General features: G+C 35.7%; 2 protein-coding genes and 2 pseudogenes across 5 annotated transcripts; 2 read left to right on the top strand and 2 right to left on the bottom strand.

Annotated features, from left to right (window-relative positions):
* Window positions 1-4650: 4650 nt before the first annotated feature.
* On the bottom strand, window positions 4651-12024 carry LOC148941267 (uncharacterized; annotated as a pseudogene).
* On the bottom strand, window positions 11208-99356 carry Cortactin (cortactin). Of its 4 annotated transcripts, none has more exons than XM_089104561.1 (13): window positions 99306-99356; window positions 86865-87052; window positions 79941-80060; window positions 76856-76976; window positions 63130-63517; window positions 58747-58857; window positions 53492-53613; window positions 51350-51467; window positions 44044-44258; window positions 39813-40235; window positions 37458-37662; window positions 21143-21198; window positions 11208-15477 (listed from the first exon to the last, which is right to left on the bottom strand). In XM_089104561.1, the coding sequence occupies exons 2-13, from the start codon at window positions 87041-87043 to the stop codon at window positions 15397-15399; spliced, it is 2139 nt and encodes a 712-aa protein (XP_088960687.1). In that variant the 5' UTR covers window positions 87044-87052; window positions 99306-99356; the 3' UTR covers window positions 11208-15396. The 4 variants fall into 4 exon arrangements, with proteins under 4 accessions (XP_088960687.1, XP_088960689.1, XP_088960688.1 ...); XM_089104563.1 differs by having other exon boundaries at window positions 86865-87045; window positions 99306-99347; XM_089104562.1 differs by having other exon boundaries at window positions 99322-99338.
* On the top strand, window positions 80365-81396 carry LOC148941266 (uncharacterized; annotated as a pseudogene).
* Window positions 99357-99466: 110 nt separating the features above from the next.
* On the top strand, window positions 99467-232983 carry LOC148941264 (uncharacterized). The gene is made up of 15 exons (XM_089104252.1): window positions 99467-99553; window positions 142052-142236; window positions 156896-157086; window positions 163838-164252; window positions 187538-189804; window positions 208855-209072; window positions 210864-211026; window positions 215053-215280; window positions 218349-218423; window positions 221611-221761; window positions 222666-222853; window positions 223891-224066; window positions 225624-225705; window positions 229083-229154; window positions 232796-232983. The coding sequence occupies exons 1-15, from the start codon at window positions 99551-99553 to the stop codon at window positions 232879-232881; spliced, it is 4500 nt and encodes a 1499-aa protein (XP_088960378.1). The 5' UTR covers window positions 99467-99550; the 3' UTR covers window positions 232882-232983.
* The last annotated feature ends 13256 nt before the right edge of the window (window positions 232984-246239 follow it).

Here is a 246239-nt window from a genome sequence, read left to right as displayed (position 1 = left end):
TTTATAGTTTCTTAAATGAAGTTTCTGCATTGTGTATCCAAGAGGTGACTTCAGGAAAGAGTTTGTTACTTGCTTAAAATTTTTTCAAATTTCTTAAATGAAATTTCTGCATTGTGTACCCAAGAGGTGACTTTGAGAAAGAGTTTGTTACTTACAATGAATTTTGTCATAATTTCTTGAATGAAATGTCTTTTTTATTTATCCAGGAGGTGAATTCAAGAAAGAATTTGCTACTTACTTACAATTTTTGATAATTTCTTAATTTAAATTAATGCATTGTGTACCCAAGAAGTGACTTCAAGAAAGAGTTTGTTACTTACTAACAATTTTTTTTTTCATAATTTTCTTTATGAAAATTATTTAGTATGTATCAAAGAAGTGAATTCAAGAAATAGTTTGTTCATTACTAACTTACTTAAAATTTTTTAACAATGACATATCAAATTACGTATATTGATAAATAATTTATTCATTCTTATACAAAGATTTTGTCAATGTTATTCCATGTGTCTGACAATAGATGTATGCAAATTCCTTTTCTTACATCTCCGACGTTTTATTAGACATTCTAAACGTTTAATATGCTAGCTTATTCTAAAAATAATAAACACAACAATGTAATGCGTAATATATTTTTAATGAAATAATGCTATGTAGAATATTAATACAAAAAATATATTATTATACATTATTAATATAAATGATTAACTTTGTACATTTTGAATCTGTTACATAAAATAGTTAACCATGTTCTCTATTTATATTATAGCTATTGTCTTCTCTTAGTTCGTAATCAGTAGAATAATCATTATTCCATTTTGAGTCATACACAGTTTTTACTGGTGTCTCATCAGCAGGTTCAATATGCTTTTCGTCTTTGGTATTATTTGGTTCAATGACTGTTTGATCAATGGCAGTAACGTTTGCTGGTGCTTTGTTTTTCATCGATTCATCTTTATATTCCATTGTGATATTTTCTGACAATGCCCTTTTTATTTTCCTGGCAATTTCACTGTCTATTATCACATTATTTATACACAGGTAACAGTTTCGGCACGTAGACAAGATATGGTTTACGATATTAGTAGACGAGTAGGCCTTTCTTTTATTGATCTTCTGTTGAATGCTAATACCCGAAAGGTGACGATTGGATGTATCAGTAGGTAATGTGTTACCTGCAACAGTAGCAAGGAGTTGTCCTCTATCATCAATGATTATTTTTATGTTGGCATTCTCTTTGAGTGCAATCATCTCTTGAGACCTCAATCTCGCATAACCACCAACATAAGAGTTGAATTTTTTCGGTATTTCAAAGAAATTTAATTCCTCATTGTCATGACAATGCATGCGTAAATTTCCAATAGTGCTACCAGCTGTACTTTTTTCAAAGTTTGAATACTTTTCATTGTCGGCATTCAATTCTACAATAACCTTGTTATGTAAACACACTTTAGTAAAATGCTTCATCTTCACTTTTTTTTAAAGATATGACTTAAGTGTTTATCGTTCCACTGCGTAAAAAATACTGATTTAATACATGCAATAGATTAGGTTGTGTCAATAACCGGTCATAGAATACCAGTGGGAAAGTCACATCGTGTCTCTTACCAATCACAGAGCGCAATTGTCAGAACTGTAAGCATATTTTGACATTTTAAGTTATGTACAAAAAGAAAAAAATAAATAAAGTTGAAAAATTTCGAAGTTTTAAAAAAGTTTGAATTAAACACTTTTAGGATATCGAGTGTCTTTACTGAAAAACTACTGCGTTACAGAGTCTCTCAAATCCCGTAAAGCTATTTTAAAATGTATAAGAATTATTTATTTAACAGAAATCCTAAATGTTGTTTTTAATGGGTATCAAGTAAAGAAAAACCACACGGAATCAGGCAACAGAGTCTCTCAAACCCCGTAAAGTTATTTTAAAAGATACAAGAACTACTTTTTTACAAAAAAAATTTAGTTTTTAATGAGCACTAAGTAAAGAAAAACCACACGGAATCAGATGACAGAGTCTCTCAAACCCCTTAAAGCTCTTTTAAAAGATACAAGAACTACTTATTTAACACAAAAATTTCGTTTTTAATGGGTATCAAGTAAAGAAAAACCACACGGAATCAGGCAACAGAGTCTCTCAAACCCCTTAAAGCTATTTTAAAAGATAAAAGAACTACTTATTTAAAAAAAAAAAATAGTTTTTAATGTGAACTAAGTAAAGAAAAACCACACGGAATCAGGCAACTGATTATCTCAAAAACATTAATTCTCTTTTAACATATACATGAAATAATAAATAACAAAAAAAAGTTCGTTTTGTTTGGCCACCACTTGAAGAAAAACAACGCGGAATCAGTCAACCTAGTCTCTAAAACCCCGTAAAGCTATTTTAAAAGATAAAAAAAATACCTATTTAAAAAATAAACTTCGTTTTTAATGAGCACTAAGTAAAGAAAAACCACAAGGAATCCGGCAACTGAGCCTCTCAAACCCTTTAAAGCTTTTTTAAAAGATAAAAGACAGACTTAATTAAAAAATAATCTGATTTTTTTATTTGCAATAAGTAAAGAAAAACTACACGTAAATAGTAAGAAGAATCGCTGACCCCAAATGAGTATCTTTTACAACATACAAAAACTACTTATTTAAAAAAAAAACTTCTATTTTAATGTTAACTAAGTAAAGACCAACCACACGAGACTCAGGCACCTAAGTCTCTCAATCCCCTAAAAGCTCTTTTAAAAGTTACTAATAATACTTATTTAAAACAAAAACTTCGTTTTTAATGGGCACTAAGTAAAGAAAAACCACACGGAATTAGGCAACTGAGTCTTTCAAACCCCTTAAAGCTCTTTTAAAAGATACAAAAACTTCTTATTTAACACAAAATACAGGCAAGCAAATAACATGGGAATTCCTATACACGCAAGCAAATAACTGAGTTATTTTTACGTCACAATTTTCAACTTAAAACCATTCTAAATATATTGGCAACTAAAAAAGACACACCGGTTTTTCTGACACGAATTTAACCTAAAAAAAACTTATATCATGTATATCATGATATAATCATGATATGTATATCATGAAATAAAAATCCAGTAAATTGTGTCAGAAAAACTTGAACCAAACCAGATTATACCCAGCTAACCAGATTGTACCTACCAAACCAGATTATACCTACCAGAAACCTGTTTGGTACGGGGGCGTACGCAAATCCAGACGAGCATCTCTACTGGTGATGTAATCGAAATATTTACTTTTTATTTTATTTTATTTTTCTTGTCGATTCAAAACCCTAATTCTTTCTCCAAAAACATAAAAACTATTTTATTTTTACTCTAGTTGACCTAGTGTGATTTCTGGGACACCAATGGCAATTTTGAAATGACCTTTTTATATTTTCATGTAAAAAGTTTGTCCCACCCTTCCCAAATTTCGAAAATTTTGATATTACTTCTTTAAAAAAAAAGATCCAAAGAAAATCTTTTTCTACCAATACGTTTTCGTTTATTGGTAACGATTGTTCATTCTTTTACTATATAATCTTTTCTTCTTTTGCTATATAGAAATCTATTCATTCTTTTGCTATAAGAGATCCTGGGCTCCTCACCTGGATCTACGTCACTTTCAAACAACATAGTTTTCAATTATTTATTCATTCATTTAAAAATATCATAGGCTACAAACTAAAATAAGAAACAATAAAGGCAGTTTCTCACAAAGTTTAAACATACAATCCAGTAATTGATGAGACAGACCCAGAAACTGCAACAGTAGGGCCCAAACACTTTAGCTGAAGTAAAAGATCGTCTTGATCGCTGATTTGGAATCGGATCTGCTCACAAAGCATTTGGTAAAACCCAACACATTTGTTGTGAACTCCATCAACTAATTTGGCGTCACAGTTCTTCAAAACAATTTAAGTTTTGCACCAAAATACATATTCTCATAAGTTTTTAGATTGTTTGGGAGTTAAATTGTCAAGGTCCCAAGCATCTCAACTTTTCCGTTTTTACAAAGCGACACATTATTTCTTTCAGTCCTCCTTCGACCTATTCCAAAAGGACATGTACTTGAACTTTTTAAAATTTCCAGTGCAGCCACTGAACACAGCGCAAAAGAGTGACAAATACACCCAAAAATTGAAAGCCAAGAAAGGTCACGTTTCAAAAGTGTAGCTAGACGATTCTTTGATCCAACCAGAACGCTGGCAATGTCTGGCGCGAAGCCGATCCTGTTTTTCAGCGGAATCCCTTTTGAATCAAATTCATTCACTATGAACTTTTTTAGTCCTTGAGCAGAGGCATCAGGGACAACCGGCATGGAAAAAAAACACTCGACTGCATCTTCATCACTCACTGAGAAAAATCGCACCATTATGACTAAAAATTTGGTTGTTGTTCGGTCAGTTGACTCGTCGACATTTATGGAAAAATTTGTATTTTTAAGTGTTTCTGAGAGATTGTTAGCGCCAGTTCTTCCCACTTGTTTAATCAAAACAATGGTCTTCGTTCTTCCACAGTTCAAATTATTAATTACTTGAGAGTCTTTGACATGAAACTTGAGAATTTGTGGAAGTGTGTCCATTACTGAAATATGAAGATTCTCTTTGGCAACCCACGCAGACTAGGCCAATGACAGCTTTACACTCTAGTCACGATATCTTTTATGCTCGTGCACTCTTTCAGAAAAGCTTGCGAGGTCGGACACTGAAACCTGGTTTTTCTTAGCATTAATGGCTTTCGCATGTTCTGATTCTGGACCTCTATTAGTATGACGAAGCATAGCGGTTTTGCTACCCTTTACCATCTTGCAGCAGTACTTGCAGTATGCTTTGCTCGGATCTATTTGGTCTGGGACTAGCCAGTCCCTAAATAGGGGGTTCTTCATCCATTTTTTGGAAAAACTTTGAGAGTAAAACTTCTTTGAGTTGCCTCTATTACTAATAGATTTTTGGTCATTTTTTTTCTCTTTTGACCACAGTTTCTCTTATCATTCTTTTTGACCTTTTTAGTTCCTAATTCTATCACGTCAGATAGTTCTGACATTTCAGACGAGTCAGACTCAAAATCGTCCGAGCCACTTGAATAACTGGACGAATCACTTGGATTATCATTATCTTTATATCCGGAACCCTTTTTGTGTCTGGGGATGGACTCAATATCATTGAGCTTGAAACTCCTAAAGCAGAGGTGACACAGATAACAGGTAATGTCTCTTCATGAACCGGAGCACTAATATTGAATGACGGAGTGTTTAGGCTATTTTCATTCTTTTTAGCAGACTTCTTAAAGAAATCGAAAAGGTTCTTGTTCTTTTTGGCATTTGAAGCTTCCATGTGGCCTTGATGTTTCTTTTCCTACAAAAAATTTTTTAAGTTTAATTTTTCACGCATAGCATAAAGGGGTAGGGCAATGTATACTCAAAACACAGTTAACTCAATAAAGCAGAACTATCATTATAAGAAAATCAAACGAAATGGGACAGGAACCACTAGTTTCACAAAGCAGACGACTACTCACTGAACTACTAGAATTGGTTTCTAGAATTGAAAGCAAATGGCTTCTAGAATCACAAAATATAAAAAAGAGTTTCTTCAGCTGTAAGGAAAGAACAGCACTGAAACTTAACGAACAGGAAACATTCCGGTTGTTAGGGGAGTTCGGTTATATACCCTCCTAAATCCCTCCATCCTTACGCTAAAGTTTTTTAATGCTTTAAAAAAAAGAATTATTCTAAATCAACGGGCCTTATGTTTCAGCAGTGATTCTTAAAGGATTGGGACAGTAAAGTTGAAGTTTAGTGTAAAGACCGAGGGATTGATGAGAGGCATCCCCCATTTATGAAATAATGTATGTTTATTTTAAGTTTTAATGTCGCTCGTTAATTTTTTTTTTACTTTCTGATCGTTTTTTAAATGAAGCCGGGAAATCTCTCTCTCCGTTTTGTGAGAAATTATGTCTAGGAATATCTATTTTCCCAGGGTTTTTAGAGGGTCATGTTATCACCCGTAGAGCTATTGGACTTTTCAACTATAGGCCTACTGAATAAAAAGTCTTTCACAAAATTTTTATCAAATGTCTTTGGGGAAGCCGGGGTGTGGGAATGGGGCTAGTTGCCCTCTCATCTTTTGATTACTTAAAAAGGACACTGGAACTCCTAATTTTAAAATCAGCCCTCTGGCAGTCATCTAGGTCCATTGGTTTGATGCAACCGCTCCTGGGGAAAGCGAAAAAAACTAAGAACAAATCAATGCGCAGTCGTCGTCTTTCTTCGAACAAAATAAATAAAATTTAACATTTTCATAGACAAAAGATTGAAAACTCTACATTCTCTGATGTGCTGAATCTGAAAGTATGAACTTTATCAAGATCCCTCTAGTTTTATTTAGGTATTTACCCCCTTTTCAAAAATCATGCAAACTCTTCGGTTCGTAGATTTTGATGACTTATTTTAAATTTGATGGGTTTTTTTATATTAAGAATGAACAAAAAATATAATTTTTTTGGTTTATTAGTTGCTACTCAGTTTGTTTTTTCAGGAGTTTTGGTTACTATTAGGCCGAGTCACTCCTTATTCCTAGTTCGTCACCACGAACTTTCTGATTTATCTTGAAACACGAATACCAAGTGGCAATAAAAAGTAGCAGCATCCCCCCCACCCCCCTAGTCAATGTTATTTCTAAACATAGTAATCACTGCACCCTCAGTTCTATATCAGCCCATCTAATGCCTGCATATAGCTTTAGCTTATAAATCATACAAAAGTTTCCTGTTTTTCTATCAACTAGCATTATTTGGATTATTAACTTACGATTCGTGAGAAATAAGTCTAAAAACAACATAAAACTTCACAAGAAAAAAATATGAACCTAAAAACAAAATTCTTACTTTAGACTATAAAAAACACAACACTTTTATTGCCCAAAGGAAAAACTCCGCGAACTAATTTTCCCCGGAACTTTACCTCCCCCCTCTACCCCTGTGGATAGTCTCCTCCGTGGTAAAATTCTCCCCTGGAATTTTTTTAATTATTCCCCAATTAATTACTTTCCCACAATTAACTACATCCCATTTTCAGTTTTCGAAAAATAAAGTTATAATTATCATGGGCGTAGGCAGCATATTGTCTAGGGAGGGGGGGGGCGGTCGATAATGTGATGGAGTTTTATCAATTGCTTTTTCCAAACCATCTGCTTTTTCAGCAATATCTAATGTAAATTTGAAGGTATAGGGGGGGGGGGCAACTGCCCCCCCCCCTGTCCCCCTCCCTACGCCCATGATAATTATTTACTTAAACATCTGACATTTATTGATAGTATCCAGAAAATCTGAAAATTCTTGGCACCATTCCAGCAGAAACCTTGCATTGATTAAAACTTGCCAGGGATGCCGATCAAAATTTGAAAATTATCTCCTCCTTTTATCTTGGCTAGAAAACTTAATCTAAAAAAATTGCACAGAGTGGCTTTATTGAGTGAATCCGGGTTGGGGGGGGGGTTACATTTCTGAAGGTTCCGGGGTACACTGAATATCATATTTATGTCTAAAATTCCTTGATCAAGCAAAACTTGGTCTCCTTGTACTGCTTGTTAAAACTGATAACAATAGAAAAAGAGTATAGGTTGATACCGCTTATATGTGCACAAAAAAATTCTAAATAGGAGGAACATATACATATATTGTTCGAATCTACTTTATCCTACTTGTAGTAGATAGTTCGTGCAGCCAGCAGCATACCTATACAGTGATTAATGTCCCCCAAGTAGCGCTGGTGTTGCGTGAAATATGATTAATTTCAGTAATAATCTTTAGTATATTTATGACAACTCCTTTTTTAGGGCTGGTTAAAAAAATGTATAGAAAAGCGAAAATAACGAGAGTAGTCAGCATGGTATTATTAATAGAGGCAATTCTACATTTATTAAAATAAAACAAGTCTTTTCAACTGAAAGTAAGGGGCAACATTAAAACTCGAAACGAACAGAAATTATACCATATATGAAGGAGTTCCCCCGCTTCCTCAATACCTTGCTGTTGACGCTAAAGTTTTTAGCACTTAAAAAAAAAATTCCTATGCTAATTAAGCAGCCCTTGTGTGCAAGGTCTGCTTAATTCAACACCTGCTTAAAGAGCAAGGTATTGAAGAGAGGGGGGGTCCCTTCATATATGGAATAATTTCTGTTCGTTTTGAACTTTAATTTTGCTCATTTCTTTCAGTTGATATTTGTTTTTTATGTTTAATTTCGGATCGTTTTTCAAATAGTGCCTGTAAAACTGGCTCATCATGTATAAAAAATTCCCTCCCCTCATGGTAAACTCCTCCATGGAAAGTCCCTCCCATGAAAATACCCCCCCACCCTTTAAAAATTCTTCGAGGACAGTTCAATCCTTGCTGAAAATCCCCCCCCCCCCTTGTAAAATATCTGGCCGACAATTCAGTCTGAAAAATTATCCTTAGCATACTGTTATATCCAGACCTATCCCCAGGGGTTGTGGGGGGTCATGCTAAACCTAATGTATAGTTTTGGAACTCCTCAACTATACTAAGCCAAATGGCTATCTTAAACTTTTGGTCGAGCAAAATTTAGGGAAAAGATTGACGTGAGAGGGGAGCTAGTAGCCCTCTGATCTTTTTGGTCAAATAAAACGGGCACTAGAAATTTTGGTTTCCGTTAAATCAGCCCTCTCCCGATGTTCTGGGACTGTTGGTTCTACACAATCATCCATGGGAAAAAAATGACACACATCCGTGATTTTTCTTCTGGAAAAAACAAAAAAAAATAGAAAATTTTTGCAGACAAAAACTTGAAACTTATATAACAGGGTTCTTTGTTACGCTGTTTTTCAGGTTGTATTTTTATTATACTTTATATTACTTTCAAGGGTATTTCCATCCTTTTAAGAATGGAAGACAAATTTTTGCAGGGTTGTAGCTTTTTATGGGTGGTACTAAGTTTAATGTATCTTATATAATTGGAATCAGCATAATAATCCGATGATAAATAGATGGATATCAAAATTCGTTTTTTAGAGTTTTGGTTACTATTGAGCCATGTCACTCTATTCTTATAGTTCGTTGCCTCCAACTATTTGATGTGCTAGCACATGAATCCAAAAACTTAAAGGATAGGACGGTATCTGCGCTTATTAGGTCTTAAAGTTACAAATAAGATAATTTGAAGAACTACTGGAGTTTCAATTAGATATTATAAGCAAAAAATAAAAACACTAAACAACTCTCGGATTGGATACCCCCCCCCCCTTTTACTCCCAACTGCGTTCAATCATCAAAATACAATCGATTTAAACTATCTAGTTATGTTACAAATCTTATTACAGAATGCACTGAGACCTATTTGCATTTTATAATAATTTCTTTTTTCATTAAAAAAATTATATTTAATGTACACCTATCTTCTTATATTTCCATAAATCCATTTCTTGTCTATCTGTAGATACAGATGGTGTGTTCACATCCACTCTACTGTCAGAGGTTTTAACAAATGAAAATCTAATTTAGAACTGATAGAATATAGAGTATAAAATCATAAATTTGAAGACAAAAATTCGACCTGAGCAGATGCTGTGAAATAGGAATTATTGGACAGTTTTGCAATTTTCAGATTAAACAAGTTCGCGTATCATCTTGCTGATAGCGCTGTGAGGTCTACCTGTCTAAATCTGATATGAACGTATGGTGAGAAATCGGAAGTTTCAAAGGCGGTATATTTGCATAAATGTTAGTCTGGAATATACTAGGAACTGTAATGAATAACTATTTTGCGTTTTTTTTTATTAGTTACTTGTTGTAGGATTCATTTGATTGAATCATGAATCTACGCGCTATAAGGTGAAAAATAATTAGATTTGAGAAAAATCACTAGTTTTAGAACAAAAATCACTTTAATCACTAGCGAAAAAAAAATCACTAGGCAACATCACTAGATCAAAAAATCACTAGAACTAGTGATTAATCACTAGGGGTGGCAACCCTGAATGTTCCTTGGGGAGGTATGTTTACGGAGGGTGGACTTCGTATACGATTTTTTTTATGTCTTGCCTTCTCTTTGCCGACTCAGTTTTACATGTTAAGGGGAATTGTCCGGGAGAAGTTTTCACCACATTGGAATTGTCTAGAGGAACTTTCCGTAGTGGAGGGGTATTTTCCATGGGAGAAATTCTCTATAGGGGATTTTCCGCGCAATAAATTATCCAGCGGGAATTTTTTTGCGGGAGCAACTTTCTACTAGGGGGGAGTTTGTGGAAAAAAAAATTAACGGAGGGAAATTTCCGGCATGATTTGAAAAACAATCCAAAAATTATAAGTCTTTTTCAAATGAAAGTGTGCTAATAAAAAAAATTCGGTTGAAATCATCCGCAAGAAATTTTACGTGGGCAATTTTCAGCGAGAATGGAATTGTCTGGGCGGAGTTTTCCTGGGGGGAGGGGGTATTTTACGTCGGAGGAACTTACCAAGAAGGGATTTTCTGCAGGGAGAAAGAGCCGAATTTCCCGGCATTATGTAAAAAACGATCAGAAATTAAATCAAAAAGTTGTTTCAACTGAAATTAAGTAGCAACATAAAAACTTAAACGAACAGAAATTATTACGTACACGATGGGGTTTGTCCCCTCTTCAATACCTCGCTCTTTATGCTAAAGATCGTCTTTTTGTCACAGTTCTTTAAGAACGACTCCTGAAACACAAAGGCCGTTTAATTAGAACAATTTTTTTAAATACTTAAAAACTTTAGCGTGAAGAGTGAGATATTGGGGAGGGGACAACCACCCTCATGTATGTAATATCTTTTGTTCGTTTTATTTTCTTCTAACAACTACTTTTTTGTGCAAGAGTTCAAGTTTTTATTTCGCCCGGGATTTTCTGAATCCCAGAAAAAAAAATATTAAAAGGCCAAATCATTAGTGCTAAAAAAATATGGACTAGATTTTTGAATTCAGTTTGAAAGATTATGTTATACAGCTTTCTCAAAAATTTAGTTGTTCTTTTTCTCGAAATACATAAAGTCACCTGATTTTTAAAAATCATTCCGCAAAAATGAGAGCGATAGAAATTTTACGATTCCCCTTTGAACTCAGCGTAATCGAAAAAGAAGAACAATAGAATAAAACAGTGGAAAAACAAAAAGCTCAAATTTTGCAGTCTGTTGGGTAAGCTAAACATAACACTGATATACACACGTGTTTATAAATTATTTATTATAACATGTAAAATTGTAATAAAACACAAAAAAGGAAATATCCCATTGCACAAGCACTTACAAGTACATATTTTATAGGCTAAAATAATGCAAAAGTAAATAAAACAATTTCATAGGGGCCATATCCAAAAGGTAACAATCACGGTTGCCACCAATTTTTAGCAAAAAATGTCCAAAAGTTGGCAAAAAAAACTCTTAATTAATTTTTTTTACCTTGAACAAACCTCTTTATATGTGGTCAAATATTGGCAAATTCGCCGAAAGTTCGATTAATTCGCTAGCTGAAAGATAAACATTCGCCACTCAACCCTCTTTCAAAACATAACAGTTACTACAGTCGCAAGTTCCGTTTGGAACCCCCTTAAAGACACAATTAATGTTCTGACTTACGTTTCTCTCGAGAAGAACTAATAAAAAACGTAAAAATACATTCAGAATTCAATTTTAAGTTGATATTTTATATTCATCTAAAACAAATACATGACGATCAGCAACACTCACAAACTTCTTAATTTTACCGTTTTAGTTTTGCCACTTTTAACCATTGCCAATAGTTCAAGGATTGAAGCAAGGAAAATGAACAGGAAAATGTCTTGAACAGGAAAACATCCAAGTTTAGCAAAAAGAAAAAAGAGAAGCGATATTACTATTCTTAAGTTAAATGAAGAAGTATATAGCATTTAATAGTAAAAAACAATATTCAATAAGAATATATGACTACCAAATACAAACTAAAGCCTCGTCTTGATTGACATTATTCACCCTGCCAGCAGCATAGCCGGCTTTGATTGGACAGCCAATCATAGGCTTCGAAATTTCGAAGACTGTCGAATCATAAACTGTTGTAAAAAATGATCCACATCGAAAAACTGCTGTTGACAGGGTGATACTACATAAGTAATCAAATGGCCTCTTTTACGCCCGAAGGTCATATCTTGCATTATCAGACGTCTGAGGTAATTGCCAAAAAGCCCTTGCTAAGCTGTTCTAAGGGGGTGGGGGGGGGGGTCAGCATAGTAACTCAAATTAGGAGACTCGAAATAAGATTGAACACAAATTGCCCTGCTGATCCCCCTTTGAGAGCAGCTTTATTTTAGGCAATTAGTTTAGAGGGTTAAAGATGTCAGGTACAACCTTCAGGCATAATAGCGACGAAATGTCACAACGTAGTTAGGGGCCCATAAACAGTTGTAAATGGAATTTGTGACGGTAGCAATTATGCTATTGGCAAGCAGCGTTGAATGGCATACTGTGTTTTTAACTATGTATTTAACTATATGTTACTATGTTTAATATGTTAATCTGCGGTAATATGTTTTTAATTGTATGTTCAATCATGTTACTATATGTTAGTATGCTTACAACTGTGTGTTTAAATCTATGTTACTATGTTTACATCTACAAGTTTTACTATATTTTCCTATGTCTAATATGTCACTACGTATTAATAAGTTCACAATTGGTTATTTAAATATATATTACTATATTTAATATGTTACTATGTTCGTAACTATATGTTTTACTATATGCTGCTACATTTAACATGTTACCATGTCTACAATTGCACATTTTACTATACGTTACTATGTTTGATATCTTACTTTATGTTGTTATGTTTACAACTATATGTTTATCTGTAAGATAGCTACTTAGTCGAACATTAAACAAATTTACAAAAACAATTAACCGGTAAGTAGGTCATATAAAATAGTAAAACCCAACCTCAATAAAATAGTACATAGGACATGGCCTGAAATTAAGTGCACCCCTCAACATAAACATGGAACATATCAAAATTCAGCACCAGCATGCCGGTTAGTTCCCAGTACTTTCTTTTGTACTGCATGCGGGTTAGTTCTCTTTCTTTTGGTTCCACAACTTTCATTATTAATTCATAACCAAGGCCGTATCCAGGGGGGGGGGGGTTACCCGGTTTGAACCCCCCCGAAATTTTTGACCGAGTCGAAAGTAAGTCGAAAATTAATAAAACCTAGGTAAAAATCAGTAAAATTAGCCGAAAACTGAGTCAAAAATTAGTACCCCCCCCCCGAAAAAAATTTTTGGATCCGCCCTTGTTCATAACATCAGATTTAGGAATAAATTTAAAAATTTGGCGCAGAATAAAATATTGTATTAAAACAGTTTTAAAATTAGTTACAACCGTTTGAAGATACCTAACAATAGATGACACACCCATAGAGGTGAAAATACGCCAAAATTTCAATTCCCCCTCCCCCATCTACAAAAAAAATCAATGCGACAAATACGCTGATTTTAAGAATTTACCATTTTAAGAATGAAAAAGTATAGAAGTCCGATTCTCGCTGGTTGGTTCATTTATTAAATTCTTCTATAACACAAGTTCTATTCTAAACGTTAACTCAACTCCGAGTTAACGGCAAAATCAGACTGGAAAAGCTTGTCGAATCAGGGCCTACATTTTTTTTTATCTCTATGGTGCAACTACACATTAGGATACAAAAAAGAATCCCAATGGAATATATACACACTAGCACCGTTAGCACCGTTAAGGAAAAACCAGGAGAAAGCATGTGAACTGATCCGTAGATGGTGCTGAACTCTTCTAGGGTCAAAATAAGGCAGACAAAACAGAAAAAGGCGCTAACCTTCAAGGGTTCAGCATTTGAAGTGAAAAAAGCCCACCTGGACGAATCAATATATTTAAACTAAACGGAACAAGACATATTACTTTACTATGATTCTGTGTTAAAAAAAAATGCGCTCTAACTCTATTGGTTTCCGTCTGTGACGTATTTGTGTAAGCAAATTACTTGGGAGCCAATCACATAAGCCGTAAGCCGATCTTAAGGGAGGAAAGCCAATAATTCTGCCTTTTAAAGACCTAATTGGTTCCTGTGTTTCTCTGTGTTTTCCTTGTAATTTCCCCAAGAAATACAATAATCATGACAAAATACTGCTTAGATGTTCGACAGTTTACTGATACATAGTTATGAAAGAAGACGAGCGACGTCGTTATATTAATTAAGATTGGCATGCCTCATCGGATGCTATATTCAATTAGGCGCCTCTATAAATCTATAAAAATAGTAAAATTCATTTGTATACCTGTTTGATGGTACATATTGATTAACGGTACATATTCACCCGTCCATCAACAAGAAGATTTCGTTTATTTCAATATTTTGCAAGGTGGATTCTCCAAATCGGATTCAAAAGAGGGAGAAATCGAACCTCAGCACCAAGCCATTTTTTTCCCCGGATGACGTAAATCAAAGTTTGAAGATCGACTGCAGTCAGAACCTAGCTTCGACAGAGAAATTACATATTAACATAGATGATCTTAAATTCATCTTGAACTCACCCTCTGATCGGACGCTATTTCCAATTGGACATTTTGTAATAATTCTAGAAAAAAAAGGAAGAGACTCATAGGGATACTTTTCTAATAAATACTGCTAACAGTTCATATTTACGCGCGCATAAGCAAGAGGCTTTTATTTATTTCATTATTTTGTCAGGCAGAGAAACCCCTTTACATTTGTGCTTTGAAACCACACAGAATCAAACATTCGCCTCGTGAAGCCATTTTTTTCTGAGCGACGTGAAATCTGGATTCTGAAGCGAAATTCGATCTTAGTCAAAGCCTAGTTTTGGGAAAGAATTTATATATCACAATGAGTTGATCTTGAACTTATCTTAAACTCTCCTCTGATCAGACACGACATTCAATTGAAGGTTTTTTAACAATTCTAGAAAAAAGGAAGACACCTTTAAAACTTATCCGACAAATATTACCAATAATTCATATCTAGGCATGCGTAAACAATAGGCTTTTATTTATTTCATTATTTTGCCAGGCAGACGAACGAATTTTACAACCCAGACACCGCGAAACCTAGGTGCCGAAGCAATATTCGATCCCACACAGAGCCTAGCTTTGAAAAAAAAAATACATATTACAATGAATTGATTTTGAAATCTTCAGAGAATTAAATTATCTTAAATGACTGAATTGGATTGCTTCATATAAAATAGCAATTGCCTAAATTTAAGGATTTCTTAAAGCACATCTTTGTTGCTAAGACGGGCAGTACATCCACAATAACATAAGTTACAAGCTCCAAAAAAAAAACAACAGAAAAATTGACAACACCCTCAAAGAAATCACAAAACAAAATGGACGATTGCATAAGTTTATTGCTGGACTTGGACATAATTTGCTGGAAAAAGGCCATATCTTCCATTACATTCTCCACGCCACCATCCTTCATCAATCTGCAAAAGTAATTTTGAAATAGTAGGTTTAACAGCAGCAAACAAGAAATTTTGCTTAGCAAACTTTCACTTAAAAGATTAGACCATCATTTTTGAACTGAAAAAAAAAAAGAAAATTTCCTGCCGGCTTGTTCTCATAAAAAAAACGACACATCAACTAAAATTTGGGAACTAAAGGCGATTAAAGAAGCAAAAATCAGACAGTCACCACTCTGCTGCCGCCACGAAAAATATTCTCACCTACGTTTGTATCTATTCAAGATACAAAACTAGCAAACTAGCAATTGAGCAAGTTCAAACAAAAGATGAATTGATACTATTTGGACCTGAGCCAACTCAAAGGTCTAACCCCATGAGTTTTTTTTGGTTTCACCCACAGCTCGCTCTGGTTAAAGTTGCGATGGCAAGCACTTAGAGAACCCCAAACAAAAAAAAAATTATTGGTGTATGCAATGTCCAAAAGGCACATCTAGGATATTCCCTCCTCTTTGTATACCAAGTATGGTTGAAATCTGAGAACACCTTCCAGAAGATATCGTTATGACAAAAATATACATCCCTCCCCTTTCCATCCAAGAAAGATTATATTGAGTCTGGGTCTAGGACACTGGCTTAAACTTCCAACAGAGTTGGTTGAGATACAGCGATCTTCTCAGTCAAATACCCTGCTGAAATGAATTTAGCGACTCACCCATCAGGGATCGATTTTGTGTGGACACCCAAAGCCCCACTAGTATACTTATTGTTACTCCTTACAAAATTTGATTGAGATCTCTTAGCTAGACATTCTAAGACAAAATTGAGCTTATTTTCTCATAGAGGTTGGATTATGGCTTGAGAGTAAAATATAAAATAGCAGACCAAGAGTAAAACAGAACCTTTCAGAATTTGTCTCTCTTAGCCTGTAAAGTATAGCGGGTGTGCCTGTCTAATACGTTACGTTCAATTATTCTGCATATTATGTACTAAGAATTTTTTTCTAACTTCACAATTTCCAAATACTATCCAAATTTTCAGGCCATTTTCAAGAAACTTTCATGTATTAGCAAAATTTTATTTACTGACGAAATTTTCCATTTATTTAAATCTGACTTCTCTTACTTAAGCCTCTGCAAAATTATCTACTATCTCGTTCCAATGAATTGCTTCTAGTTTTCGCGTTCTATGCTCATTAACTAACACATTTAGTCGCTCCTGGCCCATAGTTATATGGCATACGTATTACTGTTATATAATACCTCCACATTTCAAAAAAATATACTTCTATGCTGAACAAAATGGCTATCTCAAAATTTTAATTGGGTGACTTCGGGAAAAAAAAGAGAGTGGGAGGGGGCCAAGCTGCCCTCCAATTTTTTGGTCACTTAAAAAGGGCACTAGAACTTTTAATTTCCGTTCAAATGAGCCCTCTTACGATATTCTCGGACTAATGGATCGATACGATCATCCCTGAAAAAAAAAAAAAAAAAAAAAAAAAAAAAAAAACACGCATCCACAAAATAAAACCTCTTAGGCTAATGGGTAAACAAAATAAAACCTCTTAGGCTAATGGGTAAACAAAACAAAACCTCTTAGTCTAACTGGTAAACAAAACAAAACCTCTTAGTCTAATGGGTAAACAAAACAAAACCTCTTAGTCTAATGGGTATCACCACGCTAAGTAAATTGCTTCCTACAGAAGTTAAGCAAGTGCCTCTGTAATTACCACACTTAACCATTAACTTTATCAACTTTATCTTTATTTGCTTTGTAATTTTTTACTACTGTCTCTAGCACCTCTTCTGCAAAATAAATGTTCCATCAGTTCCAAATTGTCCAAAAGTGTTTTCAGTATAGTCATTCCCATCAGCTTTATCACGGTTTAAAATATTTTCAAAATGTCTTGCACATCTCTCTTTTTTTCACTAATTGATATCTTTAATTAGGACAATTCCAGACTGACTACTGCCTCTCAGTTTCTTAACATGTCAATGAAATGAATACAATCTTATTGTTATGTTATCTGATTGTCTCTTCCAGATCCTCGACAACTTTACCAATGACCTCCATTCCATATCTTCTTAATTTACACTTTACAGCTCTACTTACTTAGCTTTAATGCTCAACTTTAACGCTCTCAATTTCTCTACTTCTCTTATTTCCAAGTTTTCTTACTGTCGTAAAATATATCACTCAGACACTTCTTTTAAAAACCTATTCCCCTTTCCCCCGTTTTCGCTAATATTCCGTTTTCGCTGAATTTCAAAATTTCTTCCCTATGTCATCTTCTTCTACTTTGCAAACTATTTTCCTAAGGTCATTCCAACCAGCTTTTATATTGTCAAATTCTATGCTCTCCTTTTTCATATCCAACTGTTCCTGTAAAGTTAAATTCCCCGGTTTCATATTCAGCTGTTCCTGGAAATTTAATATCAGAGTCTCATCCCGGAGTCAATCAAAATCATGGTTATCCGGAAAGGAGTGATACTTCCTAATTTCAGCTTTAAATTGAGTCTTGATACTACTAGATTGTGATCGTTACTTTTAACAGCAATAACACACATAACTTGCAATCCCATGCCCTTCAGGATGCGGGTTCGAGTTCCGGTGTCGCCAATACCCAAGTCCTGGCTTGCGGTGGGGATAAGTGGTGTAACTGCAGCCACCTGGGGTGTGGAGTCAATGGTCATTTGAGGCGTGAGCCTCAATTCAGTTGGGTCTATCGTACTGCAAATTACAAAAAAAAATGTTTTGTATGGATTCTGCCGGTCTTCAATTTAAAATAAAATGTAAGTCAAAGACTGTGAGTACCACGTTGACTTATGGACCAGTTTATGACCAAATAACGTACAGGTTATAACTCGATTACGCACAGATAACGTACGTATAACCTATAAATAGCTATAACTAACTATATAACTAGCTAACTATAACCATAGTACATATAACTACATAACGTACAGGATTACACTACCTACAGATTGTATCAGTGTATTGCCATTGCTGTTTCTTTCCTAAACAAAATTTACCTAAGTTAGGACATCGTCTACCTCTATTTGTACCAGCCTGGACACTAAAGTCTCTTAATAAAAATATCAAACTTCTAATTGGGATCTTGTCAGTATATTCATGAGACTGTAGGCCTATGTACAATTTATTGGCAACAAGGCTTTTAAAACAATTTGTCGTTATATAGGCTTTCACAAACAATTTCTAGCGATTTATTTTTGTAACAAGTATGACCTTAAACAAACGAAGAAAACGATTATTAATAAGAGTGTAGAGTTCAATTAATGTACATTATAATATAAAATATTTTTAATTTTATTTAAATTATTTTATAATGATATAGTTAAAATATAAAATGTTTTATTGCTTTTTTCTGGCGTGAAGGCGAAATGCCATTGATTTTTGGTCAACAGTATTTCGACAATGTTTCCATTCCTAGATATTGTTTCATTGTTTATTGCTATTACCGCTTATAGGAAGTAAAATACATTTCTCATTGCAAATTACGGCTTAACAATTTAAAAGGATGTAAGTAAAATTCATTATCAACAAACCAGTGTTTATATAGGCTTTTCAAAAAAATTTAGCTTTTGCAACACAACTGTGACTTTAAAACAAAAAAAGAACACGGATGATTAATAAGAATTGATTGATGTTTTTATCAACATGTTTTAATCTTTTTGTGTTTTTTATCGAAATTTTATTCTTTATAATGAATTTTTTATCGAATGACTTTTTTTTTACTGACTTCACTGCGGCTGGGGCACATCATTTTCTGGCAATTGATTGCCAAATTGACAAACTGGGAATTTGGCAATTGATTGCCAAATTGCCAAGCTGGATATTAGGCAATCGTCCTTCTTTCTAGCTTTTATCAATCTTTCTAATGCCCTTCATCCGCAAAACTTGGCCAAGCCATAAAATCTTTCAATCAAGCCATCTAGCTATCTAAAACCTTTAAAGTATCATCATAATCCTTGAAACTGGGATTGAATCATTTCCATTTTAGCAATCAATTACAAACAGTGAAATCAAAATATATTTTTAATTTATAAAATGTTTTACCGTTTTTTTTTTCTGAAGTGAAGGTTTTTTTTCTGAATACTTTATTAACAGTATTTGGACAATAACCTTATAGTAGCACAGTGAATCCGCTTGGCAATACGAGGCTCAGGGTTTGATCCCAGCCGCATACAGGTTAGGCGACAAGCTTACTACTTGTCCCTGTAAAAAATACCAAGCAACTGAAACTCGATTCGACGCCCTGTGCGTCCCCAATGGCTCTGGTTGATTTTTATCCCTTATGTAATTATGTATTTCTTATATTATCCGGTCGAAAGATAAGCATGTATAAATATTGCATTCACTTATTACGTCATATGTGGTTATAACCTATACGATTATAACATCATTCATCAAGTTTGTAGACGAAAAAGCAGTTTTTGTTTGTAAAAATTTATTCTATTATAAAAATTGTTTTATTTTTAGTTAAAAAAGGCACTAGATGTAGCAATTTCCTTTAAAATGAGCCATTAAACCCGCTCTCTATGATTTTCCACTGCCCAGCTATCTGAGGAGAAAAAAAAGAAAACAAATGCCATCGATGCAGAATATCGTGGTTTCAACCACTTTTCTTGATTTTCAAGCCAATATATTTCCCTTGTTGTTCAAGTCAAGGGACGGTAAGTTTTCTTTATAGGGGTTTCGGACAAGGCGGTTCTAATAGCGTATTTCTTGTTTTGATCTGACTCTATTTTTAAGAGTTACGGCTTGGTGCTGCGGGGAGTTGTTAGTATTAGTAGTAGTATGGGTTATTATATTTCTTAGCATTGGACGTGATCGTCTCTTATTATGTTGCTAGCTACCGCTGCAACCCGGATTTCGGCAATGTTTCCATTCCTAGAAATTGTTTGATTGTTATTAAATTCTATCGGAAGCTTAATATATCTTGCAAATTCTTTAACAATTTAAAAGGATTCTTGTCAGTTATCTTCAAGAATATATTCCTCAAAAGTTATTTTTCCAGAACTTTTTGGATTTGACTATAAAACAGATTTATAGTACTATTTTTGAATAAGTATCAATCATTTAAATTCCTCTACACATTATCAATTATATTCCAAATTTTACAGTCTATACAAACAACTTTCGCTGTTTTCATTTTTGACGGCTACAATACTTAAAAAGCAAAGAAATGTAACTAACACGTGCACAGGGGGAAGAAGAAGGGTATTAACAAATTTCCCAATATGCAAGGCCGCATCCGGGGTGGGGGGGGGGGTTTAAGCTTTAAACTCTTTTGTCGGACCCTTAAAAAAGTAACAAAATGCATATAACAAATTTTCGATGCGCTTTGTAAAGATTTTTATGCCCCCCCCCCCCCTATAAAAAAAACTCTGGATAGTCCTTACCTATATGTTTCAAATATAATTCCTTTTATTTTTAATTCCCCCCCCCCCCAATAAATTACCAAATACATACCTGACGTATACGCTCGTTTTACAAAGCCAAGCTCTCACAAAGGCAAATTTTGAATTTCTCGACATAGTTTATGTCGACTGGGATTTTGAGTTATTTCAGATAGGTTCTCCGCACCCCCTCCCCCCATTAATTAATAGTTGATTGTATTAAATGAACAGGAGAATAGAAAGGAGAAGAAAAAGATAATTGTACATACCATATCAACATTAGTTATGACATCATCCGGATCAAACGATATTTCATCATCTGCCGCTGAAAAAAATATGATGATATAAATTAAATATGACGAAAGATAATGAAATTTTGTTCATATACTGTATTTAACTCCACAAGAAACATACGGTGTTCAGTTTTTTTTTGTACATAAAGTAGAAAGAAAAAGAATTCAAAAAGTAGAAAGTAGAAAGAATTTGAAAAGTAGAAAAGTGAAAAGTAGAAAAGTGAAAAATTAGTAATAAAAATAAAAAGAAAGAAAAGCCTTTTTGAAAGAATTTAAAACGTAGAAAAAGTAGAAAGAAAAGAAAGAAAAAGAAAGCAGAAAGGAAGTTACCGACATATGAAATTTTCGACATATGACGGGTTAATTCGTGAAGACACTCAGGTTTTCAAACAATTTTTATGCTTCTAGCTTCAAAAGTTTAGTTGCTCATTCAAAAGACAGAAATTATTCCAGGACATATAAACTTCTCTCTTCCATTGAAATTTTTCTACTCGTTCCAGGACTATTTACAGACAATTCTAAACTTCTATCTAGAATAATATAGCTGCAAATTCAAAGGACAGATTAAAATACATCTGATCTTATAAACAAAGAAGATATAATTTTACGTCTTACAGATACGAGGAAAATTGATTTCGAGGCCAGATGAAGAGAACGAGTTTCATAGCTAGTGCATACAACATACATACTACATACGTATATAAAATATATACGCTTCTAACGCCATGTAATTTGAGCCTTTTTTTCTGCAAAAGAGACAAATATACAAAAAACATAAATAGCAAAAAAATCCCAATATTAAATAAAGTAAGACGTGTATAAACGAGCCTGCGAATATTAGCTAAACAAATAAAATGGGTCTCCATTGATTCAACGCCGTGTGTAACTAGTATTTACCATGTAATGTTGAAGTACATGCAGATAATATATCTTTCATACTATGGATCTTTTTTCTAGTGAATATTATTATCCAAAAAAATACGAGCCTAAAACAGATACGAATAGATTCGGAACTAGACTGGAAATGGGTCGAGAAAACACATCCAATTCTGAGCACTTGAGCAAAGAGAATGCTACTGAAAGCATGGAAAATAATGCCACTCCTTTATATGGGGAGATTGACAACACCGGCGGGATGCCAGCGTACATGTCCCCTATACCAATTCAAGATGCGCAAAGTATTGTGATTCCTCAACATGGCCAAATATCTACAGATCACGTTTTATATCCCACTTTTACAGCCACTCATAGCGTCAAAGGGAGTATAATACCTCCATATGGAACAAGATGTCCAGTTGAGCAATGTACTTATTATGCACCCCCTCCTCCAAGCACACAAGATATTCAACCTGGATTAAATTTGCACGAGGAACTATCCACCTCAAGAATGCAAGGCAACATTATGCCTCAAAATTTTACACCCATTGCAAGTATACGAGATGATTTAATGCTTTCGTACTGGAGACAGCGTGACGAGCAATTTACTCCGTACATACCTTATGCAAGCCCTCAAAGCATGCAATGTGGATCTTCTCAACCTTTGCCAAATACGTCTAGCGGCCACTGTGTTTTAAATGCGAGTTCAACTGGTACTAATTTATATGAAGAACAATCTATCTCAAGCAAAGATATGTTTCCGTATGGGAAAGAGTCAGCCGAGCAATTTACTTCCCACACATCTTATACAAGCACTGAAAATAGGGAAAGTGACCTTCCTTTTCAATTTAGGGGGCTGAATACGTCTAGTGATTACTGTGTTTCAGGTATGAGCTCTACCTCGTTTTCAGGGAGTAACGAAATTTTTGAAAATGAGTGCAGTAAACCAGTAAAGCGAAAAGCCAAGCGTTGTCATATTGTTAAAGGGAAAAAAAATATTTCTGAACGAGAAAGAAAAGTTGAGAATGACGTGGAAAGCTCAACTGAAAAGGAGCTTTCGAAAGAGCCCGCCGAGCAATTTACTTCCCGCAGATCTTGTACAAGCACTGAAAGTAGGGAAAGTGACATTCCTTTTCAAGTTGGAGGGCTGAATACGTCTAGTGACTACTGTTTTTCAAGTATGAGTTCTACATCATTTTCAGAGAGTAAAGATCAAAACGAAATTCTTCAAAATGAATGCAGTAAACCAGTAAAGCCAAAAGCCAAGCGCCATCATATTGGTGAAGTAAAGAAAACTATTTCTCCACGGAAAAAAAAACTTGAGAATGACGTGGAAAGCTCAACTGAAAAGGAGCTTTCGAAAAAGCCCAGTAGATTTGAATGGAGCAACGAAGACATGCAAACTTTCTTAAAGCTACTGAAAGAGCATGGTTCCAACAAAGTTAGTTCGGAGAACATGATGCCAAACAAGAGTGAACAAGACATCAGAAATTTGTTAGCCCATGTCACAGCAGCATCTCGTCACAAAGACAAGTCCAAGAGTCCACGTGACACAAAGTTAGAGATGCTAATTCTCGAACACTGGTTGGAAAAACCTTTCTTCTCTGGTTACGAAGCATTAAAAGCAATGGCTTTGCCACAGGCCCTCAACTTCATCGCTGAATTTGAAGACCATGCCTCACCAGAAGAAAGTGAGGGTGTAGATTTTGCTGCTATTTATCGTTACCTAGCAGACTGTTCAACCGGATCTATACCAAAAGAACTAAATCCTCAATCCGCAAGCCTTCTGCTTGATATAATTAAAAAAATGCACGATGAATGTGATGAGGGGAATGCAGCCACGATGTCTATAAACAAAGCTGCAAAAGAATACATTCAGAGCATAAAAGAAGTAAGAACTTGGGAACAAAGTATTTATCCCAGAACAACTAAACCTGTTCTTCCTACGGAAGAAGAGAGAGACGACCTTAGAAAATATTTAACCGAGACTAGAAGTGAAACGCTGGACAGACTTTGCCAAGAGCCTTCAATCAACCCCTTTTCATTTGGAAAAAGTCAATGCAACTTTCGAAAGCAGGAAGTAATAGAAGAGACCAACAATCAAGGGGACCTTTCGTTGCAGGATATGATGCAGGAAATGCAATCTTTAAGCAGGATGCAATAGAAGAGAGTGACGATTAAGGAGAGCTTTTGTTGATCCTCAACCTTCAATTGCAGGAAATATCACAACCTGAAAAAAATACAACCCCTCCCCACTAGTTTCGAAAAGCACCTTTCCTTTGTATCTTCATTTGAAAAAATAAACACTCTATATTTTCGTTGATAAAAAGACCAAAAACAATTGACAAGACAACAATAACTTTTATATAATAAAATTTCAACAATACAATTTATTGCAGCAAAGGAAGATAGCGTCATATTGAGCTAACTCCAACCTATTCCCCCCCCCCTGGAAGCGGTGGATACAAACTCTGATTGGCATTCCTTATTTTCGCACTTTTGCTAGTTTTTTGTGTCTGTAACTTGTATTTTTTCTTACATTTTTTTACGTGCTTTGTCCGCTCTGTTTTTTAGACGGGTTTAGTAGAAGGGTATTATTTAGAGGTATTATTTAGACAGGTAGATGAGCTTAGTTTTTTGGTATGTCAAAAACTACCGCTGAAGATACAAAATCATGAATAAACTATATACAAATATCATTCTAATACCATTCTAATACTCATAATACTCGGTATACTCGGTATATCAACCCGAGTTATGATTAATAAAAAAAGAGGAGCTACCCATGCAAAAAATAATTTTTGCTGTTGTCCAATGTGGGGGGGGGGACAGTAAGTTTTCTGTATGGGGTTTTTGTAAACGGCAATCCCAATAACGTACTTTGCGTTCCGATCCAACACTATTTTCAAGGGATTGCAGGGTGTTTTTCAAATATCCCATAAATCTATTTTTAAAATGAAATTTTACTATTAAGACTAATTGAAATAAAAGATATGATTCCTGAACCTGCTGCAGATAGTAATTTTCTATCACTAGGCCGTGGTTCGTTCCTTAGTAAGTGGCAGCTGTCGCTGCAACTGTGATGAAACAAGCATACATGACGCAGATTAAAAATCCTTAAGGACGATTATTGATATCATGCAAACATTCAGAAAAAAAGAAGAAATAGGTTGCTTTCTTTTTTAAAACCTATTTAAAAAAAAGAGGACACATCCGTGCTACCCATGCAGAAAAGTGATTTTCCATGTTGTTCAAGCCAGGGGGCTGAAAGTTTCCTGAATAGGATTTTTGGCCATGATAATTCTAATGGTTACTTTTTGTTTCAACCCGACGCCATATTTAGGGGTTTCAGGTTCGAAATTACCGAAATTTGTTTTCGAAATGACATTTTACTATTTCATTGTTCGAAATTACCGAATTTCATCGTTCGAAATTAGAGTAAATTTGTTTTCAAAATAACATTTTACTATTAAGACTAATCGAGACCCTAGTTATTATTCCGGAATCAGTTACAAATGGAAATTTTTCCTCACAAGCTATTTTTTTAGACACGTTTTTTTATTCTTCGTTACAATAGGCCGTGGTTAGTCCTTTATAAGGTTGCAGCTCCTGCTACAACCATGCTTATCAGTGCGGCATCTATCAAAGCTTTTCATGATTCTGTGGTGGCAGATTAATATTTATCTCAGCTTGGTAAAACGGGGCCCATAGTTCGACCTCAGCTGTAGTAACACACTGCAAAGCTGACCGCAAGGACCAGAAGGGTCACGCGAGTAGGCAAGAAGGGTCAATAATCCTGCACATACACATCAAGCTTTTCATGAGGTTTTGTTTTATAATTTCATCGGAAAGCTCGGTCAAGTTAGCCAACCAGTTTATTCATCTTCTATAAAGTCCTATATAAAGTCCTCGTCTTAAGTGAACGTCATAGATAACATTTTTAGTATAATTCGTATGTTTACATGCAAGCTACCGCTATCCATGGATTGTTTTATCGAAAGGCACAAGCTATTCAGAGATTACTTTTTAAATGTTGATTGGTCTTTCCTTTTCTTTGGGGTGGATAAACTACTTTGTCACTACAAGTTTTACCAATTAATTGTTATTCATCTTTTCAATGTGTGTTTGCTTCGTGGCCTCGGTACATCCTCACGAGCTATACTTTCGAGACCCTGCTTACTGTTATTTTGCCCTTATTCTTTTCGCTACATTGTAAGTTTCCTATGGGTTTCGGACAAGGTGGTTCTAATGGTGTACTTTGTGTTTCGATCTGCCTTTCCTTTTGGTGCTATGGGCTATTGTATTTTTACTATGAGACGTGATCATCTCTTACTAGGTTACTAGCTACCGCTGCAATCCTGATTGTAGCCAACATTGCATCGAAACCTTTACTGTTTGAAATCGATTCTAGAGGTACCTGGTATTTCATCTTTATCTGCTCACAACACTCTTAATTTATTATTGGATATTCCTCTACTTTCAGCCACCTTGTTAAGACTCTAACCAAACCATGCCTTTCTCAGCAGAAACTCCAACATGTCCTTGTCTATGAATTAATAAAAAAAACCTTTTCCACAAAATAAGTTTTTCAAAGAAAAGTTAAGAACTCCATTAAACCAAAAACGAACAAAAATAAGCAAAATGAAACCCAAAACGAACAGAAATTACAATAAATAAGCGAGTCAAACTCAAAACGAGCAGAAATTAACATGACTTGGGCTCAAAACCCCTATGCCTTCCCAAGGCCAGAACATAATTTGCACTTCACTGAAGAAATATAAATGTTTTTTACTTTTATAACTTCAATAAATCGAATAATATTAACATTTTGATTACTAAATATCAGCATATGTATATTAAACTGACAATGCACATTCATTTGTGTTTTTTTCAGCAAAGTGCAAATTATGTTCTGGCCTTGAGAAGGCACAGGGCACTAGCCTAGGGTCTTTTTCTAGGCATAGGGTCACTTTCGAGTACTAAAAAGGGCACTAGCCATTCCAATTTCCAATCGAATGAGCCCTTTACGAAGTTTCTACGACAACCCCTTCGATACGACGTGCCCTGGTATGGAAGAAAAAAAAATAATACATTGTGCCAACGTCGTTCTTTACTTAGGCAGCGCTATTGTGCTGCCTATGATGACACTTCAACTGTTTATTTATCTTCTGGGTATATGACGCCATACCAAGATAAAGTCCTCGTCTTGAGCCACAGTTTATATAATTATCCAGTATGATCTCTCCCTATCTCACCCATTATAAATCCCCAGACCAAGGTGCGAGTGCTCCAGAGACCGTTTTTGCAGATAGAAACATAGGCGGCATCAGATCTTTTCATGGGTAGACAAGTCAGACTGTGATCTAATCGGAAACAAGTGGAAACCCGCTATTACGAAAAATGCACTTTGTTGGAAACAATCGGAAACAGACTAACCCGCTAATGCAGAAAGAAGTGGGAGGAGCTTTTTCTTCGCACCGAGAACGAAGACCAGAAATGATCTGCGATAAGCTTACTGGATAATTATATGAACTGTGTCTTGAGCCATTCAGCTATTCAGAGATTATTTTGTAAATGTTAATGGCCTTTCCCTTTCTTCGGGGTGGGGTGGGTAAATTACTTTATTGCTACAAGTTTGGTTATTACTAACCAAACCATGTTTTCCTCAGCAGAAACTCCAACATCCTTGACTATAAATGACGCTTCGGCTGTCATCATCTTGTCTGCTCGACAATTATTCCAAACATTCTATTAATTCATTGAATGTACCCCCTCAACTTTGAGCCTACTAATTTGCCTTTGAACCTACTTACATCTTTAAGCTGCCCTTTGCAAGTTATTAGCGAAAGTGGTCAAAACAGGCAAATGGGACCCTAGTGCCCTTAAAGACCACAACAAACTATAATATTCATTTTCAGAACTACAGTACAACAAATGCCCACCAAAATATGTATGTGTTATTTCATTTTGCATATGAAGATGCGTTTTTTTTTTGTCAAAAATTGCATTATACTTTAATATTACATTTTATTAAGTACAAAGGCCACTAGACATAGCAATATCCTCCCAGACGAGCCCTTAAAGACGAGACGAGCTCTCAGTGACGTTCCAGCGCCCCGCTAGCAGTGAAGAAAAAAGACACATCGGTGCTATCCATGCAAAAAAAATGATTTTCTTTGTTGTTCGAGCCAGGGAGCTGAAAGTTGCTGTTTTCGGCAATGGCGATCCTATTGGTCTATTTTTCTCTTCAAACCGACGCCATTTTTGAGGAGTTTTCGGCTATTTTTTCAAAATTCCAACAAACTGATTTTCAAAAAAAAACTTTTTTTATTAGGACCAATCGAGATAGTAGTTACCATTCTTGAATAAGTTAAAAGTAAAAATTTTGTCTCACTAGCCAGTCTTTTTTAATACGTTTTTAATTTTTGGTTACTATAGGGCGTGGCCCGCTAGGTTGCAGCTGTCGCTGCATTTAGGTTGCATTATAATGAATTTGTAACATCAAAATCTATCCCAAATAGGTTATCCAGAGAGCTGAAACCTCCTTGTAAAGATTGTCTGCACTTCAGGAACTTTAATTTCAATAGCCCAATTAATTCGCTTTCAAGTTAATAATAGAAATGCTTTACTGAGCTAGAGAGCTGAGGCTTAGGGAGAACTGAAAACAGTCTATACAAATGGGGATCTGAGCTGGAATTATTTGGCTTAGAATGGGACAAACAATAGGAAAACTATGAGGACTGTGGACTGAGGACTGTGGATTAGAGTGAGGACTTCACAAAAAAAACTCTGGCCATGCCAGAATTATGGTTATAAATATTAAAAAAGTGTCTTTGAAAGAAGGGGAAGTTTCATCAATTAACTGCACGTGGCTTTCATCAAACCAAGGTGTGAAATTAAAATTGAAACAATAAATCGGTTTCAAGAACTTTTTTGTGTTATTTGAAATTCTAATTTCGGTAGGTCGATCTCAAGTAGCCTGACAAGGTCTTGTTTTCGCATGGGCAGATCTTCGGTTCGCTTCTGTCTCAGATCAGAGCTGGCAAAAACCTATCTCGAATCGGTAAAGTTTTACATAAAAAAAATGAATATTTCTGTTTACGCAATGGTTAAAAATATACTATCGGTATGCTTATCCGGGTACTTTTTTCTGTAAGTTCTTACACGAGTATTCTTTTTTAAACAGGTACTCAATGGAGCCCTCACATTCTTACGCGGGTATTCCTTTATCACGGGGACTCAAAGGAGTCCTCACATTTTTACGCGGGTATTCTTATTTACACAGGTACTCAAATGAGTCCTAAATTCTTACGCGGATAAGGAGTCCTAAAATTCTTACGTGTTTTTTGTTTTTTTACACGGACACTCAAATGAATACTCAAATTCTTACGCGGGTATTCTTTTTTACACAGGTATTCAAATGAGTCCTCAAATTTTCACGCGAGTATTCCTTTTTACACAGGTACTCAAATGAGTCCTCAAATTCTTACGTGGGTAAGGAGTCCTAAGTTCTTACGCGGGTATTATTTTTTACACGGGTACTCAAAGGAGTCCTCAAATTCTTACGCGGGTATTGTTTTTTACACAGGCACTCAAAGAAGTCCTCAAATTCTTACGTGGGTATTCTTTTTTTTTACAAGATACTCAAAGGAGTCTACTTTCTCATAGAAATTTTCTTACATAGAAATTCCCCTTATTTTAGGCTAATATCTATCTAGCAGTCAACTTTTCTTCCAACTTTTGTTGTGTTCTATCCCCCTTTATATGGATTATTTTGATGGACTTTGTCTTAAGGAGCACAGGAAAGGCAATGGGAGACCACGGAATCAAATGGGGGGGAAAAAGTCTCCTGGACTTAGATTATGCCAATGATTTAAGCATCCTAGATGAAAGTTTGAGCAAAATGAATGAACTTTTAGAGGTTTTGCGAGTGCAGGGTGCTAGAATAGTTTTGAAAATCAATGTTAAGAAGACTAAGTCACTAAGGCTAGGTATAAGTGAAGATGAAAAGCTGAAGTTGGTTAATGAATAGATTGATCAGGTGGACAGCTTCACTTACCTTGGTAGTATCATAGGCAGTGCACAAGCGCTGCCTAAGTAAAGAACGATGTGGGCACATTGTATTATTTTTTTTTCTTCTTCTTCTCCGTACCCGGGGTCTTCGTACCGAAGGAGCTGACGTAGAAACTTCGAAAAGGGCTCATTTGATTGGAAATTGGAGTAGCTAGTGCCCTTTTTAATAGTCGAAAGTCATTGGAGGCAACTAGCCCCCCCCCCCACGCCCATTATTCTCCCAAACACATCCAATCAAAATTTTGAGATAGCCATTTTGTTCAGCATAGTTGATTTCCAAATAGAAAATATCTTTTTGAGGAAGACACTCCCCCACAACCCTCAGGGAAAGGGTTTTACGTTATGCCCTGGGGGCATATAAGGTTTTTATAGAAGGAGTTGTCATAGAAACTTCAAAAAAGGCTCGTTCGATTGGAAATTCAAAGGGCTAGTGCCCTTTTTAATAGTCGAAAGTGATTGGAGGGCAACTAGCCCCCCCACGCCCACCATTCCCCGAAACACATCTAATCAAAATTTTGAGATAGCTATGTTGTTCAGTGTAGTTGATTTCCGCATAAAAATCATTTTTTTGAGGAGGACACTCCCCCACAACCCTCGCGGCAAGGGTTTTAAGTTATGTCCGGTGGCCATATAAGGTTTTTATAGAACGCGCTGTCGTAGAAACGTCAAAAAAGGCTCATTCGATTGGAAATTTTTTAATAGTCAAAAGTGATTGGAGGGCAACTAACCCCCCTCTCACGCCCATTTTTCCCCAAACACATCCAATCAAAATTTTCAGATAGCCATTTTGTTCAACGTAGTAGAAAGTTCTGAAAATTAGTTCTTTAAGGATGCCCCCCCCAGCACAGAGGGCAAGGGTTGTAAGTTATCCCCTGGGGGCATATATGGTTTTATTGAAAGCGTTGTCGTGGAAACTTCAAAAGGGCTCATTTGATTGGAAATTGAAAGGGCTAGTGCCTTTTTTAATAGTTGAAAGTGATTGCAAAAAGACTAACGCCCCTCTCGCGCCCACCATTTTCCAAGACACGTCCAATTGAAATTTTTAGCCATTTTATTTAACGTAGTTGAAAGTTCTGAAAATTAGGTCTTAGAGGATGACAATCACCCTCACAACCCTTAGGGTAAGGGTTGTAATTTATGCCCTAGGAGCATATAAGGTGTTTATAGGAAGTGTTGTCGTAGAAACTCAAAAAGGGCTCATTCGATTGGAAATTGGAGTAGCTAGTGTCCTTTTTAATAGTCGAAAGTGATTGGAGGGCAACTAGCCCCCCCACCCTCCTCACCCGTCATTCCCCCAAACACATCACATAAAAATTTTTAGAGAGCTATTCTCATGGGCACAGTTGATTTCCAAACAGAAAATATCTTTTTGGGGATAACGCTCCCCTAAAACGTACGGGAACCAGGTTTTAAGTTCTGCCCTGAGAGCATATAAGGATTTTATAAAAGGCGTTGTCATAGAAACTTCAAAAGGGCTAATTTGATTGGAAATTCAAAGAGCTAGTGGCCTTTTTAATAGTCGAAAGTGATTGGAGGGCAACTAGCTCTCACGCCCATCATTACCCCACACACATCAAATCTAAACTTTTATAGAGCTATTTTGGTCAGTTTTCTTGAGTTCCACATAGATAATATGTTTTTGAGGAGGACCCCCCCCAAAAACCCTCGAGGCAAGGGTTTTAAGTTATGCCCTGGGGGCATATAAGATTTTTATAGAAGGCGTTGTCGTAGAAACTTCAAAAGGGCTAATTTGATTGGAAATTCAAAGAGCTAGTGCCCTTTTTAATAGTCGAAAGTGATTGGAGGGCAACTAGTCTTCTCTCCCACGCCCGTCATTCCCCCAACACAACCAATCAAAATTTTGAGATAACTATTTTGTTCAGCGTAGTTGATTTCTAGGTAGAAAACATCTTTTTGAGGAGGACACTCCCCCACAACCCTCGGGGCAAGGGTTTTAAGTTATGCCCTGAGGGCATATACGGTTTTTATAGAAGGCGTTATCGAAGAAACCTCAAAAAAGGCTCATTCCATTAGAAATTCAAATGGTTTGTGCCCTTTTTAATCGTCGAAAGTGATTGGAGGGCAAATAGCCCCCCCCCCGCCCCTCATTCCCCCAAACACAACCAATCAAAATTTTGAGATATCCATTTTATTCAGCGTAGTTGATTTCCTGATAGAAAACATCTTTATGAGGAGGATACTCCCCCACAACCCTCGGGGCAAGGGTTTTAAGTTATGCCCTGGGGGAATATAAGGTTTTTATAGAAGGTGTTGTCATAGAAACTTCAAAAAAGGCTTGTTCGATTGGAAATTCAAAGGGCTAGTACACTTTTAAATAGTCGAAAGTGATTGGAGGGCAACTAACCCCCTTTCACGCCCGTTTTTTCCCCAAACACATCCAATAAAAATTTTCAGATAGCCATTTTGTTCAACGTAGTAGAAAGTTCTGAAAATTAGGTCTTTGAGGATGCCCCCCCCCCGCCCAGAGGGCGAGGGTTGTATAAGGGGAATATAAGGTTTTTATAGAAGGCGTTGTCATAGAAACTTCAAAAAAGGCTCGTTCGATTGGAAATTCAAAGGGCTAGTGCCCTTTTTAATAGTCGAAAATGACTGAGGGCAACTAGCCCCCCCCCCCACGCCCATCATTCCCCCAAACACATCCAATCAAAAATTTGAGATAGTCATTTTGTTCAGCATAGATGATTTCCAGATAGAAAATATATTTTTGAGGAGGATACTCCCCCTCAACCCTCGGGACAAAGGTTTTAAGTTATGCCCTGGGGGAATATAAGGTTTTTATAGAAGGCGTTGTCGTAGAAACTTCAAAAAAGGCTCATTCGACTGGAAATTTAAAGGACTAGTGCCCTTTTTAATAGTCGAAAGTGATTAGAGGGGAACTAGCCCCCCCCCCACGCCCAGCATTCCCCCAAACACATCCAATCAAAATTTTGAGATAGCCATTTTGTTCAGCGCAGTTGATTTCCAGATAGAAAATATGTTTTTGAGGAGGACACTTCCCCACAACCCTTGCGGCAATGGTTGTAAGTTATGCCCTGGGGGCATAGAAGGTTTTAATAGAAGGCATTGTCGTAGAAACTTCAAAAAAGGCTCATTCAATTGGAAATTCAAAGGGCTAGTGCCCTTTTTAATAAAAAAGTGATTGGAGGGCAACTAACCCCCCTCTCACGCCCATTTTTTCCCCAAACACATCCAATCAAAATTTTCTGATAACCATTTTGTTCAACGTAGTAGAAAGTTCTGAAAATTGGGTCTTTGAGGATGCCTCCCCCAGCCCACAGGGCGAGGGTTGTAAGTTATCCCCTCGGGGCATATATGGTTTTTATTGAAAGCGTTGTCGCAGAAACTTCAAAAGGGCTCATTTGATTGGAAATTGAAAGGGCTAGTGCCTTTTTTAATAGTTGAAAGTGATTGCAAAAAGACTAACGCCCCTCTCGCGCCCACCATTTTCCAAGACACATCCAATCAAAATTTTGAGATAGCCATTTTGTGTAACCTAGTTGAAAGGTCTGGAAATTATGTCTTAGAAAATAACAACCGCTCTTACAGCCCTTAGGGTAAGGGTTGTAATTTATGCCATGGGGGAACATAAGGTGTTTGTAGAAAGTATTGTCGCAGAAATTCAAAAAGGGCTCATTTGATTGGAAATTGGAGTAGCTAGTGTCCTTTTTAATAGTCGAAAGTGATTGGAGGGCAACTAGCCCACCCCCCTCACCCGTCATTCCCCCAACACATCCAATCAAAATTTTGAGATAGCCATTTTGTTCAGCGTAGTTGATTTCCAGATAGAAAATATATTTTTGAGGAGGACACTCCCCTACATCCCTCGGGGTAAGGGTTTTAAGTTATGCCCTGAGGGCATATACGGTTTTTGTAGAAGGCGTTGTCGTGGAAACTTCCAAAAAGGCTCATTCAAATGGAAATTCAAATGGCTAGTGCCCTTTTGAATAGTCGAAAGTGATCGGAGGGCAACTAGCCCCTCCCACGCCCATCATTCCCCAAAACACATCCAATCAAAATTTTGATATGCCATTTTGTTCAGCGTAGTTGATTTCCAGATAGAAAATATATTTTTGAGGAGGACACTCCCCCACAACCCTCGGGGCAAGGGTTGTAATTTATGCCCTGGGGGCATATCAGGTTTTAATAGAAAGCGTTGCCCTAGAAACTTCAAAAAAGGCTCATTCAATTGAAAATTCAAAGGGCTAGCGCCCTTTTTAATAGTCGAAAGTGATTGGAGGACAGCTAACCCCCCTCTCACGCCCACCTTTGCCCAAAACACATCCAATCAAAATTTTCAGATAGCCATTTTGTTCAACGTAGTAGAACGTTTTGGAAATTAGGTCTTTGAGGATGACAACCCCCCCCCCCCCAGCCCTCAGAGAGAGGGTTCTAATTTATACCTTGGGGGCATATAAGGTTTTTATTGAAAGCGTTGTCTTAGAAACTTCAAAAGGGCTCATTTGATTGGAAATTGAAAGGGCTAGTGCCTTTTTTTAAAGTTGAAAGTGATTGGAGAAAGACTAACGCCCCTCTCACGCCCACCATTTTTCCAGACACATCCAATCAAAATTTTGAGATAGCCATTTTGTTTAAAGTAGTTGAAAGTTCTGGAAATTAAGTCTTAGAGGATGACAACCATCGTCACAGCCCCTAGGGTAAAAGTTGTAATTTACGCCCTGGGGGAATATAAGGTATTTATAGGAAGTGCTGTCTTAGAAACTCAAAAAGGGCTCATTCCATTGGAAATCGAAAAGCCTAGTGCCCTTTTTAATTGTCGAAAGTGATTGGAAGGCTTGACATTTTTATAGTAAAGATCGATGTGGGTATAATGTATTATTTTTTTGTTGTTGTTGTTGTTTATACCAGGGAACTTTGTATCGAAGGAGTTGTCGTAGGAACTTCGAAAAGGGCTCATTCGATTGAAAATAGAAAGGGCTGATGCCCTCTTTAATACTCGGAAGTGATTGGAGGGAAACTAATCCCCCTCCCATGCCCACCCTCCCATTTGACTTTTTGTTTGAAAACTAAATGTTGCCATAAGATTAAATCAAAATGCACTGTGTTAATGCTAATTCCCAATAAAGCATCTCAGCAGTATCCCAAGAACGACTGAGGGTATTACGTTTAAACTTTCGAGGCTGCTTCTGCTCTTAAAATTTAACCAAATCAAAATAGCGTAAGTGTATCCAAGCTATCAAAGAAAGTAAACAGATTTTTTTGTGAATGGTATCAAATTTTCCATTTCAGGTCAACTAGAGGAGGTATGAAACTAAATTAAACACTACTATTTGTGTCCAGATTTTTAAGAGGGTGTATGTTGTTAAAAATTGCTGAAAATTTTTCCCCAGCATACAAATAGCAGGCCAAACTATAAATTCTTTAAAAAACGAAAAGATTTAAAGTATTTTTTTCTTTTTCTGTTAAAAGACAATGTCAATATTCAACGAACAGAAATTAATTAAAAAAACTTTTTCCACAAAATAAGTTTTTCAAAGAAAAGTAAAGAAGTCCGTTAACCCAAAATCGGGCAAAAATTAAATCAAATAATCTACCACAAATCAGCATCGATAAATAGATGAAACCCAAAACAAACAGAAATTACAAAAAAAAACGAGTCAAACTCAAAACGAGCATAAATTAACCTAAGTTGGGCTCAAAACCCCTATGCCTTCCCAAGGACAAAACATAATTTGCACTTTACTGAAAAAATACAAATAAATGTGCATTGTCATTTTAATATACATATACTGACATTTAGTAACCAAAATGTTAATATTATTTGATTTATCAAAGTTGGGTAACGAAAAGATTGATCAGGACAGCTTCACTTACCCTGGTAGTATTATTTGTAAAGACGGTGCGAGCAGTGAAGATGTTAAAAGTAGAATAGCTAAGGCTCAAGATGTTTTTTAACCAGTGAAAAGAGTTTGGAAGAACAGGAAGATGAGTCTGCAAACCAGGATTAGAATATTGGAAGCTACAGTGATGGCAGTGGTCAAATACGGTTCCGAAGCATGGGCGCTCCGAAAAGCGGATTAAAATTTGCTAGATGTTTTCCAGAGAAATTAAATACGGATTATTCTGGGAACCCGGCTGACTGACCATATTTCAAACAGTAGGCTGCACGAAAAGTGTGGTTCTATCCAGCTTTCTAGGGCTGTAATGAGAGAAAGGTTGAGATGACTAGTGCACGTTCCGCTGATGAAGGATGACACATTGCCGATGACTGTCCTTTTCGGCCAACCGTCTAGGGCTAAACGAAAAGCAGATCGTCCGCAGTTGGGGTGGGAGGATGTCACAAAAAAAGATTTAAGGGAAATAGGAACTTCCAGGGAGGGTGTAAAGAGGGAGGCTTTGAATAGACTGGGATGGAGAGGAGCGCGTGTAGCTGTGTTGGCCTCAGATGGCTTGGTGCTGCAGTGAGGCGTTAGTAGTAGTAGTATTAGTCATATAAGGCAATGGCCATAACTGCAATTTGCGGAATTGCATCATCCATTCTGATTCATCTACGCTCTCTTGTTGATATTCTTCCACGGCTTGTGCGTTTTCTAAAGAGTTGTTGCCTGGTACATGTTATAAATAGGGGGATACTTCCATGTCGTCTCATGAATTTATTGGTGTTCAAAGTATACCAGAATTAGCAAGCTGCTACTTTCATATTATACATCTCGGAACAGGGGCAAATCCAGAACTTGGTTTTTGGTGTACATGCCCCCCCCCTCCCCGCCAGAAGATCAAAAGTTACACTAATTACATGGGTGGGGGCTTCACGGAAAATACCAGTGAGGGAGCAAAAGTTTCGTTGATACCCCCTCCCCCAGACATTAATTCTATATCCACCATTGAATCGTGAAATTAGCAAGCCACTACAATGAGTTTTCTTATAGAAGCTTTTAGCTCTATTTGCTTAGATTCAGATATTTTACCAAGCGACATCGCTTAGTTGTTTTCGCCTTTTAAAATTTACTCTCTTTGTCAGAACCTTCATGATGATATAAAATTTACCCGTTTGGTAGTTATATAAGGCTATGGCCGCCACTGCAGTTTGTGGAATCGAATCATCTCATTCAAATTCATCAACGCCCTCTTGTTGATATTCTTCCACTACTTGATCAAAATTGCACTAATTACAGGGATAGGGGTGTAAAATACCAGTGGGGAGCCAAAGTTTCGGTGATACCCCCAGACATTAATTCTGTATCTGCCTCCACCACTGAATTCCAAAATTAGCAAGCCACTACAATGAGTTTTCTTATTTAAAATTTACTGAGTTTAAAATTTACTCTTTTTGTCAGAACTATCATAAGGATATAAAATTTACCTGCTTGATAGTCATATAAGGCAATGGCCGTCACTGCAGTTTGCGGAATTGAATCATCCCATTCTGATTCATCAACACCCTCTTGTTGATATTCTTCCACGGCCTCTACTCTTTCTAAAAGAGGACTTGTAAATGCTCCATTGGAAGCAGGCACTACCGGCTCATATACTTGTTCTTCTATGGGTGACAAGTCGTAACGGTGATACTGAAAAAAACTGAAACATTACGATCTGTATACAAGAAACACAGGTGCATTGAGGAGGATAGAGGGGAGGGAGGGATTGCCAGGACATTATTCAACGATACTTTTAGGGATATTTTTAAGAGAAAACATAATAGAATATTAATAAAAAATATAATTTGTTATCACTTTATATCTTATAAATATATTATTATATTACATATGTGGTATTATATATTATATATTTATGTACTATGTATATTATATATTATTACACTATGTATTATATAATAAAATATAATAAAAAATTCAAATTAACCTGGTTTGTAAAATTTAAAACACCATGTGTATCTTTCCTTGCTGGGAATAGATGTCAGGTCCATCGGACGATACTTGTCTGAAATTCCATTCTCAGCAACACATCTTTCTCTCTCTATAAATTACGTATTTATTTTTACCTTAATTACAAGTGGTAAATGCATTCTAAAACCAATGCATGACGTACGAGTAAAAAAAAAAAGAAAAAAAAAGGGGTAGTTGTCAGCCAGTGGAACAATATGAATTGAAAATAAGCAGATATTTCGACAAAGACCTCCGCCAAGTCGTCTTCGGTGTTCAGAAAAATAAAAACGAAAACAAAATCTAAGCTTTTGAAATAAACTTCACGAGAAGAGAAAAGACACCTTTTCCTTGATATTTCTCGTGAAGTTTAATTCAAAAGATACGATTTTGTTTTCGTTTTTTTTTATTTTTTCTGAGCACTGAAGACGAATTTGCGAAGGTCCTAGTCGAAATATCTGCTTTTCTTTGTTTCATACGTTAATAGTGATTTTTCTTTGCTCTATTTAACATTTCATTTCTTTTTTACTTCTATATTCTAACTAATCCTTCTCCTGTCTTCATTTTCATGAATTATTATTATACTTCCTTAATTTTGTTTTTACTCTATTCCTTGACATTTAACCTTTTCAGAGGACATGGTACCATTGCTTTACAGAAATGTATTATTTTATCTCTTCTTAGAGAGCAGAAATAACAGAAGCTAGTGGGGAGGGAGGGGTAACCAAGTAATTGTACAAAGACTCTCTTAGGAATATCAATAGAAAACATGATAAAATATACAAAATTCAATTAAGCTTAATTAAGAATTTTGTCGTAGAAACTTCGAAAAGGGCTCGTTCGATTCGAAATTGGAGTGGCTTGTGCCCTTTTTAACAGTCGAAAGTGATTGGAAGGCAACTAACACCCCTTCCACGCCCACTATTTCCCCAAACATATCAAATCAAAATTACGATATAGCCATTTTGTTCAGCGTAGTTGATTTCCAGATAGAAATTATGTTTTTGAGGAGGACACTCCCTCACAGCCCCCAGAGCAAGGGTTGTAAGTTATGCCCTAAGGGTTTGGAAAATTTAAAATACAATATAGCTCTTCCCTCGCTATCCACAGATGTCAAATCTATCGGGCGATATGTGTCTGGAATTCCATTCCCAGCAAGACATCTGTCTCTGTATGAATCGTATATTTCTTTTTACACTAATGTCATATTAGCAATTTATTTTTGTTCTCTTTAGTGTTTTATTTCTTTTTTTGCCATCTTTATTCTACCTCGACATTTTCATTTTCTTGAAATATTATTATGCTTTCTCAATTTTTGTTTTTACTCTATTGCTTAACATTTAACCTTTTTGGGGGCGAGACACTATACGTTAAACAACAAAATTTATCAAATTTATCAACTTTAACTTACTTTAAATGAATTTTTAATCAATTTGTCAAAAAAACATAAAAAGTTAATTTTAAAAGATGCATAAAAACTTTCTAGAATTTCCGCCAATTTACAGCACTTGTACTTCATGCAAATGGTTTTAGCTGCATTTTAAAGTTACCTCTAACTGGTATAAACCATACAGACATTACTTCACTAAGGTATGAGGGAGGAAGGGGGAGTGTGGGACGCCAATAAATTATTTTGATTTGTACTTCAACAATCCTTCATAAAAAATTTCCTGTTCCTTCATAACAATATCATAAAGAATTTCCTGTTCCAACAAGTCCTTCATAAAAATTTTTCTGTTCCCTCTTGAAAATCAAGGAAGGCTATACTCCCAATTAAAACCTATTTTGGCACATATCCAAAAAGTAATATATAGACGAGAAGACAATTATCTTACATTTGCAAATTCTTCATTTTCATAAACGTTTTGTTTAGCTTCAGGAACGTCTTCGTAATAAATTTCCTGGTTTAATTCTTTTGGAGGAACTTCAACAGGATGTTCTTTTGCAGTCGATTTTTGGCTTTCCCTTTCAGTTTGATTTATTTCCGTTTGGCTTTGGATTTCAATCAGTTTGGCTTTACATTCAGTTTTGCTTTCTATTTCAGTCAGGTTCGGCAGGTCAATAGGTTGTTTCTGTTGAGCAGCGGTAATTTGGTTTTCGTTTCTTGGTTCTTTCTCTTGGCTAACAGTAATTGGCGTTCGTTCAACTGAATGTTTTCCTTCTGCAATGTTATTTTTTCTTTCTTCTGCCATGGTAATTTTCTTTTCTTCAACTAGTGAAATATTTGTGTTATTACTAAGACTTGTAGTTTCATCAGCCTAAAAAAAAAGTTAATTTTATTTACTGCAAAATATAAAAAAAAAAAGTTATTATTGCATCTGTTATGCATTATTAGCTTTATCATGACTCATTTGCCCTAACTAGCCGAGCATAAGGTACAAATAGAGGAAAAAAATCACTAGAGGGGGGGGGGGCATTTAAGGGAAACAATTCCCCTTATTAGCAAACAATAATGACATTGATGTGAAACGCAAAGGGAATTATAGAAAGAAATAGAAAAAAAAACAGTGAATCAGATTTATATATTTATAATTATATATTTGTGATTCATACATTTGTCAATATTGCTCTACTTAAGGTATATGTTTCCTTAGGTTTATGAATAAAGGCGAATGTCCGCTCCTCAACCCTTGCTCTTTACGTTAAAGTCTTAAAGTTCTTAAAAAATACTTCTCATTCAAATTCAACGGCCTTTAATTGAATATAGTAAGAGACGTCCTGGCTAATACCTACGATTATGACGTCGTTGATCAATCTTGTACATGAAAAATACAGTTTTTCGTAAAAAATTGATTATATTTTAAAAATTATTTTTTTAATTACAAAATATTTTAACCAATCAATTTCCTTTAAAATGAGCCATTAAACAGCTCTCTATGATGTTCCAGTGCCAAGCTATCTGAGGAGGAAAAGAAGAAGAAGAAAAAGATACCTTCGATGCAGAATATCGTGGTTTCAGCCACTTTTCTTGATTTTCAAGCCAATATATTTTCCTTGTTGTTCCAGACAAAGGACTGTAAGTTTTCTGTATTCGGGTTCGAAAGAGGCGGTTCTAATAGCGTGCTTCATGTTTTAAACTGAGTCTATTTTCATGAGCTATGAGTTGTTTTATTTTTTACTAAGGGACCTGGTCGTCTCTTACTAGGTTGCTAGTTACCGCTGCAACCCGGATGTGACAAGAAGTCAAACTTTAGCGTGAAGAGCGAGGTTTCAGGAGGGGGCAGCTCCCCTCATATACGGAATAATTTTTGTGCGTTTTTAAGTTTTAATGTCACTCCTTACATTCAGTTGAAAAAACTTCTATGAAGAAGCACAAATTCATCTACTCAGTAAGTAATTACAACCGACATGTAAATCATAGATAATCATGAAATTATACGGAGTATGTAACATTTTACATGAGTAATCATGGAGGTACCCCCAACAGGACTTCGAAAATTTTATGAAGAACCAAAAATTCATCTCATCAGTATATAATTACAACTGAAACGAGAATGAGAGAGAATTATAAAACCATAGGGAATGTGCAAAATTTTAAAAGAGTAATTAGGAGGACTTTCCAAGACAAGAAATAATATAGATTGGTAGCACATATTCTTGGTCAAAAAATTAATGGGAATCTTATAAGTTTTCTTTAAAATACAGAATTGTTTTGCTCTTATTAAAGCACATTTGTTTGCGCAAGGAAAGTATTTTTGTGAATTTACGGTGTGGCAAACAGAATTGGCACTAAGAACTTGAAACTAATTTTACAAAACATATTTGTCTAAGTGAATTCTCATTCCATTCAAAAGACATAATCCAATTTAGATAGAAGGATGCCCACAAGGGAGGGCGGGGAACTCCAACCTCGCCCCCCTGTAGGTATAAAAAGATACGATAAGGCAGTTCATAAAACTAAAACATATATTTTACAAGAGAATAAAAAACTGAAAAAATGATCCACCAGCTTGTTTTCATCATTGTTCCTGCGTTAAGCTGATTCTGATTTGTGCCCACAGAAGAAGGGATTGAGGGTGGCAATCTTTTCGGGGGGAGACTGGGGAAATTATAAACAAGTATGGCCTAAAAATTCACTTTTTGATGACTTGATCCCCTTTTCACTATTTTAAAAAGCTATTTTATGCAAGATAGTATTTGGATGGTTGTTCCAAATTATAGCCTGAGAGTAAGATTCCTAGAGTTTAAATTTCACAGATACTACCAAAAGCTTTGTTTTTACCTATGTTTAATTTGAACATTTTCTTTATTTTTATTACCTTTTTAATGCATTTTTTCCCGGGGAGGTGGGAGGGCATTGCCCTCCTGCCGATTCCCATGGTGAAGTGCCGTCAATTCATGAAATGTTAGAGGGATATATTTATCAAAATCTAGGGCGGGAATTTTGTAGTTTTTCAATTTTTCAATGAAAATATTCAAAAAAGGGCATTTTAAAAATCCAAGGGGAATACAAAATGGATGGAATGTGTCAGTGAAATTTAGACTGTATGAATTTTGGTCCAAAGTCCATGGTAAGTTTATGCCGTTATTTTCCCAAACAAGTATAGTTAAAATCATTAAAAAGTAAATTTAAAAAAAAAATCAAATTCTGACTCCACTCATATGAAGAGTGAGTGATACTCTCATTATCGAGAATATGGAGAATATTCTCCCTCCTCCAACATCCCATCTACTGATCATTCCTTCCCCCACCTTTTGTCTCTATAAGATCTCGTCCCCCCAGGGAAGTGGCTGAGAAGGTTCCGAAACTGACCCCAGTCCACTGCAATACCATGCGGTACAGTAAAAGCTTTGTGCCAAGCTATGTGAAATATTACAATGATCTCTAATGTTTTTATTCTTTAGTTTATTTTATCCTGACGAAGTTTTATCAGACAACTTTATTTTGCTATTTATGACTAAGAGACATCATATTTGGGCTTTGCCCACGAGAGCTTTGTCTTGTTTTTGAATTAAATGAATTTGAATTCGATAGACTCCTTGGTATTTTTAGTTCCAAAATCTTGAAGTTAAGATAAATCTACTTTATAGAAATACTCTGTGGTGCTCAGTCGTAGTGGTATTAATAGAATATAGATATTGAGTCATTTCTTGTTTCTTTTTTTTATTGTTTTTAGTTATAGATTTTATTTATTTTAGATTTTATAGATTATTTTAGATTTTAACTTTAGTTTTTTTTTTATTTAGTTTCTTCTACATTTAGCATTGAAGATGCCTTGTTTTATACTCGCCGCAGTCCCCTTTTTTTCCTTCATCTTAAGATTTTTTTTTCTCTTTGTTTTAAAACACTCACAAATATGTGGAAAACGTAGTTCAGACACTATTCAAGATCTTTCTAGGAGCGACAGAGGGAGGGACCAAGAGCTCCTAAATCTTCCTATTATGTCACAAAGTGGCATTTTTTTTTTTTTTTGCTCTTTTTAAGTCGGATTGCCCTACCGACAAAATAGCAATCATGGTTTTTTCCCCAAGGGAAGCAGTTATGCAAAAACATGTAAGCAGCTCTGTGCACATAACTTTGTGGGCAGTTCTATGTTCTGCACACATAATAATGTGCAGTTCTGTGTATGATTGACACCATGGTATTTTTGATGCAGAGAATGCAAAAACTGAGATAAACCTTCTGCACTGAACACTACAGAATAGCGACAAATGTGTGGAAGCAGTGTTTAACACAACATCAAATATCTTTTCCAGGAACAATAGGAGGGATCAAGAAATCCCAAATCCTCCTGATATACACAAAAGTGACCAATTTTTAGGTTTAGCTAATTACAAGTCTTGATTACACTACCCAAAAAATCAGCTTCATGGGGTCTTCTCTAAGCAAAGGAGCTCCGCAAAAGCAGGAAAACAATTCTATGTATATAATTCAAAATGTCCCCGCTGCTTTAAACCCCTATTTTCCGAGCACCTAAGGGTTTAGCTTGACTCAATATCTACAATGACTGCTTCAATATAAACGTAAAGGAGGCAACCCTGGTCCGATCACGCCTAAAAATGACATGAGCCTAAAAACTAACAACCCTGCTAAGTATGAAAGAGCTAAAAAGATAAAATAGTTACCATTGTGGTAGTTTTTTCTGCAGCAGGTGTTGCAGCCTTTTCTTCTGCTATTTTCTTTGCTTCTAAATTTCTCTTGTTCAGCTCTTTTTCCCTGTCTTCTTTGTCTTTGATTTCCCGCTTTCTTTTTTCTTCTTCTGCTCTTCTCCGGCTTTCATCTTCCGATTCTTTGGCCAAGTTTTCAAATCTGGACCTCAGCGAAGAAGCTTTTACATTACCTGGAAATAAATATAATCATATAATCATACGGTTAACGTATACACGTATAATCAATATACATTAAATGTATAATCCAATTTTAATACGTTGAATGTATGGACGTATAATCAACATACCATAAATGAACTCCAGCTAACATAAAATTTTAACCAGATAAAATTTTAATGGTCAAAATGAAGCCCGGTCAGAGCACGCATATACAAGTCCCCAGAGATTAGTCCTACAACGCAACCCCTAGCGAAATCCGAAAATCTATAACCACAATGTATTTTAGAGATTCCCGAAAAAATACTAGCCCTATGCCACGGGAAAAAACTACACGTGTCAGTGTAACAATCTATTCAGTATTTTTACATTCGTTCGAGAAAATGAATGAAGGTTCCAAGAGCTGATAATATGTTCTTATCGATGAATAGACTAAACAGCATAAAATATTTATTTTCAAAAATCGAAAGAAAGAAACAAGGTGACATTCTAATATTTTCTATATGGATTCTTAATATCCGTGACTTCCAGACAAAAGCTTAATTTTTTTTCTTCTTTGCAATATTTTTCTTCATAGGGCGACCAGGAAATGATTTAATTTTCTGAATTAATTTTAATATTAATTTAATTATGATTAATTTTTAAAATTCAATTTAATGATTAATTTTCAGGTTAATTTTATAAATTAAGATTTAAATGAATTGACAATTAGAATTTCGTCGAGTCTCGTTTCTTCTTTGATTGACAAGCCCTTTAAGGTTTCCTTAAGACTTAATGTTTCCTTAAAGGGCTCAAATCCCTTAAGGTGCTCATATTATTGTGAACATTCGTGTAAATTAAATAAATCCAATCTTCTATTTTTTTACATTTTATTCTCAAATTGTAATCTAAAATAGAGTTCGAGATGTTTAAGACATTTTAATCGAAAAATTTTTATGACCCTTGATTTTTTTTTTTTTCTAATAGAAATCCTTTCCACCTACTGCCTCAGTTCAATTTCATTTGGATTTAGCTTCTTTCTCTACTTAAATAAGTTACTTTTAGACAGAAAGCTTATGATGGGTCAAGGCTCGCCCATGATGACATGTGGACGCGTGTTATCACGTGCATATCTGTAGAGACTTTCAAGACACGGGGAGATTCTGGGAATTGAGCCTCTCAGAGGACTTTAGTGTTAAAAAACTCGGTTCTGTTTACTACTGAAAACAAGAATTTTCTACTATATATAGATTATTTTTCTTCCAAGCCCCAAACCGGTTAAAGAACCTGTATCTTCGGATCACTATTAAAAATAATATAATCTCAGTCCAGCTTGAAATTAGATTGTTTAGACCACTGTAAAGCGAAATTAATAATGGTTAGACCAGTAATTAATAATGTTTTAACTTTCCCTATTGACCAAACAAGTAAAGTAAGGCATTTCCAAACTAGTTTTCGAGCAAACAGGTAGTTACATATGCAGGAAACCCCCGAAATCCTCAGCAGGGAACCCCCCCCCCAAAAAAAAACCTACCCGAAATCCTCAGTATGTAACTTTTAACATTTTTCACTATATCTCACATACAGAATACTTGAAAAACACTTTTTAAGACGCTGCATCTCGACTTGGGATGCCTTCCCGAGGAAAGTTATCGTTGAAAACCCGTCTTTTGATTCCTTATTTCATTAACATTTCATAAAATTTAATAATTCCACCCCCATAAACCGTATTTCAAACAATAGGCTGTACGACACATGTGGTTTAATACCAATCTCTAGGGCTATAATGAAGGAAAGGTTGAGGTGGCTAGGCCATGTTGTGCGGATGAACAATGACAGATTGCCGAAGTCCTTTTGTCCTTTTCGGCCAACCGTCAAGGACTAAACGGAAAGCAGTTCGTCCTCGTGCGGGGTGGGACGTCATAAAGAAAGATTTAAAGGAAATAGAAACTTCCTGGGAGGGTGTAAAAAGGGAGGCTTTGAATAGATTGGGACGGAGGAGGAGCGTGTGTAGCTGTGTTGGCCTCAGGCGGCTTGGTGCTGTGGTGAGTTGTTAGTGGTAGTAGTAGTATACACCCGCGAGATAGTTTCATGTGCAGGGGGTTTAGCCCCCCACCCCGATATCACAAGTAGGTAGTTTCTACAATTTTCAATGTAACTCATATATATCCACCCCGCAGTGAATACGTGAAAAACACTTTGTAAGACACTGCACCTTAACTTGGGGTACCCTACCGAGGAAAGTTATCCTTGAAAACCCGCCACTCGATTCCTTTAAAAGGAGCTCCAATAGACATAATTATAGAAAAGTTTATTTGCATTATAGTATATCAGTCCCTAAATGTTTAGGGGGCTGGAGTCACAATATTGTTATTAAAACAAAGTCTTACTTAACAAACTGAGAATCCAGAAATGGAATTCATTTCACTGGAAGTTTTTTCATTTTTTTTTTTGTGCCAAAGTCGAACTGATTCGTGGAGCTATCACTGGTCCCCATAGTTTCCCTACCGGGAAATCCTGAGCCCTCTGGTTCAAATCGTCCTGTTCGCAAGAGAACGATTTCGGAGAATTCCGCTGTTTATCAGTAATACAAATCGGAATTTACGGAGCCAAGTCCACTTGATCATTTCCGTTTGACGAAATTTGCCACCTTCTGTAGCCGAATTTGGCATCCACCAGACGAAAAAAAAATTGTATGGGTGAATATTCGGTTCATATCTGTTTTGGATCCGAGTTGAAAATCTGCTTTTCTTGTAGATTTTTTTTTTTTTTTTTCTTTTTTTTTTTAATGAATGAATGCTTTATTTGTATACACTAGTATAAAGGTACTATTTGTACCCGCATTCTAAAGAGTCATTTTTTATTTCGAGAAATTTCTGAGGAAGGCTTCGGGGAATTCCCCTTTCAGTCAGACATACCAGTTGGGTTCTTATATGCAAATTCGCTTGGTTCTTTCGCTTGACGAAAATTACCGTCCTCCACAAAACTTTACCGTAAAAACACACTTTTAGTCCAGTAAAAGTACGGAGAAAAGTGGGTCGACCCGGACAAAATTGCAACAAAAGGTTTTTTACACCAAAATGTTCAGAAAAAATCACTGAACAACATATCCAAAATCCGCTAAAATCAACTGCCGGGAAAACCTTGTGGGGCTGGTTAAAGGGGGTGGAAGGGGGCGAAAAATTAGGTATTTACATTTTTGACATTTAGGAAGCTTTTTTTACGTTAAAATGTTCAAAAAAATAACAACATATTCAAAATCCGTTAAAATCAACCACCGAGAAAACCCTCTGGGGCTGCTTAAAGGGGGTGGAAGGGGGCGAAAAAATAGGTTTTTTTCATTTTTGACATTTGGTAAGCTTTGTTTACACTAAAATGTTCAGAAAAAATCGCAAAACAACATATCCAAAATCCGCTAAAATTGCCCGCCGGGAAAACCTTCTGGGGCTGCTTAAAGGGAGTGAAAGGGGTGAAAAATCCTTTTTTCAATTTTTGTTATTTCGGTACGTTCGGAGACTCGATTTTGGTATAACCGAAAATGATGTTACTTTTATTGTAACACGTCTGTAACTTATATTAAACTATAAATAAGATTTTAATAACTCCATCGCAAAAATAAAGGAAATAGCTTTTCTTACGAATTGTTAGAAAGATCAGATCAATGGAAGCCTGAAATACTTCAAACAGCAACACAGGAAAATCTCGAACGGCAATTTAAAGGAGCAAAGAAGTACCCCACTCTTTGTTGCTTCGCTAATCGTTGGAAACCTGATTATCCGATGAGAATCAACCGTGTGAAAACCAGACTGCAGAAAAAGGGAAACAATAGGCATAGACGCATAGAAACTTGAAAAATCATTCTTATTATCGGCTTCTTTTGCAGTTGGAAAACAAAAACATTAACACGTCTATATATAAATCATAGTTTTGATAATCATTATTTTTAGACCACATAATATTGAGAATCATCATTTCATTAATGAGCATTAGAAAAGAGCACAACCACCGTTATTGCAAAAAACTAAAATTCTTCTTCTTCTAGAGACGTTGGTTCAGAATTATTACAACTTGTTCCCATGCACTCTCCGCAAGCAAGTGTGCAGGGCATGCCATTCTTATGGCAAGTGCATCCGGCCGTATCGCAACCTGATTTGCATTTGCAGCGGATAATTTGAAGAAGACTTTGGGGAGCTTGTTTCTTCTCCGTCATTACTGGGATGTAATTATCAGCAGAGAGTCGCCATCCCCAGTTTTCAGGTTTCATCGTAGCAGCCTCGCTTTTCCATTCCATTACCTGCAAATACACGCGAAAAGAATGGAACTTCGCAGCTGAGGGTGTGGGAGCCATCCGATCAGGGCAGACAAATGCGGAAGAGGAAGCGAGCTTGGCCAAGAACAGACGATGTCTCAAGGACACGAGAGTTTCTCCCGGCTTTCCTTTATAAATTCTCAAAAGAGCTTGCTCACCAGCTACAATGAGCTCGTCTTTCGTAGAATTCGAGTCCATAAAGACCTTAGCGGCCTCACGGAAAGACGGATCGGACCGGTAAAATGACAGTCCGATAGATTTACCAATTCCTTGTAATCTCGAAGTGGTGTCACAGCCTAGGAACGCGTGCAGAAATAGAATTGCACGACACATGTCCCTTAGTTTTTCTTTGATGGAGCAAATATTCCATAGCTTATGTTCGTTTGAAGCTTTCGCCTCGGATCTGAAATACAGGCCTTTGTGGGTGGCAGTGACATGATAGAGGAGAAGGATAAGGAGGTCAGTATCGTAGCCGATGAGACACGTCAACTGAGTTCTTGCACTATGAATGGCTGTGGCTGCAATCAGGATATCCGCGTCAGCAGAGGCATGTTGTACCGAACAACCTGCTGAGGACAATTTTTCTCCTATTGCTAGAATTATCCGCTGCTTGTTTGTGCAGTTTTGCAAGAACTCTTCCTTCTTTCCTTTTTAACTTTGTTGTACCAGTGAATTCTACCACTGGGCACTGTTTACCCCTGGAACGTTTGAGGTGAGCCATACCTTTCGTCGAAGGACCATTGTCATATCCGTCAAAAACTACGGAAGCTTTTCCAAATCTAGTGGTGACATACTTGACGTTAACTGTCGCAAATGAAGTCAAATGTAGAGTTGGGCTGCCAAGTCAATTTCTGGAGCAGTCAGCCACCGTCAACGACATAGTGGCACGAGTCTAAGCGCTCAACCGAATGGTCCCCTGACGCCTTTCGAATTGCGTTTGACAGAGATGGTTTGTCGGCAGGACGCAGAACTTCATAGGATCCAAAAAGGGATGGGGGATACGTACAAAGCTCATACGACAAAAGGTCTCGAAGATGGAATTCTTCCCGTTTCGCCACCGTAGCTAAGCACTGGAACAGAAACCCTTAACCTTCAAGAACCGGTTCACTATGGATGTTAACTGCTGATTTGGATGCCATTGTAACAGCCTTGTCTTTCTTCCGGAACGAAAATTAATCAACTGCCTTCCCAGTTATTTCGTCTCGAATTCAGGCTCCAACTTTTTTCGCAGTGTCTGCATCTAAATCAGCTGATTCAGTTATACAAGTGACGATTTGAAGGAACACTTCTTGTTCTCTGAATGGACCCAGGGTTCGCAAAAAGTACAGGACCGCCTTCGTGTCATCAGTATCTCTCTTCATCCGCCACTGGAGCGTTTCGACATGTTGAATCACTTGTTGAGTAACTCAGGCTAGTCAGACCTTGCATTGAGGCACTTACTTCAGCACGGATCGGCATCGAAAAAGCCCATATTAGACGCTGAGTTTGTGTGATTCCCCGTCCACGAGTTAGTCCACCTGTTGTCTTCAAACTGCGCATTAGAGCTTGCTCAATGACTAGATGCGGTGACAATCCAGCCCGGTACCGATCGCCTCTTCTTATAACAAACTGACCGATTTTGAAACTTGAGTAGAGTTCTGGATTGTTTTCTTTCAGGTCAACCATAGTCTGGAGATGAAGACGAGCAGACTTTGCATACAGGTTGTGCCCTGCTAACGCATAGTACGGAAGCATCTGTTTAAGGCTATCCAAACACAGATCCCAGTTCCCGCACCTCCCTGCTCTAGTAAAATTGCGCAATATTTTCACCATGTCCATGTACTGAAACCACAAGCATGCTGTTCGATTGCCCCTTAGCTCCTCCTAGCGAAGCAAATCCTAGCTCGACTAGCGATGCAAAAAAGAGTGAGGTACTTCTCTGCTCCTTTAAGTTCTATATTTTCCTCTATTGCTTTTCGCAGGCTGTTCGAAGTATTTCAGGCGTCCATTGATCTGATCTTTTTGTAACACTTCGGAAGAAAAGCTACTTCCTTTATTTTGGCAATGGAGTTATTCAAATCTTATTTTTTGTAGTTTAATAGAAGTTAGAGAAGTGTTACAATAAAAGTGACATCATTTTCGGTTTCAGCGAGTTGATTTGTACCAGAATCGAGTCTCCGAACGTACCGAAATAACAAAATCGAAAAAAGAATTTTTCACCCACTTTAAGCAGCCCCAGAAGGTTTTTCCGGCGGGCAATTTTAGCGGATTTTGGATATGTTGTTCTGCAATTTTTTTTGAACATTTTAGTGTAAACAAAGCTCCCCAAATGTCAAAAATTAAAAAACTTATTTTTTCACCCCCTTCCACCCCCTTTAAGCAGCCCCAGAGTTTTTCCGGCGGGCGATTTTAGCAGATTTTGGATATGTTGTTCAGCGATTTTTTCTAAACATTTTAGTGTAAAAAAAAGCTTCATAAATGTCAAAAATGTAAATACCTAATTTTTTACCCCCTTCCACCCCCTTTAGGCAGCCCCAGAAGGTTTTCCCGGCGGGAAATTTTAGTGGATTTTAGATATGTTGTTCAGCGATTTTTTCTGAACATTTTAGTGTAAAAAAAGCTTCCTAAATGTCAAAAATGTAAATACCTAATTTTTCGCCCCCTTCCACCCCCTTTAAGCAGCCCCAGAAGGTTTTCCCGGAGGGTGATTTTAGTGGATTTTGGATATGTTGTTCAGCGATTTTTTCGGAACATTTTGGTGTAAAAAAACCTTTTGTTGCAATTTTGTCCCGGTCAAACCGTACTTTTACTGGCCTATTTGTAAATGCAAGAACTTACTAGGAGTGGTATTTTTTGCCTTTTCATAATTTGTGCCAATTTTTCCTTGATCTTCATCAAACAAATGAGCAACTTTATCCACTCGGTCAGTTTGAACTCCAAATTTACCACCAAAACCCTAAAAACGGATGTATATTGTTTATCTTGATAAAAGAAGAAATATTCAAAATCAACCCCAATAACAATGAAACAAATATAATCAAGCAAACGTAAACATGCTTCAGGTATGCCTCAGTTAGGAATTATTATTGAAAAAGCTCAGAAGGAAAAAACTGAAGAAGAGCAATGAAATTCAAAGAAGAAAAATACACCACAAATGTTTTGAATATTTGAATAAAACAAATATTAAACGACACTTGCACCCAGGGGAGGCACAGTGGGTTTGACCTTAGCTTGGTAATACGGGACCTAGATATCAAACTCAGCAGTAGCAACACACTGCAGGGCAGACGCAGCGATCTTAATAGTGAAGAAGCGTCGTTAATCCGACTACTTACTACAGTAAACCACACTTGAATGCGCTTTCCCGTTAGGTATCCACATCATGGTTGCAGCGGTAGCTACAGCCTAGTAAAAAACCAACCAAGGCCCATAGCAACCAAAAATTAACAGTAAAATGTCATTAAAAGAACATCAACAGATCAAGACAAAAGTACATCACTGGAATCTCCATGACCAAAAATCAAATACAGGAAACGTACAGTCCCCTGATTTGACCAACAGGAAAATTCACTTTTTAGCACGTGTAGCAGTGATGTGACCAGTTTTTTTTTCTTTTTTCTCCACTGCTATCACAGCACGGGAACATCATAGAGAGCTATGAAAGGGCTCATTTTAAACTAAGAAAAGGCCGAAGGATTTTTTCCGTGTGTGATATATAACGTAATTAAGCTGATTTTCTACTTATGAACATGGTATAAATCAATTTCCTCTGACTTTCAGGGGAATAAGATGGTATAGGCTTACCATAGACTTGGGACTGAAAAAAGGCCACATGGTTTTTCTTGCGCTCTTTTTTTTTCTTTGATGATGAAAAATTCTAATATATTTCTAGCTTAGCCACAAGATTTTTAAGCAGAAAAACCCAAAATAAAACGGGGCTTGAAAGAAAATAAAGAAAGGGAGAAGGAGAAAGAGAGAGGGGATGGCGTAGAGAGCAGCATATAACACTTGAAATGAATAAATTGATAGCTCAGAGCTATTCAGTAAACAAAATGTTTTCATTGAAATTAATCATGAATAAATATAACTAAAACGAAAAAATGCGGAAAAGTTATAGAAAAACGAGAAAGGAGAGAGAGAGCGAAAGAGAAAGAGAGAGGTGGTGGCGTGGAGAGTAGTCTAGCATATAACATTTAAAATGAATAAAAGGATAGGTCAGAGCTATTTAGTATACACAATATTGTCGTTAAAAATAATCATGAATAAATATAACTATAACGAAAAGATAAAAACAACGAAAAAATTATAGACAAATAGAGGAATAGAGAGAGAGGGGGGAGAGAGAGAGAGAGAGAGGGGGGAGAGAGAGAGAGGGGAGAGAGAGAGGGAGAGAGAGAGGAGAGAGAGTGATGAGAAAGGGAGAGAGAGAGAGAGAGAGAGAGAGGGGATGGCGGAGCGAGTTGCATATAACAATTAAAATGAATAAAAGGGTAGCTCAGAGCTATTTAGAGAACAAAATAAATGTCACTAAAAATAACCACGAATTAAAATTAAAGAATAAATACGACCAAAACGGAAAAAAAAGAAAAAGTTAAAGACAAATTGAGAGGGAGAAGGAGAAAGAGAGAAGGGATGGAGTAGAGACTAGCAGATAACACTTAAAATGAATAAAATGATAGCTCAGAGCTATTTAGTAAACAGAATATTGTCATTAAAAATAAAATATAACTAAAACAAAAACGAAAAAGTTACAGAGAAATATAGAGAGGTAAGGAGAAAGAGAGAGGGGATGGAGCAGAGAATAGCATATAACACTTAAAATGAATAAAAGCCTCAGAGTTACCTAGTGAACAAAATAACGTCATTGAAATAATCAGGAATGGAAATAAAAATAAATACGACTAGACAGGAAAAATGGATAAAAGTAAGTAATAGAAATAATAAAAAATAGTAAAAGAAATAATTAAAATTCAAACAAACCTTAGAATAATCAGTTTGTGATTCATGCTTTGAAACTTTTTCAATATGCTCCCACCCAAGGGCCGATTTGTCGACACGATCCGACTGAACGCCAAATTTCCCCCCAAATCCTTGCGTGTAATCTAGGAAAATAATTGAAATTTTAGAAAAGGAAGAAATGTTTTCTAATATCAAAAATACCTGATGATTATATAATCTAGGAAAATAATTGAAATTTTAGAAAAGGAAGAAATGTTTTCTAATATCAAAAATACCTGATGATTATATAATCTAGGAAAATAATTGAAATTTTAGAAAAGGAAGAAATGTTTTCTAATATCAAAAATACCTGATGATTATATAATCTAGGAAAATAATTGAAATTTTAGAAAAGGAAGAAATGTTTTCTAATATCAAAAATACCTGATGATTATTTTATCACAGAAAAAGGAAATCAAATTTTTGGTAAGCAAATGTCATTTTGACGAGAAGGAATGATCAAAGATTCATTGAGCTATGTAGTTCCCGTTAGCTAGCAATATAGCGTAGCAATAAAGCGGCAAATCAGGGGGGTGACCAATTTAAGCCAACAGTCATGGAACCCTGTCACCTAATCTTTTAGGCTTTCTTGATAAACAGTTAGTAGACGCAAAACAAGGGTTCGAACACTGCTAGACCAGTGCCGTTGAAGAGTATGGAAGCCTCAGAAGAGTGAATACCGGCGCTAGTTTCAAAAAGAAAAATCACTAACACCATCTAGAATTCGAGCGATTTTGTTCCATTTCTTGGTCTACTCTAAACTGCCGCATACATGTCTTATCAAATATTTTAAATGTAGGGTAACGTAGAGAAAGTAGGATTCTTTAACCAGTAGGCCTAATTGCTCAAAATCAACTAGCCTAATTAGCCCGCTAATTCCCAAGCTTAATTAGAACTACTTTATGAGGGCTAGATTTTGATTTAAAATAATCTGGAATTGTTTTTATATTACTTACAGAAACAATTTAGCTTTAATCATATAACAGTGCAGATTAATTATATCGATTATTCAATCTTCTGCTTTTTAAATATAATTACCGGATGCTAAACTGCCAGAGGCGTTAATAGCTTTTAACCTTAATAAATCAGCAAAAACGACCGGATTAAATCTGAAAGTAAAATTACTCTCAATGCAAAAAAAAAAAAAAAAAAAAAAAAAAAAAATCAAAAATCGGATTAAATCGGCAAAGATCCAAGTCTTGTACGCTTCTCATTGTCTTTTGTAGATACCTATAAACCAATCAAAACAGCTTTAAACTAATCAGCTCTAAGAGCTGATTAAGGCAATTTTCCCTCTTATTTTCCGTTCAATCTATTACTCTTTTCTTCAATGTTTTCAGTGAGATTTTCAGCACATCTTCTTTCCTTATTGTTATATGCTTTTACCTTATTGGAGATTTCTATCCAGACAGGGTTATCTTCTAAATTTAGAGTGAAATATATGTATATTGTTACCTTTTAGCTAAACGTCGTAACTGATATTTTCCTTCTCTCGAAACCTAGATTATATAAATATATTTCTAGTCATATTTAGAATACATTTTCTTTGTCCACAGCTGGACAATAACAACCTCCTAGCCGAGTGGTTAGCGCTCCGGACCTGAAATCCCGAGGTCAGGAGTTCGAGTCCTGGCGTCACTAGTTATTCGGTTTTGAACGGGGGTCAATTGTATGACCCTGTAAGTTCGGCCAGGGTCAAACCAGCTCTAAATGGGTACCTGGAGAAATCTGGGGAGAAAGGAAGCGTCGGAGGATTTGCCCCTAACCCCACATTGCACTCCCGACCGAAGGCATCGAAATCAGAAGATCGGTGCAAAACGCACCTGCATAAAATTGTGCACCTGCACGGTGCACAGCGAATCAGGAGATCGGTGCACCTGCACAACGCAGACTATGCAAAAAAAAAAAGAAAAAAAAAATCAGCATGCAAAAAGCATTCAAATTCTAGTTTTAGCACATAACTAACTTACCCATCGCTCGTTACTGTGATCTCAAAAGAAAGGAAATTCAAGGATATCACCCTCCCCCTTAAAGTTCCTTTTCAGAAAATTTCTCCTTGATGAAAAATTCCCCCTGTGCATTAATAACGGTCGTATTTTTAAATTTGAAAGCATTTGAAAAATTACCCCCCCCCCGGGGATGATTCTCCCCGGCGGAAAATTCTTCCGATAATTCCCCCTGGAAAAATTGTCCAACATGTGAAATAACGATCGTTTTTTCATACTTAAAAGTACTTGATAAATCAGGACTATTAACTTACCGTCGGGCATTTTTGGATAATTAATAACCAGAAAAAGTAAATAATTACCCGGAAGAGGTAATTAAAATAAAGAAAATGTGAATAATGTCAACAGAAGCAACTGTCAAGTATTTGTGCTCAGGGGTCTCTAATTTCAGTCAGCGTCAAAAGTACTAAGAGGGTCTTGGGGGCGGGGGTATACCTAAACCTTCTGGTAATCAGATGAATAGTATAGTAATGCATAGAGGATACACAGACAGACATACATTGGATTTTATAAATTATGATATATAATCAATATTACATTTAATTCGATATATATATTATATATAATTTATGTATTATGATTCGATATTAAATATAATGGAATTATCATAAAGGCTAAGCAAAAAAAAAAAAACAGAAAAAACAAAAAAACAGTGCAAACATTAGCTACTGATCTTGACAATTTAAATTATATAAAAAAAAAAAAAAAAGAAGGTACAACAGCGATAGTGTTTTTTTTTTTTTTTTTTTTTAATTGTTGTTCATTGACATTGGCGAAAAGTTTAACGACGCAAGCTCTTAAATAGGTTCTGAGACCTGAAGCCTGACGCACGATTAAACCGGACAACGAAAAAAAGAAGAAAGCAAAAAGACAAAACAACAAACTACCAAAAAGAAAGTTAAGGAAAATAATTTCCAACAAATAATCTTGGAAAAAATTAAACAAAAGGTAAGGAAACAGATGTCATAACTTTTCTCTTTTTTCAATAAGTTCATTTTTGCAGTTCGAAAAATATGTTTAATTTAATTCTGCGATATGGAAATGGCATAGTTAATCGTAAAGATTTTCTAGAGTCAGAGACAAAAAAAAAAAAAAAAACGGACTACAGAAGATAATTTTGAGTAAAATTATTTTACTTCCAGGTTCAAAGAAAAGAAAAGAAAAACTTTTTTAAGAAGCTCATTTGTGCTCTTCGGAGATTCCATATTTTTCACATTCTCCACATTTCTTACATTTCCACATTCCCCCTTTAATTTTACATGGTTCATGTTTTGTTCAGCCGTTATAAGGGTATTTTATTTTATTTTTTGCAATGACTAGTCGTTAACACTGACAATAACAGCTAGTGAATAATGGAAATCAAGCACTCATTTTGGCAAAGACTTCCACTAAACTGTCTTTAGTGCTATCAACCCCGGAAAAAAAAAAAAAAAAAAAACATCCGTGATCTTTCTTCTGACAAAAAATGCAAAAATTCCACATTTTCGGATATAGGAGCTTAAAACCTCTACAATAGGGTTCTCTGATATGATGAATCTGATGATGTGCTTTTCATTAGGATCGCTTGATGTTTTGGGGGTGTTTTCCCCCTTTTTCGAAAATTGGGCAAATTTTTTCAGGCTCGTAACTTTTCATGGGTAACATTAAACTTGATGAATTTTGTATATTTTTAATTTGCATCAAAACTTGATTCTTTTCATGAATCTATTGTCATCAAGGCTCTATTTCTTAGAGTTTCGGTTACTATTGAGCCACACCATTACTGTTGAGCTCCTTACTTACAGTTCGTTACCACGAACTGTTCGATAAAGAATATATATATATATATATATATATATATATATATATATATATATATATATATATATATATATATATATATATATATATATATATATATATATATATATATATATATATATATATATATATATATATATATATATATATATATATATATATATATATATATATATATATATATATATATCGTTCCCCCTTAGAGATTGTGTCTTACAAAAAAAGAAGAAATGAAAACGAAAAAAAAAAAAAAAAAATACGAGGATAATTTTCAGCCAGTGAATAATGAAAACAAAGCAGATGTCTTAGCAAACAACATCTCTGAACCGTCTTCACTATTAATATATATATATATATATATATATATATATATATTAATAGTGAAGACGGTTCAGAGATGTTGTTTGCTAAGACATCTGCTTTGTTTTCATTATTCACTGGCTGAAAATTATCCTCGTATTTTTTTGTTTATTATTTTTTTTTTTTTCCGTTTTCATTCTTCTTTTTTTTGTAAGACACAATCTCTAAGGGGGGAACGACCCCCTTCATGGATAAACAAAGGAAAGAAAAAATCGCAACTGGCAGTAGCTACAAACCTTTTGGTGCATGGGTTCTAGGTACAAAATGCAGAGGAATTGCTACCAATATTTTCTTTTTAATAAAAAGACCCTCTATTCAAATGTTGCGAAGATTTGAAAAGAGTAAATAAACAGATTTCTGGGGGGTCAAGGCCCTTTGAAGTGCTGCAGTTATTGTAACTCGTGCATCTCGTGTACGTCACTGTGACTCGTTCACGTTATTGGGACTCGTGCATCTCGTGAACGTTACTTTGACTCGTGCACGTTACTGGGACTCGTGCATCTCATGCACGTTACTGGGACTCATGCATCTCGTGCATATTACTGGGACTCGTGCATCTCGTGCACGTTACTGGGACTCATGCATCTCGTGCATATTACTGGGACTCGTGCACCTCGTGCACGTTACTGGGACTCGTGCATCTCGTGCACGTTACTGGGACTCGTTCATCTCTGCACGTTACTGGGACTCGTGCATCTCATGCACGTTACTGGGACTTGTGCATATTCTGCAAGTAACTGGGACTCGTACAGTTGTTTGGATACACTGAAGAGTACTTTTAAATGATTTTTGCATTGACAAGCTTTCTGTTTCAATGACATTCGCGATAGCTGTGGACAAAACATTCTGGAAATTTGAAAAAAAAACACATAATTCAAGTCACCACTCCTTCTTCCCTCACTGCTCAGGAAAAAAGTATCTTGTATCTTTCTAAGGAGAAAATAAAAAAAAAGTAGGACAACTAAGAACAAATATTGGAAATTACGAAAATTCTAAATATCTTCACATTTAAGTTGGGGCCATATCTCCTCCCCTCCCATGGGATAAGTGACTGGCTGAAACAATACTAACCTTTCTGGGAAGTATGCTTATCTGGTTTTTCAACGTGGTCCCAGCCAAGCGCTGATTTGTCAACTCTGTCTTGCTGAACACCAAATTTACCCCCAAAACCTTGAGAATAATCTGAAAAATAGAATAGAAATAAGAAGATGGAGAACTATAACTGTACAAAAAAAATAATTTGTTCAGAGGTGTCAAACTCAATCATTCTGGTATAATTTTTCTTTCAAAATGCCAGAGCAGAATTGAATATACGTAAATGCTATTCGTGTATGTATAAGAAATAATTAATGATTTAATGAAATAAATTAAAGATACAATTATCTGAAATAGATTATAATTAATTCACTAGGTTAAATTCTAATTAAAAGTATATAAAACCCTGTATTTAGCCTGGTTCAAGACCTTATATTACTAGACACTAAGTAATAGTGTTTTCAGCGATCTCCTCCTATCTTTGATTTATGGACGAGAAACAGCTAGAGAGAATTTAGGAAGGATTTTGGTGACTAGACATCAGGTGCGACGTCGAAGGCCCTGTGAAGTGTTAGGGTAACTTCCATCCATAAGTCATAGTTGCAGAGCAACAAAAATGACAACGTCTAGAGATTTTCATTTTCCCCATATCGGTAATTATTTAGCTGCGGCCCCCTCATAAGTAGACATGTTAAGAAAACAATTCTTACTTTAAAATATGTATAATGATCCTAGTTCTTATATTATCCAAGGGGAGAACCTTTATCATCAAGTCTTTCCTCTAAAAATCCTCAAAACTAAAAAAGTTTCCAAATATCATCACGCTTTCAATTCAATGCTTAAGTCTTTTTAAATTGCCGCTTTAAATTGCCACCTCATAAGTTCTTTTATAGATAGCGTTCATGCTGGTCTTTTTATTTTACTTTTATTTTTAAATAGCAGTGGCGAAGGGCGAATAGCAGTGGCAACGTGAGAATAGCAGTGGCGGAAATACAACATATTTATAGCAGTGGAGAAAGGCGACTAGCAGAGGCGAAGGGCGAATAGCAGTGATGTATATACAATATATTCATAGCAGTTAGGTTAGTTAGGTGAGGTTAGAAATTCACAATTTCTATAATCTCAATACAACACTACTTTTTCTTTAAACACGTTTTTTAACACAAGTGTTAAACACGAACTAAACACTATCTTCAACACAACTTATTTGTCCGCAGTTTACAGTATCAATTTCAAAATACTGCATCAGTTAATTAAGAGTATGGTGAGATTTGTAACCTTTGTTACTGTTGAGTATTTGTATAGTAAAGACTTTATGATAAAGGTTCTCAACCTTGATAATATAAGAAATAGGATCATTATACATATTCTAAAGTAAGAATTGTTTTCTTAACATGTCTACTTATGAGGGGGCCAAAGCTAAATAATTACCCCCATATCTTCATAACCATTCCTTGAAAATAAAAGTAAGTAGACTGAACTAAACAACTAGAAGCAATCAATTTTGACGAAATAATTAATAATTTGTCGAGGCTAAAGTTAGATAAGTCAGATTTAAATAAATGGAAAATTTTGTTAAGAGTTGACCAGAAAATTTTGTGGATACAGGGGGGGGGGGGGGGTGCTAATCAAGATTTTGCCCCGGGCGCAGAGGGGCCAACGCCACCACTGATCATATCTCCTTTTACCAAACAGAATTATGCTGGCATACAGATCCCATTAACAGATCCCATTGGTCTTACGGCCCTTTGAACTACAAAGGAAGTTGGCAACACTGCCTACTGGAGTGTGATATGAACCGCAATGTATTGGTTCTGGAACCATTTAAGACCCCCTCTCCCCTTTTTCTAGGAAATAGGTGGAAGTTCATCGGCTAGTCTGTATAGCATGAAACTTTAGTGAACAATCTAGAAAGAAGTCGTATTTTTAAGCAAGGTGTTTGCTAGGCTTAGGAACTCGTTGAACAGGCAAACAATTAGTTTACTTCTGGGTGTCATTAAGGGAAGCTTCAAAAGCAAAATAAGGTTAGTTTTTTTTCTTATTAGAACAGTTTGAGAAATATCCCTGAGAAGCCAACTTCAATAAATTTTTTCTCATTATGATCCTTCAAGCCCAAGAGGCTGCAGCTTCTTCTAGAATAGCGGTTCCCTACCGATTTTGAGCAATGCACAACCTAAACCTTTCTAAAACCTTGATTCCCCCCCCCCTCCGTGATATCAAAATTTTGTTATTCAATATTTTACGTGTATTAACCCAAAGGAAGCTTAAAAGGCCATTCACTTGGTATCTTTTTTCGGGTTGTCCTTTAAACAAATTTCATACTAATAACGAACATTGTCTGAAAGCACCTTTTATACAACGTATAACGTCATTGCAATAGTATCATGTATATATTTTACTCTTTAAATGCATTTGAATGAGATATCATTCACACGAAAAATGTATTTTTAAAATTAAGGCTCTGAAGTATAGTATAATCATGACTCTCCAAAATATTGCCACGCCCCAAAAGTGGGGCCTTCGTCCCACGTTGGGAATCATGGTTCTAGAAGCTTACAAAACACATTCTACAAAATATTTACAAAAAATGCTCTAGGCATCTCCCAAAACAGGTAGCTTTTTGTAGAGAGCATTGAAGAGCACTTCTGCTTTACTGAAATACAAAGTTATAGTTTAAAATCTATGCAAAAAAGGTCTTTAAGAATTATTGTACGAGAAAAAAAAAACTTTTTTCTAAAAAATTCCTATTTCCGGAACAGAATTGGATTAGAGACTTAAAGGGGTGATGAGGAGGTTTGTGTCTTTGTTTTGATATCGATGCATCGATTAAAACAAGAAACAGAAGATAAATTTCCTAAGAACGATATATTCACTACTTTCAAGCGCCACCACCTTCCATATAAAAGCACGCCGACGAGCAGAAATTTTTTTTTGCCTCGTAGCTATAGTCAAGGACACAACCTCCAAGAAATTTTAGGCTGCTAGCTCTTTTTCGTGGGGACACTACCCGACTTCTGAGTCTCAACGGCAGGGATCTCTAAACCATGAAATTTTGGAGCCTGCTAGTGCCTAAGTATAAATGTCACCGCTTTAATGTTTCTTGGGAGAACTGTTCTTGGCTTTAGGTACGTACCTAGAAACTTCAAGTAAATCTCCACACTTTTAATTTTTGGTCTATTATCCAATAAACTATAACAGAAATTAAAAATCTTAGGCGACCAATCGCAGGCGAGTTAAAGAACCAACTTCTGTCTACCAGACTATAGTGTGGCAGTTTATTTGAGGCTGTTATGCTGCCTCAAAACTCAGTTCAAAGCTATCACACAGTAACCTTTCTCAATTCGTGTGATTCGATTTACTTATCATTGTACCGTATAAATGGAGAGACGAAAGGGGTACATCTTGCACAACCTCTGCCTCTCCACCTTCTCCCGACTCTATTTCTTGATGGATATCTTTGTAACTAACTTGTCTGGAATTATATTCTGGAAATATAAAAGCATATAAATCTAACACCTAAAGAAGCGTCCCAACACCTTTCTAAAAACGGTAATATTTCTAACACCTAAAATGGTAACGGTAAAATCGAACACTTAAAGAAGCGTCCCAACACCTTTCTAAAAACGGTAATATTTCTAACACCTAGGACGGTAAAGGTAAAATCGAACACCTAAAGAAGGTTCCAAACACCTTTCTAAAAACGGTAATATTTCTAACAACTAAAACGGTAACGGTAAAATCGAACATCTAAAGAAGCGTCCCAACACCTTTCTAAAAACGGTAATATTTCTAACACCTAAAACGGTAAAGGTAAAATCGAACACCTAAAGAAGCGTCCAAACACCTTTCTAAAAACGGAAGTGTAATTTCAAAATATTTCGCTTTTTTACCAGTTTTTTGTTATATTTTGTCGTATCTTTTTAGGTCTATTTGCAATCTCTGGAAATCCCAAGAACAAATTTACTATGGATCCGTTCAGCAATGAGTCCGTAGGGTCAATAAAAAAAAATCAAATACAGCCACAAACGATAAATTTCTAAAAACATACTGGGGAAAGGACAAACACCTTTCTAGAAACGGTAATATTTCTAACACCTAAAACGGTAACGGCAAAATCGAACACCTAAAGAAGCGTCCCAACACCTTTCTAAAACGGTAATATTTCTAACACCTAAAACGGTAACGGTAAAATCGAACACCTAAAGAGGCGTCTCAACACCTTTCTAAAAACGGTAATATTTCTAACACCTAAAACGGTAAAGGTAAAATCGAACACCTAAAGAAGCGTCCAAACACCGTTCTAAAAACAGAAGTGTAATTTCAAAATATTACCGCTTTTTTACCAGTTTTTTTGTTATATTTTATCGTATCTTTTTAGGTCTATTTGCATTCGAATTAGGTCTTAGAAAAAAAGATTACCTTTTTGAGAAGTATGCTTTTCAACTTTTTCCACGTGATCCCAGGACAATGCCGATTTGTCAACTCTATCGGTCTGAACACCAAATTTCCCGCCAAATCCTTTGGCATAGTCCTTCTGTGATTCATGTTTTTCAACCTTTTCAACATGGTCCCAACCAAGCGCTGACTTGTCAACTCTGTCTGACTGGACTCCAAATTTTCCACCAAAACCCTTAGCATAATCTTTCTGAGACTCGTGTTTATCAACTTTTTCGACATGGTCCCAACCAAGGGCTGACTTGTCAACTCTGTCTGACTGGACACCATATTTTCCGCCAAAACCCTTAGCATAATCTTTTTGGGATTCATGTTTGCCAACCTTTTCAAAATGATCCCATCCAAGCGCACTCTAGAAAAATAAAAAAAGAATAAAATGAATATTGAGAACTAATAATTAAATAAGTGACAATAAAAGAGATAATTCATAAAGGGCTGTCGTACAAAAAAAGGGTCAGTGCTGGCAGTGTGATAATATAAACGGATACAAAACTACGCTTACACACCTCCACCGATCGTGGCCAGTTTAGGAACACTTTGGTTTTAAGCACATTTTTTGGCTAGCTTATAATTGAGTCAATAGATTCTTAAAGTTTAATAAAGGCATAAGACTAGCGCTTCAATTTTGTTTCTTTAGTACAATGTCTCTAATAAAAACAAAACATAATTTTCATCCTTACTTTCGCATTTATTATTATAAATTACTATTTATTATTACCGTCCTTATTTTTCCTTCTTAGTTTAACATTTTCATCCTTATCTAATACGCCTTACACAAATTCTTGATTATCAGGACTGAATGGAATTTTAAACACAATTTTCATTCAAAAATATTAAAAATCAATAAATCGAAATTATTCCAATATTGAGTTTTTACACTGAAAAGTAGATTAGGAACTGTTTTACACAAAAAAAATTTTATTAGATAAATATTTAATTAGTACCTCAATAGTACCTCAATATCTCAACTTCTCCAGGCAATTCTCGAAAATTTTTCGTTGGAAACGAACGTTCGCATTATGTAAAGTACTTGAATCGCACTTTATTTTTCCTATAGATTTGCAGTGTTTTCTCTAGTAGCTTACACTAAACAGCACCTTTTATTTATTCATTTAGTTCCTTTTAATATAATTTATAAATATCTATATTTATATAAATCATATGTATATAAATAATTTATAATTAGGTAATGACTATTCCTATTTCTTACCTAGTAGCTTACACCAACCAGCACCTTTTATTTACTTACTTGGTGCCTTTTACTATAATTTATAAATATTTATATATATATAAATAATTTATATAAATAACATTTATATAAATAATTTGTATTTAGGTAATGACTATTCCTATTTCTTCCCTCTGCCTTTTTAGACAAGTTTAAACGAATTCGCATAGTAGTTCAAAGGTGTATTGTAGTGTTAAAAAACAAAAAACCTTAATGATACTTTCCGGACAGCCCATTTTTTGGATCTCCTCATTAATGAAGACGAGCCAACGGCGGATGAGATCCTTTCAGCCTCGAATAAGCTGAAAAATGGAAAATCTCTTCTGCATAATCATCCTGACAAGACCTCAAGCTGCCTTAGACCTGCATTTACGCGAGGAGCAACATGGTTTCCGACCAAAAAATCTCGTGCCGAACTGATACTCACACTGCGCACCATGCTTGAAAAATCAAACGAGTGGAGACAACATCTATATCTATTGTTCGTCGACTTTGAAAAAGCGTTCGACTCAATAGACCGCCCAATACTATGGAGGATCCTGATCTTTTACGGTATTCCTGAAAAGCTGGTTCGCCTTATCATAGCAATGTACGAAGACACGGAAGCGTGAGAGCCTCCGAAGGAAATACAAGATATTTCAAAGTGATGACAGGTGTCAAACAAGGATGCGTATTGTCTCCATTCTTCTTTATTCTCATAGTGGACTACATATTCAGGCAAATTGATGGATACGGGATCAAAATTGCAAGCAGACTAGTTCAAGATCTCGACTTTTCAGACGATGTTGGATTGATGGAGAAAGACAAAAGCAAACTTCAAGACTTTTTATGCAAGTTAGCCGAAACAGCCGAACAGTTTGGGTTACATATCAACGCCCCCTAAACCAAAGCGATGTCAACCACTAACTCACCGATGAATATCCAGTTAGGGACTGAAAGCAAAGAGCAAGTCACCGATTTCCGATATCTTGGTAGCACCGTCTCGTTTGGTGGCGATTCCGAAAACGAGCTGCGAACACGAATAGTCCTGGCAAGCTCGGCATTTCAACGACTTCGGCCAGTCTAGAGATCAGCTAAGTACTCACTCCAGCTAAAACTTCGAATTTTCAGAAGGAACTTTTCTATATTGACTTACGCGTTGGAATTTTAAAAACTCACCGCTGAGAAATACACACGACTCACTGCATATGAAAACAACAGTCTTCAACGTATCCTGAACATTAACTGGAAGGATAGGATAACAAACTTGGAAATTCGCCACTACACAAACCAGCCTGATGTCGCTGATGTAGTCAGGCAACGAAACTGGCACCATCTTGGCCATGTTATCCGTATGCCAGGATCAAGGCTACCGAATATGCTTCTCCAGTTGCAACCAGACGACACGCGTCGACGAGGAAGGCCCAAAAACACGATGCGCAAGACATATGAGCGGGACAGGAGAGCCCTTCATGCATCCTTAATCCCAGAGTGAGAGGACATCTACGCCGTAACTCATTTGCGGGATGATTGGAGGCTGTTAACGGACGCCCTGTGTGCCTCTGGAGGTAGAGGATGAGCTAAGGTCTAAGGTAAGGTTAATGATACTTTAACAATACTCTCTCTGCCAATCACGGGATTATTAGAACCAGAGCCGTTAAGGTATAGCGCCGTCCATTCAATGTAATCAGCTAATTTTTTACTTACACAATTGATTTGTTAAATAAGTGACTCACCTCCCCCTCTTTCTTTACCCAGCCTCCTTTTACTATTCACTATGTAAAGTTTATTTACTATTTTTGGAAATTCTTTTTATAGTCTTTATTTTAATTACTAAATTCCGCAAAACTTTTGTTTCCGATATTATATATAAAAAAAATCGTCCAAAAAGTTTCCCTATACCTTATTACTTATACCACATCTTTCGTTCACTCTCTATTTGTGTTTTTACTGACCAAACTTTAAAATTCCACTAAATCATTTTTAAATTCTACTTCTATTAGTTAAATAGTATTAAAATTCTTAAAAATAATTAATAAAATTAATTAAAATTCTTTTTAAATTCTACTACTCTTAATTGTTTTTATCCTTTTTGAAATGTCAAACTATGTATCTATCTTTTTTTTTGGCCAACCATTTCATTTTTTCTTGTTTTCTGTGTTGGTTTTTAATTTTGATGTGCAAATTCGGCCCATATGGGTCGATAACCATTTTTGATTAGCCATTCTTTTCTTGTGATAGTCATTTTCCAGAAATAAATCTTATTTTATTTTTGAAATTCTAGTTTGTTCCAAGATCAGCCAACAATATAAGGAGAACGGTTTTTCTAGTGGGGGAAAGGGGGTGGAGTGCTTTCTGAAAGGCGTTTTTCTCTCGAAAAATCAGAGTTGGCATAATTTCTCGAGATTTTCTAGCTAGGAAGGAAGCGGCTGAAAGGAATTTAGGCAGAGCATTCCCTCTGCTCAGAGCATACATAGTGTACATCTGTAGATACCGTACATAGCGTACAGAGCATACATATGCTCACATCACAATAGGGATCATAGCGATTAAAAGCGAGTTCGACTTCGTCTAAATTGCCTGGGGTTTCCTTATGTGTGGGCTGAGCTGGGTTTAGGTTTAGCAATGCGAAGTTGACTTGTTTTGAAAGCTCACTGAAGCCATTTTGGGGGTAAAGGTCCTCCTCCCAAAAGGGGTAAAGCGGAGGAAAGGTGGTTGGGGAATAGAGACTTCCCAGAAGGAGACATGCTAGAACAAAAAGAGGGAGATCTTTAGATTGCTAACTTTATATTCCTTTTTATGGCTTTGTTAGCGTTTTTGACAATCCATCCACAGCCCCCCTCTATTGGTCTCATATAGCCCTAGGCAACATAAAAAATACTAACCAAAAAATAATGAAAATTTTACTTTATACTATGTAATAAGTATCAACAGATTATATTTTCTTGTTTTCCCCATTTGCATCTGTTTTTGAATCAGTTTTCATCAATTTTTATGTTAGGATTTTTACAGTCTATGACAATAAGAGAAATAAGGGGGGGGGGACTGGGAATGAATTGTCAAAAAGGCAAACAAAACTTTGAAAATGAGATAAAATTAGCAATCTAAGTCTCTTTTTAGTTGTCTCCTTCTTAGGAGACGCTATGCTAGACCTTTACCCATTTCAGGGCTTGTCCCAGCAATTCGATGCTGTATTTATGTTGATACCTCATACCTCATAAACTTGGAGCCAAAACTTGAGAATGAGGGAAAAACAGCTCCTATAATACCTTCGAGTTTTGGTAAGACTCGCTCCAGTTCAGATACAGAAGGTTTTACTTTTCTGGGAAAATTTCTCTGAGAGCTTTCCCCTGCGAAATATTTAGCATAGGAAATACTTACTGGGTACGAAGATTCTCAGTTGCTTTACTCCTATAATGGAGGCACATACCCCCTTTGCATCTTCCGAAGTTGCCATTTCAAATTTATTTAATACACAGCGATGTGTTTATTTAAAACACAATTTTCATTCAAAAATATTAAAAATCAATAAATCGAAATTATTCCAATATTGAGTTTTTACACTGAAAAGTAGATTAGGAACTGTTTTACACAAAAAAAAATTTTATTAGATAAATATTTAATTAGTACCTCAATAGTACCTCAATATCTCAACTTCTCCAGGCAATTCTCGAAAATTTTTCGTTGGAAACGAACGTTCGCATTATGTAAAGTACTTGAATCGCACTTTATTTTTCCTATAGATTTGCAGTGTTTTCTCTAGTAGCTTACACTAAACAGCACCTTTTATTTATTCATTTAGTTCCTTTTAATATAATTTATAAATATCTATATTTATATAAATCATATGTATATAAATAATTTATAATTAGGTAATGACTATTCCTATTTCTTACCTAGTAGCTTACACCAACCAGCACCTTTTATTTACTTACTTGGTGCCTTTTACTATAATTTATAAATATTTATATATATATAAATAATTTATATAAATAACATTTATATAAATAATTTGTATTTAGGTAATGACTATTCCTATTTCTTCCCTCTGCCTTTTTAGACAAGTTTAAACGAATTCGCATAGTAGTTCAAAGGTGTATTGTAGTGTTAAAAAACAAAAAACCTTAATGATACTTTCCGGACAGCCCATTTTTTGGATCTCCTCATTAATGAAGACGAGCCAACGGCGGATGAGATCCTTTCAGCCTCGAATAAGCTGAAGAATGGAAAATCTCTTCTGCATAATCATCCTGACAAGACCTCAAGCTACCTTAGACCCGCATTTACGCGAGGAGCAACATGGTTTCCGACCAAAAAGATCTCGCGCCGATCTGATACTCACACTGCGCACCATGCTTGAAGAATCAAACGAGTGGAGACAACATCTATATCTATTGTTCGTCGACTTTGAAAAAGCGTTTGACTCGATAGATCACCCAAAACTAAGGAGGATCCTGATCTTCTACGGTATTCCTGAAGAGCTGGTTCACCTTATCATTGCAATGTACGAAGACACGGAAGCGTGAGAGCCTCCGAAGGAAATACAAGATATTTCAAAGTGATGACAGGTGTCAAACAAGGATGCGTATTGTCTCCATTCTTCTTTATTCTCATAGTGGACTACATATTCAGGCAAATTGATGGATACGGGATCAAAATTGCAAGCAGACTAGTTCAAGATCTCGACTTTTCAGACGATGTTGGATTGATGGAGAAAGACAAAAGCAAACTTCAAGACTTTTTATGCAAGTTAGCCGAAACAGCCGAACAGTTTGGGTTACATATCAACGCCCCCTAAACCAAAGCGATGTCAACCACTAACTCACCGATGAATATCCAGTTAGGGACTGAAAGCAAAGAGCAAGTCACCGATTTCCGATATCTTGGTAGCACCGTCTCGTTTGGTGGCGATTCCGAAAACGAGCTGCGAACACGAATAGTCCTGGCAAGCTCGGCATTTCAACGACTTCGGCCAGTCTAGAGATCAGCTAAGTACTCACTCCAGCTAAAACTTCGAATTTTCAGACGTAACTTTTCTATATTGACTTACGCGTTGTATTTTTTAAAACTCACAGCTTAGAAAGACAAACGACTCACTGCATATGAAAACAACAGTCTTCAACGTATCCTGAACATTAACTGGAAGGATAGGATAACAAACTTGGAAATTCGCCACTACACAAACCAGCCTGATGTCGCTGATGTAGTCAGGCAACGAAACTGGCACCATCTTGGCCATGTTATCCGTATGCCAGGATCAAGGCTACCGAATATGCTTCTCCAGTTGCAACCAGACGACACGCGTCGACGAGGAAGGCCCAAAAACACGATGCGCAAGACATATGAGCGGGACAGGAGAGCCCTTCATGCATCCTTAATCCCAGAGTGAGAGGACATCTACGCCGTAACTCATTTGCGGGATGATTGGAGGCTGTTAACGGACGCCCTGTGTGCCTCTGGAGGTAGAGGATGAGCTAAGGTCTAAGGTAAGGTTAATGATACTTTAACAATACTCTCTCTGCCAATCACGGGATTATTAGAACCAGAGCCGTTAAGGTATAGCGCCGTCCATTCAATGTAATCAGCTAATTTTTTCCTTACACAAATGATGTGTTAAATAAGTGACTCACCTCCCCCTCTTTCTTTACCCAGCCTACTTTTACTATTCACTATGTAAAGTTTATTTACTATTTTTGGAAATTCTTTTTATAGTCTTTATTTTAATTACTAAATTCCGCAAAACTTTTGTTTCCGATATTATATATAAAAAAAATCGTCCAAAAAGTTTCCCTATACCTTATTACTTATACCACATCTTTCGTTCACTCTCTATTTGTGTTTTTACTGACCAAACTTTAAAATTCCACTAAATCATTTTTAAATTCTACTTCTATTAGTTAAATAGTATTAAAATTCTTAAAAATAATTAATAAAATTAATTAAAATTCTTTTTAAATTCTACTACTCTTAATTGTTTTTATCCTTTTTGAAATGTCAAACTATGTATCTATCTTTTTTTTTGGCCAACCATTTCATTTTTTCTTGTTTTCTGTGTTGGTTTTTAATTTTGATGTGCAAATTCGGCCCATATGGGTCGATAACCATTTTTGATTAGCCATTCTTTTCTTGTGATAGTCATTTTCCAGAAATAAATCTTATTTTATTTTTGAAATTCTAGTTTGTTCCAAGATCAGCCAACAATATAAGGAGAACGGTTTTTCTAGTGGGGGAAAGGGGGTGGAGTGCTTTCTGAAAGGCGTTTTTCTCTCGAAAAATCAGAGTTGGCATAATTTCTCGAGATTTTCTAGCTAGGAAGGAAGCGGCTGAAAGGAATTTAGGCAGAGCATTCCCTCTGCTCAGAGCATACATAGTGTACATCTGTAGATACCGTACATAGCGTACAGAGCATACATATGCTCACATCACAATAGGGATCATAGCGATTAAAAGCGAGTTCGACTTCGTCTAAATTGCCTGGGGTTTCCTTATGTGTGGGCTGAGCTGGGTTTAGGTTTAGCAATGCGAAGTTGACTTGTTTTGAAAGCTCACTGAAGCCATTTTGGGGGTAAAGGTCCTCCTCCCAAAAGGGGTAAAGCGGAGGAAAGGTGGTTGGGGAATAGAGACTTCCCAGAAGGAGACATGCTAGAACAAAAGAGGGAGATCTTTAGATTGCTAACTTTATATTCCTTTTTATGGCTTTGTTAGCGTTTTTGACAATCCATCCACAGCCCCCCTCTATTGGTCTCATATAGCCCTAGGCAACATAAAAAATACTAACCAAAAAATAATGAAAATTTTACTTTATACTATGTAATAAGTATCAACAGATTATATTTTCTTGTTTTCCCCATTTGCATCTGTTTTTGAATCAGTTTTCATCAATTTTTATGTTAGGATTTTTACAGTCTATGACAATAAGAGAAATAAGGGGGGGGGGGGCACTGGGAATGAATTGTCAAAAAGGCAAACAAAACTTTGAAAATGAGATAAAATTAGCAATCTAAGTCTCTTTTAGTTGTCTCCTTCTTAGGAGACGCTATGCTAGACCTTTACCCATTTCAGGGCTTGTCCCAGCAATTCGATGCTGTATTTATGTTGATACCTCATACCTCATAAACTTGGAGCCAAAACTTGAGAATGAGGGAAAAACAGCTCCTATAATACCTTCGAGTTTTGGTAAGACTCGCTCCAGTTCAGATACAGAAGGTTTTACTTTTCTGGGAAAATTTCTCTGAGAGCTTTCCCCTGCGAAATATTTAGCATAGGAAATACTTACTGGGTACGAAGATTCTCAGTTGCTTTACTCCTATAATGGAGGCACATACCCCCTTTGCATCTTCCGAAGTTGCCATTTCAAATTTATTTAATACACAGCGATGTGTTTATTTAAAACACAATTTTCATTCAAAAATATTAAAAATCAATAAATCGAAATTATTCCAATATTGAGTTTTTACACTGAAAAGTAGATTAGGAACTGTTTTACACAAAAAAAATTTTATTAGATAAATATTTAATTAGTACCTCAATAGTACCTCAATATCTCAACTTCTCCAGGCAATTCTCGAAAATTTTTCGTTGGAAACGAACGTTCGCATTATGTAAAGTACTTGAATCGCACTTTATTTTTCCTATAGATTTGCAGTGTTTTCTCTAGTAGCTTACACTAAACAGCACCTTTTATTTATTCATTTAGTTCCTTTTAATATAATTTATAAATATCTATATTTATATAAATCATATGTATATAAATAATTTATAATTAGGTAATGACTATTCCTATTTCTTACCTAGTAGCTTACACCAACCAGCACCTTTTATTTACTTACTTGGTGCCTTTTACTATAATTTATAAATATTTATATATATATAAATAATTTATATAAATAACATTTATATAAATAATTTGTATTTAGGTAATGACTATTCCTATTTCTTCCCTCTGCCTTTTTAGACAAGTTTAAACGAATTCGCATAGTAGTTCAAAGGTGTATTGTAGTGTTAAAAAACAAAAAACCTTAATGATACTTTCCGGACAGCCCATTTTTTGGATCTCCTCATTAATGAAGACGAGCCAACGGCGGATGAGATCCTTTCAGCCTCGAATAAGCTGAAAAATGGAAAATCTCTTCTGCATAATCATCCTGACAAGACCTCAAGCTACCTTAGACCCGCATTTACGCGAGGAGCAACATGGTTTCCGACCAAAAAGATCTTGCGCCGATCTGATATTCACACTGCGCACCATGCTTGAAGAATCAAACGAGTGGAGACAACGTCTATATATATTGTTCGTCGACTTTGAAAAAGCGTTTGACTCGATAGATCACCCAAAACTAAGGAGGATCCTGATCTTCTACGGTATTCCTGAAGAGCTGGTTCACCTTATCATTGCAATGTACGAAGACACGGAAGCGTGAGAGCCTCCGAAGGAAATACAAGATATTTCAAAGTGATGACAGGTGTCAAACAAGGATGCGTATTGTCTCCATTCTTCTTTATTCTCATAGTGGACTACATATTCAGGCAAATTGATGGATACGGGATCAAAATTGCAAGCAGACTAGTTCAAGATCTCGACTTTTCAGACGATGTTGGATTGATGGAGAAAGACAAAAGCAAACTTCAAGACTTTTTATGCAAGTTAGCCGAAACAGCCGAACAGTTTGGGTTACATATCAACGCCCCCTAAACCAAAGCGATGTCAACCACTAACTCACCGATGAATATCCAGTTAGGGACTGAAAGCAAAGAGCAAGTCACCGATTTCCGATATCTTGGTAGCACCGTCTCGTTTGGTGGCGATTCCGAAAACGAGCTGCGAACACGAATAGTCCTGGCAAGCTCGGCATTTCAACGACTTCGGCCAGTCTAGAGATCAGCGAAGTACTCACTCCAGATAAAACTTCGAATTTTCAGAAGGAACGTTTCGATCTTGACGTACGCTATGGAATTTTTAAAACTCACCGCTGAGAAAGACAAACGACTCACTGCATATGAAAACAACAGTCTTCAACGTATCCTGAACATTAACTGGAAGGATAGGATAACAAACTTGGAAATTCGCCACTACACAAACCAGCCTGATGTCGCTGATGTAGTCAGGCAACGAAACTGGCACCATCTTGGCCATGTTATCCGTATGCCAGGATCAAGGCTACCGAATATGCTTCTCCAGTTGCAACCAGACGACACGCGTCGACGAGGAAGGCCCAAAAACACGATGCGCAAGACATATGAGCGGGACAGGAGAGCCCTTCATGCATCCTTAATCCCAGAGTGAGAGGACATCTACGCCGTAACTCATTTGCGGGATGATTGGAGGCTGTTAACGGACGCCCTGTGTGCCTCTGGAGGTAGAGGATGAGCTAAGGTCTAAGGTAAGGTTAATGATACTTTAACAATACTCTCTCTGCCAATCACGGGATTATTAGAACCAGAGCCGTTAAGGTATAGCGCCGTCCATTCAATGTAATCAGCTAATTTTTTCCTTACACAATTGATGTGTTAAATAAGTGAATCACCTCCCCTCTTTCTTTACCCAGCCTCCTTTTACTATTCACTATGTAAAGTTTATTTACTATTTTTGGAAATTCTTTTTATAGTCTTTATTTTAATTACTAAATTCCACAAAACTTTTGTTTCCGATATTATATATAAAAAAATCGTCCAAAAAGTTTCCCTATACCTTATTACTTATACCACATCTTTCGTTCACTCTCTATTTGTGTTTTTACTGACCAAACTTTAAAATTCCACTAAATCATTTTTAAATTCTACTTCTATTAGTTAAATAGTATTAAAATTCTTAAAAATAATTAATAAAATTAATTAAAATTCTTTTTAAATTCTACTACTCTTAATTGTTTTTATCCTTTTTGAAATGTCAAACTATGTATCTATCTTTTTTTTTGGCCAACCATTTCATTTTTTCTTGTTTTCTGTGTTGGTTTTTAATTTTGATGTGCAAATTCGGCCCATATGGGTCGATAACCATTTTTGATTAGCCATTCTTTTCTTGTGATAGTCATTTTCCAGAAATAAATCTTATTTTATTTTTGAAATTCTAGTTTGTTCCAAGATCAGCCAACAATATAAGGAGAACGGTTTTTCTAGTGGGGGAAAGGGGGTGGAGTGCTTTCTGAAAGGCGTTTTTCTCTCGAAAAATCAGAGTTGGCATAATTTCTCGAGATTTTCTAGCTAGGAAGGAAGCGGCTGAAAGGAATTTAGGCAGAGCATTCCCTCTGCTCAGAGCATACATAGTGTACATCTGTAGATACCGTACATAGCGTACAGAGCATACATATGCTCACATCACAATAGGGATCATAGCGATTAAAAGCGAGTTCGACTTCGTCTAAATTGCCTGGGGTTTCCTTATGTGTGGGCTGAGCTGGGTTTAGGTTTAGCAATGCGAAGTTGACTTGTTTTGAAAGCTCACTGAAGCCATTTTGGGGGTAAAGGTCCTCCTCCCAAAAGGGGTAAAGCGGAGGAAAGGTGGTTGGGGAATAGAGACTTCCCAGAAGGAGACATGCTAGAACAAAAAGAGGGAGATCTTTAGATTGCTAACTTTATATTCCTTTTTATGGCTTTGTTAGCGTTTTTGACAATCCATCCACAGCCCCCCTCTATTGGTCTCATATAGCCCTAGGCAACATAAAAAATACTAACCAAAAAATAATGAAAATTTTACTTTATACTATGTAATAAGTATCAACAGATTATATTTTCTTGTTTTCCCCATTTGCATCTGTTTTTGAATCAGTTTTCATCAATTTTTATGTTAGGATTTTTACAGTCTATGACAATAAGAGAAATAAGGGGGGGGGGGACTGGGAATGAATTGTCAAAAAGGCAAACAAAACTTTGAAAATGAGATAAAATTAGCAATCTAAGTCTCTTTTTAGTTGTCTCCTTCTTAGGAGACGCTATGCTAGACCTTTACCCATTTTGGGGCTTGTCCCAGCAATTCGATGCTGTATTTATGTTGATACCTCATACCTCATAAACTTGGAGCCAAAACTTGAGAATGAGGGAAAAACAGCTCCTATAATACCTTCGAGTTTTGGTAAGACTCGCTCCAGTTCAGATACAGAAGGTTTTACTTTTCTGGGAAAATTTCTCTGAGAGCTTTCCCCTGCGAAATATTTAGCATAGGAAATACTTACTGGGTACGAAGATTCTCAGTTGCTTTACTCCTATAATGGAGGCACATACCCCCTTTGCATCTTCCGAAGTTGCCATTTCAAATTTATTTAATACACAGCGATTGTTTTGAAATAATCGTTAATTCATTATATCCCCAAGGCACTTTTTTTAACTGCATCCAAGGGGTAGCATTGGGCTTTTGTTAAGATGTCAAACGAGACAAACCAATTCTAAAATGAGACGAGTGAACTCAAAGTTGAATGTATAGGACTGGAGACTTTTGTACCTAGCTAGGTGGGTCGATTCAAGATGGCTTTTGCCGTGTTGAAGTAGTTGATCTAGGGGATGAAACTTTTAGAGCCTAAATTATGCCCAGGGTCTTTTGAAGTACCTACACCCACCTCGGTACACTGACCTTAAACGAACTTACAAAGACTTGTGACATAAAACAAAACTTTCAGAAATAGATCTCCATGTCTATTAGTAGTCTAATAGACATTTCTGAATAGACTCCAGTAGTCTATTCAGAAATAGACTACTTAAAATATAGAATTGAAAAAATTTTATAGGAGCGTCGTAAGAAAAAAAAATATAAAAATAAAATCAAAGAAAACCAATTCCATTCTCAATGCAGATCAAAAGCCTCTACTTTAAATAAAATTATTGTATTATTTAGATAATATAACGTAATGTATAATTTGTATAATATATAAAATAAAATAATATAATAATAATATATACAAAATAATAGAATGAAATTTATTTGTGTGCATTTTATATTAACACTGCAACTACCATTCAGTATCTTAAACATTAATTACCGAGAGCGACCCCCCCTCCACGATGACTATATAAGACGGAATTACATTACATAACGCAACCCCAGCTAGGTATCTATGCCATTTCTTTTTTTTTGCACTGTTACATTTTCCCTTCCTACATTCCCCTCCTTGTATACATCATAAAAGATTGAATTGTGTGACTTGGGTATGTTCTCAGGATCCCTTATCCCTAGAATACTTGCATTCAACTGACCACAAGAAGGTAAGAAAAAATACAAGGCAATCCCAGACTGAATCAGAAAAGGGCTATAAAAATGATATAAGACCTTTGGGGAGAACTTCCGTTGTGGCTACAGCAGAAGCTTTAAGCAAGGCGGGTGTGAGGTATGTGGCGAGGTGGGGCGAGTGTGTCAGCAAAACGTAACGAAAGTCGGCGACGATTTTTCGTAGTGGTGTTTCAACATTTTCTTTTATTGAAAATTTGTTCACTGTTAAAATAAGATAGAGGTTTAAATGGTATAACGAGACTTTAAAAGGATACAAAAACCCTTACTTTGTCCACTCTATCACTCTGAACTCCATATTTTCCACCAAAGCCGGTTGCATAGTCTTTTTGCGACGCGTGCTTCTGTAGTTTTTGCAGATAATCATGACCAACAGCAGACTTATCCATCCTGAAACAGAACGCAGAAATAAAGTTAAAAATTACCAAAAATCGTTTTACATTCCCTTCATAACTAGTGCTATGACTAACAAACAGATAAATTTAAAAAGAAATATGTACTCAAATTAAACTGAAATAGTGGAAATGAATGAATGAACGTATTTTATAACTCATCGAAAACACAATGTATGTCGTATAACAAAAAGAAAAAAAGAAGAAAAAAGACACACATACAAAGACAGGAGCAAATATGTACAATCCAAAAACACAAATAACAAATAAAACAGCGGGCCGACAACTCCCCGCCTGATCAGCTCTAACATAGCCTGTGAATGAAAGAGTGACCGAATGCATTACTGATATCAGCCGCACTAAAAACCAACATTTCTCCTTTCCTATTATAATCAACCAACACCGAGCAAAGCTCAGTGCCTGGAAACACCCAAGGCCCCGCTGGAAACCGAACTGGAAGGGGGGCATTTTACAAGTCCTCTGAACATTATGAGTAATCAACAGCTCAAAATTTTTAGATAATACACTATAATATTATAATATTACTATACTATAATATAATAATATAATATTACTATAATACTATAATATAATACTACTATAATATAATATTACTATAATTTTACATAATACACTATAAATTTTACATAATACAAAAATTTTACACTTGGCATATATTGCAGTATGGTATTATTTTTACTATTAATTATATGGCGATTTTGAAATACAGCCCGGTAACAGGATATCTATACTACTATCGGTGTGGATAACTCAAGAATATACTTAAAAATATCGATGGGCAATACATTTTCGCTTCAGCCACGACACATATACACCGCCATGCATTTTCTGCCAACCATAGACAAAGCCCACGTTACGATCACCACAACCTCATATCGCTGCAATCTAGTATACACAGGCTAATTAATGAATGATATGTTAATAGATAAATAATAAATGGGAGGCACACCAGATATTGCTTTGTCTATACCACAGGGGCTCAAATTAGGAGGGGAACTCAGATGGAGCTCATCAATGGAACACAGAATACCATTGATACTGATCTGCTCAATCATACACTTAAATATACTGATGAGGTACACATTTTTTTTTTTGCCATGATACATAGGCACCACCATATATTTTAAGACAACCTCGACAAAACCCAAGCTACGACCATAATGCTACTCTTATGTAAATAACCTGCAAAATAATTAAAATTGGCTGACTTGAATTAGGTTGAACTGGGCTGGGCTGACTTGAAACTAGAATTTAACGAGCAAATACATAAAAAATTAGCAAGAGGCATAATTAACAATAACAATCGTAGAATAATAATCAACAACATAAAAATCATAATAATCAGCAATAGCAAAAAATAATTAACAAGAATATTAATAAATAAACAAATTAGAAAATAATTAAACAAAGCATGCACCTTGAACCACATTTGGGCCTTTTTTTTTATAACTGCATGATACCTTTTATTCCCATTTTCATCTGCTCAACAGATTCATTAGCTCGTTTTTGTTTTTTTTTAATGTTTGAATCTGCACACAAATAAAGTACACCCAATCTAAGGGGTCACCCACCTCCTCCCTATCCCCCACTCTTCTCAGGAGCCGATAAAATTTTTAGAGACATCGGAAAAAACTAACTTCTTAACTCACAGGACCATTCTAGCATATAATAAACTTCGAAATTTTCTAGACGGTTAACAGTTTCAAGGGAGATGCAGACAGATACTGGTTCTATGTTACTTGGAGGCAGAGGCGTAGCTCCGGCATTTTTATTGGGAGGGGGCAAGAGGGGTCAATATCTAGAGATTCAAGGGGCATGGGCTATATAATAATTTTTCTCCCCTCCTCCAAATGACGCCTCCGCTTGGAGGCTATGCAGGAATATTACTGAGAAATTAGCCATTTCATAATTAGAATGGTTCATCATATTTTTGAATTTAGCAAACAAAGTGCAATCAGGAAACTCTTCAAAATCAGAATTTTAAAAGGGGAAATAAAACACCTTAAATGGTCAAATAATTCTTTTTTACAAAATTCCTCTAAAAAACTGTGGGGGACAGAAAACATTTTGGTTGCAAGTTAAAGAAATTTCTATGAGAATTGCATTATATCTCTGGAGCAAATGAACAATTTAAACTTTGTTCCCAAATATACTTTGGTTGTGGTTAAGAATATTTATACAACAATACGCTGAGCATTTTCTGTTTATTAAAAATCTGTTTTGGGGGTAGCCCTATATTACAAGCTCTTTTTTTAGCTGCGTTTTTGTTCAAATTTTTTCCTCTCAAGTCGAAAGCACATTCAAAATTAGTAAGCAAAATCAACCGGCCAGCTTCAACTCTAGACTTTCCTCTTTCGTTTTATTTTCAATTTTGTATTGAGTACAAAAGAAAACACTTTTATACTTATTACAATATAATTCGTTTAATAATATAATATAATTCACTAATAATATAAGTCGTTTTCAATAAGGCACCCGTTAACACTAGGTTTTATACTTTTACAGTTAGGGAAAGGGACAGTAGTCAATCTCCTATTTGTTGTTACTTTTGTTTGTTTTAAGCTTGATTTGCATATTCAAATTAAGCTTTACTCGTTTTAATATTTATTTACTAATTTATATTAGTACCTGTTGTATGTTTTTTTTTCTATGATTGTTTATTTAATTTCTGTTCGTTTTGGGCTTCATTTATTCATTAATAGTGATTTCTTGTCGTTTTAAGTTTAAATTATCATAGGTTTTTATTTCTGCTGATCTTAAGATTGATACAGCCTTTACTATTCTTTAAAAAACTTCTTTATCGAAGTTTTTTTCCTAATTATTTTAACTAAAAATCGTTTTTGGGGTAGCACTATATTACAAATTCTTTTTTAGCTGCATTTTTTCAAATTTTATCTCTTCCCAAGCGAAAAACGTATTCAAAATTAGAAAGTAAACAAACCGATCAGTTTCAACTCCAAACTTCCCTCCATATCCATGAGATGCGTTTGGTCCTTCTTCCAATATTTTCTTTTTTAGTTGTTGGTCCTCTTTCTGCGCTTCTTCTCTTAACTTGTTCATGCTGAAATAAAACAATAGAAATTATGATTTACCAATTACATTTATTAGTTAAAACTAATAGTGGGGTGAACAGTAAGTGCTAATAGGGCTTGTTCCCAGAAATATCGGCTATTTTCAAAAGCAAACACTATTTGTGAGATATATACTTGTGTTTCGATTTTGGACATTCCTAATTCTACTCCAAAAGGAGCGCCTTAGCTCCGCCTACGAGTTCAACTGAGAGATAGGCGCGTGCAATCACCTCGATTGACCGAAGCAACACCAGTTAACGTTAGCATTTGCTTTGATTCGGACCAAATTAAATAATGAGTGATAGTGAGATAGTGATTGGATTGTTGGACAATTTAATCGATGAAGATTATGATCGTGAGAGGCGTGGAAGGTTATATAAAGCTCATTCACGTCGCAGAATACTCTCAAGTGAGAGTGATAGCGATCAAACAAATGGCTCTCGGAGCCCAGAGTTTCAAACTCGTGCTTGATATGGTTCTCGGAGCCCTGAGATTAGTCCTAGGAACGAAAAATCTTGCTCTCAGAGCCCCACAAAAATCCATGACACACAGCGGAAGGCTTCTCCGGAAAAGCACAAAGGTAAAAGATTAAAAGAAAACACGTCAAATGACGCTCTATTCAAAAAGATTTCTGAAGAACGTTCTGGTACCAAAGAGGGTCCCAAGATCCATAAGAAACTTACCAAAGTTGGAAATAGAGCTTTTTCTGAGCTTTTGGAAATAGTGAAGCTAAGAGAGTTATTTGAGCACCACCCTAAGTCTGCGAATACCGAAAAAATTGTTCCTCCAAAGGTGAATAGTGAAATTTGGGCTATTCTCTCATCACAGGCTAAACAGAGGGATGCTAAGGCACTTCAAATGCAGCGGACAATTGCTCCCTCAACATTTTGTGTTTAAAAGGCAGCAAATGCGATTCTTGAGCTAGAAAATGAGCATATTAAAGAAAAGGTTGTCAAAAACCTTACAGATGCAGTTCACATGCTTGGCCTCACCAATTATGATCTAAGTTTAAAAAGACGTCATGCGATGAAATTCGAATTGAGCCCAGATCCCACTGTAGCATCAGCTTTATCTGCTCCTGAAGTCAAAGTCACGGATTATCTTTTTAGCAAAGATATTGCCAAAACAACGTCTAAAGCTAAATCCGTGGCGGATTTGAAAAAATCATTTGGAAAACCAAAAAACGTGCAAGGGGGGGCCTACCGTTATCGCCGATGGCAGAACGAGGCCCCCCGTCCAAATTATCGCAGAAGGCATGGCCAGGACCGTCAAGAGAGGTTCAAATTCCAGAAATTCCAAAATTTCCAGAAAAGGGATAGCAAATAGCTGGTATGTACTATTTACCATACCCCGCCCTTAATTTTTATGATTTTGTTGTTAATTTCAATAGGCAGTCACAACATTTGGCTGATAACTTTAAGGCGGGGAGAATTAGTAAGTGCATCTCGAAATCGCAGTCAATAACCGGTAATTTGAATATTTTGAACATTATAGCCTCAGGCAATAAGATTGAATTTGGGAAAACACCATTAAAATCTTTGAAAACAAAAAACAAAAGTTTTACGTTTGAAGAAATACAGGCTATAAGAAAAGAAGTTGATATTTTTTTGCATAAAGGTCTTATTGTTAAAGTACCCGACTTCAGAATAAAGGAAATACGTTGTATTTCTCCCATTTTTACAGTCCCAAAGAAAGATGGGTCTACTCGGTTTATTCTTAATCTTAAAAATTTAAATGAAAACATTAAATATTACTATTTTTAAATGGAAAGTGTTCATTCTGCGGTTCTTTTGATGACAAAAAATTGTTATATGGCCTCTATTGACCCAGTCGATTTTTATTATTCATGCCCTGTTGATGTTGATTTTGAAGGGTTCTTACGAAACTTATGAAACGTGTTATCTCTCTGCTTCGAAGAAAAGGGTATTTGTCAGTTATGTATTTAGACGATTCTCTCCTTCTGGGAAGGTCATATTTAGAATGTCAAAATAAAGTCTATGAAACAGCGAAATTACTGTCAGAGCTGGGGTTTGTGATCCACCCGGGAAAGTCAGTTCTCATTCCAAGCCAACAAATAGAATTTCTGGGCTTTTTGTTAGATTCGCGATCAATGCGTATTTTCCTGCCGGAAAGAAAAATTAAAAAAGTTATACATTTGGTTTCAAAATTCTTAGTCAAAAATTGATTACGATTCAAGAATTGGCCGAAACTCTTGGCGTTCTTGTTTCAACATTTTCAGCAGTAGAATTAGGGCCTTTATATTACCGGAAAGCGGAATGGTTGAAAACTCAAGCATTAAGGTACGCGAAGGGTCGTTTTGCGGCAAGGATAATTTTAACATCCGATGTAAATTCGGAACTACAATGGTGGTTTGGTATTGCCAATCATGCTTCTAAAGCAATTGAACCTAGATCAATTGACAAATATTTGTGTAGTGATGCGTCAAAACTAGGTTGGGCACTCGTGGATGAATTATCCATGAAAACGGCCACAGGTGAATGGTCCTCAGAAGAGAAGAGATTTGATATCAATGTCTTAGAAACGAAGGCCGTTTATCTGGGATTAAAATGTTTTGCCCATGATATTAAAGGCATGCATGTTCGGCTGCGTTCTGACAATATAACCACAGTAGCTTATATAAATAAAATGGGAGGATCAGAATCTAAATTTTTTAATTATTTCGCAAATAAGGTCTGGCAGGTAGTATTGCAGGGCAAAGGGTGGATATCTGCAGAACATGTGCCTGGGGTTGCTAATATCGCGAATAAAGCATTATGAAATTTTTATAATGAAAAAGAATGGAAATTTGATTCTGAAATATTTACTATTTTGAATTTCTTGGTATGTCAGTCAATAGATATTGATTTGTTTGCGACTAGATTAAATTTTCAGATTAAACCATTTGTTTCTTGGAAACCAGATCCAGAATATTTTTTCGTAGATGCATTTGCAATGAATTGGAAGCATTATTTCTTTTATGCATTCCCCCCATTCAGTTTACTTCTGAGTACCCTTCAGAAGGTGGAAACAGATCAGGCCACTGGTATTTTGATCTTTCCAAATTGGACCACACAAATCTGGTTCCCTTATTATTAAAGCTTTTAATAGGAACTCCAATATTTCTACCAAATGATATTTTTACTTTGTCTTTGCCACAGAAACCGACCTTGCACCATCCATTGTCCAAGACGTTACACCTAGCGGCTTGTGTTGTCTCCGGCAAGGGCTTCACCACCAAGGATATTCTCCCTCCACAGTCGATATTATCATGGATGGATGGCGGGATTCAAATAAGCGCCAGTACAAAGTTTACATTGAAAAATGGATCGACTTTTGTGGAAGAAACACAATCCAGGCCTTGAGGCAAATCTACCGGAGACTTTGACATTTCTTACGGAACTTTTTCACTCAGGTGTTGGATACAGTGCTATTAATACTGCGAGGAGTGCTTTATCGGCAATTCTACCAAGCCTTCAGTTAGGCAGCAATCACATCACCAAGAAGTTTATGAGAGGTGTCTTTAATAGAAGGCCTAGTCTACCCAAGATTTCAAGTATTTGGGATGTAAAATGTGGATTCGATCTCTTTAGACTGCCAGCTTGGGATATCGAAAATCTTCAATTAAAGACACTAACACAAAAATTACCAGTTTTATTGATTTTATCAGCTTGTGAAAGAGTTCAGTTTTTGACCAGTTTATCACTTAGTAATATGGTACATAATGACGATGGAAGTTTTGATTTTCAAATCAATGTGTTGTTAAAAACATCGAAACCGGGCAACCACAAATCAGTAGTTAAATTTCGGCGTTTTCAAGAGTCGTCCCTGTGTCCGGTGACGCACCTAGCTAGGTATATTAGAATGACGTCTTATCCGAATAGAAACGACGCACTTTTTCTTACATATCGTAAGCCTCATACTGCTGCGTCCAAGGCATCTATTTCTAGATGGATAAAAGAAGTATTATTTCTTGCAGGTATAGATATCGGTGTTTATGGTACTCATAGCACACGGTCTGCCTCAACGTCCCGCCTTAAAACAAGAGGAGTTGATGTGGATCAAATCATAAAATATGTGGGCTGGACAAATGCCAAAACGTTTGCAAGGTTTTATAATAAACCAATTGAAAGTGGTCAGCAGTTATCTGTCTTTTGAATCTATTCACTGTAATTTGTTATATTAGAAATATCTGAACTCTCAGCATTTCATCATGAGCTTAACCACTGCATATTATAATGACATTAAAATACTGGTGTTGCTTCGGTCAATCGAGGTGATTGCACGCGTCTATCTCTGAGTTGAACTCTCAGCTACGCTGGCGCTCCTTCTTTGGAGTAGAATTACAATCAAACTTCAAACTTGGTAAGTTTTGTTTAATTTATCAATTAAACCCTAATGATGTTTTATTATTAATATTTTATTAGGTACTTGTATGATAAACACCCTACCTAATGTTGTTCATTTATTGACGCATTATTGAACTCCTTTTTTTCGCTAGTTTCTTTCAGATTAGCCTGAGACAAGACAAATAAAAGTGACAGAATAAAAGGAAAATATATAATTTGGGCTATATATTTGCACATTAGAGGGGAGGGGTGGGGTAGGATGTTCTTTTTTAAGTTCAGGAAAGGGAAGTCTCTAAAATGTTCCAGCATACCTGCTACTAAAACACTAAAAATCAGCTCAAAGGAATTCTCCTCATTTGAGCAATTTGGCTGTTTTAGGAGTTCCCTGTAGTATCACCGACTTTGACTGACAAAATGAACGTAATATTTCACTGTCTTTTCAGTTAAACCATAAATTCTCGATTCAGCTCTCGATGATTGCAAGTCCTCTGGGAGAATTCGCTAATGAGCCCTTTGTCTCTGTGACAGTCAACCGACACAGAAGCTCCTAAAATAATTTTTAAGGTACTGGATTTGCTAGATGTTTTCCAGAGAAATTGTCCTCGGATTGTTTTGGTACCCGACTGACTGACTGTATCTTAAACAGTAGGCTGTACAAAAAATGTGGTTCAATCTCGCTCTCTAGGGCTATAATGCGAGGAGAGGTGAGAAGGTCAGGACACGTTCTAAGAATGAAGGATGACAGATTGCCAAAGATTGTCCTTGTCGACCAACTTTCTTTGGCCAAAGGAAAAGCAGGTCGTCCCCGAATGGGGTTGGGAGTGATTTTGTAAGGAAAGATTTAAGGGAATAAAACTTCTTTGGAGGATGTAAAGATGGAGATTTTGAAAATATTGTGATGGAGGAGGAGCGTAAGTAGCTGTGTTGGCCTCAGACGGTTTGGTGCTGCAGTCAGTTAGTAGTAGTATCCTCTTGAATAAAGTTCTTCATGGGATATAGTAAACAATGAAGTTCCGAACAAAGTAGAGTGGAGAAGGATAAATTTTTAGTGCAGTCAGGTCAATGAAAATGACTTGAAAAAGAAGATGAAGTTTACAGGTAGCTTTGGACGAATCAGACATCAATGAAAACCTGAGCAGCATTTTGATTAGTCTGTTGCCATACCATCTTCAAGTTTTTCTTATTCTTCTAAAAAAATCACACCTGGAGTAAAAAAAAACAGTTTCCTTTCAGCTTTAAAGCTTTTTTACACTGTTGTTCCATGTTTTTCTATCTTACTCGTCTTCTTCTTCATTTCAATCACAATTACAATCAACTAAACTAGGTCAGTTTTATGGGAAGAGCCGGGCATCTTAAACTATATTATTACATCCGAATAAGTGACTGAAACAATTGTGTTGGATTGTATTGCATCGGAGTAGCTAAGGTCCTTGCATCAATCCTGCAGTTTGCTGCTACAGTTGGGTTTGAAATCTGGGTCTCATATTACCAAGCTGAAATCAAACCCAATGCACCTCCACAGGACGACAATTGCGTTTTAAATTCAAAATGATAAATTTAAAATTTCTGCCAAAACAAGAAACCAAAAACAATAATCACAGAAACCAAAAACAATATCCAAGGACATAGAGATCAAAAAAGAAAATAAAAATAAAAAATACACAGAAAGACAAAAAAACACTGAAAGAAAATAAATTGGCTAATTTTGGAGGAGGCTTCGGTAGCAATGACACATTTCTTTTAAGGAAATACACTGTTATTGCTAGAGTAACAAAGGGGTAGAATATTTCTTCGATTTGTTCAGCACAAGGTCCCAGATTTCACTTAAAATCAGAGTAGTTAGGCAGTTTGAATACATTTTTCACCCAGTTGAATATTCGACTGTCAAAGCTGAACAAGAAATTTGAGAAATTTGTAGTCAAAATGTTCAGTGGTTTATTTGTGTACTAAGCGAGTATTAAGCAAAGAATCCCAGGCATACTAGATGAATAGAACCTTGGAGTTTGATTCAGAAGGGACCCAACTATAGAAAGGGTTTATTTTAAGGCATAAAACAAAATAGTTTTTCCAATAATGTTGACATGTTTTCATGTTTCAGGCAGGAGTGGGGGAGGGGGGGGGGGGTGACTCTGAACATTAGGTCCATAAAGCCTAGATTTTGAAGAGGCTTCTGCCTAAAACAACGACATTTTTACGAGAAATTTTTGTTTAAAAAAATGTCCAAAATTTTTCAAATTTTCACTTGGAATCATTTGGACCGATATCTGGGGGGGGGGGGGTCTTCTAATTCCTTCCAGTATACACTACATTTTGATTTATTTATTAGTTTAAAATATGAATACAAATCAACAATAATGAAACAGTTATTTTTTATTAACACTAATTTTTATAGCAAATTCTCATTATATATTTGCCAGATTCAAAGTTTAAGAGCTGTTCAAAACTCACTCAATTGATCCAACAGTTCTTCCAGAACCTTCAATAGTTTTTGAGCCCCATCTTTGTTCTTGCTCAGATACATCATTAACAAAATCAGCATCTGTCTCCCAATCATCATCCTCTTGAGATGCTGCTGGAGCAATCAATTTAGGCTTTGGAGCAGTTACAGCTGGCTTATTTTTCCACATTTCTAGAAACTAAAAATTGAAAACAAAAAATGGATATGAAAGTAACAACAGAAAGAAGTTAATTCATGAAAACTCGATAACAGCCATACCACTTAGGAAAAAAAAATGCAGATAGTCAATATTTTCATTTAAAAGATTTTATGACAATCCTATCTGCACATATGTTGGCAGAAGTTCAAATCAACGACGATGCATCAATATATCAGACGAAATACCAATATTAAACAACGAATAGAGGTATCTCCATCAGAGATGGAGATACCTTGGACATGTGATTTGCATGCCCAAAACTCGACTGTCAAAGACCATTATCTGGTACCAGCCACGCAGTACCAAAAGAAGAGAATGCCCCAAAAACATCTTACAAAGCAGCTACCGAACTGACCTCTCAAATCTCAATGTCTCACTTCAACCTGAATGAGAAGAAGTCTGGGCGGCCACAGCAAAGACGGATGACTAGCGACTCCTCTTGGACGCCCTAAGCGCCTCTGGAGGCACAGGAGGATCTAAGGTCTAGGGCCATGATTCTCAACATGGAGTTCAGGCCCATTTTTTGGCGGGTTCAGGTGCAGGACTTGCACCCTTCGGCTGACTCTACTTTAGAGCCTTTATAAAAAACCAAAAAAGGCAGAAATAGTATTTCTGCTTATGACAATCATTGTACACGTGATCGAAATATCCAGTATATTTTTGATAGTTTTTTTCACTGTCTAATAAAAGGATTTGTCCCTATTCAAACTGTTATTCATCGAGCTGTAGCTCAAACATAGTTCATTGTAGGAAAAGTTACTATAAAATGACCTATTAGGTCGATTTTTCTCTCCACCCCCCTTAAGTACCATTGGACAACACTGCAGAAAGCTGCAGGTGCCCAATTGCCGTTCTTAGTCTTTTCAGTTTCTTTCTGGAACAGCCATTCTCCAATCCTAAACCCAAGAAGGCTTCAAAAAAGGAGTCCATCCAGAGTATCTATGCTGATTTGAAATAGTATTACTACTACTACTACTACTAATTAAAAACTCACTGCAGCACCAAGCCACCTGAGACCACCACAGCTATGCAAGCTCCTCCTCCATCCCAATTTATTCAACGCCTCGCTCTTTACACCCTTCCAAGAAGTTCCCATTTCCCTTAAATCTTTCCCTAGACAGTTGCCTGACAAGGACAATCTTAAGAAATCTGTCATCCTTCATTCACAGAACACGTCCCAGCCATCTCAACCTTTCTCTTATCATAGCCACAGAAAGCAGGATTGATCCACATTTTCCATACAGCTTATTCAAAATAATTCGTATGCAATTTCTCTGTGAAACATCAAGCAAATCCTCCTCGGTTTTTCAGAGCGCATTTCAGAACCATACTTGACTGCTGTCATCACTGTAGCTTCCAATATTCTACCCCTAAGCAATATGTTTACCTGTTGTTTTCATTGCTTAAGCTGTGGTGATTGTTATCCCAGTGTTTTATGTGTTTTACTGGCTCAATAATTTTTTTTTTATAGGGTAAATGAGCATATAGAAATAAATTATGTGAAATCAATGGAAACCTATTGGTCTCAGTTGGTAAAAAATGAAATAATTTTAAAAGCAAAATCACCCAAATCAGTCCAGCAGGTTGATAAAATCCGCTAGCTTCCCCCCTCCCTCCCCAAACATTTTGGCTAGTGATGCTTCTGGGAAGACAAGATGCATCTTAAAATAAAAACAATGCAGAAATATATTAGTTAGGGCAATATCCGGGACCATCAGGAAGGAGAGGGAAGGTGCATTGTCACAAATGCAAATGTGATATTTGGAAAGAGCATATAATAAGTAACTTAATGATACTAAATATATTTTTAACATGGTTCAATCTGTATGGCAATTAATATTAAATATAAGTTTTCAATAAAAATAACCCCCATCTACCAAAAAAATACTTTTCAAAATCTAGGGGGGAGGAAAATACTTCCCTACCCCATCTGACGCCAATACACGATGGAATTTACAATGCTATTGTCAGTATATTAAAAACAGCAAAAAAAGGTTCAGTAAGTGATGTGTTCACCTTCTACCTAGAAAACCAATAAAAAAATGGCAATAATGCAGAGTTACGGATTCTTCTGATGGAAACAAATTAAAACAAAAAGAGTAGTAACATCCCATTAGGACCCTTATTTTATACTCTTTCCAAATACGGTGGTTGCTTTTCTGGCAATGCATCCCCCCATCCCTCCAAAGGGTCTCATATACAGCCTGTATGACTTGTTTCTTTGTTCTTGTTTTTTTTTTTTTTTTTTTTATCTCATGATGCATTTTATAACGGGTAGCTTCAGTACGGGCTCAATGAAATACATTTTTACCTAAGTGACTTGAACTGTAGACCAAATATTATATGAAATGATTTGAAATGTGGATAACAATGAAAGAAAATATGACAATTTCATTAAAATACCAAGGATATCAAAATATAAACATTTTTCCCTGGCTTCATCTTAGGTCTATTTATGCTTGAAAACCAAATTTTATTTTGTTTCTTATAGAATTATGAATATTACAAAATTTATGAAGCCTTGTGCAAAGTTTCCTCATTGTTGCAACACTGAACTGTGAAAAAAATAAGAATAAACCAATTTAGTAAACTTAAAGATGCTTTTTCTTAGTAAAAATTCAAAATAGACAGTCTGTTATTTCCCAGTGCGTTAATCACACGTTATTTCAAACTTGGTTAATGCCCCAAAGGTTTTAGCACTTATCTTTTGATAATTGTAACATTTTATCCTGTTCTAGTTGACTCGGGTTTCTAAGATCATTGAATGAATGCCTTCCTATGTCAACAAACTTTTTACATGGTGTCAGACATGGAAGCCAGTGTACCTCAATCTGCAATGGACTGGTGAAGCAACAATTTAAAGGAGTTACAGTCAAGATTTAAAACACATACAAATTTATGTTATACAAACGCATAGTCCAGATTTAAAACACATGCTAATTAAAACACATAGAAAGCATATATCTCGAAATTGATTTAATATTTAAACCCTCTATGACACACAGTGTTTTCAATATGAATTTTTCACAAAAGAGACCAGCATGATGGCAGAACAATTGACCAATGTATTAGAGACTTAAGATTAACAGCTTGGGAATGTGAATATTCAACAACTGCCCTCAAAGAGGAAATAATAAGAGACAGGCTGGCACATGGTATATCATCAACAAAAGTCAGAGAAAAGCTCCAACAATCAGGTCCAAATCTGACCTTGTCACAAGCAGTTACCATTGTAAGGACATACGTAGAAAGTCAAGTACTTGGGACCATGCCACAACCTGGTTTGAGTCAGGAAACATACATAAAACAAGAAGTTAACATCAGAGGCAAAACTATGGCGATGCCTATAGTAAAGGCCATACAGCTCCAGTGTTTTATTATTATTTTTTTTTCTCCAGAGGCACTTCATATGGAAGGGGTCGTCGTAGAAACTTCAAAAGGAGCTCATTCAATTGGAAATAAAGAGTTCTAGTGCCCTTTTTAAGGGTCAAAAGTGATTGGAGGGCAACTAGCCCCCCCACCCATGCCAATCATTCCCCCAAACACATCCAATCCAAATTTTGAGATAGCCGTTTTGTTCAGCATTTTCACATAGAAAATATGTTTTTGAGGAGGACACTCCCCCACAACCCTCAGGGCAAAGGTTTTAAGTTATGCCCAAGAGACATATAAGAACAATGTTGGCACAATGTATAATCTATTAATTTTTTTTTTCCTTTAGAGCAGGGCACTTCGTATCAAAGAAATTGTCATAGAAACTTCAAAAAGGGCTCATTCAATTGGAAATTGGATGGCTTGTGCCCTTTTTAATAGTCGAAAATGATTGGAAGGCAATTAACACCCCTTCCACGCCCACCATTTCCCGAAACACATCTGATCAAAATTTTGAGATAGCCATTTTATTCAATGGTTGTAAGTTATGCCCTGGGGGCATATAAGGTTTTATAGAAGGCGTTGTTGTAGAAACTTCAAAAAAGGCTCATTCGATTGGAAATTCAAAGGGCTATTACCCTTTCTAATAGTCAAAAGTGATTGGAGAGCAACTAAACCCCCTCTCACGCCCACATTTTCCCCAAACAAATCTAATCAAAATTTTGGGATAGCCATTTTATTCAACATAGTTTTAAGTTCTGGAAATTAGGTCTTTGAGGATGACAACCCCCCCCCCAAAGCCCTCGAAGCAAGGGTTGTAAGTTATGCCCTGGGGGCATTTAAGGTTTTGTATAGACAGCGTTGTCGTAGAAACTTCAGAAAGGGCTCAATCAATTGGAAATTTAAATGGGTAGTTCTCTTTTTAATAGTCAAAAGTGATTCTAAGGCAACTGATACCCCTTCTACACCCACCATTTGCCCAAACACATCCAATCAAAATTTTAATATAGCCATTTTGTTCAACGTAGTTGAAACTTCTGGAAATTATATGTTTGAGCAGGACACTCCCCCCACAGTCTTCAGGAGCAAGGGTTATAAATTATGCCCTGGGAACAAATATGGTTCTTATGGAAGGAATGCTTGTATAAAATTCAAAGAGGGCTCATTTGATTGAAAATTGAAAGTTCTAGTTCACTTTTTAAGCATCAAAAGATATTGGAGGGTAACCAGCTTCCCCCCCTCCCAAACCCTCTTTTCCCAAATGCATCCCATAGAAATTTTTGGATAGCTATTTAGTTAAAAATAGTTCAAAGATCATATAACAGAAATTCCAGTGTCGACACAACCCGCCCCCCAGGGCCCAGGGGCAGGTGTTGTAAGATATGCCTTGGGGGTCTATGGGTCTTATGGAAGGGATGCTTGTATTAACTTCAAAGAGGGCTCATTTGATTGGAAATTGAAAGTTTTAGTTCACTTTTAAAGAGTCAAAAGAGAGGGCCCTATCCCCCCCCCTTCACGCCCTTTTTTCCTCAAACCCATCCAGTAAGAACTTTGAGATCTCTTTTTTTAAATAGTTCAAAGACCATATAACGAAAACTCCGGGTCAACACAGCCCCCCACGGCCCGAGGGCAGGCGTTGTAAGATATGCCCTGGGGGAATATACGGTTCTTATTGAAGGGATGCTCGTAAAAACTTCAGAGATGGATCATTTGATTGAGTCAAAAGACAGAGTCAAAAGAGATTGGAGAGCAACTAGCCCCCCCCCCCCTATGCCCCTTTTTCCCCAAATGCATCCAATAAAAATTTTTAAATAGCAATTAAGTTAAAAATTGCTCAAAAGCCAGATAACAAAAACCCAGGTGTTGTCACAACCCCCTAGGGCCCGGGGGCAGGCGTTGCAAGTTATGCCCTGGGGCATATATAGTTTGTATGAAAGGGATGCTTGTATAAACTTCAGAGGGCTCATTTGATTGGAAATTAAAAGTTTGAGCCCACTTTTTAACAGTCAAATGAGATCCAAGGGCAGCTAGACCCCCCCTCCCCACGCCTTCTTTTTCCAAACCCATCTGATGAAAATTTTCAGATAAACATTTTGTTAAAAATAGTTCAAAGGTCGGATAAGAAAAAATCCAGTGTCAATACAACCCCCCAGGGCCCAGGCAAAGGCGTTCTAAGTTATGCCCTACGGACATGTATAGTTCTTATGACTAGAACCATAGACTTATATCTTAGGACATGTAGGATGCTTGTATAAACTTCATAGAGGGCTCATTTAATTGGAAATTGAAAGTTCTAGTTCACTTTTTAAGAGTCAAGAGAGTCAATAGTCAAGAGACTTCATATAGAAGGGGTCATTGTATAAAATTCAAAGGGGGTTCATTTGATTGGAAATTGAGAGTTCTAGTACCCTTTTTAAGAGTCATAAATGATCAGAGGGCAACTGGCCCCCCAAGCCCTTTTTCTCCGAATACATCTGATAAAAAATTTGAGGTAACCATTTTGTTAAAAATAGTTCAAAGATCATATAACAAAAACTCCTTTATGTATGGTCATTTTGTTAAAAATAGTTCAAAGGTCAGATAATAAAAACTCCTGTGTCGACGCAACCCCACAGGGCCCGGGGCAGACGTTGTAAGTATTGCTCTGGGGGCATATATGGTTCTTATGGAAGGTATGCTTGTATAAACTTTGGAGGGCTCATATGATTGGAAATTGAAAGTTCTTGTTCCCTTTTTAAGAGTCAAAAGAGATCAGAGGGCAACTAGCCCACCCTCTCCATGCTTTATTTTCCTCAAACCCATCCGATAAGAACTTTGAGAGAGCCATTTTTTCAAAATAGTTCAAAGGTCAGATAACAAAAACTCCAGTGTCAACACATCCCCCCAGGGCCCAGGAGGAGGCATTGTAAGCTATGTCCTGGGGCTGTATGTGGTTCTTATGAAAGGGATGCTTATACAAACTTCGGAGAGGGCTCATTTGAATGGAAATTAAAAGTTGTAGTTCATTTTCTCAGAGTGAAAAAAGATTGGAGGGCAACTAGCCCCTCCCGCGCTCCACACCTTTGGGTTTATCAGATGGGTAAACCCATATAAAAAATTTGAGGTGACCATTTTGTTAAAAATAGTTCAACAATCAGATATTAAAACTCCAGGGTCAACACAACCCTCCCAGTGCCCAGGGACAGGCCTTGTAAGTCATACTCTCAGGATATATATGGTTCTTATAGAAGGGGCATGTGTATAAACTTCAGAGAGGGCCCATTTGATTGAAAATAGAAAGTTCTAATTCACTTTTAAACAGTCAAAAGCTTAATTAGTCCCCCCACACCGTTTTTCCCCAAAACCATCCAATAAAAATTTTGAGATAGCAATTTTGTTAAAAATAGTTCAAACATCAGATAATAAAACTCCAAGGTTGACATAAACCCATTTTTTCACTTTGATATTGTTACTTTGATACCAGTTATGATACTTTTTTAAAGTTTGATTTTGAAATAAGGAACTTTTAAAAACTTTTTGCAATCAAAAACAAACAAAAATAAATTTAAAAAAAACTTTTTGAAAAATAAGATTTTCAAAGAAAAATAAAGGCCATTTTAAGCTTAAGCTCAGCAGATACAGATACCTTTTAAAATTCAAACTCAGAACAACCAGAAATTACTATTAAAGAATAAATGAAACCCAAAACGAACAGGAATTAAACAAACAATCATGGCAAAAACATACAGATATGTACAAAAACATATATATCCCAATAAAAAATTTCCAATAAAAAATCCAATAAATCCAATAAAAAATTTGAGGTGACCATTTTGTTAAAAATAGTTCAACAATCAGATATTAAAACTCCAGGGTCAACACAACCCTCCCAGTGCCCAGGGACAGGCCTTGTAAGTCATACTCTCAGGATATATATGGTTCTTATAGAAGGGGCATGTGTATAAACTTCAGAGAGGGCCCATTTGATTGAAAATAGAAAGTTCTAATTCACTTTTAAACAGTCAAAAGCTTAATTAGTCCCCCCCACACCGTTTTTCCCCAAACCCATCCAATAAAAATTTTGAGATAGCAATTTTGTTAAAAATATTTTAAACATCAGATAATAAAAACTCCAAGGTTGACATAAACCCATTTTTTCACTTTGATATTGTTACTTTGATACCAGTTATGATACTTTTTTAAAGTTCGATTTTAAAATAAGGAATTTTTTAAAACTTTAAATTTTTTGCAATAAAAAACGAACAAAAATTAATTAAAACAAAACTATTTGAAAAATAAGTTTTTCAAAGAAAAGTAAAGGCCATTTTAAACTTAAGCTCAGCAGATACAGATACCTTTTAAAATTCAAACTCAAAACTACCAGAAATTACTATTAAAGAATAAATGAAACCCAAAACAAACAGGAATTAAACAAACAATCATGGCAAAAACATACAACAAGTAATAATATAAATGAATAAATAGATCTTATAGCAAGTGATGCTTAGATTCAATATGAAAATCAAGATTAAAACGAAAAAAAAATATTTTCCTATTTAGGTATAAATGAAACTTAAAACGAACAGAAATTAAATAAACAATCAATGCAAACAAACATACAATAGATATTAATGTAAATTAAAAAATAAATCTTTAAACGAGTGAAACTTAAATTGAATATGCAAATCAAGCTTGACACGAACAAAAATCACTACAAACCAGAGTTTGGGTATGATCTCCTTCCCTAACTGTAAAAGCCTGAATCCTGCTATGTCATTTGCGCTTTACTGAAAACTATATTTGTCTTGAACAGTCTTGGAAAGAATAAACAACATCTAATTGAATATTAGATGTATAATGATATTAATAGTTGAAAGATTCATCAGTTCAAGAATTTATTTCACTGTAATTGTATTTTTATTTTCAATGCTGTAAGAACTGGAAAAGAAAATATTTGTAATATAATTTGTTTTCAGTTAAGCGCCAATGATGCAGTAGGTTTTTGGTTTTTATTTACAGTTAGAAAAGGAGGCAGTATCCAAACACTTGTTTGTAGTGAAACTATATTTGTCTTTAACAACTTTAAAAAGAGCTAGTAAATTAAACTGAATTTTTGATGTATAATGATATTAATTGCTGAAAGCCCATCAGTTCAAAATTTCACTATGATTTTTATTTTCAATATTAAGTACAAAGACAAAATATTCGTCATAAAATTGGTTTTCAGTAAAGCACCAATGATGCAGTAGGTTTTAGACTTTTACAGTGAGAGAAGGAGGACTTATTACAGTGAGTGATAATTTAAGAATCAGATGGAAAGAAGGATTTTATTGATATGTAAATAAATCTGAACACTAAAGGGGTAAATGTAACAAAATAGGGTGTTTTTTTTTTCAAAATGACATTGTTTTAGGTTAGGCAATTAACTGATAATCTAAACTGTTTAATCTGGACATCCACTACATGGCTAATATGGGAGTAAAGTTCATTTGTAATGCAAATGGATGTTATATTTCGATTGAGGATGCAATTCTTGGTATATATTTACACATTAGGGGGGGGGGGTGGGGGTATATTCTGTGAATATATAGGCTCTAAGAAATTCATTAATTTCTTAGAAAAACTGGAAAAACAAGCAAAGAAGTGAAGATAAAGGCTCTCCCCCTGCAAAATGTGTTAACTAGGATTATTCTACATATTATTGAGTAAGAATTGTTTTCTTAATATAATAATGATAATAATAACATTTATTCACCTCTATAAAATCTAAAAAATATATTATAGTGGAGCACTACAAAAAGAAAAGAAATGAGCTTCAAAAAGATAAAGACTCAACACTCAGTGTAATTCACAACACTCAAGTAAATGCAGGTGAGAAACTTCATCTATCTAAATTAACTTTTAGCACTGAATTATTTTGAATGCAAGACCATTGTTTGGATAGCTCCTTAAGACCATATTTTTCAAGGTGGGAATTCCTATGATGCTTGGGTATATACAGTAAAGATTTTTGCAAGGTAGATTATGTGTGGTGAGCAGACTGAACAATAAATCGAGGCAAGAGATTTCCTGGAGTAGCATCCACAATTCGGCACAACAGACGCACAAGCACATTTAATGGCTTTAGTTGTTTGCTTAACAATTGCTTGTCTAGTTTTAATAATTGTTTCTGCAATTGTTATACCGAGATATCTCAGCTCCAATACTGTAGGGACAACATGATTTCCAAGAGTGACAGAATCACTTTGCCGTGCATTAAAGGACAAAAATTTGCACTTATCAACATTAATAGAAAGTCCAATAGATTGAAAATCACTTAAGAGTCAATTCAGGTTCTCCTGTAAGTCTGCTTTGGATCTACTGAGAAAAGCACGTCATCAGCATATGCCAAGTAAGATAGGTCAGTGCCATGCAATAGGAGAGAGGGCAAGATACAGCCCAGAATCTTGGAGATGGCATGTTTGAAAATAAGATGACTTAGAATGCTCCCTTGCCTCACACCTCTTCTGATTTTTACAGGATCTGAAATTTTGCCTTTCCACTTGGCCAACACAGTTGAATTTTCATAACAAAATTTCAGAGTACTCACTATGCTCTAACTTACTCCACTGTGCAGTAAAGCATTCATTGCTTGCATGTGATTGATGCTATTGAATGCTTTTGATATATCAATAGTGCACATATACAGAGGCAACTGTTTTCCTTCCAAGTACATAAGTACAATAGCAAGAAGGCAATGAGCCTGTGGGCACCTGAGACCTTTCTGGAATAAAAGCTGATTGTTCCCAAAGTGTCCAGTATCAAGCTCAGAGAAGATCACATTTTCAAACACTTTGCTCAAGATGGTTATGGGTCTATAAGATTTGCATTTGTTTGGATCTTTTCCTTTTTTGGCAACAGATGAAATGACCCCTTTCTGAAAAGAGATTGGAACAAAACCCCTGGAGATGCATATTTGGAAGATAAGCTGGAGATGGAAATAGAAGCATTCAGGTAAGTGCTTGAGGTGTTTCATTGAAAGACCATCACTGTCCATCCCATTCTTTGCTTTGGAAAGTACTTTTCTAATGGCTAACTTGGTCTTCTCAAGGGAAATGGGAACAATGCAATGCTGCCCTGAGAAACGTGCAATCCAGCTGGAAACTTTCATTCCATATTGATTGGTTATAATAAGATTCTCATCTCCATACATTGAAGTACAGTAAGAGTGCCAATCATGTAGCATCAGAGAAGTACTAGATGGACAATTGTCTGGTCTGATTAGGCTTAGCCACAATTTTTTAGCCAGGTTTTTGCATGTTGTTTTGCTGACTGGAGTTCAGTGGATTTGGACCACATTGGTTTTTCTGTCCCAATTTTGGCTTGTCTTGTAGGAACTGCTTTTTTAACTTTCAGAGCATGGATTACTTGATGGTAATAAGAGTTAAAATCAACCATGGTTGAGACAGTGGAAGGGCCAGAGCAGAGTAGATGAAATGGAACTTTGATGCAACTTTGGACCAAAGCATTTGTGGCAACATAAAGGGGAACTAGGCTGTATCCAGGGGGGGGGGTTGAACCCCTCCCCCAACATTTTTGATCAAGTCAAAAATTAGAAAACCTTAGTAAAAACTAGTAAAATTAGTCAAAAACCAAGTCAAAAATTAGTAACCCCCCCCCCAAACAAAAATCCTGGATCTGTTCTTGATGGGGAATATTGCATTTTGCCCAATTTTCCTTGTAGACCCACTTTCTGGAACAAGCGTAAATAATACTCTGTGTTGGCTGCATATGAAATGAAAGTCCAGAATGGTCAGTAATCAGAATATCAGTGCAAACAGTAACTGGAAGACTAGAAATGGATGTGCATGAAAGTATATGGTCAATATTGGAGGTATGACCACTAGTATGGGTGTACATATGTTTCCTTTTGTCCAGCTGGACTCCTAGGCTTAACATACTGGTTGGCTAATTTAAAGATTTGTATATATATACACTGCCAAATTAGCCATCTGGTGGTATCCTGTTTAATCTTAAGTAATTCTAACAATAGTCACATTAATACATATCTTAGATTCTTAGCTATTTAGAGATATAGATGTTTTTGTTCAATTTCTATTTGGTAGGCTAAAAATAATGTTAGGATTAAAACTCATTCAATCACTGTCTTGCTTTTTTTTTATCCAGTTTACTACCTATTAATGGCAGTAATTGTCTTCTGTTGCAAAAATGCAACAGAAGAGGGGGGCTAAATTTTATTTCTAATGCAAATGAGAGGTAAGTTTGAACTTTACCCCCTTCCCTAATGTGCAAATAGGCTATAAACTCTGAAATGGTATTTATGGGAGTAGGGGGAAAATTCATTTCTGACAAAAATGATTACTATATTTGTAAAGAGCAAAAAAAGGGTGAAATTCTACTTTAGCTACTTTTGGTTATCTTGGAAAGGGATTAGGTTAGGAAAATGAAACTTTCAGGGATATAGACTCATAGACTCATTTATTTATAAACAACTATCGTAGCCGTGGCCGAAGCCCCGACTAAATGGCGCTGTTTAGTACATTGCACAGGCGCTGTTTAGTCTACAGGCTAAAGTATGTCCCTGGGAAGGTACTCTGAAGTACCTACCTCTTCTCCTTCTCCCTCTAGAGTGTCCTGGCCTTTGATGATCTATATAAATTTATGTGTTATAAAATTAAAACCTTGTAAAATAGATCTTCTGCTTAAATGAAGTACAACAAAATTGTTTTCGGTAGGCTGGCCTATCTACCAATTTACTCATTCCTCATATTTTATTTAGGCTAGCCTACATAGCTCTACAACTGCCAAGATTATCGAAAAGACCCTAAAACAGGGATTAATGCTACATCTCGGTAAATTATATATGATAATATTAAATTACAGAGCTCCTTTAGTACAAGTGAAATGAGACCACTCCTTAAACAGCCTTCGGAAAATTCAAAGTTTTTTGCCTGAATAGTTAATTTTATTTCTATAGATGTCACAAATGAAAACAACACGTCCTTCGGACTTCGGATCTCCATTTCCAAATAAAAGAAGAAAGGAAGATAAAAGATTAGAGAAAAATTAAGAATGGTTTTTGTTTAATATTAGAAGTTTATTCTTTTATAAAGCTAACTGTCCAAAATGGTAATTTTTACAATATCTGGTTATTGAATATTCTGATGTGTATATATCTTTCAAAGTTAAAGCTTAGGAACTAGCCTGTAGACTCCCCAATTAAAGAGTCTAAGCAAGCCTGTTGGGTAAATGTGGAGTTTTCAACTTAATTTAACTAGAATGAAAGCAAAAACAGTAAATTTGCAGGTGGCACTATAATTTAGCTAGGATGAAAGTGAAAACATCATTTGATGCCATTTTTATGCTCTTTCATAATTCAATAGTTGCTTGTTACAAATTACATCTTGAGCCCTTAAAGGGGCCCCAAAGGTATTTCATTTTTATAACCACACAAAGAAGTTATCAACAGTAGTTGAGTTATTGAAAAGTTATTAAAAACGTCACTAGTTTAGAAATAAGTTGTTCAAGAGTAATCTATTCCAAAAATTGGCCTATTTATTTATAATAATTCAAACCTCATTTATTGGGTGACACAACTATAGACTGTTTTCTGAATGTTTCAAGTCTTTCAAATGCTGTTGACAGAAATAGCACTGAATTCTGCAATTTAAAACTTTGCCATCAACAATTCAGGATAGCCTATATGTTTGCACATTAAGGGGGTGGGGTGAATTTCATGGTAAATTTGCAGTAGCATCATTTGATGCTTTTTTATGCTCTTTCATAATTCATTATAAAATATCTTTGGGGCCCCTTTAAGGGCTCAAGATGCAATTTGCAACAGGAGTGATTAGGCTATTGAATTATGAAAGAACATAAAAAAAGGCATGAAATGATGTATTCACTTTCATCCTAGCTAAATTATAGTGCCACCAGCAAAATTACCTCAAAACACTTGCTGACTTTTTAAAATTACATTTTGAGGCCTTAAAAGGGTTGAAAACAGCCCATAGCCTAGTAACCAAAAATTTTAAAATGTGTTTGTAAAAAACAGGCTATTAATAAAAAGAAATGCCATTTTTAGCTTATTAAGGAATAGTAATTATTATTTTCATTAGTAATTAAAGTAAAATTCTAATATGGAAAAAAATTACTGGACTTTTAAAAAGAGCCAGGAACCCCTGAGAAATGTCATCAGTTTTGCTGTGACATCATTTTCAAAGGGTTTCAGGCTCTTCTTAAAAATTCCTGGCTTTTTAAACTAATTGTTTTTAAACTAACATTTTACTATGAAGATTAGCCTAATGAAAATAACAATTATCATTCAGGAATTAAGCTACAAATGGAAATTTGTCACTAGACAATTTTTTTTGAAACATGTTGTTAAACTTTTAGTCCTAGGCTAGTTATTATGGAATGTTTTACTTTCAGGGACCCTTCAAGGGCTCAAAATATAATTTTTTGCCAGAAGCAGTTACCAAATTATGAAAGCATAAACAAGAAATCAAGTGATGTGTTCATTTTCATCCTAGAAAACCCATAAAATCCTGAAAACAGCTTTAAGAAATCCTACAATGCTTAGTTATGTGTAGGCCTGGGAGCAGTCCAGTACATAAGGAAACATGTTTAGGAAACAATTCTTACTTCATAATATGCAAAACAATCCTAGTTTAACATATTTTACAGGGGGATAAACTTTATCTTCACTTTTTTCCTTATATTTCCAGTTTTATTATCACATTTTTAAATAATCCTATTGTTCTTTATTCTTTAAGTTTTGAAAACACCCAAGTGCCATCTAACTATTCTAGTCTAATCTTACTTAATTTAAGTTCTCAGTATTTGTCTATTAAATTTTTTTTGGTAGGTGGCATTGATGGTGTCTAACTACAAATTTAGAGTATTTTAAAACAGTTACATGTCCAAGAAACCCAAAGAAAATTTTGTATAGAGTTGAAGAACTCAGTTGCTCCACTTGAAAAACAGGACAGACAGTCTGGAAACAGCATGACAAAAAATGAAGACAACTTACAATCAAGTTGCTAGGGATGTGCTCAGGTATAAGAAGAAATCAAAAGAAAGATGGATATCACAGGAAACTTGGAAACTAATTGACAAGTGCAATGACTTGAGACAGCAAATTTTATCTACTAGCAGTGACAGAGCTTTGGTCTTTGCAAATGTCCTATATAGAATGAAGGACAAAGAAATCAAGAAGTCAGCAAAAGCTGACAAGCAGAGGTGTGTAGAAGAGAAGGCTAGACTAGCAGAGGAAGCAGCTAGAACAGGAGACTCCAAAGCAGTTTACAGGCTCACAAATGAAATGATAGGGAAGCTTCCCAGCAGATCCAGCCAAGTCAAAGATGAAAGCAGAAATGTTCTCACCAAAACTGAGAAAGTTGATGAGAGATGGGTATCCCATTTCAAAAAGGTTTTAAAAAGACTGAGACCAACTGACCAAGAAAGCATCCCTTCTACACCCTTTCTTAACCTTAAGATTGATGAAAATCCTCCAACATCTGTGGAAATACTTGTTGCAGTGAAGAAACTCAAGGATGGAAGATCACCTGGTGAAGACTGCATAACTTCAGAAATGATCTAGGCATCAATGAGGACATGCCTCTCAGTGTAGATAACACCAATTGCAACAGTCTGGCAGTTTGAAAAGGTCCCTGGTGACTGGGCCAAAGGGATAATTGTTAAGATATTTAAGAAAGGTGATGCTCTTTACTGCGATAACTGGCGAGGTATAAACCTAATATCAGTACCAAGTAAGGTTGTAGTGCTTGTAATACTCAAACGACTGAAAAAAGCACTTGATCCGTATCTGAGAGAAGAGCAACATGGCTTTCGGACAGGTAGATCTTGGTCAGATCTCATATTCACACTCAGGACTCTGATAGAAGAAGCAAATGGGTGGTCCAACAAAGTATACATGCTCTTCATTGATTTTGAAAAGGCCTTTAATTCCATGGACCATGACACACTCTAGGAAATTCTACAGTATTATGGTGTCCCCAAGAAAATAATAAGTTTGATCGTGGCCTTTTGTGAAAATATGGAATGTTGCATAAAGACAGAGAATGGAACAACTAGCTACTTCAAAATTATGTCAGGAGTGCGACAGGGATGCGTTTTATCACCCTTTTTATTTGTAATTTTAATGGATTAAGTTTTGAGAGAAGCAACTAGCTTCGGAATAAAAGTCAGAAATAAAATCCTCTTGGATCTGGACTTTGCGGATGATATGGCACTTCTGGAAATGACAAAGCAGCAACTCCAGGAGCTCCTTAATAAAGTGAGCATTAAAGTGGAGAAAGTTGGCCTAAACATCAACATAGACAAGACTAAATCAATGGCAGCATCAGGCTTGCCAGTTGAGCTCCTGCACAAAAATCTTAGGGTCAAACAAGTCCATGAATTTAAATACCTTGGAAGCTAGGTCAATTACACAGGAAAAGTGCAAGAGGTCAAGAGAAGAATTGGCATGGCAAACACTGCTTTCAACAAACTTGAGCCAGTATGGAAATCAAAAAAGTACTTGCTTGCACTAAAGCTGCAACTTCTTAATAGCAATGTTTTGTCTGTGCTATTGTATGCCAGTGAGTGCTGGAAACTAGATTTTGGGACAGAGAAAAGACTCACAGCTTTTGAAAATATGTGCTTGAGATGCATGCTGAATATCAATTGGTGTCAAGGAGTCAGCAACATTGAGGTCCGCAGAAGAACTGGCCAGTTGCTTATTACTGAAGTGATTAAGAAGAAGAGATGGAGCTATCTTGGCCATGTCGTTTGGATGGAGGACTCAAGAATCCCAAACCAGGTTCAACATTGGCAGCCATGTGGGCATCAACAGAGGGGAAGACCAAGAAACATGCTCAGATGCACATACAATCATGATCTACACAGTGCTCACACATCACTACAACCCCAAAAAAACAAACCCCAAAAAACAAAAGTTTAAATATTTTGTAAACACAGTGACAAACCACAGTTTGCAATCTAATTCTCTATTGCAAAAAAAACAAAACATTTGACTAGTTTCTTAAGCATCTTCCCTATATAATATATGGTGTGTTTATTGCTTTATTAACCAGTACTGAATTGTTTCTTAACAAGTATCAGTAGTAGCCAGGCAACAAGTGATAGATTATATAGGGAAGATGCTTATGAAACTAGTCAAACAGGTTTCTTTCAATAGAGAATTGGACTGCAAACCATGGTTTGTCATTGTGTTTTTTCAATGTTTGAACTTTTGTTTTTTGGGGTTTAGGGTGGAAAAAAGATTCCTAGGTTATGTCAGGTAATGTATTTAATATATGCTATTTTTTACCCCACCGCCCACCCCCCCCCCTAATGTGCAAATATATAGCCCAAATTTGTTTCTAAACTATTATGTTTTTATAATACTTTGTTTTATTTCATTAGCATTAACCAAACTTCAGTTATTGCATGTTGCCCAGCTACTACTAAAGTACCCAAGGCTCCCTATGTACTGGACTGCTCCTAGACTTCACCCTTAGTTAATCTATATCATTCCTAAAACTGCTTCACTTTACTCTATCCTCCCCTACACCTAATGTGCAAATATATAGCCAAACTTACATATTTTCTGTTCATTATTCCATTTTTTGTATGTTTTTGTGTTCTTGCTTTGCTGTTAAATCTATTTAAACAAAAGCGGAGATGACAAAATACATAGAACATATAGGCTATAATTTGGGCTATGTATTTGCTCATAGTTGTGGGCAAGGTAAAATAAACTGCCTTAAGGAAGGGTATAAACAATGATTTTAGGATTCTTTAAAGTTGTTTTCAGAATTCTATAGTGTTTATTTTTGAGTGGGCCTGACTGTAGACAGATACCATTTGTGCTTGTAAGTAGGGTTTATCTTTTGTAAAGGACATAGTATGGACCTTAATTTTGCTCCAAAGTGCCAATTAGGGTAAGGTAAGGGCAGAAATCAGATCTGTCATGACTTCTGTAGGAAAGATTGTCTTGTCCAGTTTCTTATTACTTCCTGGTTAAGTATTCAGCTGCCTCCCAGTTGAACAGGAACTCCTGATGCAGCTAATTTTTGTCAATTTTGCACTTGTACAAGGGCACCAGCAGAAAATTTTCCAGGGGGGGGGGGCAGATGGCAAAATAGCAGTGGTGGTTAGGTGACAGGAAATATATTTCAGGACAGTTTTCTGTAGGAATAAGTTTGTTCTTAAATACATTTAGGAAAAACTCTCAATATAAAGACTAATTAAACTGCATGCAAAAAGAAATAAAATACAGGAAATTTTATACAACAAGGATTTCTGGTAAAGGGATCAGTTTATCTAGTCAATAATATATTTAATTATTATGCATTTAATCTTAAATGAAAATCAAACTCAAACAAAACTACAGAAAGATTTATTTCTTCTGTAGATTATAACAGATGTAGACTTGTCTTTATGCAATTTCCTATGCCTTAGAATAGTTTGCAGAAGAAGTAGAGATTCTCGAAAATCATCCTGCTTGCATTGATACCATATTTTGATTTTGTAATGGCAGTGTAAAATATACCTCTTTCATAACAGGACAATTCTCCCCCTTGAACTTAAATCCCTTATGTATCCAGGCACTTAGAAAAAATAGAATAGCAAAAGAAAAACAAAATTTAAACTTACTATCCAGCTGTCAAATTGACCCTCTTTCTTTTTTTTGTCATATTCAACTAAATGAAATGGACAGGTTCAAAAAAATTTTACCACAAGATAATCTTATCAAATAGTTGATGATAAAAATATTGGAAGTAAAAAGTGACCTGGGCCAATATTCACCAAAACTAAAAATGGAATCCTTTTTACAATTGTTACACTGGCAGTATTGGCTTTTTATTCTGATTCTAAGTATAATAAATCCTTTCAGTTTATTGTTACCCAACGAAAACAAAAAATCTGAGAAAATTTGTCTGATTTTTGAAAAAAGGGGAAACATCCCCAAATAAGCAAGCAACCTTATTGAAACATCCTGTCAGACAACCCTACTGTAGAGGTTTCAAGCTCCAATCTTAAAAATAGGATCAAACCAAAGGTCCAAGATAATTGGGAGGGAGCTCATTCAAACAAAAGTTTAAAGCTCTTTTTTAAGTCGCCATACAGATTGGGCCAGGGGAAAGTCTTGTTCTTTGCCATTCTAGGGCACCAAACTACAACTTTACCCCAAAGAGGACGAATTTGCAATCAATTTAAAATTCTGAGAAGCTAATTGATTTAAAAGTATTGATAACTATATTTTAGGCTTCCCAGCTGCAAAAGAAGTAATGCCACATAGTGGCAGTACTGGATTCAACCAAATGATTTGCTTTAATTGTAATGGAATTAGGCTATGTTTGATGATATGTAATTGTATATAAGCTATAATGAGGGGGGGGGGGTGAGTCCTTGTTAAGGTGGGGATAGAGTAGATTCCTGAAAAGGTAGCCCACATTTTAATTGACAAACTGCTTACTCTTCACAAGGCTTCAGATAAATGTGGAAAGAGGTAGGGGGGAGTACAAATTAACTAAATTGTTTCTCTATATAGCTAGAATGTTACATTCCCAATTCTACCAGCAAAGAGGTGGAAAAAGCAAGCTTTTCAACTGAAAGCAAGAAACAGATTTGAAACCTATTTAAACAGATTGTTCTTTATATGAAGGGGGCTGTCTCTTCCTTAGCTCCTTAGGAGCTAAGCCTGTTATTCTAAGCAAATTAATGGTTCTGTGTCAATTCTAAATTCTTGGTCAACCTTCCTAAGACCATAGGTGGGCATGCCTTGTTTGCCTCTCATTCCAGGCAATTGGTCCTATGTCAATTTTAAATTCTTGATCAACCTGCTTGAGACTCTAGTCAAGCATGCCTTTCCAAAAACTAACACACAAGCACAGTTAGCCATGTCTTGATGCCTACTGCTTGATTTTCAATTCAAAGTCAACATCATTTAAAGCTCCTTATTCTTTACTGTGACATTTGTTTTTTCCAAATTTTTAAAGAAAATTTGCAATTGGAAAGATAAGATTTTTCAAAACAATAAAAATAATTTTGTTTAATGAGCAAGGTGTTGAGAAGGGGGCAGTCCCCCATATATACGGAGTAATTTTTGTTTGTCTTAAGTTTTGAACTTGTTCCTTAGTTTAGTTGAAAACCCTTTTCTATTTTTGTTTAATTACATTTCATGAAACTGTATAGTTTTATGAATATGGTACATCTGATAACACAGAAAGAACAATCAATATTGCAATGATCTCTGTTTGGATTTTGGGTAATCAAACTATTCATGGTAGTGTACTTTGAGTACAGAGCAGCCTGGCTCAATAGTAACCAAAACTCTAAAAACTGAATTTTAATACCAACTGGTATGTCAAAAGAATTCGCTTATTACGCTGATTCCAAATATATAAGTTTCATGAACCCTACTGTAGAGGTTTCAAACTCATATCTGCAAAAAATGTGGAATTGTGTATTTTTTGCCAGAAGAAAAACCATGGATGCATGTTTATTTGTTTGTTTTTTTCCCAGGGGTGATTGTGTTGACCCAGTGGGCCTAGACTGTCGAGAGAGGGCTCACTTTAATGGAAATGAAAGGTTCTAGTGCCCTTTTTAAGTAACCAAAATATTGGAAGGGGGGGGCAAATAAGCCCCCTCCCATGCCACCTTTTTCCTAAAATTGTCCAATCAAAATTTTAGATAGCTTTTTCTTCTTCAGCATAGTTGAAAGGCCCAATAACTATGTCTTTAGAGATAAAATGACCCCCTACAGCCCCTGGGGAAAGGTTTTTTTAAGTTATAAAATTTACCCGTTGTTTTATTTGTTATCGCGAGCATGCATACATTTTTTCGGGTGGGGATGGAAGGAATAATTTTCTGCTGGGAGGATTTTCCATGGAGAAGGAACTTTCCAGTTGGTGAACATTTCAGGGGAAATTTTACACTTGGTGAATTTGCCAGAGTTTCTAGAACTTGGTTATCAAACACCAAAATATTTAATGCCTTTAAACTCAATTGTTTATAATAAAAAAATGTAATGCATTATCAAAGTAGATTGTAAAAGTAAAACATTAAAATTAAGAAAATAAAAAAATAAAATTTAATTTAATATTCTTAATTTAATTTTGAATACCAAAAACCAACATATTTGATACCTTTATACCTCATAACTGTAAAAAATTAAATCCTTTCAAAGCAACAACTAGATTAGTACAGTTACTCCTGGGGAAAAAAATAAATGATAATAAAACACAAAAACATATCCACTCAGAGGAAAATACAAAAATTCCTGGTATTCCGTTTAGGGAATGCTCTTTGAATGCACTGCAAGTACTCCTGGAATTTATAAACTACATACCCTATCCCAAAATTTTAAACTTCCACTAGATATTAACCTGATTGTGGATACTCACTTGCCAACTTCCATTAAAAAAAAGAAGTTTTACAGAGAGGCAATTGATGTGTTAATGAGTTTAGATGTTCTTTGAGTGAGTAAAATCTTCCGAAGTATTGTAACTTTTAAAGAAGAGGGGTTGACAAGCAGAAGAAGTGGCGGGTCCTGCCGCAAGAGCTGTAGAGGTACCTGCCAAGTTTACTCTTAAATTGCAGGGAAATGGTAGCAGGACCCTACGCTTCCCTTGTTTGGCCCTTATGAAAAAGCCAATTTAGTTTTCTCCCCCCCTTGGAAGAATATAAATTTAATGACATGGAGGAGAATCCACCAACTTGGAGGCCAGAAAGACACCAAATGATGGAGTCCAAGTGATTTCTAACAAAGAAGAAGAAAAGTCCGTTTAGGATTCCAGGTGCTTGTTTTTAAGAAGAAGAAGAAGGGGAAACATTTCGGATTATAGTGGCTTCATATATCAGCTCATGGGTACTTTGGCAATGCAAGCAAAAGTTGACAGCATATTTTTACCAAAATTCCCCCTTATTTAGTTATTTTTGTCATGTTTTCTTTAATTATACAAACGTTCTTGTGTACTAATAACTGCTCTTATTACTGATAAACAGATAAATATTTAGGATCACCATCAAAAGCTGATTCTTTGAATGAATGTTATCAATAGTTATGCTTTTACACTTTCATTATAGGGTCAAAATCTATTGGCAGGCCGTCAACAATGGGGGAACACATTTTTCCATGGCTTTTCCATATTCTGTTTTTTTTTTTTTTTTTTGGTTTCCTTATAATTACTTTATATTTTCCAGGGGGGGTATTCCCCCCTGAGTTAATCCAGTAGATAATGTGTCTTATGAAAGCTGGTTCCAAAGGTTAGCTACTCTCTGCCTAAAGAAGTAGCTTCTTTCTCTAGTGGTGCTATCTTACTTTGAAAGTCCTCTTGTCATAGAAGGCAAGGGGTTGGCAATTAGATCAGGAATGGTGTCTTTAGGTATGATTTTGTGGCTCCGCTTGTTTTCTTCTATATATAAGTGTGAGTTTAAGATGGTGTAGATGTTCTTCATAAGACATGTCCTGCAATACACTGGTCATCTTAGTGGCTCTGTGCTGCACTTTTCCAGGACTTGAAGATGCGGGAGATACAGAAAACATTCTACCCTTAAGTTGAAGTTGAACCAGCACCTTATAGAGTGTCATGAACTCTCTAGAATGCTTGCTTAAGATTTCCCTTTTGATAATGGCATGGGATCGAAATGGAGATGATGACAAAATCTTGGTATGCATCACAGACCCCCTCCACCCTCTAGTTGGGCTGAATATAACCCTAGGGTTAGGAATATAAAAAAAAGTTTACTAATTATAAGTTTTACATACAATATAGCAAACTTTTATGCATAGGCTAGGGCTATACATGGCTTGACTAAGGGGAGGGGGGCTAACACAATCATAATGGCTATGATCATTAGAATTGGGAAGATGGTAAAATTCTATATTAGTTTTTTTTTTGTTTCATAAAGTATATGAGTTAAGTGAATGAAACTTCCAGGAATTGTTCCAGGGCCTAAAATATACCCTGGGTAGATATTGCCAAGCTGCTACCTCTGCCCTTTTCTTATTTATAGTGCTTAGAAGATTGCATAGATGACATGTCTATACCTTTCTAAATCTCAGCAAAAATGTTTTACCTAAATTTTGGGTTTTGAGTCTTTTTCATTGACTCTGGTTGTTGAAAAGGTAGCACTTTTTTTCAGTAGAATTTTATGCCACAACAAGGGTTTTTTCCAAGACTGAAGAAATACATTTAAAAATCTTTAGAACCTTATAAATTAGCAATTAAGAAAAGGTATGTGGCTCAAAACACTTTTCTTGTGCCTTATTTGAGCAGTACATCTATTTCTCAAGGTTTCACTTTTATAACACAAGTATTACATTAATTACCTTAAATTGCATGTCCAGCAAGATAAGGTAGTGATAAGCCTACTGTAGAACATCTTGCCGGTGGTGTGATATGACTATGGTGTGGCATCCCAGGTTAGCCTGCCCTCTACATTGGCTCAGTCATGATCAACTCCTTTCTTGAATGCATCTATGGTTTGGGACTGGATGGTGGTTTCAGAGATGATGTTCCAGTGAGGGACAGCATGTACAGAGAAGAAGTACTTGCACTCACACCAATGGCAATTGGGGACTTGCAGCTTCTTCGTTTGACCTCATATTGTACTTGAAAGGATTGAGGAGAAAACTTGACTTGAGAGGTTGTTTTCAAGAGGTTGGGCAAATTATCTGATTTTCAGGACACATGCCTCGATTGTCTACAGTTAATTGACTGTTTGTTTATTTACATTTAAAACTAAATACAAAGCAAACAAATGCTGAATATCCCTGGGAGATCAAAATAAAATGTCACTAGCTTCAAAGTCCAGGTAAATAGAGCCACACACTTAGGGAAGCCACTTAAAATGTCATGTATGATTAATATAAGTGGAAAATGATTACTATAAGTGGAAATAAATGCTTTATCTCACAAACTGGTCAATAATCCTTTATTCAATTTTCACACCACTGAGTTGCTGTTGTTGAGAATTGAATCTATTAAAAGATCATATTATAAAAGATCAGGGCCAATTGGACAGGGCAGGAGTTGATGGTGGTTCAAAATATCTTCCCATTGGGTCATTAAGGCTCTAAATCTATTCCTAGGAGTGTCATTCATTTAGCCCAATTACTTTCAAAGATCAACATAAGCCTTGAATCTAGAATTTTACTGGGAAGAGGATTAAAGAGAGAGAAAAAAAAATTATATCTGATTTCTGTCCTTTACCATGAATAACTATAAATTAAGTAAGTTTATTCTAATGTTTAAGCAAACCAAGAGCTTTCAGGCTATTCTGCCTATTGAGTGCTCTTTGAAAGGGTACAGAACAGAGTGCATATTGTGTTGCCATGAGTTGCAGCTTTGAGAAATTCAAAAGTGTTTCCTAGTAGGCCTCATAATGATGATGGTGACACATTAGTAGTGAATCTGCATAAAGTCCTAGATGCTATGCTTTCTTTATAGTGTGTTACAGGTAATTACTTGGTAAAAAAAACAAAAAAAAAACCTAGGGATGGGTTTCCAAGCTCCAGTGTTTACTTCTTCCCTGTTTCTAAGCCATAGAAGATTGCATAGAAACAGAAAAAAAGAGTAGGTTTATGATTTAAAACAGAAATCAGATAGAAACCAAAAATATATGGTACCATTTGGCTCCCTATGTATTTTTCTTTCCAGACATAATAATCACTCCTGTTGCAAATGCTTCCCGCCCCCCTCCCCCTTGTAATGGGGGTAGATTTGGTCATGAGCTATATACAGAAGTTTGCCGATTTTTTGGCTTTTTAGTGGCTTCTATCTGATATTATGAACCCACAGTTGATGAGAGATAAACTAAAAAACAAAATAATGAAAACCCACAAAATTGGCAAATATATGTGTATAGCCTAGGGCTATATCTGGTCCCATTGGGAGGGATGCAATTGTAACAGGAGGGATTGTTACATTTTGCAATTGCACAGTCCCAAGGATTTTAGTCAGATTTTTAGCTGTATTGTTATTTATTTATTTTTTAATTTGAGCACATTTTTCTAAATGTTTAAAACCTTTTAATTTGTGATTCAGGAAAGGCAGGGGCTCAGCCCGCTTTCTTAGGCCTCATTTGTATTGTAGATCTACTTGACTTTTTACTTTTCTTCTGTTTACTAAAGTTTTCACTTTTACAACGCTAGTTTGTATAAGTCATTATTTTCTGAAAATTGCATTTATCCAACTCAACTACTTTTTAAAGATAGTAGAAGATCTATTATACAAAACTTTATCATGGATCTGGTTTGTAGGTTTCTCAATCATGCTGTCACTTCATATACTCCCCTCACTATCAACCACAACCTTAAATTGTAACACCCAGTTACCACTTTAAATGGCTGACACCAGGCTGGTGATGAGTGTAAGGAATGCTACATTCACCTGCAAAGTAGTTTATTTATACAATCTGAAAACTTTCAGCCTAAATTTAAGTTTTTATTATATTAAACATTCTAAATTAGCACTATTGTCCAAATGTCCAATCAAAGCCATTGAAAAAGTTGTTTGTAAAATTGTATCCTAGCTGACCTATAAAGCTGCTAAGCTATGTGGATAGAAAATTCAATGATAGATATATCCCAAATTACAATTGGTGAGGGTGTGTTCAAGCACCCATTCCCCTTTCCAGGACATATATTTCTTAAGAATTACAAGAAGGAAGAGGGGAATCAACTTCAAGAGACTGATCTACATGCCAAATAAAGGTCTTGGAACGAGTTTTCAGTCACACCCCTCCACTGATTCAATACTTGTAAGGTTTGAAAGAGCCTAGGAAAATCAGTCCTAACTTCAAACAGAAGTTCAGGTTCAATTTAGAACCCAGCTCACATCCTGGGGGCCACCTTTCCAAACTCAGTATTTCCTTGCTGTGAAAATGTTGAGAGTTAAGCAACTTAACCTTGAGAGTTAAGCAACTTAACCTACCTATCTTAGTGTACAGGCACCTGCATAGCAAGATGAGACTGACTTTCAAACTTTGACAAGAAAACTCAGTTATATTTAACAGTGACTGTAGAACTAGCCATTATTACACAAGAGGAAATGCCAAGAAGCTGTTACATTAAGTTCCTGATTGAAAATCTGGCAAACATATTTCTCAAGGAGTTATCACTTGCTAGAGTAAAGCAGGGGGGCTCACTGTCAGCTATTTTTTTCAGTCAGCCTTTCAAATACTACCTTGACAAGGATAGGGAGAAGAAGTAGTTGAGGTTTAACTACGAATCCGCAACTCAAGAGCACTACATGTCCAGCAGACCTTTTAATTCTCTTGAATGGATTAGGGCAATGGTGTTTGCATGATCAGCCTGTATTGATTTCCCTGATGAAGTTGGATCAGAATATTAATTTGGAAACTAAGTGTACAAACCTCTTAAAGAGTCCATAAATGACTTGCAACCATAACTGCAAAGTATAGCAAAGTCAAAATGATTAGTGAATCCTGGGGAGGGTGGAGAAGCAATGGCTATTGGAAATCAGCATATAGGCCATATATATATATATTTTATTTTTATTTATTTAATGAAGGTACTATGTGCCTTCACTTCTGATAAAAATTGGTTGTTAGGAAAGATTAACTACAGGACTCTGTATGCACTAAACTAGGACTTAGCTATTGGTGAAGTGCGGGGGAGGGGATTGAGGGACCTTAAACTTGCTTAAGTCCTCCAGTCATACAGACTGAAATTCCATGCAGGATTCTAGTTCTATTAAGATGCAGCATGCCTGTCTTTATGGTATAAAGTTGATCATCTAGGACTAGGAACTAAAGAACTGGTGTGTATCCAATAACCATACCAGTCCTTTAGTTCCTGCATCCTCACTGATTCCTACCTCTCAGGGGATGAGATTCCTTAGCTCCAATGTTAATAGCCTCCCTAATAAGCTTTCTGAACTCTCTTTTCGTATGAAATCTGAAGGAGTGGATGTTGCTGCAATTACAGAAGTTTCACCAAAAAATACCTTGTCAGTTTTAATTCCTGACAAAATCAAAATAGATGATTACCAATAATTTTCTAATCTAAATTCCCCACTCTGCCACCAAGGAGTGTGCCTTTATATAAGAGATGGACTAAATGTTAGTCTCATTCAATTCAATTCTCTGAATACTGATGGAATTGAGTCTATATGGATTAAATTACACAATCAAAGAACTTCAATTGTAGTGGGTGTTCTTTAAAGAAGCCCAAGTGCTCCATGTGTTATGGACTCGGAATCAATTTTGGCTGCCATGTTATCTCATATGATGGCCAATTTTGCCAGCTATGATCTTGTCTTTTTGGGTGACTTTAACCTTACTGAAATCCATTTCACTGATGAATCTGGTTTTTGCAGTAGAGATTATCCTTTTTTTTCTGGCTTCTCTGATAACTCACTCTATCAAACAATATCTCAACCTACTTGTTTCAGAGAAGGTCAAGTCTCCAACATTCTTGATCTGGTTATACTCAGTAACCCTGACCTTCTTATTAAGAATGTTATAACCACACCTGTTGGTAACAGAGACCATGTTGTAATTATTACTGAGTTATGTCTACCTACCATTCAGCCTTCCTCTAAGCAACAAAAGTATGTTAACTACAAAATAGTCTCTGAAAAAATTGCCAAAGTCAACTGGAAAAAGCTTATTACTGATGATATCAAGGAGAGTTGGTCAAATGTAAAAACGGAAATTCTAAATGTTGAAAAGTCATGCACCAGAACTTTTCAGGTAAAACAGGCAGAGTACCTTTTTTTGACAACTAAAATTAATAAGCTAATCAATAGAAAACACAAAGCATGGAACCGTTATAGAAAAAATAAGACCACAGAAAATTATGTAGTCTTCAAATCCTTTTGTAATCGAACAACAAACGAAATAAAGGTGTTGAAGAGAAGGTTTGAGGAAAAACTGGCAGAGGAAGCTAGGTTAACCCTAAATCTTTCTGGCGTTATGCCACTCAAAAATGTAGCAGCAGACGCACAATCCCGGCTATCCTGCATGATAGTAAATCAGTTGCTGATCCTGTACTGAAAGTTGAAATTTTCAATCAATATTTCTCTTCTGTTTTTTTTTTTTTTTTTCCAACCCTAGTATTGTATATCCTACACCTTCTTTATATGATGTATCACATAATATGGAACCAATTCTGATTATAGATACTTTGGTTCTAAAGGAACTCACATTCCTCAAACTGAATAAATGTGCTGGCCCAGATAGCATTCACTCACATATCCTACACAAATGTTGTACAGTTTTGTTCCAACCTCTTTCCCTAGTGTTCAAATTATTATCAAATCTTTCTAGACTACCACAGGACTGAAAAACTGCACACATCATCCTTATTTTTTAAAATAGTTGTAATGACCTTGCTGAACATTATTGGCCAATTAGCATGACATCAGCAACTGTTAAGTTTCTTGAAAGAATCATCAATTCTGCAGTTGTTAAACGCCTTGAAGCAAACAATGTTTTACACAGTTCACAACATGGCTTTTGTTCTTTAAGATCTGTTGACACCAATCTCCTTGAATCATATGATCACATCACCAAGTTGCGTGATATTGGGGTTCCTGCTGACATGATTCTGCTTGACTTTTCTAAAGCTTTTGACAAAGTGTGTCATAATTGACTTGCAATTAAATTGCGTGCAGTTAAGCTTGAAGAGAAATCCCTGCTTTGGACCTTTCATTTTCTTTACTTGCGAAACCAATGTGTTCAGTTGTTTGGTGACTCAGAAGATTATATTGTTTCTTCCTCAACATGTATTCTGAGTGAAGTTCCTCAGGGAGGAGTCTTGGGTCCTACATTATTTAATATTTTCATCAATGATGCTCCTTCCATTATCAGCAGTAAATCAACTCTTTATGCAGATGACCTGAAGCTTCTTGGATCAGCTTTGTCCTGTGAAGATTATGCCCTGCTAAAAAATAATCCTCTACTGCTGGGTCATTGGGGTGAGGCCTGGCTTCTTGAATTCAATGTTATCAAATGCCATATCACTCACTTTGGCAAGAATCCATGCCGCTCGTATTTTTTCTTAGGCCATCCACTCTCCTTTGTTAATAATGAGCAAGATCTTGGGGTCACGATTAACAACGAATTAAAATTCAGTACACATTCTAAGTGATCTGCTGCTGGGGCTAGTTCAACCTTGGGTTTGATTAAGCGTACCATCTCTACTCGTTCCTCTAAAGTCATCAGTCTTCTTTATAAGGGACGTGTGGATCCTAAGCTTGAAGTTGGAATGTCACTTGCCTCTCCATATTTTAAAAAAGATGTAAAATTTCTTGAAGATATGCAAAGATATGCCACTAAAGTGATATCTAGAATGCAAGAGCTTTACTATCCTGTAAGACTCTCAAAGCTAAATCTCTCTACACTTGATTACAGGAGAAATAGAGGGGATGCCATTTTAGCCTTTAAGTTATTGAGGGCTAATATTCTCCCAGCATTATTCCCTGCTGCTAGCACCAATTCAAGAACTGTAGGTCATCAACTGAAACTTGTCAAGCAGTCTACAACATCTAGAGTCCGTACTCAATTCTTTGCAACACATATTGTCAACAATTTGAACAAATTATCTAATGAAACTGTTACTGCTGAATCTGTTGATGTTTTTAAATGAAGGCTAGATATTGAGTTGTCCTCTAAAGAGTGTGCACCCAATTTGGATGCTATTAAATATGGACCAGCACCTGATCACAATTGATTCTTGCATACAATTAATCATCATTCCAGAGCTCTACAAGGAGAAATCCTTAGATTGCTCCTAGCTGCAATTTAAGGTAAAGTTGATCATGGGGTGTTAGACAGACCATGATTCCACTTCATACCTCTATTAAAACATACAAATTCTTCAAACAAGGTACATAATGACTAAATTTTCCATAATGAACTAGCTAATAAGGAGAGGGAGGGTTAAGGGACCACATCCCTACTTTGTGTCTTTAATCATGCAGACTGGACTTTATTATGTTTCTCAGAATTGAAAAAACTGCTACTTGTCCACCATTCTGATAAAAAGTGGTAAAGAGGAGAACCAAGTGTGGTGTTGATGTAGCTTTTTTCTACACCTATAAACTTCTATTGGCAGAGTCATTGTTTTGTTTTCTTTTTCACAATATGTACCTGAAGAATGAGGTTCTCTAACCCCCCCCCCTTTCAGCAAAAAAAGTAATGTTTTTTTCTTTATCCATGGATCTTGGTTTAAAAGGTGTTTTGCAATGAGATTACCTTCAGTCTAGCAGGCATGTGTGATACCATGTCTCTGCTCTAGTCCCAAACACAATGAGTGATATGTAAATCTGAACCAAAATCACCAACAGAAATTGCTAATAACAGTGGTTGGCAGCAGTTTTGGAGATATTGGAAAATATAAAGCACTTTTGGAAAATACTCCTGTTTAGATCTAAATTTTTCTGATGACTGTTCTAAGAAGATATTGAAGATGGGAAACCATTGCATATCTTAAGCATGTCTACTTTAGTCTAATCTTAATTTGAAACTGGTATCTGCTTGGTTGGATGCTAGAATTGAGCTTTCTATTCAAAAGCAGAAACCTGACTCAAACCAGGCAAATATAGCATTGACTTTCCTGAATATTTTGTTATATTTATTGTTTGGTCCTTATCTCCAAACCTTCTGTAAAACCTAAAAGATGCCCTAGACGGTCACTCATTTTGATCAAGTTTCCATCAGTTGATTGACATGTGCTTCAATCAACCTTCAATCGACCCTTCAATCAACCTTTCAATCTTGATCAAAGCTAATCTAAAACATTGCTGTTGGTCAAAATGATTGAGTCATTCAAACTTTCTATCAATCACCATGAATGCTTGACTCGAGTGTCAAACAGGTTCCTAGATGGTCAATCATGCTTGAGTCAGTCAATTGACGGAAGCTTTTGATCAAAATGATTGACCATCTAGGGTCTCCTTAAAAGGTTAGATTTTTACAATCCTCTTACAATTACTGACCAGTTTTCTCGTGCTTTTTTTGTAAATCAACTTCCCTTAGTAGTTCAGAACCACAAAAAGATGATGCCAAGCTGTACAAACCTATTCTTAATAGAGCTAATATCTCACTTGTTCAAAGAAACTTGAATGCTCTTTTTGGTGTCACAATAATTATATGTTTATAGATGCATCCAAGTTTACTGCTAAGCAGTACTTCCACAGACCTGCTTCAACTTGCTCATGGAATAGTGCTAAGATTTTTCTAGTTCAAGTTTTTAGAGATGTTAGGACTTACTTTTACCCTGAGAGCAAAAATTTGGCAATTTCAATGTTTGTAGTACCATATCACACTATAAATCAACTGTTACCTTAAATTGCAGCATGGAGCAACCTAAGGATTTTTCCTTGTAGAGCTCCAGAGTTGATGATTTAAGTTATATTCAAAATTCATTAGTGACCAGGGGCAGTACACTGGTCAATAGTTTCCCAGTTGAGTTTACACTCCCTGGAGGCCCACTTAGCATCCAGCCTTTGTTTGAAGATGTCCACAGATTCAGCAGTAACAGTTTCATCAGAGAGTTTATTCCAACTGTTGATGATTATTGAGGAAAAGAATTGAGTGCAGACTCTGGATAGGGTAGACTGCTTAATAAGTTTCAGGTGATGATCTCTAGTTCTTGAGTTAGGACCAACAGTGGTAAATAATGCTGGGAGCATATTAGCCCTCATTAATTTATGAGTTAAAATGGGCTAACCTCTATTGCTCCTGTATACAAGTGTTGGGAGTTTCATCTTTGCTAGTCTTGCAGGGTAGGAAAGTTCCCACATGCTGGATATCACTTTGGTGGCATGTCTCTGCACATCTTCCAACACTTTTGCGTCTTTTTTAAAATAAGGGGAGGCAATAGCTGTTCCAACTTCAAGCTTTGGATGCACAAGTCCCTTATACATAAGATTGATCACTTTAGGGGAACGAGTAGAAAGAGTGCACTTAATCAGCCCCATAATTGAACTAGCACAAGTAGCAGATTTCTTAGCAGGAGTGCTGAATTTTAATTCATTATCAATAGTGACTCCAAGATCTTGCTCAGTATTTACAGAGAAGTGGTTGGCCTGAGAAAAAAAATAAGAGCAACAAGGGTTTGTTTTGCCATAGTGAATGACATGGCATTTGGCAACATTAAATTTAGGAAGCCAAGCCTCAACCCATTGATCAAGCAGGAATATAATTCATTTGTTTCATATCCTCTTAACAAACATGACCTCTTAACAACCATGCATGTGTTGGATAATCTAATCAAAAGCAGCTAAACTTGTTCCTTATACGAAGCTCCTTTTAAAGATTTGAAGGGAGTCAAGGAATCAAATCAAAGATTCAGGGAATCAAGGGAATCAAATCAAAGATTTGATTCCCTTGATCAAAGATTGCAATGGCTTAAATTTCCATCTTGAGTTCTGATGTGAGGATGCAGATTTAATTGATTCATTTAGATTGTAAATATTATTAACATTAAGCTCCATTTGTTTATAGATTATCCTGCCACAAGTCATCATCTATGTAAATTGTACTTATAATACCTAAAAGGTATCAATTCTGTTTCATTTTTATCTAGGGTATTGCAGTGGCGGATATATAGATCAAAATGTTTTTTCCTTGGGGGAGGGGGTAATGTGACAAGGGCGCCAATAAGAAAAATCTTGGGGGTGATGTGACAAAGTTGCCAATAATTGGCCAAATTGACAAATTTATTTTAAAAAAAGCGTGAAAACAGAAAAAAATGGAATAAGGGTGCCAGAAAATATCTTGGGGTGGGGGGGAGCGGATCCCCTGGATCAATGAAAGATCTTAAGCCGAACTGGCCAGCCATGACAAAAACCAACAAAGAGAAAAATATCTAAAAAAAAACAAAAACAAACGAGACTGTGGCCAGTGGAGAGAAAAGAAAACAACAAAAACAAAACAACGCGGATATTTCGCCAGTATACAAACAAGGCGTCTTCAGCACGAAACACACAATAAAAAAAAAAAAATATAAAACTAACACCCAATAAAACCACCACCAAAAAAAAACAACAAAACTGGACAATCAGCGCAAACTGATCCACGTAGGGAAAAGATGCTATTATAGAGTTACTGCAGTGATGACACCAGAGTAACTGAGGAAAAATAAAAAAACTGTAAATTACTTTAATTATTCAGTTTCGCAACTGAATAATTAAAGTAATTTACAGTTTTTTTTTATTTTTCCTCAGTTACTCTGGTGTCCTCACTGAAGTAACTCTATAGCTGCGTTTTTTTTCAAAGTTCCGTGTTTCATGGTTCATGTTCCAAGTTTCATGTTCTAGCCCAAAAACGCAGTTTATGTCGCTTTCGTGTTCTCTGTCCATGTTCCTGGTTGAACGTATAAAAACGCATTTTAGGAAAAGTGGCAAAATATTCAAAACTGTGGAAACATGTGGAAAAATTCTGAGCTTTTTACTTGCCTGTTTTCTTGTACACATATGTTTCACCTTGGCCTCTATTCAAAAACGCATATTCAGCAGGATCTATGTCCATTTTCTTCCCTTCCATCTTATCCTTTCTTTTGTCATCTACAGATAACTTTTTTCTATCTGGATAGGGACCAGTCGAACACGCAACACGCACAAAGAGCAAGTTCCAAGTTTGAGGAAACAGACAGTCGAACAGGCAACATGATGTTTCGTGTTTCGAAAAAAAACGAATTTTTTTTAAAACATGCTTTTACGTGTTTTGTCGAAAACGCAAAAATGCAAAAACACGATTAAACCACGGAACCAACCACGCAAAAAAAACGCCACTTATATTATCATCTTTTCCCTACGTGGATCAGTTTGCGCCAATTGTACATTTTTTTAGTTTTTTTTTTTGTGGGTGGTTTTATTGTGTTTTAGTTTTTTGTTTTTTTTTTTTTTTTTTTTTTATCTTGTTGTTCTTGTGTTTATTTCGTGCTGAAGACGCCTTTTTTGTATACAGGCGAAATATCCGCGTTGTTTTGTGTTTGTTGTTTTCTTTTCTCTCCACTGGCCACAGTCTCGTTTGTTTGTTGTTTTTTTTTTGAGAGATTTTTCTCTTTGTTGGTTTTTTATCCCCTGGATCCGCCACTGGGGGATGGAATACTTGAGGGAGGGAGCTGTTTTTTCGGCTTGGGACAGAGCTTTTAAATAATCCCTTTTTGGTACATGTTTTATCATGGTGCTTATAAAAGTCATTTATAATTCATTTTTGGAAGGAAATATTAGTTTTATTTCAGTTAGTTTAGTTCTTTGTAGTGTTTCAGATGAGGCTATTTTTGTTTCATGTCTCTCAATATAGCTCCTCTAGTTATTAGTTATGAAAATTTATTAACAGTGTTGCACAATTATATCATAATGTGATTATATGCAACAAGCCATTGGGTCTTTTGTATTTTAGTCTATTGAATTAACAAAAATTGGCAGCACAGGGGAAAAAAAGACAGGGTAAAACCTAAGTTTTGGTTGATCTGCCAGTTTTGTGATATGATTATGAAGAAAAAAACTTCTTGTTACAGAAATAAATTCTCTGACCCAGTCTTGGCAGCCTCGGAGCTATTGTGCTCCAACCCAGGCCTCATGACTTGAACAAATGCATGGAATAAAGAATTGAATGTTTTTGGCTAGAAAATGAAAAATAGACTCAATAGACTCGTTTATTTTATAAACAACTATCGCAGTCGTGGCCGAAGCCGTGACTAAATGGCGCTGTTTAGTACATTACATAAAACTGGCCACTGGTGGTTTAAATAACTGACAAAAAAGGCACGAATGAATTGCTGTGACGGGACTGCCCAAAATTGCACATCAACTGCAAGCGCCTATCATGCAATGTTGGCAGTCGTAAGCTACTAAGGGCAGCCTCATAAGAGCTGTATTTCAGGCTTAGTTATCACTTTCTCTGCCCGTTTTTGAGTGACCTCCAGATCTTCACCTAGGTGGTCAATACTATGAGCCTGAGGGCCCCACACATGACACTCTTATTCTAGGATAGGGCGCACATGTGTGACATAAACCGTCTTCAGCTGACTGTGATAAACCCAGTCGGCGCAAGGTAATTAGTGACCATTGTGTGCAACTACCTTTTTTCACTAGACCGGCGATGTGTGCACTAAATGAAAGTAACCCCGAGAATCACTGAGGTTGACGCGGTAGGGTACCACGGATCCGGGCATGAGAGGTCACGCTTAAGCGGATTAAACCTCATGACTTTTGTTTTATTCACATTAAGCTGGAGGTCATTAATGCTACACTGCTCGAGAAAGGATTTTTTCTGATCTCACTACTGAACTGGGGATACACGTCTGACTTTTCAGCGAGATATTTCAGAAGTAGGGAGATACCATCCACGTATTTGAATCTTTCTTCAAACTCGAGGATAATGTAGTTAATTACCGCTAAAAACAGAAGAGCTGCCAGCTTAGTGCCTTGCGGCGCGCCACACGTCAGTTCAGCCCACTCAGAGTTTAAGTAACTTGGAAAGAGGGCATAGACACACTGGTAGCGGTTACGCAGAAAGTCAAGTTTATTATTAGAAATTCAAGTTTAAAAAAATGCAACAGATAAAACACTTTGAAGTGTTTCTATTTATTACTTGTACGGCTGTTGATCAAAACCACATTAGTCATCATTTGAGTGTCAAAACAGTTTCTAAACTGAATCAAAGCACAGAGACGTTTTGAGCTCAGCATGCCCTTATATCGTGGCTCATCGCTAAAATAACATTAGACATGATACAATTTCCTATCGTCTTCTGATTCAGCTGTACAATGGAAGTAGAAAAAAAATTCCAGTTGAAAAACAATTTTTTGTTGTTCAGTGCAGTCAAAGAGTGATAAAATCCTTTATCTAATTAGTCTTATATTACTTAATGATTCTTTATGGTTGTGATTTGTAAAGTTATTATGCTTTAAATTACAAATAGCCCAAATTTGTCTTCCTCCTACATGCAATCTATTTTGAAGGTAGTTTGGAAAATGCGAATACTGTAAAAATTTGCTTTTCAGGATTGAACTATTTCTGATTTGTAAATTTTGAAGTCGATAACTGTTTTACATTAAAAATAGTAGGTTTTAACTATTTTCCATACATCTGCAAAGATATTTTTTCTCTGTTGTAAAATTGTGACTAATGAGAAAATGCTATTTCCAAGGATTTGTAACTCAATTTCATTTAAAAGCAATATTCACTTGCCACACAAATTTAGCTTCGCACTTAATGAATTTTCGTTGTTTAGTCAAGTATCATCATCATCAGTCAAATATACACTTGAACTTATCCTGGTAAGGTGTCTTTACCTTCTTCATATTTTCCACGATTTTCATAATTTCAAGGCAAGCAATTATCCTCTAATTTGCTTCTATACAGCTGCAGCCATGTAAGAGGTAACCCTATGTGAACAATTGTACTTAAAATAGCTTGTTGATGCAGTATACCATAATCTATCCCTGTCAGTTTCTCTGAGAGCATGGGATAACTTGGATAATATATTTCACATTTATAATGCTAGTATTTTGTGAGCAAGAGCCTAGAAAAGGACAGAAAAGTTTTTTCTTCATCATGGAAAAGCTGTTTTTATTTTAAAAAATGCCTGATGCATGGTTTGAAGTAACTCATTGAAGCAATATCAAAACAGTTCCAACTAGCGGTACATCATTAGAGCCTGGGGTAACTCTGGTGATTTGTTTCACATTTAAAATCTTAGTTTTGTGGGTGATTTGTTTCAGAAGAAAAGAAGCAAAAATCAAAATAGATAATGTAGGCTTTAGACAGATGAGTGTACGTTTTGCTTTTTATTAAATAATGTGCAAATGCCGAAATGAGGTACTTGCCTGATATGTTCCCCTAGTTTTAAACTGTTGGCAATGTTCATTCAATGAGTTACTTCAACTCATGCATCACATGTTTTTTAACATGTGGAGGAGAAAAAGTTGTTTTTAACATTCAAATCCAGATATAACTATGTGACAAATTGAGTCAATTCTTAAATTGTCAAGCCTTGATAACTTGATAACTTCTTGCTAAATTCTTCATTTTAATTAAGCTTCATCAAAATGAGAGCATTTCAAGGAGTTTGTCTCAAGTCAGTGGAAGTCACGATTTGTAAAAGGATTCTCAAGAAGGTTAAAGGATTCTCAGCATATTTGCAAAAGTATTAATATTATTGGTGTATCATTAAACCAGTCATAAAATATAAAAGATGTGTAATTGGGTAAATAAATTTCACATAACTGGAAGATAAACAGGAAATGAAGGTTAAAATTAAAGGCTATTTTATTCCAGCAAGGATTGTCACAAGTATTAAGGTGAGTATTTTGGGAATATATATTTTGGGAATATATTCATATTTTGGGAATATATTTTGGGAATATATTTCAAGAGGGGATCAAATTAAAAACATAAAAAAAGGCGAGTATATGAAAGTATATGCCAAGTATATTTGTATATTTGCCAAGTATATGAAACAAGTATATAAACTTGGCAAGTATATTTGCCAAGTATATGAAACTATTACAAGCTTTAAAAATATTGAAGCATGGGCCTCAAACAGAAATGTTGACAAATTAGACCGGTTGTATTTTATTTGCATGCTTTTGTTCACAAAAGGAAATTTGAGGTGCTTTTTTGAGAATGTGCTTTTATTCAGCTGTGAAAACAACTGCATGCGCTTTACAACTGGTACCTGAAGCCAAATGCGCATTTCTCATCATACGTTTTAACTAAAATGGCGATGTTTTTTTTTTTTTTTTTTTTTTTTTAAATCGTCTGCTCGATTTTGTCTCACGCTCGTAGGATTGAGCTAGGACTTTCAGTGATTTTTTTTTTGGGGGGAGAGGCCTTCGAATTTTGTGTTGGGAAGGGGACAAAAATTGCTTGCTAGCAGTTACATTCCCTTGACCTAGAAAAAAACTTGTTATTTACCATGTCAATGGGAATTCTCTAACAAATGAACCAGTGCTGGAGGATTTAAGGGCAATATTATAAAACTGATATTGCAGTAAAGCAAGATGACTCGTTTCTATTCCATAAAATTGATGGAGACTCTATGAATGCTATTATTTCTCAGTTAGGTGCTGGTTTCCTACAAATGTCTTAAGACAGGGTTGTCTAGTAGGCTATGCTGATTTTTTTAATGCTTGTGTGTTGTTTTTGACATTCCTGAGAATTGCTAGCTGACACTTCTGTTTCCATGAGCAAACAGAAAAGTGCTGACAAACATTTGAATAATTTGTTTTGCACTTTTAATTGAAAAAATATTCCCTTGCATTAATAGATCCAAATTGAAACTGTTGCCCTTCCAAATCTGACAAAGCGAAATTAGGAAATACCATTTGTGAATCGTAAAAATTGAAAAAAGATACTTCTTTGGCCTAAAATGCAAAATGAAATAAAATCTTAAAAATGAAAGAACTTAGATATCACCCTCCCAATTGCGTTTTTGTAAAACAGGAATCATTTTCATGGTTCTTGTAGCCTTTCTTTTGGGTTGTTGGAATCTGATTCAACAATTTCGAAAATCAGAAACAAAAGGTGTTTATGGCTTTGATTTTCTTGTTCTTTTTCTTTTTTTGCATAGCTTGAACTTTTTCTTAGCAGTGTTTGTAGTCCCTGTGACACATAGGGATTTACCAGCTGAAATTACTTTTATAGCTCCTTCAGAACTTTCTAAGTGAAAATTTACATTTAATTTTTCAATTAATATACATTAACGAAAATCTAGTGATTTTAGGATATCCTTTTTTCTTTGTTTTTGTCCCTTTTTTCCTAAAACGAAATTCGAGAAAGTCATAGGCAAGGTTGGTTGTAAAGTTTGCTACCATAAGGAGTTGGCAAGATACTTTTTTTTGAGGGGAGGGGATTTGAACTTAAGTGTACTTGCAATAAGATTCATTGTCATCTAATCCTTATTATGTTTATGTCAAAAATAGAGCCAATCTAGGAAAACTAGTTTCATCTTTGGGGTATGTCTGTTAAATTTAGTATTAAATGACTTCAATGGGCTTGGCACCAAAACATGTATTTACCAGTGAATCCAAAGTTTTCCAATGGTAAAATTATCTACCTTTCCATTCCCCCCCCCCCCATTATTCTTGTCCTTGAATTTTAAAATTTTAGAGGAAAACGCAAAATAAAACTTTAAAGATTAGGTCCAGTGCTGCAACCATCACAAAGACATCAGTGGTTACCTACAAGTGGTTTCTTCAAGTCAAACAAGGTGAAACAGCCTGTCCATAAGTTGGGTAAGTAAGGAAAGGCGAACTTTTGCAAAATGAGTCAAGAATTCAATCGGGATCGAAACGTGAATCATTTGTCATCAAGAATAAACATTTGTTTAGTTGTATAAGATGGAATGTAAAAAAAAATCTCACTTTATAAATATTTTAGATAATTTAGAAATACAAAACCACTCAAAGCAGATGATTTCCTCCTGGTATTGGTCCAAAAGACCCTTCAGCTGCTGGAAAAATTTAAAACTTTAAGGATAATTTTTTTTTTGTATTTTGACCCTATCCCCTAAAAAAAAAACATAAATCTGTCTTTGTCCCAGTTTTTAATTTTACACATAAAGGATGAGGTTTTGCCAAAAATATACTTTTTGGTAATTCGTCTAGGTCAGTGGTCGGACAACTTATCCAACAATGAATCAAATGTTAGCAATAAGACAAGAAAAAAAATCCGGGAGCGTGAAGGTCTTTAAGGTATCCCCACCTCCCTCCCCAAAAAAAATCAAACTCCAATGTTCCAAGTTGCTCATATAGTCCAATTTGTCTATCTTCTGCATAATTTACCACTAATAAGTTAATAGACAAGAAATAATAAAGATAGATGTTGATATGACCATCCTAAGAGTTTTTTTCTCTCTTTATTATCATACTAATCATACTTACACATGCGTGACATTCCCTCTCCCCTCATCCCTATATAAAAAAAAATTGCCTGGAAGCCTGCCTTTTAGGAATACCCTGAGAAGCGATATCTGAAATGCATAGAAGTCCTAATACTTGCCCCTGACAATGCAACTGTTGGGAGAACCAAAACACCTCTCCCCAGAAAGCCTCTATATCGCTGCCACTACCCCCAGCCCATAAAATTGTAACGTGAAACCTGAAGTAATAATAATAACAGCTCCTACTTGGCCATTTGTGGTACATAGGGCGTATATAGATGTTTTGTGGGGATTTATTTAACTGACCTTTCCCCTTCCCTGGCGGCCCAGATGTGAAGTACCGTCTTTAAAAAATCTATATACACGGTGTTGATTGACTTAACAATGTAAAACTTTGGGTCGTTCCTCCCTGGTAGAGTTTTTAAAACTGAAGCTCACCCTATTTCGTGTCTGCTTGCTTTTTGTTTCGATTCCAGCATATCAGGAGTTTTCACAACACTCTCATTGTTAACTTATCAGTCATAATATACAATATAATAATATACAATTCTTTTAGAACCGTTGATTCGATACGGAACCGTTGATTTTGAGTTCAGAATATATGGAGACTTTGTGCACCAATGGACTCAGTCCAAAACGTCAGCTTATTCTGAAAAATTGCCATTTCACAATTTATTCCATTAACAGAAGACAAAACATAAAAAACAAATTGCATTCTTCTGGCATTCTTGCAAAATATTGTCTTGAAGGTCTCCTTTTGAATCATTCCTTCGATTTCCATCATATAAGAAGGGAATTTCAACGTTCATATTTTTTCTATGGCTTTTGTCTTCCTTCCAGGCAATGTTCCTAAAGATTCTAATAAATGCTTTGACACCATATAATATATAACATATAATACTATAATATAATAATATATAATTGTTTTTAATCTGATGTTTGGAAGCCGGAAGTGGTTTGGTTTATGAAAAATGTACTAGGATGAGTTGTCTATTCATTGTTTTGTTTATTGTGGTAAATAATATCAAGATGAATAAGCTCATTTATAGATGCAAGAATTGAAATTTGTAAAGAGTTTCATTGGTACTTCTAGAAACTTTATTTTGAGGAAGAATCCAATCTGATTTTCAGGGCGATATTGGGAGGTACGATTATTTTTTAGAGAATTTCGAAGAATGGGGGAATAAAAAAAAATTTAAGAAAAATCTAAAAATTTCAAAGATTGCTGTAAAGTGTGGGGATAATAGATGATCTGCTGTGGGCAACGTTAAACAGACATGAACATGCACGATTCTCCCCTGTGCCGTGCAAGCTGCAGTCGATAATCGACCTATACTTCGGGCGCGACTTGCGTGCATGCATATCGATATTTGTACCAGAGGCACGCTTAAGGGGCCAAAGAGCCGCATGCGACTGGGGAGCTGCGGTTTGCCAACGACTGATCTATGTCCAGACGAAAAGCAGGGCGTCCTTGAATGGGATGAAAATGGATTTAAAGGAAATAGGAACATCCCGGGATGGAGTTAAGACTTAAGGTAAGAAACGATTGGGGCAGGGGGGTAGCATTTGCAGCTCTGCTAACCTAAGGTGGCTTTGTGGTGGGATGAGTTGTTAGCAGTTTTAGTAAAAAGGTAGATAACAGTCATTTTCACGGAGAGCACAAGCATATAATTAATAAACATACTTTTAATATATTTTATCTGAACGTCAGCTTTCTTATGACCCTCATTTTAGCCTGACCTTTTACTAGAAATAGTTATTGGAGATGCAAGAATGAGGAACCAAACATTTCACTACAAATTGGAACAGCTTGACCGAAGCAAAATAAGAAAATGTATTGAATATCAATATGTGTAGTTATGTGGTTCTGGTAAAGGATATGTTCATTTTGAAATGTGCTATTTTGCAACAAGTCTGTAGCTATAAGTTCCAAAGAAAGAACAAGATACTTAAATAGTTGGATTCATTAATTTCGGATTATCCATTTGCCAGACTGGAGCTATGATATTCCTTAGTTTTTTTTTGTGAACGATTGAAACTTGCTTTAAAATAGAAAAATTCTTCTTTTTTAACATAGTTTCGACATTTCTCAACAATCAAAAATTGCAAAGCAAACTTCAAAAATCTAATTTTATAGAATAATAAGACTAAATCTCAGTCTTCGATTGATAGCAAGGCTGTCATTTTACGTTGGGAAAAATTTGTAAATTTAAAATTGTTTGTGAACGATCGAAACTTGCTTTAAAATAGAACAAGTCTCCTTTTTTTAATATATATTTGACATCTTTCAACAATAAAAAATTGCAAAGCAAACTTGTGAAATCTAGTTTTGTAGATGAATAAGGCTAAATCTCAGTCGTAGATTGATAGCAAGCCTGTCGTTTTACGTTGAAAAATTCGTAGCGTACCATAGAACGGTAGAAAAATAAAATACAACACTTGGAGAGTGAACTTAAACCTTAAAGGAAAAAAAAAATTATTTTGTATTATAACACTGTCTCAAGAAATTAAGAAACAACAGTATCTTCTGGCGAATGGTCTTTAGCTTGGTAAAATAAAGCAACAAAAATTTTGAAACTTCTTTGCGATATGGAAACGTCTTTCCTATATGGAGATATTAGAACGGAAAAGAAAAGTTATTCTTAAGTTTGTGAAATTTCTAGTAACGAGAAGAAAATCGTTCTGTTTCCCCACTGTTAAATACTATAAACAAAAAAGACTATACTTGCTCCTTAAGTAAACTATTTACCGGTCATGTACTGTTAGACTTGTGTAGAACATGGAATTATCTATCTGACTTCCTGAGGTAAACATTTTGCATTCTTTCCAGATTTCCAGGAAGTATCATAGGCAGCGCGCTAGCGCTGCCTAAGTAAAGAACGATGTGGGCACAATGTGTTTTTGGTTTTTTTTTTTTTTTCCATACCTGGGCACTTCATATCAAAAAAGTTGCCTTTGAAAGTATAAATAGGGCTCATTCAATTGCACATCGGGACATATTATGCCCTTTTTAAGAGTTATAAATAATAGGATGGTAACGAGCCCCCCATGGCTACTATTTCCCCCAACGCATTTCATACATATATGGTTGGTAACAATGCATTCAGTAGAACTAATTTCCAGATAGAAAATATGTTTTTGAGGTGGAAACTCACCCAAAGCCCTCAGGGCAAGGGTTTTAAGTTATGCCCTGGGGGCATATAAGGTTTTTATAGAAGGCATTGTCGTAGAAACTTCAAAAGAGGCTCATTCGATTGGAAATTCAAAGGGCTTGTATCCTTTTTAATAGTCGAAAGTGATTGGAGGGCAACTAGCCCTCCACCCCACGCCCATCATTCCCCCAAACACATCCAATCAAAATTTTGAGATAGCCATTTTGTTCAGCGTAGCTGATTTCCAGATAGAAATTATGTTTTTGAGGAGGGAACTCTCCCACAACCCTCAGGGCAAGGGTTTTAAGTTATGCCCTGGGGGCATATAAGGTTTTTATTGAAGGCATTGTCGTAGAAACTTCAAAACAGGCTCATTCAATTGGAAATTCAAAGGGCTAGTGCCCTTTTTAACAGTCGAAAGTGATTGGATGGCAACTAGCCCCCCCCCCCCCCCCATGCCCATCATTCCCCCAAACACATCCAACCAAATTTTGAGATAGCCAAATTATTCAACGTAGTTTTAAGTTCTGCAAATTACGTCTTTGAGGATGACAAACCTCTCACAGCCCTCAGGACAAAGGGTTGTAAGTTTTGCCCAGGGGGCATATAAGGTTTTTAAAGAACACGTTGTCGTAGAAACTTCAAAAAGGGCTCATTCGATAAGAAATTGAAATGGCTACTGCCCACAGTAATTAGAAGGCAACTAACACCCCTTCCACGCCCACAATTTCCCCAAACACATCCAATCAAAATTTTGAGATAGCCATTTTGTTCCACACAGTTAAAGTTCAGGAAATTATACCTTTGAGCAGGACACTCCCCCCAGAGTCTTCAGGGCAAGGGTTATAAGTTATGCCCTGGGGGCATATAAGTTTTTATTGAAATCTTTGTCGTAGAAACTTCAAAAAGGGTTCCTTCAATTTAAAATTCAAAGGTCTAGTGCCCTTTTTATTAGTCGAAAGTGATTTAAGGGCAACTGACACCTTCTCTCGTCAACCTTTTCCCCAAAGACATCCAATAAAAATTTTTAGATAACCATTTTGTTAAGTGAGTTGTATTTCGAGATAGAAATTATGTTTTTCAGAAGAACACTCCCCCACTGCCTTCAGGGCAAGGGTTGTAAGTTATGCCCTGGGGGTATATTCGGTTTATATAGAACGCGTCGTCGTAGAAACTTCAAAAAGGGCTCATTCGATTGGAAATTGAAATGGCTAGTGCCCTTTTTAATAGTCAAAAGTGATTGGAAGGCAACTAACACCCCTTCCACGCCCACCATTGCCCCAAACATCCGGTCAAAATTTTCAGATAGCCATTTTGTTCCACGCAGTTCAGAGTTTAGGAAATTACGTTTTTTTGCTGGACACTCCCCCCACAATCCTCAGGAGAAGGTTTAGAATTTATTCTCTGGGGGCATATAAGGTTCGTAAAGAAAGCTTGATCGTTTAAACCGGAAAAGCGGCTCGTTCGACTGAAAATTTGAAGGTCTAATGCCTTTTTTAATAGTTGAAAGGGATTTGAGGGCAACTAACCCCCCTCTCACCTCCACCTTTTCCCCAAACACATCCAATCAAAATTTGTAGATAGCAGTTTTATTTAACGCAGTTGAAAGTTTTGGAAATTAGGTCTTTAAGAATGACAACCCGTCCCCCCGGCAACCCTCAGGGAAAGGGATGTAAGTTATGTCCTGGCAGCATGTAAGGTTTTTATAGAAAATAATGTTGTAAAAACATCATAAAGATCTCAGTCAATTAGAAATCGAAAGGGCAAGTGCTCTTTTAATTGTCAAAAGTGATTGAAGGGCAACTACCCCCCTTTCACGCCCACCCTTTCTCCAGACACATTTGATCAAAATTTTGAGATATCCATTTTATTCAACGTAGTCGAAAGTTCTGGAAATTAGGTCTTTTAGGATGATAAACCCATCAGAGCCCTCAGTGCAAGGGTTGTAAGTTATGCCCTGGGGGCATATAAGGTTTATATAGAAAGTTGTTGTAGAAATTTCAAAAAGGTCTCATTTGATTGGAAATTGCCCTTTTTAATTGTCGAAAGTGAGTGGAGTGATTAGCCCCCTCTCACGCCCACCATTTTCCCAAACATGTTCAATCAAAGTTTAGAGATAGCCATTTTGTTCAACGTAGTTGAGAGTTCTGGATATTATGTATTTAAGGATGACAAAATCCCCAGGGCAAAGGTTGTAAGTTATGCCCTGGGGGCATATAATGTTTTTAATGATAGAGTTGTCGTAAAAAACTTCAAAAGGGGCTCACTCAATTGGAAATTGAGAGGGCTAGTGCCCTTTTTGATAGTTGAAAGTGATTGGATGGTAACTAACCCCCCTCTGACGCTCACCCTTCCCCCAAAAACACATCCAATCAAAATGCTCAGATAACCGTTTTGTTCAACGTAGTAGAAAGTTTTGAAAATTAGGTCTGTGAGGATGACAACCCCCTCACAGCCCTCAGGACAGGGGTTGTAAGTTATGCATTGGGGGCATATAAAGTTTTTATAGAACGCGTTATCGTAGAAACTTCAAAAAGGGCTCATTCGATTAGAAATTGACATGGCTTGTGCCCTTTTTAATAGTCGAAATTAATTGAAAGGCAACTAACACCCCTTCCACGCCCACAATTTCCCCAAACACATCCAATCAAAATTTTGAGATAGCCATTTTGTTCCACGCGGTTAAAGTTCAGGAAATTATACTTTTGAGCAAGACACTCCCCCCACAATCTTCAGGGCAAGGGTGATAAGTCATACCCTGGGGGCATTAAGTTTTTATTGTGCCTTCCCAAGGCCAGAACATAATTTGCACTTTACTGAAAAAAAATACAAATGAATGTGCATTGTCAGTTTAATATACATATACTGATATTTAGTAATCAAAATGTTAATATTATTTGATTTATTAAAGTTATACAAATAGCAGGCCAAACTATTAAGTCTTAAAATTAGAATGGATTTAAACTATTATTTTGTTTTTCCCTGAAAAGACTATGTCAATATAAAACGAACAGAAATTAATTAAAAAAAACTTTCCACAAAATAAGTTTTTCAAAGAAAAGTAAGAACTCCATTAAAACAAAGAATGAGCAAAAATAAAATAAAATAATCTACCAAGCGTGGAACTACCACAAATCGGCATCAATAAATAAGTGAAACCCAAAACGAACAGAAATTACAATAAATAACCGAGTCAAACTCAAAACGAGCAGAAATTAATATGAGTAGGGCTCAAAACCCCTATGCCTTCCCAAGGCCAGAACATAATTTACATTTTACTGAAAAAAAACACAAATGGAATGTGCATTGTCAGTTTAATATACATATACTGATATTTGTTAATAAAAATGTTAATATTATTTTATTTATTAAAGTTATAAAAGTAAAAACATATATATTTTTTTCTGTAAAGTGCAAATTATGTTCTGGCCTTGGGAAGGCATAGGGGTTTTGAGCCCTACTCATGTTAATTTCTGCTCGTTTTGAGTTTGAGTTCTTTACTTTTCTTTGAAAAACTTATTTTGTGGAAAATTTTTTTTAATTAATTTATGGTAAAGCAGATCATGATATTATGAACTCTGAGACCCAACCTGTTTTTCTAGTATCCTTTTGGACGACATGGATGTTAGACCTCTCTCTCCACGGGGTGATATGTTATGTCACGACAGTCGAAAAACCCAACTAGGAACTTTTTTTGTTCACTAAGTTCAATTGACATCTGATAACCCTTTGGGTAGTTGTACTTATGAAAAAAACTAAAGTGAGATTTGTAGTCAGTGATAGTGTCTTAGTTTTTTGCATTCCGGGTGTCATGGCACAGTCCATCTTCTTTGTGGGATGGGTGTTCCTAAATTCTTGTCATCTGAAAATCTACCTGAAGAGGTTGTCAAGTCTCAGTCAAACTTGATAGGAAGTACGAGTAAAGTGTCCTGGATTCGCCTCTTGGTTATCCAGACACATTTTGGCCTATTAAGGGTGGGTGGAGTAGAGTGAAAGGGGGTCCATAACGTCTTGTCGTAAGGAAATTTAACAGAAAAGGTTGTCGGATGTCGGATTTGACAAAGTGGGAAGGAACTAGTGCCTAACTCGTGTATTTTGGCAATTCAGATGCATTCAGTCCTCTAAGGGGGGGGGGGGGGGGGTAGACTAATGTCATTTGACATCTACCATAAAAGGTGGTTGGATCTCAACTAAACTTTGTCGAAATCAAGAACTAGTAACGTAGTTATACCTTTTGGGGATCCTTATCTGTCCTCTGCGGGAAGGAAAAGGGAAGAGATCTATAAGCTTTTGTCATCAGGGTATCTGTCTTGTCTTTTGAAAGACCGTGCCTAGTCGGGACTCTCTTGGGGGAGGGATTTCTAAATTCCTGTGATCACGAAATCTACCTGAATGGGTTATCGAATCCCAACCGAACATGGTATAAATTAAGAGGATATGGCCTAGTTGTGTCTCATTGGAGCCTGCACTTGACCTGACTTCTGGTGGGATGGGGGTTCCTTCTTTTTTGTCTCCAACAGAAGGGGTTGTTTCGCAACACAGTTAAGTCAAAAGGAACAGGTGATGTCCTAGTTATGCCTTTTAGGCATAAATGAGTCTTACGCCGATTCCACTTCTACAAAGAAGTCATATGTGGGCTCATCGCCAAAGTTTTATTTGCGTCTCTAGGTGGTTTAAATTCAAACTGATAGCTTATAAAGCTTATTGCTAGAGTAAGCTTCAGGCTAGCTAGCAGGCTCTGCTTAAGTTGTCAAGAATCATGCTGATTCCTTATTATTAACAAATGGAGTGATACTACATCGACTTGACATGTCTGTCACAATTATCTCCTAACTTAACAAGTACAACCTTAATAATGATTAAATTTCGTTCTTTAATTTTCGCCTAATGCAGACATCAAGAAAGTACACCAGAGGAATGAGTAAGTACATTGTAGGAATGGACAAGATATTAAGAATGTACTAGATCAAGATTGTTGGTTGTAATTAGCCAATAACATTTACCGAGAGGTTGTTTACTTTCTAGAATCGTGCACTCCAGGGGGTGACTGCCACACACATGGTGGAACGCTCCGAGTGTCACACCAAATGGCGGTCCGAGTGGTGAGAGTGGCTAACCCCCCGATAAAGTTTGGATTTGCTCAATATATTATTATTAAAAACCTTATAATTACTGTGCCACCCAGTGCCGCTATGTGGGAGAAGGGCAGATTTGCCCCCTCTCCCTAGATTTAAAAAAAATACCCTTTTTTGGTGTTTCCATTGAAAAATGCCCCTTTTCGTTGAAAAAAAAAATCAAAAGGAAAACTTCATTGTCCACTTCCTAGATTTGAAAGATATCTTTTGCTCTCCCACTATATTCTCGTGAATTTGCGCTACTGGTACTACCTTATGTAAAGATCAGAAAAGTTGCCAATACCCCTCCCCCCCCCCCACCCAAAAAAAACAAATCCACCGCTTTTGACATAATGTTTTCCTGGTTCTTTCAACATTCTAGTCTCTGCTGGCGTACCTCTTGCGAAAGCCTGGCTCATTGCCAAATATTTTCCCCCAATTCAGTGTATTTGCTTCTTTTTTCCAAGTACAGTATTAATTTTGTTTTCTGCAGTTTGCCAACTAAATATTCGTCTCGTAAATTACTTCTAAAATTAGAACTACAACCTTCAAGTATCGAGGCAGAGAAAATAAATATTTTCACTTTACCTCAATAAACCTTTCCAAAAATTCTAATTTGTGATTGAAACTGACGGCAACCTTCAAAAGGAAGATAATAATGAAATTACTTTAGATGGATAAGAAAAGTACGGATAATGGTGTTATAGATAATATTCCCAATAAAGGCCTATTTACAATGAGATCTTACTAATACCGAGTTTTAGCTGGCCAATGGGAATTGTTCATAGAATTTTCCAGACAATCAGAAAATTCTCTGGAAAATCTGATTGGCTCAAATGAGCGCTAGCTAAAATTTTTTAGCAGTAAAATCTCGTTGTAAAGGTTCTTTAAACAAAACTTGTACAAAAAGAGTAACTACGAAAAATCGTAAGTGAAACATAATTTACTATCAACGGAGTGGTTAATTTTGTGTTCTAATGTTGATGCCATTTCCTCGGGAACTTAGGCTGAAATGAGTATTATGGAAAATGCTATCTCAGAAGCTACAATTCAACTTTGCAATAAACCTTCCCAAATTCTAGTATGTGATTCTAGTTTGTAGATTCTAGTATGTGATTCTAGTATAGATTCTAGTTTGTGATTGAAACTAGCAGTAACTACTAAGAGAAAGGAAATAAAGAAATTACCTTAAATTGATGGGAAACAAATGAATAATGTTTCTAAGAGAATATTCTAGTTTAATAAAACTTATACAAAAAGGATGGTTTTACGAAAAATCGTTTATTCGTCGTATTTCATTTGATTTACTGGTAATGTAATAGTTGATTTTGTGTTCTAAGGCTGCATCCCTTTCTTCAGAAACATCAGCTGAAATGAAAACGTTAGAAATAGACTATCTGGAAAAAGCAGAGGCATGTGAAGATTAGTCAAGTTATATGCTGTTATTTTTTTAAGTACTAACTTCACAGCACACATATTGACGTAAATCACAAAATTCGGAATTTTGAAACTTAAACCCGCGATCTAACACAAGATCTTCTGGTGATGATGGCTACTGGTTATTGCTCAAAATTTCAGCTATCAATCTATTATTGTTTTAGTATTATCCGATGTCTTGAAAATCTCAATTTCATAAAGTTCTCTTTTCCTGCCTATATAAAAATTAAATAAATACTTTTGAAGACCTCAAAAGTATTTTGAACCATTGACACTACTGCTAATTCTTCCTGATCTAATAAATAACTGGCTTTAAATACGTTGATCGTATTCAGCAGAATAGTGTTGACCTAGTAATGTCTCCTGTGTTTTTGTGATCATGTAGAATGGATGGTTGTAGATTTTAGAGGGGAAGACTCATTTGATCACAAATTAAAAGCTATTTATGCCCTTTTAATGGGCCTAAACCTGTCAGAAGGTCATCCCTTCAACATCACGTGTACTCTAAAAATGAGATTCCAGTGGCGACATGATAAGTAAAGTCGAGGGGTACTAAACTGTACACATTTTTAGAGTTTATCAATATAAAACAGGCTTTGATTAGTAGTCTAAGATGGATGTTTTGGGTCTTTTTTAAATAAATCATACAATTATTTTTAATCTGTATGATTGTGGCAAAAGCGATGTCCTTCGACCGACGTCACTCCCCCTTACCCTCTTATCCATTTTGATTTTAACTAAGAAAAGTGATCAGATTTATGAGCTTGATCATAAATTGATAATTGATTTATGATCATAAATCTGATAATTGGTAAATCTTGATAATTGATTTATGATCATAAATCTGATAATTGATTTGATAATTGGTAAATCTTGATAATTGATTTATGATCATAAATCTGAGGCTAATTGTGCCTGATAATTGATAAATCTTGATAATTGCTTCATGATCCTAAATCTGATAATGGATAGATCTTGATAATTGATTTATGATCATAAATCTGATAATTGGTAAATCTTGATAATTGATTTATGATCATAAATCTGATAATTGATTTGATAATTGGTAAATCTTGATAATTGATTTATGATCATAAATCTGAGGCTAATTGTGCCTGATAATTGATAAATCTTGATAATTGCTTCATGATCCTAAATCTGATAATGGATAGATCTTGATAATTGATTTATGATCATAAATCTGAGGCTAATTGTGCCTGATAATTGATAAATCTTGATAATTGCTTCATGATCCTAAATCTGATAATGGATAGATCTTGATAATTGATTTATGATCATAAATCTGAGGCTAATTGTGCCTGATAATTGATAAATCTTGATAATTGCTTCATGATCCTAAATCTGATAATGGATAGATCTTGATAATTGATTTATGATCATAAATCTGAGGCTAATTGTGCCTGATAATTGATAAATCTTGATAATTGCTTCATGATCCTAAATCTGATAATGGATAGATCTTGATAATTGATTTATGATCATAAATCTGAGGCTAATTGTGCCTGATAATTGATAAATCTTGATAATTGCTTCATGATCCTAAATCTGATAATGGATAGATCTTGATAATTGATTTATGATCATAAATCTGAGGCTAATTGTGCCTGATAATTGATAAATCTTGATAATTGCTTCATGATCCTAAATCTGATAATGGATAGATCTTGATAATTGATTTATGATCATAAATCTGAGGCTAATTGTTTCTATATAGGTGTCTAAAATTAAGACACGTTATGTGCATAATTCAAAAATAGGGACATGTCAAACCTTGTTTAAATCAGAGAGATGCAGGGATTTTTCATATACAAGAAAGGGCGGTCTTAAGTACGGGCCGCACCCATTCTAAACCTTCCTCCACCCACCGCATATGCGGACATGTCGTAATTCTTTCGATTAGTTGGCCACATATGTTAGGCTAATCTTGAAATATGGAAGTCCAAAATCACTTTAAGTACATATATCAGAATAGCCCATGATTCTCCTGCCCCCATTCCCCACCTAGCTTTGCGCATATACACATATTTCTCCCTTGGCTCATCACTCAGATTGTTAAGGAAGTGTTCTAATGGATGAAATGTCTATGAAAACTCAAGATTGTAGAATTACTATGGTAAATCAAAACACACAAGGCGAACGTGGACGTTTAAAATATATAAAAAAATATAGTTTGTTTTTCACAAACGGTGTACGTGTCGCTCCTTGTTGTAATCCGATTACCGTAAGGATTTTCAGTTCGCATGATTGGCGGTCTGTTATGGATGCCTGTTATTGAGTCCCTGCTTTCTCCGGTCCACCCCCTACTTCACAAATATGGAGCTGATGTTCAGGATTTACGCAGGACTTAGTCCTCTATGACTAAATATATGATCTGAGGACTAAATGCATTCCCTTGGCCCTTCTAATATCCCCCTCTCCGAAAATTTGCGTATATAGACGGATTGTACCGCCTTCTACTCTTAACCAGTTAGGGGTTATTTAGGGAATGGTCCTAAATGGTTAAATGTTTGACATTAAAATTGCAGTATGAATGTTCTGAATAAACGAACACTAAGTAAATGTTTCATAAATGACGTTAGATTTTCACCAATTGCGATATTAAGGATTTCTGAGCTTGCTGATTAAATATCTAAGGCTAATATAGAAGTCCTCTGTCCAAACATTATTCTGTATTTGACTGCTGCAAAGCTGTCAATTTACGAATCTTTATGTAATTGGTAAGTTTCTGTAATTCCTATCTTATAACTAAGCTTCAGCTCTAAAAGTAATCATATGAGTTTATGCCGCAGGCACCTGAATCCTAAAGGCAAGCTAATATTGGGGTTTTGCTGAGTTTGTGGACTACCAGTCTAAGGGTAACATTGCATCAAGTACATATTTTGTTTTGATTCTCACCAAAGTTTGTATTCAAGCATATATGAGGCTGTCTATTACAATTGCAATATATAACTCCAGAATTGCTGTGCAACTTCCCTTACTAAGTTTCTATTAATCAGCATTAACTATTTATTAATAAAATAAAAATTACAAAAAAAGAAATAAAAGTATAGCAAGACATGGATGGCTCCAACCGTAGACGGCTAGTGTGCCGTTGTATAGAGTCGCGATTGACGCACAGAATTACGAAAGCAAGATTGAATCAAAATTAATTTATTGTATTTTCTAAATTTTTTGTTCAAATTTCAAAGCACGTCAAGTTAGATCATACAGCACCCTCGTGCCCCGTAGCATAGCGCTTGAGAATCACTGCCTTACCCTGTGTTTAATTGGCTATAATCACACAAAAACGGACGTATTGCATTATATTCCATCAATTTTTTAGAGTGACCTTTTTATGCTGATTCCTAATCAAGGCCGTACCCAGGATTTTTTTTCAGAGGGGGTTTTGCTAAAAAAGAAAATTTCGGGGGGGGGGGGAGGTGGTTTACACAAAAACACATACAAAATTTGTTTATATCCTTTTTTGTTACGTTTTGACAAGCCAGACAAACATTTCCGGAGGGGGGTTCAAACCCCCCCTGGATGCAGCCTTGTTCCTTATATATAAAGTTTAATGTTATCCATCGAAAGCTACGAGCCCGAGAAAATTTCCCTGGTGTTCGAAAAAAACGGGGGAAACTTCCAAAAAAAAAGTCCAGCGATCTTATTGAAAATCAGACCATCATATTCAGTATATCAGAGAACGCATTGTTGAGGTTTCAAGCTTTTACCTACAGAAATGTGGAATTCTTTTTTTTTTTTTGCCAGAAGAAAGATCATTTTTCGTAGAGCATAATTGAAAGGTCCAATGACTATGCCTCTGGGGATGACATGATCCCCATAGCCCCTGGGGCAAGGGCTGTAAATTATGCAATTGACCCGTTGGTTAAGTGTAGTAGTTTTTACCAGAAAATACGCAGAACTTTTCGGGGAAGAATTTTTCCCGCTGAAGGGAAATTTTTAGCGAGGAGGAAATTTTCCAAAAGGAATTTCACGCCGAGTGAGGTTTTTTTCGGGGGGGGGGGGGTCCTGTATAGCCTAAACGATCCAAAATTAAATTAAACAAAAGTTTTTTTCAACTGGAGCAACATTAAAACTTAAAATGAACTGGAATTATCCCTTGCATGAGGGGGCTGCCCCTTCCTCAACTCTCGCTCGTGTATGTTAAAGTTTTTAAGTTCTTAAAAAAAACTTTCTATTCTAATCCGACAGCCCTTGTGTTTCAGCAGTTATTAGTAAAGAATTTTGACAAAATGTCGAACTTAAGCGCAGAGCGAGGATTCGTAAGCTATTTGGAGCACATTTCGAGTTTCGGGCCTTCTAGCTGACTAAATCTTCATCTCCAAGTGATGCTAGAAGCATCTGGGACTTCGTGACCGACTTATTTATCATAGGGCCCATTTTTACAAGGATGACAGCTGGATGAAAATCATGCATCCATGTCGATCTGTGTTTCCGCGTGGATGTGCTCAACGAAACTATGTTTTGCTTCTGCCCTCCTCTTATTCTTTTCTTGTTGAACTTTATGAAGAGCTCTGCCTTGAGAACAGAGTAGAACTGGATGGAAAAGTCCGCCTTTTTGTTGAACAAATGTTAGTTTTCGCGAGGATGGGAGGTGAACATGAGCTCGCCTCCGATTTTTGTTAAAAGGCTGACAACAGTTTTACGTACCTGTTTTATGAAATCAGCTTTGTTCGTTGTCTACTCACGGTCAACATAGCTGTTAGCATTAAAAAAGGTTTTAGTTTGTTTAAATAAAGTATAGGCTGCTTGAATGAGACTCCAAAGTAAAGAGGAACGCTTGACATAAAAAAACTGTTGAAATGTAATGAAATAAAGAAGAAAATATTGAGAAGGCTAAAATTTAAATATTCCGAGATTACTTGACCAAGACAGCGCTTCAGTATCGGAGGGATAACTACGATTCGCCCAACCTTTTGACATAATATATCTTTCTTTCCTTATCTGCATCCAAACCATTCTTTTTGTCTCTGTTTTCTTCCTTCTTTTCATTAAGCTGAACTCTGCCCTTTTCAGCCTGCAGTTTACCAACAGATTGGACGATCAAAACTGAGCGCTTGGATTCTAAAAACTGGGGGGGTTTTGTTGGGCTCAACCTTAATATGTGTTAGTTGAAACTTAATGAGTTGATTACTTAAAACAAACAAAAACATTCCCAAGACAAATAGTAGGCTATAGTTTCAAAAAGTATTCCTTCTTGTCATAAATTGCCTGCTTTACTGAAAACACAGGGCACTGCATTTCAAATTTTGAGTTATCAGGCCTAGGTAAACAAAAATTGAAGTCAGGAGGTTGAAACTAATGACAAACTTGTAACTTTTTATACAAATCATCCCGCATAAACTACAAAAATAAAAAATACAAACGCATCGCCGGCAAAAAAAAAGAAATACAGTGTGCAAGACTAGTAATGCTGTTGCTGCAGCGGTGAGTCGGGCTTAAAAAAAGTTGGCTGTGGCTTGAATGGTCCTGGAAGGAACATCCTTTATCGAATGAAATTTTTGATAGTTTTGGCTGGATCTGTCTGCATTTTCAAAGTACTGTTACTATGTCAGCTCGTTTCTTGACGCAAAAGTCAATGTTTGAAAATGTCTCAGCCATGCAACACCGTCGTTCTCTAAACGACGTACTTAAACTTTAAAAGCTTTTATTTGACGGGAAAAGGTTTTACCTTGACCCTGGACTGTCGTCGTCTCCAGTCAATGTAGTAAATAAGTACTTCCACTATAATGAATAAGGATTTTTACGGAAGTCCATGTGCTAGGGAATTTAGTATAACTACAATATACATCATTATGTGAAATTGTCTCTGCTACGATGGGGGAGTGGACAGAGCATTGTCCCCTCTCCCAAGCAATTTTTTGGGTATTCTTGTTGGATTTTGTTATTGCTAAGAAATGTGTTAAGTACGCAAAAATGCTGTTGTAAAGTGAACTACCGAAGCGAGAAGCAAATTTTGGAGGGCAACATAATTGTAAATATTTTCAGTATTCAAAATAAACTTCCTAATTATAGTTTTTTTGCAGCCTCGAATAGATCCAGCGGAACTTATCAGCTGTTTGGCAATTCTTTTAAATCGAAATGGTGGAATAAACAGTACGCGAGAAGTTGTTAGAATAGCTCGGCTAATGGCCAGATACTCCAAGAAACTCGTTTCCAAATGTATATACGTCTCAGTTTTAAAATCAACACAACCTGAGCTGCAAGATGAGTAAGTGTATTTATTTATTATATCCAGATTAAATAGTGAAGTCCAATCCCAACTGAATTGTCACTGTGCTGTCTCGTTGGCAAGTTACGTTTTTCTCGTTTTATTCTGACTTGTTTTGTCAAAAAGCGTAATTCGGGCTCATTTTTGCACGTTTCTCCATTCATGTTTGAGATCGAGTCAAATTATATAGATCGATATACATGTTTTTAGAAGAAATATTTTTAATGCTTCCGTTAATATTTTTCCAACCCGCTGTTCATAAATTGAAGATTCAATCTTCTTTCTTTAAGTTTTGTTTTGCTGCGCAAAAGCAACATGTAGTTGAGCCATTGAGGCCGAAGTTTGGAAATAGAAAAATAAGTTTGATGGTCCGGCAGTATGACCAAGCGACAGGTTTCAGAAAGAATGAAAACAAATTCAAGTACATCATTATACTAATAGTGGTATTAGGCATTTGCCCCCCCCCCCGGAAAATACCCCCTTGGTTGGGGGGGGGGGGGGAGGGTTAACGCCAGCTCCCATTAAAAGTAGCTCTTCGTAGTTATTGTTAAATAAAAACCAATTTTTTTACAAGTTCTCGATATGTCATTTTGGACGCTGCATATGAGAGTCGGTCAGGGTAAACTTCTAGTCAAAATTAGTATATTGATGAAAAGCCAAACTTTCATTCGATCTAAATCCTAATAACCGTTGGTAAATATGAAGAGCTTGAAGAGAAAAGTAAGAAAATGTATTTTTATTCCCAAGAAAATTAGAATTTTATGGGATTGTTGGTTCAATGTTGGGACGTTTGGTACAGTTTCTAAAATCTTTTCAGTGTGCAAGCGCACTGGTAAAAAATAGCGAGAGTGCGATGCTACGCAAATGACATGTGTGCACCACATTCGCCACCCTAGTATTGTCCGGTTGAAAGAAATACTAAAGATGTTTTTATGTGAGATGTTTAGATGTTTTTATCCGTTTTAAAAAAAAATGAAAACTTCTCAATGAGGATTAAATCTTAATGAGGTTAGAAGCGAGCTTCGAGGGGTCACTTTTTGCCTATGAAGTTAGTTATCAAATATTCCGGGCTACAAGTCTCCTGGCGAAGAGAATGCGTGCAAGGTAATGGCAAAGTGCTCCAGATGTCTGATCTCTTGAAGGAGTGATATTGAAAATTTAGTATGAAATGGGTTATTCTTTTGTTTGTATGAATCTAAATAACTACCACGTAAAAAGGCTTTTGGAGTGACCTACATGGTTTTGTAGGGCCATGGTCATATGTTGTCGCCCTTAGGTTGCAGGTGTTGTGCGTATAACTAACGTTAGCTTGTTAGTAGTGCGTTAGCTTCATCATAACGTTATCAATTTTATTTTCAGAATTCTATTTCATTTTATAGACGATAGCTCATGATAACATTTGCTTTACCAGATGATCGGATTCACCGCTTTTTCTAGGTTTACAAAATAATAAGTCAAGTTACTTCACCAAAAACCATCGATGCTTAGGAGTTTTTTTTTATCAAAAGAAGACTTCCTGGGAAAATCTTGGTTTCATTTTGGTTTCGCATTGGTTCAAAGACGTGAACCAATGAACTTTCACATGTATATTATTATATAAATACATGTATTACAACGACAATTTGAACTACCCTGTACAAGGCACAAATAAATAGCGAATGACAGGAAGATTCTTTTAAGGAATAAATGGGGATGCACGCGTTGAAAGGGCTGCAAATCAAAAGGACTGCACCCAAGAAGCTGACAATTCTCAAGAATTGTCTTTAATTATGAACTGATGTGTTTATGTACCGTTGTGATAGAAAAACATTTATGTTTGGGTATCGCGTTGAAAGGGCTGCAAATCAAAAGGACTGCGCCCAAGAAGCTGACAATTCTTAAGAATAATATATAAATATGTGAACTGGTGTGTTTGTGTACCGTTGTGATAGAAAAACATGTATGTTTGGGTATCGCGTTGAAGGGCTTCAAATCAAAAGGACTGCACCCAAGAAGCTGACAATTCTTAAGAATAATATATAAATATGTGAACTGGTGTGCTTATGTACCGTTGTGAAAGAAAAACATGTATGTTTGGGTATCGCGTTGACCGGGCTGCAAATCAAAAGGACTGCACCCAAGAAGCTGACAATTCTTAAGAATAATATATAAATATGTGAAATGGTGTGTTTATTTACCGTTGTGATAGAAAAAAATGTATGTTTGGGTACCGCGTTGAAAGGGCTGCAAATAAAAAGGACTGCACCCAAGAAGCTGACAATTCTAAAGAATTTTCTTGAATTGTGACCTGGTGTGTTTATGTACCGTTGTGATAGAAAAACATGTATGTTTGTGTATCGCGTTGAATGGGCTGCAAATCAAAAGGACTGCACCCTAGAAGCTGACAATTCTAAAGAATAATCTATAAATTTGTGAACTGGTGTGTTTATGTACCGTTGTGATATAAAAACATGTATGTCTGGGCATCGCGTTGAAAGGGCTGAAAATAAAAAGGACTGCACCCAAGAAGCTGAAAATTCTCAAGAATTGTCTTGAATTGTGAACTGATGTGTTTATGTACCGTTGTGATAGAAAAACATGTATGTTTGGGTATCGCGTTGAAAGGGCTGCAAATCAAAAGGACTGCACCCAAGAAGCTGACAATTCTTAAGAATAATATATAAATATGTGAACTGGTGTGTTTATGTACCGTTGTGATAGAAAAACATGTATGTTTGGGTATCGCGTTGAAAGGGCTGCAAATCAAAAGGACTGCACCCAAGAAGCTGACAATTCTAAAGAATTGTCTTGAAATGTGAACTGGTGTGTTTATGTATCGTTGTGATAGAAAAACATGTATGTTTGGGTATTGCGTTGAAAGGGCTGCAAATCAAAAGGACTGCACCCAAGAAGCTGACAATTCTTAAGAATAATATATATATATGTGAACTGTTGTGTTTATGTACCGTTGTGATAGAAAAACATGTATGTCTGGGCATCGCGTTGAAAGGGCTGCAAATCAAAAGGACTGCACCCAAGAAGCTGACAATTCTAAAGAATAATATATAAATATTTGAACTGGTGTGCTTATGTACCGTTGTGATAGAAAAACATGTATGTTTGGGTATCGCGTTGAAAGGGCTGCAAATCAAAAGGACTGCACCCAAGAAGCTGACAATTCTCAAGAATTTTCTTGAATTATGAACTGGTGTGTTTATGTATCGTTATGATAGAAAAACATGTATGTTTGGGTATCGCGTTCAAAGGGCTGCAAATCAATAAGGACTGCACCCACGAAGCTGACAATTCTCGAGAATTGTCTTGAATATTGAACTGGTGTGTTTATGTACCGTTGTGATAGAAAAACATGTATGTTTGGGTATCGCGTTGAAAGGGCTGCAAATAAAAAGGACTGCACCCAAGAAGCTGACAATTATTAAGAATAATATATAAATATGTGAACTGGTGTGTTTATGTACCGTTGTGATAGAAAAACATGTATGTTTGGGTATCGCGTTGAAAGGGCTGCAAATAAAAAGGACTGCACCCAAGAAGCTGACAATTCTCAAGAATTGTCTTGAATTGTGAACTGGTGTGTTTATGTACCGTTGTGGTAGAAAAACATGTATGTTTGGGTATCGCGTTGAAAGGGCTGCAAATCAAAAGGACTGCACCCAAGAAGCTGACAATTCTCAAGAATTGTCTTGAATTATGAACTGGTGTGTTTATGTACCGTTGTGATAGAAAAACATGTATGTTTGGGTATCGCGTTGAAAGGGCTGCAAATCAAAAGGACTGCGCCCGAGAAGCTGACAATTCTTAAGAATAATATATACATTTGTGAACTGGTGTGTTTATGTACCGTTGTGATAGAAAAACATGTATGTTTGGGTATCGCGTTGAATGGCTTCAAATCAAAAGGACTGCACCCAAGAAGCTGACAATTCTTAATAATAATATATAAATATGTGAAATGGTGTGTTTATGTACCGTTGTGATAGAAAAACATGTATGTTTGGGTATCGCGTTGAAAGGGCTGCAAATCAAAAGGACTGCACCCAAGAAGCTGACAATTCTCAAGAATTGTCTTGAATTGTGAACTGGTGTGTTTATGTATCGTTGTGATAGAAAAACATGTATGTTTGGGTATTGCGTTGAAAGGGCTGCAAATCAAAAGGACTGCACCCAAGAAGCTGACAATTCTAAAGAATAATATATAAATATGTGAACTGGTGTGTTTATGTACCGTTGTGATAGAAAAACATGTATGTCTGGGCATCGCGTTGAAAGGGCTGCAAATCAAAAGGACTGCACCCAAGAAGCTGACAATTATTAAGAATAATATAGAAATATTTGAACTGGTGTGCTTATGTACCGTTGTGATAGAAAAACATGAATGTTTGGGTACCGCGTTGAAAGGGCTGCAAATCAAAAGGACTGCACCCAAGAAGCTGACAATTCTCAAGAATTTTCTTGAATTGTGAACTGGTGTGTTTATGTATCGTTATGATAGAAAAACATGTATGTTTGGGTATCGCGTTAAAAGGGCTGCAAATCAATAAGGACTGCACCCAAGAAGCTGACAATTCTCTAGACTTGTCTTGAATATTGAACTGGTGTGTTTATTTACCGTTGTGATAGAAAAACATGTATGTTTGGGTATCGCGTTGAAAGGGCTGAAAATCAAAAGGACTGCACCCAAGAAGCTGACAATTCTTAAGAATAATCTATAAATTTGTGAACTGGTGTGTTTATGTACGGTTGTTATAGAAAAACATGTATGTTTGGGTATCGCGTTGAAAGGGCTGCAAATAAAAAGGACTGCACCCAAGAAGCTGACAATTCTCAAGAATTGTCTTGAATTGTGAACTGGTGTGTTTATGTACCGTTGTGGTAGAAAAACATGTATGTTTGGGTATCGCGTTGAATGGGATGCAAATCAAAAGGACTGCACCCAAGAAGCTGACAATTCTAAAGAATAATATATAAATATGTGAACTGGTGTGTTTATGTACCGTTGTGATAGAAAAACATGTATGTTTTGGTATCGCGTAGAAAGGGCTGCAAATAAAAATGACTGCACCCAAGAAGCTGACAATTCTCAAGAATTGTCTTGAATTGTGAACTGGTGTGTTTATGTACCGTTGTGGTAGAAAAACATGTATGTTTGGGTATCGCGTTGAAAGGGCTGCAAATCAAAAGGACTGCACCCAAGAAGCTGACAATTCTCAAGAATTGTCTTGAATTATGAACTGGTGTGTTTATGTACCGTTGTGATAGAAAAACATGTATGTTTGGGTATCGCGTTGAAAGGGCTGCAAATCAAAAGGACTGCGCCCGAGAAGCTGACAATTCTTAAGAATAATATATAAATATGTGAACTGGTGTGTTTGTGTACCGTTGTGATAGAAAAACATGTATGTTTGGGTATCGCGTTTAAGGGCTTCAAATCAAAAGGACTGCACCCAAGAAGCTGACAATTCTTAAGAATAATATATAAATATGTGAACTGGTGTGTTTATGTACCGTTGTGAGAGAAAAACATGTATGTTTGGGTATCGCGTTGACGGGGCTGCAAATCAAAAGGACTGCACCCAAGAAGCTGACAATTCTGAAGAATAATATATAAATATGTGAACTGGTGTGTTTATGTACCGTTGTGATAGAAAAACATGTATGTTTGGGTACCGCGTTGAAAGGGCTGCAAATCAAAAGGACTGCACCCAAGAAGCTGACAATTCTCAAGAATTGTATTGAATTGTGAAATGTTGTGTTTATGTAGCGTTGTGATAGAAAAACATGTATGTTTGGGTATAGCGTTGAAAGGGCTGAAAATCAAAAGGACTGCACCCAAGAAGCTGACAATTCTAAAGAATAATATATAATTATGTGAACTTGTGTGTTTATGTACCGTTGTGATAGAAAAACATGTATGTGTGGGTATCGCGTTGAAAGGGCTGCAAATCAAAAGGACTGCACCCAAGAAGCTGACAATTCTCAAGAATTGTCTTGAATTGTGAACTGATGTGTTTATGTACCGTTGTGATAGAAAAACATGTATGTTTGGGTATCGCGTTGAAAGGGCTGAAAATCAAAAGGACTGCACCCAAGAAGCTGACAATTCTTAAGAATAATATATAAATATGTGAACTGGTGTGTTTATGTACCGTTGTGATAGAAAAACATGTATGTTTGGGTATCGCGTTGAAAGGGCTGCAAATCAAAAGGACTGCACCCAAGAAGCTGATAATTCTTAAGAATAATATATAAATATGTGAACTGGTGTGTTTATGTACCGTTGTGATAGAAAAACATGTATGTTTGGGTATCGCGTTGACGGGGCTGCAAATCAAAAGGACTGCACCCAAGAAGCTGACAATTCTTAAGAATAATATATAAATATGTGAACTGGTGTGTTTATGTACCGTTGTGATAGAAAAACATGTATGTGTGGGTACCTCGTTTAAAGGGCTGCAAATAAATAGGACTGCACCCAAGAAGCTGACAATTCTCAAGAATTTTCTTGAATTATGAACTGGTGTGTTTATGTATCGTTGTGATAGAAAAACATGTATGTTTGGGTATCGCGTTGAAAGGGCTGCAAATCAAAAGGACTGCACCCAAGAAGCTGACAATTCTAAAGAATAATATATAAATATGTGAACTGGTGTGTTTATGTACCGTTGTGATAGAAAAACATGTATGTTTGGGTATCGTGTTGAAAGGGCTGCAAATCAAAAGGACTGCACCCAAGAAGCTGACAATTCTCAAGAATTGTCTTGAATTGTGAACTGGTGTGTTTATGTATCGTTGTGATAGAAAAACATGTATGTTTGGGTATTGCGTTGACAGGGCTGCAAATCAAAAGGACTGCATCCAAGAAGCTGACAATTCTTAAGAATAATATATAAATATGTGAACTGGTGTGTTTATGTACCGTTGTGATAGAAAAACATGTATGTTTGGGTATCGCGTTAAAAGGGCTGCAAATCAATAAGGACTGCACCCAAGAAGCTGACAATTCTCTAGAATTGTCTTGAATTTTGAACTGGTGTGTTTATGTACCGTTGTGATAGAAAAACATTTATGTTTGGGTATCGCGTTGAAAGGGCTGCAAATCAAAAGGACTGCACCCAAGACGCTGACAATTCTTAAGAATAATATATAAATATGTGAACTGGTGTGTTTATGTACCGTTGTGATAGAAAAACATGTATGTTTGGGTATCGCGTTGAAAGGGCTGCAAATCAAAAGGACTGCACCCAAGAAGCTGACAATTCTTAAGAATAATATATAAATATGTGAACTGGTATGTTTATGTACCGTTGTGATAGAAAAACATGTATGTTTGGGTATCGCGTTGAAAGGGCTGCAAATAAAAAGGACTGCACCCAAGAAGCTGACAATTCTCAAGAATTGTCTTGAATTGTGAACTGGTGTGTTTATGTACCGTTTTGATAGAAAAACATGTATGTTTGGGTATCGTGTTAAAAGGGCTGCAAATCAATAAGGACTGCACCCAAGAATCTGATAATTCTCATGAATTGTCTTGAATTGTGAACTGGTGTGTTTATGTACCGTTGTGATAGAAAAACATGAATGTTTGGGTATCGCGTTGAAAGGGCTGCAAATCAAAAGGACTGCACCCAAGAAGCTGACAATAATCAAGAATTTTCTTGAATTGTGAACTGGTGTGTTTATGTACCGTTATGATAGAAAAACATGTATGTTTGGGTATCGCGTTAAAAGGGCTGCAAATCAATAAGGACTGCACCCAAGAAGCTGACAATTCTCAAGAATTGTCTTGAATTGTGAACTGGTGTGTTTATGCACCGTTGTGATAGAAAAACATGTATGTTTGGGTATCGCGTTAGAAGGGCTGCAAATCAATAAGGACTGCACCCAAGAAGCTGACAATTCTCAAGAATTGTCTTGAATTGTGAACTGGTGTGTTTATGAACCGTTGTGATAGAAAAACATGTATGTTTGGGTATCGCGTTAGAAGGGCTGCAAATCAATAAGGACTGCACCCAAGAAGCTGACAATTCTCTAGAATTGTCTTGAATTGTGAACTGGTGTGTTTATGTACCGTTGTGGTAGAAAAACATGTATGTTTGGGTATCGCGTTGAAAGGGCTGCAAATCAAAAGGACTGCACCCAAGAAGCTGACAATTCTTAAGAATTGTCTTGAATTGTGAACTGGTGTGTTTATGTACCGTTGTGATAGAAAAACATGTATGTTTGGGTATCGTGTTAAAAGGGCTGCATATCAATAAGGACTGCACCCAAGAAGCTGACAATTCTCACGAATTGTCTTGAATTGTGAACTGGTGTGTTTATGTACCGTTGTAATAGAAAAACATGTATGTTTGGGTATCGCGTTAAAAGGGCTGGAAATTAATAAGGACTGCACCCAAGAAGCTGACAATTCTTAAGAATAATATATAAATATGTGAACTGGTGTGTTTATGTACCGTTGTGATAGAAAAACATGTATGTTTGGGTATCGCGTTGAAAGGGCTGTAAATCAAAAGGACTGCACCCAAGAAGCTGACAATTCTCAAGAATTTTCTTGAATTGTGAACTGGTGTGTTTATGTACCGTTGTGATAGAAAAACATGTATGTTTGGGTATCGCGTTAGAAGGTCTGCAAATCAATAAGGACTGCACCCAAGAAGCTGACAATTCTCAAGAATTGTCTTGAATTGTGAACTGGTGTGTTTATGTACCGTTGTGATAGAAAAACAAGTATGTTTGGGTATTGCGTTAAAAGGGCTGCAAATCAATAAGGACTGCACCCAAGAAGCTGACAATTCTCAAGAATAATATATAAATATGTGAACTGGTGTGTTTATGTACCGTTGTGATAGAAAAACATGTATGTTTGGGTATCACTGTGTTACGTGTGATAAAAAAAGAAAAAAAAAGAATACTATACTGAATTCTTACCCCTTTTTTTTCTTCTTTTAGAGCTTTCTTTTCTTTTCTGATCGGATCATGGCGCATATTGTGATTTTATTTACTTATTCGCTATTTTCTACGTTTAGACAAACATAAAATACTTCGAGGTTCGTATGTTTGACCGTTTAAATATCACGAATTAACCTAAAGGGCATAATACGAAAACATTTTTTTGCCCCCTAGACCCATCTTAAGTTTATTCATACCTAAAAACCAAAGTTTTCTAATGTTTTTCTTTCAGTAGTTTCAAAGTTATGAAGTTTTTAGGGCAGTATCATATTTTGGTCAGTGTTGCCACGCTGAAGTGTGAAAACATAAGAAAAACAAATTATTTAAATCTGCCAACGCTTTTCGTCTGTGGAAATTTAAACAGAAACAATCTGTCAATACCCAAAGATAATTACACCTTTTTAAGTTGTTTGATGCCATATGTTCTTCGCTTATTTATTGCTGATTTTTCACCCATGTTTCTTTTTTTTTTAAGTTTGACGTTCGCTACTATCAAAAATAGCGTATGGACACATGGAGTTCTTTTTTGTTAAAAACTAAATTCTTCATTTTTATTATTTTTTAAGGTATGTATGACAGCGTAATGTTCCATTCAGTGGCATATGTAATGTTCCATTACTATGTAATGTCCCATTCAATTTCGTCAAATCCTGGGGGGGGGGCAAAGTTGGAGCCAATTTTTCTAAATCAAGTGAAAATGGGACAGAAAACAGAAAAATGAGCCATATATTACCATAAAGGCAAAGATATACTAAAGAAAACTGACCTGTTTCTCTGGATATTTGAATTCTGCAGGCTTATCTTAATTTTGACAAGATTTTTTGCAGAAACTAAATTTAAGCTGAGAGTGCAAACTTAGTTCTGGGGGGCAAACTTGGGTCTGAAGGGGACAGTTGTCCCCCCCCCTCCGTCCCATAGCAAATTACACCCCTGGTTCAATTTAATCAATTCAAACAATCAGATTTAATTTTCACTGTCCTTGGTACTTAGAGGTTGGGTTGAGGTACATGTATGGTTGGGTAAGTTTCCTTGTAATCAATTCAAACAATCAAATTTCATTTCCACTGTCCTCGGTACTTAGAGGTTGGGTTGAGGTACATGTATGGTTGGGTATGTTTCCTTTTAATCAATTCAAACAATCAAATTTTATTTCTTTGGCCAAGCGGAACAAATTGCTGCATATTCGAACAAATTCAAGTATATCTTTGTAGTTTTGTTAAAGAAGTCCCAATTTTTCACTTGCTGTCGATGTGTCAATTTGAAGGTTTCATTTTACAAGTTTTTTCCTTAAATTAATCTATGAATTCACAACAAAAGACACTTCAACATAGTCCCCCAGCAAGGCTCTATGTCCAGGAAAAGACAGGGGAAAAACAAAAATGAAACCAATACATAAATAAATAGAAAACTTTTTAAACATTATACAGTGACACCTTTAAAGAACTCGACACAATGGAATAAAAAAATACAATGTTCCACCCCAAAAATCCCCAAAATCACGAACTAGTAAGGAGACTACCGCATGGAATAAAGTTATTTCAAATTGCATATTTGAAACGATCCACGAGAGATGCTGTGCACAAGTCAAACATCCCTCACAACGAAAATTTCTAACCCGACCCAGAGTCATCCATCCCATTAATAAAAAAAAGTAAATTAATAAATAAATTTACAAGCAACTTTATCTTATTTCATAGACGTTAAATTAAAGATAAGTTTGAACAAAAAAAAAATTAATATTCCTTTTTTAATAGTGAAGAAGTAAGTTTATGAATAAGGTCCCTGTGAGCATCCCAGCACCGGGCTATCGTCACGAACGGAGCGAATTTAGATCTCTCAGTACTATACTTGTCAGTGTAGATACTCTTTTTTTGGCGAGTGTTATAATTATGTAAATCTTGTGATCGGGCGAACAAACTTTAATTGAGAATAATATGGCGGTAATTTCTTGATGTCATAATTAAATTTGAAAAGAATTTTCTCCAAAAGTAAATTGTTGAGAAACTGGAAGTATATCTAAATAAGTATATAAAGATACTATAGAAGACTTATTTTGAAGTGTAATAGGTGATTGAATAAAAAGCTTCAGGATTCTTAGGGCTTTATTTTGTAAAATCTGTATTGGTTTAATATGGCTTTTAAATGTAGATAAGTATCCTAGAGAACAATCATTAATATTGGGGTGAAAAAGAGCAAAATAAATGCTTTGTAAGGCAGAGTAAGGCAAGTACTCCTTTAGCCTTTGCTACCTTGAAATCTTTGCTGTGGACATTATAAGGAAAACAGAAATATATACCTTTATTAAAGTATACCTTTAGCCTTTGCATTACACCAACATACCTTGAAATCTTTAAGCGGATTTTTTGAATATGTGTTTTAAAAGATAAGCTTACATCAATCACAATTCTAAGGTACTTTTTTGTACCTTAGATAAGCTAATAAAACTGAAAAAAGTATGTGGACATTATAAGGAAAACAGAAATATATACCTCTATTAAAGTATACCTTTAGCCTTTGCATTACACCAACATACCTTGAAATCTTTAAGCGGATTTTTTGAATATGTGTTTTAAAAGATAAGCTTACATCAATCACAATTCTAAGGTACTTTTTTGTACCTTAGATAAGCTAATAAAACTGAAAAAAGTATGTGGACATTATAAGGAAAACAGAAATATATACCTCTATTAAAGTATACCTTTAGCCTTTGCATTACACCAACATACCTTGAAATCTTTAAGCGGATTTTTTGAATATGTGTTTTAAAAGATAAGCTTACATCAATCACAATTCTAAGGTACTTTTTTGTTTCCACCCGAGATATTGATAATATATACTTTGAAGAAGTAACTCGGGTAATATGAGGGCAGAAATTTTACTTTCTACCGTAAATTATTAAATTAGTTTTCGATAAATTCAAAGCAATAAAATTGGATGAACACAATCAAGAACATTAGGAAGTGCAGTATCCATATCTAGTGTCGCTGAAAAGACATAAAAATCGAAATACACTTTTTTCGATAGATGATGATCCATAGATGAATATTGGATGTTTAAGTAACGAATAGAATATGTTAGTTTAATTATTAACAATATATTTATGTGGATCTTTTCTCTTTTTTTTCTGTTTTTTCTGTTTTTTCTGTCATCGCTCCCGTTGATTCCTTCAATCATCACAGCTTTGAATTTAGGTTGTTAATAATTTCTGAGACCACACTGGCTAATCTGAAAAAAAAGGCAGATTACATTGCAATTATTTCGGTGAAGACATCCCCTTGACGGTCCTCAGTGCAGAATAGTAAAAAAATACCGCTAAAAAACCAAAGCTTAAAACAAACACCAAAAACTAAAATAAGAAGACCCTCTCAAAGTAACGGTGAAAGGGTAACTAACTGAATAAAAATACAATCCTGAATGACAATGCAATTTTTTTCTATTCATGTAGAGCATTTTTAAAATCCAATCGCATCCCAGGTAAGATATTATCACAGAGTCTGTTAGGTTGCAAAATATGATTTTGTTGATTGACGATCATTGATTGGTTGATGATAAAAACGATCAGAATTAATAAGTTCATTAATATAAAAGACCAAACCTTAAAACAAACATAATTTCCTATTTTAGTTTTTGTGTTTGTTTTAAGGTTTGGTTTTTTATATTATCTTTGGTGTTTATCGGTATTTTTTATTATTCTGCACTGAGGACGGTCAAGCGGGAGTCTTGACCGAAATTGCATTGTAATCTGCCTTTTTTTGACTGGCTGTTTTTATCCTCGTTTCTCTCTTCTTTACGGTTTTTTATCGTTTTGTCATTTAGGATGTAACTGTTCTAAACACGAAACAGCTAAATTATTTTGTCGCAATTAACAATTTATACTTCATCATATGTTTTCTGGATTCTTAAGTCGCGAAACAGAGAATTCAATGAAATTTGTGATAGGTCCTAGCTGTTTCACGGTAGAAACAATATGTTTCACGGTAGAAACAATATTAGCATTAACCCATATCCATATATAGTAGTCAAAATAAATATATAGTTACTCATATGTGCATACAAGTCAATCCTTCAGGGAAACGAGGAGCTCGTATCAGAGGATTTCAGGGGGGTATATCAAGCTGAAAATAAATTTTAGGTCCAAATATTTCCAAATTTTTATTTTACGCAAACCCCATTTATTTTGTTGTATTTTATGGAGTAAATTCTGTACGTGTCCTAAGCATGCTGTAATTCATATTCTATCGTTAGACCCCCCCCCCCCCAAAAAAAAAAGAACGTGAGTTGACCTACTGAAAAAGGTAGTCAAGGCCTTTAAAGGCTATGGAGAAATTGGTGGCCGGCGTTTACCCCCCCCCCTGGCGATTACTCTCCCAGAAAATACCCCCCCCCCTGAAAAATAGTAATAGTACTTAATACTTGGAAAAATGGTCATTGAAAATATTACATTTACTTTATACTGTTTTTTTTTTCAAAATTTCCAGATACCTCGCTATTCTTTTGTAATTTTTTAGTGGTTATATACCTAGAAAGAATTATTTTCTCGCTGCAAACTGTCCAAATACTTTACTCCCCCGGTAAATACCCCCCTCCCCCCCTCCCCCCGTGGAAAAGATGGCTTTCCAAATTTGAGAATTTTATTTGAGTTTTTTTTTTCGTAGGGAAAGGAGTTTTGGTACTTGTGTATTATGGGCAATTCACTCAAGTTTACACTGTAAAACTCGAGAACAAACCGGTTTCTTCGTTAGATTTTTTCCAGCTTAGCGCGAGACAAGACAAAGACAAGTGACAGAATATATGGGAAATATATAATTTGGGCTATATATTTGCACATAAAGGGGGGGGGGGTAAAGTATTTGGACAGTTTGAAGTCAGAAAACAGTTCCTTCTAGGTATTGCCACTAAAAAATTACAGAAGAATAGCGAGGTATCTGGAAATTTTGATAATAAAAAAAAAAAAAAATAAAATAAAAAATCCAGTATAAAGTAAATGTTATGTTTCATTTAAGTGATTTTCCAATTGTTAAGTGTTTTTTTGTTGTTGTTTTTTCAATGACCGTTTTTCCAACTATTAAGTACTATTGTATCTCAGAATGGGTATGATGGTCCAATAATGGGTTGAAATGTATCATTTTTTTTCTAAATGTCACCGTCCTGACCTTATGAGAGAATTCTCCCTTTCCCTGTTTTTGCATTACAAGGAGCTAAACTTGGTTGTCATGGGAGGTTGTAAGCGTACTGGTATTAACTAGGGCTGAATGACCAATAATAGTTCGTAAGTCAAATCTTCCTTAGGCAGCTAAGGAACTCTGTGGAGTTACTATTAGTTGCAGGGAGTTATTATTTTAGTCCTCACGAGACCGTACTATATCCTTAAAATGCCTTAGATTCTTCTAGATCGCCCTGAGTTCAGTTGAGCAAATGAGAAAAGAAAAAAAAATCTAGAAATGGCTAAACGTAAAACACCGTAGTTTAAATTTGTCGAAAAAAAGGTAAGGCAAGCCATTCAAAATCAAACTTGCGCTTTCTAGGATGTTCTAGCACAAAATGGCCCCGTTGAGTACCTTAGCTCCATGAGATTCTCCATTCATAACCCCTGAGTATTGGGGACTGGTTTAGATTATTTAAAAGGTTTTTAATATAGTCGCCTAGTCAAGTTCTGCTCATTGTTGAGTTGTTCCTTGAGATCCATGTGTTATTGATTTATTTTTTTTAGGTTTTTGTCAGCTGGAGGATTTGAACTCGTTACAGATTGGCTAACTGAAGGAGTTGCAAACGATAACTGGCCTCTGTGCAAAGAAGTGTTAATTCTTCTCCATAACTTGCCAATCAGTGCACGAAAGCTAATTAACGAAGGAGGTGATATGGCCAAAAAAGCCTCCAAGTGCTCAACCTTGTCTAATTTAGGTATTTAAAATTACTTGTATTAGCCGTTTTTTTGGATTTACTTCTCTTGGCTTCTTGGTATCTGACACGTTGTAACTAAAGTAATTCTTTAGCTGAAATTGCACCGAAGTTTCAAAGAATCCAGCAGAAAATTATCTGTTTCTTCCAATTTTATTTGATAGTAGTGGCTCAATTCGCCGAAATTTAGGGGGATGGGCAAAACGTATTTTTCAAAATCTAAGGGGAAATATGTCATTTTTTCGATATTTTAATACAAATGCCAAAAAGGGGCATTTTTCAATGAAAATACCGCGAAAAAAGGCATTTCTAAATATCTAGTGAGGGGGGGGGGGGCGAAACTCAAGGGGCATATGAATTTCTCAGCCTCTCACGGTTGATGCCACTGTTTATAGCATGGAGGCCAAGTTTTTTTAAGGTGACTGGGCTTCAAAGCCTCCAATTTAATCGTTTCCCATCTTTATATTTAGATTCCGGCAGGCTTCGTCGTGGTTTCGGGCCCATCATTTTGGGCCCATCAGAAAGTCGCTTTTATCAATATGAGAATTTTAAGTATCTGAATCAAGTCTTAAGCAAATCACGTTTTTAAATTTCCTAACCTTTTTTGGGTTTTATTTGACAGTATATACACCAAGTTCTAATTTTACCGGAGGTGACTGGGGTCAGGGTATTCGATTTCATCGTATCCAAATAAAAGTGTATGCTTTTTGAATCTGCCAAAAAAAATTTGGGGGGTGCTGCATATCGGAGGATCGTCTAGAATCGTGATTCCCAATGTGGGGCACAGGCCCCACCTGTGGGGCGTGGCAATATTTTGATTGGTTATAAATAAAACGTGCACCCTTCGACTGACTATACTTTAGAGCCTTTAAAAAAAATAATTCACTTTAATGATGTTACATTCAAATGCATTTAAGAGAAAAAAAAAGATAGATGGTAGTAGCGCAAAGACGTTATACATTGTATAAAAGGTGTTGCATTCAGACAATATTTTTTTTATTAGAAACCAGGTTAAGGGCCTTTTAAGCTTCTTTCAAGTGAATGCGCGTAGAATTCTGAATAAGAAAATTTGAATATCATGGGGGGGGCATCAGGATTTTAGAAATGACTAGCTGGGGTATGCCACAAAATTACTTGGGGACCACTGGTCTAGAAGGTGCTTAGAAGAGCTGTAACAAGTTTAGGCATCTAGGCAAGTTTTTTTGCAACTAATAGTAGTATGCTAATGTTAAGCCTGTTAACCTTTCTTGGTTTTATTGGACGTGTATGGCATTCTAATGTTTTCAAGCGTGACCGTAGCTCAAGATCTAGAGTTTAATCATATTATAAATTACATATTAAGTAAAATAAATTACAATTACATAATAAATTACATATTAAGAGGATTTGATACCTTAAAAGTCATTTTGCGAGCCTCAACGTCGGCTGACCGCCTTAAAACAAAGGGTCCGTTAGCGAATTCCTTCAGGGGAATAATTATGATTGAAAGCTGGTGAGAATGTGTGGTTTACCTATGGAATTTTGATTAAAAAGGCAGTGACATTGTGCCGGTGAGGTTTTTAATCAAAGCGAGCTGCACTGCAGGTAACTCCCAAAACTGCTAGAACATTTTTAGGGACTTGTCCTCTCCTGAGCTTTAAAAAAATTCTGCTCCGTTTAATGGAAAAAACAAAATTCACACTTTGGAATGATACGAGTTTCATTAAAACTGAATATCTCTTATCTGGAACAAAGCGACAGAAGTTGATTGCTTCTTCCAAGATTTCCGATAAAGTTTTGTCATTTTTGCGGATCTCTTATCACAGCTATACAAGTTATGGCAAGACCGCCCAATCAATTCTGAATGGTTTGGCCACAGAAACTAAAAAAGTTTATAAGGGACGCGATAGGGCGAAACCCAACTCTCATCTGCCATTCTTGGGAGATATCTGACTGGTTATGAGTGGCCACAGAATTCCTATGTTGTTTTAAAATCACTTTTCTGTCGATAGGCTGTAAGGCAGCGGGTTGCACCTGCCACTTTGACGATAGGTCATGAATTTGTTTGGTCCAGTGATAATTGTATAGAATCCCTGAATACTTGTTCTAAAATCTTTCATATTTCTGGGGGCTGCATTTCTGAGGGTGGTTCGGAGAATGCCTGGCTTAGCTCGAAAAGATTTAATTTTCAACTATAATTTTTTTATTATAATTGTTTTATTCATATAAAAAAAAATCGCGCCATGCATCACAAAAACGCTTGGAGGTCCCTTTTTACATTAGCTTTTTTTTCTGCCAACAAACAGAAACTGCCGTTGTGAACGAGATAGAAAAGGGACACATTGAATAAGTTTACAAGTTCTCAAGGGCCTTGATACCCGCTTTTAAGAATGAGAGAAAAATAAAAATTACCAATATACAATAACCAAACAGCGTTGGTATATTGTATGTGTGACACGGGGAGTTTGCACCACCCATTTTTTTTCTTCGGGCGATAGAAAGATGTTTTGTTCTTCAAACTAAGCACATAGATATGAATCCAGGAAAGATAAAATTTGAAATTACCTTAAAATACTTTTCAAGTTTTTTCAATTTGGTAAAAAAAAAAAAAAAAAAAAAAAAAAAAAGGGTTAACCCAAAATTTGAAGTACCAGGGACAGGGAAAATTAAATCTGCAGAAACGTGGATGAAATATCAGCTAAAAAATAAGACACCAAACAGCCTTAGAAATTGTTATTGCCTATAAGGGACCATACAGAATAACAAAAAGAAAGTAAATTATTTGAAGATTGGAAAAGAAAAGGAAAAATAGAAAGATGACAGAAGCTTGATTTACTCCACCCCAGACTCCAAAACTACAAAAAAACATCGAAATCCTTATAGAAACACGCTACCATCTCTCCCCCAAAAACACAACAAAAGATGACAGCTTAGATAACTGAGAACAATGCACAAATTCTTAAATTCAAAGCAATGTCATTCTAATAATTTCCAGAATTCTGGTAAAATACGAGTATTACACAATCACAACGCATTCAGCAAGCCTTCCCAAACAAGAGGCCCTGTCACGTCAAACAAAAATCTTAATCTAGCAATTATAACTAAAGGTCTACGCATCAAAAGAAAGCTTCTAGTTTCATAATCTAAGCAAGTTTACGCGACTTGGGCGGAAGCCCTTCGATTTTCACGCTACGCCTCTACTCTAATATATTCAAAGTCCCTTTTTACACCCTCCCAGGAAGTTCCCATTTCCATCAAATCTTTCTTTACGAGGCTCCCACTCCAACCGTGGACAACCTGCTTTTCATTTAGCCCTAGGCGTTTGGCTGAAAAGGATAATCTGGCAATCTGTCATCCTTCATCTGCAGAAAGTACATTAGCCACAGGGACGTACGCACGGGGGGCCGCGGGGCCCGGGCCCCCCCCCCCCCGAAATCTCACGATTTTTTTAATTTTCCCATAATTTTCTGATTTTTCTCACATAATAATGGGTTTGAAGGCTTTGCCCCCCCCCCCCCCCCGAAACAAATTCCTGCGTGCGTGCCTGATTAGCCATCTCAGCCTTTCTCTCATTAAAGCCCTAGAAAGCCTAGCTTAGATCGAACTAGTTAAAGTATCTAAGGAAATCGGAATAGGAGTAAACTTGAAGATTCTGAACGTTTTTAGTTGGTAATTGACAGCATCGAATCCATATTTTTTTTTTTTTTTTGGTTGGTGACTGGAGTTCAAAGGTTTCAGAATAATTTTATCCCATTTAAATTGTTTATGTTGCCTGCCAAAATCTTTTTATGTTTTTGCATGCAGCATATCGGGGATGATTTGAACAGATCATAGCTTAGATCTAATAAGTTATGGGCCTCAAAACAGCTTTTTCTATTCAATTCAAACTTTTTACCTCCGAATACGAAGAGTAAAATTTGAAAATAACCGCTAATCAACAGGCCATAAAAATCTTTTCAACCATATAACAACAAGTACGCAAAGGCCTTCAATCAAACTTACCACACAAATTAACGCTTCATTCAATAATTAATAAATTAACACTTCACAAATTAACACTTCATTCAATAATTAATAAATAAAAAAATAAAAAATTAAGCTTTATGCGCAGCTTTATATGAATTGTGAGACAAAAGAGGTAACTTCGATAAAAATTTCTTTTGCTTTTTCTCCAAAACATCAACAGGGTTTTTTATTTTATATGTATTCATTAAAAAAGTATTTGATTCAGATTTAGAAAAGCGGCAAAGGAACTTAGCAAAATTAAAAAAGGTGTTTTTTACATGCGCAATACTACTAATTCTAAAAAACGGGAGAAGCGATGAAAAAACTAAAATCTGAGGCAAAACGACAGTATTATATACCCGAGTCAGTGATTTCCAAGAAAGAAGATCGCGAAGACAAATTACTGTCCCGAAACTAGACGCTATTCTACTTTTAACTGCTTTAGAAATAGAAGCACGGCATAGAGCTAAAGTTGGTCCATAAGGCGCACCAAGATATGAAAAAGATTCCAAAGGTTTTTAAAATACTATCATAAATACGAACAGAAATTTCTGAATTAAGGAGATCATTAGCATTAGGACCAAGAATTAAAAACTGACACTTTTCAGGGCGAAAACAAAGTCCAAGCTCAGTAAAAACCATTGCCTTAAAAATCTACATTTCGTTGAAGTGACTGAAGTGATCTACTCAGAAGGAGTAAGTCATCTGCGTAAGCAGTCCACGACAGAACATAACCTTTACCATAAATAAAAGTAAACTGAATTTGATCAAATAGCCCCGAAACAGTTATATTGAAAATCCAAGGAGAAATAATGCTTCCTTGTCTCAGCCTCCTACCATACTTAACATTATAATCACTAAACTGATTCTTCCACTTAATATGAATACGAGATGGGCCATACCACTTTTAAAACCAAAACTACTGGTAGTGGGACATTTTCAAACAGTTCGTGGTAACGAACTGTAAGTAAGGAGCGACCCGGCTCAATAGTAACCGAAACTCTAAAAAACGGAATTTTGATACCAATAGATGCATCAAAAGAATCAGATTTTTATGCTTATTTAAAATATATAAATTTCATCAAGTTTAGTCTTACCCATCAAAAGTTACGCTTGACTCTGTCTCACAACTTTGTTTTTTAAAACAATAAAAAAATTTAGCGTAAAGAGTGAGGCGTTGAGGAGGGGACAGCCCCTTTCACATATGGAATAATTTCTCTTCCTTTTAAGTTTTAATGTCGCTCCTTACTTTCAGTTAAAAAAAAAAACTTGTTTTTTTTGTATTTAATATTCTTCAGAAGCGTGGTCATAGTTCAAGAATGGATAATTGCATCATACGCCGCCGCAAAATCTAACGCAAGGGTTTTATTGAAGGACGTTTCAAGAACCTGAAATTTTTTTTTTACTTTTACTTTTGCTTTTCTTTTTTTTTGTTCTTTCTTTCGTATTCTGTGCAGTATAAATTCAAGCTTTGGTTCAACATTGAGGTTGGACTACATAAAAGAATGAAAGAAGTCATTAGATGATTTTCTGTGGGCTTCAGTATTATTTGACAGTATGGATGCCAACTTTTTTTTTGAGATGGTAGCGGCTCAGTACGTTCAATTTAATTGCATCTCAGCAATTATTTATTTAAGGAAACGGCCAAGCTCTTTCTGTTTTTGAGTGAAGCATTTTGGGGATAGCCTGGCTCTAATAAGTTATAGGCTTCTAAACAACTTTTTAATTAAAGGAAGTTTCAACTACCTGAAAATTTATTGGTTTTACTTTTGTTTTTTCTTTTGTTCTCTCCTTCATTTTGTATAGAGTATAGATTCAATCTTTGGCTCTAAATTGAGCTTAGGTTACATAAAAGTATGAAAGAAGTCAGTAGATGATTTTTGTGGATTTCAATATTATTTGAGAGTATGGATGCCAACTTTTTTTTCTGTTATTTATCGTTTTAATGGTTCATAGTTTCGTTCTAATAAGTTATAGGCTTCTAAACAACTTTTTATTGAAAGAAGTTTCAAGTACCTGGAAATTTCTTGGTTTTACTTTTGTTTTTCTTTCGTTCTTTCCTTCATTTTGTGTAGAGTAGGCTACAGATTCAATTTTGTCCTCAAAATTGAGCTTAGATTACATGAAACTATGAAAGAAGTCAGTTGATTATTTTCTGTGGCTTTCAATATTATTTGGCAATGGATTGTCCTATGTCAATTCTAAATTCTTGGTCAACCTTCCTAAGACCATAGGCGGGCGTCCCTTGTTTGCCTCTCATTCCAGTCAATCTAATGGCCCTATGTTAATTTTAAATTCTTGGTCAACCTGCCTGAGACTCTAGTCGGGCGTGGCCTTTTCCAAAAACTGACAAACAAGTATTTATCCAATAAGAAAGTTATACTTAACTCCCACCATTTACCCGTGCCGCAGCCATTTAAACATTTGCCTCTCAATTATTTCGACTATCTGTCTTGGATTTTCTCTTTCTAAAATTGGCCGTGTCTTTATGCAACCTACTGCAAAATACCTGATAACTTCAATTCAGTTTTTTTTTTTTTTTTTTTTTTTTTTTTTTTTTTTTTTTTTTTTTTTGAGGCGTTAGTGGCATGTTCAATTTAATTGTGTCTCAGTCAAATTGGTATATTTATGGAATCAGCAGGCTGGTGAAGCGTTTCGAGTATGGTTTGAACAGCTCGTAGCTTCGTTTTAATAAGTTATAGGCCTCTAAACAGCTTTTTATTGAATGAAGCTTTTCTCAGTACTCTTTTCTAAGTGTTAACTTTTACAGAATGTAGAAGTTTGTGCTCAGAACTCATGAAGAAGTGGGGATTAGCTTTAACCGAATATTTAAATGGTGATATTGAAAGTGCAAGTCGGTTCCTAAACTATTCCCTAGCTGAACTACCCCTACCCATCCCAGTTGTCCCATCAGTGCCCGAATCAAGTCCTGAACATAAATCCGAAAGTGATGAGGAACTACTGCCCATTTTAGACTTTTACCCAAAACATGGGAATAAAAAAGGGAAAAAGAAAAAGAAGAAACCGGAAAATGAGAAAGAGAAAATAATGGCTAAAGAAGAAGAAGTTTTTAAAGGGACTGTTCCAATATTAAAAATTGTGAGGGAGAGTGGTAAGTTGGCAACAACACTGAAGAGTCGTGCAAGGCCTTCAACTAGTACATTTCCTGAAGAAAATTTAGAAAGGTAAGAGCCTTTAAAGAATGTTTTTGCTTACTCCTAGCTTAGATATGAGTTTTCAGCAGAGGCGATTTTAGAGAAGAGACAGAGGGGGTGCTTGCCGCGGGTGCAGAGATTTCAAATAAATAATCCAACGGTTATAATGTAATTTTTGAAATTTTATTTCTGTTAAAATAAAGTAGAGAAGCAGTTAATAAATGAAAATAATGAATAAAAGATTTATTAATTATTAAAATAAAAATAAGTAAAAAAACGAAAAATGATCAAATTAAAATAAGTTAAATAATTAAAAAAAGATTAAAATTGAATTGTTATTTAATTAATACATTGAAAATGATTGTGTTAGTAAATGAAAATTTTGTTAAAACTCGGCCCGAAAGTTTTGTGGGAGACAGGGGTGGTGGGCACTAATCAAGATTTTGCCCCGGGGGCAAGAAAGGTCAGAACGGCCACTAGTTTTTATGTTGCTTAAGCAAATATGTGCGCAAGTGGTCAAAGTGTTTAATCTAGGCTTAGACAGGGAATTGACTTACCATCCTGGCTCACCCCCCTATCGTATGTCTAGTTACCTAATTACTAGCTTGAATTATATATCTTGAATAGGAGTTTTTTCGTGTCGTGATTTTTGCGCAAAATATTGTTTTGCTTTACATTTTTTGCGCAAAATATTGTTTTGCTTTGCATTTTTTGCGCAAAATATTGTTTTGCTTGTATTTCTAATTGCACTTCTTTTCGCATTGTATTTTTGATCTCTATACCGCCGTTGCTAAAACCAAGGGACGTCTCAAGGGAGAGTGGTAAGCTGAGAGGGAGGGGAAGGTAAGAGCTTATCAAGAATGCGTTTGCTTACTCCTAGTTGAGTTATAAGCTTTGAGGTAGCTTAAGCGAATACTTGTGCAATTGGTGAAAGTCTTTTATTCAGGCTTTGACAGGGAATTGAGTTTCTACCCTAGATCCATCCCCCCCCCCCACACACACACACCTCCTCTCCCATCTAGTGGCTTATCACTAGCTTAAGTTATATACTTTTCTGCTCCTTGGAATTGAAAAAATCGCCAAACGGGTTTGATCATAAATGAGAATGGCTCGAGTGTTGAAAGCAATGACTCTCATGTTCGAACTGAATGACTCTCAGTTCGAAACAATTCGAACTGAATATTTTGACTTCTCTGGCAAATTTTTGCTAGCTTACGGACCCTGTTGGGTGCAAATAGCCCTTGACAAAGCTACCATGTAAATGACCCAAAAGTTGGTAGACTAGCGAAAAATGATTTAAACCCAATCATACTTTAAGTCGTGCTTTTTCGAAATTAGTTTATAATGTGATATTTTCGAAAACACCTAAAAGACATCCTTCTTTTCGAAAATTTTAAATAAGGGATTTTAATGTTCTTTTTTGGGCTTTTTCAGACATAGCTTTCCTTACTTCCTAAGCACATATCGCATAGCTCAAAACAAAAGGGCGCTATTCCAGGCTTTATAATTTAAGGAAAGAGGAGAATCGGGTTTTTGATTACCCTGATTTATTTCTGGGTTTCTATCGGGAAGACCTGTTTTCTTGATTTGATTCGGGCTTATTGAAAACAGTTTGTTGTATAGAAAAACATATACAGAAAAAAAGCAAAGAATACTTTAGTGATTAGCTGAGTGAAGATGGTTCCCGTAGCTCGTATGAAGTAAATGTATTAAATAAATTCACTTGTGTCACTAAGACAGCGTCCAGCTGCAGATTTTTCTGGACCTCCCGGAGGCAAATATTCTGCACATTTTCATTCAGAAATGTTTTAATTTACCAAGGACTTCAAAACAAATTCAGAAGGAGGTAAAGTAGAAGGAGGTATACACATACGATCAGAAAACGAGTCCTCCTTGAGTATTTATATTTGAATTGTCGTATTATGGTGGCTTTTGACTCTCATCTAAATAGGGGCTATTGAAGAGGGGGAAGGGGTTTCATTCCATGGCTTGGACATTCTTAACATAGACACCAAAATATTGGTATTATTTAATGCGATATTTTTTAACATAGTTAAGTAGAGATAATTATTATTATTCCTAATTATTTATTTGTTTATGTTTAGTGAGTGTAATAGATCCCGATTCTACTCCCCACTGAATAGAAGAATACTTTGTTCAAGTAAATAAAATTATGGGAAATAAATTAGTGAGGTTCATTAGGCTCCACGTGCAAGAAGGAGGGGGACTGCATGATGTTTTTTTTTCTTTATTTTTAATTTAGTGATTCCTCAACATGATTATTCCTAAAGCAGAGGCGTTACTAGGTTTTCAGCGCCCGGGGACAATTTCTGTTTTTTGTCCCCCCCCCCGACCATCACTATCCCAACATAATGAAACAAAAAAAAACTAAGTTTGGCACCCCTCAGAGGTTGCGCCTGAGGAAAGCCGCCCCCTTACTCCCCTCTAGCTCCGCCAATGTCCTAGATATAAAAAAAAAAACTATGGTTATTGGGACTTTTTTTCGGTATTTTAATTGTAAGAGAGAATGCATTGATTTAAATTTTTAATAAATTAAACCAAGCGTGCACCCTCGGGGGGGGGGTGGAGCCCCGGTCTCATATTAAAAATCTCATATTGGGTTTACTATTGATCTTAATGCACAGATTTGAATTCAGTTCGTGAATGCACTGAAAATATGTCAGGTGCCAGTAAAATTACTTCAGTATTTTGAAAAGGATAAGAAATGGATTTGGTTGACGTTGACAAAACTTAAAATTGACGTAACTTTGTCATGTTCAAATCAAGGATGGGCTTTTTCTTCTATGCAGGCATGTACATGGATTGATTCCAGGGGGCTCACCCCTAACCCTAAAATTTCATAATTCTTAAGAGTTTTCATCATACTTCCTGTATATTGCTTTCAAGTTCATGTAAATTGCCTGTTTAAACTTTTTTCTTTACTTTACCCCTCACTCCCTCTCCCCCGAAATAAGCTCTTTTGTGTGTAGATGTTTTTCTTTTAATTAGTATTCAATGTGTATATATTTTTTTGTGACATTTTTATAGTAGAAAGACACCATTATCATCAGCATTTGGAGAAAATTTTCTTCCTGTCCGTTATGGAATTATCTGTTTTCTGCTTTTTCGATACATTTACCACCCTTTATGCAGTGTTTAGTTCGGGCAAATTCGTTTTTTCTATTTGAAAATCTCGTAATTTTTGAAACTATACTTCTTTTTCCAGTTTTGATTAATTTAAGTTAATTTTTAATTAAGCTCGTAAAAGCTGCTTGCATCATTCACAAGCCGAGCTCCGAAAAATTAGTGAATTTCGCCTTAAAAATTAGGCGATTTTAGTTAGTGAATTTTTTCAATATTTGTATTTTCTTACACTTTCTGTAAGGAATTGCTCAAATTGACCTGTCAGTGGCTCATCTAATTATGATCTGTAATACACTTTCTGTAAGGAATTGCTCAAGTTGACCTGTCAGTGGCTTATCTAATTATGATCCGTGGGGGAAAAGAAAACTTGTTTATATTTTCACTTGGAGCTTAGTACCTTTAGGCACGGCTCTGTTGATGTATTTCTGGTGATCAAAATCTCAGTTTGGTAATCAAGTGTTCATCCTTCTAAAAAAATCCTTCAAGTGCAATCCTTCAAGTTCAAGTGCAAACCCTTCTTGAGGGGTAAGATATTATGTTTATTTTAAAGAATTACTGTCACAAGCCCAGTTGGGCCAATATTCTCGAGTAAAAAAAAAAACAGGACAATAACATCAAAAAGGGTTTAAAACAACCGTAAACTTAAAACTGGCAAAAGGGTAAATTAAGGTAACATAGTCGCTTGGTGTATGTCCGAAATATTTCATAAATATCATTATTTCGGACTTTCACCGGAGAATGTCGACATTCATCAGATTTTGATCTTTCACGGTAGCATATAAAAAGTAGAATTTTATTATAAAGGTGAAAAAGTAAAAGAGAGCGAAAATTTTAAATATTTGGGAGTAACACTTTCAACAAGAGGATGGAAAGATCATGTAAAAGAGATGATTAAGAGAGGTAAAGCAGTTTCAGCTGCCATTTTACGTAATTCAAGGCTTTCAAATATAAAAGATCTAAAAATGCATAAATATGTTTTTAATTCTAAAGTTTTACCTACTATCCATTACGGGGCTGAAGTCTGGGGGCATGACCCGGCAGCACAATCGGAATCAATTCAGCTGCAACACTTTAAAAGATTAATTGGTCTACACGTAACGACCCACAATCAGGCAGTAAAAGGTGACCTTGGAATATTTTCGCTGAAAATGAGTAGATTAGCACAGATGATCCGGTACTGGCTAAGAGTTCTAAGTCTGCCAGAAGATAGGTTAGCAAAAGCAGCTTATGTGGAGATGCTACGGTCGAAACGTAAAAGATCGTGGCCATATCAAATGAAAAATGTTTTAGATGGATTAGGATTATCCTATATTTGGAATGAGGGGCTAGGACCCTTAGATCAGGGTGAGCCGTTTTTGGCTATGATTATAGAAAGAATAAAAGACCAAGAAGTCCAAATGTGGACCCAGGCAGTTAAAACATCTGAAACATTGATGTTTTATTCCTAAGTAAAAGAGATATTTGGATTTGAATATTATTTTAAACTAGGATTACCAGGGGAGACATTGAGGACTTGGTTTCGGATCCGAGCGAAATGCCTGCCACTAAAAGATAGAAAAAGAGTATTTGAAGAAAAAAGGGTGGCCCCAGATACAGATTACTCTTACCCCAAATGTAACCTAGGTATTGAGGATGTGGCCCATATTCTCGCCGAGTGCCAACAACCTTCTCTATTAAGGGGAAAGTATTTTGAGGGTGGTATTTTGGAGTTCCCGGGGATCCTAAAAACGACTCTAAAAAGGACAATCAGGCAGTTATGTAAATATGTAAATGAAGCGTTAACATCAATGAGTGAAACTTGATATTTATGTTATTTTTTCTTGTGGAGTGTAATTAAGAATACTGTTCTGTATGACCTGTTTTTTTTTTTTTTTTGCTTATAATAAGTTATTATTATTATTATACATGTAGGCCTATATATAAAAAAAAAAATCAAAGAAATACAACTGGTTAAATCAAATGAAAAAGTAAATAAAAAGAAGACATAAGAAAGAAGGAAAAAGCGGACTTAAACAAATAACAAGAATTAAATCCTTTGGAAGTTTTATTGATTTTTTCGGTAATATGAGGTTTTTTTTTTTTTTTTTTTTTTTTTTTTTTTTTTTTGAAGTCAAGCATTGAATGGGGACAAGATAGGAACGAGCTGAAAAACAGTCCGGGGTAGGCGAATTCTGGGTGGAGAGGTCCTTTGAGGAATTTTTTTTTTGGGGGGGGGGGTGTCGTTTGGAGAAAAAGTTGTCACTTACTGTCACTCTCACGGTAGGTGAAGGGTGACCCTCGTCAATATGTACCAAAAAATTCTGACACTGATTTCAAACATGTAAAGCTTATTGTGTTTAGATACTTATCAAAGGGTGATAGCTTGGGAACGTTGCTGTAACTTATTCAGGGAGGGGAAACACCCCCAGAAAGTATTTTGATCTTAATAAGTACTACACTGTCAAATCGACATGTTTGAGAAGTCTAGAACAGAAATTCAGACTCTTTATGAAAAAAATATGAAATTTTGTGTTTTTTTCTGAATGGAATGGATTGGCTCTTTTTTTTTCTTTTTTTCTTTTTTTTGCATTGATATAACTGTATGGAATAGTGGTCTTGGAATACTCATTAAGATCATGAGTGACGTACTGTTCGATCGAAAGTTTTCAACTTTGGTGTCCTTTTTAAGTAACCGAAAAGGAAAAGATTGCCCCACAGCAAAGTGCAGTTTCCATCAGTTTTAGCTGTAAAAAAAAAAAAAAAAAAAAAAAAAAAAAAAAAAAAAAAAAATGTCCAAATACTGCCAAAATGCTATCTAAAGGAAATTCTTCAAAATCCTTATTATTTTAAAACTATCCAAATCTTAGCTGGAAATCTTTCAGATTCTGAGAATCTGTGGTGTTGGGGTGGTGTATTCCGTCCCTGAACATAAGTGAAATCCATATGGAATGAAGGATTATCACGAACAACAGTTTGAAACTTTTCTTTGGATAGGCTATTATCGTTTTGAGACATGAGAGAGAAAAGGTTTTATTAAAAAAAATAAAACATAGTAACAACAAAACCCGAAGTTTATTAAACTTGTATGGGCAGACATCACCCTTTAAAAAACCCTGCATACACAATTACTATCCGCCATCCTTAGCCACCCCCTCCCCAAAAAAGGGCAAAAAATAATAATAAGAAAATAAATAAATAAAAATTCATGCATTTAAATATTTGCATGGTTTAAATGCTTGATTCGTGCATTTAAATATTTGCATGGTTTCTCGCGAACTTTAGGGGAAAGGGGTCACTGAATCTTTGGTAGATTGAGAAGCCTGAAGTTTCAAGAAGCCCAATTTTCGGTAATAAAGTTTAGGAGAGCTTCTTCGAATCATTTTCACGGGGAATTCATCCCCCATGTTTACTGAAAGGGGTGGGTTATCCTCTTGTTGGCGTATATTTTGAGCTATAAATGAAAAATTATTTTCTTCAGAGAGGGTAGGGGTAGAGGACATCTCTCCGAAAGGAAGATTTTTTAACCCCCCCCCCTCAATCCGCTGAAACATCTGAGCATTATTACTTTGTCACTTTTATTATGGTTACGTAAAATTCGAATTTCTCAGTAGAAAACCCATCCCCTTGAAAACCTATTACCAAGGGTACATCTACACGGGGGTAGGCATTTCTCTTAGGGAATCTTATTGCGCAGTCCTTAATTTTATTAAATAGCAAGCATAAATTCATTTTTATTTCAAATGAAAGTAGAGAACGGCATTAAAATTTAAAAAGAATAAAACAACTGAAAGAAACTAGAGACTATCTTCACTAGGATGCCCCGATGTGTACGCTAAAGCGTAGCTTGTTTATCGCTGAAAATATATTAGAATTCAACAAATACACCTGATAATTTGCAAGTGATTTACCGTTATGTTTACCGATTTACCAGAATTTACCGAGTGATTTACCAAGTTATTTAACCGATCTCTTTTCGAAAGTTTTGAATCGAAAATGCTGTTGCGTAAAGGAAGTGTACTTGATTGAGGCCTTTTATTCCCGAATTATTGTGACAAGAAAATGCTAGAATATAGTGCAAAGGGTGAGAATTGAGGGGGCGGTAGTCCCCTTTAATTTTGGGATAACTTATGTTTAAAGTTTAATATTGTTCTTGACTTTTACATCATTTCAAAAACTTCTTTTTTTAAATTTAATCCATATTTATTGATATATCCATATAATAATCCATTTTTTTTAAATTGTTTGCAATGTAGATTGCGTATATCATATATCCGCCGTGACTGGTACTTATTAATTAACGATATTTTTTTTTTTTACTCAGCATAAATTATGTCTTATCATCTTAATTATTTGGCAAAGAAAACACATCCACTGAAGCTTATCAGACCTCCAACAATTAAAGAAAAATTAAAACTAACAACTTTCTTCAAGCCTTGAAACACATTTTATTGGGTTCTAATAGCACCAGTATAGTTCTAATAGCGACCAGTTGGGTTCTAATAGCAAATTCGCTTGGTTCTTTCGCTTGACGAAAATTACCGTCCTCCACAAAACTTTACCGTAAAAACACACTTTTAGTCCAGTAAAAGTACGGAGAAAAGTGGGTCGACCCGGACAAAATTGCAACAAAAGGTTTTTTTACACCAAAATGTTCAGAAAAAATCGCTGAACAACATATCCAAAATCCGCTAAAATCACCCGCCGGGAAAACCTTCTGGGGCTGCTTAAAGGGGGTGGAAGGGGGCCAAAAATTAGGTAATTACATTTTTGACATTTAGGAAGCTTTTTTTACGCTGAAATGTTAAAAAAAAATCGCTGAACAACATCCAAAATCCGCTAAAAATCGCCCGCCGGGAAAACCCTCTGGGGCTGCTTAAAGGGGGTGGAAGGGGGCGAAAAAATGGGTTTTTTCATTTTTGACATTTGGGAAACTTTGTTTACACTAAAATGTTCAGAAAAAAATCGCTGAAAAATATGTCCAAAATCTGCTAAAAATCGCCCGCCGGGAAAGCCTTCTGGGGCTGCTTAAAGGGGGTGGAAGGGGCCAAAAATTAGGTAATTACATTTTTGACATTTAGGAAGCTTTTTTACGCTGAAATGTTGAAAAAAATCGCTGAACAACATCCAAAATCCGCTAAAAATCGCCCGCCGGGAAAACCCTCTGGGGCTGCTTAAAGGGGGTGGAAGGGGGCGAAAAAATGGGTTTTTTCATTTTTGACATTTGGGAATCTTTGTTTACACTAAAATGTTCAGAAAAAAATCGCTGAAAAATATGTCCAAAATCTGCTAAAAATCGCCCGCCGGGAAAACCTTCTGGGGCTGCTTAAAGGGGGTGGAAGGGGGCGAAAAATTAGGTATTTACATTTTTTACATTTAGGAAGCGTTTTTTACACTAAAATGTTCAAAAAAATCGCTCAACAACATATCCAAAATCCGCTACAATCGCCCGCATGGAAAAATCTCTGGGGCTGCTTAAAGGGGGTGGAAGGGGGCGAAAAAATAGGTATTTACATTTTTGACATTTAGGAAGCTTTTTTTACGCTAAAATGTTCAAAAAAATCGCTCAACAACATATCCAAAATCCGCTACAATCGCCCGCATGGAAAACCCTCTGGGGCTGCTTAAAGGGGGTGGAAGGGGGCGAAAAAATAGGTATTTACATTTTTGACATTTAGGAAGCTTTTTTTACGCTAAAATGTTCAAAAAAATCGCTCAACAACATATCCAAAATCCGCTACAATCGCCCGCATGGAAAAACCTCTGGGGCTGCTTAAAGGGGGTGGAAGGGGGCGAAAAAATAGGTTTTTTCATTTTTGACATTTAGGAAGCTTTTTTTACACTGAAATGTTCAGAAAAAATCGCTGGACAACATATCCAAAATCCGCTAAAATCGCCCGCCTGGAAAACCTTCTGGGGCTGCTTAAAGGGGGTGAAAGGGATGAAAAATCCTTTTTTCGATTTTTGTTATTTCGGTACGTTCGGAGACTCGATTCTGGTGTAAATCAACTCGCTGAAACCGAAAATGATATCACTTTTATTGTAACACGTCTGTAACTTATATTAAACTTTAAATAAGATTTTAATAACTCCATCGCAAAGATATAGGAAATAGCTTTTCTTCCGAATTGTTAGAAAGATCAGATCAATGGATGTTTTATATACTTCAAACAGAGAAAAGGAAAAATTTCGAACGGTAATTTAAAGGAGCAGAGAAGTATCCCACTCTTTGTTGCCTTGCTAATCGTTGGAAACCTGGTTATCCGATGAGAATCAACCGTGTGAAGACCAGACTGCAGAAAAAGGGAAACTATAGGCATAGACGCATAGAAACTTGAAAAATCCTTCTTATTATCGGCTTCTTTTACAGTAGGAAAACAAAAACATTAACACGTCTATATATAAATCACAGTTTTGATAATCATTATTTTTAGACCACATAATATTGAGAATCATCATTTCATTAATGAGCACTATAAAAGAGCACAACCACCGTTATTGCAAAAAACTAAAATTATTCTTCTTCTAGAGAAGTTGGTTCAGAGTTATTACAGCTTGTTCACATGCACTCTCCAGAAGCAAGTGTGCAGGGCATGCGATTCTTACGGCGAGTGCATCTGGCCGTATCGCAACCTGATTTGTATTTGCAGCGGATAATTTGAAGAAGACTTTGGGGAGCTGGTTTCTTCTCCGTCATTACTGGGATGTAACTATCAGCAGTGAGTCGCCATCCCCAGTTTTTCGGTTTCATCGCAGCAGCCTTGCTTTTCCATTCCATTACTTGCAAATACATGCGAAAAGAATGGAACTTTGCAGCTGAGGGTGTGTGAGGCATCTGATCAGGGCAGACAAATGCGGAAGAGGAAGCGAGCTTGGCCAAGAACAGACGATGTCTCAAGGACACGAGAGTTTCTCCAGGCTTTCCTTTATAAATTCTCAAAAGAGCTTGTTCACCAGATACAATGAGCTCGTCTTTCGTAGCCTTCGAGTCCATAAAGACCTTAGTGGCCTCGTGGAAAGACGGATCGGACCGGTACAATGACAGTCCGACAGATTTACCAATTCCTTGTAATCTCGAAGTGGTGTCACAGCCTAGGAACGCGTGCAGAAATAGAATTGAATGACACACGTCGTCTAGTTTTTCTTTGATGTAGGAAATAATCCATAGCTTATGTTCATTTGAAGCTTTCATCTCGGATCTGAAATACAGGTCTTTGTGGGTGACAGTAACATGATAGAGGAGAAGGATAAGGAGGTCAGTGTCGTTGCCGATGAGACACTTCAACTGAGTTCTTGCATTATGAATGGCTGTGGTTGCAATCAGAACATCCGCGTCAGCAGAGGTATGTTGTGTCGAACAACCTGCTGAGGACAATTTTTCTCCTATCGCTAGAATTATCCGCTGCTTGTTTGTGCAGTTTTGCAAGAACTCTTCTTTCTTTCTTGTTAACTTTGTTGTACCAGTGAATTCTACCACTGGGCACTGTTTACCCCTGGAACGTTTGAGGTGAGCCATACCTTTCGTCGAAGGACCATTTTCATATCCATCAAAAACTACCGAAGCTTTTCCAAATCTAGTGGTGACATACTTGACGTAACTTTCGCAAATGAAGTCAAATGTAGAGTTGTGCTTCCAAGTCAATTTCTGGAGCAGCCAGCCGCCATCAACGACATAGTGGCACGAGTCTAAGCGCTCATCCGAATGGTCCCCTGACGCCTTTCGAATTGTGTTTGACAGAGATGGTTTGTCGGCAGGACGCAGAACTTCATAGGATCCAAAAAGGGATGGGGGGATACGTACAAAGCTCATACGACAAAAGGTCTTGAAGATCAAATTCTTCCCGGTTTGCCACCGTAGCTTAGCGCTGGAACAGAAACCCTTGACCTTCATGAACCGGTTCACTATGGATGTTAACAGCTGATTTGGATGCCATTGTAACAGCCTTGTCTTTCTTCCGGAACGAAAACTAATCAGCTGCCTTCCCAGTCATTTTGTCTAGAAATCGGGCTCCAACTTCTTTCACGGTGTCAGCATCTACATTAGCTGATTCACTTACACTCGTAACGATTTGGAGAACCCTTCGTGTTCTCTGAATATAATCGGGGCTCGCAAAAAGTCTCAGTATCTCTTTTCATCCGCCACTGGAGTGTTTCGACATGCTGATAACCTGTTGATTAACTCAGGCTAGTCAGGCCTTGCATTGAGGCATTTAATTCAGCAAAGATTCGCATTGAAAAAGTCCACATTAGAAGCTGAGTTTGTATGATCCCCCGCCCAAGAGTTAGCCCATCCGGTGTCTTCAAACTGCACATTAGAGCTTGGTCAATGACTAGATTTGGTGACAATTCATCCCAGAATTAATTACTTCTTCTGATAAAAAACTGACAGATTTTGAAACTTGAATAGAGCTCTGGATTTTTTTCTTAAAGGTCAACCATAGTCTGGAGATGAAGACGAGCAGACCTCGCTTACAGTTTGAGCCCTGCTGCCGCAAAATACGGAAGCATCTCTTCAAGGCTACTCAAATACAGATACCAGTTTCCGCACCTCTCTGCACTGGTAAAACTGCGCAACACTTTCACCATTTCCCTGTACTGAAACTACAAGCATGTTGTCCGATTGCCCCTTAGCTTCTCCTTCTTCTTTCTTAGTTTGTTAGCAGTACTAGTTACGACTTCGCACGAGTTAAAATCTTCTATAGAGATCTAGTCAGCATTAAGACCCTCGAAGATCACAAGGGCTTCATCAATATTCTCCCGGGTCTCAAATTTCCTATCTTCATTGTGTTCCGTCAAGTTGTACTTGTCGTCAAGTATCAAAATGGCAAGAGCTCTATCAATGATATTATGCGCACGAACTGCTCGAGATGGTGGTTTCCCGATCATGATATGCTTTACTGTATTCTTGGCGTAAATTCGCTCAAGCAGTTCTTCTAATCCAGACTTTTTCTAAAGTCTAGTTTTCACAAGTTTGATTCTCATCAGATAACCAGGTTCCCGACGACTAGCGAAGCCAAAAAGAGTGAGTTACTTCTCTGCTCCTTTAAGTTCTATATTTTCCTCTATTGCTTTTCGCAGGCTGTTCGAAGTATTTCAGGTGTCCATTGATCTGATCTTTCTGTAAAACTTCGGAAGAAAGGCTACTTCCTTTATTTTGGCAATGGAGTTATTAAAATCTTATTTTTTGTAGTTTAATATAAGTTAGAGAAGTGTTATAATAAAAGTGACATAATTTTTGGTTTCAGCGAGTTAATTTATACCAGAATCGAATCTCCGAACGTACCGAAATAACAAAATCGAAAAGAGGATTTTTCACCCCCTTTAAGCAGCCCCAGAAGGTTTTGCCGGTGGGCAATTTTATCAGATTTGGATATGTTGTTCTGCAATTTTTTCTGAACATTTTAGTGTAAACAAAGCTTCCTAAATGTCAAAAATGTAAATACCTAATTTTTCGCCCCCTTCCACCCCCTTTAAGCAGCCCCAGAGAGTTTTCCCGGTGGGCGATTTTAGCGGATTTTGGATATGATGTTCAGCGATTTTTTCTGAACATTTTCGTGCAAAAAAACCTTTTGTTGCAATTTTGTCCCGGTCAAACCGTACTTTTACTGGCCTATATCCGATATGGATATGTAGGGTGGGTCGAGGAGGGGGGGGGGGTGGTTACAACGTATGTACAGATTGGAGACGATCCACAAACATCTACTATTTTTCTCACATTGCATACTCAGTAGGGTATGACCTGGTCAAAACAATAAAATTTAATCTTTGTGGCTGAAAAAGTTGGGATGATAAAAAAAATTTTAGGCGCTCATCAACAACACGGCTGTTGGCCCAAAAACAATAACATGGTTGACACTTCTCTTTTATTCTTGCGAGTCAATATGCAACAAGACTTTTTTTGCCTGCTGTTTTGCGTAATATTAACACCGGGGTTACCACCACGGTCAGTTCCTAAAGTGCTACAAGTAAGTGCTGAAAGTAAGGAACGACGTTAAAACTTAAAACGAACAGAAACTATTCCGTATATGAAAGGGGCTGTCCCCTCCTCAACGCCTCGCTCTTTACGATAAAGTTTGACTTTCTCACAACTCTATTTTTGTTAAACAATAAAAAACTTTAGCGTAAAGAGCGAGTCGTTGAGGAGGGGACAGCCCCTTTCATATACGGAATAATTTCTTTTCTTTTTAAGTTTTAACGTTGTTCCTTACTTTCAGTTAAAAAAAACTTTTTTTTTTTTTTTATTAATTACCCAGAAAAGGCAATTTGTTATTTTCCTCTAACTCAGCTGTAAATTTAATATTATTATCAAAACTATTTAAATGTTTGCAAAATAGGTCTATGGAGTCCAGTCCATGTTTCCAAACGCACTCTACGTCATCCATGAACCTACCCCAAAAGGGGAGATTCTAAAACTGTGTATAGCGCAGGTATCCCTCCTAGAATTTGAAAATTTCTTTCGGATGAATCGTCGGACAGCACATAAAACAATTTTGAGTCTCTGCTCTCCTTCTGAGCTAAAATCAGCAATTTTTGCAAGATAATACCTAGTATTAATGCTTCCCTTTATACTGAGGTTGTTATAAACTCCGCCTTTGCCTGGGGTTGAAATAGCATCAGTATTCTAAAAAACACATTGTCTTGACAACTGTGTCCACTGTGTGAAATATATGCTACATTCCTTGACGTTCCTAGTACACATCTCTTCCAGGATAGAGGTGACGGGAGTTAATCGGTGTTTTCAGTTCGAGAGATTAATCCATTTGGCAGGAATTCTAGGTTTTGCGTGTGACTTTTTTCCTTAAAAAGGAATATGGGGTTTCCCAGGGACAGTTGATGTCTAGATATTTTCTTCTGAATTTTTCGGTTATAAATGAGGTATTCGGGATTTTTGAGACATGAAGAAAGAATGTCATTTCAATTTTACTAAAATCCTGGTACTAAAATTGGTACCAAATAGCAAGGCCTTAGAACCCTATCATCTTACCTTGACTAATTTAGCATTTCCGAAGAGGATAAAACGAAGGTCCGTGCAGGCTCGAGACGCCAGGCTAATGTTGGTCTCCCAGAAAATCCGACTTTTGACAATACGTCGGATAAAGAGCTCTGGAATTTCAAAGAGTGTCGAATTTAACCTAAAAAATGGTGCCGTAGATATTCCTTTTGGTCATCTCAAAATGTGGATGTAATAGTTCTTGTTTCTTCCGCGAGGTGACGCTGACTTCCCGCCACCTGGTTTGCATTTTGGGACGCCACGTGTCGTACAGTTCCGCCATGCTTGCCACACTCCCCAAAGCGCTTTGCACAGTTCCGCCATGCTTGGCAAGTGCCACCTCGTATACACGAGTTCTGAGATGGTGATCCTTCGCTCTTCCGTTTAGAAATGTTTTGGTTAAGTGACTACTCAGTATGTTGAACACTATCAATTGTGATAATCACAACCGTCTTGAGTGCCTGAGATTTTCTGGCTTATGGTACCGTAAGTACAGAGTGAAGACAGCGGGCACCACTACCGTATCCCTCAACTTGAACTCACATCCAGAAAAGGCTGAAAGTGGTAAAGGCCAGTGCTACCTTGGAAGATGCAATTGTAGTGGTGTCTCAGCGATGGTGTTAGTCTGGAAAATGTTTTTTTCATAAATCATTTTGCCTAAGTTCAGTTGCATAGTTAGTCCCCTCCCCCCCCCCCGGAAATTTCAAGGATTTTTGAAGAGCCCAATATGCTATTCTGCTGCAGTCGTCTTTACTTGATAGTGTTATCTTAATTGCCTCAGCAATCAAATATACCCTCCTCATGAACCTTAATAATTTACCCATTTAACAAGTTACATAAATGTATATGATGAATAATGAATGACATTCTGTCTTTTCGCTTAAAAGACTGAAAGAATTCTAACGCTAGATTTTAAAATTATTCCGCTGAGCGTCTTTTAAATTCTTCCGCTTCGCGTCATTCCTTAAGATTATTTGCTTCCTAGCTAGGATGTTTGAAGAGGCAAAATCCTTTAGTTGCAGATTCTTAAATTGTACAGCGGTTTGTCTAAAATATACTGTTCTATTTGAGACTATTTGCCTGCTTTTTGTGTGAATACATTCTGTGTCGTCGAAAAAAAAAGACCCTTCCTGGCTTTAATACGAGTTTTAAGATCGTCTTCCTCTGTATATAGCTTTTCTACGAGGAAATATAAATAGTTTTCTAAGAAGTAATATAACGAATAATATACTTTTTACTTATATATGTTTTTGAAATTTTGGCAAAAATTTGGTTTTGCCATCCAAAACTATATCTTCTTTTGAACTTAGCCCAAAAGGTATCTGACGGTAAGTCAGTGTATGAACCGCTTTAATACCTTTCTAGTTTGTATCATTTTTTCAGGAGGTAAATATATCAGTTTTCCATCCTGTTTTTACCAGTTATAAAGCCCCACAAAAATTTGAGGCCATTATAAAGCCCCATTCAATAGAATACTTACAGCTATCTCCAGATTATTCCTCCGAAAACACCTGGCTTGTCCTACGAAGCCCCCGCGTTTGAGTACTGTACCCGACTGCTGTCATTACTTTAGCTTCGACTGTCCTAACCTAAACTCATAGACCTATCTCTCTTCTCTTCCAAAATTTTTCACTTACAAGTAAAATCTCCTCGCTCGAGGGTCCTCATAGCATCCACTATCATAATTAATAATGCTTGCTAGATGAGTGAAGCTTTCCAATCGGTGGATTATCTCATTTCCTACATGGACTCTTCATCCTCATTCATTCCTAACTCAAGCGACTCAGTCTGTTCGATATTAATTTTGAAACCTGTTTTCGGACTCTGGGCCCTCAAAATACCGTGATCCGCTGTGGTGTTTGCTGCGTCGCTAGTACAAAGTCCAGATAAATGGGGGTGATACACAACCCTGTTGCTTAATTCCTCACCGAACAAACCATTAACCGACACTAATACAAACCAACTCCTTACCTTAACGCAGAAATATGTGATGTGTTCCTTCGAACAAAATGAATAAAAATTCTCTATATAAACGGATATAACGGTGGCCGGTGTTTACCCCCATCCCCGGCGATTACCCCCCCCCCTGGAAAATAAGGCTTTCCGAATTTGAGGATTTTAGTTGAGTTTTTTTTTTCTGTAAGGGGAAGGAATTTTGTTACTTGTGTATTATGTGCCACTCCCTCAAGTTTACGCTGAGTAAAACTCGAGAACAAGCCGGTTTCTTCATTAGTTTCTTTCATCTTAGCATGAGACAAGACAAAGACAGGTGACATAATAGATGGTAAACATATTATTTGGGCTATATATTTGGTCATAGGAGGGGGGGGGTTAAATATTTGGACAGTTTGAAGTCAAAAAACCATTCCTTCTAGGTATTTGGCCACTAAAAAATTACAGAAAAATATCAAGGTACCTGGAAATTATTAGGCTAATGTAGTGTTTCATTTAAGAGTTTTATGATGATCGCTGATCAAAGTTTATGTTATTTGTGCCCTTCATTTATGTGATTTTACTATGTTCATGGCAGTATGTTTGGCTGTAAAATACACTTCCCTATCTATCTATCTAATATGTAGAATAATTGCACCAAACACATTTTGCATGCAGACCCGCTATACTTTACCCCCCCCCCTGATATGCAAATCTATAGCCCAAATTTATTTCTAAAGTAACAAAAAAGCTAACGAAAACTGGTGTGTTCTCGAATTTTACACAGCGTAAACTTGAGTGAGTGGCGGATAATACACAAGTACCAAAATTCGTTCCCCCTACTGAAATAAAGAATAAATAAAACTCAAATAAAATTCTTGAATTTGGAAAGCCTTAATTTTCACGGGGGGAGGGTGTTTTCCGGGGGGGTAAACGCCTAGAGCTGGATATAACAACCCTGCTTAACTTCAGATTCCTCGTCTTGTCTTGTCATTCGCTTGTCTTGTCGCTATTGTTCTCAAATGTTAACGGACTTATGTGGTATTCCATTCAAGGAGAGCACCTTCACTAATGTGTTTCCGTCAGCTGAATCAAATATCTCTTCATAATCCTATGCCCTTCCTAAAAATATTCTGTTTTACTTTGTAAAAGTTATCTGCAGTATCTGTTATTTTAATAAGTATCATCATGCTAAGTAATTTGCTTTCTGTTGAAATCAAGCCAATGTCTCTTTAATTATTACACTCACTCTTATCGCCTTTTTATAAAGGAGTTGGATTGTTGTTTTCCCGAAATGTTTTGGTACTTCTCCGCTTTATAGTAAATCCTTAAAAATTTTAGAATCGTATCCCTAACTCCGTTGATCATTTCCTACAGCTTTATCGGGGTTTAACATTCTCTAACTGTTTAGCTCCAATTTCATATCCCACTGTTTTTGGAACATTCCTCTTACGTTCCTATTCTGGAGCCTGTCAGCATCTTAACAACCAGCTCAGAAGTTAGCCTTCCTAATTCCGTACTTCAAATTAACCATAAATACTACTACATGACTGTCCTTCATTTTAACATCAACTTCATACTCCTATACCCTAGTTTCCTCTATCGATCCTGCCAATCTTCAATTTACAATAACATAATCAACAAGTTTAGCTCTCCTGCCCGATGCAAGTCCCATGCTAACTCGTGGGTCATTTTATGACCAAATACAATATTGGTTGTATCAAGATTACTGTAGTCACAATATTGTAGCAATATGTGACCATTGCTATTGTTCTTCTCTACACCAAATCAGCCAAACGTAGGATGCTATATACTAGACGTTAAACTGGACGTCCAATAAACTGGACGTTAAAGTTCTAGTATGACTGCTGATACTAACAACCCACTGTAGCACCAAGCCGTCTGGGGGTAAAACAGCTACCCAAACACCTCCATTATAATATGTTCAGAGCTCATTCTCTATGATCTTTTGATCTCTTCCCACTCTATTTGGGGACCGCCTGCTTATTGTTAGAACCCATATGGACGACCAAAACGTCAAATCTTTGGGAATCTGTCGTACAACGCAGCCTATGTATCTTAACCTCTCTTCCATTATAGTCAAAGCCGTATCCAGGGGGTAGGGCGTTTTCTTGTGTACCCCCCCCCCCCCGAACAAAAATCCTGGACACGGCCCTGGGCATAGCCCAAGAAAGTGGAATCAAACCATATGTGTCGTTCAGCTTATTGTTTTATGTACGGTTGGTCAAGCGAGCACCTAAAGGGATCCTTAGACAATTCCTCTGAAAGACATTAACCAAATCTTCGTCGGCTATTCAAAAAAAAAACATTTATACCTGAGATCCTATCTATTTTTATCTATAACCGTGCGTAAAACTCATCAGCAGGGGCCTCCCGAGGCTCGTTTTATTCGGGGAGCGATCTTTGTAAATTTTACCGAATCGCTTCCTGATTTATGCCGAATTTTCTGCAGAAATCAAGAATTTTGCAAAATTTCGGCTGATTTTGCAAAATTTCAAAAAATGTCGAAAAAGCTGGGGTGCGCCCCTCCCCCCTCGGGACGCCCCTGCTCATCAGGGTTACTATTCATCAGAGTCCTCCCTCAATCGGTTTTATTGGGACATATAGCCTACTGTATCATGCCTGATACTTTGACTTTTTAGTCAGTAAGTGTGCAATTATAATTCAATTATTAACATCTTCCCAGCCTAAACAAGAATGATTTTCCTAATTATTCTTAGTCCTAGCTCTTATCTATATACCCTAACCTTCCTACCTGAATAGACGAGTTAGGCATCACCTATTCCGTGTTTTATTGTCCCAGGATATGAATTCCAGAAATTCTTAAAGTCCTCTGAAATGTCGAAATTTGTCAGTCAAAATATCAGTACGATAATTTTTATTTCAACTTTGTAACATTTCTTGTCGTAAATTTTATATTATTTAAATAATCGTTCGGGTGTTGAGAAAGGCTAGGGGTCCCATCCGTGCAGTCTTTGGGCGAAATACTCCTTCTCAAGTCTACATAAAGTGCTTAAGCCGGCTTATAGCCGAACAGCAAAAAGTCCCGGGGACCTCCATTTGAATCGAGGCTTATGCTGAGTCTGCACCTACTTTTGTTACTACACAGTTTTCAGCCTTTGGGGTGCACTCACATTAACAAAAGCCGATATCCTGTGCAAGCAATCCTCGCCCTGATACACCCGACTCAAAAATATGGTCATGGATAGGGCAGTACTATGTATTCGTATGCTATGATAGGGAGGCAGCCCCTAATAAAGTAACAACTCAAGGAGGAGGTTAAACATCTGAAACAATTCTGCCAAAACAAAAAAAGTCAGAAGAGCTATCTATTACGAAAATGTAGTACAATACTGTATGGTTTACTTGGCTGTAATTTCCTCGAGGGGTATAATTCCTTAGGATCAAAATGTTTGTAGTCACGGTTCTGGTTGGATGGATTCATGAAAGGTCCACCCAGACGCCGCTCCGAGGCCGGTGAAGCTGGGCTTCCCTTCCAAAAATAGGAACAGAGATAGGAGATTGTGGCAAAATGGAGACCCAGAACCATCTCACCACAACAGAGCAGCTCCAGCCTTGTTTACCCTGTCTATACTCGTTGGCACTACGTGTCCTGGGCAATTAGACGTGCTTTAATGTATATTGAAAAATGTAGTGACTTTTGTCTTTAGGAAAGTTGTGGGAATATTTGAATAATGGACACTTGAAAGCCGAGTTGAAAGCTTAATCATCGGAAAAATGTTGACACCGTTGTCACTAAAGCCACTAAAGGAAAATAGATAACTCAAGGAAAACTTTCAATCAGTTTCTTCTTTTTTTCGTAAATCGGCCTTAAATGAATCGTTTAGATGCCAATTCGATAGTGTTCTTAAAACAAGTGGCAGAGAAAATTCAAAAAGAAGATTTATTGGTGGGTTGGGTTTGATGGACTCAGTACTTGCTTGGGAGAAAAATTCTAGAATTGTTGTTTTGGCTTGGGTGCTTGTTAGTAAGCTCATTTAAAATGAATTTAGTCAAGGGAACTTTAAAAGAATTAGTATTCAATCGTAAAAAATTTGAGATGCTTTGTAAGAAGTGGACTTGTTCAGATTGTATTCTCAAACATTGTGTTCATTATGCCAGATAACGTGGAAACCAGCATCAAAGAAAGGAAAGGAAATTTTTTTTAGATATTTCAACGGCGTGTAGTTTTACCCTACATATATTTGGAAGTATGTGAATGGTTACACCTTTAATCGGGATTAAAGCCCGGATGTTTTAAAGCTAGGGTTTGAGGAGTTCAAAATAGAAACATTAGTTTTGTCTTTTTTTCGGCAATTAAATAACTTATTTTTATGTAATTGTAACGTTTTTAGATGAGGGTTCAGTTCGATCCCTCGCCGCTCCGGCCATGGCTTTATCCGACACTTCAAATCGATAACTTATGGACCTTTGAATTATCAATATTACATGAACTAGGGGGGAGAATAGAGCGAATCCTGTCAAGGAAAAGAGTGGACATTTGGAAGGGGACATTTTGCAGTCAGTACTGAGTGCTTTCTTTTACTACTACTACTAACAGCTCACCGCAGCACCAAGCCGCCTGAGGCAAACACAGCAACGCACGCTCCTCCTCCATCCTAATCTATTCAAAGCCTCCCTTTTTACACCCTCCCACGAGGCTCAAATTTCCTTTAAATCTTTCTTTATGACGTCGTCCCACCCCAAACGATGACGACCTGCTTTCCATTTAGCCCTAGACGGTTGGCCGAAAAGAACAATCTTCGGCAATCTGTCATCCTTCATCCGCACAACGTGGCGTAGCCATCTCAACCTTTCTTTGAATATAGCACTAGAGAGCGGTATTGAACCACATTTTTCGTACAGCCTATTGTTTGAAATACGGTCAGTCAGCTGGGTACCCAGAACAATCCTTAAACAATTTCTCTGGAAAACATCTAGCAAATCTTCATGCACTTTTCGGAGTACCCATGCTTCAGAGCTTTATCTAATCACTGTAGTCGCAGCAACTTCCAATATTCTAATTTTGGCTCACAGATGCATCGTCTTATACTTCCAAACTTTTTTTTAATTGTGAAAAAACACCTTAAATTTTGGTTACTCTGCTTTTGAAATTTTCAATGCTCCCACAATCTTGCCTGATGATACTACCAAGGTAATGAAGCTGCCCACCTGATCAATGTTTTCATTACCCAACGTCACCTTTTCATCTTCACTTATTCCTAGCCTTAGTGACTTAGTCTTCCTAACATTAATTTTCAAACGTATTTTAACACCCTGAATTCGCAAAACCTCGTAAAGTTTATTCACTTTGCTCACACTTTCATCTAGAATGCTTAAATCGTCAGCAGAATCTAAGTCCGGGAGAATCTTTCCTTACCATTTGATTCCGTGGTCTCCCATTGCCTTTCCTGTGCTCCTTAAGACAAAGTCCATCAAAATATTCCATATAAAGGGGGATAGAACATAACCCCGCTTAACTCCTAATTAGATACAAAACCAGCTGCTAGCATCCTTTCCTACCTTCACCGCTGCAGTGTTATTTTCGTACATAGAACTAATCACTTTAATCTATTTATGTGGTATACCACACAAGGATAAAAGTTTTGCTAAAGCTCTTCTATCAACAGAATCGAACGCTTGCCAATAATCTATAAAACTGAGGACCAAAGGTGTTTGATAACTCAGACACTTCTCAATTATTAGCCTAAGTATGAAAATTTGGTTGACTCATCCTCTACCTTTTCTAAAACAGCACTGTTCTTCTCTTAAAACTTTGTTTACAGCATCTCTCAATCTAAAAAGTATCATATTACTAAGTAATTTACTACCTACAAAGACCAGACTAATGCCTCAATAATTAGCACATTCACTTTTATCACCTTTCTGGTAGAGTGGCTTAATTAAGGTTTTCCTAAAATCTTTAGGTACTTCCCTTTTTTCAAAAATCATATTCATAATCTTCAGTAACCTATTTCTAACCTCAGGGCCACCATATTTAAGAAACTCATTTACTACCCTATCAGCACCTGGAGCCTTATTTGCGATCATATTACTGCTACTACTACTACAAATATCCGCTTTGCACAATTTCTGCTATTTTACCGTGTACTCTGCCATCATTCGAAGAAATCCAAGTTCGTGTTAAGTTTTAGACTAGCCACCAAGAAGAGCCTCGGGGAGGATCCTACCCTAAAAAAGATTTTGACATATTAAAATTTGACATATGAAGATTTGACATAAAAAAAAAAATCCAAAAAGATTTGACGCATAAAATTCTTGCTTACAAAAAAAGGAGAAAAAAAATGTGGGAAAATGACACATTTACATTCTAATTTGCCCCCCCCCCTCCTCCCGGGAAAAGTCCTGTGGTCCCCTTCTCCCATATATCAGATATGTGTCTTTTTATAGTAGTGATTTTTATCAGTATTTTAAGTTTAGCATAAACAAGGAATTATTTTAAAGACTGTCAATTTTTCTAAATGAATATTTCGACTCCATGTCTAAGCGGCGTTATCAGCAAACCATAGATAAATACAAAATAAAACTTAAAATAAAATGGGTGACCATTAAAACTAGAAAAAAAAACAGTCATGGCATCATAACTTAAAGATTAATACCTTTAAGGTATAATTAAGCAATAGCTAATAACCATTGGTTATTAATAAAGGGTAATACCATTGGTTAATATGAACTGAAGGTTAACACCAATGGTATTAACCAATAAAAAATACCAGTGAATTTGTATCAAAAAGACCTTTTTAGGTTAGCCGCCAAAAAAGCGAGAATAGTATTAAAAATATGCTCCAGATTTGTTTTCTTCTGAACAAACTGACTGGTTTCGTGTTTTTCAGTCCTGATTGAGCTTCCTTAAGACTTTTTTTTTTTTTTTTTTTTTTTTTTTTTGCCATGTGTTTTATTGCAAGTTTAATGTTGTATTTATCTATGATTATCTGATGACGGCTCTTGTATATAGGGTCGAAATATTCATTAAAAAAAAAGAAATTTTTCGCTCTCTTAACATAACTCCTCGTTGTTTTATCTTTTGTTATTTGTATTATGAAAAAGCAATGTGGTCTCTGTCATTAAGGAAAACTATATTTATATATTTCTGTGGGGGGGGGGGGGGGTGGTCTTTGATACTTTTTCATACCTATATGCTTGACGCCCTCTTGTATTTCTGTTTACGTGTTGGTGACGCTATTGTACATCGTTCGCTATTTTTTATTTGTTCTTCTTCTTTTTTTTTTAGCTCAAGTCTTGAACAATTACCAGTTGTTGAGGTAGACAAGGGACTGCCTGTTGTTGAAGTAGATCTTTGTAAAACTGACACGGTTTTGCAAAATAAAGCGAAAGAAAGTAGGAAAGGTAAACTTGGACAGATCAATGTATTTGAAGATGAGGATGAAAAGTTTTTGCGTAAACCTGTGAAAAGAAAACCTAAAAAAGAACAAGAAAAGGGGAAGAAAATGCAGAAAAGGGCGAAGAAAGAAGAAGAAAATTCCGAAGAAGAGGAGTCTGAGGAGGAGGAAGGAGTAAAGCCCAAAAAAGGACGTGATAAGTCTAAAAAAGCCGAATCTAAATCTAAGAATATACGAAAAAAGGCGAAGAAAGAAGAAGAAAGTCTAGATGAAGAAGAAGACTCTGAAAAGGAAGACGAAGTAAAACCTAAAAAAGTTCGGGGAAAACATAAAAAAGTGGGAGAAAAGCCCAAGAAAATACAGAAAAAAGCCAAGAAAGAAGAAGAAACCTCAGAAGAAAATGATTCTGAAGAGGAGATAGAAGAAACTACCAAAAAAAGTAGTGCGAAACCTAAAAAACCTTTGGAAAAGCCCAAGAGAATGAAGAAAAAAATTACAGGGGAAGAAAAAAACTTAGAAGAAGAGGAAAAGCCCAAGAAAGGGCGTGTAAAGTCTAAGAACGTTGATGGAAAGCCTATTAAGATGCAGAAGAAAGCCAACCAAGGAGAAGAAAAAAGTTTGGAAGAAGGGTCCGATGAAGAAAAAGAGACGTCCAAGAAAACCATAGGAAAGCCTAAAAATCCACAGAAAAAGGCAAAAAGAGAAGAGAAAACTTCAGAAGAAGAGTCCGAGGAAGAAAAGCCCAGGAAAGGATATAAAAAATCTAAGAAAGGTGGAGATATTACCAAAAATATGCTGAAAATAACGAGAAAGAAAGAAGAAAGTTCAGAAACAGAAGGAGAAATGTCTGAAAAGGACGAAAAAGAGCCGCTAAAGTTTAGAAAATTAGAAATTAGACTTTTTAAAGATTCGGAAAATCTTAAAGATGACCAGGAAAAAAGTTTAAAAGACCTGCAGCAAGCGTTAAAAGCGATGGACAAGCTAAACAAAGATTCCGAAGAAGTTAAAAAACAACCCGAGAAGCCTAAAGACGAAGAAGAAAAGTTAAAGAAGGAGCAAGAATACTCAAAGAAACCGCAACCAAAACCCAAAACTGAATCAGGTGATGGAAATGTGATCGACTCTAAAGATGTTCAAAAAGAGAAAGAAGTAAAAGAGGCTAAGAAGGTAGAAGATAAAACTGGAAAAGCAAGCGTTGATAAGATCCATGAGAATGAAGATTGTAAAACAGGCGAAAAATGGGAAGATAAAGTTGACAAAAAATCGGAAGATAAAGTAGACAAAAAATCGGAAGAAAAACTAGATAAAAAATTGGAAGATAAAACCCACAAGAAATCCGAAGAAAAAATAGACAAAAAATTGGAAGAAAAAACAGGCAAAAAATCAGAAGAAAAAACCGACAAAAAGTCGGAAGAAAAAATAGACAAAAAATCCGAAGAAAAAACAGACAAAAAATCGGGAGATAAAGTAGACAAAAAATCTGAAGATACAAAATTTGAAAAAAGAGTGGAAGAATTAAGAGGTGATAAAAAAGAAGCTTATAAAAAAGAAGAAATAAAAAACAAAGGGAAAGATAATAAAGACCAAATGATTGCTGAAAAAGAAAGTTCCAAAAAAGAAAAAAGTGATAGTAGTGGTAAAAGAGATGATAGACCACCGAAGAAGGAAGACTATAGGAGTGAGAAATCACACTCAAAAGAAAAATTGAAAAGTTCAAAAGAAAAACAGTCAGAAATAGACAAAAGGACATTGGAATCTCTCGGTATGCTAGCTCGGACTAATTTCTCGTCTTTAAAAATACCAAGAAAATCAAAACCTGACGAAGTGAAAGATGAAGGTGTAAAAAAAACGGATAAAGTCGAAGAAAAGAAACTTGAATTATCTAAAACTAAAGACATTACTCTAGAGAGGAAATCGGCTCCAGTGAAAGTGTTTAATTCTAAATTTCGGTCCCATGGCTGTGAAGAGATTGCTCCGCCTATTCCAAAAAAGACAATTAATAAGGAACCCTTGCCCTTAAAACCAGTTTTGAAACGACCACCAGCAAATGGTGACGATATTCCGCCAATTAAAAAGCTAAAATCGCCGTTAGCCTTACTTGAGGTAGAAGAAGGGAAACAAGCTAGACCTGGAGGCACCAAACTTATTAATCCTAGACGTATGTATAATGTTTTATTTACTTTTTTTATTGAAAGGCTTAGAAACTCCTAAATATCAAATGAAACGGCATGGGAAAACATATACTCTCTCCTACATAGTTTCCACATATGAACACATATTCTTATTTAAAGTATGGAAGACATGGCCCATAGCCCAAGGACTTGGACAAAAATATACCGTCTTTTAACTTAAAGGGGAAAATATATTCTTTTAATCGATCATAGGCATCACTTTTGATTTAGGAGATGAGTATATGTCAATGACTATTGCTTTTTATTTAGGACAGCGATCAAGATCTTCTGTAAGAAAATCTATTATAAGCAAACCTTCTTTGACGTTTTAATATAATGTGATTTTTCATCTCCATATTGCTTTGATTTATTCTTGAATTACTTTTGGAGATGGGCGGGGGGTATATATAGCAATATATATAAGTGTATGAATTTGCAGTTAAAAGAATAAAGCAATCTAGCTTTGGCTCTTAGGATATGTACTTATACCCTAGGCAAAACCAATTAGTTAAGTTCTTTATTTAAAATTTTTAAGTCTTGCTATCTCAAAACATCTCATATATTTAAATAACGGCTGACTGTCAACTAAAAATTTAACTGACCTTCAAAACATCTCGAAAGCTTAAAACAAATGTTGAAGTTTCCTTATTTTAAATTTTTCAAGGAACGTTGCCTAAAAAGAAAATAAGGATAAGTGACATTCAAAACATCTCAAATTCTTAAACAGCGGCTAAATCTCCAAAACAAATTCTTAAACAGCGGCTAAATCTCCAAAACAAATTCATTGACCTTCAAAATATTACAAATACTTAAAACCAGGTGCTGAAGTTCCCTTATTTTAAATTTTTTACAGAACGTTACCTCAAACCATCTCAGATACTGAAGTCAACCGCTGCTTGTCCAAAAAAATGAATTGACATTCAAAGCATCTTAAAAACTAAAACTAAGTGCTAAAGCTCTCATATTTTAAATTTGTTTGACTCAAAACATCTAAAGTACTTAAACAACTGCTACTTGTCAAAAAAAAAAAAATTTTGATATTTAAAAACATCTCAAATTATTAAACAGTGACTAAATATTCAAAACAAACTCATTGACATTCAGAACATCTCGAATAGTTAAACCTAGTGGGGAAGTCTTGTTTTTTTTAAGTTTTTAAGGGAGCATTGCTTCAAAACATCACAGATGCTTAAAACAACCGTTGCTTGTCGAAACAAAATTAATTGACATTCAAAACATCTCAAAAACTTAAACCAAGTACTAAAGTTCCCTTATGTTAAATTTTCCAAGAACATTGCCTCAAAACATCTACAGTACTTAAACAACAGCTTCTCCAAAAAAAATAGTTTTGACGTTCAAAATATCTCAAATTCTTAAACTAAGTGATAATCTCTTTATTTCAAAATGTCAATGAACGTTGCCTCAAAAAATAATTATAAATGACATTCAAAAAATCTCAAAAACTTAAACCAAGTGTTAAATTTGTCTTATTTAAAAATTTTAAAGAACATTGCCTCAAAACATCTCAAGTACTTAAACAACAGCTACTTGTCAAAAAGAAAAAAATGGAATTCAAAAAGTCTCAAACTTGAACAGTGGCTAATTATTCAAAACAAACTCATTGACCTTCAACATATCTCAAATACTTAAACCTATTGGGGCAGTCTATATATTTAAAATTTACTAGGGAAGGTTGCCACAAAACATCTCAGATATTCAAACAACTGTTATTTGTCCAGACGATGAAGAAAAAAAATTCATCCAAAACATCTCATATACCTAAGCAATGGATAATTGACCCAAAAAATGTTGTATAAGCAGGGACGTATCCAGGAGTTTTTTTTTGGGGGGGGGGGTTAAAAATATATTCCCGGTGACGCAAATTTCGCATGTTCTTTGTTACTTTTGTATGAGTCAGACGTATGATCAAAACGGGTAACATACCACCCCCTCCTGGATACGCCCATGTGAACAAGAATATGCAATTCCATTTGACCTTTCAAAGAGTCCAGTCTCGCATCCCTGGAACATGACATTTCCTAACGGACATTACCAGGCCGGGATTACCGTCATCGGGTTTGCACGAAATTGCCGTCTCGGGTCACCACTTTTATACCCTATTTAAGAGTTTGCATTTCTTTTGTTATATGTGTTTCGTCAGTATGTGCATAGCTCATAGCTTGTTGTATTAATTTGTTATATTTTTCAGTAGCCGTCATCTATTGGCCCATTTGTTTAAGGTTGAACTACGGGTAAGACGCAGAGGCTCAGATTTTTCACCACTGATTTTAGAACTATGTGCTGCCGCAAAAAAAAAGTCTCAATTTTCTTTTATGAATTTTAGAGAAGAGAAAAACTCTTAAAAAGTCGTTAAATCACGTAATGAAAGGAATTTGGTCAAAATGCAATCAAGTGAAATTATCTTAATATTTTCTACCCCTGGCTCTGATTGTTAGAATTTATTTTGAAGGGTTCTTTTGTTCATATTTGGACTTCTCTAAAATTCGTAAAGTGAACTGAGAATATTTTTAAGTAATGGATAGAACAAGAAATTCTCCCCTTTTTTCTTCTTCTTCCTCCCCTTATTTCGTTAACGGATGGGCTGTAATTCTTAAGGTAAGGTATGTACAAAACTTGCATATTGTGATCGAATGTTCAGCTTATCCTCTATTTCTTCTATTAATGGTTCATGCTCGCTCTGAAACTTGTGATTTTCTGACAAACCGACATCGATAACTTAAATCGAAAGGACGTGATAATTATATCATTTGATTTGTTAGTTTGAGGTGTATCCCTTCACCGAGCTAGAATTGGGATATTGCTTGTTTTGTTTTTTTTCTTAGAGAAGTATCTAAACTTAGTTAAAACTTTTCTCTTTTCAGTAATTTAAAATCATTTTTTTCAGTCTAAAAATAATGCAGACAAATTTCAAAAATTGAAGTTTCCTTAAATTGGGAAAAATAGAGCCCGAAAAAATTGCAAATTTTCTTAATTTTCCATGTTTCTGAAATCTTTTCAACGTGTTGTTCAATCTAAAAAAAAAAGAATAAAAGATAAAACTTGTGATTTGGTAAATGGATAAAGCTGATATCAGATATTGAATGATAGTAGTGTTGTTATGATAGAACTGCATAGAAATTACTACCATAGAACTGCAGGAAACAACTGACCAAAACTTCCAACAGGGAACATAAACCATAAATTAAGGGAAATTTTGGCCTTCCTAGGGTAAAAATACGCAAATTTTGTATTTAAAAATGTGTTCCAAATCATATACCTTGATCAAAAATACTTTTCAAATGGAAACAGCTTACGGGTATAGCTTCCAGAGTTCATTTTTCAAGACATTTAAAGATGTCTTTATAATATATTTAAAGATGCTTTCTGAAAAGTAATTTAAGATCCACCCTAATATAAACCTTTGTAATTCCACAGATACTTTTTGAAAAGTAATTTCAGATCTACCCCAATATAAAACTGTGAATATGCCTTACCGGTCAGTTGCAGAAGGTTTATTTTATGCCAAAACTCTATTGCGAAATGATGGGTATTAATGTTCTGTCTTTTTTATAACTTCAGGGAATGATTTAATTGGTTCGATTCGTCTTTTTGGACAAGAAGTCTAGCAATTAGCATAAATGTAGTTTTATTGATTTTCTAAATCCTTGAAGAACAAAAAAAACATTGAATCAATTTCTAGATCTTGCTAATGAGAAAAAAAACATTTACATATCTACAATGTCTTAATAGTCTCAATTGCTTGTCTTTTAACTCCAAATCAAAGCATGATGTTTCCTATTCTAATGAAATCCTGATCGAAACCAGTTGAGACTTTTTTACGATTCCTCGTAATAAAATTTTAAGTCTATATGCGTACTTTAACCTTTTTAAGGGTAATATTAACATTTTCAAAGGGACTTGATTTTAGTCATGTTCTGTATATCTCATTGATGTAAAAAAAGATTGTCTATCCTCAATTTTATTCTGCTCGATACTACCTTCTTGAATATTCAAATTACTTTTCTAGTCTGTCATATTTGTAGAGATAGTAAAAAAATATTCATACGTGCTTTTCCTCATGTATAATTTTGATTAATTTTAAAAAGAATTCCTGGGGAAAATTTGGGCATGTCCAGACGATGTCAATAATCTTTGGGACAATATTGTCCTCTTCGTCTTTGGTGTAAAGTAAAGGGTTGTTTGCGATCGATATATCCATATTTTTAAACCGAAATTAGTCGATTGTCAAATCCGTCAGGGTCACAAAAGACGAAATGGAGTCACTTAAATCTCTGCCCAGTTTTCTTGAAGTTGGGAGGACCCATTAAGGTTCAAGGAAGTCAAACTGTCCTATTAAAAACAAGTGTCAAAACTGTCTTATTAAATTTCAGGGAAGGATTTTTTTTTTATAATTGTTTTAGACTGCGAAATACTTCAATAACATTTACCTATCTCAGATTAGCGATTTGGCAACGAAAGTTAGATTTTAGGCATTCTACTTGAGCTGACAAAGTTCTGGTAGGGACGCACGATGGAGGCCCTCCTCCTCAACAGAAGCCCTAAATTTATCTGAATTTTGGGGTAATTTCTATTGAAAATATTAAATAAAATTAGTTTTTTAATTTCTCCACTCCCCCCCCCAAAAAAACAAATTTCTGTGCATGTAACTGTGTTCTGGGTGTACTTTGGGTATCGTTGGGTTATCTTCCTAGCATGTTCATGGATCGGCCTCCTATATGATTTCTTGTCGTCTTATTGTTTGAAAAGGCACAAGAAGTCACTTCCAAATTTATCGCACCTTCTCTTCCTTGGCCTTCGAGGAGTGTGTCTACCATGGACCCTTCTCTTGAAGATTACTTTGGGCAGGTGCGATATCTTCATTCTATTTAGGGATTTATAGGACTTACTTCATCTTCACTGAGACCTATAGATTTCGACAATCGAAATTGATCCGTTTTTATCCTTCGCTGGAACATGTTGGTGTTAGAGACAATCGAGAGTCGGAGCCTATTCAGGAGAATAGGCTCCTATTCCCTATTCACGGAATTCAGAAGCCAAAGGTGAACTTTGGCTCTTGGTACATTCGCTGTCTATTCGTCTGGTCAGGTTTTTTTTTTTTTTTTTTTTTTTTTTTTTTTTTTTTTTTTACTGTAATGATGGAAGTGATTTCTGTGACTATGTCACAAAGTTTAACTATTTTCAACCTCACTTTGTGAAAAGCGATGTTGATAAACTGTGCTTTGTATGCCAAATTGTTTCTTTTGTATGGTGCCAAATCCTTAAGGATTTTGTGAATTTTTGTAGAAAGATTTGTGGATTTTCCTTATAATTTTTTTTCAAGGGGTTTGCTAGCGAAATCCTTAACGATTTTCTGAATTTATGCGAATTTTGCATTTAAGAGATTTTCCTTAAAAGAATTTCTCAAGGGTTTTGCTAGCAAACTTGACGCACGTTGCAAGATATTAGACGCTAAATATGACTGCTGGATTTTTTTTTTTATGTATATATATATATATATATGTATATATATATATATATATATATATATATATATATATATATATATATATATATATATATATTTATATTTATATATATTTATATATATATATACCAGAGTCCATTGATCTCTGACACGTTTTTCACCGCTGTCTTGGTTATTTACGGTGCTACAGTGAAAAGGCATAGCTCGGGTTTTCAATGTCGCTTCCCCCCGACCATCAATATAAGTAAATCGTTGTATTTACCAAAGGACTCAATTTGGGCTCAATCAGGGTATATGTATACCCTGAATTCTACCATCAATGGGATTAGTATTGAACTTTATCTTTCACTATATTTATTCGTTATCCTTTTTTTCTTTCTTTTTTTCATTAAATCAAAGAAATCTTGTAGACAAAATTTTTGTTCTAGTGTTCTTTTTATTTTCCATATTTCCTTTTGTAGTCACGCTGTTTTATCTATTATGTACCGTTCTTCACAAAAAGAAGAAAGTGGTACTGGAAATTAACATGATGAGTAATTTAAGAACAGTCATTGTATTGTAAAAGAATTTCGTATTAGTGACAACTTGAAATTGACATTTTGAGTAGGGATTCGCCATTGGCATTTGGGTATGCATTTTGGGTTTGAGTAGTCAAATTGTGACACCGTTTTTCAGTTGACCCTGCGCAAGTAATAGTGAATTTTCTTGAAATTGGGAATGTGGCATTGTTTTTCAATGTCCCAGAATTCTTTATCCCCCCCCCCCCCAAAAAAAAAAAAAAATAAGACCACTCCTAGTCTGTAGCAACAAAAATATGTTGGTCAAGATTTGTGAAAATTTATTTTAAACACCATATAAAATATGTATCGAAATTCAAAAGCAGATAAAGATAAAAATGTAAAAGAGTCAAAAATCTATAAAATACAAAAGCAATATACAATCATCATCAAAGGAATCTACGATTTTGATTTTATCCTTTTAAGTTTTCAATCTTGTCGAAAATCGCCAAGAAACTTTATATTTATTGGAGATTCGTATCAACATGGGTCTCTTGACGTCGGGAATGTCCCATATGGATTTTTAGGAAACCCTGAAGTTCTCAAGTGGCTTTGTTCCTAAGTCCTTTTCCACCGAAGTTTTTTTATATTTTTTTTCTTCAATACGCTTTAATCAAAGACAATTTTAAATAAAATTAAAAACTGCTCTATCAAATTTTCACCAATGCCTTTTCAACGGTAAAGAAATTATCCAGGAATTGAAATAATGACTTATTTTTACTTACATTATATAGGCTGTGGAAAGGTGCAAGAAAAGGACCATCGTGATTAGAACCTTACATCAGATACTAAAGCATTAGCTATAGGATGAACATGATTACTTCATCTCAAGAACAGCTGCTAACCAGTACAGTCACTCTTAGGGATTTCTCCCGTGATCTTGGGGCTCAGTCCTATGCTTGGACTTTTGGGAATAGTACAGATGTTAGGACCACCCTAAAGTTATATATTAAGTATAAATATGTATTATTATTGGTATTTAATAACTCGAATTCTTTTCAAACCTTGGAATTTTCACAACTGGATCTTGGAATATTGATATTTTCTTTATGGCAGTCCTTTTGCAAACCCAAGGTCAACCAGGGTAAGTAATCTTAAGTCAGGGAACGCGCCTCAATAAATCGAATCAGTCCAGTGTATCTCGGATTTGGGAGGCTCTTAAATAATTCTTGTAGCCTGACCCTTAGAACTATTAGACGGCAAGGAATGATCATGATAAGCAATATCTTGAGGAATGAATCTTAATTTATTCATAAAGAACGATGAATGGTCCAAACATATACCGGAATGAAGCACTGAAACATAAGGTTGTATCAGCTCTTATCAGCGCTGGCGATTGAAGCCAGCTGGCGCATGATTTAATAGATGCGTCCGCAAATCATTTGGTAGTTGGAGCTGGTACCAGGATTGGAGCTGGTAGTTGGTGCCAGGGGCGCCGTTTCTCCAAGAACTAGTGAGCAAGACAAACTAGAACTCGAAGACCTAGGGAGCAAAACTCGAAGGTGTTGTAAAGAAAGTGTGTCCATTTTTTCATCTCAGAAATTTTTGAGAATGCCACTGTATGCTGCAGACTCCTGTAGAATCGATGTATAAGATAAGGTAGGTCTAATTAATAATGAAAACTGATAATGCAGAACGAAAATGTTAGCTGGTGTGTTTTGAAAACTTGAAAACTATGAATCTACAGATGACACTGTAAAAATAGAAACGCTGCGCTGAAGGCCCTAAGTCGAGATTTTTTTTGGTTCATTTATTAACATTTGGTTGAAATGTTTTATACTTGAAAAGTCGTCTCACTCATGTATTTTACTAGGTGCTGTTAAGACAATTCTAGAATGTCAGACGTATCTTTGGATATGAAAATAAGCTTCAATAAAATTTTAAATTTGTAAGTTGTACAGTGAAGACAGCCCATATATTTCCTCCAGTTTTCTTATCACAACTGCTTTCTGATGGTGTGTCAACCCAACTGACCCTCATCCCAAACCAAATGATCAGCGACACCATACCTCGAAAACCTGCCCCAAAGGATATAGCAAGCTCAGCATGCCAACCACCCGATCTTTTTAATTAAAAGACTGATTAAACTGTTAAAGATAGTCATGACAGACGTCAGGGGCGTGATTTTGTCAAAATCCGGGGGGGGTTTATGGCTGATTTTTCCGTGAAAAGTGAGAAAAGCGCCATATAGCACCATAAAGGCAAAGGTATACTAAACAAAACTGATCTGTTTTTGTGGATACTTGAATTATGGATGCCTGCCCCATAACAAATTACGCCCCTGGTAGACGTTAGTTTGTTGTATTTTGTCAATGAAATATCAAAACGCTATCAATGAACTGATCAACTGATTTCTCAGGGTTGCTTAAATAAATCAAGTACAAAGCGGACAAGAATAAGATGATGCTTTAAGACAAAAAAAAATCATTTTACAAAACTTAAGTGTGTGGCAATGTGCTAACCTCCCTCCCCCTAGTGCTGCTGCTGTTCTAATCGAACTAAAAAGCCACCAGGGTTACAAATATATAGTATAATAACAAAAAGCTATTAAGAATTTATTTTTTAACCAGGTAACGTGCAAGTGAAAAGGTTACTAAGACGCCTGTAACCCATGAGACTAGACAGCAAAATGTAAAAAAGATAGCTCTCGGATAGACGTGCCAAATTTTTCAAATTCAGTTCCGATCCTATAAAATTTGAGACTCTTGAAAGAAATCCAAACGTTAATAAGTCAGAATTAAACAAAGTATTTCGTAATTTTTCTGGTTCTGGAGGTTAGGGGTATCTCCTCTTAAAAAAAAAATCTCTAAGAATTTCCCTAGGAAACTGAAAATTTCCCTAAAATATTTCTGTGACATTTCTGACGTCCGTTTGCCGTTTGCAAAAATCTTCGGTGGAATATATCGCTAAGTATGAGAGTCTAGCAAGGAAGCTGACTGGCTAAAAACTATAATCTTCTGTAAAGGAGGTTCTTTTTAGAATAAAAAAAAAAAAAAACACTTGCCCAGTTTTGTTCAGATGAGCTGCTCAAAAGCCACTTCGATTTAAGTTCACAAAAGGGACAGTTGAGAATGTTTAAAAACAGAATACCTTACTGCCAAAAATCTAATGAAATAAGAGCTACTGTTAACACATTTACAAATAACAAAGGTTTTCAGTTAAGAATTTTATACACCAATTTAAAACAAGAGAAACAGATGCAAGACTGCCCAAAAATTTTTATGGGGGTGGGGGCCAAGTCAAACCCCTAGAGAGGTTTATTTTCTAGAAAAGCGTTGTTTTTTCTGAATGTTGCAGCCCTTCCTACTTTTTTTATATTTCTGGTCTTTGAGGAAGGGATAACGCCTATCGCCCCATCTATTTCGTAATGGCCCCTGTATAAGATTATGATATTTGGGCTGTATGGCTTTGGGATGATTAAAATGAAGCGCAGTTATGAATGAATAATGAGAATCGTAAATTTTTACTTTGATCTGTGGCGATATTATGGCGCGGTCGATTCTCGATGTATGGAAGGAATGCCTTGTTTTCCTCATTTTTTTTTCTTTCTATTTTTAACATGGCTGCTTTAATATTGAGAATGGTTAACGAAGAACTTATGAAAAAATATTTATTGTATGACCTTTGAAACTGAAAAGAAAAGATTCTTTTTTTGAGATTGTTGTGGGCTAGCCTACTATCTTAAACTAAAATAACGTTTTTGTGATGTAACTAACGTTAACCCATTAACGTTGTTAAAAATATATTTAGGGTCGGTTTAGATTAAAGCAAAGCTTCTATTTGTCCTTCAAAATCTCAAATTTCTTCTTCTTTTTTTTACATACATGTTGGCTAAAGCTTTATTTGACATCAAGTATTTTACACAAAAGTTCTTTGAACTTGGTTATCGTATATTCTTACAGTCTTTATAACAAAGGTTGAACAAATTATCTTGTTTGCAATTTGGCCTTGCAAATCTCCTAGCCTTTCATCTTTTAGAAATACTTTTATTTCATATTTTTTTACTATCTAATGTTAAAGTGAAAATGTCGAAAGAAGTTTTATATTTTACAAATAGAAGCTTTGTGATTTTAGATGGCGTTGCGAGTTATTTTCAGGACATTGACAGTAGATTTTTTGTACTGCGCAAATTCCAATAAATTGTTTTGATTGGTCTTGATCGCATTGATTTATAAATTTTCGGCAGGTTTTTCTACAAAGACTAGAGCAAATTGGACGCTAAAAAAAAAGAATAAACAGCTGGAAACTAAAAACACCTTGTTGGAGTAGTCCATCCTATCTATTATGTGTTAGGAACATAATCAACATTTGTTCCATAAGCACTCGGGCGCCCGGGTCAAAATTAATTACGGTGCCCCCCCTCCCCCCCCACTCAAGCATAAATTAAAAAAGGCCCATCATGGCGCCCGGGGCAGCTTGTCTCGGTCCCCCCCCCCCTTAGAACGGCCCTGCATAAGCGCTATCCTAAAAAGAAAAAAATCAATCAAAAAAGTCTTCTAATTTATTTTATTTATTAGACTAAAGGATTATTATCTCTAACAATATGTAAGAGATGTATTTTTCAAATTTGTTTATTTCGTAAGCCTTTTTCAATAAAATTGAATATGTTATAATGTATATAGTAAGAGTAATTGCTGAAAAAAGGGGGGAGTCTTCAGAAAAAATCGTCTGAGTTGTACTGGGCTTAAACCCTTAAAAATTGTTTACTTCTGGGCGGGGGTACTATTCTACATTTTTAAACTTAAAAGGTTTATCCTGAAAAGCTCATAAATTTTATTAAAGGATTACAATTTAGTAAAGAATACCTATTATTTTTTTTATTTATCTATTGTTTCTAGTATTTTGTATGTTTGAATATTTTTGATAATCACACAACTTCACAAGTAAAGGGGGAAGGTGTCTTGGATATATTCTCACTTTTAGATCAATAAGAAGATAAGCGTTAGATTATCTTCACGATTCACGCTTAGATATATGTTAGATTGACGCTTAGATTAATAAGAAGTGTCTGAATCATCAGGCCTCTTTAGTCCTTAGTTTTATAGCATATGAACAGGCATTTCATTCAGTTGACAATTTTAAGCACTGCTCCTATTCTTGTATGATATACTGGAAAATTATATTAAAAGAATAAGCATGAGCACAAGAATAATATTATGACGGTTAAGGGAGTGAGGTTAGTAGTTGGTTCGGCATGATCGGTGGATTAAGGAGGGACGCAGCAGGGAGTATGGGAGAACTTGATATTAGTGAGAAGGTAAACCATCCCTTGATTTAGATTACGAAGATAAGTTGAGTTAAATCAAAATGTCGGGGAAGTGAACTTGAAGTTCACGTTTCATGTGCAAGTTCTTGGTATGTTATTTTTCTGTAGTCCTACAGCTATTTTTCTGCAGTATATAGTTTTTCTGCAGGTTTTAATTTTTCTATGTAAGACGACAATTTTGCTATCGTAAGATAGGTTCAGCTTTAACTGATATTCACTTATTGAAATAATTTTTTTTAATTTGACCTGAATTATTTTTTAGGTTGAAAAACTGGTTGTAAGTTATTATAGAAAAATCTTTCTTTTTTTTTTTTCTTTATTTAGATCTTTGCCTAAGAACGCGGCAATCTCCCCCGGGCCCTGTGGGTGGCAGCGTGGATGTTTTTGTATTTATTCTTGAGTTGGAAGGGTGTGCCGTAACTAATTTTGCCCCCGGTGCCGCCAAACCAAACGACCTTGCAAACCGTAGCCTTGTCGTAAAACTGCATGCTCCAGAGAGAATATAAACCTCAATTTTTGAGAGTTCAGGGTGCAAGAATAGATTTGAAAATTAAAGTTTAGAAGACAGAGGTGCAAGAAAAATTGTTCGGGTGGAAAGCTTTAATGTTAGTAAGTCTAGTGGTTTTAGTGAAGATCAAAAAGTGGAATAGGTAAGATGTAGGATGTGTTTGGGTAGTCGAGAAAACTTAGGAAGATAGGTCTTAGATAGTATTAGGATACTGGGAGCTATGGTAATAGTTGTCAAGCATGGCTCTGAAACATGGGCTCTTCTAAAAGCTGAGGAAGATATCTAAATGTTTTCTAGCGGACTGCCTGAGGACAATTTTAGGTACTTGTTGGAACAATTTTGATCGGTATCGGTGAGCTGTTTTATCGAGTTTGAACGGTACTTGTATCAACAATAAGCTGAATAAAATTGTTGTTCGATATATTTTTCTGAATAAATTTTAAAAAAAAGTTTCCCTATGGCCAATAAAGAGAGGAACACGATTTTAAGGATGAAGGATGATAGGGTTCCAAAAATCTTGCTTTTTGGCAATCATGCTTCGCCAAAGAGAAGCAGGGAGTCCTTGATTGAAGTAGAAATAGGTCATAAGAAAATCTTTTTAAAAAAGTAGGAATATCAGTTGGTTATTTTGGGTTCCTGTTTGAATGAGCTTAAGCCAAACAATAAACTGTACAAAACACCAGTTTGATCTCACTTTTTAGGACTATTAAATAAAAAAACAAGTTTTTTTTACTGAAAGTAAGGAGCTACATTAAAACTTAAAACGAACAGAAATTTTCCCTGTATGAAAGGGGCTGTCCCATCTTCAACGACTCGCTAAAGCTTGGCTCTTGGTCACAACTCTACTTTTTAAAACAATAAAAACTTTAGCGTAAATAGCGAGGCGTTGAGGATGGGATAGCCCCTTTCATATCTGAACGTTATTAAATTTCTGAACGTTTTTCAACTAATGCAGGTTCGAATTTGGTTCACCGTACATGAAAAATTAAAACAAAATTTGCATTTTAAATTTGGCAGATTTATTCCGTATATGAAGGATTGCCCCATCCTCAATACCTTCCTTTTTACGCTAAAGCTGTTAGCACTTTAAAAAAAGAAGCTTCCTATTCTGTTTGAACGGCCCCCTTGTTTCAGTTTTAGTAACAGTCAAACTTCAGAGTAAGGTATTGAGTTTAGGGCAACCCTTCATGTATGGAATAATTTTTGTTCGTTTTGAAATAATGCCGGTAAATCTGTCTCACCCTCTATGAAATACACCCCTCCTCCTCACGAAAAACTTCGTTTAAATTTCATCCAACTTAAAGTGCACCCCCCTACCCTTCAAATTCCTCCCAGACAGTTCCATCCTCGCTGAGAATCCCCTCCCTGTAAATTGCTTGCGGACGATTCAGCCAGAAAAATTCTCCTTAGCATTCTTTCATTTGAATAAGACTAATCCCTAATCAGTTTCTCGGTCGCTCCAGAATGCCCCCTTCCGTGGAAATTATTTCCCAGAAAACAAAACGGGCGGGAAAAAGCCCCGGATAATTCCCCCGGAATGTCTCCACATGAAAAATATGGCAAAGAGAATGTAAAACAATTAAAAATAATTTCGCAAAGTAATCCTGTCAAATACCCCAGTGTAAGATATCCCCTGGAATATTCACCCCCCCCCCCAAAAAAGTGTCTATACTTCCCTATAACGAATACTATACGTACACAATGGGCGAATTTCATAACTTACAGGCCTCTCCCCGGGGACTGTGGGGGTCGATTTACACCTAAAGACATAATTGTTTGATCTTTCAATTATACTGAACAGAATAGCTATCTCAAAATTTTGATCGGATAACTTTGGGGGAAAATGGGCGTGTGAGGGGGCTCAGTTGCCCTCTAATTTTTTTTGTCACTTAAAAAGGGCACTAGAACTTTTAATTTGCGTTCGTATGAGCCCTCTCATGATATTCTAGGACCACTGGGTCGATACGATCACCCTGGGGAAAAAACAAACAAATAAGCACGCATCCGTGATCTTTCTTCTGGCAAAAAAAGACAAATTCCACATTTTTGCAGATAGGAGCTTGAAACCTCTATAGTAGGGTTCTCTGATACGCTGAATCTGGCGGTGTGATTCTATGGCTTTTAAGGGGTGTATCGCCTTTTTTCGAAAATAAGGCAAATTTTCTCAGTCCCATAACCTATGATTGGTCAGACTAAACTTAATGAAACTTATATATTTGAAATCAGCATAAAAATCTGATTCTTTTTATATATCCTGTTTTAGAGTTTTGGTCACTATTGAGTCGGGTCCCTCCTTACTTACATTTCGTTACCACGAACTGTTTTATGTGGAAAGAAAGATTACAGGGGTTAGGTCATATTTTACGGATGATGGGGCACCAAAAATCTTGTTGTTTTTTTTAATCAAGCTGTGGCCAAAGGAAAAGCAGCGAGTCTTCGAGTGAGTGGAAAAAGGTTATACTAAAGGACCGAAAGGTAGTAGGAACTTTTTGGTGTGAGTGAAGCTGTGAACTGGGCGGCCTGGTAAAAAAAAAGTGCACAGATGTGCTGACTTCTTTGACTCGGTGCTGCGATTTGTCGTCAGTAGCAGCATAAAAATTGTTTTAGGCGGGGAATTCAAAAGCTATTTTTGTACTGAATCTTGGCAACAACTTCTAGCCTGTTAATATTTTTTGTGCTTATCCCTGGGATGACTAACTGACCGAAAAAGTTCAACGGTTTAAATTATTTTTTTTCGCGGATAAGAAAAAAAGTATCTAGTTTTGAAGAAGATTGATATCTTAAAATAGTTTACTCGAAATAGCAATAAGTTATAACTTGGGATGAAATGGGTTGGACGGCTCGGGACGGGACGGAAAGTTTTTCCATTATAGGAATTCCTCAAAGTCTGACTGGTCCATGAAAAAGAACAGCCAATTGAATGCAAGAATCACTTCGAAAATATTGATATATGGTATTTAATAACTTTCGAATTTCTTCTCCGAGCCTTGTTTTCTATAATTTCACCTTTCTACCAGGGCTATAGAGCTGACTCAAAGAATTACCAAGTCTTACTCCTAAAACTATAAGAGAACCTAATTCAAAATTTTAGAAATGGTGCTGGTGCGTGTCTTTGGTGCTTAATACCAGTTTCTAAATGAGAAATTCCATATTCTAAAATAATCAGTAGAAATTGATATTCTAAAAATTAGAATTCAAATTTCTAAAATAAGAGTTTCTAAATAATATTCCGTGAAACCAAGTATTTAGCTATCTGCATATTAGTACCAGGGGACTGAGCTTCCCTCGGTGAAAAGAAAGACCTGTTTTTTGTTTTGTTTTTTTTTGTCTCTTTCGTTGTAGAAAGCAAAACCAGGGTTTTGGGCGTCTGGGTATTTGTGACGTCATTCCTATGAAAAAAATTAATTAAATCCCTGAACAAAGTCATGAGACCCATCTAGATCATTTTTTTTTTATTATTATTATTTTTTCTTGCACCAGAAAATGGTAGTATGCCAATTTTTCCTCAGAAAATATAATGCCGTTTTCGAGATAAAAATTACAGATAAATACATAAATATACATATATACAATTGTTGTTCATTTAGTAAGATTATATTTCACCTAGTTAAACTAATTTATATACAAGGGGTTGATCACCCTCCCTCCTCTCCCTGTCCTTTACTTGGGCAAAGTTTTCATTTGAATTCACACAAATGTTTCCAGAAATAAGAAAGAAGGTCATCCAAGTATACCTGTCGAGGAAAAGACAAATACCTCGAAATTGCAGCCTAGAAATATGTAGAATAAAAAAAAGGGTCATCAAAATTCCAAGCAAACCCTCCTCCCTACAGTCGTGTATCTGCTGTTTATACAATCGGAAATACCTGAAAACACACTTCTAGTTTGGCGTCATTGCCTCTAGTGCCTACGAACCTTTCCCAACCTCTTAGTCTTCTTACGCTTAGCTTCTAGGGTGAAATTTAACCGTTGTCAAATATTCAGAGTAAAATTTGCAACTTCAAAATTTGTGGGTCTGAATGAAGAATCGAGTAGGAGTCAGATTTGAATCTGCTAAAAATTTTGGAGTTAGAGTTTTGGAGTCTATTATGTCAACCCTACGGCGGGTCTAGCAGTTCTATAGACCAAGCTAATCGTAATATTCGGACTCGCAACGGAAAACGTGCCAATTTTTCGAATATTAGGAATTTAATGTTGAGAGAGTGTGGATCAGAATTTTAGGCTTTGTTAAGTCTGACGTAAAAAAAATAGAAGGTGTTTTAGTAAATTGAGTCTGCAGAGGCTGCTCTATGAATGCATTTTTGGTCCGTCCCACCAAAAAAAGTAACTTCAAAATATAAAATTTTAAGGCTTCAAAGTTATCCCGCATATTATCTATATTTCTCATTCATGTGAACAATATCTCGAATGGACCTAAGCTATGGTGTAAATTTGTTTTCCCTATTTTTTTGGCAGACCTGCTTGTCACCAGTGGCGTAGTTTTGTCAAAATCCTGGGGGGGGGGGGGGTAAAATTGGAGCCAATTTTCCCAAATCAAGTTAAAATGACAGTAAAACCTGAAAAATGAGCCGTTTGGTACTAAGAAAGTACCATATAGTACTATACAGATGCTTTATAGTACTATAAAAGTATATACGTATATACTAAAAACTGATCCGTTTCTGTTGACGCTTGAATTATGCAGGCTTATGCTAGTTTTGACAAGGTTTTTTAAAAACCAAATTTCAGCTGGGGGAGGGGGGGGTGAACCGAGGCCTTGGAGGGGCAGTTGCCCCCCTGCCCCATAGAAAATTACGCCTCTGATAGTCACCGCCAATGAGTAGCTATGTTGTTCATAATATGCTGAACTTGCAGTGTCTGCGAACCCATAAATCAATCCTGAACTAGCCACATTATTGTCATCACTTCATTAATGGGTTAGATATATTTCAAAGTTCAAGTCACGAGTATATTAAGCTAGGTACGCACATGGTCGTATTGGGAGGGAAGGGGAGGGGGTATGTGTTTGGACCCCTCCCCGAAATTCTCGTCTGACTCGTAAAAAAGAAACAAAAATGCACATAAACAAATTTTTGATGACTTTATTTTGTTTCGTACCACTCCACTCCCCCCCCCCCGAATAAAGATCTTAGATACGGCCTTGGGTACACGCATCTTACTAGCCCATGTCAATAGTACGGCTAGTTACCCCTTCAGACTGTGATCATCAACTATAATAGACTCAAATAGTTTATTTTCAATATATTTTTTTATTATTATTATTTATTTATTTATTTAGACAATACAAGACTAACTACTTGAATTTTTCTTCTTCTGAGAAGTCCTGTGGATTTTTCAAATACTTTGTTTCCTTGAATCATCTTTTTTAGTAATGGAAATGCGGTCATTTGATTTGCAGATAATCTGGCCTATAGCGAATTCACGAACTCCGACTATTATTATATTATTTCTCAATTAGGATACGTTAAAATAATTACCTTCATAGTACTAAGGGCAATGCCGTATCTAGTATTTTGTTGCGGGGGGGGGGGGGTACAAAAACGTATCAAAAATTTGTTTAAATACATTTTTGTTACGGTTTTACGAGTCAGACAAAAAAAATCGGGGGGGGGGAGGTAAATAATTACTTACTAGTAAAAGCCGATTAAAATTTTAACGTAAGATTGCGTCCGAGGAAAAATTATTGCAGTTGACCCCTCTTCGGTTCGGTCCCTGATGACTATCCCTTTTTGAAGACTGGCTAAGTCTACGTATACACAAGGGGCGGGGGGATAATTTTTTATATTAATAAAATGCGAATTTGTTCAAAATCGGTTGTTCACTGCATGGCCTTGGGGCACGCCCTTCCTCACCAAAAAAAAATTCAGAATACCCCCCGAAAAAGTTTCTGGGTGCGTCCCTGGTTTACTGGGTACAAGTCGCATTACCAGCCACTGTTAAATGGGCTGTTAAAGAACCTAAGTAGTTAAATTAATCAATAAGTCTATTAATTAAGTCCGGTTTTTACCCCTTTTTTCTAAGCACTAAAAAGAAAATTCATTCTATTTTTTCCACTTTAAAATCATTAAATTAAATTAAAATCAAAACCCAACAAGGTATCGATTTTCTCATTATCTTCTTTTGTTCGCTTTCATGGACTTGATTTATTTGACCATTGAGTAATTCATGCAATGAGTAGTGGTAATGTACATGCCCCCATAATGATTTTTGATATTTGGCAAAAATCTGTATCCTGAACAGGTCTTGTAAATCTTTGGACCTCTTTGGCTATTTTAAAACGAAACTAGGGCTATGGTTTTTTTCAAATTGTTAACGAAAGAGTGGGAATTTTTTTAATATGCTTCTGGTATCTTAAAGAATTTTGAATAATGAAGTCTAAATTAAATCGTGTGGCTCTGTTTGTTGTTCCTCTGTATTTGATTTATCAATTTCTATGACAAATCCCTATTACACTCAAAACGTCACATCCTCTTTTATTTTAAAAAAGCTTATGGAAGGTTCCTATTTTCTATTTATTTATCCTTAGACGAAATTATACCAATATCATATATTTGTTAAAGAGAAGACGGATGTTGAAATATGGACTCGATCTTGTATCAGCCTTGGAAACGGGACTAAGGTTTTCTGCTATACCCTGAAGTATGAACATATCTTCTGAAATGTAATTGATTTAAAAAGAGAGACCCCCCCCCCCCCCTCTTGGCGTGCCACTGATGATTTGCCTGCTTAAATTCCTTGTTATGCTTAATGTTTGCATTTTAAAAAGGGCACACACAGAGGGGGGTAGGGGTGCATTTGTCACCTAGACGTCGCAGAATGTCTTTTTAAGTCAAAAGTGACCCCCGCCCCAGATTTTGAAAAGTACCACTTTTGTATCTTCACTAAAAAATCCCCCCCCCCCCCATTCGCTGTATTTTCGTGAATCGGCAAAACCAAGTGTTTCGCTTCTGAAGAAAATCATAGAAAAAATAAATTTTTCAGGCAATTCTATAAAGTTTGGCTTAAAAATGAATTTATGGTTATGGAACGCCCTGTCTCGAGTGATGGAAGAAAATCTGAATGAGCCCTGTGTCACTCTACCTGAAAGAAACTTATGAGCAACTTTGAGCTATGCACTGACTCTTTTTCATTTATTTTTTGATGCCACGTATCGATTTTTCTGTTGCTCAGCAACACCCTATTAATAAGCATTTTCATGAGTTTGAATTTTTATATTTACAGCTATGTTTACTGATAGTTCTTTATTCATGAATGCAATATCGGCTGGGGCCAAACCCGAGAAGAAACGAAAACTGAAACCTAATGAAAGTGAGAAAGAGCACAAGAAAGAAGAAGTAAAGGAAGAGAAGACGTCAATAAAACCAGAAGAACCAGAAGTGTCCCCGAAGGAAGAAGAGAAAATGGATACAGCCCCTCCGCCAATTAAGCCTCAATTTAAGGTAAAGCAACTTTATTTATAATCTAAATTTTTTTTTTTTTTTTCGTTTAATCGTTATTTATGCAGGATTTTTCAAAAAAAAAAACATTTTTGCTTCTCAGGACGTAATTTTTGTATAAGCCGATCGACAATATTTTTCTGTTAAAAATTACATGTCTTTTAATCAAATGCACGTCGAGGCTTTGGCCCTAAAACCACTTTAAACATTGTAAAAAAAAAAAAAAAAAAAAAAAAAAAAAACTGATTGTGTTCTAGATTCACACTGAAATATCTGGTATATTTGTAAAGGATTATAAAATATTGTAAATACATATGATTTAAGACTAAGTCTCTTTCTCAATGGATTATTGTAGACCTACGAAAATGGGATAAATAAAATTCTATAAAAATCGCTTGCAACAGCTTTAGCTTTAAATACGTCTTTAAAAAAGTGGTGTGGAGATAGTTTAAAATAGGGTTATTAGTATTTAAAGGTTTTATAAACCATTTAGTAAATGTTACCTTTGATTTCTACCATAGACTATATCAGACAATGTAGCTACATGATATCTAGGGCGACAGACCATCACAGGGAAGCAGCAAAAGACACTTGATTGTTGTTTTTTTTTTGTTTTTTTTTTTTTCTTAAGTTGGTGTTCAGCCAACCTAACAGTTGGTGTGGATCAAAATTTTGCTTTTTCTTTCATATTTAAAATTTACATTTCATTTTATAATAGATACTAAAAGTAATGTATAAAATTATATTGTTAACTAGGATACTAATTTTTATCTTAAACGGTTACTATAAGCGAATAAATTCCCCATGTATTTTTTTAGATAATTTCGGAGACCACACTGCCTTTCCATGACGATAAAATAAAAGTTCAAAATAGGGATAAAATCCTTTTTAATAGACAGTGTATAATAAATTTCACAAAAAATACCAGATATTTCGGTCACATATGCAGTGACCGTCATCAGTAGTAAAAGTTTTACTACTGATGACGGTCACAGCATATATGACCGAAATATCTGGTATTTTTTGTGAATTTTTATCACTGTTTGTGAAACACAGTCTATTAAAAGGTAGTAAAATCCGTCATCAGTAGTAAAATCAGTTTTACTACTGATTACGGTCACTGCATATGTGACCGAAATATCTGGTATTTTTTGTGAAAATTATTATACCCTGTCTATTAAAAAGGATTTTATCCCTATTTTGAACTTTTATTTTATCGCCATGTATTTTTAATAATGGAGGGGACTAGAAACTAGGCTAGTCCTAGAAACTAGGCTAATGGAGGGGGCTGCTAAAATAAATCATTGCTTACTCGTAATAAATAATTTTAATTCACCCCATTACGTTTTTATTTTATTTCCACCGAACTTAATATCTATAGGCTTCTTAGCCTATAGATATATAGGCTTATAGCTATAGATGTATAGAATTCTGATGCTAATATAAACATCCAAATTCAAAATAGATTTAGTATATATTTCACTAATTTTATTTTACATTTCACGATTTGTGGACATACATCAAATAGTTAAAATCAGAGCCAGGGAGGAATTCAAATTGCTTGTTAATTAAATTGCTCATTTAACTTATTACTGAAAATAAATAAATCGTATTGCTTAATATATAAACCTAATAATCTTTGTAAGTGGGGGGGGGGGAATGAGATAATCCCCCTTATTTGTGTTTTGATCACTCATAACTGTTTAAATGTTCTTTTTGTTGTTTTGTTGTTTTTTTTATTTAAATGAAATCTGTAACGGGGGACAATTTGATTTATATATTCTTTTCTTTTAGTTTTATAAAGACATTTTGGAAGAAGATGAAGAAGATAATGACGAAAAGCCATTAGCGCAAATAAAGCGAGAGCAGGAGGAAAAGATGAAAGAATTGGAAAAGGAAAAAGTTACGGTAGAGGAAGCTTCCGAGGAAGTGAAAAAGGAACCAGAAATCATTGAAGGTAACTAATGATTGGAAAAAAATTATTGGGGGGGAGGGCAATGAACCTGAGACCCTCCCAAGACGCGCTTAAGATTTCTGTGTCCCTCCTCCTCCAAAAAGGGCTTTAAATAATATTTACAAAGACCAACCTATTTCCGTAAGTAAAAAAATGGAACAGAAATCCATCACGAGAAAAAACTTCCAGAAGTAAGGGAAAACAACAACAGTGAACTATCTTCGTCATTGGCCAGTAAATTACAATACAGGACATAAAGATCAAATTCGTTTACAGTTGCATACAAAGCCGTATCTAGTGGGGGGACCGGTTTGAACCCCTTCCACCCCTGAAACCTTTATCTGATTCTTAAAAACGTAACAAAAATGCATATAAACAAATGTTTGGTGCGTTTGAAATTTTTTGACCCCCCTCCCCCGAAATACTTATCCAATTCTTAAAAACTTGACAAAATGCATATAAACAAATTTTTCATGCGTTTTTTAATTTTTTTGTAATCCCTTGCCCCCCCCCCCCTCTCCAAGAGGAATCCTGGATTCGCCCTTGATTGCATATTTACAGGTTTTAACATTTATCAAATCAGATTTCGTTTTTACACTGTAATTTTATTGATCGACTTTCAAAATTTGATATAAATATTTGAATATTTTTGCTGGTTTTGCTCCTGTCATAAAAAGCCCTTCCTATGTAGCCCTTTTTCAAGACTTGTATATTTGAATATTTCAGTGGTTCTTATGTGTAGCCAATAAAATTACAATGCAGAATACAAAAAAAGTAAATTTTGATTGCAATTTCATTTATTGATGTTCGTCCCATCTTTTTCCCTCCTTCTTTATTTTTTTTTTTTTTTAGCTTTTCTGCTGTCTTGAAAAATTCCGCATATTTATCCTTTTGTCCTCCTTATTTTTCATTTTTTTCTGCTTTCTTAATTCAATTCTCCTTTTTTCCCGTTTTTTTTAAAAATTTATCAACAAATGAAAAATGACGACGTTTTGACAAATCGAGGAAGCAATAAACTTTGTCTTCATTAGATTAAAAAACAGAATTTTCATTAGGTACAAAAAGAACTATCATCTTCTATTGAACTTATCTTTCCAAATATGCTATATTTGGAAATAAAAGTCTATCTATTCAAATAAATTGAACATAACGGTAAAACTAGGGTCGGTTTTTCGGTATCGGGGCTTGGCCATTAGGACCTTGTTTTTGGGTCTGTTTGGCCTTTTTGAGCCTGTTTAAGTACGCAATAAATTTTAAATTATTTATAAGCGGTGCCTAGCCTATTACTTCTTTTCTTTTTCAGGAAAATCAGTTAAGTAATGTAGATAAATGTAAATGCCTCAATATAGGCAAGGTTATAATTAGCTACTGAAACTGTTGCGCTAAGAGAATAGAAGTTGATAGTATACATGTAAAAAAAAATAGGGGAGATATTTCTTTTGATGTATTAGCTCCACACCACAGTCTTTGCTAAGAACCAAACATGTATACTCCTAAGAATCATTTTTGGAAAGACATTTGTTTTCCTAGAAGACATCGATGATTGTACTCAGGGCCGCATCCAGAGAGGAGGGGGACACCTGATTTGAACCACCCCCCAAAATTTTGGTCTGAATCATTCTAAAATAGCAAAAATACATCTAAAAAAATTTTGTAGCTGTTTGTAAATTTTTTTAAAGACCAAAAAAGAAGAATTTTATGGAAAATACAAGGTTTCGTGAAAAAACCGTCAAAATTTGGGCTTGTTAAACGTATAGTACCATAACTTTTTGTTTTTGGTAAAAAAAAATAAGGGCATCCATTCAGAGCCATATGAATAAATAATTATATAAATTTTGATTAGCTGTAGTGATAAACTTATCAAAATGAATTTGAATATTTATTTATAATTTGGTATAATTTATTTATAATTTATTTATACTTTAGAATAAGAAAATATATGTCCTAGCCCATTTAGAAATTACAAGATGTATCAAAGCAAGATCCATTATCATAAGAAGTATTGAAAAAAGTAAACTTTGATTGCAATTTAATTTATTGATGTTCGTCCCATCTTTTTCCCTCCTTCTTTATTTTTTTTTTTAGCTTTTCTGCTGTCTTGAAAAACTCCGCATATTTATCCTTTTGTCCTCCTTATTTTTCATTTTTTTCTGCTTTCTTAATTCAATTCTTCTTTTTTCCCTTTTTTTTTAAAAATTTATCAGCAAATGAAAAATGACGACGTTTTGAAACGAAGCAGACGGAACGGAATTGGAAGAAATGGCGTTGCTGGGTGAATTAAATAAAAAGAGGCGAGTAAACATAGGCATAAGGAACGACGCTAAAAATTAAAACGAATTTGCAGAATAAAGCAGGGAATGAAATGAACTCTTATAATTTAAGATCTCCAGAGAAGACGTAAAAGCCTGTAACATTAATGATTTTAGTGATATTAGTGAGGTTTTGTGATATTTAGTGATGGTGTTTATCATATTATCCTTTGTCTGTGAGGACAGGAGTTTCAATCCTGGTGTTGTTAGTTAATTGGTTTGGAACGGGGGTCAACTGTGTGACTCTGTCACCTCAGCCAGAGTTCTCTTTTTAGAAAGTAGACTAAAATTGCTTATTTACTACTACTAACAACTACCTGCAGCACAAAGCTGTCTAAGGCCATCTGTGCACGCTCCTCCTCCATCCTAATCTATTCAAAACCTCCCTCTTTACATCCTCTCACGAAGTTCCAATTTCCCTTATTTTTTTCCTCGCGACATCCTCCCACCCTCTTTGTTGACAACATGCTTTTCGTTTGGCCCTAGATGGTGGGCCGACAAGGACGATATTTGGCAATCTGTCCTCCTTCATCGTGCCCTAGCAATCTCAACGTTTCTCTCATTATAGTCCTAGGGAGCGAGATTGATTCACATTTTTGTACAGCTTTATGTTTGAGATACATAGACGGGTACCCAAAATAATCCCTAGAAAATTTTGTGGGAAAAAAATCTAACAAATCCTTCTCCGTCTTTCTGTCGTACTTGTCGCACTTGTAATGATAATTATTGCTGTCATTGTTTCACTACTTGTTTCAGAAACATCATATTGTCTTTTAAACATATTCACAGTATAGGAGGCTGAAACGTCATAATTTTGTAACTACCGCGTGCTAGGTTTCATTTGAGGACCCTTTTTGCTGTAAAACGAGTTAGAACTGTAAAAAATGCCCAAGAACGAGAAGTGATTTCTAGTTTAGCTTCTTCTGTAAGGTCCGTTGAAAAAACATTTCAAAGACTTAAAATCTAAAATACATCCAAGAAAGTAGAAGAATAGAAGAATAAAAGTAAAAAAGAATAAAGTATATAGTATAAAAATAATACAGTAGAAGAATAAAAAGAACTTAATTGTGTAGGTCAATGTACGGAATTTCATTGATTTTCCTGCGGTACAGCAGGGGGCAGAACGAAAGCTGCATTCACTTGAAATTCCTTATTTATTTATTTAATTTTTTTTACTCATGTTTCGAAACTAGGATTTCTTGCTTTGAAATGGAATATTTTTATGCTGGCAAAAGATGAAATGGAAATCATGGTGTGTGGGAATTTTATTTGTGTTTCAGCAAGAGGCAGATTTTGAGGAGTTTTTCACAGGAGGCAGATTTTATACGAAGGTTGGAGATTCTTTCTACTGAGATACTTTGTATCAGTAAATGTTGAGGCTACTAAAATATTATTACCGTAAAACACTACTAACATAATTTTTTGCTACATTAATCATAGTAAAAAATAGAACAGGTATTAAACTGAAATTGGAATGAGCCTAGGGGCAAGGGCGTATCCAGGATTTTTGTTCCGGGGATGGGGGTTATAAGTAAAAAAAGCATATAACATTTGTTTTATGCATTTTTGTTACGTTTTTATGAGTCAGCAGAATTTTTGGTACGGGGGAGGGGGGTGTAATCCGATAACCTGAATACGGCCTTGCCAAGAAGCCCCACTTTCTAGGGGTGTGTTTGATTTTGGTATGTATTAGTTATAATGGTAACATTTTCACTTCTAGAAAAAGAGCAAAAAGAGGTTTCGCCACCTCCTGATCTGCCAAATATCGAGATTGGTGATCTTCCACCTGCTCCTCCCATCAACTTTGGCAGTGTTTTCAATAAAGATACTGGCAAAAAAGGTGTTCTGGTCTATCACAGGACATCTAAAACTAAAAAGTCGGTGAGATGGAGAGCCGAAGAGGATCTGCATGAATTTTTCGTTTTTGATCTCGACGAAACAGAGAGAGGTGAGTCTTTTTTTACCTTTGGTGCCCTTCGCCCAGGGTTGCCAACTTGCACACTTTTCTTGTAAAATGCACTCTTTTTTACCTCAGAGGGGATGCTGAAGAGTGAGAATCACTCTTTTTGGGTGTCAGTTTTCATTCGCTTTAAACGTCAGTAGTTGACATATTTGTCAAAAGTGCATTTAACCCAAGGAACAGGGTTGCCAACTTGCACTTTTTTCGTGTGAAATGCTCTCTTTTTTACCTCACAGGGGGCGCAGAAGAGGGGATGCGCAATTTTTTTACTTGCACCCTTTCTGAGCAAAATTCACTCTTTTTTGTCTTGATTTGCACTCTTTTTAGACATCGGCAGTTTGCAATCCTACCTTTGCCACGCTCTAATAGAGCAACCTATCGAGTTAAAACTCTATTTTTTCCTTGTTTGTTTTTGCGTGTGTAAGACTTATTTTTTTAATATGCACAGGATGTGCCCCTCGACCTTTTTTCGTAAAGGACAGGGTCTCAAGTGGTTATGTTCTTTTTTTCCATTTCAAACAACTTATACGTGGTTTGTTTACAGTCAGGGAAAGGCCGTGCGAGATATAAGGCCTATCCAAATTTCTTTTGTGTTATGAGTATATAAATATTTTGAATACATAAATATTCTCTTTTGGGAAGCGTCGGATGATTTTCCTCCAACTTACCGGTCGAAGGCAGGAAATCATGAGATTGGTATTTGCGCTACGCAGACCATTTGGCAGCATGTGAAAAAGTTTTTTAAAAGTGTTTTCCAAAATAGATTTGGTTCAGTGCATGTGAAAAAAAAATTCCTCTGGACAGAAAGAAAAAAGAGGTATTAAAGAAAGATAAATGGAAAATGAAGCATTACTTTAAAATTGATTTTGTAAATACTAAATGATGTTATACTTTTGAGTCGGCAATATGCAAAAATTCACATATTGATTTGATTTGATTCTAAAAAAAAAAAAATCTTTTCGTCATTCAAAAAAAAAAAAATTCAACAAACAGCTTTTGTTTGTTATTTTGTAAGGCAAGTCCCTATAGTTACCTAATTATCTTTAAAGAAAAATTTTAGTCTTATAGACTTTTATTCATGCACATCAGATTACAGCCTCAAATATTAATGCTCACAAATAGAATGAAGAATTTTGCTATTTTGGTCCCATGTATTAATGTATTCATATATGTATATCAGGGCCGTATCCAGGATTATACATATATATATATATATATATATGTATATATATATATATATATATATATATATATATATATATATATATATATATATATATATATATATATATATATATATATATATATATATATATATATATATATATATATATATATATATGTAGACTGGTATAGAAATCTTCTTTCGTAAATCCCTCATAACTCATGAGTGGAAAAGACGTATCTCTGTTTTCACGTTTTTCTAGTTTAGAAATATCGAAGTATTATAAGTTACTAAATTATGATAAAGTGATTGTTTCTTGTACTTTAGCATTATGATAAAGTCATACTTTAGAAATAATCTCCAGTTACACACAAAATAAGAATTAACCAGTGTTGTCAAATTTTCTTAGGAAGCCCAAATGATGATAATCTTCTCCCTGGCAACAGTTTTCTCTTCTTTTTTTTTAATTGATCAGATTTGTAACTAATTTGTAATCAAATTGTGCTGATGTTTATAAATTGCGTCGGTAAAGTAAAATTTTACAAGCTCAATTGGTGTAAATCAGCTCAGTGTGGCGCTACACCTATGAAGAGGCAGGGATTTTTACAAGCTCAATTGGAACTAAATATTTTACAAGCTCAATTGGTGTAAATCAGCTGAGTGTGGCGCTACACCTATGAGGAGGCAGGGATTTCTACAAGCTCAATTGGAACTAAATATTTTACAAGCTCAATTGGTGTAAATCAGCTCGGAGTGGCACTACACCTATGAGAAGGCAGGTTTCTTTACAAGTTCAGTTGGAACTAAATTCTTACAAGTTCAATTGGTGTAAATCAGCTAAATGTGGCACTACGACTATGGGGAGGTGGGATTTTCACAAGCTCAATTGGAACTAAATTTTTACAAGCTCAGGTGGTGTAAATCAGACGAGTGTGGCACTACGCCTTTGGGAAGGTGGGATTTTTCCAAGCTCAATTAGAACTAAATTCTTACAAGTTCAATTGGTGTAAATCAGCTAAACGTGGCACTACACCAATGGGGAGGTGGGATTTTCATAAGCTCAATTGGAAATAAATTTTTACAATCTGAGGTGATGTAAATCGTGTGGCACTACGTCTGTGTGGAGGTGGAATTCTTACGACCTCAATTGGTGTAAATCAGCTGAGTGTGGCACTACGCCTGTGGGAGGGTAGGATTTTTCCAAGCTCCGTTAGAACTAAATTTTTACAAGCTCAGATGGTGTAAGTCAGCTGAGTGTGGCACTACGTCTATGGGGAGGTGAGATTTTCATAAGCTCAATAGGAAATAAATTTTTACAAGCTCAGGTGGTGTAATTCAGCTGAGTGTGGCACTACGCCTGTGAGAAGGTGGGATTTTTCCAAGCTCAATTGGAACTAAATTTTTACAAGCTCAATTAGTGTAAATCAATCCAATATGGAATTACGCCTATGGGGAGTTGGGGTAGATGCCTTCTTTGAAATAGTTACTGCTGGAGTTGAATATAAGAAGTTTCTCGAGATATTTTAAATTTTAAGGAGGGTAGAGTAGCAAGAACATACTTTTCGAGTAGGAAAATAAAGTCATCATGCTTTCAGAAAAGCGAGTATGATATTTGAGTTTTTTTGCACTTTTTATTCGGAAGAGCTGTGAAAATGCAGTGTTGTCGATTTCTCCCCTTTTGTTCTATTGAATACAGCGGAGTTTTGAAGTTATTTGCGATAACACAGAGGGGGTCTGACTTTACATCTTGGTCACAAGATGGTGAGGGGGTATTCTCTATTGGAAAAGGGCCATTTAGACCTCTTTGGCACTAACTCTAATGGTTTAAAGTTTCATTTCAATAAAATGTTGCAATGATATTTAATATAACTAACTATTTTTTCACTTTTAGTAAATGTGAATCGACTTAAGTTCCAAGACATGAAACAAGCTGATAAGCTCATGGAAAAGGAGCTTGCCAAAAGCTGTAAGTACCTTTCCATTTTATATACTTCACTCAAAGGGCTCCAAATGATCAAGGGCTTTATTTTGAGACAGAGATGCCGTAGAGGGCAGGGGGTGTTGTAGGAAAAGGGGGTGAAGGGGGATAGGAAAGCTGTAGGAATGATTTTTTTTCATACCAAATAAGATTAAAACATAGCTTTGTCTTCAAATAAAGGTAGTGTGACTTGCAGTTTAATTCTTAGTTTTAGATTAGTCATCTTAATTAATTAGTTATTTAACTACTTTAGTTAATTGGTTTATATTTGTTAATCAAAAGTTTAATTTAGTTTAGTTAAACTTAACTTATTAAGATTTTAATTAGTTTAATTAATTAATTGATCAGTTTGTGTTGACCAATTAATCTAGATTTTTTTAGTTTAGATTAATCCATTCTTTTTTAATGAATTAAGAAAAATATCTATTTTTCTAGTAAATTTTGTGAATTAAAATTTCGACTAACATTTTGTTTTTAATCCTTGCCATAATATTATGATTCACTTATGATTATAATGAATCATAATATTATGATTCATAATATTATGATAACAGTTAAAGGGTCTATTAGTTGCTTTAAAGGTCTGGTTCTAAAATTCTGCAGTCTGCAAAATCCAAGAAGTATAAACACAAAACAAATTTCGTAAATTTATACCTTCCACCGTATTTATTTACTGTAAATTTCGTGCAACATGTATTTAATTTACAAAATAGTTTTCTTGTAAGTTTACCAATTTTACCAAATTGAGTTTTATGTTTGTTCTGTCGAGATGAATTGGAGCATTACAAAGTAAACTCGGCAAATTCAGTATTATTTTTATAATAATGGTAAATAACCATTTCCTCTCCTACGACTTCAGATGTTATGCTCGGTCCTGATCATACTTGACCCACACATATTTGTGAATCAATTTACCAAACAATTACCATATTTGGTAGTTCTGGTAAAAATTGCCAAAAAATTTCCAAATTTGCAATTTTTTTTGAAAAATTACCCAAAAAATTGAAAATTTTTTATGTTGGCTAAAATTACCAAAAACTACTCATTCATATGGGAGTTAAATGGGAGAACAGCAAAAATAAGTGAATTTGACGGAACTTTGCCAACTTGGCGGTAAGCCAACTGGGTTGCTCAACACCCGCCCTTAGGCTGAACATTTATTATAGGGCTTTAAAATCTTGGTGTTTTTACAAAACGATTTTGATCTTAAAACTATAAAGGCGGAACTTTGAAAAATTTGATACTGGAAAAAATGACCATAACCATATCTGAAAAAAAAAATGGTACTCATAGCCAAAGTTAGAGTTGTTTCAGGTATAGCAGAAAGAACTTACAGTAAAGGATCGAAATGCCTGTGCCAAGATTTTCAGAGAATTAATTTAAAGGAAGAAGGTTTAAATGAAGAACAGGTTCACGTTTTCTGAGCGAAAATGGGAACGATTTAGAGCACAGAAGAGAGAATAAATCAAATAAAAAGACGAAAACAAACAACGTGGATATGAAAATGGAACAAAATCCCAAATTGGAAGGAATAAAAAGATAACGCGGAACAAAATAGCAGATAAAAAAGAATAAAACAATCCATCCAGTCAGCCGCTCACCCAAAATCTAACGACTAACAATGTTCTCAATTAGAATCTAGACAAATCTAATTAGAATCAAAAATTGAGATATACTGGGGATGTTCAAGGAAAATCTGGGATGGAGATGTATAACAAGAAAACTTGACTTAAAACATCCTATAAATATTTTTTTTCTATTTACAGATATACTTACTCCTACCTAAAGGTCTTTTTAGTAAAAAGAAAAAAAAAGTGCATAAAAGTGTGTTCTCGATAACTTGAATAAGTTTTGTGCTGTATTGTGCTTTATGTGTTGTGTGCGCTGTATGTGATAACTTTGAAGAAGTGCCATAAAAAGTGTCTTCAAATTACTGCCTCCAGTTTTTTCTCTTCAGAACAGTAACTTCTAGTTTACTTCAAACTTGGTATTTTGTACGTGTATACTATTGTATACTACTGTACGTGTATAATAGTCAGCAATGGATCTACAGCCTCATAAAGATCTAGGAAATGTGTTTTCAAGTTAATTCCTCTATTTCTTCCTAGTGCGGAACGTTACCTTTTTCTGAGCTTAGAATACTTCTCTTCTATGTGTAGTTCAGATATACATATTGTTGGTAACTGCCCCCTCCCTAGATTTGGGAACTTCACCTTTTTTGTGTCTCAATTTAAAAAAAAAACCGAAATCAAACTAAAATGCCCTCCTCCCTAGTTACAGAAACTATTTTTTATACCTTCACCTCCGCCTCCAGATTCGACCCTACCCCCTTTTTGGCCTTTTTTGTACCTTAATTTTTTTTAAATGAAAAAATACACCCCCCTTAGATTTGAAAATGCCTTTGATTTTTCTAATTTTAAAAAATAGAAAAAAAAACTTAAGTGCAACCCGACCTCCCCCTCCTAGATTTTAAAATAGCTCCTTTTTATCTTAATTGATAATAAAACTAAACTTCAGCCCCCCCCCCTTCCCCCAGATGTGATAGTTAATTTGTCTTTTAACTATTTATCAGCAAAAATAGAAGTTCAAAGAGTTTTGTTCAACTCAATTGTTTTCGTCCATTCAGACAGCACTAAGAGGTGATCTATTATTTATCTGTAAATATGCTGTGTTTACAGACATTTGAAAATGTTTTATTGAAAATGTAAACACAGACATCTGTGTTTACAAATTTGAAAATTTACATGATTTTCCTACAGTTTCCTTGTGTTTCACTTTTTTTCGAATATACCTTATATTCTTTTTATATTATTTTCTCAAATTCACTTGAAATAATTTCTTCGGCAACAAAAATAGTTGAAATGAAATGAAAATGCTAAAAACAGATAAACTATTTTTCGTTTTCAGTTTCAACTATTTTTCATTTCATTTATTTCATTTCACTTTCAGTTATTTTCATTTGAATTTTCTATTTTCATTTCATTTCAATTTCAACTATTTCCAACTTATTTGATTTCAGCTATAAATGGCAAGGCAGCATTGCCTAAGAAGTTATTTACCTCTTTAGGATGTGTCAGACAAGCCCGTTAATATACTTTTTTTCAGGTATCGATTTTTTTTTATTTCAGGTGTCGAATTTTATTTATTTCAGGTGTCAAAATTTTTTTTATTTCAGGTGTCGAAGAGCGTCTTCCATGGCGATTAATGGTCTGTGATATACCCGAGGGGCAACTTAATTTTGTGCCTGGGATGAATAGTGAAGAAAAGATAATTCAATCTGAGCATGAAGCCAACACATTAGCATCCTTTTATTTTAATAAGAATATGTGAGTTCGTTTTTATTTGTGTTTTGTTTTCTGCTAGTTCTTCATAATTTCGTAGATAACACTGCCTTTTTATTTACAAGTTAAACAAATAAAACTATAGAAAGACGGGTTTAATATTTTTAAATAAAACAGTGGACAAAACAGGAAAAAACAAACAACAATTTTAATAATAGAAAAAAGGTTCGAACATTTCGACTTCGCACCCGGAAGCCTTTTTGGACGAAAAAGAAACAAATAAACTAAATTAAATAGAACCAGGGCTTTATCCAGGATTTTTGTTCGGGGAGGGTTGTTTTACAAAAAAAAATGCTTTAAAAAACACATCAAAAATTTCTTTAACTGCATTTTGTTATGTTTTTATGAGTCGGGCCCTTTATATTTTTAATATTATTTTTTTAGGATACGTTTTTCCCCTATGGAGCCTAGTCCAGAATTCTTGTGTTACCCACACAGCCCCTTCTATGCCTTTACATTTTTGATATTGTTGTGATTTTTTAGGATACCTTTCTCCCCCCATGGAGCCTAGTCCAGAATTCATGTGTTGCCCACACACCCCTTCTATGCCTTTAAATTTTTTGTATTGTTGAGATTTTTTACGATACCTTTCTCCCCTATAGAGTCTATTTCAGAATTATTGTGTTGCCCACACACCCCCTTCTATGCCTTTACATTTTTGATGTTGTTGAGATTTTTTAGGATGCCTTTCTCTCCCCCCCCCCCTCCCCCATGGAGCCTAGTCCATAATTCTTGCGTTGTCCACACAACCCCTTATATGCCTTTGATTTGATATTGTTGTGATTTTTTAGGATACCTTTCTCCCCTATAGAGCTTAGTCCAGAACTCTTGTGTGGCCCACACACCCCCTCCTATGCCTTCATATTTTTAATATAATTATGATTTTTAGGATACCTTTCTCTCCAATGGAGCCTAGTCCAGAAATTCGGACAGAAAGACCTGTGACATCTGAAATTCCTTTAGAAGAAATAGACCCATCACCTGATAATTTGTATGACTACTCGCATAGTGGATGGCCAGCTCCAAAAATAGATTTAATAGTACCGGAAATGTTTTTGCCACATCACGAGTTGCCAGGTAAGACAATATGCTGCTTCTATTGCAAATTTTGTGCAGCTATTTAAGAGCCTGATTTTCGTTATTCTCAGGATCCGGCTTACTAGGGCTATAAAAAGAGAAAGGTTGAGATGACTAGGACACGTTCTGCAGATAAGGGATGACAGATTTCCAAGAGTTGTCCTTATCTGCCATCTAGGGCCAAGCGAAAAGCAGGTCGTCCCTGAATGGTGTGAAAGGATTCCGTAAGGAATCCTTTACCTTTATATATGTTTACTTTACCTTTACCGTTTACCTTTATATATATTTACTTTACCTTTATATATGGGTATCCTCAAGGACCTTACATCCCCCTTTCTGAAACGTGTGACTGCACATAAATATTTGATTTTGTTTAAGGTATTTCTATATATTTGTATATTTTTTATTATTTAAAATGGTTTTTGCATATATCGTTTTTACATTGTAAATCTAACTTCATATATGGATATCCTCAAGGACCTTACATTCCCACGTACAGATTTTGTGGTAAACCTGTACGTTTCTTATTATTTTAGATATCTTTTGATATTTACGTATGCTTCGTAAAGTTTTTAATTACTCGTTCTTGTATACACAAACATACAAGGAACGTACAATCACGTACAAAGATTTGCTGAGGAATTTAAAATTTCCTATTCCCTTCTTTCTCTTGTTTTTTTTTTTTACGTATTTACTCTCTTGTCTATAGCTTGTTTATTTATTATATTTATTGTTTGTTTATATATGTTTAAAATACATTTTTATTGCTAGTTTACTCTCTAACCTTTATTTCTATCCTAGAGAAAATTTGTTCCAAAAGAACTCCAAATTGGAATAGTTCCAATTACTATTCCAAAGGAAACTTGTTAAAAGCACGGAAAAATGAATACGAAAAAATAATTTAACCCTGAAATTCTTGAATATGTTTTAATTGTACAGAAAAATTGGTGAAGGAATGTTATATTGTAAGATAAGCATATTGACTATAATAATTGTTTCAAGAGTTTGTACATCTTCTATTTTATTTTGAATTCCAGGACCAATGCCTCAAGAACATCAAATGCCACTAAATCCCGCATTCTTTCCACAAATGGGTGGAATGCCACCAATGGCTGGCCCATCCCATCCAAGACTCCAAGGACCCCCGGGACATTTTGGAGGACCCCGTCCTCCGTTTCCAGTACAAAACTATCCTAACGGTGATACATGGATGGTAAGGGTTTTAGATTTCATTTTGTATTGTCTATATCAAAGAGTAAGAGTGGAAACTGGCGCTACTGTAAAAAAAAAAAAACATCGACGCCATCTATTGTTTGGCGTCTCTTGGTTTTTTTTCAAGCTTTGCCAACGTTTTTCTTTTATATATATATATATATTACAAATAAAATATAAGAGAAATACTGACATAAAAAAAATTCAAAATATACATATAGAAAAATATAGTAATTACATCATCGGCCCCCCATAAAGCTCCATGGCTGAGTAAAACAGCAGAAACGAAATAAGTATAACTACCTATACCAAAGAAAAGGGGAAACTTATAAAAGTTGAACTCGGGGATAACTATTAGGGGGCCATGGGGGGGGCAATTGCCCCCACCCCAAGACTTCGATAAATACCTTCTTAATTCCATTTCATAGCTATTTTCTGCTTTATCAAGGCTAACTGGTCATTTTTGCCCACCCCCCTACATTTTTGTGAATCGGCGCCACTGGTTGAACTCCATCGATTTAAAATTTAAATTAAGGTTTCTCTCTCTCTATCTCTTTCTTTTGTTTTCCCTATCCTCCGAATTTTTCTTCCTTCGGCTTAAAATTCAAAAATATTAGAAGAAATGCCGACACTAATTTAAACTATCCCAAATTGTCGAGTATTTTGAAAATTTGAAACTTTTCGTGAATTTAAAAAAAAATTCATTCTTTCAAGTTATTCAGTCAGTTAATAATTCATTATTCGGATGATTCATCATGTAAATTTCAGTATTTTGGCTTATTCGTATTGAAAATGTTGTATTAGGAGCAATCCTAATTAAATAAAATTAAATCAGGAGTAATCATGTGCAAGAGAAAATTGCTGTTTGATTCTATTACTCAGGCTGCAGGAACCAACAAAGAAGGCGGTTCCTTTAACCTGATTGGTTGCTTTGTATTCTAGCCCCTCCTCTTACAAGCATGCCTTGAATATTATTGGCTTAGACTGTTTGAATATATTAGTTTCATTTGCTACTTGATGTGCTACTAGTATTTTTTGTTTTAACAAAATTGAAGGATTACAAAAACAGGAAGATTCTGTTCTTGTGCAATTACAGTATGATTAGGGTCAGGGACGTATCCCGGCTTTTTTCGGGTGGAGGGGAGTTGCAATTTTTCCGGGGGGGGGGACTACGGAAAGTTCAAAACTGCATCAAAATAGGTTTATATTCATTTTTGTTACGTTTTACGACTCGAACAAAATTTCGGGTGGGGGGGTATACCCCTGACCCCTCTGCTGAATACAGCCTTGTTTTTTTTTTTTTTTTTTTTTTTTTTTTTTACCCACCTCCTCTCCTCTCGGTGACATAATAATCTGTTTCACATAATTTCAAAACTTTAATGTCACCTACACTAATTTAAAAACGTCATTTAATTTTAATGGATACGGCCACTTTAATGGACACGGCCTTGTTAGGGTCTTAGAAGTTAAAACATTATTTAATTATGTTTTCCTTTTTTTATTATATTTTGTATATTTTATTTTTACTATATTTTATTTGATTCGTGCTTTGTTTCAGACAGGAGATGGTTCAATGTTTGTTGAACCTCAAATGGGTCCAGACATGAGAATGCCTCATGGAATGCCAATTCATCCTCCTGGTAAGTTTTTTTCTTTTTCTTTTTTAATGTTTTTATTTGTTTTTATTCATTTCAATTTATTTTATTTTATTTTTATTTTTTTATTCATTCCATTTTATTCATTCTAGTCTTTGAATATATCTAAGTTTACGACTTTAATCTCATAATTTCTGTCGCAATTAAATGATTAATTTAATAATAATAATTTAAATTTAATTTGAATATTAATTTAAAAACAATGTATAATTTAATTAAATAATTAAATTAAAATGCATAATTTATGTCGCATTAAAAATAAGAATAACAATTACTTGCGTTAATAGGAAACAGTGGCGGATCCAGGGGGGCACCCCCCCCCCTAACGTAGTCTATAAAGTTGTGTAATTTACTTAATTAACGCAAGATTGCATTAATTAAACTTGCTCCTAACGCAAGTTTATCGGATCAATCTATTTTGCTCCCCCCCCTCAAAAAAATCCTGGATCCGCCCCTGATAGGAATTGCTGCTTTAAGAAATAAATACGGTAAAATTGGTTATCAAATAATAAAATATCTTATATATTAAGTATCTTATCCAAGGAGGTCTCCAAAACTCAAATAAAAATAAAAGAATTCATCAAAAATTTAATTTATGGAAATACTCTTTTTATGAGAAAAGCTTATATTTTGTGATCATCCTAATATTTTAACTTCTGTGATTTATTTATAAATCACGGTTTTGTAATATATTTTTGTGACACATTTTTGTGATATGTAAATTTCTTATGTGATATTTCTTGTAATTTATAACTCGGTTCTGGAAAATTTAACTTAATCAGTAATTTAAGTTGAATCTATTTTTATTTATTTTGTTTAATTTAAAATAATTTTATGGTTTCTGTGAATAAATAAGTTATTTAAGAAAAAACTCTTCGCCAAAAGTTGCTTAGTATAATGCTTTGGCCGGAACAAAAGGGTGTATCTCATATTTCATGATTTCTCAACAAAAAAAATTTTTTTTAAATGACCTTGGGAATGTAATTTCCCAAGAAACGGCTACTTTGTTTTTTTTATTAGTAACAAAGCTTATATAAAAAAAAAAAAAAAAACTAAAAAAAATGTCCTCCTCCCCTCTAGATTTCGAAAAATAAATTTTTCGTATCTTCGGTAAAAAAAAATGAAGTTAAAGAAAAATCCTTGTCTTACTCTACAGTTTAGTGAATACCTCCTTTTGAAGAAACTACTGAAATTACCTCGAATAGTGACCATGAAGTATCTCCCACTCCCCCTTAACTACTCCCACTCCCCCTTAACTTGTCCATAGCTAGTATATAGTTTTATTCTTTATATAGCACTGCTATTTTTTTCCCAATTACAGTAGGGGCTGCTTCCCTCATTGCAAATATCTTACTCTGAGATTTATGGGTCAATTACGTTCGGACTTTGAACTTTAGATGATTATAGCAGGGTTGCCACCCGCGGAAAATCACTAGATTCTGGTGATTTTTTGGTTGATTTAATGATTGTCCTCAATAATCTAGTAATTTATGCGCTGATTTAGGGACTTTTTTGCTTATGCAATATAAAAAATTACTGAAATAGTGATAAATCATTAGGGATGGCAACCCTGGATTATAGTTTAACTACAGTCAATTTCAAGTATGTTATCTTACGTAGTGAAGCTACTCTGACCGTTTTACTCTTGAACTCTAGTCGATAGATCACAACTCCTGTTACTGTTACTGTTACGATCACAACTCCTGTTACTGAATAGGGTCAGAGCCTAGGCTGTAGCCTAGTCAGTAGGTCAGTCGCTAAAAGGTGCTGGTTATTTCGCATATGGATTTTTTACCAAGATGGTCGTAGGGTGTTCGAAAAGGACTCTATTTGGCAAAAAGGATTTTCTTTTCGACAATTTCCTTTCGGAAAGGATTTCCGTTGGCAATTATCAGAATTGGTCTTAAAATTGTAATACAACAATGGCGGATCGATTCTCTTGAAGACGATTTTTGGTTTTACTCTGAAGGCTCAGTATTCGAATATTCCAAACTATTCAAGGAGTCCTAAAGCCATAAACCAGATTGTCCTTTTAAGCGAATTTGCATATATTCAGGGGGAGCCACCCTCCCTCTATGTACTTGCAGGGTGTACACATTGTTGGGAGTATAACAGGTTCAAGGACATAACTCTCTTTATTCGATTTCTAACTTCTTTTTTTCAGGAAATTAAGTATATTTCGTTCTCCTGTAATGATTCTGAAAGTACTTTTTTTGCAGAGATTCTATGTAGAGGATTCGATTTTAGTTTTGGGTAAGGGTCAGTTAAGGGCGTATCCAGCATTTTTATTCGGAGGGGGGGGGTCAAATCCAGTGACCCCCTCTCCCCTACTGGATATGACTTAAGGGTCAACGTAACGATTATTCTCGATAATTGGACAAACGAACAGAAAATAAACCATTAAAATACGGGAAACTACCCACTAATAATTAACTTGGGTACTGGTGCATTATACGAGCACCGCGAAGAAGTCAAGTTTGGTTAATGCAAATGAAATAAAATAAGATGTGATGAATATATCATAGTTTAGAAACAAATTTGGGCTATATATTTGCCCATTACGGGGGGTGGGGGATAAAGCATAGCATATATTAAATATGTAACCTAACCTAGGTACCTTTTTCACCCCTAGACCCCAAAAAAACAATCGTTTAAATATTGTAACATTGAGAAACAACGCTTTGCAATCATTTATCTATAGCGGTCTCTTGCAAATAGCCCGTTTGACGGGTTTTGTGACTGGTTTCCTTGATACAGTTTATAGCGGTGGGCCCGCATAATACACCAGTACCTTAACTTGGAGCTTAAGAAATGACAAGGAAAAGTGAACTTGCTTTTCATATTTGAAATTCGAGACTCTCTTACTTCCCATGTTATTTCTATCCTCCCCCTCCCTATATGTTATATATTTTGCTGTGATTTCCTCCTTGTTATATATGCTATAAAACAGTAGAATTGAAAAGCAAAACTTCAAGATCATAGATGGGCATCCGTCTGACCTTTTAAGAGGGGATAGAGGATTGTTATGAGGGGGATAGGGGCAAAATAATATAAATTTGTACCAATGTTTTACATTCCCCTTCCCCTCCCCTTCCTGTGAAGGTATTGACAAGATGCTGATTTTAAAAACTTTACTAATATGTTAATATTAAGGGCCTTATCAGCAGTTTCTTAAAGGATCTTCCAAGGGGTTATTTTGGATAAACGTCAATAACCAAAAAATTTTAAAAATTTCCAAAAACCAAACGACAAAAATCAGATGTGAATTTATTTAAAATCCGTTCAATTTTAAATAAGCATTTTTTGTCCACTGAGATTTTAAATTATCTTAAAATTCTTGAAATTTTTTATTTCTATTTAAGATGCTGCCCATGCATACAGACCTCTGAGACCTTGGAGGAGAGACCCTGGAAACTGGAATCGTGAGCCTCCAAGTAAGTTATTTTTTATTCTTAGTTCTGTTACTATTGTTAGGCCTCTTAGTACTGTTATTCTTGTTCCTGGAATTATCTGCATCTTTTTTTTATTTTTGGTATTGTTAGTTTTTTATTTATTCTTGTTTAGTCCTCAGTTTTATAGTTTATGAGTAAGTGTTCGATTCAGCTGATAGAAGAGCTTTAGCGAAGGTCTTACTCTTGTATGGTATAGCAGATAAATACATTAAAAAGTGATTAGTGCTATATACGACAATAATACTACTGCGGTTAAGGTAGGAAATGAGGTAAGTAGCTGGTTTTGTTTTAAATCAGGAGTTAGCAGGGCTTTGTTCTATCCAGGGCCGTATCTAGGATACGGTCTTTTTACCAAAAAAAAATGAATTCAGAAAAACGCATCAAAAATTTGGTTACGTGCATTTTTGTTATGTTTTTACGAGCCAAACAAACATTTAAGGGAGAGCGGGTCAAACCCCCAAACCCCCCCACCCCCTGGCTATGGCCTTGGTTCTATCTTCCTTTATATGCATCATTTGGATGGACTTGGTCTTAAGGAGCACAGGAAATGCAATGGGAGAACACTGAATCAAATGGGGAAAAAAACTTTCCTGGACTTAAACTTATGCTTGTGATCTAAGCATTTTAGATGAAAGCGTGAGCAAAATGAATGAACTTTTAGAGGTTTTGCGAGTTCAGGGTGGTAGAATAAGTTTGAAAATTAATGTCAAGAACACTAAGTTGTTAAAGCTAAGAATAAGTCAATATGAAAAAGTGACGTTGGGTAACGAAAAGATTGATCAGGGGACAGCTTCACTTATCTTTGTAGTATTATTAGTAAAGACGGTGGGAACAGTGAATATGTTAAAAGTAGAACAGCCAAGGCTCAGGGTGCTTTTTCACAGTTGAAAAGGATTGAAAGAAAATCAAGATAATTCTGCCAACCAAAATGTGAATATTGGAAGCTACGGTGATGGCAGTGGTCACATATGATTCTAAAGCATTGGCGCTCCGAAAAGCGGATGAAGATTTGCTAGATGTTTTCCAGAGAAATAGCCGACGGATTGTTCTGGGTACCCGACTGACTGACCGTATTTCAAACATTAGGTTGTACGAAAAGTATGATTCAATCCTGCTTTCTGGGGCTATGATGAGAGATAGGTTGAGATGGATAGGGCACGTTCTGTGGATGAAGGATGGCAGATTGCCAAAGATATAGGCAGATTTCCAGAGAAATAGCCGACGGATTGTTCTGGGTACCCGACTGACTGACCGTATTTCAAACATTAGGTTGTACGAAAAGTATGATTCAATCCTGCTTTTTGGGGCTATGATGAGAGATAGGTTGAGATGGCTAGGGCACGTCTGTGGATGAAGGATGGCAGATTGCCAAAGATTTTTCTTCTCGCCCAACCGTCTAGGCTAAACGGAAATCAGGTCGTCCGCGGTTGGGGTGGGAGGATTTCGTGAAGAAAGATTTAAGGGAAAGGGAATTTTCTGGGAAGGTGTAAACAGGGGGGGCATTGAATAGATTAGGATGGATGAAGACTCTGCGTAGCTGTGTTGGCCTCAGGCCGCTTGATAATGTGGTGAGTTGTTAATCTTGTTACTGGTCTTGTTAGTATTGTTACTCTGTTTAGTTATTATTGTTAGTGTATATTGTTAGTCTTGTTAGTAATTATCGTTAATTTTTTACCATGTAAAAAAAACATATTCACTGATAACATATGAGCACTGATTCCTTCCCTGTAAGACCATCAGATCGAATAACTTCTTGTGGTCTCACAACCACTTATTATGGTCCAATTTATTCCAAAAATCAGATGACTGACAAGACCCGGGGGAAATCTGAAGCCATCTCCTCCAAGCCGTCCGCTCCAAGAAGTAACGCCTTCCCCCAATTAAATCAGAAAGAGCTAGATTCTCAATCAGATACCAGATTCCTCATATTGTAAATAAACTTAATTTAGTAGAAATGTGCCCAAGTTAAAAGAGCCGATTTTCTTTGAAAAAACATATTTCAAAAATAGTTCTTTGTCTGGATGTTGGGATTGATGAATAACAGATATTTGTATGAATTTTGTTGTGGTGTTCTCCGCGCTGGGCTGGGAGGACTCGTCTGATATCTCCTGCCTTGTATGTTTGTTTTTTTTATTGACATCCTTTATTTGTTATTTATGCATTTGCTTATCTCTGTTTATGGCCGACACATCGAGCCCTGCTCCCCGTTGACCAGTTTAGACAGTTTGAACTTAGTTCCAATGCTTTAAGAATGGCCCCTGAATCACAAAGGCCGTTTAATTAGAATAAATGGCTTTTTTGAAAGTACTTAAAAAACTTTATCGTAAAGAGTGAGGTATTGACTTGGGGGCGAACCGCCTAATATACGTAATAATTTCTGTTCGTTTTAAGTTTTAATGTTGCTCCTTACTTTCAGTTGAAAAAACTTGTTTTTTTATTTAATTTCTGATTGGTTTTTTAAATAATGCTGGGAAATTCGGCGCCTCCTTCACGGAAAATTCCCTGCCCCCATGGAAAGATTCTCCAACGTAACCCCCGACCCCCCCCCCCCCGCACCAGAAAAAATCCCCCCTGAAAACGTCTGTATACTTTGCAATAACCTATACTATATGTAAACAATGGGCAAAGTTCACAACTTGTAGCCCTATCCCCGGGGATTGTGGGGGATTAAGTCATTCTCAAAGAAATAGTTATTAGATTTTTCGACTATGCTGAACCAAATGGCTATCTCCAAATTTTGATCGAATGACTTTGGGAACAAATGAGCGTCGAAGGAGGCCTAGTTGCCCTTCCACTTTTGTTCAAATAAAAAGGGCACTAGAACTTTTAATTCCCGTTTGAATGAGCCCTCTTGCGATATTCTAGGACTAGTGGGTCGATACGATCAGGCCTGCAAAAAAAAACAATAAACATGCATCCTTGATCTTTCTTCTGGCAAAAAATGCTAAATTCCACATTTTCGCAGATAGGAGCTTGAAACTTGTACAGTAGAGTTCTCTGATACGCTGAATCTGATGGTTTGATTTTCATTAAGATTCTATCACTTTTAGGGGGTGTATCCCCCTTTTTTCGAAAATAAAACAAATATTCTAAGACTCTTAACTCTTGATGTGTAAGACTAAACTTGATGAAACTTATATATTTGAAATCAGCATAGAAATTCAATTCCTTTCGTTATATCTGTTGATATCAAAATCCGTTTTTTTTAGTTTTGGTTACTATTGAGCCGGGTCGCTCCTTACTTTACAGTTCGTTGCAACGAACTGTTTGATTACGCATCTAAACACTCAATTACTTTATCTTTTAAATTATAAGCTAATTTGTCACTTATCAAGAAATGGTTTCCTTTATCTTCATTTAAGATGTCTTCAATAGAGTATAATACTTTAATGCACTTATGTATGCCTGATTGACAATTTTGGACGCGAAATATGCATGGCAGAAGGGTTTTTATTTAGTTGGCCGGAGTTGAGGATTTTTTTTAGTTGGAATTGTTTATGTCAAGTACTTGCAGAGCTCTTGTTTATTTTCTTTACTTTCGAATTGACATTAACCAAGACTTCTTTTTAGAGATATAATGAGCTGACATTATGTGTTGACATTAATTGAGACTTTTTTTTCAGAGAGAATGCCAAGCCCTGCACCGTGTGTACATTTTCGTGCTCGAGGTGCTTGTAGATTTGGCAACCGTTGTTTCTTTCTCCATTAGCTCTTTATTACTTGTTGATGATTTTTACCCTCCGCTAGATTGGTTATTTTCAGTTTGTCTTTTGGTTAAATAAGTGAAATTCTAATGTTTTATTAAAGAAGAATTTTTTTAATAATTTGTACATGCTATTTGTCTTATAGCCTAGATTTTGTGAACTTCAATGGGGATTCCACCCTCCCCCCTTTTCCAGCAGGGGCATTTCTCCACCTATTGAATTGGGGGGGGGGGCAAGAGGGGTCCATATCCGGATAGTCAAGTTACATGGGCTATATAATAATATTTCTCCACATCATATCTTTCCGTGTTCTAATTGTCGAGGGTAGTCATCAACGAAAGAAAGCTTGTTTAAAGCCAAATTTATGCAGAAGAGGGTAAATAGCCTTCTTCTCCGCGGAACTGTGCCGCGCGTGGCGGAACTGTGCGGCACAAGTGGCTTTCCGAGAAGTAAACGAGGTGGCGGGGACAGGTTCCTAATTTAGCCGAAAATTTATACGTGGACATAATGTTGATGAATGGCGATGAGAAAATATGGTGATTAACCCTGTAATGTCTTCTCAAGGGGCCCCGGAAAGGCTACTGAAGCAGTATTTCAAGCGTTCTGATAATCGTGCATTACCTATGAACAACATCAGAAAACTTTAATTCAGATTAAAGGTATTGCCTTTGCAAAAATTAGAATCTCCTTCAAGCTATATCCCTATTGAGACGTATATTACGTGGATGAATGATGATGAGGAAGTAGGACTATGGAGGTTGGTGAGACTAATATTTTTTAAAGGGCCCGAAAAAAGCTGCTAAAGAGGCATTGTGTAGTATCCTGATAATCGTGCATTACCTATGAAGAGCTTCAGAAAGTTTCAAATTCAGATTAAGGTTATATTCCTTTCAGTAAATCTAGGATTTCCTTCAAGCTAAATTTCTGCGGGGGGGGGGTATATGAGGTTTATGAATGACGATGAGAAAACATGGTGGTTGGTGAACCTCTGATTTTTTAAGGAGCCCCAAAAAAGGCTGCTAAACCAGTGTTGTCAAGTATCCTGATAATCCTACATTATCTTTTAAGAACTTTAATTTTAGATAAAGGCTAGATGTCTCTCAAAAATTTTAGAATTGCCTTCAAGCTATAACCTTGTGTAGAGGTACGTGAGGCTGATGAATGACGATGAGAAAGTATGGAGGTTGACCGACCTCTGATTTTATTTAAGGGACCCCATATAAAGAGCCTCAGAAAACTTTAAATTCAAATTAGATTTACATGTTTCTCCACAAATTTAGAATCACTTTCTAGCTATATCCCTGTGGAAAGCTAGAAAAAACTTCAAAAAACGCATCAAAATTTGCTTTTATAAATTTGTTTTTAATTTTTACGAGTGGAACGAATTTTTTTTACCATATGCATTTGAAAAAATTAGGAAGCTTTGGAAATCAATTTGTAATGAAAAAGAACTTCATATGTAATTACGAAGGTTTTGGTAGTAGCGGGTACTAGAAAAAAAGGCGTAAAAAATCAGCGAAACCGGAAATTTTAACCTAGTGTGTTAAAAAAGATGTTTGAAAAAAAAAATTAAGCCGACTTAGCGGCTCGACAATTACGACATTGATTATCAATATTTTAAACATTAAATCCAGTTATATTCAAGATGAATTGTGTCAACAATTGTGTTATAACACACAATACTTGGTTATGATCACTGGATCTCTAATAGATTTCGTTAATAAAAGTCAGCGATAAAAACAAAAATTTGTTTCTCAGGAAACAAATTTATAGATCTGGTAAGCAAAGAAGTCTTCAGGAGGGCTATCAACGTAGCAAAATAATCAGAATTCAAGGCCATCTTTACTTATACCAACTAATTTACTTAATACTAATTTACTAATTGATATACTAAGTCATTTACGAATTAATACTTAACATAGTAATTTACAAATAAAAATACTTTTACTAATTCTTTTTCCTCGAATAACAACCTATTTTGACGCTAAGAATGGATCAATTTTAGCGTTATTTAGTAAATAAGGGAATATTCCTTTTCTGCAAAATGTTTTTTATTCGAGAGTATGAACAAAACCTTAAAAAACTGAAGTCTGTTCTAAAGTTTAAAAAAAGAAAAATAACAAGTAATATACGGATAAAAGCTATGTGGCCGATTTGCCTTCTAAAAGATACAGTATTGTCTAGCAAAGCCGTACCCAGAGGGGGGGGGTAGGGGGTTTGAACCCCCCCCCCCGGTTGTTTGACCCGTAAAAAAATAAAAAAAATGGATATAAAAAAATTTTTGTTTGGGTTTTTTAATTTTTTTTTTTTTACCCCCCCCCCCCCCCCCCGAATTTTTTTTAAAAAAAACTTCCTCCGAAAAAAAATCCTGGGTACGGCCTTGTTGTCTAGGTAAGTTAACATTTGTTTTAAAAATACTGTCGGGATTTCAGAGCTCAAATATTCAAACGGTAGATTTGTATTATTTTTATCGGCATCGTTACTTAAAAATAGATAGTCACTAGAACCAAAAATGAAACCCCCGCACCTGAAACAAAAAAAGCCTATGATACCTAGATTGAAATAAAAAAAAAGTTAAAGAGGTGAAATTAATAAAATAAAACAAGAAAGTTTGAAACGATTATGCACGTTTTTAGTAGATGGGGCAACGTCAAATTAAGGAGCAACGTACTTCTTTACACTAAAGTATTAACGCCAGAAGTCAAACTTTAGCGCAAAGAGCAAGGGATTGAGGAAGGGGCTCCCCCATCCCCTCTTTAAATATAAAATAATTTCTGTTCGTTTTAAGTTTTAACGTTGCTTCGTACTTTCTTTTGAGAAAAAAAAATGTTTTTTTTTTGCAATTTCTGATCATTTTTCGAGTCATTCCGGGTCTAAAAAGCTTGTTTAGACTATATAAATTAATTTTTATTGCACAAACTAAATATGTAACATTTCATGGGGATTATTTTTAAAGTTTAAAAGCCATCCCCAATATCCCCCTAAAATTCTAAAATACTTTTCCCCGATCTAAATAAAAAATTGAATGATTGTTGTTCCAATGCTTGGATTCTAAGGTTCTAGTTTGTCAGGCTTCATGGCGCTCACCCTGCATGGGGCGAATTCTTGGTCGCTTACACTCTTTTTCGCTCCTTATGGAGCAAATTAATAGGGAGGCAGAGCACTCATAACCGTCCCCTCTGGTATCTCAGGACTTACATGATTTTAAATTTTGTACTTTTCATGCCTTTACCCTTTTTATTGTTTATTTTGGAGTTATGTCCCCCTCCACAAAAATATTGAAGCCTCCAAAACAAAATTCATATTTGTGTCACTGTTTATTAGGGATCCCTCACGAAATTGTGTTTACAGGAAAGTAATAATTACTTAGAAAAGAGTCACTAAGAGATGCTAGTTGAATCAGCGTAATTAATATGGTCAAGTTTTGATGTTCATCCTACCCACAGGTCCGTAAAAAACGTAGTAGATTTTGTAAAACAAAAGTGTAATGATGACTTTAATTGTAGCTTGTAATTTTGTAGAGTAATAGCTTTCTTCAAAATGAAGCACGACCTGGAAGAAATATTACATCTGGGCGCAAGTTAAGGTCACTGGTGACATTAATAAATATCTCAAATAATCTTAGTCTGTAGACCTGTCTTCCTATCCTTCCATACATTTTTTAACTGTGAAAAAACACCCTGGCTATTCTACTTATAATATCTTCACTACTACCACAGTCTTTTTTAATAATACTATCAAGGTAAGTGAAGCTGCCCACCTGATCAATCTATTCGTTACCCAACGTCACCTTTTCATCTTTACTTATACACAACGTCACCTTTTTAGCCTTTGTATCTTAGTCTTCTTAACGTTAATTTTCAAACCTATTCTAGCACCCTGAACTCGCAAAACCTCTAAAATTTCATTCATTTTGCTCACACTTTCATCTAGGATACTTAAATCATCAGCATAATTTTAAGTCAAGGAAAGTTTTTCTTCCCCATTTGATTTCGTATTCTCCCTGTGCTCCTTTCGTATTCTCCCTGTGCTCCCTGTGCGCCTTTCCTGTGCTCCTTAAGATAAACTCCATTAAAATGATCATAGGCAGCGCAATCGCGCTGCCTAAGTAAAGAACGATATTGGCATAATGTATTATTTATCATTGTTTTTTTTCTTTAGACCAGGGCACTTCGTATCGAAGCAGTTGTCATAGAAATTTCGACAGGGGCTAATTCGATTGGAAATTGGAGTGGCTTGTGCCCTTTTTAATAGTCGAAAGTGATTGGAAGGCAACTAACACCCCGTCCACGACAACCAATTCCTCAAAGACATTCAATAAAAATTTTGAGATAGCCAATTTGTTCAGCGTAGTTGATTTACGGATAGACATTAGGATTTTAAGGATGGCAGTCCCCCCACAGCCCTCAGGGCAAGGGTTGTAAGTTATGCCCTGGGGGTATATGAGGTTTTTATAGAAAGCATTGTCGTAGAAACCTCAAAACAAACTCATTCGATTGGAACTTCAAAGGGCTAGGGCCCCTTTTAATAGTCGAAAGTGATTGGAGGGCAAACTAACCCCCTCTCACGCTCACCTTTTCCCCAAACACATCCAATCAATCTTTTGAGACAACCATTTTGTTCAACGAAGTTGAATTTTCTGGAACTTTTGTATTTAGGGATGACAACCCCCCCCCCCCCATAGCCCGCGAGGCACGGGGTATAAGCAATACCCTAGGGGCCTATACGGTTTGTATAGAAAGAGCTATCGTAGAAAGTTCAAAAAGGGCTCATTTGATTTGAAATTGAAATGGCTAGGGCTGTTTTAAAGAGTCGAAAGTGATTGAAAGGCAACAAACCCCCCTTCCACGCCCGTCATTTATCCAAACACAATGAATCAAAATTTTTGAGATAGCCATTTTGTTTAAAGTAGTTGAAAGGTCCGGAAATTATATCTTTCATCATGACACTCCCCCCACAGCCCTCAGGGCAAGGGTTGTAAGTTATGTCATGAGGGCATATAAGGTTTTTATTGAAATCTTTGACGTTGAATATTCAAAAAGGGCTCATTCGATTAGAAATTCAAAGGGCTTGTGCCCTTTTTGATAGTCGAAAGTGATTTAAGCGCAATTAAACCCCCTCCTCTCACGCCCATATTTTCCTCAAACACATCCAATCAAAATTTAAGTAGCCATTTTATTCGACGTAGTTAAAAAGTCTGGAAATTATGTTTTTGAGGAGGAGACTCCCCCACAGCCCTCAGAGCAAGGGTTGTAAGTTATGCTCTAGGGGCATATAAGGTTTTTATAGAAAGTGTTGTCGTAGAAACTTCAAAAAAAGCTCATTCGATTGGAAATTGAATGAAAGACTGGAAGGATCAATATCAATAGAAGATACTAAGGTATATAGGAGTGCTGTTATTGATGTTAAAAGCAATGATAAACATCTAGTAGTGTCTAGGGTTAATGTTAAGCTAAAATTTCGGAAGGGTAACTACCTCCCTGGAAGTTACGATGTTGGTAGACTTCAGGACGAGAATTGGAGAGAAACTTTCCGGGAACAGTTGAAAACTAAACTTGAGAGTATAAAATTGACAATGTGGAAGATGGTTGGAATAATTTTAGAAAAACAATTTGTGAAGTTGCTGATGGCGTCTTAGGGAAGACAGTTAAGACTGCAGATATGAATATTAGTGAAAAAGCTTTATGTTTAATAGAGAGGGGAGGGGGTTTGCACATGAAATGTCTGAGTGATAGATCATAAGAAAACAAAAGGAATGTAAAGAAAGTGGAGAAAGCACTAAAATATGAACTAAGGAGGTGTGAAATGGAGGTCATGGATAAAATTGCCGAGGACTTGGAAGATGCAGCTAGAAGGTATAATAGTAATTTATTGTACTGTCATGTTAATAAATTGAGAGGGAGTAGTCAATCCGGACTTCTCCCAGTTAAAAATAGGAACGGGGCCACAATTAGTGATAAGGAAAGGGTTAAAGAGAGATGGGCGGATCATTTTGAGAATGTGCTTAACCGAGATGAAGTTGCAGGAACAAATAAAGTGGAAAAATGAAAAAGTTTGTGATGCCTTGGATGTGAAGGAAGACTTGTTTTGTGAGGAAGAATTAGCGACAGCACTAAAAGGATTAAAAACCAATAAGGCTCAAGGTGCTGATACTGTGGTAAATGAGTTTCTTGAATATGGTGGCTCTGATGTTACAAATAAGTTGCTGAAGATTACGAATATGATTTTCGAAAAAGGGGAAGTACCTAACGATTTCAGGAAAACCTTAATTAAACCACTGTATAAGAACGGGGATAAGAGTGAGTGTGGTAATTATAGAAGCATTAGTCTGGTCTTTATTTGTAGGAAATTACTTAGTAGTATGATACTTTTTAGACTGAGAGATGCTGCAGACAAAGTTTTAAGAGAAGAACAGTGCCGTTTTAGAAAAGCCAGAGGATGTGTCGACCAAATTTTCACTGTTAGGTTACTAATTGAGAAGTGCCTTAGTTGTCAAACACCTTTGGTCCACAGTTTTATAGATTATGAGCAGGCGTTCGACTCTGTTGATAGAAGAGCTTTAGCAAAGGTCTTATCCGTGTATGGTATACCAGACAAATGCATTAAAGTGATTAGTGCTATGTACGAGAATAACACTGCTGCGGTTAAGGTAGGAAATGAGGTTAGCAGCTGGTTTTGTGTTAAATCAAGAGTTAATCAGGGTTGTGTTCTATCCCTCTTTATGTGGATCCTTTTGATGGACTTTGTCTTAAGGAGCACAGGAAAGGCAATGGGAGAACACGGAATCAAATTGAGAAAAAAACTTTCACGGACTTAAATTATGCTGATGATTTAAGTATCCTAGATGACAGTTTGAGCAAAATGAATAATTTTAATGGAATGGTTGGTTAAATGAATGGAATGGTTAGAGGTTTTGCGAGTTCAGGGTGCTAGAATAGGTTTGAAAATTAATGTTAAGAAGACTAAGTTACTAAGGCTCGGAATAAGTGAAGATGAAAAGCCGACGTTGGGTAACGAATTGATTGATCAGGTGGGCAGCTTCACTTAGGTTGGTAGTATCATTAGTAAAGACGGTGGGAGCAGTGAAGATGTTAAAAGTAGAATAGCCAAGGCTCAGGGTGTTTTTTCACAGTTAAAAAAAGTATGGAAGAACCGGAAGATAGGTCTGCAGACCAAGATTAGAACATTGGTACAGTGATGACAGTGGTCAAATATGGCTCTAAAGTATGGGTGCTCCGAAAAGCAAATAAAGATTTACTAGATGTTTTCCAGAGAAATTGCCAACAGATTGTTCTGGGTACCCGGCTGACTGACCGTACTTCAAACAGTAGTCTGTACCAAAAATGTGGTTCAATCCCAATTTTTATAATGAAATAAAGGTTGAGATGGCTAGGAAACGTTCTGCGAATGAAGGATGACACATTTCCGAAGATCTTCCTTTTCGGCCAACCGTCTAGAGCTAAACGAAAAGCAGGTCGTCCTTGTCTGGGGTGAAAGGATGTCATAAAGAAAGATTTAAAGGAAATAGGAACTTCCTGGGAGGGTGTAAAGAGGGAGGCTTTGGATAGGTTGGGATGGAGGGGGAGCGTGCGTAGCTATGTTGGTATCAGGCGGCTTGGTGCTGTGGTGAGTTGTTAGTAGCAGTAGTAGAAGTAGTAGTATTATATATATATATATATATATATATATATATATATATATATATATATATATATATATATATATATATATATATATATATATATATATATATATATATATATATATATATATATATATATATATATATATATATATATATATATATATATATATATATATATATATATATATATATATATATATATATATATATATATATATATATATATATATATATATATATATATATATATATATATATATATATATATATGTCGCACATATTTTCATATCTTTTTTCGTATTTTTGTTCCTCAAAACCTGTGGTATAATTATAATTTTTTCTGAAAATTGGCATGCTACCATTTTCCGCTTTGATGAAACGATCTAGACAGCTCAGGAACTTGTGAAATTTGTTTAGGGAATTAATTTTGGGAAGTTTTTTTTTTATATGAACGACGTCGCAAACACTTTGAGTAACTATTATAACTCAATTATAACTATGAAATAATAGCTATGATGTGATAGCTATATATTATTACTATGTTATAATAATATAAAAATATATTATAATATATTATTGCTATGTTATAATAAACGTTTCCGAAGATGAGTGCCTATGCTATATAGCGGTGTATTGGCTGATACACCGTGTAGATCGGAAAAGTGGAAAATGGTGTAGAATGGTGTAGGTCGGAAAAGGATTGCCCTTTGTGTGTCATAGTAGTAATAGTTTCAGTTGATTCTTGGGATTTAGCACAGTTTAAAGATATACCAGTGGCGACTTCTTTTTCAAAATATGACACACATTTCACACCGTGCGTATAGAGTTCATTGCGTTCAATATAGAGTTTCTGGTGCAAGTCAGTACACTTGGAAATTTTGTGATACAATACGAAATTTCTTGTACATTTTGGTTTTAGTTGCTCCTTTCTGACTTGGTACATACATACTTAAATACTTAATACATACTTAATACTTAAATACATTTAAGTTTTAAGTATTGAACAATTTCTTTCAGCGTCGGCAAATTTTTAGCCTGTCGTTCAGATGGTACAAATCAATCTCTCGGGTTACACTTTTAGTCGAAAAACAGGCACAGTTTGTTTCAAAGTATTGGCAACGCTGCGTACGGCATCAGCCACTTTCGCACCTGGATCTTTATTTCTGTATGAATTTTTCCATAGCGTAAACCTTCTTCAGATATTTATTAATGCCACCAGTGACCTTAACTTGCGCCCAGATGTAATATTTCTTCCAAGTCTTGCCTTCATTTTGAAGAAAGCTATTACTCTACAAAATTACAAGCTAGAATTAAAGTCATCATAACATTTTTGTTTTACGAAATCTACTGCGGTTTTTACGGACCTGTGGGTAGGATGAGCATCAAAACTTTGACCATATTAATTACGCTGATTCAACTAGCATCTCTTAGTGACAATTTTCAAATTAATTATTAATTTCCTGGAGACACCATTTCGTGAGGGATCCTTAATAAACAATGACACAAATATGAGTTTTTTTGGAGGCTCTAATATTTTTGTGGAGGGGGATATAACTTCAAAATAAACAATAAAAAGGGTAAAGGCATGAAAAGTATAAAAATTAAAAATCATGTAAGTCCTGAGATACCAGGGGGGACGGTTATGAGTGCTCTGCCTCCCTATTAATTTGCTCCATAAGGAGCGAAAAAGAGCGTAAGCGACCAAGAATTCGCCCCATGCAGGGTGAGCGCCATGAAGCCTGACGAACAATAGAACAACGAATCAAGCGATGAAACAACGATCATTCAAATATTTATTTAGATCAGGGAAAAGCATTTTAGAATACATTTTAGGGGGACATTGGGGATGGCTTTTAAACTTTAAAAATAATCCCCATGAAATGTTACATATTTAGTTTGTGCAATAAAATTAATTTATATAGTCTAAAAAAGCTTTTTAGAATATAGAATTTGGGCTCAACAATGACATACTGCGTAAACCAAAGCTGGAAAAAAATTGTGCTGGAAAAAAAGTGGACAAGTCTGTTTTATTCGTTGTCCTTCAGAGGGTGCATAACTTTCAGGCCAGATGGTAAATCTTATAAAATGCTTTGTATCTAGAATCTACAAATAAAAATGTTTCGAAATTCTTTTTGGAAGTCACTCAAAATTTGTCCTATGCTGTAGATTTTGCATGGGGATCCTCAAATGCACATTATTTTCATAAGATAATTTTTTAAAAAAAGCCTCAAATGAGACTTGCTTCTTATTCCCTGAAAATTTTAAATATGTAATATTTCACACAAGCTACATATAAAAGTAGAAAGATGCTGTTTTGCTGTCACATCTAGGACTAATACACTCTCAGCCCGGTTCTGTCTTTTCTTCGTGGGTAGGGATCTCTGGTCCTCGACAAAATAAAAATTTAGAGTTCAACCCCAAAATTTTTGAAAAATCCAATCCGACAATATTCAATTTAGAAAAAAAATCTACCCGAGTAAAATTTGGCATGTGCAAAACTATATGGCAACACTCAACCCGAGTAAAATTTATCGACAAAAACTTAACTGAGCCGACCTAATCCAGCAAAGCTCAAAAGGCAAAAAACTTCAACCCTCAGTAAGGTTCCAAATTAACTCAAAATTTAACCGAACTTTATATGTGGATTGAACATAATTTATTGTTCTCTTTTTATGTTTCTATCTAATGTCAAAATTGAGAGCTTTGGGAGACTTTGCACCTTGAGAACACACAAAATTAATATATTCATAAATAGTAAAAGAGCTCAAATAATGTTTCACACTTGTGTCCGAATGAGGAGAAATATATCATAAATATGAAGCTAACGGTGACTTTAATATTCCTCATGTTCCATCAAAACCGCAGATGTTGACCAGTTGTGCATGTAACCTTCACAATGAATTGGATAACCTTTATTTTGAAAGCAAGACATTCTCGTAATTATACTTAATAGGAGGAAGCTAAAGTAAAAATTAAAATGAAGAAAAATTTAGTCAAGGATTGTAACCCTTAGAGTGGTCATCATCATTGAATTAAATAGGGGGGAAATATTACCAAATTATTAACCTTCAAAGAATGAAGGCAAAGAAAAATTGGTACTGTTCTATTAACCGGGCTCTTTTGAATACGGCAATGCATTTCAGTCACGAAATAGATCGAGACGCCTGATGAAAACAGGTTTACAATGCCTTCTGTTTTTTGGTGTTTGGGGGGGGGGGGGAGGTACCGAAATTAGGTTAGGTTACGTTGTTAGTATATGATATGCTTTGCCCCCCCACCCCATTAATGTGAAAATACATATCCCAAATTTATTTCTAAACTATTGTATATTCTTCCTATTTTACTTTATTTCAGTAGCATTAGCCAAACTAACATTATATAAAAGATCCCGGTTAATAGAACAGTACCGAAAAATTTATGGTGATTACTGTCACTAGTCGCTAAATGTAGGCTGTTTTTGGCCATCTGGGAGGCTAATATATGACCCTGATAGAGTGGCTGTTTTAAGGGGGGCAGGGGGGCACTTGCTCCGGGTGTATAAAATTTCTTGGCGTAAAATTTCAAATAAATCATCTAATAGTTATAATCATTAAGTAATTTTTGATTATTTATTTTTATTGAATAAAGTAGAGGGTGCAGCTAATATTTGAGAGTAATGTATAAATTAGTAATTAATTAGTCAAATAAAAATAAGTGATGAGCAATTTTATAATAATAAGATTAAGTAATAATGATTTAACAAACATAGTTAACTATAATTTAATTAATAAAATAAAATAAAGAACAAATTAATAATAATTATTATTATATTAAGATAATAAAAACTAAATTTTAAATTAATTAATAAATTGAAAATAGTTTTGTCAATATATAATTTTTTATTTTTGGCCTGAAAATTTTTTGGCAGGGAGGAGGAGGTAGCACTAATCCAGGTTTTTCCCCGGGTGCCAGAGACATCAGAACCGCCACTGCCTTAACAGAACAGCTGTGTAATGATCATAGATTTATAAATTTAAATATAATAATAGTATGTCTATGGTAATAATTGTAAGAATGTACCTAAATTCATCAACGTATTTTTATGTTACACACTGTTCATTATTCTATTCTAAAGTCTGTTCTATGTTCTATACTTCTCTATGCATTCCTTCTATGTTCTATATACTTCTACATGCATACTTCTATATTCTATGCCATCTGTTGTATTATGTATTCTATTCTCTACTCTATTTTATATTCTACTAGTAGAGTAGTAGTACAGCGTGTCGGCCGACAGAAAAGAAATAAAAATCATAACATAAAACTCTTTTATGAGGATCGGTGTAAAATTGTTTTGTAGAAAAAAAGATCGGTAGGTTGGAAACTAAGGTGGTCACCATCTTTACGTATGTTTGAATCTGCTACTATTACTAACAACTCACCGCAGCACCAAGCCACCTGAGGCCAACAAAGCTAAGCAGGCTTCTCCTCCATGTCAATCTATTCAAAACTTCCTCTTTACACCCTTCAAGGGAGTTTCCATTTCCCTTATACCCTATTGGGACAAATGTGTAATTATTGCAAAACAGTACTCAGATTTGTTTAAAGTGTTCCTGTATTATACACACTATTCATTATTCTGCTTCATCTGTTCTATGTTTTACCATTCTCTGTAAACTTTATACTTCTCTATTCTAGGCCCTCTAATGTATTATGTATCATGTATAAAATATAACATATATAATTATATCATGTATTACGATAGAAATGTATCATGTATAATATATAATCTATATAATAATGTATAATTATGTATAATATATATAACAATATATATCTAATGTATTATGTATAATCAGCAGCGGATCCAGGATTTTCTTGGGGGGGGGGGTGCAAGATCGGTTTATCCGATAAACTTGCGTTAGGAGCAAGTTTAATTAACGTAAAATTGCGTTAATTAAGTAAATTACACTACTTTAGACGACGTTGGGGGGGGGGGCGCACGCCCCCCTGGCCCTCCCCCTGGATCCGCCATTGTGTATAATAGATAATGTATTATATATTATTTTCTGTGAAGGTGGTCATGATGCTTGATCATGTTTGAATCCTATAGGGGGTTAATACTACCACATTATTAACCTCCAAAAAATGAAGACAAGAAAAACAATGAGTATGATTACTGTCACTAGTCGCTGAATTTAGGCCGTTCTGACCATCTGGAAGAAGGATATGTGACCCTGATAGAATAATTGTTTAGTGATTGCATAACTGTACTCAGATATTCTAATATAGTCATAATAATATGGTCTAATATATCAATATATTATATATTAGATGGTATTATATTAGAATATAATAATATATTCTAATATAATATATTCTAATATATTATTTATATACGTAACTTTGCACTGTGATTTTAAATACCCAAGTATTTCCTTATTGTATGGGCAATTTTTTTTTAAATAATTTTTTAGAACATGGACAATTTTTATAAATGTATAGTATTTCCTAAATCACGATAAATTGTACACGTGAGCTAAAGATTGTTTGCTGAAGATTTTAGTTTTTTGCTGCCTAGTTTATTTTCAATTTTTGGAGCAACGGAATTTTTTCCACAGTATTTGGAAACTTATGGGAAATATGACTTTCAAAAAATGAGATTGTGCAAATACCCTGGCAAATAGGAGGAAGAACTCATGAATATTGTAGTCAAATTAAATAGTGTAGTCAAATTAA

This window comes from Artemia sp. Qi Xiang Cuo, chromosome 18 (assembly GCF_049724085.1).
Source record: "Artemia sp. Qi Xiang Cuo chromosome 18, ASM4972408v1, whole genome shotgun sequence".
NCBI lineage: Eukaryota > Metazoa > Arthropoda > Branchiopoda > Anostraca > Artemiidae > Artemia > Artemia sp. Qi Xiang Cuo.
This window is presented reverse-complemented; position numbering and strand designations above follow the sequence as displayed.

Bases quoted from the DNA above. Each gene is read 5' to 3' on its own strand.
- Cortactin (XM_089104561.1), bottom strand. From the start codon at position 87,043: ATGTGGAAAAATAAGCCAGCTGTAACTGCTCCAAAGCCTAAATTGATT. The intron at 53,614-58,746 runs GTTAGTATTGTT...TTATTTTCCTAG, and splicing joins TAAGCATACTTCCCAGAAAG to ATTACACGCAAGGATTTGGG. The intron at 15,478-21,142 runs GTATGTACAATT...TTACTTTTGCAG, and splicing joins TCATAACTAATGTTGATATG to ATTGATGAAGGATGGTGGCG.
- LOC148941264 (XM_089104252.1), top strand. The intron at 211,027-215,052 runs GTAACTAATGAT...TTTCACTTCTAG, and splicing joins GGAACCAGAAATCATTGAAG to AAAAAGAGCAAAAAGAGGTT. The intron at 215,281-218,348 runs GTGAGTCTTTTT...TTTCACTTTTAG, and splicing joins TCTCGACGAAACAGAGAGAG to TAAATGTGAATCGACTTAAG.